Raw genomic sequence first — 288358 nt, 5'->3', positions numbered from 1 at the left:
ATCTGCAAAAAGAGTGTTTCTGTCAGGACAGAATTAATATAAAGCGTCATTACGAGAATGACACATAAAAGACAATTTAATTCATGTAATGGTAAACTGTGAAAGCCTGTTTGATCGATAAGCAAAAAATATCTTTCCAAAACAATCGTAATGAATTAGGGTTGTGTGCTACTTATGTATGAAATGGAAAAAGTAATTGCAAAAAAAAAGGAGGAAGATTCAGAAGCTGTGAAGTCAATGCGTATTAGATAAGGCTGAACAGGTGTCCAGATAAGTAAAACACAATTTCAAGATCAAAGCCTTTCTGCTCGAACTTGTGTGGATGAAACTTTATTTGAACAAATCAAAATCGCTTGAGTTAACCTTATCCACTAATAATGCACGAATATAATATCACAGACACTGAGTTCATTCATGGAGCTGTAGTACTTCTGCTGTTAATGAGAAATTAATTGGTTTATGAAGTCAGTCCAGAAAGCATTACCACTGGCGGAGACTTGCTTCTGAAAAGAAGAAAGAATCTGACTACAAAAAAAAAACGAAATTATTATTATTAAGAGAGACTTCTAGGGAGTCAGGGACTCATCGAGGGAGGCCGCATACTACACACACCAGCTATCATATTATACTTATTCTTGAATTCGTTTACACTGCCTGCACTCACAACATCCAAAGGCAATCCATTAATCCATTCCAATCACGCACCACTCTCTGAGAGAAAAATCTATCCCCCCCCCTTCTTGGCGGGCATTCATTCCCAGCTTCTAGGGTTGTACTCTAGTACATTCCCCACCCTCCATAAAATGAAATCCATCAACTGGGATCCTGTATGACCCTTTCAGAAGTTTGAAAGTCATATCACCTCTCTTTCTCTTCTTTGCTAGTGTCTACGTCTACAAATTCTCAATCTGTCTTCATAATCAGTATTCTGAAATCCTGATGTCATTTTTAGCATCGCGACGGAAACCAGGAGACCAGACCTGCGCACAATAATCCAAGTGAGGTCTGTGCAAGTACAGACTGTGAGAGAGACTGGTTCAAAAAACTGACATGATGGAGCTGATTCGAGAGGAAGTTTATCAAGTTAGATTTGAAACCGATTATTCACGGCATCATTCGTCAGGAGTACTACTCTGCAAATGTTTTTTCGTTTAAAGTCGAAATGGACATTGTTATTCGAAAATGACATGTATTTGCAGCAATGCTTTGGCCGATCATGAATTCAAACTTTTTTTTTCCTTAAAAGAAATCGAACCAAAAAAGTATGGTGGTGTTTACTATTATGCAATAGTAAAACAGTTGAGTTCAAGTGCAATATTCAATATGTGTGTGTGTGTATAATGTTTTATTTTTATTTTTTCATTAAGATCCGAAAAGAGATTTTCATGACTGAAAAGGGCAAAGCTGTGTTATAGTTAATGGATATAACTAGTAATGAAATTTCGGACATCTCTCTCTCTCTTGTGAACATATCTTCATCAGCTTTATATGAAACCTCACAAAAACATAAATAAAATTAAATTAATTGTTGGACTTCCCCCCCCCCATCCCCCGATTCTAAAACCATGAAATGAAATTGTAACTGTGGCCTAAACATAGGAACGAACAAAACTTGAATTACTTTCTCATTTGAAAAAAAAAAAAAAAAAAAGCGGATTTTTTTTAAAAATCTCATCAGTTAACTGGCTGTCACTAAAAATTAAGCTTGCTTTAAATATTTCTTTAACGTTTATCGATTTTCACAAATAGTCAGATGAAATTCTATAACTCTTTTTGCTGTTATTATACTATATATATATATATATATATATATGATACTTTCACCTCTGGAACCTTATCCCGGTATATCACACACACACACACACACACACACACACACACACACACACACACACACACACACACACACACACACACACACACACACACACACACACACACACAGTCAATTAGTGAAAAACGTCCTACCTACCTCAGAAATTCAAGTAGAATCCAATTTTTCTTAATAATTTTGATATATAATATATTTTTTTGCACTACAGTTATATCTGATAGAGATAAAATGAAATTGTAAAATTGTTAATTATTTCCGATTTTTAGATTAAAAATAAATAATTAATAAATATGTATACTTGTGCATTAAAATGATAAATGTCCCTGTTATCTCCATTTTTACTTCCTAACATCTAATAGTCGTTCGGCCTCCGTTATGGACACAGATGCCAATTATCTCACCAAGTAAAAAAAAAAAAAAAAAAAAAACCTTCCTCTTATCGCTAAATTGCAAACTATTACTTCTGCAACAGAGAGCTAGTAATTTCTCAATAGTTGCTGTTTGCTGGCTTAATTTTGAAACATACGTTTGTTTTTATCACATTTGTATTCACTAATGCTACCTTGAAAACAAACCGGTAGAAAAAAAGCGAAAATCTGATCCTTGGAAATAAAGAATAAAGATCGTAAGTTCCTAGTGCAACGATTAACATGATAAAAGGTATTAAAATTTTCCTTCATTTCCAGTGGCTTTTAACGCAGCTATATTTTGAAATATGCTTTGTGTTATCCAAAGACGAACTGACAGTAAGAGACAACTGACTTAATATTTCAATAATGCGGCGAAAGAAAATCACAGAATTATCTTCTGCAAAAATAAATGCATTTGTTTGTCAGTTCTTGTGTTGCAGAAAAGATAGTTCAGAGACAACTTCAGAAAAATTGTAGGTCCGTTAAGTACGGTGTCACTTCATAAGAAAAGGAAACAAAATGGCTTGTCCTAAGAGATTTTCTTGAAGGACTTTATAAAGATGTTTCGAGATCGGTGTTTGCTTTTTCCTTTTTTTTAAAGAATCGCAATGAAAAAGAGACGTAAGATGTGAACTATTTTCCTCACGTAGTTGTTGAATTGTTTGCATAAGTCTAAAAATAAACGACGAATGAAGAAATAAATGAAGAATTTATAAAGGTTTTTAATAGATTCGATTTCAGAAATGAACCTCCTAAATTTTCGAGGAAAATAAATATGCGGATGAAATGTTTCCTTCAGATTATTCTTGTGGAAGGCTCATTCAAGTCGATCACCTTCAGTAATTTTAAGCTTTCATTTACGTTTATAAGTCTTGTATATTAATATTTTTCCAGTTTTATTTTATTTTTCTACAAAAGATCAATAATTTTTACTTCTTTTTTCCCATTTTGTCACGATATGAGAAAACTTATAAAAAATAATATAAAATTCGAGAAAATGTTTATTTATTTATTTATTATTATTTTTTCTCATGTTGTTGATGCTAGTCTTGAAATTAGTTCCAATGATATCGATCACCATGGATTGGTTACGAAATTTTGGTACTACGGAACAGCAGTTTATGTTGCACCATGACAACTGCTGTCTACTAAACCTGAGAAGCCAAAATTCAACTTGGCTATTCTCTCAAAGGCAAGCAGTGATTTTCCCCTGCGTGCACCCATGCACCACCCTGCATCACTGCTCTCTCTCTCTCTCTCTCTCTCTCTCTCTGGTATGTTACAGTTCAGCCGCACAACTTCCCTTCCTCTTTCTGCAGTTCGAAATTCTCCGAACAAAATAACATTATCCGATGGTTGGTTATGTTGTGTGTATAAGGGAGCCATTAATCGCCTATGCTCTTTACTCAGTGAAAGCCTTCGTTCAACATCGTTTCGATCTCTGAACCAAATAAAAAAAAATCGTGTTAAAGCCAAAGAGGTCTCATAAAGAGACTTCGATGAACTTGAAGAAACAAGTTTTCAACCTGACTTGATTTAGATGAGTCAAGCGAGGTCCTTGATAAATGGGTAGTCTACGAATGATAACAATACTCGAATGTTACCTCAGGGATTGTTACGTCCACATTAGTTTCGATCAAAAGTTTCCGGAGAACAACTCGTTCATCGAGTATTTACTTAACTCGTTCAGAGCAAGTAATCTAGTCATGTGAAAAGGACAAATATTTAAACCAAACAGTGCACGAAAGGAAAGGAAATCAGAGTTGAGAAGGCTTAAACTTCTCTTTCGAAACTTAAATCTTAATGTCATAAATAAAGGATTTTTATTTACTTTCTTTGTTTGCATTTGCTTCGAAATTTCTTTACAAATATTGTTTCTTGCTGAATATTCATCAAGAGATAGAAAATGTTATCTCATACCTACTACAACTGAGCATATGTACCAGCAAATAAATAAACAAATAAAATAAAAGTAAAATAAAATAATCATAAATAAACAAAAATAATCATAAATAAACAAAAAAAAACTCAATAAAGTACAACAATCCGTTTTTAATTCTCCTTCCCCTTTAAAAATAATCACATTGCTTTTCATAAGATAAATGCTTGGTATATACAAGCTGTGATCAAGAAGCTTCCCGATCAACCGCCAAATGACGCTGTGCAGCTTTTGCCGCCCCTCTCAATGCACACCAAAAATACTAGGAAAAATCAAAACGACGTATATAGGGAAATAAATTAAAACATTGTGTTTATTTTTGAAGTAAAATTTTAATTTCAACATTCTAAAATGTTATTTTTCTTGCTTTTCTGTTAGCAAAATCGTCGATGACATTGGTGAAGTCTATTTCATAGTAATTTAGGTAATTCTTAATCAGCTTTATTTAGAAAAACTCCTCTCACAACTAGCAACACTTACAGCAGTTGTGAGGAAAATTCGCAGTAGTATTACAATATTTGGAACTGAGTTCTCGAGAATCATCATCATCATTAAATTCCTGCATTGTACCTTCAAGGGGTGTATAGGGCCGCTCGGGGTGACCGTCCCCTCCGCATCCCCCAAGCTACGTCACTGACGGTGTGATGCACTTTTATTCGCTGATGTAATTAGTATACAGCTCCTTAGTCATGTAAATGTCGATTAGATTCTACTGAATTATTCACTGTCTATTTTAAAGTTGAAGCTTATGTAATATCTTGTGGACTGTTACTTTATAAAGGTTTTTAACAGATTCGATTTCAGAAATGAACCTCCTAAATTTTCGAGGAAAATAATTATGCGGATGAAATGTTTCCTTCAGATTTCCCTTGAGCTATCCACTTCAAGCAGTGACAGACTTCAAAGAACAGCAGAGAGTATTAAGTTCTCCTTCAAGCTGGAATAACTATTGTAGAAATCTTCGCCATGTTAAAAGTTGCTTTGGGAAGCAAAACTAAAATGGTCTGATGCTTATTGGGTTTTCATATTCTAAGGTGAAGTTCAGTTTACTGATAATGCTAATTTTTATTTTTTAATTATTTTTTATTGATATTCATAAAAACTGTGCATTACGAATTCGATCTCAAAGAATAAACTCTGACCAAACATTTCTGTTAATGTGTTCTGGAGCTGCCGGAAGATATGGACGCAAACCACTACTCGAAGTGACTCATTGTAGAGTAATTTGTCCAACATGACAACACTCCCTCTTGCGTACGGCAGGGCAGGAATTTTTATTAAAAAATCATAATTGGTACCTTGCAGCTCCCTTACTCCATATATTTGATGTCTTAGGACTGTTTTATTTTTTCAAACTGAAAATAACATGAACAGAAAGAAGATACGATAGGATCACGATTTTAAAAAAAGCCTACACTTGTTATGCTTAAAACACAGAACTTCTGTAAATATTTAACTCAATAGCGTAAACGCCGAGTTTCCTGTATGAAATCATGTGGGAACTACTTCACAGGATACAGCATAGAAAAGCACATAGATACTGTTGTCTTAGATGAGAAAAATATAGTTTGGAAATGTTTTGCTCCCATCAGAATCCAGGCTTCTATTATTACTGTGTGTGTGTGTGTGTTATAGTCCAACCTCAATACCATTTTTAAGCGCATCCAATAATATTCTTTTCAATTTAAGGACTTCGCATAATTTATACCCAATGTTCGTAAAATCTTAAATACGACATAGCCTTGCCACTAAACGTCGAAAACAAGTTCGGCAGCATTTTTTATTTATTTATTTTTATTTAATTTTATTTAATTTTATTTATTTTATTTTTATTTTATTTATTATTTTTGTTCATTTATTTATTTATTTATTGATTTAACTTTCATCTAAGAAATATGGGACTAAAATTATCCTTCAAAACAACTGCTATAAATATTAGAAATTAATATGTCCTCTCCTTAATATTTTAATTCTCTCTCTCTCTCTCTCTCTCTCTCTCAGATCTCATACGAGCCGTCATTGTTTCTTCGTTGTCTCAAACTAGTTTAAACGTATGAAATAATATGTTTGTCGTGTGACTTTGTCTCATAAGAGTTTAGACTTGATAAAACTGACCAAATTTTATACATCAATTGATTTAATTGATGCAATGGTTGGGATAGGTCTATACAGTATACTTGACCTGTTCAAAAGTCAAGGATATGAAAACGTTATGGTGTATCAGAAAAGACAGAGCTTTAATGTTTTTTAAATCTAAATCCAAAAAATCTAAAAATATAAATTTAAATTTAAATAATATATTTAATATCTTTACTTACTAAGTTTATTATTATTACTGCAATAATGTGTGCGAAAAGGCCTCAGAAAGGACTTCTGTTAAATCATGTCTATTTTTGAAGTTAACAAAACAGTTTTTAAAGGAAGAGAAAACATTTGTGATCACACGTCATTTAACAGTATTAAACTGCAACTTTATATTGAAAAAACGATGAGCATTAACTGTTAAATTGCATTGAACACACACACACACACACACACACACACACACACACACACACACACACACACACACACACACACACACACACACACACACACACACACACACACACACACACACAAAGAGGGAGAGAGAGAAAGAACGTACTTTTAAAAGCAAACGTTTTTCTTTTTCAGAAACAGGCAGATATTTTTATTATCTGAAATATCATGGAGATACAACTAATCTAGAGATGTGCTAACAGTCTGCCATTATGAACAATGAAGTAAGCGCATGGCATTTGTCTTAAAGTTGAGACATTAGGAACGGTACACGCTCTGGTGAGCGAGAACTACCTTTAAACAGTCTATCGATATTTCCTCTGAGTAGCATGGTAACTAAGAACGACGCATGTCATTTCACAGGATTTTTATATGAGACTCACACTGAAGAAAGGTTGTAAACCTATGGTACATTAGTACCGAGGGTAAGCGAAGTGATTTTTTTTTTGTAATTTTGTGTTTTTTGCATGTTTTATACATTTTTTACATAATCCGAAAACCCTACTCTAGAGACCAAAATGGGACTTTTCAAGCCACTCCAGGCCTCCAATAAGGGGGATGCCGGGCTCGCATTATGTGATGAAATTCGTTTCCTGCCTAAAGAAAATTACAAACATTCGACTGACCAACTATCGAGATGCCAAGAACGTAATTCAATAAACACGTAAACAAGAATCAATAATTACTTATTAGTTGTCTGCCACTATTCTAAAGTTGTTATCAAATGATTATTGGGCCATTAACAGAAAGTGGTGGGCAACATATAGCTTCTTCGAGCGAAACAAACCATTCCCATCTTTCAGCGGCATGGACTGTTTTCACAAACGAGTTCTGGCAAATATTGCTGCCAAAAAAAATATATCTCTTCCTTAGTTGAAAGATATATGGAAATGCCATATGCCTTTCAGCCAGGAAATGCCAGTTAGACTTCTAGGTGGTAGATGACTCTCGTCGTCCTAAAAAGCACTCCCATTTTGCTTATTGGAGTCCTAAAGGTTGCTGTTGCCATGTTCAAGCTCCAGAAGCTCCTGTGGTTCCTGTCCACACTTTGAACTGGCTCAGATATTCCTCATTATAGGTACAGAAGCTAAACTGTTACACAGAGAGATCATTAGATAATTCACGAAATCGAACTTAATGGTCACGCATCAAAGGACTTTCCAACCAGCTAGAGAATAATCCCGACTCTTCTGAGCATGACTTGGCAAGGTAAGTTAAACTTATTCTGCCAAATCGTGCTCAGAGGAGTCCAATATAATGGTCGAGACGGTCCGAATTAAGCTATTATGAAGTGAGGAGGATACTCCGTCTTCCACGCTTCATGCCACTTTACACGTCATGACCAGACGACTAAGTGCTCTCTGTGAGGGAGTTGTTCGCGAGTGTCTCAATACTTTCATACCGTATCTACCCATACTCTTTAATTATTTGTTTGTTTTTTTCATCTGTATTCATAAAAAAAAAGAAAAATTAGAATAGTGCTCTGGAAACAAACTTCCCAGAAACCAATAACAAAAATATATATATTAAAAAAAAAACTATCACAAAAATACTCCATATCCACTTCAGCCACATTCATTGTTTTAACACAAACATGAAACGTACACACCACTTACAGATATTTAAACTCGACCTGTTATTTCTAAGAGAGCCTCAATGGATGCTATAACAATTACTCTCCATCTAAACTGTCTGCACTTTTTGCTGCGTGATTCCTTACGTCAACTGGACGTAATTTTGGCCATTGTGAGATCTAAGAACTCCATACCAGAGAATGCCTAACTTAAAACCCTCTGGTTTGATCTTCACTAACTTAATTTTCCTTACCCTATTCTGCTCCATTTATATGCTGTTTATTTCTTTTCTAAATCTAATAACCGCTCTGATCTGTTCAAATGATTTCTACATTTCAGTTTCTCTATAAATTAAGGTTCTTCTTTGTGGATATCGATGTTAGGATGTAAAACTAGATTTCCTTTTCCGGTTCATTCTACTGATCAAGCTGAAAGAAATACTTAGGTTACTTGATTACTCCTCTCTCATATTTTTACTGTAATCACCTTCTCATAGACGCTGCTTCTGCGTTATGCCTATACCTTTTTTAATAAGTATCAAGGGCGCGGTTCTGCTGAACTAGCTTCCATCATGCTTTCTTCAAACTTATACAAACATGAGCAACTGGCGGTTAGTATTCATTTGAATTCCAGCTTCACAACTACCGAATCACCTTTCATTCTATCGTTCTATTTACCTTTGTTCTCTAGAACAGTCGTCTTCAAATTGTATTTCCCAAGGGCTATAAAATTTCCAACTATTCAGTAAACAATTAATAGGTCCTTTAATTATATATATATAATTTTAGTAACTGTTGAACAAATTTTTTGTTTTTTGGAGCAAACTATCCGAAATTAGTGATAGCGATATTTTCAGGAAAAATATATGCTGGGACCAGTGGTTGGTAACATAGATGAGATAAACTAAAGCAATGTAGCAATATAATTATTTTGTTAATTTCGTGTCCAGCCAGATTTTTTTTTTTTAAGACTAAAAAATTCCGAGTTGTTTCTTCGGTGGGATATCCTGCAATCGGCTTAACAACTATAAAAACTATAAAGGTAGTTCAAGTCCTAGTTGGGATGCGAACTCAGAATAATAAAAATAATTTAGTTTAATTCTGCAGGTGTCAAATAATAAAAAATAAAAATAGAGTACGCGAGAGAGTACTCTATTCCACTCCGCTATACAGATCTCACCGTCTCCCCTACTACTTAATTCTCCCACTGCACCTAACTAGCATCGACGTTATCTACCGCCCATCACTACCACCAACAGTACTTTTTGTCTGTAAATTGCGTGTGTTCTCATGGTCGATTTGCCTGTATGCGGGATAAAAAAACTGAGCTTCGGGGAGAGGAAACCCTGCTACTTCTGTATGAGATCGGCTAACTCATCTTCAATTGAAAAAGTCCATATAAAGATTCCTCTCGTCACGAAGAGAATCAAAATTAGGTCTTTTCCAGTCTAAGGGCGAATGTTCCGTTGTTCTAATTACCCTACGGAGGCGCTCTCCTAGCGACTGTGCTTCTATGATTCTATCGCCACAATTATACAGTATTTTTTGCATTGTATATTTTGGAAATAAATATTAAAATATGTTGCCCTGGTTTTTAACAACTGTATATTATTCCATTAAAAAGTGTGCTGGAAATTATATCATAAATTATAACGTTCGCGAACTAGTGATTTACACCACTGACTGAAGCCCACTGGAATTAAAAATAAAATATCATATAATAAAGCTATTTTCTCACAAGGAAAATCTTTCGTTAATAGGACTCGGGGCATGATTTCGCACGGCAATGGAAGTCATTAGATCATGTAATACTTCAGACCTCAGGTATTCCAATGATCGCCAGCAAGCAATGTGGGAAAGCTGATTGCAAGAATAACGTTTGCACAATCGACTTTGTGCAGTTTATATTATTATTAACAGTGCTTTTAGTACATCTCTGTATGCAACTTTTTTTTTTTTTATGTTTTGCATTTGTGCCAGTTTTCTCCAACTGTGATGAGACTACCACACATCTGGGTAGTGTTAGTAGTATTTTGTCAGTTAGTATTAATGACAATAAATCTATCATGCTTATAAACTTATGCATTCTCAAGATATGAATAAAATGTCTGACAAGAAATTCCGTTCATATTAGCAGAGCAATTTGGCATTTTTTAGGGCAATATACGATTATCACATAATTACCCCCCGACACACACACACCAAAAAAAAAAAAAGTACCGCTATTGCAGAATACATCGTATGATTCTTTCTTGGGTACCAGCCAGCCGAAAGTGACCACCAAATGAACTCGATGCATCTTAATGAATTGAAGTAAAGATTCGCAAGTGGTCAAACTCCATAGCCACATATTGTGATCAATAAACTGAATAATGGCTGAACGAATAAGAACATTTTAAACGTTTATCTAGTGAACCAGTATTTATATTCATATACGTTTCACATACATTTCATTTTATTAGCTTTTTTCCCCTATAAATTGTTGCCTCTTTTTGCAATATAGTGGCTCTTCCCTCTAACCGAGGTATCACTTTCTATTGTATTTATTTAGGATTATTTTCTTTGTTTTTCTCTGTAGGTGTGTCCACTAAGCACTCACGAAGAAGAGAAAAAAAATCTTGCTATATTTGGTCCAGTTTGATTGGTTGTGACATTTAAAGCTAAGATGCGAGTTTAGTTTTTTTCTTTTGTGTGTGTGTGGGGGGGGGGGGCTGGGAGGTAACATCTGTAATGCCACAGAGTGTCATATATTAGGAAGGAAGAACTATCTATCTGCGATCGTATTAAAATCATATGACAAATCAACAGTCTGGTTTATATCGCATTCGGATTTTTAGGATTTTTTAAAGAACTTTAAATCATCAAAACTATTATTAAAAATTAAAATATGATTTTAGATATTATTTTTATACTCAGAAAAATTCAATTTTTTTTTTTTAAAAAACTTACTTTATACTTTTCGTGATATTGCATAATATTACAGGAATGTGACATTATTCCATGTTCCAGTTCGTATCTTTGGGAGTTCATTTAGTGAATTTAAAATGCTACTCGATGAAGAATATGCAAATTAAAAAGAAGTATAATACGCAGGACAAACTACAACTGATTCTAAATTCATACTTGCATCATCATGCTGTTTCTAACGCGGTTGTTTAAAATATCGTAAATCATTAATACCTAGTTGTGCATTTTTCTGTTCTGATTTGGTAACGATTGCATATATAACTACACTATTGAATATAATTCTTAAAAGTTAAAAACATTGCTACAATAATATTCAGTAACTTACCGTTGAAACTGTTCTAAATAATTATTTTTCAGTAAGATATCTAATCAATAAATTGTCACTGATGATATTTAATGTAGTTATATAAATACCAACGCCAATACAAAAATAATTTCCAAGAGCAGCAGACGATGACTGTTATCCAATCACAGCTATTTGAGACATTGAGTGGCGTATTATCTTAGAAACTGAATATGCGTTTGCGCCCTCTTCAATTTTTGAATTAATGTAAAATATAATTTCTACCATATAAAATTGTGGAACATTCATAGGAAGATTTTAAATCTATAAATCAAAAATTTTAAACGAACAGTCAGATTTTATTTCATTCTGTTCATCAGGTTTTTTTAAATTTAATCCTATTATTATTATTATTATTATTATTATTTATGAGTGTATAATGAATATCTGGTTAACTGAATGTTATTTTATTTTTAGAACATTTTTATGTATGTGCAGGTCAAAATGGACAATCGATTCGAAAACACAATTCTGTTTCCAATGCGGCTGTTTAAAATACCGTAAATGATTAACAATTTGTTTGCATTTTTCTTTTCTTATTTGGTAAACGATGACATACAGTATAACTACACTACTTAATATATTTCTCAACGTTAAAACATGTTATAATAATAATTAGTAACTCACCGTTGAAATCTTTGTAAATAATTATTTTTTAGTAAGAGATTTAGTAAATAAATCGCCACTGATATTACGTTTAACGTAGTTACATAAATACCAACGTCAATTAAAAAAAAAAAAAAAATTCCAAGAGCAGCAGACGATGAATCCAGTCACAGCTATATGGGACCTTTTAATGAGAGGTGTATTACCATAGAAACCGAGTGTGCATTTGCGCCCTCTGCAATTTTGCATCATTGTAGCATGTAATTTCTACCATACAAAAACTGTGGAACATTCATAGAATGTTTTAAATTTGTAAATCAGATAGTTTTAAATGGAAAATCAGGTTTTATTCCATATTTCATATTTTCTGGTATAATTGGATTTTATTTCATCTTTAGAACATATTATATATATATATTATTTTGCCTCTTCAGAAGAGTCTTTGACTCCAGCAGCTATTTGTAATAATAATAATAATAATAATAACATGATTTTTTTTTATTAATTTGAAGAATTAGACATTTAAAAAATATTGTGGAAACTTAAATCGCGATTTAAGTTTATACAACAGCGGCTATATTGATAATTTGCTGTTTAGAACACTTCCAGGTTTTTAAGCGACAAATTCAAAATCCTTTAATACCCAGTGTGTGTGTGTGTGTGTGTGCTTGTGTGAGATAAGGAGAGAAAAGAGTGCAAATACATTATTCTCACTTGTGAAGAGAGAGAGAGAGAGAGAGAGAGAAATAAATACAGACGGAAGAATAGTTTGATACTGTTTCCTTGTCTTTTTACTTTTACCAATAGCTTTCCTATCATATGGAATGGTATTCAGTTGTGTTTGTTTTGCTGTTGCTAGGATGATAGTGCTTTTGAATCTAATGTCGTTGGCTACACCTTGTGGTAGTGGGTAGAGACTTTTTTCAACTAGGAAAGCTACTGGGGACTTAAGGAAGAACAAAGAAATAATAATTATGAAAGCAGACAAGGGGAATGCCACCGTTATCCTTAACTCAAAAGACTACATTAAGAAGTTAAACGACTTACTATCTGACAGTTTCACGTACAAAATCCTCACCAGAGATCCTACAATGAAGAACCACAATGAGACAAACTTCCTGATCCGTAACATGAATACTTGGCCTGAAGAACTAAAACGAAAACTTAAATCCTCACGTCCCATCACTCCTAGACTGTACGGGGCGCCTAAAGTGCATAAAGAAGAAGTGCCACTTCGTCTGATTGCGGATGGCAGGTCCTCCCCAACGTACCTATTGGCTAAGCACCTAGTAAATTTACTTAAAGGAAAAGTTAGACAAACAGAGTCCTACTTAAAAAATTCTCAACACTTTGTGGACAAACTAAAAAACATAAAAATTACACAAACAGACATAATGGCCAGCCTAGATGTAGTGTCCTTGTTCACGAATGTACCAGTAGAAGAAGTAATGAACATTATCAAAGATCTCTTTCCTGCAGATATCACAAAGATGTTCGAGCATTGCCTACAATCAAATTTTTTCAAAGTTAACAACAAGATATACAAACAATTAGAAGGCCTAGCCATGGGCAGCCCTCTGTCGCCACCATGTGCAGTCCTTTTCATGGAGAAATTTGAAGATGAAATATTCACCAGCATTACTGCTAAACCTTCTATATGGTGGAGATATGTGGATGATATCTTCATCATATGGAAAGACAACTTAGAAAGCCTACATATGTTTGTTAACAGAATCAATGCACTCCACAATAAAATAAAATTTACTCTAGAAGTAGAAAATAACGAACAGCTACACTTCTTGGACTTACTACAGACGGAAGAAATTATATGGTCATGAGGAGGAGGAAGAAGTGAGCTTCATAAGATGACATACTTTTAGCAGAAGAAGATATAACGGCATTATAGGAAGCATGTATTGACAAAAATTCGATCAGCAGCATTTTTTTCTCAGTTAACGGCTGACATCCTTACTTGATATCTCACTAAATTTAGCGGGTATGAAAAATATGGCGTTGGATGAGAGAGTGAGGGAAAGTAAAACTAGAACAACATCATCCAAACCAAAGCATTTTCTTCGAAAAATTTAGAATTTCCAGAGTAGAATTTTTTTCCTGAAAATTTCAACTTTCTTTGTTTGCTTGCTTGACTAAAAAACTGACTGTGACATTATGCTTTCGTGTTTCCATGACAACAGTAAACAAGCCACCCATGGCTTAGTAACAAGATACTCGCTACTATTTCCAAATGTTTTGAGTTTGTCTTGATTACTATTGTTATTATTACCTGACACCTCCAAGGAGTCTTAGCACTCGTCACGAAAGGGCGCCCTACACATAACCCACCGTCTACACTATTTAATCTTCCATTCTATACCCTACACCGTCTACAGTAATTCTGTCTGCTATTTGCGTGTGTTCTCTAGACGGTTTTCCTGTATGCTGGATGAAAAAATGACTTTCCGGAAGAAGAAGAAGAAGATGAAGAAGAAATTCTGTTATCCCCGTATGAGATCAGCTAACTCAGCTTCAGTCGAAAAAGCCAGTATAAAGATTTCTCTCGTTATGACAAGACTCGAACTCAGGTAATTTCCAGTCAACACACGCATCTCCAGGTGATCTTCCGACTATGCTACGAAACTATTTTACCTCAGTTATGCAAATTGCACCTTCCTCTCATGGGAGCGTTAGATGATCAAGAGACTTAAAGTTTGAAAACATATAGTACTTCTGGGAAGTTCTAATTGTTTTGAATTTATAATTTTAGCGTTCGACTAAATTTTACAGAAAATGTTCCTTTATAAATTGGCACTCGTGACGTGGGAATGTTACCTTAGAATGCCCAATTTTATGCTTGCTAAGTTTATCAACATAAGAACTAATTTTTATGAGATAAATGCGAGGGTCATTTTTGTATTCTTCCATAAAGATCATTTTACTGATGTCCATACAGGTTCTTATCTCCTTCCCATTCTTTGCATTTCAGATTCCGCTACACGCACATACTTGTAAATATAAACCTGTTTACACCATATTGCTACACTTTCAGTTAATTATTCTTTTCGTTTCTTTTTCTTTAAAGAAAGCTAAAAAGAATAATTAACTGAGAGTGTTTTTTGTCAACTTTGTTTCATTAAAACGCCTTAAAATGATGTCTAATCCAAAATACTTGTAAATTACAAGCTACAGAAAAATTACGATTTTTTATTATAATAATTATACTTTTCTCGAAAGATAAAGTTCACACGTTTCTCATCTTAGATACTGAAGAATACAACAACAAAATGCTACAATTTGTGCCAAAAGATACTTATTCATTCTTGAGAGAGATCCAACTCATAATCATCATCATCATCATACGTATCAACGATTTAGGCCTAGTATGGCCTGTTCCGGCCTTAGAAGTCATCGTTGAATCATTTAAGAGGACGTCCTGGTTTTCTTTTTCCTAATGGCTTGTACTTTAAGGCTTGTTTTGGTAATCTTTCTGTTTTCATTCTTTGAACGTGTTCCATCCATTTATGTTTATATTTTTTAATTTTTTCTATTACTGGTTCTTGGTTTAATTCTTTCATAATATCTTCGTTTCTTTTGTGATCAAATAGGGTATACTTTGCAGTTTTTCTCATAAACTTCATTTCTGCTGTTGTTAGTCTTTGTTTGTCTTTTTGTTTTATTGTCCAGATTTCGCTTCCATACATTAAGACCGGTAGGGCTAATGTATTGTATACTTTTAGCCTGGTTTGTTTTTGAACTAGGTTTGGTTTAAATATAGAGTTAATTACACCTGTTATTTTTAAATCTTTTGCAATTTTTACATTTATATCTTTTTCATTTTCATATGTGATCATACATCCTATGTAGTTAAATGAATTCACCTGTTCTAAGATCTTGTTACCTAATACTATTTTAGTTCTTGCTGGATCTTGTCCTTTAAAGGCCATAGTTTTTGATTTTTCCGTTGATATTATCATACCATAATCTTTGGATATCTCATTTAGATTTAAAATAGCTTTCTGTAAGTTATCTTCAGAATTTGTAATTATTATTTGGTCGTCTGCAAAGAGGAGAGTGTTTAAGTTAACTGTAGGTGAAAGTTTAATTCCTTGATGTAAATTTTTACTCCATTTTATTATTATTTCATTTAAGTAGATATTAAAAAGAGTTGCTGAGAGGGGATATCCCTGTCGGACCCCTTGGTTTATCTCTCTTGTATATGATAGCTCGTGATTTAATCTTATTTGTATTTTATTATTTTCATATATACTTGTGACAGCTTTTAGGATATTATTTGGTATTTGTCTTTCTTTTAATATGTTAAATAATATGTTTCTTTTAACTTTGTCAAATGCTTTTTCAAAGTCAATAAATGCAATATGTGTTTCTAAATTATATTCTCTTCTTTTCTCTATTATTAATTTTAGGCAGAAGGCTGGGTCTATACATGATCGTCCTTTTCTAAATCCATTTTGTACCTCTAGAATAAAGTTTTCCGAATATTTCATTAGTTTGTTATTTAAGATTCTGCTGTATATTTTGTAACATGAATTTAGTATACTGATACCTCTATAGTTTTTAGGGTCATCTCTATTACCTTTCTTAAAGATAGGAATCACAATTGCTTTTTTCCATTCTATTGGGGGGATACCAGTTGAGTAAATTTTATTTAAAAATAATAAGAGTCTTCCTTTGAATCTTGTTCCTGCGTATTTATATAGTTCTGAACCTAGCTTATCTTCTCCAGGTGATTTTCCGTTTCTTGTTTCTTTCAGGCTGATTTCTAATTCTTCTTCAGTTATTTCCTTTTCATTTTCGTTAATTGTTTGCCAGTTGTCTTTTTTAAAATATTTGTCTGTCCACAGTTCTGTGTAGTAATTTAGAAATTCTTCTAATTTCAATTCGGTGTTTAATTTTATGTTTTCTTTGGTATCTGCATTTAGGTGTTTCAAAATCTTATATACATTGGGTCTTATTTTATATAAATCATGTTCTAAATTAGAAACAAATTTATTCCATGATTCTCTATGTCTTTTTCTGACTTCTCGTTTAGCTATGGCTCTTATTCTTTTATATTCTATTTCATCTTCTAATCTTTTACTGCTTAACCATTTGTGATAGGCTTCTTTTTTCTTTTTGATTATTTCTTTGATTGTATCATCCCAGATCTTCAGTTTTTTTCTTTTATTGAATTTTTTGGTCTTTCCTAAGCTTTCATTTGCTGCTGCATTTAGTATCGTTTTTATATTAAGCCATTCTATTTCTATTTCTTCATTTTGTTTTATTTTATCTAGATACTGGTTAATTCTTTGTTCATATAGCCATTGTACATTTGTGTCATTCAATAGTCTAGTTTTATAAACAAATGTTTCAATTTTTTTTTCTGTTCTTGTTACTTGTAGCCATTTAGGTGGTAATCTTAATTTTATTTTAACAAGGAAGTGTCACTGCTTATTTCATATCTTCCGTGAACTCTAACATCTAGTGAAAATTTTGATGTATTTTCATTTAATATGAAGTAATCTAATATTGATTTTCATCCTTTTGCTTGCTCTTTATGTTTATAGAAGGATTTCATTATTTTTAGGTTATTATAAACTACAAAGTCAATCAATTTTTTACCATTTCTGTTTAGAGTGTGTTCTCCATGTATTCCTATATTATTATTAATTTTCGTGTTTCCAATTCTTGCATTTAAGTCTCCTGCTAAAATTATGTAATCATTTTTATTTATTTTATTATATATGTTTTGTAGCTGATTATAAAAATCAATATTATCCTGTTCTCTTCCTTCTTCTGGGGCATATAAACCAATTATTGTTAAATAGCCTCTATCTATTTTTATTCTAGCTTCTATTATTCTTTCATTCCATAATTTATAATGTTTTAACTGTTTTGAAAGGGAGTTATGAATCCAAATCATGACTCCTGCTTGTGCTCTTTGGTCTCTGTCGACTCCACTGTATATCACATTAAAATTTTCAGTTCTCATAGTTCCTATTAATTTCTTTTTTGTTTCAGTGATTACTGCTATTTTAAAATTTCTTTCATTTAATAACTGGTCTAATTCTATTTCTTTATATGCTATTCCTCTTACATTCCAGTTTGCTATGTGTATTATATTTTGTCGTTTCCATTTTCGTTTTCCCTTTTCCATTCCAGGGTCGTTTCCCATAGATTCAATCCGATTATCTTTTTCTGTCAGCTTACAAGTATGGTTATGTTCTCCATGTCAGGGGACTAGCCTGACGATGGAATAGTTCAGTGGTAGGGCTGCTACCTTAAGGCTTCTGAACTCGCCTTCTTCCGAATTTAAACCCATAGGAGGAATAGGGTATATTGAAGGGGAAAGGGTAGATTATAGAAGAAATATAGTAAGGTTTATAGAGAGGACATAGTTGTAAGGCCAGAAATGAAAAGACCCCATGGCCTTCGAGTACTGTAATAGCACAAGGGTCATAAAGTAAGAAGAGTTGGCTGATAAGGAAAGATTAAAGTAAGTGGGTCTTCCTCAAAGTAGAAGGAGGAGAGGATCCAACTCATAATCTTACTAAGAATCTCTTGAGAACCACTACAGAATTTTCTAGAAATTTATGATTGTCTCTTCGTTCACTTCATCCCTCGATTATATGGCTTACCTCATTAAGTGATTCTCCCAAATACAAGCCTAAAAAGCATTTTGCCAAAAATTTGAAAGGTTTAACAGGCGCGAACCTTCTTCCTCAAGAATTCTGAACACTTTCTTTCGATTGATAAGGACATGCATCTTGAAAAAGATGAAATTATGACCATTTCGATGTTATTTCCCTCTTTACTAATGTTTTACTTCTTTTAAAGGCTAACTTATCTACAAAACGTTATGTCATTCCTGACTCAATGCATAAATTCTGGTTACTTCCATTTAAAAAAAAATAAATACTTTTTACAAAAAGAACTTTGGCGTGGCCATGGCTAACCTGTTATCTCATATATTGGCAAATTTATATTTAAAAGCCTTTGAGGGCAAAGCAATCAGTTCCTTCTCATTAAAGCCAAGATTATGGAAAAGGTATATTGATAATGTTTTCTTTATTTGGAGCTATGGACCAGATTCTTTAAAGAAATCCTTAAACCATCTCAATACTCAACACTCAAGAATACAAATTTACCTCGGAATTGGAAGTTAACAGTTCTCTCCCGTTCCCGGATGTGAAACTCTGTGTCGGAAAAACTGAAGATCTCTATTTATAGAAAACTCACACATATCGACAGATACTTACATACGCAATATCATCATTATACGTCCAAAATCTTAGCATCATTTATACTTTGGGTAAACGTGTTCGCTCTCTCTTCGGTGAAGAAGAAGAGATCACCAAAGAACTACAGTTTCTTCTTATAACAAAAATCTTTAGAAAAACGACCTAAACAGACCATTAGTAAGCCTCTATTCAATCCACCTGCTCACCGTACTGAAGATAGTAATGATTTAAAAGAATTTATGTATCTTCCATATATCAAATCAAAGTTTCACCAAAGTTAGCTAAAAGTCTCAAAAAATTTTAAATCTGCACTTCTTTTACTCCTCCTTCCAAACCCCGTTCCTTACTCAGTATACCTAAACCTAAATTTCAGTCTAAAGCATCCAGAAGTTTGCTGTAACTGCAATGTACCCTATTTTGGTCAAACAAAGAAATCCATTGAGCTGCGCATGAAGGAGCATGTGAGAAAGACATTACGTATGACAGAACTAGAGCCAGAGCCCTATCTAATCACGTTCTTAATTGTGATAACCCTGATGATAGAGATTCTGTCACTCATCCAATGATTTGGAACAAATCAGGAAACATTTTTAGATGCTATGAGGAGCTGAAGATGTGAAATCAACAGAAAGTGTCCTCAAATTGCCCTTGAAGGCACCCAGAAAGCTTTCATATGTGAACATTCCGTTCGCAACTTAATTTATAGCTGTTGTTTCCACTTGTATGTATACTGTATTTTGTATTTCTCTTTTGAAGTTATGCACCCGATAAAGTATTCGAAACTAGTTGTGCCTCATATAAAAAAATACTTTTATTGGCTTTTCTCGTTTTTTTTTTTTTTTTTTTGTCATATAGCCGAGTAAATCCATTGCATCAAAGGTGGGTGTATGTGCGCGCGTGAGTAAACCTACTAATGCTGTTCGAAACTGTCGGAAATACCTGCTTTTGAAGACATTTGTCTTGATAGGACATATATCAAGACAAATGCATTTTTAAGGAAAGCTTTTAACCACTGCATTCACCCTATATTGACATATGGCTGCGAAACATGGACATCAAATTAAAAGAAACTCAAAAACTAAGAACAAACACCATTTTGGATGGACAAATGTATGTTAAGACTGGATCACAAAGGAATACTTGAATAAAAAATCAAACCAAAGTTTCTGACGTTATAGAAAGAGTAAAACATCAGAAATGACAATGAGGTTGACATATTTCTCAAAGACAACAAAGATGGAAAATAGAAGTACTGAATCGACATCAATGGGAAGAAAAATTATCACAACACTGATCAAAATCACTATGGACTAATCAAATCATCAGATCTGCAGGAGTAATATGAGAAAGAAAAGCCTTTGACGGACTTGAGTGATATTGGAAAGGCCTTCATCCAGCAGTGAATCAACGATGACTGATGGTGACATATAATGCAGGGCTAGCTTTAGTGATGAAGACAAAGAATCACATATACCTATTAGTAAGACTAATAGACGGACAAAGGTATAGCCACTGGAACACCTAATATTCTTAGACGCTTGACTTAAATATTTTAAATCATTCTAAAGAAGTTTATGATCCTTTTGATTCTCTCACGAATCCCCCAGAGGCATGAATCCCACAGTTTGATAACCTTTGGACTAAATTATAGAACTAAATTAATTATTTGTAGTGTAATATACATTAAAGTTTTGACAAGCAAACAGACAAGAAAACAATCACAAAACATAGTTGAAAGATTCGAACCATGAATAGTAAAATTCTGTTCATTGTTACGTAAAATAGTCTCCTAGCAACGACGCACGTATTTTTCATAGACTTCAATAGTGGTACTTAACAAGGCGGAGCCAATGAATTAATAGCCGGGGATAAATTATGAGAAACGATCCCTCTACGACCTTTGGTCCCTTATTACTGCATCGCTTCCGAATAGGGCTCCGTTTTCTCAATGTACCGCAATGATCAGAGGTTATCGAAAATCCCATTTCTTTCTTTCGCTTCATCAGTATGACTGATGTGGAGTGAAACAGTCCTTTCGGAAAGCGTCGGAGAAGAGATGACTATCTTAGCAATGAAAAAAAAAAAAAATGTTAGAAAAGGGGGGAGGTTAAGATAAAAAAAAAAGTCCTCTTGATGCCATCTGAAGGCACAGGGCCCTCTACGGAGTCGCAGCAGGGTTTTACGCCTCGCTAACCTCACGACAGACATGGACAAGTTTGCCATCGATGAAGCGAATGCTTTACTTGCCCGCGGGGGGTTAACTACGGAACCGCGGCACGTGCTCAAATAGGAGCGAAACGGTCAGGGAGCGAGAGGTAACAGAGGTGGCGTGGGATGTACACAGTTCGTTTAATTCGGAAGGGCAATGAAGATGGCGCCACAGTGGTCTGTAATGGGAGTAACAGGGGGTGGGGGAGAGTATATGAAAGACTCTCTTGAGACCAACATGCTTTGAGAAGATCCGCAGATCAGCATTAGCGATAGAGTGGGGCTGAAGGCAGTGGTGATGAGAGAGGGAAGAGGCGCTAAGGGGACAGACCCACACACACACATAGAGTCCCTTAACTGAGATTTATACAAGTACGTTTAAGATGGTTTGCTATTACAGACGCTATAATCTGCAGTGCACGTAAATGTAGTGGGATGTGTAGGGGAAATTACCCCTCCTCCCTCCATCCTCACGGAACTCATAATGTTTTCCCAATACGATTAACTTCTTGGTTATGCGAACGTTCTTACAGAGGTTCATAAATCACCCTCGGCGAGGCATGTCTGGAGTCAATACTCTTCTAGTGTGATGTAATATAATTGTTGGGATCGTGATCTACGGATCGACTTAAAGATAAGAGAGATTCGCAGTCCTCCCCACCGAACAAAGGCATGCGATTTTTCGGACAAATACAGAATTAAAGAGCAATAAAAAGAAATTTTAGCCATATCTTTACATGATCTGTGGATATGTTATTGAAATTACAGAAGAATATTTGAACTATACGAGAACCTCTTTAAGATGCTTTTTTTTTTTTTTTTTTGACAAGAAGTGAACAATTCTATCATCTTAAAGGGAGAAACACATAAAAATATTAAGTTTGTAAATATCTAAAGACCATCTATGAAAATTATATAAACCAGAATGCGTAATAGTTACAGCTAACAGACTTATTATTATTATTATTATTGAGAGTTTTCATTCTGGAAAAAATACGTAAGTTTTTCATTAAAATGCTTCTGGTTCGAAATTAAGTTTGAAGACCAATCTTTTTGTTAATCTATCTTCATATCTCATTCAAGTGCCATCTCCTATCTAGAAGATTGACTACGGGCGTAACGACATGTGGTGAGGACCCCTATCTCTTCCACACATTGTCGTAAGTATGCACGACTGTAATCCGTGTGGGTTCACGAGACCGGTTTGCCTGTTCTGGGGAACGAAAAACCCGAGTTTCCGGGTGAAAAAACCCTCTACCTCCGTATAAGATCGGCTAACTCTCCTTTCGTCGAAAGAGACCAAATAAAGGTTCCTCACGTCACGGACGCGAATCGAACCCAGGTCTTTCCGACCAAAGGGCTTCGTCTATACGACTGAGATACGGAGGCTCTGTATCTTCATCTATCCATGAAAAATTAAAAACAAATATGGTTTATTAATGTTTAAGATGCTTTGACTTGTCTTTCAAGAACATCACATACTTTTCTTCTTCGATATTTAAATTCAAGCATTAAGAAAAAAAAAAACTGAACTTAAAATCTACAAAAGTAGAATCATTTTAAAAAAATAAGATCACACTGTGACAAAGAAAAAAAAAAAATAGGAAGCAAATCCTGAATTTCAAGTAACACCCGGAAAAGTCATAAATTCAGAACAAACCTCATGTGTGATAGTAAAACTTGTAATAACAATGGGGTTAAGCATCGGTAAAGGTAGTCAGGTCAGGAGGATGATGTGGATATTGGAATGTTTGTTAATAAGAAGTGCGTGTTTATGTGAAAAGGGGAAAACAGACATTGTCGGAGTACGTGGAAGGAAGATAACGAAATATTCAGTAAATAAAATACGTATCACAATAATTATTTATAAAACGTATACAAAATAATGCTGACAATGAAAATGATCCTGTAGGTGGCGCTACTACATAACGTTTGGAAAACAGCTACTAAGCTAACAATAACACGCAAATTATATAATGTAGTTATATAATTATAATTATGATTGTATAATTATATAAATCGGTATATATATAATGTAGACTATGGTTTACGTTGTGACCAGAATTTTCTGATAGTATCCAAAGAAAAAAAAAATCCGTAAATCCTTTGAATACCTAGCGACAAACAGCTACAATAAACTCCCAAATGAAAATCAAATCAATAACCTCAGAATATGCTTTCAGATTGAGAGACTACCTCATGGGACTAAATAATGTTGACATTTATTTTAAACGAATATTATAAGCGATCACTATAATTGACATATTATGATTCTAATATATTAACAAGTATATACCATGTTCTGTGAGCCCTCATAGATACAGTCACTGGATTTTGCAATAACTGTATTCAGCTAATTTAATTTTCTAGTAACCAGTATGGCTACGGCCCTTGGTTACACACACACACACACACACACACACACACACACACACACACACACACACACACACACACACACACACACACACACACACACACACACACACACACACACACACACACACACACACACACACACACACACACACACACACACACACACACACACACACACAAATTGTAAAAACCTGTATATATATAATAAAAATATTATTTATCTATAAAAAATAATAAACAAAATAAATGTAAAAATCAACAGAAAATATGATTGTAATACTTGAATTGTATATTTATAAATATTCTGTATATTTACTGAGAATAATAAACTTTGTCGTTATCAAAAAAAAAATATATTTCTTTTCTTTACTATGAGTACTGAAAACTATAAATCGTGACTCTTATCGTAACTCCTTCTGCCTTGGCTTCATATATTTTACTCGAAATTAAGGAAACAGGCTAATTTTTAAGTTTCTTTAGAAAATAAAGTGGTTGAAAATCTCCATCCAGTATTTTTTTTTTCCTGCTGCAATTTATTGCGACATCAGCTTCATAAACCACACTCTGTTGCTCTTTATCACGCTTGGCTGACGAGGAATGTCAACCTTGCCCCTAATTTCATTATCCCACACCACATCATCACTGTGATCAGAACTAGCAGACCGTGTAGCGTCTGTCACCAAAGGTCAGTCACGGACGGTGATTCTCATTTGCCAACACGAAATCCTGGGAGTGTGATCTACCGACGATGCAATGGAGAGAGAGAGAGATGGCGTGCGCTGCTGTTAAAACTCTCGGCGTTACCTAATCAAAATACACTGAGTGGGAAAAAGATTAAGAAAAATAACGAAAGATTTAATTGTTAAATATGAAGAGATTAGGAACAGAACAAGTGTACAAACGGGATTAGAAGTGGGACAAAAACCAAAAAGAGGATTGGAAACAACAAAGACTAGAAAGAAAAGTAGAAACATCATGTAAGGCTATAAACAGGACTAGAAACTGGAGAAAGCAAGAAATAGGATTAGAAACTTGACAAGAATAGGAAAAGAATTACGAACATCTAAGGCTAGAAAAGGATTAGAAACGAGACAAGAATAGAAAGATTATCAGAAGTAAGAGAAGACAGAAAGAGGATTAGAAGCAGGAAAAGGTAGAAATAGGATTAGAAGTAATACAACACTAGAAAGAGGATTGGAAGCAGGATAAAACCGGAAAAAAGGTTAGAATAGGCACAAAATTAGAAGCAGGATGAGAATTATGTGCAAAAAACTACTTTTAGGTGCGTTTCATAAAATGTTTTAAAGCCTATTAGATTCTTTTTGATTATTATGCAAATTATTGATAGAAATTTAATATTTAGAACCCTTAAAAATCTTATTTTCAAATTACTTCAGTACTTATTATTTATTGTTTCTATAGTGTTAACCGTTTATATTGCTGCATTCAGTATGATAGTGGCACGATTTCTTGTGTACACACCTTTCTTGATGACCACCTGGATTAAAGATGTTTTAGCACGTATTTTACTTATCGTAAAGGTAGTGTTAACTACATCGGATGACCACCTGTTCAACGTGACTACAATGAGCTTTAACAGCCCGTTACATCATCCACGTGACGGGTACCAAAACAGAAGAGAATTAAGATTTGCTACGGCTACCAAATCATTATTATTTGACCCTTTTCAATTATCTGCAATTAGGTAAAAATATTTAAACTTTTTTTTTCGTATTTAAATATTCACCTACTTAAATTTAAAATTAACACAATTTACTCTTTATTAAATCTAGAAAGATAAAAATACCCCAAAATGTTAGTACTTTTTTCCAACTTCTTGCCGTTAGCTTTTCAGGAACCATTGAGGTTCTTTAGTTGTGGACTTCACAACGGCGACCATCTTGAGGATAAGGTGGGTGGCCCTATGCCTCTCGGTGTGTTCATGGGGAAGGTTTGCCTGTTCTGGGGAACGAAAAACCCCTTGCCTCCGTACGAAACCAGATAAAGGGTCCTCTCACGTCTTGGACAAGAATTGAACCCAGGTCTTCACAGCCAAAGGGCTTCGTCTATACCGACTGAGCTACGGAGGCTCTATTATTTACCAACGTAGTTCTCTTTATTTTATGTTATTTTATGTTTTATATTTTTTTATTAGTCCACAAATTCGTAATGTAGTGTGAGAATGGCATTATCGGTTGTTTTTCTAGTCCAGCATGCATTGTTTCTTTTTAAATATAAAGAAAATAAATCAGTTAATGCCTTTTGTTCCCTTATAGGGAGTAGGCAAGGCCTTTATACCCTATCCAGCTTTTGGAGACTGAGTGGGAAATTCACTCTCCACCAGTAGCCAATCAGAGATAGCTGGCCCATATCTATCACTAATTATATGCGGCCACTGACGAAGAGACTGGCAAGCAAGTGCTGCTATCTCTTGATACCTAACCCTAACAGGATATTTTACTGTCTGAAAATACTGTGGGTACTACGGTCGATTTTCTTGAGTTCACCGGACGAAAAACTCGAGTTTCCGGGAAGTAAAAACCCACTTGTCCACGCCAGAGATCGACTAACTCGGGAACCGGTCGAAGAAAGGTGTAGAAAAAGTTCCTCCAGTCGGCGACTAGACTTGTACTCGAAGTTAGACTTAAGTTCAAGTCTAACTTCGAGCGACCAAGCGCCACTTCCACTGAGCTACACAGGCCGTCGCGTCTTTTTAATTACTTTAAACATGCTTTTGTTTTTCAAATAACCAGAATATTAATAATCATTCGAGAAGTCTGTACTATAAAATTGATGATAGAATTTCTAATTTGAATTTCTAATGGAACAGGCTTAATGAGAGGAAGCATTGTCGTGATGTAACAGAATACCTTTTAAAAGAATATCTTCGTTTATTACAAATTGGAGGCGGTTTCGAACCTTTCCACTACATCTTTTGTTTATGTATTTTTCACCATTCTGTGTTTATGTTATTCTGAAAATCCTGGACGTTTTGAGGTTCTGATGAAAGAAATTTCATGATAATACTATCCGCCACTTCAATATGATTTCTCAGGTTCCTCTGAGACTTAGAGGATTCCGAACGAAATCTTTTCAACCAGTGAGACGTGATTGTCTTACTCAATTCACTACAGACGAGAGAGAGGAGTGTTCTTAAAATTATTTTTATTCGCGGTTGGCTGTTGCCTTCGTAGCGTTGTTGACTACAGAGGCAGAGCCGTTTAACTCATTTAACTAAAATTATTATTATTATTTATATGGGCACTCCATGGAGTCAAAAGACTCATCATGCGAGACCCCACTATCTATTAGCACAATACCTATCATACATCTCCTTAAACTTATTTACTGTTGGGGCGTTCACAACCACCTCTGGCAATCCATTCCACTCATTCACCACTGTCAAGTGGAACGAAGAAGTGCGCACCATTACTAACTATACCCCTTAGACAACTTCCACGTAACTCCTTGTTTTCCCCTTACTCCCATGTAATGAACAATTTCTTTTGTGTCAATATAAGTTTCTATCATATCCCCTCTTCTCTGCCTGTGAACTAAACTCTACATAAACCCACAACCTTCAACCTATTCTCATAGGGAATATTCCACAGACCTGTCACCAACTTGGTCACTCACCTCTGAATCTTTCTGACCAACTCCCGATCCCCAAGAAACGCAGGTGACCAAAGCTGTACACAGTAGTCGAAATATGGCCAAATCATAGCCTTATAAAGAGGGATAATAATTTTTCTATCTTTACTTGTCAATGTATTCTTCAACATCCAAGTAATCCTCTGAGCTGTTTTGCCAACTCTTGCAATATGTCCTCTGAATTTTAAATCTTTGCTCACCATCATCCCTAGCCTCATCACTTTACTGTAAACTAGTACCATCAGTATGATACGAAGTATGTAATCTTTTCAAACCGAAGTGAATTATCCACACTGTGAATTTATTTAAATCATGCTGTAAGATATCTACGTCACCTTTATCACCTATTACTCTCCCCAGTTTTGCATCATCAGAGAAAAACTGAATATACCCCCTGAGATCTTCTGCTATATCATTAATGTACGAATTAAAGAGTAGTGGTTCTAGTACAGACCCCTGAGGCACTCCACTTGTTGCCCTCATTCGCCTTGATTCCACTCCACCGTACACCACGTTCTGATATCTGTCTATCATCCATTCCCTTATCCATGCCACCATCCTAAATCATATCCATTCCCATTTACTCCAACTTATGTTGTTTTCTTAGTTTTTTGTTATGTTATGTTGTTTTCTTAGTTTTTTGTTATGTTATGTTGTTTTCTTAGTTTTTTGTTATGTTATGTTGTTTTAATAGTTTTCAATATTCTGTTAAATTCCTTTGCAAAATCCAGCAGTATCATCGTGTAGCCATTTCCTTTATCTTAAAATAATTTAAACTAAAATGAGTAATTCAAGTGCTACGAATGCGAACCAGAAGACAGAAAAACTCATTTTTCTCAATATCAGCCTTATTAAATAGAGAAATTATAGTAAATGAGAAATAATTAAATCACCTACGATTTACTCGGAGGACATCGTCCTTTTAGGAAACCCTACAGAACTTCAACAAATGATAAATGAATCGAATGCAGAAAGTAAAAAAAAAAAAAAAGAAGAAAGGAATGAATATAAACCAAGATAAAACAAAAATTAATGTATAATAAATACATCGCCAAAAATCCCGTACAAATGGAATCCCAGGAAACTGATATAGTAATCTTCTATTATTACCAATGACAAAAGATCACAGTAGAGGGAGACTATGAAGAAGAAGAAATCATACATAGAATACGACTTCTTTGGATAACTTTTGGATGTTTCCTTTGAGTGCTTCCGTGAACCACTCAAAGGAAACATTCGAATATGCCTTAAGAGAAATATATTGGACAGTTGTGTACTTGAGGTCATGGCGTATGGAAGGGGAAACGTGGACTTTGACTAAAAATTGAACCGACAAGTTAAGGATTACCCAGAGGAAAATGGAAGGATCATTACTCGGTATTACCGTTATAGATAGAAAGCGAAATACTTGGATCAGAGCTCAAGACTAAGGTGAGAGACATAACAGCAATTAAAAGATCCAAATGGGAAGGTGATATTACACGTTGATTTACAACGTTACAAGTTGATATCTGAATGGTATCTCGGAGATAGTAAAAGAACTACAGGAAGAGGACGGTGGGCGAATGAGATAAGGAAATGGCTTCAACTCAGTGGCATAGAAAAGTTCAAGATAAAACTGAAACGGAGGATTTTGGGGAAGGTCTTTATCCGCCATTGAACAGAAAATGGCTGAAGAATAACATTAAGTCAGACTTACTGTGTAAATTTGGAAATTTAAAATATGAATTTGATTCTTCTCTTCCTTGTTCTGGGAACTAAACCCAGGATGTTTCATTACTATGCCCAACTATTCTCAAAAACCGTCTAATATTCTCGCTAAAAATGACTCGATTAAATAAAATAAATTAAGTGAAATAATATGGACACAATGTTGTCAATATTACACAGTTTTGATTAAATCCCACCGGAGAGATTTCGAAAGATATCTACGTCCTTTTAGGAAAACCAGTTCATGTTAGTGAACTCACAGTCAGTTTCTTAAGAACTATTTCACAGAAGATGAAGTTCAGGAATCCACAAGTCGAATTCCGGATTCCAGAATAATAATGGATATTTATTATCCCGCCTTTGAATACGTTTTTCCTTAATCGTGTAAAATCACTTCTGGTAACAAGCCTTAAGTCGTTCCTACAATTCTCAGTCAGCCGTGTTTGAATGGAATGTAAATAGTCAGAACGATAAATACTTCATTTCAGCCTCATTGAGCACAGTATATATAAATGCAATTAAAATCATGTTTATTTTGCAAATAATATTTAAGTCTTCAGCAAATATTTATTATAAGATCATTTTTGTAACGTTATAATTTTATAAATTAATTCTGTAATTAAATTGGAAATAGACTTTAGTTGTTTTTTTTTATTTATAAAGAAGCGGATTGCATGTGAATTTCCACCTTTAGCCTTTAATAAAAAAAAACAAGTCTTGCAAGTCAGCGCGCATGCGTTAAAAATTCACCTCTAAAACGAAATCAGCATGCTTTTATATATATATATATATATATATATATAAAAAAAAAGATTAAAAAAAAATAGGAACTGAGGGAACGTGCGTCAAAAGATGTCAATTGCACCTAATTAATTGATCATTTGTTGTAACAACAAACAGCGCATGCGCGTCTGAAGATACAGTCACTTGCCATAACCTCCACTTGTCACCTACTGTAGCTTAATTATACCTAGCAAAATGGCATTGTTATGAATCACATACACAAATTTCCTTTTTTTCTCTCCCAACCATTGTTTCCTGTTCGTTTGTCGGGACTTACATGAACAGTTTTCCCCCATATCCTCACCCACCCTCGCATTTTTTTAAACCAAAAATCTTTTCCTTACGTACCTAGAGAATAATTAGAGACACGTGACTTGAAGTTCCCACAGTTTCTTAGGATCTTCTATAAGAATCTTTACTAATATATCTCTAGCGCTGTTAGAAAAGCGAGTCGCTCCTAAGCATGCATGACCGACTGTACGATTTCCTGCCACTGTTTACATAGCATGACCAACATGTCATGGCTAGTTCAATAACCACACGAATCATGGGAAATTATACTTATTACCAACTGAAGAATTTCGAACAAAGTTCGGTCCAAAGAAGCTCAAAAATACCAAAAGAGGAAATTGCAACGAATTCCATTTCAAGCAATATTATATGTAACGAAATGAACACTTTGGTCTAAATTTAACTGGCGCATGCGCTGCTGATACTAACGGGAATTTTTTTTGTATCTTTCACCATTGAATTTTCCTTACATATATAACGAAATCAACACTTTGGTCTAAATGTTACTTGCGCATGCGCCATTGACACTAAGAAATTTCTTTAGTCTTAGTCATAATTTTCCTTGCACATGAAATCAACATTTTTGGTCTAAATGTAGACCGCGCATGCGCCTTTAACACTAAGGGATTTCTTTAGCTTTGCACAAGAAATCAACATTTTGGTCTAAAGGTAGCTGGCGCATGCGCTGTTGACACTAAAAGATTTCTTTAATCTTAGTCATAATTTTCCTTGCACACGAAATCAACATTTTGGTCTGAATGTAGCTGGCGCATGCGCCGTATACACTAAAGGATTTCTCTTACACACGAAATCAACATTTTGGTCTAAATCTAGCTTGCGCATGCGCCGTTGATACTAACGGCGATTCTTTATGTTTAGCCATTGCATTTTCTTTACAGAGTTGTAAGGATTCTTCTCTACTTATTTCTTCCAACGTGTCATTTGATCATGATACCTTATGTAGCCACACACGACAATAGGGGTTAAGGTGTGTAATTATCTACCCGCTAACCCTGTCGGAAGGTCCTAATGGTGGGTTTACAACATGCCAAACGTATCTACAAAGACGGAACAAAGCATACTAGCGAATCGTTTGATGTCGTGAGGTTCGCACGTCACGAGGAGAAAAAAAAAATTTTATTTTTTATTTTTTTTTGCCAGTTGTCGATGTCTGAATTCGTTAAATGTTGAATTGGTTTAATCCTATATAATAAAGACAGCCGTTTTTTTTTTTAATTTATTCAACAGAAAAAAATCACATTTAAAACGAAATCGACATGTGTTTGTCAAGAATAAAAACAAACAAACAAACAAACAAAAAAAAAATAAAAAGGTCAAGACGCATGCGTGAAAAATCGATCAGTTTACAAAGTTGAAGTAATCATTCACCTTTTTTGATGTACTTCGTCGTTTTGCATCGAATTTCATTTAACAGGTCTCTTAATCTCTAATCTTTTGAGACATTTTTGGGAGGGTTAGGAGTAATGAGGGTCTCAAGCGATATGCAACACATTAACATGCTTCGAAAAAATACCCGAACAGATCCATACTGGCCGGTATTTAGCTTATTCGATATTTTCATTCCTCCACGTAGTTAATCAGTACATTGGGTACTTTTGTGTGTAAACTCACGGACATGTTAATGTTATCGACAAGACTTTGCCATTGAAGTATTCAGGCAAGTTAGATGCAATCAGACTTCATATACCAATGTCATCGAGTGACACGATTTTGACTTAAAAATTAAAAGTCCATGTTTTGTTATTTTAATAACAATTTTTAGTCATAAAAATTGTAAAACTTAAATTCTGGAAATAGAAATAATATACTGTATACGAATATATGATGAAGTAATATACATAAAAAGACAGTTGGGCTCGTCCGGGATTTGAACCCGGGACCTCTCGCACCCAAAGCGAGAATCATACCCCTAGACCAACGAGCCACGTTGCACATCTTCTTAAATTGTTTATAGGCAAATAATTGCCTGTAACGTTTTCAAGGGTTTAAAAAGTCTTCTGCCCATCTCCTCCTCCTGGGTCTTCCTCTTGATCGGTGTCCCTTTGGTTTATATTTCCAGGCCATCTGTCCTCGTTCATTCCTTCTATGTGTTCTTTCCAGTTCGTTCTATAGTTTGTGATGTCTTCTGTTATGTTAATTATGGATAATTGGTTTCTTATTTCTTCATTTCTTGTTTATTCTTTTATATCCTGCGAGTGGTCTTAGCAACTTCATTTCTGCAGCTTCCACTTGTCTTTTATCTCGTTCTCCCCAAGTCCATGTTTCACTGCCATATTTCAGAATTGGTTTGGCTATTATTTTATTTAGTTTTATTTGGGTTGTTCTAGACATCTGTTTAGTGAATCGTCTGTTCAAAGTTTCAATAACTGTTAAGAAATTTTGCCTATTATATATGCAATGTCGATTTCTCCATTGGGGCTTGTGTGATTTCCTAGATATTTAAATTTGTTCATTTCTTCTATTACTTTGTTAATGAAGAGTATTGGTGACAATCCGCTTCCTTGAACGAGACCTCTATTGGTTTTAATTTTTTCGGTTGTTTCATTATTAATTTTAATTTTAACATAGCTTTCTTCCATTATATTTTCTATTGCTTTTGTGGTTTGAGGCGGAGCTTTCAGTTCATACAGTATATTGATTAATTTTTTCCTGTTGATTTGATCATATGCTTTCTCATAATCTAGGAAGGCCATATATGTTGGCAGGTTAAATTCTATTCTTTTTTCTATAATTTGTTTGAGTGTAAATGTACCGAAATCAAGACTAATAATACCAGTAGTTTATTATTATTATTAGACTTAACGCGTTCTGGTCAAAAACATTTAGGACAAAATTTTGAAGGGAATTAAAGTACACTATATTCAAGTTATTCTGATTTCTTTTCTTGTACCATCCTTCTATTGCGTAATGCCTCCATAGTGGTATCTTTGGAATTACCTCTAGATACTGCTTCGTATTAAGTTGTGTATTCCAAACATCTTAAAATCTCTTAAGATGTTTTATAGGCTTAGGAAACAAGAAGATACGGGGTGGGGGCAAGCAGGACTTATGGGAAAGCTGTTGTGTTTGGATAAGAAACCTTGGATGTTTAATTTCATTATCTTTGCACAGAACCTGATGCGCGCGCGAACACATAATACGACAAAGAAATACATATTTGCATTTTAGACGAATCTGCTCCTAACTAGTAGTGCTGCAAACATTTTCCGGTAGGTGGCTTTAGATATTGTCTAATATTCTATGCGCTTCAGTACTATTAATAGTTTCCCTGCCAAACAAACGGCGATTTATTTTGAATCATGTTTCGTATTTAGATAAACTTTGTTAAATTTATTGAAACTGAATTCTCTCTCAACCTTACAATTTCGTATTTATTTGACTTACAATTCTAAAAGTGAAATTATATTTCTTTAAGTACAACGTGTTGCTTTCCTGTAAGTGATACCATCTGGTGGTAGTACGAAGAAACAAATCATACAAGAGCTCTGTTCACTTAGTAAAGCTTTTACTTACTATGTTACTGTTTCGTTATGTTTTTTTTTCCCCCTTTAAACACTCGTATTCATCACCATAGAAATATCAAAATACTTCGAATAGGTTATTATTATTATTATTATTTATTTATTGTTACACTTCCGATGAATATACCTTTACATTTATAAAGAAGCCCACCCTACTTATATAAAAGAAGCGAACGATATATATTTTGGGATGTAAAATAAGGAACCAAAAATAAAAGTTGGCCTTTTACGTAGTGTTTGAATGTTTTTACATACAGTAGCGAACAAATTAATCCCAACACTTGCTATTTAAAGAAAAATTTTAATTTTGCAAGAAAATAAGTGCAAAAATTAAACTCCAACTTCACCTAATAATTGAAATATGCCCCTCTGTTCCTATTAAGGTTATTAATTCGCTTAGGTATGTACTCTATCAACGTACAACACGTTTTTCTTATTTCTGCATCCTGAAACCACACTTTTATAATGGATTGTATTATCCTTTGTATCATAATTTAATTTTCCAAGTCTCTTTTCACTATGGCCCACATATATTTTATTGGGTTAATGTCAGGAGAGTTACCTGCCCACTGATGCAGTTGGATGTTATGATTTTTGAGGAATTCTTTCACTTTTGACGAATTTTTTTTTTTTTTTTTTGAAGTGTGCCATGAAACGAGATCCTGTTGGCGAATGAGTTCTTTGTCTTTCTGGATCTCGGAGAGCACTCTTTTCTCCAATATTTTTATGTATTGGTCACTTTTCAACATTACTCACCAGGCACAAGTGATCCTAAAACATGTTCTGTAGCTTCTCAGCTACATAACATCTTTCTAGTTGGGTGTTTAGGAGCTAGTTGAAGATGGGAGGGAGAAGTCTTCTCAGTCGCTGATTTAAGAACATAGGATACTCGTCTCCTCGGACAAAGAAATGGCTCTCATCTGAGAACATAACCTTCTTTCATTTCTCAACGGCTCAATCTTTGTACACTTTTGCCCGCTGGAACCTGTTTTTCTTAGATTTCGTCAACAGTTGTTTCTTTTTTGGTCTGTGGACAGTCCTCTCTTCTTCCAGCAATCTTTGATGGACTATCATGTCAGAAACATTAATCCCACTAGCTGCAAAATCTCTATTTCAATCTACAGCAGACAATCTTGGATTCATTTGGCTTTTCTTAACTAGTAACCGATCTTGAGTAAGTGTAGTTTTCCTTTTTCGCCCACGTTTTCCTTTTCAGTCAAGACAAAAGGTACCTGTGTCCCTAAACCTCTTTAAAATCGCATTAACAGTATCCAATTCAACACCACACTTATTGGCAATTTGTCTTTGAGTCATGAATGTGTGCTGAGAAAGAGTACATATTTTTGAATGCTTTCTTGGAGTTGTATCCATTTTATAGCTACACAAAAAGAATAAAAAACTACCAATGTCAACTTGTTTACACGATTAACACGCACAACAACTATTATTGGTTGAATAATCTTTACAGAGATACAAAGGAACTATTAATATTAATTTAGCGCAAGAAAAATACTACGAATGGGCTCCTCTGGGATTTGAACCCCCAGGACCTCTCGCACCCTAAGCGAGAATCATCTTAGATCAACGATCCACCTTCAAGTCTTGTTTAATTATTATAACAGTCGGATATTTTCAAGTCGATTAACTCATCTGCTCAACAGAATAGCCTTGATTTTCAACTTCTTTCAACCGGAATGGTTTTCTCTGTCACATAATTTACTCGATTATTCCTATACCATAGTTTCGCAAATTAATTATGTACCATGGCTGGTTTATCAGTACTTAAGTTTCATGGGTTAACAGAAAAAAATAGTTTCATATACTGTATATTAAATTTAAATTTCCTCATAGGAATGATAGAGAAAAAAAAATAAAGAGGATATTAAAAGAAGCTTACAGACGATGAATGATTTGAAATGATTGAATTTTGACGAATTTAAACTGTGCAGTATGTCCAGGGTATAGTTGCGATAACTTAATTTTATACTCAGAACATTTGGCCTTCGAGTGAAAAGACCTGTGTCTAAATTTCTTCTCAGACTCGAGGAACCTTTATAAGGACTTTAATAATAATAATAATAATAATAATAATAATAATAATAATAATAATAATAATAATAATAATAATAATAATAATAATAATAATAAAGGTAAGTTTTATCGGCTTCATAAGGATTAACAGACAAATTAGTAACACATATTTTGGGTTCTGATTAAAGCTAATGAAAGTCAACATATGTGTCAACAATTTCGTTTGTTTTTTTAATAATTCAAGTTTATAGAATTTTTAGTTAAATAGGATAAAAAAAAGGGCTCGTCCGGGATTTGAACCCGGGACCTCTCGCACCCAAAGCGAGAATCATACCCCTAGACCAACGAGCCACATTATTACAACTCATTGGCTATTTACAAGAATCAATTCCATCTACTGACGTCCAATTTCTTGTTTGAATATCATCGATGTGCCTTTATATTCGATAAATATTCAAAGCAAACAGCCTATTCGATTAGTAGGCTGATAAAAAAAAAGCCTAAAAAGACGTCTGTCATCTCAACCAAATTTGGAAGCTAGCTTCTTAGATTAAGAAATATTTATTATTTATTGAGGATGCTGAAAAGGGGGGGGGGTTGTTCCTTTGCAACAACCTTTACAGATCGCATTCATGGGGATATTTAGAACTACTTCTATGTAAGGTAGGATATTCCAGTAACTATGCATGTGGGAATGGATTGTCCAAATGGTGACTATAATGGGAAAAAAAAAAAAAAAAAAAAAAACGTAAGGTTTGTTTTTAATTTAATTATTTTCCTAATTAAATGTTTTTAATTAGGAAAATAATAATCGTCATAGTAATAGATAGATAGAGATAATAACATGGACATCTGAAACATTATATGCCAGATGTCACTGTAGTTAAACCACAACAAGTTAAGGGGTTAATTGCCGTCCGATACCAGGAGATAATGGAGTAGAAAGCAAAAGTGATCAAGTTTAGAGATATGAAGATTGAAATTCAACGAATTTCGAACAAATGGGCAACAATAATTCCAACTGTTATAGTACCGTCAGCGGTTAGTAGGCTCCACAAAACATAATACACGATTTTTTCCCGAATAGTTTGGTTTGTGATTCAATCATTTTTATTTTTTACTTTTTTTTTTTTTGATATCAACTCTACATACGAGGGGTCACAAAAGCTATAACACAACTTACCGGGAATGGGAAAGCGATTATAAAAGAAAAAAAAACGCATTTGTTAATGTTTCTGTTGAACTGTAGTCATTGGGATAAACGATGAGGGGGAAACTGGTCCAAAGACAAGAGATAAACGGGATAAAAGATGAAAAAATACTTATAGTAAAGCAGACTATCTTCTATAGGAGTTGCGCAGGCGTATAGAGTTTTGAACGAAAACATGACATAAATGATTTACAGTGCTGTTATCATATTAAAGTGTATAATCCACACGCAAAAATCTCGGTAATACAGATGCAATCACATCACGAAATATTGACGTTATACTAACCTAACTATCATTAACTAACCTAACTATCATTAATTATCACAGAAATGAAACTTAAAGCTTTTGACTTATATCTATAGCACATCAATATCGCAGTGGGATAAGAATCGGATAATGTGGGAACCTGGATCCACAGGAAAAAAAAAAAAAGAAAAAAGATTAGTGGCTACAAAGGATGTGACGTCACTTCCATGTAATATACAAATTAAGGAAATATACAAGAAGAGTGAAATTTAGCCATCAAGAAGAGATAAAGGATATTAGGATTATGATTATAAACTATTCATTCTAATGATATTATTGTACACTTTTGCAGATTCATTTGAATACTATAGTCATTTGTATATCAATTCCCATATTGCGTATGGGGATGGATTGGATTTCCGCTTACAGAAACTAGGAATTTTTCATCCTTGGGAAGAGATAAATCATCCCAAGAATACCCTAAAGGGAAAGTGACTATAACTGCTTAGAGCAAAGTAGAATCATTTAGATCTAAATCAAATAATCATATGTAAAACTTCGAAGAATGCATTGTACAACCAAAGATAAGCTGATTGGTACTAACACGCTTATGACGTCACAATGAAAGAACTCAATTCATCCGAAAAAAAAAAAATGAATGTCAATATCACGTGATATATAAATTGGTAAGGATAAAAGCGTATGTCAACTGCTAACAATGAAATATAAAAATATATTTGTATTACCGGTCTAATACGAAGATATATAAGGTATTTATTTATTTATTTATTACCTTATCATAGCATTAACTAGATTTATATGAAGTCAAATTAACAGATCGGGAATTAAATATTTTCGGAAATTGAAATTTTTTTTTTACTAAACCTATATTAGTATCGTAGTTGGACTAAGGATTGTATAATCAAGGAATAAGAGACCAAACATTGTAATTTTTCAGGACTCAGGTCTCCAAATAAGACTGATGGCGGTCTTATCGGCCATCCAAAATGTATTGACATCGTTCATAATAAATAGAAAACCTAATAGTAAAAATAACAATCATTTTTATATTTGTAAACGAATATAAATTCTGGGCTTCAAATTCTGAGTCCTCAGGAAATCTATGCGAAAAGAGAATTCTGTATGTCGCCTTCATTAAGAGCATCCTCCAATAATCCTCTGGGAGGCTATCGAAAGGGGGGGGAGGCATACTTGTATCACATCATTAAACCAATTTCTCCCCGAGCTATACCTTCCGGTCAAATAACCTGCAGTTCGTCGAAGGCGACACCGTCACGTTCGAGCAAGTGGCGTATCCATAACTCGATGGCCAAGAGGCTGAATCATCTGCTGGATATCTCCTGCCCAATCTTACGAGGTTCAAACTGGGGGGGGGGGGGGGTTAAGACAAAAATGTTACCAAACGACGCTTTATTTTCTCGTGAACACCTCGCCCCGAACTTTACTGAACCACCGGGTCAAACTCCCCATCTCCGTACTTCCGCTTGCTATCCTGAACTCCAAAAAAAAAAAAAAAAAGGAAGGGTCAAAGGTCAAGGACTGTATTTCTTCATGGCGAGCATCTCATCCGACATCTCATTACTAAAATGCGTCAAGAATGTTGTGGTTGTTGGATGTAACTTCGTTGCATAAGCTTAAAGATAGCAGTGAGAGGCAACAACGGTGCAAATGACTTTACACCGGAGGGTCTGCTACGGATACTCTTGTTGCATCTTACTCGTATCTCGCCTCGTAGCTCTCTCTCTCTCTCTCTCCCATAATGGGTTCCTTTGTCTGGTGATAATATCCTTTTCAGATTATCTGAACCTCGCTACATTTCCATTTAGATCTACTTTTTTTTTTTTTTTTTAGATGATCTTCACTTATTTCATATTTTCAATTAAATTCTACCACCAAGGTAGACTCTTCTACTGGTCAATTTTCTATCAGAATTACCCTTAATTCTTCTTTTCTTTATCTAAATTTAAATCTCTGGCTGTTAATCATACAACGCTGTAGACTACTTACTATGGCTACTAGCAGCCTGGTCCACTTAATAGAATATATATATATATATATTTTTTTTTTTATTCAAGTCTAAACATGTCAGATCATGTTTTAGTTTGTACCACTCTGTTACTTATTTTACAAACATCAGAAGATGACAAAATGGGTTGGGAACGTGTTTAAACTAGCAAAAATGTCTACGAACTTTTATATGCTTCAAATGGCGTGTACAGGATCGAAAAAAAGAGATAAGAATAGATGCAGAAAGCTTTGTAAGAAAGTTGGACCTCTAGAAGTAAGATTTGTTATTTTATTTCCATGCTCATTTCCCCCTCCCACACACCGTTTATCCTACCCATATAAGATAGCAACGGCGTTCGGGGCTCAGTCAGTATAGGGAAGCCATTTGGTTGAAAAGATCTGGGTTCGATTTCTGTGTAACAGGTGAACAACCTTTATCAGGACTTTTCTTCTGATGGTGTGTTAGCCGGTTTCATATAAGATGTAGAAGATTCCCCCACCCCCTCTTGGAAACTAAGGTTTTTCGTCAAAACAGACAAACCGGTCTGTGAACACACTTATCCCAAAGAACATAAAATCAACCAGGCCGTTATATTTGCCATCAGAGTAGTTTTAATGTAATAAAAAAATAAAAAATAATTAAAATAATTAAAAGCTGCCCAAATTATGATTTAAGAGAATGAAATAGATTTTTAATACTCAATACTTGTTGCATTACAAAACGCAACAAAGACATCAACTTGAAAAAAAAATTAATTATCATTTTTTTTTTTTTAGTGATACTTTTCCAGTCAGACTTAAATTGGGAATATCTCTGATATCAACTGTGTCACCAAAAGAACAAAATTATCACAAAGAAATGGATGGATGTCGTTGTTTCGAAATTACGGCCAAGTTAATTAAGATTAAATGATGCTAGGGTGTCATGTCCGTAAATTTTTTATTTATTTTTGAACCACAATCTGGAAACCCTGCTCTACAGCCGAAACACGAAACTTTTTCAAGCCGCTATGAACCTTCAATAAGCGAACGGTGGCTTCACAGCGGGTGGTGAAAATCATCGACGGGCTAAAATTGCGTGTGGTCTTCCGACTGGATTGCCTGTTTTTAGGGAAGGACAACCTGAGTTTCCTAAAAGAAAACACTGTGTCACTTTCATACGAGTTCTTATAAAGATTCTTAGCCCGTCGATGATTTTCACCACCCGCTGTGAAGCCACCGTTCGCTTATTGAAGGTTCATAGCGGCTTGAAAAAGTTTCGTGTTTCGGCTGTTTCATGATGTTGATACAGAATAACAGTTTTGCCTATTGGTATACCTCCGAGTAGATTAAAATAGAAAGGAAACCTCTAAAGTTTATCCTTCTACTCTTATAGATAATGAATCATACATTTATTTCTAATATTAAGTTATAATTTTCTAGTATACTCACTAGAAAATAATCACACTTACGATTGTGGGCATTTTTTAACTCATTTGTTTTAATAGACTTCAACAAATCTTAAGGTGCGCGGAAAACTTGGAAACTCTGACTTTATCGTCCGGTGATGTCTTTTTAATTCTTAATATTGTTTGAACTTGGAGAAGAAAATTTCACATATTTCTCTAACAGTTTTTGGTTTAGTATTTTATCCTATACTCGAATTGGCGAAGTATTGGCGAAGCATTGTCAAACGGTAGAGGTTTCATTCGAAGGTGGAGGAAGGAAGTGAAGATTTTTAAAAAAACATGCGTTCAAATATCCAATGTAAGTTATAAATTTTCGAAACAAATCATACTCTGAATACATGAAAAAAAAAAATTTACTAAAGGGCAAAAACATTGTTTCATGGAAGCGATTTCATTGACACTGTGGACCTAATCCACTTGAGTATCCACATAATAATTTATGTCTTAGCATTAAGGACTGCGACATGATATTCTGTATTTTGACCTCGGAAGTGACTTAATAAAACCCTAAAGCTGAATTAAGCTTAAAACATGCCACAGAACTTGCCGATGTTTTTTTTTATTAATTATTTTTTAAGTCACAGAAAATGTATAGCGTATTCAGTGCTATAGGTGGTAATAGAGCCAGAAAATCCGTTTTTTTTTTCCTAATAATTTTTATAGAAGTTAAATGATTTTTTTTTTTTTTTTTTGTATCTGACACATTTTAAGAAGTCCTTAAGGGCAAAACAAATAAAACTTACGGAAAACACGTTAACTTTAGGTCATCCGAATTGAAGATGAGCTGGGTTAAGTGACGATGGTAGATTAAAAAAAAAAAAAAAAAAGCACAGGCACACAGAGAATGGAAGAACCATCACGAACGAATTAGACAACAAACTCTATTCGCTGATCTATTGATAACCTAACCTGACATCATCAAATGATAACTAAACTGGTTGCTACGATGCGGAGATCATGACATTGGAAAAAGAAAAACAAAAAAAAGTCGGGAAGTCAGTTACACAGAAGACTTGAATGGAGAAAAAAAAAAAAAAGCTCTGAGTACTTATAATACAGCCTTATCCTTATAAATACTTAGTACTTATAGTACTCGTTTTAAAAGGTACTTATAGTACTTTTGGAAGCAAGTACTTGATATTCAAGTACTCGATTAAGTACATAAAGTACTCAATACTTTAAAAAAGTATTCGAAGTACCGAAAGTATTTAAAGTACTTACTAGTGTTTCCCTTGCTTGTTAGCATTTGAAGGATGTATACTTATATTGCACTTTTAAATGAATCATTCCTGTTCTTTGATTTGAATTAATATTAGACTACATATTAAGTAAAATAATAATTAAAAGACATTTAAAATTACAAATATATTTACTAAAATAAAGATCCAAAAGGCTTCAATTAGGCGATGCAAAAATTACATCATAATATATATATATATATATATAATTTAAGTAGTTTAAGTACTTGATGCCTGATCCTTTTAGTACTTTACATAATTATAGTACTTCCACTTTATTGCAGCAATAGACGTAGTGCTACAAGTATTCGAAGGCCGATACTTCAAATACTTCATTTAATTAATAGTACTTCTCTTTTTAAAGGTACGTTTTTCTAATTTTCGAAATTGATTAGTATACTTAATAGCTAAAGTACATTTTTAAGAGTACTTTGACCAGCTGTGATGTGCAAACTTTAGTTCACAGAATGACTCGTTTTGAACATTAGATGAGCAGGACATTACTCGTCTGTGAAGATGACTGGGGGGGGGGGATCAGTATGAACGTTTTAATGTAAAATTTATAGAATTCACTTATTCTTTGTCTACTGATATCCGCCATCACATTTTTACTGAAGTGAAAATACTGCAACTTACGTGAGCACACATCCATGACTTCAAGAAATCCATGCTGGCAATCTATGGGATCTGCTGATGTGTTGTTATGCATTACAATAGAGGTAATAAGAGACAGTATAGAGTTGGTAGGAAGATGGGAGGGGGAGGGGGGGATTGAGGAAGCAAAGGATTAGAAGAATTAGCTTCACATGAAGAATTGCAATGCCATAAGTTACGCTAGACATCTTTCAAGGTCAAAACATCTAACGAGTCCCATCATTGATGGGATGGCCTAACCCTTTCTGTCCGAAATAAGGGAGAGTCGGAGGCGGTCGTAAAAGAGCACGGGTTTGCGGACAGTGGGGGGGGGGATAAACTAAGACAAACTCTTACCTGATGTTCCTCCTACGACCCTGGAAACGTTCAGTCTGGACAATGATCTGGTCCAGTGTGGGTGGCTTCCCACATCTTGTCTTCGAAGACACGTATGGGAAGGTAGACGAGGCAACGAGGTCCCGCAGGTCACCCTGGAAGCTCGGACGTTAAAAGCGCTAGTAGCGGACGATGTGGTCAGCACAGAGACGCTACTGGAGCGTCCGGATATTTTTCTGGACTTCAACTTTTTGATGGCCCGTAGGTTGTCCTTAATTTTCCGTAATTCCCGCTGATACTGGGCCAGCAGGTCTTCTTCGCTTTCGTCCGACGGTTGACCCGCGTCTTCGGGAGACGACGGGTGGTTCTCATCTTCCTCGTACAGCTGATCGGGCAAAAGTGCCACCTTAGGCATGGCTCGAGCATCGTAGTCAACACCGAAGCGAACACTTCACCTGCCGCATCGCCGTCATACCATTGGTGACCAACGCGAATGCCACCCGCTTGCCAAAAGCATGTGGTTTGCACGCTGCGCGATCTTACCTTCGCTGCGGGAAAACTAGTGACGTGGGCAGTCAGCACCCCGAGTGAAAGACAAGCTAAGTTCCTATGTAAACAGCAGCACGTGTAATCTGGATAAGTAAGCGCATGCGCCGATGTTTTTTTTTTTTATATTTTTTTTCCCTGGTTTATTTCGCAGTTGGCACGCTCGCTCGAAACCAACGCATTACAAACAATTAAAGCTAACAATGAAAACTACAAAATCAGGTCACTGCAGACGAAGCATTTTCTCAATTGTTGAATGAAAGCTTAACGGTAAATTACTACACAATCAGTTCATTGCGTAACCATGGAGACAGATCTACTGCGCAACTCTCTCAGGCAATTACACTAATTGCATGACCTAACAATAGTGTTGGAGGAGCCTAAGAGACTACAATGGCTATTGTGCGGTTCCATGTTATACGACAATTGCTACATGTATTCTACAAGATGGATGTTCAATTACTGTTAACCCGTTTTTGCTTAGTAGGTCTGAAAAAAAAGAAATAATAACAAGCATGTACACTATAGTGGCAAAAGTTAGAGGCCATTTGTGAACTCGAAGATTTTTATTAATCACTTTTTCTATCTACGAAGATAAATTTTGTACCCAGTTAATTCGTATTAATACATAAATTACTGTCTGTATCCACACAATTTACATTATTTGGTTTCAAGGATTGTCTTAAAAAAAAAAAAGTTTTTTTTTTTTTTTAAATAGAAATATTAGAAAATTTCAGGGATAAACCCACGTTGGTATCTGTAAATATTCTTTCTGTATTTCTAAAACTGAAGTTTATATTGAAGTGCAGATGACAGGATTCAACAGTGCATGAACATTACAAATTTCTTTCTCTAAACAACATGAGGGATTCATATTGTCTTTTTTTAATCATGTTTTTTTTAAACAATAAAATTTTTTTTTCTTGATTTGAGATGGGCGTGGCATAATGTTTTCAAAATGCAATGATATGTTACTTAGTCAAGAATGAACTAGACGAGGCCATTAGTAGTAAGGTAGTAAATCGAATTCAAATTATGATATATATATATATATATATATATATATATATATATATATATATATATATATATATATATATATATATATATATACTAGGGGCTCCGCCCCCACTGGCGCCTACGGCTCCCAATCCCCCGAGTTCCGGGCTGGTAAGCAGGTATGCTGGTAAGACCAAAAACGTGACATAAAAACGTTTCAAATTTCGGCTTATCTTTTTATATATATATATATATAGAGTAGATATATATGATCATTAGTTACATTGACTCGGTGATTAGATATGTTCATCTTTTTTTTGACTGACTGAAAGCGAAAAAATAGATAACAAGTTAATGGAGCACACAACATATTTCGTCAAAACGACTTCTTCAGGTGTAGTAACACTTAAAGCAAATAAAAAAAAAAAAATCACAAAAACACTGTGCCATTATAATAACAGACTTGTAAACTGAAGACAACAATAGAACTACAGAACCAACTATAACGACAATTCAAATTTAAATTCAGTTTACAAGCCTGTTATTGTAATGGCACTTTATGGTTTTTTTTTTTTTTTTTTTAAATAAAAAAAACAAATAAATGAAAATGAAAAGCAAATAAATAAAAATAAATGAAAACCAAACAAAACAAAACAAATAAAATAAAATAAACGAAAAGAAACAAAAATAAAAACAACAACAACAAATGAAATTAAACAAAAATTAAAAAATTAAAAATAAAATAAATAAATAAAATGAAAAAAATCAATTCCTCAGAACTTAAACTTACGAAATATTAATTATTTAATAGAATAGATCTTCTATTCTATTAAATAAATAGAATAGGAGATCTATTAAACGCACTACGAGCGCTGAATCTCTATTATTGTACGAAAAAAAAAAAATTCTCCGTTGACCATGTTGCAGTGGAATAATCAAAAAGGCGATTAGAAGATTGATTCATACAATCTTCTAATCGCCAATTCTTAATAATAATAATAATAATAATAATAATAATAATAATAATAATAATAATAATAATAATCAAAAAACTAATTTAGATGAAGTGTCCAAGTTTTCTCTAATACAGGCTGTATTAAGGGGAGCTATATCTAGGGGGAAATGAACTGGGGGAACTTATATTAATAGGCTTAAAGGACTACTACCCCCATTTAGATATATATTTGCAAAAATGTCACAAATATAAAATATTTTAGGGGTTGACACCCTTTTAATGATTTTTAATATCATTTTGCAGTGTGAGCGTTGCAAAAAAAAATCTGTAGGACACCCCTAAACATTTCAGAATCTACATACCCGCGCACTAATAATAATTCTGAATGCATACGTCAGTGAAAACCTTTATTAGTTGAGTATGCCTCAATGCTTTAGTTCTTTATAATAAAGAGAATTTTTTTTTTTTTCTTTGGAGGGGGTGGATCCTACTCACAGTGAAAGATAAATCTTGCACTGTTATTAGATAACATATTTCATAATACAGAAAACTGTGCTGCAAATCTAAAGTATTGTATCGCATTCCGAAGGAGAAAAAAGTGCCCAATTTTCTCTCTTCTGAGAGGAATCCTTTTGGTCTAAGGATATGCACACTTCGATTACCTTAAAAAAAAAAAAAAAAAAAAAAAACGAGAACTAGACAACTGGTTTTGGGACAATAACGCCAACATAATAAATTCATTTATTACCATTTTGCATATTCTAAAGCACGTAAAATAGTTCCTCATAACCAGTTCGTTAGAGGTCAGAATTTTGTAAACATTAATCGTTGTAATGCCCGACATGCGCCAGAGCACTAAAATTCTATCAAAACTTAGAATATTTCAACGTGATTTTTTAAGTGCATTTGCATAAATGCAAGTACCGGGATGTTAAATAACCTAGCAACGAAATATTTGTTTTTTGTTTGGAGTGTTTTGTCCAGTATTTTTCATACCATTTATAGGCCCTTTTTTAATCTTACATCAAAAATCGCCAGCTATTTTTTAAAACAATGGGCAGCACTATTATCCAATCGTGACTTACCCCTATCCCCCCCCTCCCTATCAACATTCCTCGTGTTTTGGTGATCCAGACATTCCTAAGTTCACCCCCTCCCTGGGTGATTATATATCATTACCCGCAGCCTCTTATCAACAACCATGTCTGCCATGTAGAGCAACAAATGGGAAAAACCATTAAAGGAAATTTACAAGAATTATTAAAGCGCGTGCCAAAACTACGCGTGATGTTCCGTTAGCTCTTGCAGACGACAGGTTCTTGTGCCAAACGCCATGAAATCCAACTACACACGTGGAATCATGGGATAGTTGTTGAGACTATAAACAAGTAGACGTGATAGATAGAAATTTTTATGAAAATTACGATGGGGTGGACTTTTCCTCGTTCCTTACTACACCCCATAACAGAAAAAAAAAAAAAAACTTAAAATCACCAACAGAGTTTATTTATTTCCTTTTTTTTTTTTTTTTTGTAGGGAAAAAAACTTTCGATAAAGAAGCCAAACGAACTTTATCCAGATCGTCTGCTTTTTCTCAAATTAATATTTCATTCCCAAATATTTTGAGTTAAGAAAAAAAAAAAAAACATTTCCACAATAGATGGCGCCACATGGATGACACGAATGGTATGCGCTGTTTTAACGGACTGTTACGAACGCGTTATGTATGTAGAAAAACATCACAAAGCTGACAGGGAAAAAAAAAAAAAAAAAAAAAAATCAGAGAAAGCGGAAGAACTAGGAAGATAGAAAGTTAACAACTGTAACTTTGGGGAGGGGGATAAGGAGGGAAGCAGTACCGGACCTTCTTTGAAAACATGGACTGACACCTTACTGCCCTATAGTCATTAACCCCTTAGAAATTGCGTATATAATAAACTAAAAATAAGAAAATAGACTTCTGTAAGTAGTTTTCACCTTAGCGACAGCACCTTTTCAATCAGAAACATACTCAGGTATGTTCTTATTCCAGTGGTGGGGTCAAAAAAAAAATGCCTTTCTTTGAAGCGTGAGTTTGAGTCTCCAAGGCTTATCCTTAACCTGCCATTACTGTTTAGCCTCTCGTCATCGGAGGTAACCGGTTCCGTTCTCGATGCAAGCATTCACCCCCCCCCCCGCCCCACTTTTACATAAGGAGTAGAAGATGATGTAGCAAACAGACTAACAATCATCGTATCACACACATACAAAAGAATCAGTAGAAACATTGACCAAAAGGCTTCATTTATAGCCAAAGAGATATCATTAGCCATCACCAACTCCGAGGGTCAAAGTCCGACAGTTCAGTTTTTTTTTTTCTTTATTTTTCTGGATGGTCGTTTCCAGCATCTCTTCAGCCTTTGTACCTTGCTTTGATTTTATTTTTTATTTTTATTATTTTTTTTTTTTTGTGTACTTTGAAAATTGTTCAAGGCATTTCTGAAGTTGCATTCCTCATTTTTATTTTATTTACTTTTTTTTTTTTTTTTTTTTTTTATAAAGGGAGAAATGACCGTGGCCCTTTTCTGTTGTTCGATACAAAGGTTATGTCCAAAGTCATTAGGTTCGTCTATGCTAGGAATTTCCAAACTTGCACGTAGTTTTTCGTACCACTCACCTTGAATCAAGGTCAAATGACCAACATCTTTTCAATAAATCTTACGAACATGCGGATCTTATTGAAATTACTGGAGAGGTCCAAGAGCTTGGATTGAAAATCTTGTTCGAGCACTTCTCAATAGAGTTATATGTCCAGAGGGTACTTTTTGCAGTAATTTGTTTTTAATGTGATAAATATTATGAATATTAGAAAGAGAAAAAAAATAGGTAATATTTTACTTGCAAATTATAAACATACCAAGTTTTCAAGATCGTGATTACTTCATCATCATTGACGATTTTGAGTACTTCATCATCATCAATGCTTCCTTTAAAAGTGCGTGGCCACACACACACACACACACACACACACACACACACACACACACACACACACACACACACACACACACACACACACACACTAACTTAAATGTTCCAGGCGACCATTTGCTTTTCACACGAAGCTATGTACAGATGACAATGTATGTACATATGCCGCGCAGCTGTAAAAAAAATTAGGAGCGTTGATCATCAGTCAAGATTTTGAGCACTTTCATCATCATCCTTTTGTAGGATGGTGATGAAAGTGCTCTTTTCTTTTGTAGGAAGACAAAACTTGAATTTTTTGAGAGGAAACTAGCAACTCATCCCTTAATAAGATGAACTCCTATTAAGGATTTTTTTTTTCTTACACGGGACTGGAATCCAGGTCTTATCAATCAAAGGACATCATCGAAGGCTTTCTTTAAAGACTCCTAATAACGAATGAAAATATTCATAAATAAAACAGAATAAATTTGCTAAGGCCTTCAGTTCCTTAAAGGGAGTAGGCATTTAACTCTAACTTTTGAAGACAAGTGGATAGCTAACATCCACCCTTAGCCAATCACAGAACAGCTAGCCCAAGAAAGTGAATATAATTGTCACCTAGGAGGAGAGTACTGCAGACCACTCCTGCCATCTCGTGGTCCCTAAGCCTAATATCATATGTTACTGTCAAAATATTCATAATTAACAGTAAATCATAACAAATATTTGCCCTTTGAGGGGTTTCCGTTTTACATTCATGGTCCCATTCAGTCAATGGTAAAAAGACGATTTATAGTTAACTGAATCCTCTCTAGAGATTGAAGAAACCCTTCATATTGTTCTAGAGGAATGACTATTTGAAGGTACATAAAAAAGAATAAACTAGTAAAATCCCTTTCCATGATGTAGAAGAGAGTTACCAGATTTTTAACCCATAACATAGAAAATCTCTGATTCCCTAAAGGGAGTAGAAAAAATCCTCTAACCCTAACTATTTGAAGATCATTTGGCAGCTGGTCATCAGTAATCATTGATAACGAGCTCAGTTATCAGTGAATTAAAGCATTCAGGGGAAAGATTGCGGCAGGTACGTGTAGCTGCAATCTCGTGACCGTTAACGATAACATCTGTATCGTGTTTGAAATAGTGTGTTCTATGGCAGTCATTCAAGAAAAATAAAATGCAGCTGCTGATTTTGACAGAAGCCAAATGGTATACTGAATATAAAGATTTGTTGGGAAACAAATAAGATACAGTAGTAATAACTAATATTGTGATTGACAGTTTAGAGTGTAATTTTTTTCCAAGGAAGGACTAGTTCAAGACATCCCATGTGTATCTCAACAAACCTCGATTTACGATAACGAAGTAACACGCGATATCGACGTCACGTGCGGCTACTATAAATGGGCACACCTATCCTATGTATGTAATCGATAAACGTTCGCCAGTAATGGAAAAACGTGGCGACGTAAGCCAATTTGATCGCGGGCAGATAGTTGGGGGCCCAGAGGGCAGGTACCAGTATTTCGGAAACAGCCGCACGTGTTGATTGCTCCCGTACTAGCGTACCAGGACTGGATTGACCATGAACAGACATCCAGCAGAAGGACTCACATTGGTCAGTTATGTGTGGTTGATCCTAGAGGTGAGCGTCGTGTGTCACGACTAGTATCTCAGCAACGACGTGCATCGGTGACACAGCCTACCCACCAGTACAAGAGCGAAGCAGTTCGACCCATTTCCACATGCTCCTTAACCTTGCTTCGCCTGGAGTTCGACAGCAGCTGGAGACCAACAAGACGGCCAGGCATCGCAAACAACGCCTTGCATGGGCCAAGGATCATCGGCAATGGACCGTCGATAGATGGAAGAAAGTCGTCCGGAGTGATGAGTCTCATTTCCTGCTTCACTATGCTGATGGTCGGGTTCACATTTGGCGTAAACAGCATGAAGCTTTATCCCCAGATTGCACAGTTCGGGTTCGACATGCCTGTGGCGATGGTGTATGGTCTGGGAGCTTTTTTCTGACATACCCTGGGTCCGTTGGTTACCATTCCACAAATTCTGAATGATGAACGCCACAAGAACCTGTTTGATGACCATCCATATCTGCAGGAGGTCTACCTCGACCACAGTGCCATCTTTCAAAAGGATAACGCAATCTGTCATCGGAATCGTACAACTACTGAGTGGTTGGAGGAACATCATAACGAATTCGCTACATTGCTTTGACCACCAAACTTCCCTGACTGTAATACCATTGAACATGTGTGGGAGATACTAGAATGGGGGGAGGGGGGGTGAGAACTGCTGATCCTCCTCCTCCACGGAATGAGCGTGTACTGACAGAGTTGCTGTAGCGGACATAAGTCGAGTTACGCATGAAGTCAACCATCAGTTCAAGAAATGGACATCCAGAGTGTGCTACACGATGTGTATAAAATGTGGAGATATCTTATCTGGCAGAAAAAATGATATTAGGATGTCCTTTAGAATATGATTATTCAGTAGGGAAACTAGAAACCCCCAAGTTCGATATTTAAACTGTTGCTTTATCTGATTTCTTCAGCAGGATTTCTGCATTATCTAACCCTTAGCCCATCCACAGTATACTAATGCAGTATAAGTTTACAACTTATCCTGGGAATGATTCACATAAAAAAAAAATCAGTATGAGACAGTTAATTATTTTAGTTTAAAAGTTCCTGTAAATGTTTCGCTAGTACTCTTGCAATCAAAGCTATTGCTACCAACATTTGATGTTTCTTACTGGAAGCAGCGTTGTCTTTCTTGTACCTCATAGAGTTTTTGGTTGCGAAGTCTCTACTAGAAGAAATGGTAAGGCTTCAGATACCCTTTCCATACAGAATTAACAAGACAATCATATTCATACCCATGGCGAATTCGAACCCACCACTTGTTGGTTGGAGAGTGGGTACTCTTATCCACTCAGAAGACCTCAGATATATTGATATCTGCTAACAGCATATCCTTCAAGTTCTGATTTGTATATACTGCAGGTTATCTCAAATTCACATATCCAAAATCAATGACCCTTAAGTATCAGGTAACGTCAATGAGATAATCATCCTCAAGAAGACTTGAGAATAAATTTTGCTTGTTCTCTCCTTGATGTGATATTGTTTGGCACCCCCCTGCTTTCTGACATGTAGAATTGTATAATTTTGCACGATCATGTTGTTAATGCAGCAACACACTTTGCTATAGTGCAGGAATAATGTGCCTTATTGATGCGACGTGGTGTGATATGCAAACTCAACATAAACAGAAAAGTTTCGATAAAGGCCTATCATAAAATACTGTCTGAAACTGTCCAGTCTAAGCACCACAGAAAAAACTCGGTATTGCAAGGCATGGCTGTGTATTAAAAGCAGTTTTCTGAATCTTCGATTTTATCTAATGTACCTTAAATATATCATTCACTCAGTTATGGAATTATTAATATCTGTTGGAATAATTTTGTTTAACTGTCAAAATTTATTCCACCAAATTTGAATATAATCATAAACTTCTGAACTTAATCAAAATTCCATTCAGTTAGAAGTTATAGTAATATATAATTGACACATTTTGAGCTTTGGTGCAAATGCAAATGGCATTGATTGAAACAAAATCAAAATGCCTGACAAATTTTGCTTGACCAGCTAGACTCTCTGAATAATTTGAATATTGACAGATGGGCAAAGTGAATCACTCATCCACCCGATCCCATCTTCTTTTCATGCACTAGGCCGAATGGCCTGTCACAGCTAGGTAACTTGGCATCTTAGAAACCTCACAACTTCTTATGATAGGGCAGTTAATCCTATCTGTGTTGTCTAAAACCGCGCGTGTTCATCTGGCTGGTTTGCCTGTGTTGCAAGGTTAAAAATCCGACTTTTGAGGGAGGAGGAATCCCTTATGCCTCCGTATGGGGACAGACTAACTTGCCTTTACTTGATAAGCTCTAATAAAGGTTCTTTCTGTCGTAGACGGGATTCGAACCAAAGTCTTTTAAACTACAGGACATTATCGATACAGACAGTTACGAAGACTTTCAAAACGTATCAAGTCTTTAAATGTTTTTATGGGAGCATCTAAAAACACATAGGTCTGAGTAGCTCAGTGGAAGTAACGCTTGCATCATCTGCACTAGACCTCCCGAGATAGACTTAAGTAGTTCAAGTCTAGTCGCTGACTGGAAAAGCCTATTTCCGACTGGTTCTCGAGTTAGTCTATTTCTAGAAAGGGCAAGCAGATTTATTCTCCCGGAAACTCATGAAAATCGACCGTAGAATCAACATTAGTTCAGACAGTAACATATCCTGTTAGGTACCAAGAGATGGCAGCACTTGCTTGCATGTCTCTTCATTGGTTGCCACTTATAATTAGTGATAGTCAAGGGCCCTCTCTCTCGCTCTGATTGGCTACCAGTGGAGATTGAACTGCCCACTCAGTGTCCAAAAACCAGATAGGGTTAATAGGCCTTGCCTGCTCCCTATAAGGGAATAAAAAGCATTATTACCTAAACGGGCTTGTTTATGGGTTTTTTTTTTTTTTTGGCATACTAATTACTCGATGCCTAAGCCGTCAGTTTCTGCGTATCATCTATGTAAAAGAATTCATCTTTACTCAGAAAGAATGTGAGTTCTAGATGAGGAAAAAAAAACTGCTGCCGTTAGTATGTATATAACTATGTAGCCTGTTTGGAAAGGTAAATTGAATTACAGACTGGATCTGAACTCGCATCTCCTGCCTAGGCGTGTAGCAAATGTTGAAAATATTCAAAGAATTATGCGTCTATTTCCTCTTTAGTAACAAATTCGTATTTCGGTCTGCTTTAGTCTGAATCATTGGTTTCTCCCTTCCACTACTCATGTTCTTTCTGTAGATTAGTATAGTCGGTCACTTGATTAGAATATCTTGGCTGAGTCTAAATGAGGCGTGAAGGTCGACGATTAATTTGAAAGTAATCGTCGACCTTCACGCCACCTCACTGAAGCCATTAAAAAAAAAAAAAAAAAAAAAAAAAAAAAAAAAAAAAAAAAACAGACCCCCCCCCCCAGACATTTCAGTATTTTATTATCCAAAAGATAAAATTGAATAGTTCACATATCTAAAGTTCTCAGATGGTTTTTGAGTAGAGCCAGTATACACCGAGATCAAAAAACATAAAAGTCACGAGACTGCATTTTATGGCTACATTCAAAAATTCAATTTTCATTGGCAGATATTTCAGAAATTTTTTCAATGTAACGAAGAATATTTTGGCTGCCAAATTTGGTACCTGCATGCTGAATTATAATTTTCAACGTTGCAATACATTCAACTTTCCAGTTAGCAATTATACTAGAAGTAATTTATATAAATAATACTAGCTCCTTATGAAGATATGTGCTATAACAAATATTTTTAACTTCTTAATATTAAAAACCACGCTATCGGCTAAGACGTCAAGTTTATCATGGATGCGAAATGCATATTAAAATTGTAATAGCATTGATATTACATTGAAATATATGATGGATACGAAGCGTATGAGGATGCGTATTTGATCCATAATGGTCGGTAAGGTGGTTAAAATATTTTATTCAACATGATTTCTAACGAACTGCAAAGTGACATGTAGGGACACAAGACATCATCAAGGCACTCAATGGAAAACAGCAGAACTTCTAATTCCCTTACTACTAAATTCTCCAACTACTTACGAGCCCACTACCACCACCAACAGCGTTTTGGTCTCTAAATTGCGTGTGTTCTCATGACCGATGAAACACCAGTTTCCGGGAGAAAAAAAATCTCCACTTACTACCTTCGTACGAGCTAACTCATCTTCAATTGAAAACGACCATATAAAGATTCCTCATCATGACGAGAACCGAACTTTTCAATTCAAGGGTGCAATGTTTCCACTGTTCTTCCAATTGCACTACAGAGCCGCTTGCCACTGCCTATCAACCCTTAAGTAGAACAGCCGCACAAACTACTATCGTCATCGTATGTTACGTTTTCCTGCAGGCTTACACATTTTACCGCGTAAACTTCTGTAACCGATAATCTCGCAGAATAGGTTGGTTGCTTCTTATTCCCGGTAGTATCCCATGTCTGTCGAAGCGTGTGTTCACGGGGCCGGTTTGCCTGCTTTGCGGGAGGAAAAAACTCTGCTGTCCACGCCCAAGACCGGCTAACTTGCCTATGGCTAAAGAAGATCCTCAAGCTCCCCACGTCATCCAACCTAGGACACTCGTTCCCCAGGCATATGGTTGCGAAGCGCACAGCCACAAACTACTATAGAAAAGAGAAAGTAGATGGAGTGAGCAGTCAGTTAACCAAATGGTCTTCTTGGCAATAGCAAGAATTTTTAGAGCAGTCTGTGGTGCACCACTTCGAATGATGGATAGAGGAAAAAAACCATCCACGTCGTGGTGTGGATGTGTTCAAGACATGACTTCTGAGCTGGCTGACACCTCTAGAAGAGAAACCTCATTCCTCTCACTTTTTATTTTTAGATTTGGGTGTTAGGAAGAGGATAAGGTGAAAGAACATTATCCTGAAGCATTTGTCATTGTTGGAGAAATCTGAAAAGAGGAATTTCAACATAACATGCAGTGAATGACTAGAAAATTGGGCTACCCAATTACAAGAGATTGTTTTGGAATTACAGCTGAAGCAACTAAGACTATGAGGCTAGCATATTACGCTAGCCCAGTGGCGTAGCTAAGGAGGGGGGGGGGGTCCGCACTGTTCACGCGAGACTATTTTATTTTTCTACGATTATTCTATTTGTTAACTTGGCAATTTTATTACTTAATTAGTTTTCAACAACTAAAATAAACATAAACATAGTGTTTTATAAACATAGTGTTTTAATTTCTTTCCCTACGTCGTTTTGACTTTTTCTTGATCTACTAAGTAGGCCTCTATATCAGGTTCAACTAATTCAACGCTTTGGAAATGTTCAGTTACTACAGAAGTTACTTTAACTTCTGCATGACTTGGGAGATGGGCGATGCGGGGTAAAAGATCTCATATGGATTGAGAATGGCAGAATCCATACTGGTAAACCTATGAGTGGTGAAGACTGACTGTTAATGACGTCTTCCCTTATTTTGGAGAGAACTAATATGAAGATAATGGGCTGATAATTCGATGGAAGACTTTAATTTCACTTTTTCTGAAATAGGCTACAGTATGCATATATAAGCACACATATTTCTATGTATGCTAAAGGAGCACTGCTCTTTAATTTGTACATTAATGATAACAGGAGAAGCCTTTCTTTTTTGGGGGGGAGGGAGATGATGCAAAACTGGGGAGGGCAATAGTTGATAAAAATGATGTAGATATCTCGCAGGATGATTTAAATAACTTGGTGCCATGGCAAAGGATAATTGCTGTCAATTTAATGATAAAATGTAAGGTTTGGGATGAAAACATTACTTCGTATCATAGTGATAGTATACTAGTTTACCAGAGATTGATGAATCTAGGGGTGATGGTAGAGATTTGAAATTCAGATGACACATTGCAAGAGTTGGCAATATAGCTCAGAGGAATACTTGGATGCTGAAAGACACACTGAGAAGTAAAAAGGGAGGTTATGATTCAGCCATGTTGACTACCATATCCACTATGGCATAGAACCTTATAAAGTTACTAAAGGAATTCTATAAAGACACAAAATTTTTCAATAGATGGGGAGTAGGAGGAAAACAAGGGGCCAGTCACATCTGGAAGTTGTCTAAGAGTGTAGTTAGTAAGGGTGTACAGACTAGGATCTTTTCTTGGAGTGGTGAATGAGTGGAATGAATTGTGAGAGGTGAACGCCCAATGGTGAATAAGTTGAAGGAGATATGATAGGTGTTGTGCTAATGGATAGTATGGGTCTCCTGTGGCGAGTCTTTTGACTCCATGGTGTACTCATAAATAGTAATAGAACTACTGATAGTTCCTTAAAATGATGCATTATTCGTGACAAAACAGTTTGCTTTAGACACTCTGTTCATTCGTCTTTAGAATTAATAGTACTGACCTAAGCAGATAATGTCCTATCCTATCCTATCCTAATTTACGCTCACGCGTAGACCTACACATTTTACCGTGTAGGCAGTCAGAACCTAAATCCCACAGAATAGGTTGGTTACTCCTTATTCTTGGAGGTGTCCTATGTCTGCAGTTGTGTGTTCAAGGGGCCAGTTTGTCCATTCTAGGGGACGAAAAAACAGAGTTTCTGGGTGAAAACTTCCCCTATCTCGTTATGAGGCTGGCTAACTCACCTTACGTCAAAAGAGACTAGATAAAGGTTCCTCACATCACTGACGAGAATCGAACACAGGTCTTTCCGACCAAAGGGCTTCACCTATACTGACTGAGCTATAGAGCAGTTAATGTCAGAACACTGGTACAACAAAGAGGAAATACATTTAGCTACTATTTAACTAAAGAACTCCACACTTTTCAAATCTATATTAGAAAAATTAGCATAAAAATGTATTAACAAACTAGTCAGCTTTGAACACATTTGCTAGCATGCTGCTAAAAGAAATCTTAAAACTAATCAATAAAAGTTTAAAGATTTTATTTAGTTTTTAAATAAAAGGTATCATGGATGGTACTCCACTGGTCGAATATCTCCACCTTATGGTATTTTGTTATACGAATTGATAAAGAATGATCATTAGGTGCACTACACTTTACTTAACGAGCTTTACTTGAGAATGTTCTGAGAACTCTCGGAACATTCTCAGTGCACTGGGACAATTTTCCACATGGATCCAAACAAATCATATCCTGCAGCTGCCTTTTCCCATACATTTTCTACAATGTATAGGAAAAGTGGAGAAGATTTTGTAAGAGCTGACTGAATGGCATTTTCCCACACCACAAGTGCTTAGTGCGAAATGTATGCACAGTTGTTTGTTTTCAGCTGAGAGGAACAGAGCTAAGTAAGATTATGTACTGTTGTACTGCATCTGTGACATGGTCTGATTTGATTCTGATATGCTTCTTCACAGACCACTGCTGAACCGTACTGTTATCTAAATGAAACTGTGGATTGTATCGTATTACACCACATAATTCTTGTAACTTTGTTTGCTTTTTACAACCAATTCTCTCTGGTCCTAGGACTGCTATTTGGACACTTTGTGGTTGCTGAACTATTTTTTTTTTACTCTGGACCAGGGACAGGAACTGTCAGCTCTGAATTCTTTAACCATTATGCTAGATAAAGAAAAGTATAATGCAAATCTTTCAATACAGAATTTCCTACTATCAACAAAGAGATGTTTCATGTGAAACACAAACCAAGACCATTAAATCTTTGACTATATACAAGCTGCAAGAGCAAGGCAAGATTATATTGTCTTTGTTATTTAGTGTCCTAAAACCCCCAAGTTCTTAATTTCTTTAAATAATTTTTTTTTCCAGTGTACTTTTATATGTATAGTGCCAGTTTAGTTGGCCGAGTGGTTAGCGTATTCGTTTTTCAGCCAAAAGGCTGCAGGTTAGAATCCTGCCGTGGGCATGAATGTTTGTGATTGCCTGTGAAAATACTAGTGGTGGGCAGTAGATGGAATTGGTGTAGTTGCAGTTCTATGGCCACTTTCACACCATATGTGCAGTTCTGGCAGTGGGCATACAGCATGTTGTAATCTCATATTAGTGCTTCACGGTATAAACAAATACTAAGAGATGAAAAATAAATTAATTCACTTAATGTACTAATATTTCACTGGTTTTCTACCCAACACCAGAGCATAAATTATAGCTGTGATAATATTAATGAATTACTAACACCACCTAAGCCTTTCAAATACGTATGTAGCAATCTCATTGCTACTCACACTATGTGTTAGCACTTTTGAATGGCACATATTTTTTTGAGTCGTACATATTACAAGTTTTAGGGAAGGGGCCAATCAATTTTCATAATTTTTTATTTTATTTTTTTAAATTACCAGTAGGTACCTATCATGTCACAACAAGAAGAGATAAGTTAAATAAGTGGAGTGTGGATTATTTTCTTATCGTATTATGCAATGACACTATAGTACAATACACAATCTTTTGTATTTTTGTTAATGAAAATGTTGCGTAAATTTTGTTTTTTATGTTGTATATGGGTGCATGATATTCTCGATTTTACCTCTCTTGGTCTGCAAAGCCTAAAATCTTTTCTATCTGGCCCTTCTAAGGAAGTTTGCCAAACCTTGCTTTAGTTGGTCTCTGGACAAACTGTTTCTAAACAAAGAAACAATGACATGCATTTATAAAGGAGAGTTTTGGAAACAAGATACAAATCAGGAAATGATAGTTAGGTAAAAAAAAAAATTAATTACCAGTTCCTATCAACCATTTACATAAAATCATCTTCCAGTATATTCAATTCTAACTGCTGACTTACGACTTAACTATGGGCTTTATACTAATCTCTATAACATCTGACAAACAATAACTGTAGTGCTTTGATCAACTTCTCTTGGCACCTATCAGCTTACTAAAACCTGCCTTATAAGGTCTTTATATTTCCAAAGATTTCTCAACTATGTTTTAAAACAAACTGGTTTTGATAGCACCTTTCAGGTCCGAGCTTATCTTGTCCAGACCAAGCTAGATTTTTTAAGCGTATTTAGTTAAATTTATTTCTACTCCTATTGTATGGAATTTATCATTCTGAATTATGCAGTCTCTGTAAATTTTAATACCTCCATATTTGGGCATTTTTAGTTGAACAGCATCTGCTGCAGCTGTCTTTCTATATTTCGGCAAGCTTTTTTTTTTTGCCTCTGATATTGAAATATACGACAACATTCTTCCTGAATAATTTTTAATGCTGTTTTGTTTTTAAATAAATTTTTTTCAAAAAAATTTTTTTATTTTGATTTTTATGCCACCTTTTGTGGTACCCTTTCTATTATTTCTAATCTTTTCCAACTACCTGCAGAACATTTTTCCATATATGTATATATATTTTTCTTTATATTTTCCAATGGCACATGCCGACTTATTTGCTGAGAGCTTTCAATACCATTCCTTCTATTTCCAGGACTGCTTGATCTTCTTGTCTTGAGTTCACCTCAAAGTTATGATTTTTCTATCATGCAGTCAATTTTATCTGATGCTTTTGAAGGAATAGTTCTGGATAGATGATTAAAAAAAACATGAGAGCATGTTTAGGGAAAAGTGAAATAGTGTAAAATCAACAATTAAATCTTCGATTCTCAGTTTGAAAACATTGCTATGAACAGTAACAATCGATATGACTTCCTATTTTTTGTGTGTGATCTCTCTTCATGTGAGTTTATGAACATTTTTATGTTGGAAAATGATGTTGGTGATGAGCCCATGTCACCTTTCATTCATTGAGATCACTGCTTACATCAATCTAATCGAAATTGCCTACAATTCAAAGAAGTTTACTTCATGTTTAATTTTTAATACCACAGCTAGTCTTTCCTTTCCATGAGCAGTACTGTTTGAATAAATCATTTCATTATTTATTCAAATAATGAGATGATTTCATATACAAGCAGAAATATTTGCCTTGGTGACACCAATTATATCAAAATGATATTTATGTAATTTTTCCAAAAAGCCTTACATCTTGTGTTTGGCATCCAGATACTTATTAACAATAGGGTAAACTACTGAAATGTGATGATTTAATATTTGGTTAGAAGTTTTTTTGGTACTCCACATTCCCTACAGGATATGTGATTGATAGGAATTGCATCATCATTGATACAAAATGTTTTTGATACACAATGAACATTGTCATATATAGTACCTGAGGCAAATAAGGCCCACGTTATTTAAAATTTGAATAAGTTAGACAATTGTTTAGATTAATTGAAACAACAGTGTTCATATTAAAGTTTGTATTATCACTAATTAAAAAAAACGCAAATAAGAACAATTCCTGCAGTAATTTATATTTTAACTGTCTTTAAAAAACACCTTGAGTGGGTGTTTTTTAAAATGAATAAAAAGGGCCTTATTAAACCATAGTAGTTTAATAAATCCCTTGAACAAAATTAAATATTTAAAAAAGAATACAACAATTATTTTTAATTATTATTAATTTTAATCATAATTATTAGCTTAAGAACAGTCATAAGGGCATACAAATAGGCCACATTCTTCTTTGGTGAGACCAACACACTCTTCATGGTAACATTTAAGACACCGTGTGCACTGCATCATATCAGCAACCTTTTCTTCTCTGCATCCATGGCAATTCCACCCCTCTTTTGATGCTCTTTGTTCCTTTTTTTTTTGGTTCTTCCTGTTTTTTTAGTGGCAGCTTTCTCTTTCTTACTATCCTTTTCTTTGAAAAGATCTTTGGTCACTCTCTGGCACTTATAATTTAAAAGCTTTTCTTCGCAGTGTTGCATTTACAAATGCATAATTTGGCGTTGGCATTAACTCCTGAAATGATGAATTTCAGGAGTTAATGCCAACTCCTGAAATTCATGAAATGAAACTCCTAAAAACAAAGAACTTCAAAGAGTTCTTTGTTTTTAGATTTGCCAATGGAATCTCATCATCGGAGTTATCTGAATCACAAGATGGAGGATTAGGACATGTTCTTACAGCTCAAGCAGGATTCAAAAAATTGAACTTTACGTTTAGAAATTGTTGGGATTCTCTTTAAAAATAACTTTAACCAATCTTTTCCTGAGAGGCCACTTTCTTTATTGAAGTTATTCCTAATTTCATTTTGTTCGCAAAATATAAAGTTTGCCTGCGTATAGATTTTGAAGTTAAAGGGATGGCAATTGAAGCAAACTTTAGTATTCTTTCTACCAAGTTCTTCTCTTGTTTTTTTTTGTTAGCACAGTATTTCTTCCTAATCTTTTCGTCATCTTCTCTGTCTTTGAATGATTCCTCAATGTTCTTCTGGGTAATCCATAGCGTTCTGATGCTGCACATTGTGATAGTTGTCCTCTTTGCACAGCTTTCATAACTGCTTCTAGTCTTTCATCAGTCCAAAGACCCCTTTTCTTCTTAACTTCTGACATTTTCAGAGGCCTTTAGCAATAAAATAAGTAACTATTATCAGCAATCACCAAAAAAATAAAACCATAAATTATAGCAGTTTAATAAGGCCCACCAACAAATTTACTGGGCCTTATTAACTGCCGCGAACTAGTTTAGATAACATCTATTTTCACGTAAAACATGAATTCAAATCAATTAAAACATTTTTTATCATAAAACTGAATGTTGAAAGAACAATTTAAATATAAAAACAATGTGAAAAGAACAATATTTTTAATTAAAACTTATGAATTATTACGGTGTAATATTATTAAACGGGAAGACACAACCACCTCCCACAAAGGTCTAACTCAAACTGGCACAATACAGTCGCTAGATAATATGCTGCCACTGATTTGCCATTGTACTGTGTCCTCTGTGTGTGTGTAAGAAACCAAACTGGTGCAACTTACCGTAAATGATTTTTTTAAAAAGGGCCTTATTTACTCAGGTACCTTAGTAATTAATATTTTAATGGCTAATATAGCCTGCTTTTGTTTAGGAGTGCCCCTTTTTTTGCAATGTCATTGGCTCTTTACTCGAATCTTAGGGCATTACTGAAATGTTATAAAACTCATTTTTTGGGTAAAGAGCCAATGACATTACAAAAAAAAAGTGGGGGGGGGGGGGGGCACTCCTAAATAGCCATTAAAATAATTTATTTTAGAGGAGTAGCATGGGAATTTTCCCTGAATTAATACCTATATAGCAATTATTTTCATTAATTTTCTAACCAATTTTGAAATTTCTTTCAGTATTCTTAATTGCATTAATCAAAAAACTTATATAAATCGGTTTTTCAAATTCACACCCCAAACTGAAAGACTTTTTTTTTCAATTTATTTTTATGCACCACTCAATCATGAAAAGGTTGCTGGACTAAGATTATTTTTAATTAATTTTTATTTATTTTATACATAATTTTAATAATTATTTACCTAATTTTTATTTTTTTTATGTGGCTTCTCACTTATGAAAGGTTTTTGTAAACCTATAGTACCTTCAATACCATGGGTAGGCTAAGGATTTTTTTCCTTTTATTATTTTTATTTATTGTTTACACCGTCACAAAATCCTACTCTAGAAAACAAACACAAAGCTTTTTTAAGCCATTTCAAGGCTTCCAATAAGTGGGGGTGAGTATAGACAACCACAAACATCTATGCTCACAGTGAGATCTGAAATTATAGCCTGTTGGGCAGAGAGCAGAAGACAAAGTAAAACAAATTTTTTTTTTTTTTTTTCATGTAGCTAGAAATGGTTAATTATCATTGATTTAGATACTTTGCAAACATTTCAAGCTGGACAGCAGTTTCTGTTATACTATGATACATGTGGCAGAGACTGTCATACTGAGCTCAAAGTCACGTCCCATTGTTCTACTGAATTGCACGTACGTAATAGATGCTTATCTGCCTTACACAGCCTGGAATGAATTACATATCCTGCACATTGTCTGAAAGAGTTTCATGAATTTCATGTGTGGTCTCAACAATCTTTGTTTTTCCTGAAATCAACTTTTTGTTCAAACTAGTCTTCAACATTATTTTTCAGATTATATATATAAAAAACTTTTCATAAATCTTGTCTGGAATAGTCTGTAAGGAAACACTTTTTTCTGAAAGCATGTCTGTTCCCCTTATTAATCTCTCTCTTCCTCCTCCCCCTTTTCTATCCAATCATATTTTCTTATAAATTCTTATATTTCAAGAATAAGAATTCTTAATATATAAGAATTCATACCTCAGGAGCAAATTATTTTATTATTTTTTTTTGGAAAAGCCAGAGGAAGAGAGGAGAAGAAATAGAACACTTTCCATCATCTTCCTGTTGTCTTTTTTGTATGATTCATTTCCATATTTCTTCTAGTACAATGCATTCAAGAGATTTTTATTTTCAAGTACAAATACCTTACTTGGGTCATCATCTCTTAAAGGTAATAATTTGATTAGCAGACTATACTTTTTCTATAATTAAGATTAACTTCTGGTAAAAGATAAATTGTGTGGTACTATTTAGATGTTTTTTCAATAAAAGGCATCTATATAAAGCAAAAAAAGGACTCCCTGTTTTGATGTTTCTGAATGCTGCACATATCACTGGTTAACAATGTTTTCATTTTTCTGTTTAACACGTTCGCTGCCAACTACGAGTATACTCGTAGTTGGTAAACCAGCTACACAAGCCAGCTACGAGTATACTCGTATGACGCTTACCGCTGGCAACGAGATTACCGTACTGACCTTGAAGAAGTGAAATTGCTCGGCGTACGGGAACAGACTATGCCGAAGTAGCATGGCAGCGAATGTGTTAATTTCATTAGGTTTTGCTAGATATTACTAGCCTGAATAGTACATTCAAATAAATTCTTGTTTTCATTCATGTTTAACTCTAGTGTAAGCAAACAATAAAAGCTTGTGCATTAGTCATTTCATTCATACTTTTTTTTTTTTTTTTTTTTTTTGTAAAGGGCAGATGACTTTCCTTCAAATTCCACTATAAGAGTAAAACATATTTGCTAAAAAGCATATTTTACTTTACATTATAGTAAGAATCATTTTAACCTTGACTAATGAGGAGGCTTTGGTCAAAGTCAAAATATGTCAAGGAAATGATATCACTAACACTAATTTACAGCTGAACAAGTGCTATGGTAACAACTTGGGGAAGCAATTTAATTTACTCCCATTAAGAAATTTGAAAATTTTATTAAAAAATCATAAAACTCAAACCATTTTTAATCATGGCAAAGTCATTTATCTAATTAATAATTTACTCACAGTTGGTTTTAAGATGTATAACATTTTTTAAAAATTGTTTCATTTCCCTCAATAAATTATTTAATTTCATTACTTTCTTTTGTATTTTAATTAGTTTTTTAAATCTAGAATGAAAACTTTTCTGAAGAACAGTAATATTTATTAAAAAAATGGCAAGAGCCCTCTGAAATTTCTAACAATAAACAAACAAAGGAGAAAAATAAATTCTGTTCAAAAACTAGAAGCAGTTGTAGAATTTTCATAAAAACACTTTTTTGTTGATTTCTCTATGAGATAATTCTTGATCCTTCTTGAAGTACAAGGAACGGCGGACATTTTTGGACGGCTTTCTGAAAGTGGCTAAAAAAAAGAAAAAAATGAGAAAAATTTATGCTAAACAAGTCTAAATACAATTATATTAATGAGGGTTTAATAATTAAAATCATCATCATTTACTACTAATATTATTATTTGAGACCTCCAGCAGTCAAGGACTCATGGAGAGAGGCCATACATCACCCAGTACAGCCATCATACCTTTTCTTACACTCATTCGCACTAGATGCATTCACCACTTCAATAGGCAAACTGTTCCACTCACTCAAGGTTCTGTAAGAGGAAAATCTAGCTCTTATCCCTTTCTTAATTGTGCACAAGCTTAACTTCAATGAATGTCCCCATGTTCTCTCCCCACCTTCCATATAATGAAAAATTTCATCGGCCATCCTATAGCACCCATTCACAAGTTTATAAAACTCTGTCATATCACCACTCTTTCTTCTGTTTACCAGTATCTGTAGTCCACACACACTATCAACCTGTCCTCATAATCTACATTCCATAATCCCAATATAATCTTTATAACTCTTCTTTTCATCTCTGAACCCAGGTGACTAAATCTGTGCAAAGTAGTCCAGGTGTGATCATATCAAGGCCTTGTAAAGAGGCAAAATGACTTTCTTATCCTTACATGTTAACTTCATTTCAACATTGCAATTATTCTCTGGGTTGTATTTGCAATTTCTGCAATGTGGCCTCTGAATTTCAAATTTTTATCCATCTCATATCCTTAAGGTTGTATAGGAAATTATGATAGTACTATACAATTAAATGAACATCATAACCAACTTCCTATGACAATTTTTTTTTTTAAATTCCAACTAAGAATTAAAAAATTAAATATTAGTTGGAAAACCATGGACTAATAGTTAAATAATTCAGAAATCCTGCTTTAGAGACCAAACATGGAACTTTCTGCAAGCCACTCCAGATTGCCAATAAGAAGCTCAGTCTCATCCTGAGCAATGAAATTCATCTTCCACATGAAGATATGCTCATGGTGGGTTTTGAACCTACTAGTTTGAGAACAGGTGCACTATCTGCTTGGCTAACCAAGCTGGCCACTGATGTCATCTGTTTTTCTTTTTCCTATTTATTCTCAGATCTTTTCTGTCTCTAGTTTCTAGTCTATGATAAATAATTTTATTTCTAACGCAATCTCAGAACCTTAAGTAAAAATCATTCTAATAAGTTATGGAGAAAACTACCATGTTATAACAACAACTTCAATTTAATACAAACTAAAACAATCATCCGATGTTTCAACTCTGATATTAAGGTTATCATTTGGAGTATTACATGTATATACAAAGAGACAAGCTATGTTGAAATACACATAGCATGCTAAAATTACATTAATATGGTCAACCATTAACACTACATGGCTGACCTCTGGTGAAAAAAACTCTACACATCAGAGCTACAGTTCTGTTATCTATTTTGTTAAAAATTATTAAACGATAAATTAACAAAAGTTAGGCCAGATATTACTCACAGATAAAGTAGAACAAAAACAGTATTGACGGTGGCCAATATAGGAAATAAGAGCTGAAATTATTGCTTAGAATCCTGAAGTGAGGGGTCTGCTGGAAAACTTGAAAAGAAGTTTATTTGAGCTGAAAGTGTTCATCCATATTCTTGGGATTTTTAGGCTATCATTAGTGTTTAAATTAGGATGATTGATCAAAATTTCACAGGCTTCTTTAATCAGGAAATCATGATTAACAAGGGCAGCAAGTCTTCTGATTTTGAAGCTGCAGATGATTTTCAAGAACTTGTTCTAGATAAGTTACAGTATCAGTTGAAGAGGTTACCTCCCACTTTTTTATGCAAGTCTTTACTAACTGTCAGGTGTATTATGCATTATTAAAATTACCAAATAGAGAAATTTCTCTATAATTTTCACAGTTTAACTCTGCTTGTTACAGAATTCTCTTCATTCAGAATTTAACCTTCTAAATTATGCAATGTAATCAATTTAAAATTTTTATTAAAATATAAATTTTAATTTAAAATAAATTAAAAAATGTACTAATAATAATATTTAAGCATTTCTGGTTGAATATTATTTATTTATCTTCTTTCTTATTTTCATTGCAATGTGTGAGATGACTGTTGTTATTAGTGAAGGCCTAAAGCAGCATGAAACAGTTTCATGTTTGGTTCTCAACAGATTATGCAGATCTGGATTATTTAATTGTTATCCTTATTCCACTCATTGTACTCATGTGTAATAAGTTTACAACCATTTGTGGGTGTGATTAGCACCGAAAAAAAAACACTGCAGACATCCAGAATATCCTTTATTTCTGTTCTTATGTTAATATTATCTCGAATTCCTTTTATGGTGTTTCCTCAATTTTAAAGCTTTTTTTCAATATTCATCAGAATATTTTGCAAACTTCTTGATACATCTTTTCTTTATTCTTCTTAAAGGTCTTTCTATAAACTGAACTTCTGATTAGTCATCTTAAACTTTTTCTGTATTCTCTAAGGACACATGATGACTTACTTGGCAAAAACTTTTGATATGGTTTCTGAGAACTGTCTATAACTTCTTGAACTGATCATGAAATTCTAATTTTTCTTTCATTGCAGTATACTTCATCACACTTTCCTGACTGAATCATTCAAATTTCCCTAAGTTTTTGCTACAAGATCCCCCAAGTGTTTCTTTTTTCTTTTTTGCACTTTTTCATTTTTCCAAAATATTTGTATATTGAGTCTAAAATCAACATCTGAAAGTGTACAGGTTTTTCTTTTCAATATGATATTGATTTTTGTCCTCAAAATTAAATGGTGATCACTTCTCATTTCAAAGTACCGTTACACCCTTGTATTATTATACCCTCCATCAAGTCGACAGACTCATCGTGAGAGGTTCATTCAACTGACAACATATTTATCATATAGAATCTTAAAAGTCCTTAACACTCCTTGCATTAACAACACATTCTGGTAATGCATTCCATTCACTGACAATTCTCCATGTAAAAAATCAACTTCTCACAGCCTTCTTCACCACACTTTTACATAACTTTCAGGAATGACCTCTGGTTCTTCCCCTCTCACCTTCTAATCTTTTTATAATCCTCTCTGGATTAATCTGATAAAATCTTATCAGATTAATATTGCCTTAGTCATTCTTCTCTGGACCCTCACCAATGTTTCAACATCACATTGAAAACTAGGTAACCAGATCTGAGCACAATAGTCTAAATGTGGTCTGACCAGCGCCTTATACAGTGGCACAACCACTTCCTTATCCTTGCATGTTAGAATACTTCTTATCATACAGCACTATGATGTGCAACCTTTGCAACCCTAGCAATATGCCCTCTAAACTTCAGTCTGTCAACCATCACTCCTAAATCTCTAATCTCATCCACTTCCTGCATTACAGCACCATTGATATACTACACAACCTTATATTTCTGCACTCCAAAATGCAACACCTTGCACTTATTGATATTAAAACTACAACCTATTCTTTTGTCCAAGTAAAAAGTCTATTCAAATTTTCCTTAAGGGAATTAACATCAGCAGTGCTACTTATAATTCTTCCCAACTTTGCATCATCAGCAAATAACTGAAGATCCCCAGTCAGTCCACATGATATATTGTTTACAAACAAATTAAACAGCAAGGGACCCAGGAACAGAACTCTGGGGCACGCCACTGGTCACCCTTCTTTTTTGAGACACTGCTCCATCATACACAACCTGCTGGTATCGTTCAGAGAGTCAATCTCAAGATCCATCTAACCAATATACTGTTTATTTCCATCCTCTGCAGCTTGCACCAACTTATCATGTGGTAATCTATCAAACGCTTTTGCAAAGTCTAAGAATATCACTATATATATAATTCTCCCTTATCTAACACACTTGTCACTTTATCATAAAATGAAAGTAAATTACTGAAACAGGACGAGTGTGTTAGATAAGGGAGAATCATATATAGTGATATTCTTAGACTTTGAGATAGTTTCTTCATCAAATTTTCCAAGAATGTTTCTGTAGGATTATGATTAATTTCAATTTTACCTTTTAAGTCCTTAAAGAAGAACTTGTTTTTCCTTTATGTTAGTTGCCTTCTCTAATAAATCACAAAATCATTCTATTACTGGCAACTTCGGTGGTGGTACAGCCACAATAACTCACATTTTCCAATTTTCCATTTAAAATATGCTTATATCACTCTACTTAAAATTATCTGCAATGCTTAGTTTTTACTACAGCTGCTCTCATTTTGTAATCACTGCCTAAATAAATTATTTCCAAGTATCTCACCTGGTAATACAATTATGCCAACACAGTATTTCAGTAATTCTCAAAGCTCCCACAACCTTTTCTGCCAATTGTGATGAGTGAGAGACTGTCCAAGCAGCTGACTGGTCAGTAATGAAATCATTTAGGGCTTTGATTAACCAAGAAATACCCCAAAAAGCATGATGTTTCATTATTTGTAATGTCATCCTGTATGCATGGTTTAAGCTGATACAGAATACAGTTAGCTATCTCAAGCTGCAAGCCCATTCTTGTTCAGTCCATATCCAGGTTGGTGCTGAACTGAAAAGTGACAATTGGACAGTTGGTCATAAAACCTACTCTGCATTCCTTACTGGTTTCTGTGGAGATCTATTACCCAGCTTTGACCCTTAAGCAATGAGTAACCAAAAATCAAGACAAATTTGAGAAAAAAATTAAAAATAAAATAAAATTATAGATAGTGTTATACTTGAAGGATGAGTCAGAACTCTAATATGGGATGAATCTTCATAAACCTTTTCTAAATTGTGTGCAGATATTAATTTATAACTTTTTTTTTTTAAATAGTTAATCCAAAACTGGTTTGCTCAAGCAATATAGTTTATATTTTTAAAGTAAACAATCATTGAATTGTCCTATCCTACTCATCCATTCTATGAGAGGTTGAGCTAATTAGTGCAGCCAGGTCGTCACCCCTTGTTGGATCCCCTAAGGGCAGTATTTCTGACTGTAGTTCGTCTGTGTGTTCACAGGGCTGGTTTCCCTGTTCTGGGGATACAAAAAACCCCTACGATATGAGATGGCTATTTCACCTTTAGTCGAAAGAGACCAGATAAAGATTTCTCCGATCAAAGGGCTTTGTCTATACTAACTGAGCTACAGAGGCTCTCATTGAATTGAATTGTAGACTATTTAAAAACTAAAAACAACCTGAAGAATAATTATATGTTGTGTATTTGAGGCAGGTCAGATGGGAGAAACGATTATAAACTGAGATATGGAATCCCCCCCCCCCCCCCCCAAGAGTAAAAACCTAAGTCATAATACAGCACTCACTTGTACCAATGTACAACAGTGAAGGTTTTAGTGTGAGCTATTCATATTATCTATAAGCTGCTGCAAAGCAGATTTTAATTGTTTAGAATTATTGTATGCCCACACTTCATAGAACCGAGCTTGGCAATGTGCTAAGAATAGTCAATTCATGCTGAAGGGGAGAAAGAAATAAAGGATGTACGAATTGGTCACCAACACTCGAAATGACATGCTTTATATGAAAATTTTCCTACTCTTGTACAAGCAAAATAGTTACCACTTTAAGAACTAGAATTTTCATAAAAGAAAAGCTAATTTTCTGACGTATAATAATAAACACTCATCCCACGAAATGCATTGATTACCCTAATATCGGAATGGATTCTCCTTCTACATGCGCAGAAGTGTCAAAGGGTCTCGCATCAGTGGGCGTACAGTTAAAGTCATATAGGCAATACACACACACACACACACACACACACACACACACACACACACACACACACACACACACACACACACACACAGGTATACTCGGTTAATGTTACCTGTGATAAAGAAGTTCACAATTTCAAACCTCATTTTATGTAAAAATATTAAAATTGTAAGGTCAACGCCCGGCAATCATCCAATTGGCGAATGACGGTGACTCACCATAATGAACGTGAAAAATTTTCACCAAATTTGATGTTCAATGTTGATGAAAGCAGTTTTGTTCTGGAAATGGCTACCATCAAAAAGCTTCATTTCTACTGAAGAAAAATCAGCAGCTGGGTTCAAAGCAGCCAAAGACCATTTAATGTTACTCTTTGGATCAAATGCCTCTGGCGATTTTAAATTAAAATTGTTATCAGTTTACCATTCAGAAAATCTGAGGGCATTAAAAGGTAACATAAAAACAAATTTACCTGTAATATGGAAAACTAATAGAAAAGTGTGGCTTACCAAGGAGTTATTTATTGATTGGTTTGTTAACTATTTTTGTCCAGAAGTGAAACGGTATTGCCAAAGAAATAATTCTGAAGAAAAAGCTCTTTTGTTGTTGGACAACACTCCGGGACATCCTACTGATCTTAATATGTTAGACACATGCATTCCTGTCAAAGTTGTCTTTCTTCCAGCAAACACAACTCCCTGATCTATTACTCCCTGATCCATCGGTTGAATCAGGGAGTAATAGCAACATTTAAAGCTTATTATCATCTGCATGGTACATTAAACAATTTAATTGAACTAGAAGATAAAGAGCAAATGTTAATTAAAACTTTTTGGAAAAACTACACCATTAAAGATGCAATTGAAAACATTAATAGCTCTTGGAAAGAAGTCACTCAGAAATGCTTAAATGGAGTTTGGTGCAAATTATGGCCAGGAGTTGTACTAGAAGAAGAAAAAAAAAACATTCAAGAGATTAGAAATGAAGTTATCCACATAGCTCAATCAATAGGGTTTCGAAAATATCGATGAAGAGGATGTAAGAAATTTATTAAATGCAGATGATGATGATTTTTCAGTGGAAGATTCAGAAAAATTTGTTAGCAATGAAGCCAAAGAAAATGAAGATGAAATTAAAGAAGTTCCTACCAAAAAAGTGTTAGCAACCAAAGATTTAAAAAGATGTTTGAATGACATTGAAAACGTTTTAAATTTTTTCAGTGAAAATGATCCTGATTTAGGAAGACGTGTTATTGTTAAGCGATCAGTGTTAAATGCAATAAATCCGTATAGGCAATTGTTAAACGAAAGAAAAAAAAGCATAAACAATCAACTTTAGATTCATACTTTAAAATGTCACGATTTTATCTTTGTTTGATATGTAATATTGACTTTTTATTTAATGAAGCTTTTCTTTTTTCAAAAAAAAAGTCTTTCATTTTCTTTATATATGAACGCATCCCTATTATGGCCATAGTATTTTTACCTCTGAGAATGAAGTTTCGCTTAAAGTAATTTTGTGGAATGCATCCTCTTCGTTAATCGGGGTATATATATATATATATTTTTTTTTTAATATCTGATCCACACGTGAAAAGTCACTAGTACTATAGCACTAGACATATTCAATATTCATTATTATTGAATATGTCTGTTTATTGTATATTTACTGGCTAGCCTATCGGTTATCTATAACTATCATTCATTTATTACTTAAATTAAGTAACCAAATTTCAATATCATATAAAACTGACAAATATTTGGGAACAGAAAAAAAACTGCATTGCAAGAAAAACGGATAATGAAATGCCAAAGGGGATTACAATCTTCAAATTGTTTCTTTGCAGAGCATGAAAAGTAATCAGTGTCACTACAATCAAGCAAAGAACATGAAAATTATTTCTCGTAAGGCAAGGTGAAATTATAGTTGACCAGTCCTATTTACCTCCTTTCTGTTCTACTTCTCCTGAAATAGTAATTAATTGACTTTTATTAATTTCATTTTAAATTCTGGATTACAATAATGTAGACTTTATACGTACATTTTGGATGGAAATCTGTTATCTGCATTGATGTGAACTGCCATGGATTCCGAACTGCACCATGGCTGGAAGGTGGAGCAGTGTGAGGCCTATTTGCTATAGATACACGGCTAACAAGGAAAAATAGAAATGCTAATGAGGAACAGCATATATACTTTTTTAAATAACTTATATATGTTAATGCAATAATTAATGTGTTATACACACACACCTGAGGTCTGTTCAAAAAGTTCCTAAAATATAGACAAAAGCTTATCAGTTATAGAAGCACCCCCTCCCCCCCTTCAAATATTCTCCTCCAGCCTTAATACAGTATTCCTGGCATTTTTTCCACTTTTGGAAAAAATGCCAGGAATACTGAAAACATCTCTGAAAATGTTCAAAAGGAATGACCGAGTTGCTCTGCTACATTCCATTTAATTTCATTTATGTCTTGAAGCCTTCATCCTATAAGTAAAGATTTTAGCTTAGGGAATAAAAAGAAGTCACACTCTTACACTGGGAACCAAATATGTGAATAGGGTGGGTGAGGTATGAATGTGATGTTCTTTTGGGCCAGAACCTAAAACAATGAAAGAACTGAAGTGTCGACATAAACTTTGCAACAATCCACATTTCCAAGTCTTTTGTTGGAATTTGGTGGCAGGATCCAAATGAGATTTCTGTTTCACATTTCTAGCTCTCAAACAGTAATTTGATGATTGTTGATGACCTTTTCACAAACATGAATCACCAAATCATGGGTACAGGATGTCGATGGTTGTTCGGAGCAAGGATCATCTTTAAACCTTTTGAATCACTCAAATGTCTTTGACTGGCTTGAGGCACTATTCCCAAAAGCTGTTATAAACATCTGAGACAATAGCTGCTGATATTTGGATGCTAAAAAAAAAAAAAAGATTGTGTTCGTTCATCAAAGCACTACAGGTGACGCTACGACTTAGGGCATGTTACATGTCTATATACATACGAGGCATGTTCAAAAAAAGACAGAATTTTTTAAATAGCATGCCAACCGGCACAGAGAGTATGCTGCAGATACTGAGAGCACCTAGCGGTAGGTTTGACAACAAACTGCCATTTGCCCCATTCTGTTATGAGCATTAGTCATTGAGTTACATTCACTAAAGTGAGCACATGCACAAGCTGTTTGTCGAATTAGTGACAAAGTGAGAATGAAAGAGCTTGAAGACAACATGTGTGTGTGAAATTTTTCTGCTTTGAAATTTTTTGGTCTCCTCGACCAAAAAAAGCACAGATGAGTCGGTCAAAATTCAAGGTGATGTTGGTTGTGTTTTTTGATTGGAAAGGCATTGTCCATTATAATTTGTACCATGTGGTCAGAAAGTCACAATGTCCCAGCTCACACATCGCTTCTCATCCACAGTTATATGGCAAAACATCAGACATCAGTTGTGCCCCATCCATCCTATTCTCTGGACTTAGTCCCAGCAGACTTTTTCTTGTATCCCAAACTTAAAACTACTTTGAAAGGATGTCGTTTCCAAACCATACAGGAGATTCAGGAAAATGCAATAAGAGAACTGTGTGTCATCACAGAAAGTGCATCCAGGAAGTATTCAAACAATGGAAGAAATGGGAACAGTGTATCACAAGTAGAGAGGACTACTTTGAAAGGGACAGTGCTTAAAATGTTGTAAAATGAGCAATGAAGTTTTTATAGCAAAAGTTCAGTCTTTTGAACATGCTTTGTATCTGCTTACAAAACAATATGCTACTGTGCCCAGTTTCTTTATAATAATAATTGTCCAGGAACTCTTTAAACAGCCCTTGTACGAGGGTGCGCTGAAAAGTTGTGATAATCACCATGAAGGAACTGAGGTAGAATCACATAATTTACACATTATTCTACATATTCCCCACAAAGTGTAACAAGTGTATATAACAAATTTGTAACAAGTGTATATTTTATATACACTTGTTACAACATTGCTGCATCATTTGCAATCTTCTGAGAAAAAAAAAGTCTTTCCCTGGTTGCAGAAATCAGTCCTCAGCTGTAGATATGATTTCATCTGTGGTGGATTTTGTTCCTTTAAAGCGTTTCTTTAAATTTGGGAATAGGAAATATTCAGATAGAACCAGATCTGGCAAACAGGATGGGTGATGCAGACATTGAAAGCCCAAGTTGTGTATTGTCTGTTGGGTTTCATGAGCAGTACGAGTAGGTGCATTGTCCTACAAAAAGCAACAGGCCTCTACTCGGTTTCCCATTGCATTTTCCCTTCAGTACCTCCTTCAATTCCTTCAGAACTGTTGAATAAACTGTTGCTGTAACAGTTTCACTTTTTTGAGATACTTGGTAAGGATTACACCACCCATATCCCAAAAAACAATGGTAAGAACCTTTCCTGCTAACTTTTGGGTTCAGAACTTCTTTGGACGTGAGGAACCTTTGTGTCTCCATTCCACTGACTGTTGTTTGGTCTCTGGGTCATAGTGATGGAGCCATGTTTCCTCAACAATCACAATATGAGCCAAAAAATTTTCACCTGATTTCTCAAAATGATCCAAAATCTCTTGTGATGACAGCACATTCTCTCTTTTGGTTGGCATTGAAACATTTGGGGGATAATAATCCCAACTCGCTTCCTCGATATCCCTAGAGTCTTTGCAATGTTTTTGGCTGCTATTCGTTTATCATCAAGGATCATGGCATGCACTGCAGTGATGTTTTCGGTGTGATTGCTGGGGAAGGTCTTCCTAACCTGGGGGGAACCATTGTCTCAGGATGCCCAGTTTTAAACTTGGCCACCCATCTGGCAACTGTTGGATATGCTGGGGCACAGTCCTCTAAAGTCTCACATAAAGTTTGATGAATCTCAGTTGCAGATGTTTCTTGCAGCATGAAAAACTTGATGATGGACTGCACCTCTGTGTCTTCAAATTTCTTCAAAGCCTCTGACATGTCCTAAAAGAAAAAGAACAAATTATTACAATTTGATGAAACATGGGGGTTAAAGGGTTTTAAGATATGTTGTTTCATGTGGTCATATCAGTTACATTAATATATTTGTTCTAGGTGTTTATCAGAACTTTTCAGCTCCCTTGCGTGTGTTGTGTGTGTGTGTGTGTATATATATATATATATATATATAATTTATATGCAAGGATGGGATGAAAAACTACACAGAGTACAAGTACATACTTTTTTTTTGTATAGTGCTTCTAGAGTAGTAGACTAATGAATAAAGAAAATCTGAAATATGATCAAAACATATTTCAGATCAACTATTTTTAGTTTTTTCTCTTTCAGATATTTGGGTTAAGGTATATGTAAAAAAAATCTTAAGACGAAGGGTATAATTTTGAAAGATACTGAAAAAAAGGACAACTAAGAAATTATACATGTTGAAATGTTATTATTAATTACATGGGCAATGCATGGAGTCCATAGAACTCATTGAGAGAGAGAAGTCTGCACCATTTTCATACAATGCCTATCAAGCTTCTTCTTAAAATTATTCAGTGACAAAGAACACCACTAGATCACCTCTGGCACAGTGACAAAGACTACATGATCACCACTGCACATGCCATGGAAAAGTTTGGAGTGCCTGTGCTGTTGCATTCGACATTCCTCATTCCTATTGGGGGTTTGGAGAGGAATGGCAATTCCCTCCACACACCCAACACACTGGATCTTTTTTTTTTAACCAGTTCTCCTTCCAGTTACACCGTTGAGATAACTGCTCCTCTTGGTAATTCAGATCACAATCTCATTTATATTTCATTTATTGTGGAACATCCTCCTCTCAGCCATTCACAACTTTATGTAGTTTGGCATTACAACAATGGTATATGAAAAGATCTCCACAACTTTTATTCCTCCTTTCCCTAGTCAGGCTACTTTTTCTGTTCTCCAGATCCCAAATACTTGACGTGATCTTGTTACAGAAATTAATCATGTTGGAATAGAGATTTTCATTTCTCACTCTGTTAAAAATTCCTGCCCTATATCCAAGCCATGGTGTTCCAAAAGGTGTGCCTGGTCCAAGGAGGAAAAAACTGCCTATCAGAAGTGACTTGAAACAAAACCCCCAGCTTCATTCACTGCTCACCCTACAAAACTCACCACCTGCGCAAATGGGCATTGTACCGCTGATCTCTCACATTCTATTCTTAGTTTTTAAGGAATATCATTAATCTGTTTGTACATTTTTTTTCTTTTCTTGCTATGTAATCTCATACATAGTAAATCTGAATAATTCAAAGATATCAGGGAGGAAATTAGGCTTTATTAAATCAAGTGTCTATTAGTGGTACATTGGTAAATAAAGATAACTATCAAAATGACATCAAAACTAACCTCCTTAAAAATTCAGACATAATGGTTAGTTTCGATGTTGTCTTTATTTACTAATGTACCACTAATACATGCTTGATTTAATAAAGTCTACACCCCCCCCCCCCCCCAATATCTTTGAATTAGTAAAATTTACTATGCATGCAGGTTACTTTACATGGCAAGGAAAAATCTAAAAACAGACTAATGGTACTGCCATGGAACCCCTCTCCCTCCCCTTATCTAACTTTTACATGGAACACTTCGAAAACAAAATACTTACTATGGCTACATACAAGCATTTAGTGGGGTTATGCTATGCTAGAAAGCCAGCACACACAGGATGATATTTCAATAAACAATCACATCATTATCCAAGACCAACAGTATGATATTTTAAAAACATCTACACACACAGTTAGGGCTATTTGTTCTAATAATGCAGCTCTTCTCACTGAACTTAAATACCTTTGCCATACTTTACTGGCCAATGGCTGCAGCTTCTACAAAATAGATAAAATACTACATGGTCCTCTTACTTTCCCCTCCTCCAACATACAAGAACAAAATAGCGCTATTCTTATTCCCTATGTTTGAGATACATCAGAAAAGACAGCCAAAGTACTACAAATAAAATATAACCTTTGCACCACATGTTAAATTAGCAAACTTTGATCTGTTCTCCTAAGGATAAACTCCATCCCTTAGCATATCTCAGAGTGTATGAAGTTCCATGTGACTGTAACTTGGCCTACTATGGACACATGAGAAGATCTGTTAACATCCACCTTGAAGAACATAAAAAATACATTCGCCACCATTATTATGACAAGTCTGGAGTGGCAGATCATGCTTTAAACACCCCTTCACACAGGATTAGACAGAAGAAAACCAATGTGCTATAAGTCATTACAGGTAAGAAAGCTTATTTTTAGAGTCAGCCATAGCTACGAAGCATTCTGTTCTCCTAACCTGAACAAGTATGGTTGCATTAATTTGTCAAAAATTTAGGCGATGAATCATCAAATCAACTCCTACATAGCTGCAATAGTTATTTTTTATAACATTAGAGGGTGCCAAATTAGGACTTTAGATCTTTTGTACATTACAACTTGAATTGTTCCACTTACTCACTGTTGATCTGAAGATACAGGTTTGAAATCCAGTGAAATATAAGCCAGTTAATAAACATCTTTTTTTTTATAATTTAGTTTGTTTGGTGTTGTAATACCATTAAAAAAACTATGAATAATATTCACCATGTAAGCTTTTCTGTTAGAGTGTTCTTTATGGTTGAGATATAATTTCCTCAGTTTTTGCTGCGCTTCAAACTCTATGCTCCTAGACATAGCCTCAGTTGCTTAGTGGGTTAGAACACCCTAGTCCATTCTGCAATTTCATGTGGTATGCATCATATTAATAGTTTAAACCAGAGACAACCATGATGGTACAACACAATGAAAGGTCATGTGGCTTAAACCAGGCCCTGCTATTTTAGTTAAAGAATCATTGCAAAAGCAGTGAAAAGTCAGCTAATGTAACAAATTAAACATCAGCAGAACTGAAGTTATCAACATAAGAAGGATCAACAGGAAAAGAAACTGGCAGAAAAACTACAGAAGTACCACAGAGATGAAGAATACTAAAAATAGGTGAGTGTTGTGTCAGAAATAACTGGCCCACTATCCGTCAGCCATTTGTTTCAGACCCAACATGAGAAAATAGTGACTTAAGATAAAGACATGCTTATACTCTCAAAAGCAGGGGTAAAGAAGTCATAAATAAATTGTAATCAAAAGGTATATCAACTTAATTAATAATATTGTTGTAAAGTAGTCCAAATACTGTTTTAGAATCATGCCCAATATAGGGAAAATTATGTTAACCAATCAATGGAAGGTCAGATCACTACGTGATAGTCCACAGTGACACAGCAGAAAACCCGCATAGTCATCCGGTAACCCCTGCCGTAATAGTTTTGTCAAGAGAGGCGCCGAGAAAAGGATATGACCTCATCGGTACCTAACGAATCAGAGATAGCTAAATGAGTGACGAAGACAGAGAGAGAGAGAGAGAGAGGGCGCTCCTGGATGAGATATAAGGAGTGGCACGCACTTTAAATGCCCTCTTGTTCCTGCATTTTTTTCCATGTGTTCCTGTTCAAAGGCCGTAAGGGCTGAGGAAGCTTGTCCCTGGTATCCAGCAACTTTCCACGTTGCTGTGGGACCCAATGTGTACAAGACGTTCGACTGAACATCGGGAGACCAGCAGTAAGAGCCATTGGTGAATCTGCCACCAGTGTAAGGATAGCAAAAGGGAACCCTTCGAAAAGAAAGGAAAGAGATAGACAGCGGAGTGACAAGGGAATCTTGCCACGTCCGATGAAAACTCGGAACTGAAGCCAAGGAACCACTTCACTAAGGAAAATAGCCGGTAAGGTGCATATCTTTTACCTTATGTATATCAAGTATTATAGAACCTGAGGAAACGTAAAGAAGGAGAACTTTAAGCATAGCCCTGCTCGACCCAACTAGGTGATCTGTTTTGGACTAATCGTTTGTGATAGGAACTTCCTGTTGTAGCTTAAGCTTCTGTGTACAAGAGACACTATAGTAGGACAATTATGAGATGATTTATTATAGGTGATAAATGTGTCAAGGCACTGTTCTTTGTATTAAGCCTATAGCTTGTATAGACTCTACAGCAAAGAGTTTTTACCTGAGATAGTAATTGATAAAATTGAGTGAACATATCAAGTGTAGCTAGCTAACGTTGTATCACCAAAATTTGCATAACCACTGGAGTATCACTTAATCTTAATGCAAAGTACAGAAATAAGATTGATTAACTGATGCTCCTGGAATACAATCATATGCGCCTGTATATTATGAAGTATGTGAGAGTGATTTTAACGCTTAGAATAATTGAGTGAGTTTATTGCAGTAGCATGAGTATTTGTGCATGAACTTGTTTTTCTATATTGTTATTACATGATTTCTGTTGTTTGAGACTGAATTACCACTTAGAAAAGTTCGGACTTGTGTAAGTGGGGGGAACATTTTATTTTATGCAAGATAGAAAGGGGAGCCACGACTAAACACCACGTGATCCCTATGCTCAATAAAATTGCTGAAATGGTTAGTAGAGTAAACCTAAGTATCAGGAACTAGTTACTGGCTGGCGCAGTTGATCTAAAAATAATTTGTCAGAAACTGATTTCTGGTACACGTAACATTAAGATCATAAAAATAATAGTCCCAGACGTAACATGCGATTCAGCTAAATAATAAATGTAGGGATTATATTAAGGCAACAGTGATAGCATTCAATACTTAACACAAAGATAAACTTCTGGATCAGTAAACAATTTCAAGTAGTTATGTGGAAAAATTTCAAAATGAGGAATTGGACAATGAAACTTATCTGTGCCTATAGTTACAAAGAAAGTTCTACCAAAGCAGAAGTCATCATCATCATCAAATTCCTGATATGTACCCTCAAGGGGGTGCACAGGATATGATAGTACTGTATGAAAAACTTACACCATTACTAACTTCCTATCTACAATTTTCCTCCATATTAATCTGTTACCTGTTAAGACTTCAACATTATCAGATCTTATATTTCTATCTTCTAAAGCACTTTTTACTATCAATCCACCTATATTTTGGTCTTTCTCTGGGTCTTTTTCCTGCCAGCCTGGCAAAGAACTTGTTTTTCTAATTTTTCCTCTCCCATTCTGTTTAAGAAAGCAGAAGTGGAGGAATTTTTTTGTAAAATAAGGTAGCTGACAAAGAAAACAGAAAAGCTCCATACTGAAGATACAAACAGCAGGGCAGAAAATTAATCCTAGGCATACAGAAATGTTTTTGGAAAATTTGAAGAAAGAGAAAAGCTAATAATAATGGTAGGTATCTGCTGGATTTCTTTTCATAACATGTCATCACTTATACTAGGTTTTAACATAAGGATGTGCACAAATTCACGTGGAGAGACGACATAAGAAGTCTCAATGATTGTTACTGTCGATAGCAATATTTTCATACTAGTTCAGGAGAGATGAATTGAAACATCAAGTAATGAAAATTTAGTTATGTGCAGGATGAAAAATACATATCTACTGAAAAAAGAAAAGATGTAAGAAAATTTTAAAAAATAATCAAAAGATAGTTGACTAGAGGAATTTTTTTGGCCAATTCCCAAGTCAGTTGAACTCTCGCACAAGAAAGTAGACCCCCCCCCCTAAGGAAAGTCAGGTTTTTAATCTCATACTTAAAAAAAAATATTATGCAAATTTGTGTCCAGGCAAATTTTTTGCAAAATATATGATAAGCAGATATACGAAAGCAGGACATACAGAAATATTAATAATGACAGATTATAAAAAGAATGCAGAAACTACAGTCATGATGTGAAGAATGAGAATAAGTAGAGACAAGGAACTGATAATCTCTCTCTCCTCTTTCTCCATAATATCTTAGTTGCTTATGATTGTATCTGGCTATGTAGGCAAATTAAAGTTTTACTTGTAAGACCAAATTTTCCTCTTTCTCCATAATATCTTAGTTGCTTATGATTGTATCTGGCTATGTAGGCAAATTAAAGTTTTACTTGTAAGACCAAATTTTCTCTTTTAAGGTTTTTCTTGTAAGCTAAATTTTTCCCTTAGTTTGCTCACATAACTGGATACAGCTATGTGAATAAACTAAGGTATGAATTTAGTTCTCAAATCAGGGTTCTCAAACTCAAATTGGCACTATTGGGCATGAATTGGACTGTAGTTTTTCAAATCTCATTCAGAATTTTTTTTGTTTGTTTGTTTGTCAGAAAGAATCCCTGAAAGACATACTATAATAAATTAATGCATTTAGCAAATAAACTGAAGCCTCGCGAAATCTACTGGATGGCTATGAATTAGAGACCATTGTTTTAGGCGATTTTGGAGATAACAAAGGCAAATGAAACTATAAGAATATGAAATACTTTTTCAAATAAGTGGCTATACCAGTTAGATTCACAGGCATGAAAATGGGAGATCTGATTGAAGCACATAAGAAAAACGAGCCTGTTGCATAGAATATTTTTGCTAAGAGAGGTCATTCACAAAGTTTGTGCAGAAATAAACAATACCAAAGGTGGATAATAAATAGTTTGATGACTTCATGGAGGAGGTGGTTGCAAAAAAACATTAAAAAAAAACAAAACATTTAGGCATGGATGCATACATAATAATACTTTTACAAATGTACAAATTAAATTTAAGTTATTGTCTCTTACTATGGGTTATTGACTAGAAATGTTTTATTCTTGTTAATTCTGTGGGCTGATCCTTTCACACTAGATCTAGATGGTGATCTTTTAACTTTTCCAATATCAGATGCAGATGAAGAGATACTAATATTAGTTAAGCATCAATAAAGTTTAACAATAAAAGAATACACAAATTTATTTTAAAAATATCACAAATTTATTTTAAAAATATCACAAATTAATTTAAATAAAACAATGTAGAAAAGCACCTACAATACATAAACTATAAATACTATTCAGTTCTACAGTCAGAATCCTAGTAAGGTAGAACTCTTCAAAGCAAGAATTTTTTTTTTTTTTGTTAATGTATTCTGATTTTCACACAAACTCCAAAAAAATTCTGAAACCTAGATTTAATTATTTCACTTGTAGTTTGATTCTTAAGAGTCAGAATATTGTTTTCCATATCAGAACATGTTGTCCAACATGTTCTTACATAGAAATATGTCCACAGCAGTGTTACTGCTTGAGTTATTTGAGTATATTACTAACTGGATATAAGATTAGTTCACTGTTATACAGTATGCTGGGGTATTGTTTTATGATTATGAGCTAATGGAATAGTTAATTTGAATTTGGAAAAAACTACTCTGAAAATTATATTTTTTTTTTTGAAAAAGCTGTGTATTAAAACTGAGATATACATCAATGAAAGATATTTTGCCCTAGGTACAATATATATATATATACTGTACCTTCAGTACAGTATATGTATATAAAGAGTAAAATTAGTTTTACCTTAATTTTTTGCATTATTTACATAAACTAAGCATGTAATGATTTAATTGATATTTTTTTTTCTTAAATTTAAAGACTACTTTCAGAAATAAACATTTTTATAAAAATGCACATTTTTTATGTGTGCTTCTCTTTAAGGCAGAAAAAGCCAAAAATATTTTCTGTTGACTTTTGAAGTTCCTCTTCAAGAAGTTTAACAGGAATAACAAGTACAATGAAAGTCAGTTATAACAAGAGTTATCAAATCACTCTAATGCTTACTCATAATTCTTAGTGAATCTGAAAAATGGCCTTATCTATTCTTGAGTAACTAGAATTTTTTATAAAATTAAAGAAATCACGAATTTAATATTTTCAAAAAACACTATCTTCTCCCATATGATGTTGAGTCTTTAACGAAAATATTAATGACATGTCACACTGATTGCATTAGCATATTGCATACTAGCTCTTCAACAAGCTGTGGTTTGATGACATGGATGGTAGTGAAAGTTCTTAGGTGCCATTTTACACAAATTATGGACTCTACAACTATGTCATAAATAATTATTTTAATTTCCCGATGTTTCCTTAGGTGACATGATTTTTGCTGCCCAGCATAAAACTAATCTGCTTAGCCTACCTACTGGTATCAACGCTTTTTCCTGGGTGGGATTCATAATACTGTCTAAACAGATAAGCACAGAGAGGACCAACTTCTGTGTTTATACAAATCATCTTTTTACTATGACTTTGGACTAGAGAACAAAATAAGAAAAAACTAATTTTGGATTTAATTTAAATTTCTTTTTTTAATTGTAAGCACTAAGGTTGCCTGATTCTCATTTACTAGGCAGACAATTTTATATCTCAATGATAACTAATATTTTTTTTATGAGATACGATAAGGAAAATTCAACTTTTAAAAGGAATACAAGCAAACCCCAAATTAAGAACATAATGCATTCTAGGAAATATCCTTGCAAGCTGAAAGTTCATAACGTAAAAAATGTGAATTTATTTATTTTTTTCATAAGATATATTGTTAAATTTGTTAAAGTGTTTTTGAAATAAATTATCTTAATATAAAAACAGTAAAAATTAATAATTCAAAAAATAATTTTTTCCCTTTTTTACTTCTTTATACATTCGTTTGTAGCGGACTAACTCTATTAATACCTTCGCAGTGTAAAAAAAACATTTCTAAATGATTAAAGTGTGGTCCATTTCTTCAATGATTATATTTTGTTTTTAGAAATAACTATGGACTGTACAGAGCTTGAAATGCAAGTATAATCACACAATTTTTTTTTCTATGTCTATTAAAATTGCTGCAACTTTGTTTTCTATATTTCGAGGGTATTAAAAAAAAAAACCCAGTAAAGTATAAACACACAACATTAAAGTGTGGAATGTATCTTCAAATGAAGAATATTAAATATATACATTGGCACAGAAAGGGGAAATTATTGGACCGAACATTTTTCATTGCACATTGTAAAATTTCCCTGAACCTCATGCATCATAAAATGTTCATACATGGCGTTCTGTTAAATGAATTGGGGTCATAATTTTTAATCTGTACAATGTTCATAAATACGAACTGTTCATATAATGAAAGTTGGTAAGTAGAGGTTCACTTGTATTTCATTAATTAGCATAAGTTATACATAATTTTATTTTAATAAGAGCAAGCCGATCAAATTGCTGGCCACATTTGATAAAATGTGTCAGCAAACTTAGACAAAGATATGGGATAAGTTTGCTGACATTTAATTCTGTTAAATTAAGTTTTTTAAAAAAATTAAAACATGAAAATTTTTTGTTTACATAATCCATGAACCCTGCTCGAGAGACCAATATTGAAATTATAGCAGTCACTTCAGGCTTTCAATAAGTGAGACAGCAGTCTTACACATCATTATCAAATTCCTGACATGTACCCTCAAGGGGGTGTACAGGATATTATGATAGTACTACATGAAAAACTTGCATCATTACTATATTACATGAAAAACTTATATTATTACTAACTTCTTATCTACAATTTTTCTCCAAACCAATCTGTTACCTATCAAGACTCCAACATTATCAGATCTTATATTTCTGTCTTCTAAGGCACTTTTTACTGCACCAATCCACTGTTACGTCATGGTTTTTCTTTAAATCTATGTTACTATTATCCCCTCTTGTGCCAACTAAGAATGAGATCTCCAGTCTATTTCTCTGAGGCCGTCTCCTTTTCGAACTCTGACAAATTTGTTTGTTCCAGTTGTGCCAGTCAGAATCTTAGGACAGAAAAATTCTTGCTCAGAGAAACTTTCCCAGAGTTTTAACAGCTACCTAAATTCGCTAAATATATATATAGCATCTGTAGAGATCTCAGTTTGCAGTCATGGCCCTATCCTTTCTAATTTATTCTTTACCTTTATGCATAGGTTCAAACTTTTATGAGTGGTAAATTAGTCTCATGCTCAAGCAAAACTCAGGCTTATATAGAAAAGTATGTTTATTAAAGATCTAATGAGTTTAAACATATCAAAAGCTTATCACAATACTTATACTAAATGAACTGACAATCATAAATGAACACTCTAGTTAATGAACATAACTCATATCCTCTGGTCAATTAAAACACACTCAGCATGGGAAAATACAAATTTACAATTTTAACTTCAAATGCTAACACAGACCCCATTAGTTGCAATGCATAAAGTAATTCAAAAAGTTCTCTAAGCAATTGTCCATTTTTCTTCCAACTAGGAATTGATTCACCCTTTTCCTCTAATGCTAATTGTTAATAAAATAAGAAAATTCTGTACATTACCACCGCCGCATGAGGTTACCATGTCCCCTTTATCCATCCTTTACTGTTAGATACTATACTGCTTCAGTGGGTTGCGTCCATGTGAAGGTCACTTTGCTCATCACATACAACCATTTTCTGCACTCTGCTGAGCAACACTTGTCTCGATGGTCACTACTGTCTTACTGCCCATCTCCCTGGAGGAACCTCCCATTGTCTCATTCCGGTAGCACTTCTACCGATGGCCTGAGTTGGTGGACGGCGTCATCTCGCCAGTCAGCAACGGGGAGAAAATTGCTGTCCGATGCCGTATAATTCTCTTCCGCTGGTCAGCATCGTGGAGTCCAAATGAAAACAGGAACAGAAAAAACGGGGCTTGAAACCCACATTTATTATCCCATGTTGCACCCTCTTTTCATTGCAGAAGTTTTCTCACGGCGTCTTCATATTGGTCCTTAAGTTGTTTAGTCACCACTCTTCTCCTCAAGAGCGCTCTTTTTGGGGAACTTCGCTTTCCACGAATGGCTTTGCTTCGGGCGCTACACTTATCATGGGTAACTCACACGCAACCTTTGGACTTTTGTTTGCATTGATAAAATACTTTGTACATTTTTCACAGAGTATTTTTTCTTAGTAGCGTTTTCAAACAACAATATTTCTAGTTAGACAGACAAATTCCTCCTCTATTGTACTTCATTTTAAGGTAATTCAATCATGTTCTCTTTTAACAATTTGTTTCTTTACTAACAGTACAAGTATTTCTTTGTTATTATTGTATTCTTGTTAAATCTTGAATGAATGATCCTTTTGATGAAAAGGTCCTTATTCAAGGATCTTGGTCTTCCTGGAAGAGAACACTTGTTTTGCTAATCTTTCCTCTCCCATTCTGTTTAAGTGACCATACCATCCAGGAATTTGTTACCTTTACTAACACATTCCTGGATGCTAACAATGTCAAGTTCTTTCCTAATATCTCATTTTTAATAAGATATTACCATTGATGCCATCTGTTCACACTTATCTTTCTCAGGACTCTCATATCTGCGGTCTCTAGTCATGTTTTTTTTTCTAACTCAGCTCTCAGATCCATAAGTTAAAATTAGTTTGAACACTGTTTTGTATACAGCTAATTTAGTGTTTTGACTAATTTCTCTCTTATTCAATATAAATTTATTCAGTTGATTTCCTACCATACAGCTTTGTGATTTTGTTGTCTATTTCCATATTTAATTTACCATCTTCACTAAAAATCATGCCTAAGTAGCTGAAATGTTTTATTTGTTCTATCGGTTCTCCATTCAAAATACAATTGATATTTTCAATGCTTCTGCCTATTTTCAGTCTCTGTCTTGTTTTTGCTGATCTTCATACCAAATCTATTACAACAGTTATTCAATTTAGTCAGGGAAAATCTTGCAGAGACTTGTACTGGATTTATTTAAAAGTATAACATAATCTGCATAAAATAAAGATCTGAGATTAACATTTCCAATTTTGATATCAGGTTTAATACCACTTTCCTTCACAATGTGATCCATATAGATAATGAAAAACAGAGGGGATAATGTACATCCTTGTCTGTTACCAGATTTAACATTAAATTATCTTCCTGTATTTCCTTCAATTCTAACTGCAGTCTTATACAGGCGTGATGAAATTCGTTTCCAGTCTAAGATATTTACAAACATCCATTGCCCATAACAGGATTTAATCAGGACTGCTGTCTTGACAAGCAGGTATGCTACCAACTGGAACCAGTCCTAAATTCACTTATTGCTGTAAAAAAATGTATGTTCATATGTATGTATGTATTATATTATTAACAAGGATCTTCAGGCCACATACTACACACACCAGCTATCATACTTGTTCTTGAATTCATTCACACTGCTTGCACACACAATATCCAATGGCAATTTATTCCAATCATGCACCACCCTATGAGAGAAAAATCTAGCCCACATCCCTTCTTAGCAGCATTCATTCTCAGCTTCCAAGGATGCCCTCTTGTCCTTTCCTCCACCCCCATAAATTGAAAAATACCAATTGAAATCCTGTATGACCCTTTCAGAAGTTTGTTAAATCTCTTTATTAGATATGTGAAGAGCCAAAGGCTTCACATATCTAATAAAGATATCTAATAAACATATGTAATAAAGATAAAGATATTGTTAAATCTCAATCATATCACCCCTCTTCTCCTGTTTGCCAGTGTCTGCAGTCTACAAATTTTCAATCTGTCTTCATAATCAGTATTCCATAATCCTGATATCATTTTTGATACTCTTCTTTACACTCTGTCCAATATATTAGAATCACAATGGAAACCAGAAGACCAGACCTGGGCACAATAATCCAAGTGAGGTCTTATGAAGGTCCTGTAAAGAGGCAAAATTACATCCTTATCTTTACATGTGAACGTTCGTTTCAGCATTACAATTATCTTTGGAGTTGTATTTGCAATCTTTGCTACTTGGTCCCTGAACTTCAACTTACAATCTACGACCACTCCAAGATCCCTAGCCTCGTGAGTTTCTTCTAGCATAATCTCACCAATATAATATGACACTGGATATTTAATAATGCCAAAATGAATGACTTTACATTTACTGACATTTATTTTCCCATGCCCACAATTCCAGCCTATTCTAATCATTCTGCAAGTACTGCATATCAGCAGCATTCCAGATTACCCTACCTATCTACCCTACTGACATACAGCTATTTGCATCATCAGCAAATTGCTGTATGTCGCTTGTTAAATCCTTCCCAATATCATTAATGTACAGATTGAATAACAGTGGACCAAGCACTGATCTTTGTGGTATACCACTGGTTAGATTAAATTTTGCAGACTCACATCCCCCATATACCACTTTTCGATATCTGTTAGTCAGCCATCCTCTTATCCACATTAATATTCTATAACCCAAACCTATATTCTTCAATTTATGCAACAGTCTACAATGCTGTATTCTGTCAAAAGCCTTAGCAAAATCCAAAAGTATCATGGTGTATCCATTCCCCTTGTCTAGTACAATGGTAACATTGTTATAGAATGCGAGCAAGTTGAAAAAACATGACCTTCGCTTAGTATACACATGTTGCTCATTGCAAAGTGGAGATTCATTGTCATCCCATTTCTGAATGCGAGCTCTAACCAATTTTTCCAAAATCTTCACCACCACCCCTGAGATACTAATTGGTCGATAGTTGGATACGTCGGTCTTTGCACCATCCTTGTGCAATGGAATTACCATACATTCTTTCCATTCCTGTGGAATCTTCCCTGTTCTGAGATTCACATTAAACAGCCTGGTTAAAGGAATAGCCAGTTCGGCTGAACACTCTTTTAGCACTCGTGCTGATATCCCATCAGTCCCTATTGCTGAATTCTTATTCAGTTTGTGCAACAGCTCTAATACCTCGTCCTCATACACCTGAGTTTCTTCATCAAGTGAAGAGGTAGCAGTGAGCACAATATCGCATACACCAGGTCGATGGCTTTTAACAAAATGGGCACTCATTAGTTGAACAAGCTCTTCTACATCTGTAACCCTCATGCCATCTGCATTTAGAAGAGTTATTCTTTCATATTCATTCTTTCATTTATTTACAGTATATAGATAGAATTTTTGTGGGTTGTCATTAGCACACAGAGCCAGTTTCTTTTCATATTCAGACTTTGCTTTCTACACAACAGTTGTGACTATTCTAGCCTGCTGCTTATAATTTCATAACGGACTTCATCCTCATGCACACGGTATTCCTTCCACGTCATCTTTTTCTTACAAATCTCTTGCTAAGATTACACATTTGACTTCTACCCTATTTGTTCTTTGAATTCTCAGGACATATTCCAATATAGTATCATTTAAATATTGTTTAAATGCTTCCCATGCACTGTTGATATTCTTCTCATCCAGTAACTGATCCCATTCCACTGAACTTAGTATACTCCTCAGTTGGTCACAATTTCCTGCTTTGTAGTTCAGCATGTAACCTTTTCTGAATGGAACATTCATAAACTTAGTCACTTTCCAAGTGAGTACTGCATGATCACTGTCACCAACCAGAGGAAGAATAGTTACTTCTTTAAATGAAACGCCCTCTGACACTATGATCAAATTTAACACTCTTTGACCTTGTAGAGTTCCTTCTGTCACATACTGCTTGAGGAAGTTGTCCCACAACAGTTCAATAAATGCATTTTCATTCTTCTCATGAGATTCTACTGCTACCCAATAAATATTTGGATAATTAAAGTCTCCCATTATGATTACTCTTTTCTCGTTCATGTTTTCGATTTGGTGATGCATTTCTTCATCACTAGCAACTGATCCACCAGGTCTGTAGCAATACTCCACTATGTAATTGATCTTTTTAGATTCCACCTCACACCAGATGGTAGGAGTCAAACAGATGAGCTCCCAATATGTGACTATATGCCTTAGTATCATTCTGTTATTAATTACTGATAGCATTCTAGTGTTGAATAATCTGGCAGGATGTAAAAAAAAAAAAAAGAAAAAAAGTTCACTTCAAAAATAGAATAGATAAAGTGATATAAATATATATTTCAACTTTAGTATTATTAACTGTTTAAACCTCAAGATCCAAGTATGCTACATCAAATTTTTGTTAAAAACAATAACAAACATGTTTTCTAAATTAATCACTAATCTCACAAACAGTGGTATTTATGTACAAAACAAATTTCAGAGAAAGCATAGAAAGACAAAGCTGGACAAAACAATAGCCAATCAAAATCTTTAAAATCACATGTAGCCTACTTTCAACAATGAAACCATGCTATGGTTAATAAAGTGAAGTCTATAGTCATATTAATAGTTACATAATTAAATAAAAAGTGAGGTCTAATAAATACATCTTTAATTACTTGATGTACAAAAAGTAGTCTTCAATCAAAAGTCCTTTGAAAGTAATAACATATATCTTAAAGTCAAGACAAAATAGAGATGACTAGCAAGCAAAACAAACAAGAACCTAAGACTGTCAGAACTTTTCAGCAAGTTGCTATAATGTTTTTATGCAGAAGTTGGAGGTAGGTTATTAATTAAAGTAGGACAAGATAGCATGAGACACATACTACCATTTGCAGTCTTGCTTCTGCACAAAAAAAATGTAAAATCACCTAAGGATAAAATGGTAAATCAGATTGTCTAATCGTGAACAAAATTAAATCGTAGATTTTATGTTGTTAACAATTTCCTATATCTGGATAAAAATCTATATCAGTTTAAGATTGATGTTTGGAACAAAGCAACTTAGGGATTAGGTTGCTTTAGGACCAAAGCAACTAAGGATGTGAGGATAAAGTGTCATGTCTGTTAATTGCACGTGTTCTTCTGGACAGTTTGCCTATTTTGCAGGATGAAAACCCCGTCACCTCTGTATGAGAACCAGTCAATTCCCCCTCACTTGAAACCCTTTATAAAAGGTTCTTCACATCCTGCACAGGACAGAAAAACTAAACAAATCTAAACAAAACTGAATAGAGCATGTAAACCAAATTGCCAATACCTGATATCCTAAAAAATTAATAAAATAAAAACCAAGGGTTTTTCATAATGCTAAATATGGATATAGATCTTATGATTTGTTTTGGTTTCATTTTTAATCTAATAGCTTCATTTGAGGTCTACTTGCCTTCTCTTCCCCATTGTTTTTTTATTTCATTATTTTTTTTAGGATATCAAGTATTGGCCATTTGGTTTACATGTTCTATTCAATTTTATTTAGAATTGTTTAGTTTTTCTATTTTTAGTTCTATTAAAAGATAATTTTTTTTTATAATAATGAAATAATGTCTAACAATGTGTATTTTGCAGTTTCTTTTTGTGAAAAGAATGGTATTTTGTAGCTCATTTCATGAATCTTATTTCATGTGTTTTAATTCTTTGTTTATTGCCCAAATTTCACTGCCATACGATAATGTATGTACTGTATTTTTAACGTTCTTTATGTAAAAGATTAAGAGAGTTTATTTATCAGGTCTATAACCTGTAAAAATGTTGAAGTTTTTAATTTAATGACTTTTTCTCCTTTAAGATATTTCACATCCAAAATAACTAAAAGTAATTATCTGTCCTATTATTTTATTATTAATAACTATTTTACTTCTGACTAAAGTAACACATTGCTCTTTGTAAATTGTCTTCCTTCTCAGGTTCAGTTTAGGGGTGGAAATTTGTGATAGTCTTGTACAAAGACATGCAAGTGAAAGAAATAAGGTCATAAGGCCTAAAGAGAACCTAAAAAAGTTTATATCACACTTTCTTATGTTAACTAAATAATGCTATAGTGCATAGGTTCCCAAACTTTTTCGGGGCACCGCCCACTTTGCAAGACAAATTTTGTAACGCCCCCCCCCCCCCCTATTATACACACATATATACATGCTCTATTTTCTCATTGACATAGAAAATTGACATCTATTACTATCTGACATGGTAAATTTTCAAATTATTAAATAATTGAAATAGAAAATTGATAAAAAAATTGATCGTGTAAGACTGGGCATAAGATGAATTAAAATGCAATATTTAAATTTTAAACGATTATCTAATGGCAAAATCACGAAAATAATTAATTTTGAAATATATATTATTAATTTCTTCTATAAAGAGCCACCGACCTCTAGACGGCCCCCCAAATGCTTCTGATCCCACTATAGCACCCCCCCCCCCCCCCCTAGAAGGCTTCAGTGCCCACTGGGGGATGGTACTGCCCATTTTGGGAACCTATGCTATGGTGTTACTAAATGGTGGCAACACAAAATTTACTTTAGATTCAAGATTAAGTTTAAAAAAAAAAAAACTGATTTCACAAAAATAATAATAATACATTAATGCTTTTTGTTCCCTTATAGGGAGTAGGCAAGGCCTTTTAATCCTATCTAGCTTTTGGAGACTGAGTGGGCAGTTCAATCTCCACTAGTAGCCAATCAGAGATAGCTGGTACATGACCATCATTAATTATCAGCCACCGATGAAGAGAATGGCAAACAAGTGCTGCCATCTCTTGGAACCTAACCCTAACAGGATGTGTTACTGCCTGAAATAATGCAGGTTCTATGGTTGATTTTCTTGAGTTTATGGGACAAAAAACCTGAGTTTCTGGGAGAAAAAAAATCTGCTTGTCCATGCCAGAGATTGACTAACTCGGGAACCAGTCAAAGAAAGGCTACAAAAAGTTCCTCCAGTCAGTGACTAGACTTGAACTATAAGTCTATCTTCGAGTGGCCTAGTGCAGAGGATGCAAGCGGCACTTCCACTGAACTACACAGGCCTTACAAAAATAATAATGAACAATAATAGTAATGCGAGTCTTGTGGTATTGCAGAAAGTATTTCTGCCTACTGATGACAACAAATAAGAAGGCCATGGCCCACATAGGGCTGTCGAGCCAATGATGATGATGATGATGATAACAAATATAATGCGTGTCAAGACAAAATAACAAGAAATGAAGTGCTGCAGCACTTCATTTCTATAGAAGTGCGACAACAATATACTCAGAACTGACTGAGAGAATTCAACGATGCAGGAAGATAACTTTTTTAAGCATTTATGTAGCTTGGCTGACAACCTTCCATTTGATCTCAGGATGCTCTAATTTTGAAGTTTATATGAACTGAATAGACAGGAGAAAAGGGAAAATATTCTGACAGTCATCAGAAGAAGACAGATGAAATGGTTCGGACATGTGGAGAGGGCTAATGGCATTCCAAAGCAAGCACTAGAAGGAATCGTTCTGGGATCAAGGGACAGTGGCTGACCTCAATTAAAATGGACTGCAACATCAAAAAATGGCCAAATTCCTCCCTTTCTCAACTGACATCAAAAACAAGAGACCGAGATGATTGGAGGAGGCTAACAAAGAATATCACCTACGAGCCATGAGTGACCCAACGGTCCATTTAGGACTATGGGAGAGAAAGAAAGAAAAGAAGATATGAACTGAATGAAAACTAACATGGTGGCCTATGATACGAGTTAGTAGAAGTTGGTCCACTGCAGAGTTCTCCATTTTTTGATCACAAAAGTACAATTATTTATTCAGTAGTGTACATAATTAAAATAATTTTTATTATATTAAAATAATTAAGATAATTTATTCTCTCATCTTTATATCCCACTGTGCTTTATATCTCTCATCTTTATATCCCACATCAATGACATGCAATATGAGAAAAATGGGAGAGGAATCTGTATCATGTTTGAAGCAGAGCTTGAGAATTTTAATAAATGGTGCTCACTTTGGCACTGAGAGCATTGTCTGCTCACTAGGATTTGAAACCTTTCGTGTGCTAAGAGCATTTTCTCGGGGATACTGTAAAAATACTTTCAAAAACTTATGCCTATGCATATTCAATTATATCCTGTAGCTGGCGTGACTGTACTACTACAAATCCCTGTCACAAACAGCTCATGATCATAATACTAGTTCCCATGTAATCTCTGCCTTGTGACATGGCACATTATTGTCTGGAAGTAACAATTACAAGATGGATAAACTGTGAGTAATGAAAGGCACCAGATATAATGCTTAAGTAGACTCTACTGCTCAGCATTGCTCTGTCGAACCTAATGTATCAAGAAAACATTGTCCACCTCATAACACCACCAGCCTACAGTGCGTCTGCCTTGCACAATGGATCCATGAATTCATGCTGTTTTCCATCCTGACTACTGGAGGAAAACAAGTGGAATTAGGATTCATAAACCCATTTACCACTCTTCAAGCATCCAATGTCAGTGTTTCCACACTCACTATACCAATAGCTGATTGTTTTTAGTTCAAAGGAGTTGAGCTCATCTACTGCATCCCACATCTTGTGAAATGATCGAATTTTGTGAAAGCACTGTCCCAATATACTGTTCTGCAGATGATTGTTGTGTCGCTACCATTTAACGTTTGACCAACTGTCAATGCCTGCTATTAGACTGCAAGATTCGTAGACTGTTTTTTAATTCTCACATCAATAAGCTATCTCTCCCTACAGAAATGTAGTTAGCCAAATGCTTTCTGGCCAACAACATTCCTGGTACACTCTAAACAGTGTAGTAAGTGAACATCTGAGAAGGATATTTGTAGTGCCACATCTAGTGATGTCTTCTATATCACACTCAAAGTTACTTTTTTTTTTTTTTTTTGAAATTTTTAAATTCTGCCCATGAAAGGTAGTAAATCTATGACACTTTAGTAGTATAAGTGTACACCATGGGTTAAATAATCCAGAAACCAAGTTTTACATCAAGAAACATAATGCCAAGCAATGATTCACCTATCACCTAAAATATTGCTCCAGTAGAATGTTCAATTGCACATGTGCACACACACACACACACAGGTATATATAAACAATTCTTTGGTATCTGTCTACATAATTTATGCAGTTTGGAATGGATTGTGTTGTTGGCAGAACTTGAATGGCAGCTTGAATAGCCATTTTTCAGGAAGGTATTGCTGATAACTTTTAATTCATCTTTAAGTGCTTGTTCACCGGAGCAAATCTTCAAAGCCCTGTTTTTCAGTTGTTAATGACACCTAATTTTTGTGTTGGGTGGTGGTAGGAGTTTATGTGTATATATTTTGTCTTAAGATACACAAGACAAAATATTTACATAATAAAAAAGTTATTTACTGTGGTATATGTGTTATTCTATAGTTATGGATCCCCACAGGTTTCACTATATAAAAAAAAATAATATATTTATATTTAGAACATTGTAAACTTGGAAAATATTTTCAAAAATTGTGCATGTTTGTATATGCATATAAAAAGCACACATGGAATTAAAGTCAAGAAGGATACTGGATTCTTTTTCTTTCTAAAGCTTTTATTGTAGCGCTGGAAAGTCTTGGTTTTGAAGGCTCAGTTTTTTTAACAGAAGCTATCTAGATAAAATAACATTAAAATAATTAAAATAACTGATATTAAAAACACAGATACAAAAGAGTTCTATATAAGCCAAATTATAAATGAAAAAAATTTATGAGATATGACTATTCATAAATTGACCAAACATCTAGTAAAATAAATCTGCTTGTTTATTTCGGCAATCTATTGTAATGTTTTAATATGTTTAATGAAAAACCAGCTACTCAGTAAAAATTAATCTATTGAGAGAGAAAGAGAGAGAGAGGAGAATAATAATGTTAAAGTTTTAATATAAATTATCATCACCTAAAGTTTACCTTATGTGGCTGCTTTGGTTTAACTTTGCTGACTATTCTTGACTGTGCAATTATAAACATCCGCTCCCTGGTGCTGATTTTAAAGAAAATATCATGAAGTTCATAGCAAGCTGCTGTTAACTGTAAAAGACAAATATGAAATGAAGTTTAATTTATTAGTGGGATGTGCTCATTACTTTCTGATTAAATGTTAAACAATAACAAACAAATACACACACATACATACCTGGGATATTAATCTTTGGTGCAAATCTGCATCTTGTTCTGTAACAAAACCTCTTTTGATAGGTGTTTCTTCATGAAATCGAACAGCACATTCAAGAGTGTCCTTTAAAAAAAAAACAATAATGAAGGTGAAAATTTCCACTCTTATTTGGCATTCAGCATTATAAATAGTTTAAGGCAACTACCATTGTGTTTGAATGAGTTTAATTAATTTCTTCCGAGCTGGTCTATTATTTCTCAAGTATTTGATTTGGTCATCTTTTATTTTCTCAAGTGCTCTAGCAGTATCAACTGACTTGTATCTCAGTCTTCCTCTGAGTATTTTTTGTGCCATTTTTGTTTCAAATATTTGAAGCAACAATGCCACACAAACTGCTGCTTACACATTCTTGAATATTAATAATGCCATATATCTTCATTTTTTTAAATCAAATTTATTCCTCTAATTTAACTCAAAACTCTCATGTTTGTATCTCCAATCAAATATTTGATTTCTAACATAACACTAATCCATATATTAAAATTGGTTTAAAGTTTAAAAGTTCAAGACAATGTATGTTTTGTATACTGTTACTTTTTTTTTATTCATTCCTCTCTTATTCCATTTAAATTTATAATTACACGAACTAATCATATCAACTGACTTCTCACCACCATATTAGATGCATTTTATCAATTTCTATATATCCATTTGCCATTTTGACTAAAAACTAGGCCCAAATAGCTGTGATCTGCTCTATACATTCACAACAACTTATTGTAGTGAATGAAGTCCACTATTTAAGTTTTATCTTAGTTTTAAAATTTTCCTTTTTATTGATGATTTTCATACCAAATTTGTCAGAAATTATTTTATTAAGGTCTTAAAAGTTGCTTTGCAGATTTCATTTAAGAGCAGGATAACACCATTCACACAAATGAAAGATATGCTTAATATATTCTATATGAATCTCAGTTTAATATAATTTTCCTTAATAACTCTATAAAATTATAAATGATAGTGGAAAGTGTGCATTCCATGCCTTACACCTGATTTTTTGTTCAGTTCCATTTAAAACATACAGATCTAGTGCATTAAATGGCTTTTTCTCAAAGCAATTTGTGCAACAGAGCTAAAATAGAGATCTGTATTATATTTTCATGATTTCTTAATTAATTATGAAGTAAAAATTCTGGTCTTGGCATATTTAACCTAAAACCAGAGTGTATGAGAAAAAAGTACCAAAGTGCTATAAAATCTGCACACACTTTTAAACTACAGATCAAATCAGCAATACTGGGCATACAACCTAGCCTATTATGGACAGACAAGAACAGTTAACATAAAGAACATATAAAATACATGCACTGCCATCATTATGAAGTCAGGCCTAGTATACACCATGAAATGAATTTCCCCTCCAGAAAGGATTAAAAAGAAGAAAACAATGGTACACAGAAACTGTTACAAATCTGAAAGATTTTTGAAATCAGCATCAAGAAATAAAGCACACTTCTTAATCTCAACAAAAATTGGCTACATTAATTTATAATATTTCGGAGATTATTAAGGTCAACCTTCAGGCCAATGGGTATTATTTATATAATTGGCCTTGAAGAACACATGCTAAGACTAGTTCTCCCTTTTCCATTCCAATTTTGAACTACTTCAACTAGTTACTTTTGGTATGCTGGTTGTATTCCAGTTATTAGATCAATAAATTATATAATTTATTTTGTTCTTATTATTGTGTGACACCTCCAAGGAGTCCAATGAAAGGACTTGTGGAAGGACACTCTACACCATGCAACTTGATTTTCCATATGCACACTATATCACCATTCACTGGCCACTAATGGTATTTCTGTCTATTAACTGTGCATGCGTGTTCCTGGCTAATTTGCATATAGAATAAAAAAATTCCATTTTCTGGGAGGAAAAAATCATACCATGTCTGTATGAGATCAACTAACTCAGCTTCAAAAATGAAAATGCCCATATAAAGATTCCTCTTATCAAAATGAACGTCGAACTCAGGACTTTTCCAATTGAAAAGCACAATATTCATTCATCCAATAGTGCTATGGAGGTGCTACATAGTGTTATAAATGTGAAATGTTTTAAGTTAATACCAATGAATAAGTTTATGTTGTGATTTTTATTTCAGTGCCTTTTCTTAAGAATGCCAAGCAGAGAAACTCCTTTATAATTCTCTACCAATTTTTCTTTCAATGATGTTCCTTAGCCTTTTTCAAGAATGCCAAGCAGAAAAATTTCTTTATAATTCTCATGTTTACTTTTATTTCCCTTTTTATAAATTTATAAACACCACTTCAACATCAGAAGAATTCAACATAGGCTTTATCAACAGTAAGATGCATCAAGAAAAAGTAGAATGGACGAAGCATGAGAGAGGTATTAACATCATTGGTATTACTGAAACAAAAAAGACAAAAAAAAAAAAAAGGCGAGATTCTTCTAAAAAACAACTGAAAGGTGCTATAATCATCGAGAGAAAGGAGTAGCTGTAATATTCAACACTAAATATGGGGATAATCTTCTTGAATGGTAGGCAATTTAAAGTAGAGTGATGGGCAAACATCAAATTATGAGGAAATGGACAATGTTCGACAAAAAGCTGGTCTTTGTTGGAGATCTAAAAAACAGAGCAAAAGATGAATATCATAGAAATGTTTTGGGAAATTTTGGAGAAAAGAGAAAGGATAATAATAATAGTAAATACCTCTTGGATTTCGGTTCAGAATATGGACTAGTCATTACCAATATAATTTCTCAACCTAAGGATATTCACAGGGAGAGAAGATATAAGACAACTCTCACTGACTATGTTATTGATATCGTTATCGATATTGATAACGATATCCCCCACAGGAGGCGTTCAGAACAGAGAGCATTCAGAGGATTTTAAATAGGAATTGTTCACCACTTAGTTCTGAGCAGAATAAAATAAAGTTCATACTGAAAAGAAAAAAAATATGCACAAAAGTTTTAAAAAGAATCCAAGATGAACAATGAACTGTCCTTCAAGAAAAAAATGCAAGAGTTTGAAAACAAGGATCAATGGAAACTACAGAGACTAAATAGTAGCAACTCTGAGGAAATACTGGCTGACTGAGCTAGAAAACTGGTTGATTGGTTGGTTTGTGATTTATTGGTGCAAGGACAGCAAAGGTCATAACATGTCATTACAAGGTTACAGAAGCACACAAGGCAGTAAAAAATAAAGTTACATAAATAATACACGTGTAAATATACAAGAAAGCATTTAAAAAAAATCAGGAAATACTTGCATTTATTAGAAAATTTGTTTGCAAACATTAATTCTTTATAAAAAGTTAAAAAATTTCATGCAGTTTGTCCAAGTCTAATGAGATCTACCTTGAGTGTATTAAGGCTCAGCCAGATTAGCAAAAAACTGCATTCTTCTTCTTAAATAGAGTGCTGGAACTCTACCTGAACATGACGCATGGTAAGATAAGTGTTACATTCACATAGGATCATTATTCTTCAACAGATAAGAATGTATAAAATGACTATGGCTTACATGAAGCCTAGCAAGTACAACTTCCTCTAATCTGCTTCTATGAAGACTAGGCTGTCAATACTTAATCGAATGCAATTTATTTGTTGGTGCTTCCTGACAGAATGATTGCCAATAATTATAGATTTGCTTTTATAAACTGTTGTCTGTATAGGAGGCTGACAAAAGCACATGGAGAAAGTATGACCAGCAGCTGCATTTGCAGTCTCATTTTCCTTGAATCCAATGTGGCCGAGTATCCAGCACGCATGTGCACACACACACACACAATCGAACCTCATTTGGTACATAAACTCTGCCATAGGTGGAGCTTATGCTTATCCCTATGCCAGTCCTAAGCCTGGGTAAAAGAGGAAAGCTGAGCGATGGGCTAATCATCCATTCTCATAAAAAATCCCTGGTTACAGAAACCATGAGTGAAGCAAGAAATCTCTTGGGACAGAGTGCTAAGACCCATAGCCCCCCCCCCCAACAGATGACTATTTAGGACTTTAGAGAGAAGCCATCAACCATGATGCAGGTGGGGCCAAGCCTTATGGAACCTCACTTGCAGATGAGGTCAATCACTCACCCTAAAAGTAAACTTAAAATCAGAACATGGAATGTTCGCACAATGTATCAAACTGGAAAAACTATGCAGATAGTCAACGAAATGAGTAAATATGGTATTGATATCTTAGGAATTGCTGAAACAAGATGGACAGGCTTTGGTGAGATAAGAATAACCAATAAATACTGCACATTGTAATCTGGAGATGATGAAAGACATATGAAAGGAGTTGCAGTGATTGTAAATGAGAAAGCAAGGAAAAGTCTGATGGAATGGAACCCAGTAAATAATCGAATAATTAAAGCTATATTTTTCTCCAGGTTCATGAAGACCATTGTACAAGTATATGCACCCACAAATGATGAAATGGAGATAGACCAATTCTATGATCAACTTGAAAAAGTGATTGATGCCTTGTCGTATCCCCACGTGCCCTTGAGGGGAAAGAGGTCTGACATATATCAGTTTACAGGGCGAAGTTAACCCTGTGAGAATGGCCAGTCCTCAGCAGAGTGCCAACAGCATCTAATGATTGATCCCCTTCCAACTACTAACTGCATTCAGACTCTGCCAATTGACCAGCCTTTGCTGGCAAAAAGTGATTGATAAAGTTCATAAACATGACTTATTAATTTTGATGAGAGACATGAACGCTAAAGTAGGAAAAAGAGAGGAAGATGAATGTGCTATAGGAAATGAAGCGAATGGTGAACAAAATGAAAATGGAGAACTTTTTACGTCCTTCTATGAATTAAATAACCTCATCATAGGAGGTAGTATCTTCAAACAAGGAAATTCGCAAAATAACATGGATCTCCCCTGATGGAAAAACAAAAAAACAGATGGATCACATTGCAGTATGTAATACTTTCAAGAGAACATTACAAGATGCAAGGGTCAAAAGAGGAGCTGATGTAGTTTCAGATCAATTTCTGCTATCTGCAGTAGTTAAATTAAAGCTATTAAGAAATTTAAAACTAAGAAAGCATAATAGAATTAAATATAACATTGATAAACTGAAAGAAAAAGAAAACAAAAGACAAATTTACCAATGAACTGAAGAATGGATTCTCAGTTTTTAGAAGAATCAAATAAAAATTATGAGAAAAATAAGATTGAAGCCAACTGCGAAAAACGTAAAGTCTTCAACAAAACTGCAGAAGATATTTTAGGATGGCCAGTCACACAAAGAATGGATTCAGGAAATACATTAAAACTAACTGAAGAAAGGAAGAAGATAAAAGAGAAAATAAATAACTCCAAGTCAGAAAGATTATGTGGAGAATATCAGAAACAATGCCAAGAAGTACATAAGATGGCGAAGCACTCCTCCAGAAATGACAACAGAAACTACTATCAGCTGTTAGCTGAAGAAAGACAGCAAAGTTAGTGGAAACTTTGCTGTCTTGCTAAACAAATAGGCTTATACATCAATGAGAAGAAAACCTAAACATTCAAAATCAACAGTAAAAAGAATGACCCAATCCTTATAAATGGAAATCAAGTAGAAGCGACAAACACTTTTAATTACCTCGGAGCAACTGTCAACATGGAAGGTGGTACCAACGAGGATATTGCAATAAGAATAAAAAATCTGGCTATGCATTTAAAACTTTACAAAAAATTCGGAAATCATCCAATATAAAAATAAACTTAAAGGTATAAATTTTTAATTCAACCGTTAAATCTATACTACTTTATGGAAGTGAATCATGGAAACTAACCAAACAACAAGAAAATAAAACTGATACCTTCCAAATAAAATCTCTTCACAGAATTCTTAAAATTTACTGGCCAAATAAAATCTCAAATATTGAAATATATAACAAAACAAAAACCAAACACATTACAATAGAGTTAAAGAAATGCAGATGGACATTCTCATATTGAGAATGCTAACATCAGAACAAAGAAGAACAGCATTGACATCGGTGCCTGTTACCAGCTTCAATTCAATTTCTTCAATTACCGACAAATGGTAATTGAAGAACGAAACAGACTAGGATGGTCGAGCTGGGGGATAGCAAGAAAAGCAGCACTGAACCAAAGAGGATGGCATGCTAAACTTGTGGCCTCATTCACCTCACAGGTGTAAAGAGCAATAAGCAAGCAAGCAATTTGGTACATAATTATAGAATATCATACTGGATGTGGATAGTACACAAGAGAGAGATGACCTGTAAAGATTGCAATGAATCTGAATGAATTGCAATGACAGGAGCAACAGTAGTAAGGAAAAGCAACAGTACAACCAACAGAGGTCTCAGATCTCAAACCCTCAATATAGGCAAGTAAGAAATTAGTGTGTTCTGCTCTGTATGCATTAAACATCTGATTGATAGAATATGCGACTCCTCTGCTTACATAGTGAGAGGCTATATGATAAAGTGCAAACCTGTTGTGAAGAGAATACTATCATATTCAGTACAAGATGTTTCCAGTATTCACACCAATAGATTGTATAATCATATTCATATGTACACGAAATGAACAAATGGTAATCTGATGTGTAATATTAAACTTCCCAATGGGGGAAAAAAAAAATACTAGTCTATGTAAGATGTTTACGAAAAGACTATTTTTAGCATACAATTAAGACATGACTTGCAAAATGTGCCAGTAGATATTCTTATACATTGATGATGATAGGATCCTGCCATCACAGGATACTCTCCCTTTGGGATCCATAATCAAGCTTTGAGCAAACAGGTGCATGATAAAGGTGATGCAAGGAAAATGTCCTTATTCTCATGTCGTAGAGGAGAGAGAGTGCAAAGATATTCAAATGCTCTCTTGCACTTTTTTCTTAACTGATGAATGTAAGTTTTCTGTCAAAAAGAAGTCGTAAGAACTTGGCTTCTGTTGCGATTGCTACTGAGTTCTATATCTATATTTCATCTCATACATCTTCTGCACTGGTTCTGATACATGATGATGTAAACTCGATCCATGACTGCTTTTGTCACTGATATCTAACATAACATGCTTTGGCCTGAGCATGTTTAAAAAGTTATGTGAATTGGTGTAGTAGGTTATATCCAAAACCAGTATCCATCTTTTCCTCTGTTAACACATGATTTGATATGTCCAAGTCAATTCTTGTGTTTAATTTACATTTGGTGTATACAGAAGTATCCATGTTGTTGATGCATGAATGCTGATCGGCCTGTAACACTAAAGGAAAGGAACAAGATCTATTATCATGTTCTTTACTATCACAACAGCAGAGCCATAACAGGCAGTTTGGACATGCCCACATTTATACTCAAAGCGTCTTAGAGGATTAGGGATGTAGATCTTAACAGGAGAGTAAATATTTTCTGCTTTTGCTGATGATGGGGGGTTTGGACATGTCAAGGATGATATTTCAGGACAGAACCATGTGATCATCCCTACATATCAGGATGCACTTCTTGTCACTCCTTATTCATTAAGCCCTGAACCTATTTCCTCATCTGGAACATCAAGGAGATCCAATTCTGATATCACACTTCTAGAATGGTTGGGCATTTTATTATCAGGTATTTTGCCCAATGATATTTCAACAAGAATATCACCATAACATAGTTTTTAATTGTTTTGAGAGAAAGTGCCAATACTAAATCCTTTCCAATGATATTTTCTTTACTGCATTGTAACTAATGCATGGATGACGATAAACAAATGGTACATGTGAGTCGGATGTCTTTCATTTCTTATTTCTTTTATCAAATGATGTATCTACAGTACTGGTATTTGGTTGGGGCCTTGTGAGGACCTCTGGAAAGTTTAAAGATAAATGATTTATGCTCAAAGGAATTTTTTTGGCTTGGCCCCAGAGATCCCCATCCACCAAGGAGTCAGACACTTTAGACACCCACAAAATCTGGCAAGCAATCAGAAGTATAATGCCAGGGTTACCACAGATGCAATACCAGCACTGTGGCAAGCTTTAGGTCCAATACGCAGACTGGGGAGGGAGGGGAGGAACTTACAGCAATACCACTGGATAGTGGTGTTGCAGTAAGCAACTGATCCTGGCCTGGCTAGGCCATCCCGAACTTCCAATCTTGCTGAAGCAAGTAATGCAAGACTACTAGATACTCCCTTCCCAGGTGTCCACAGGTTGTACTGCATCGCAAAAACAGCAGCAGAGCAGATTACAGTGATGGTGATCTGGAAGACAGATGAGTAAAAAAGATTCAGGAAAAGTATAGCAAGCAATACAAGAAGTGAATGGAGAACCTATAGAACAAGTAAAACATTTCAGCTACTTAGGCACAATTTTTAGTGAAGATAGCAAATTAAATATGGATATAGTCAACAGAATCAACAAAGCTTGTATGGTAGGAAGTCAACTGAATAAATTTATATGGAATAAGAGAGAAATTAGTCAAAACACTAAATTAGCTGCATACAAGACAGTGTTCAAACCAATTTTAACTTATGGATCTGAGAGGTGGGTTAAAAATAAAACACTTGACCAAAGACTAGAGACTGCAGATATGAGAGTCTTGAGAAAGATTAGGGTGAACAGATGGCATCAATGGCAATATTATATTAAAAATGAGGATATTAAGAAAAAAACTTGACATTGTTAGCATCCAGGAATGTGTCAGTAGAGCTAATTTCAGGTGGTATGGTCACTTAAACAGAATGGGAGAGGAAAGATTAGCAAAATAAGTGTTCTCTGCCAGGTTGGAAGGAAAAAGACTCGGAGGAAAATCAAGATATAGGTGGATCGATAAAAAGTGCCTTAGAAGATAGAAATTTAAGATCACATATAAGATCTGATAATGTTGGAGTCTTGACAGGTAACAGATTGATTTGGAGGAATCCAAATCAATCTGTTACCTGTCAAGACTTATGGATCTGAGATTGTTGATAAGAAGTTAGTAATGATGTAAGCTCTTCAATGTAGTACTATCATATCCTGCAAACCCCTTGAGGATACATATCAGGAATTTAATGATGATGATCTAGGGAGGCATGTGGTGTAGTTGTCTGCAAGGATAGAAAAATCGGAACTTAATCCTGAACTTAGAAAGTTAAAGAGGCTACCATGGAAAAGAAAGGATATGAAAGTTGTAAATTATCAGGTGGTCAGAGAGAATACAGAGAAAATATAAGAAAGCAAAGCAATATGTAAAAGCAGTTAGATAAATGTAATGGGAATATTCTGGTAAGAATACAGAAGATAAATATTGAAAAAGTAGCAAAATGTTCTGGAGGCTATTGAAAAAGCTTAGAATTGTTTAAAAAGTACTGTAAGAAAGAATCAGAGATAATAAAGGTGATGTAAAAACTGAAGATAATGATGCTTTAGATATTTGGAGTAATTACTTTGAAAGATTACTGAATAAAACAAGAAGTTACAGAATAATAGTAAAAAAAAAGTTAAGAGGAATGCAATGAGGTTTACATGTCAATACAAGGTAAAAAAAAAAATCCATCAAAAACCTGAAATATGAAAAGGCAGTTGGAGTAGGTGATATTGACCAGAAATGCTCAAATATAGAAGTTTTATTTAACAACAGTGGTAGCACTACTTAATTCAGAGGGCCTAGTCAGAAAGTAATTCCAGATAATTGGAGTAGAGCTCTCACAGTACCAAGCAATAGAAAAGGAAATAAAACAGAATGTGAGAATTACAAAGAAATTTCTCTACTAAGTGTTCCTGGTAAGATTTATGCAAGCATCCTTGTTCCTGGTAAGATTTATGCAAGCATCCTTGAAAAGAAGCTAAGAAAAATTGTATAAGAGAAACCTGGAAAAGAACAAGCGAGATTCAGGCCATATTGGGTTGCCAGGACTAGATTTTTACTTTAAGGCAATTAACTGAGATATCATAGGATGTGACAAGGCATGGGATATGAAGAGGCTTGTGACAAGTGGTAAGAGAGACCATATTCAAAATGCTTCAATTATATGGTAAATGGGACATAAATCAAGCAATACAGTCTATATGAATTGTAATTTAGCAGTTAGAATTGAAGGAGATATAAGATGGTTTCATGTAAAATCAAGTGTGAGACAAGGATACACAGTTGGAGTGTTGCAAGGATTCCTTAACTAACTTGAATAATTGCTCTAACAAAACTGGCATTAAAATTAACAATAAAAAATGGTAGCAATGAAAAGAGGTAGGAACACTGAAAATATATGCTCACCTTGAATGGAGAACCTATAGAACAAGATAAAACATTTCAACAACTCGGGCACAATTTTTAGTGAAGATTATCATTATTGCACAGGCACCTCAATGGAGTCCTAAGACTCATAGTGGGAGGCTCAAACTATCAACACAATATATCTATCATACATCTCCTTGAAACCATTACAAAGCACTCAACTGATTCAGGCAACCTAGTCCATTCATTCACCACTTTCCAAGTGAAAAATCTAGTCTTCACACCCTTGCTAACCACATTCTTAACCAACTCCCAGGGATGACCTCTTGTTCTGCTCCCCCCCTCCCGTGATAAATGTTTTTTTTATCATCCCCCCCCTTGCCTTTTTGCCTATCAACCAACTTTTGCAATCCACAAACCCTCAATCTATCCTCATAGGGAGCATTCTAAAGACCACTCACCTCTAGATCCTCTCTACCACTTCCTCATCCCCCCCCCCCCAAGAAACCCAGGGTGCTCAGATCTGGTCACAGTAATACAGATGTGGTCATATCAAGGCTTTGTAATGATAATTCCCTTATCTCTATTTGTTAGTGTGTTCTTCAATAACCAAGTAATTCTGTGAGCTACCCTGTCTACTTTAGCAATTTATCCTCTAAATTTCAGGTCTCTACCACTAACCCCAAATCCATGGCTTCAACAATTTCCTAGAGTACAGTTCCTTAAATGTGATACACAACTTGTAATCTTTGTATCCCAAAATGCATAACTTTCCACTTTTCCACATTAAATCGACATCCATTATTTACTAAAATAAAGAGCCAAAAGGCTTCAGTTCGGCTATGCAAATTTATATAAATCAAGGTGATATTAAATCCAGCATTATTTCAAAGCCGAAAGTAGAAACTATGAAAGTTTCATAAAAAAAAGTTGACCAGAGAGCTTACGGAAATACACTCACTGGTATTCACGAGTTGCCCTAGCATTTTGCCCATATGTCTGCCTATTTGTATGATCCTGCTAGCTCTCTACATTACCTTGATTAACTATTACTCTACCCAACTTTGCATCATCAGCAAACAGCTAAATATCTCGCTTCAAATTATTTCCTATATCATTTATGTACAAATTAAACAGCAGTGGTCCAAGCACACCACTAGTCACCTGCCTTCTCCTGGATGCTACTCCTCCATATACTACTTTTTGGTATCTGTTCATCAGCCATCCTTTTAATATCACCAGTTTCCTATCCATCCCCATTTGTTGCAGTTTACATAAGAGTTCCATGAAGTATCCTGTCAAAAGCCTTTGCAAAATCTAGCAGTATGATTGTGTAACCATTCTCTTTAGCTTAGCTGTCATGATTATAAAAAGTTAAAGTACTAAGGTATGACCAACCCTTCACAAAGCCATGCTGCCCTCAGAGTATCATATTCTTATCCTCCCATTCCTGAATTTTCTTTTTTGACCAACTTTTGCAGCACTTTTTACCACCACCACTCCTGAGATACTAATTGGTCTATAATGTGCAACCACAGACTTAGATCATCCTTTATGCAAAGGAATTATTTTGCCCTCTTTCCACTCTCTTGGGACTTTGCCATAGCTGAGACTCAAACATCCTAGTCAAGGGCATCACCAGTTACTCTGCACATTCTCATACAATGTGAGCTGCTATCCCATTCAATCACACAGCTGTATTTGCATTCAGATTCTGTAATGTACTAATACCTCAAATTCTTCAACCTTTGTTCTAACATCAGTCCCTGTCATCTCTGCCATAACAATATCTTCACTTGGATGATATACTCTTGCAAAATGATTACTCATTTTGCAAGAGTATATCGGTAGCTCAACCATTTCTTCTGCCTCAATTACCTCTCTACCATTTGCATTCATTAAAGTTATCCATCCATAGTCATCCTGCCTACTTGCCACATAACAAAAAAATTTTTGGGATTTTCTTTTGCATGTTCGACTAATTTCTTCTCATAATCTGATTTTGCCTTCCTTACCATGCTGGTCACCTTTCTCCTTATATATCCTCCAGATATCCCTTGACTTTCCCCATGCATTGTGAACATCATTCCCTTGCAGATGTTTATAGCCGTTTACATGTATCATAATCACCTGCCTTGTAGTTTCACATATAACCCTTCTTAACTGGAATTTCCATATGTTTTGCTACTTCTTCAGTCAAGACCAATTTTTCTCAATTGGAGGCAATATAGCCACTTTAGTTATTCTCGTAGAAAGGCTTATATGCTGGTTATACATAATTATTAATTGACTTAAGGAATTCATAATGTACAATAGAATATAAATTAAATTAAACTTTAATATATATTTCCAATATTTCGGCAATGTCACGTTGCCATTTTCAAAGGAACTTACAATAAAGACGTGCACGCAAGCACTACATACAGTAAATGAGGACGAAGCAGGAAGCTATCATTTCTTCTAAAAGTCCTGATGAGGGGGCACCATCAGGACTTTTAGGAGAAACGATAGTTTCCTGCTTCGTCCTCATTTACTGTATGTAGTGCTTGCGTGCACGTCTTTATTGTAAGTTCCTTTGAAAATGGCAATGTGACATTGCCGAAATATTGGAAATATACATTCAAGTTTAATTTATATTCTATTGTACGTTGTGAATTCCTTAAGTAAATTAATAATTAGCCACTTTAGTTATGGACAGGTCTTCTGATCGTATAACAAGATCCAACGCGCTTATGTCCCGAGTCCCCCTCCATCACATTCTACTTCAAGTAATTATTTGTCACTAAGTGTATAAATTCTATTTCCTTCCTGTCATGTGATCTTTTCTCCTTCCAATCAATGTCTCCAAAGATGAAGTTCTCCATACTTGACTTGCACTCTGTACTAATCTGCTGATGAATGTCTTCCACATCATCCCTGGCATCCCCTAGCCTATAGAAGCAACAAATTTTATATTTTGTCCTATTGGCCTCGATCTCACACAAGACTCACTCAAAAGAACTGCCATCTGCAATAATGACTCCTATTCTTCAATTCATCTACTGCCATCAGCAGCACCCCTCCCCTATTCTGTCTACTCTATCCTCACTGAAAATACTCAGTCCATCACATTCTATCCCTATAATGACATCATTTGCAATTAGGCAAGTCTTGCTAATGCATATAATGTTTGACAAGGTTGCACTAAAGATGACAAATTAAATATGGAAATAAACAACAGAATTTTCAAAGCTGGTATTGTAGGATGTCAACTGAAAAAATTTATGGAATAAGAAATTAGTCAAAACATTAAAATAGAAGTGTATACACGACAGTTTTAATTTATGGATCTGAGAGTTGGGTTAGAAATAAAGCATTCGAGATCACAGATATGATAATTTCGAGAAAAATTAGATGAACAGATGGCACCAGTCACAAAATAATAGTAAAAATAGATATATCAGGAATGAATAAACTTGAGATTGTTATCATTCAAAAATGTATGAGAGGAGCTAATCTGAGATGGTATGGTCACTTAAACAGAATGAAAGAATAAAGGTCAGCAAAATAGGTGTTTGATCCCAGGATGACAGGAAAAAAAGACTCAGAGAAACCTAAGATCTACGTGGAGTGATGCAGTTAGAAGTGCCTCAGAAGATCAAAATATAGGATCTGACAATATTAGAGTTCTGAGTGATAAGAGACCGTTTTGAAAGAAAACTACTGATAGGTAGCAAACTTTTCATATTGTACTATCTTACGGTATCCTGTACACCCCTTGAGGATACAAATCAGGAAATTGACGATGATGATGGTGAAAATAAATTGATACTTCACTAAAATCAAAGTGAAAATCATCTGATCAAGTCATCTGCATTATCCAGTACAACTAATGAACAGCTTTTATATCTTTATATTTAAGCATTTCATATACAATATCACCTACTCAAGCTGCTTTACACAACTCAGGTTTCTGATGGTCAGCTTTTTTTAATACCTCCAGTGGTAAAATATATATACGACTACACTTCTCATGGATATTTTCTATCATAATGAAACCAAATTATGGATATACAATTGATTTCCAATATACCAAACTCAAAGAGGCTACTCTATGGTCTCTTTGAGTTTGGTTTTTTCCTATGGTTTTTAACAATAACAGACCAAATCCATGTCTGGCATAATTGCATTGAGAGATTATCAAACAAGATAAATAGTGACAGGACAGAGGTACAAATTATACAATAGAATGCAATCTGCAGTACAGATCATTAACTGAAGAAGAAAATGTTACAAAAAATACCTGAAATGTGGAAAGGATGCTGGAGTAGATAATATTTGACCAAAAATGCTCAAGCAGAGAGATGTAAAAGTTCTACAGTGTCTACACAACATAATTACACAAAATTACACATTATAATTCCAATGACTACTGCAGTAGAGATCTAATAGTATTCAACTACAGAAAGAGAAATAAAACAATGTGAGAACTACAGAGGAATTTCCCCAGAGAGTATTCTAGGTAAGATTTATGCAAGCATACTTGAGAAGATGCTGAAAAAAATTGTGGAAGAGAAACTTAGGAAGAACAAGCTGAGTTCAGACAAAATAATGTCAGGATCAGATTTTTCACATGAAGACAAATATCGCCTACTCTTACTATAGCAAGCGCTGTATAAGAAACAACTCACTCAGTATAGCAGAATTACTGAAAAGACTATATGACTACATACAAGTGTGGTCTGAAAAGTTCTCGGCCTAACAATGAAAATATGGATTTATAATTTCAAAATTATAAATCCGTATTAAAATAGTCTTAAGGGAGATTATATTTTTCAATATAATCTCCCTTAAGACTAATACATTTATTCCAGTGTCATTATCCCATCCCTGTAGTGGTTCTTGGTAAGATCGGCAAAATACCCCTCTGCTGCAATCACCTCTTGAGTTGAAGAAAAACGCTGACCAGCAAGGAAGAGTTTTAGTTTTGGGAAGAGATAGAAGTCAGAGGGACCCAAATCTGGGGAATAGGATGGATGTTCCAACAATTCATAGTGCAGATCCCTTAATTTTCCCATTTCCAAAACTAAATGAAAGATAATTTTTTTTTCCGGAAAACCGTGTCTTTTCTCGTAAATTTTTTTGTCTAGTCTTGTTAAAAGATTGGAATAATATTCCCCGGTTATTGTTTAACCCTTTTCAAGCTAATTAATAAACAAAATGCAGCATCCCAAAACACCGCTGATGGAACAGACTTTGTCTTCTTTGGTATTGAACAACTGGCTTCTGTGCACTGTTCTGACTGCTGTTTGGATTCTGGTTTGTAATGGTGAATCCAAGTCTCATCCATAGTAATAAATCGATGCACAAATCAGTTTAATTCTTGTTAAAATGCTCCGAGCACTGTTCAGAGATTTTCATGTGAATGAGTTTTTGATAAATTATAGGAATGTTATAAACCAAGGAGGATCTATATTTAAGTTTTGTATATCTGGAAAGAGCATACGACCAGGTACAAGAGAAAAGCTGTTGAATGCTAGTTATATAGTGTAAATGGGATATTATAAATAGGCTATATTTAAGTTGTAAATCAAACAGAATTGAAGTAGAAGAAAATGGATTGATGTAAAATCAGGTGTAAGGATACTATCTCTACTGTTATTCATTCTACACGGATTTGCATCATGAAAGAAACTGGCATTTAAATTGACATAAAATTGAATATTCAAATCAGTTCTACTTTCTTTATACTGATGATGCTATATTACTAAATAAATTCACTACAAGTCTTCAGTCTCTAACTAAAGTGAATAATTACTGTAACAAATTTGGCATGAAAATTAGCAAATATAAAAAGACAAAAATTGTGAAAATAGGCAAGAACATGGAAGAAAAAAGCAAACTTCTACAGAACAAATTTTGGCTATTTAGGCACAATTTTTTTATGAAGATGGCAAATTAAATAAAAATATAGAGAAAATAAACAAAACTGATATGACTGGGGGTCAGTTGAATAAATTTATATGGAATAAGAAAACAGCCAAAACACTAAACTAGCAGCATACAAGACAGTGTTCCAAACAATTTTGACTTATAGAGCTGAGAGCTGGGTTAGAAATAAAACAGTTGATCAAAGACCAGAGAATACTAAAAATGAGAATATTAATGCCCTGAACTAATTTCAGGTGGTATGCTCACTTAAACAGAATGGGAGAAAAAAAGTTAGCACAATTAGTGTTTCATGAAAGGTAAAAGATCCAGAAGAAGAAGACCAAGATCTAGGTGGATTGAAGTTAGAAGTAAGAAAGCCATTAAGTGGATATTACATCCTTGGTCTCTAGTTTAAATAACAGCTTGTCTAATTGGCTATCAAATATGAATTTTTATGCAGTTCATAACAGTTGCATAGGTGACATGAAACACATTTTCTTCTAACAGTGTGTTACACAGAAACACATTGTCAGAAGAAAAGTTTCTGCTCGGAAGAAACTTTTCTTCTGACAAAAAATTCATACTTGCTTACGATGTTGTATAATAAAACAGTTATAAACTTCTAATACTGTTTGGATGTACTAAATAGTGAGCTAGAAGTTAGCATACTTATGTGTGGTTGATTTATACCCAGTGCAATATGATTTGAGAGCATTAAATTTTAAAACATGTCTGTTACTTTAATTCATTTCAAAAATATTAGCAGGCATTTAATTTCCATTCTATTTTGAAAACACATTTACTTATATGTATAAATTTATGAATACCTTGATTGTTTGGATGATTCCTTGAACTCTTTCTGTTTTCAGTAAGCGTCTTGTAAGATAACCTTTTACCACAGCACTCAATCTGTCAAATTTGGGCTTCATATAGGGACTCAATGCCTTTGAAAGATAAAAAAAAAAATAATTAAAACAGATTAGAGATGCTTAATGTGAGGGTGTTCCTTTTTGAAAAATGTGATTAATATTGGTTTATACAGTTTCCTTATGCTTGATATGCGATAAGTTTTAATGTATACACTGACAAACACCAGAATATAGCAAGGGCAACCGCAATCCAAAAAAATTGCCAGTTTGATAGATTTTGGAAGAATTTAATTATTGAATAGATTTTTCTAATAATGAATAACAAAATACCAAACCAAAACGATTCACTATATAAAAATTATTCAGACAGTTTATCACTTCCACATACACAAAATTTATAGCACAAACAGCATTATGTGGCAAGTGGTATGCAGGAGAAGGAACCTGTTGATGAGTTTCTTAAAGAGCTGGAGACTAATAAAAAAAACAGTGTGAGAAAAACAGTGCCAAAGAGTAGAAGTAGACGGAATGAAAGAGAAGGATGACAAATTGGCCTGGTAACTCTCAAGCCTATAACATGGAAGATGGCTAGCAGCTGCTCATGTTTTCACAGACATAGAAGAAAGGGAAGAAATTATGGTAATTGGAGTGACTGTTATAATGTGATAATAGAAGACTGGGAGGGAATGAGGGGAGGGAGAGAAGGTCATTTGCTAACTGGATTGTCTCTTCTGGCTAGCATGAAGCATTTTGGGGAGGTTTTTGATAAAACGCCCCGAAAGTGAGAACAGTGTTCTAAGGTTGAATGGATTATATAATGATAGTTGCACAAGTATTTCTTTCTTGAACAGAAAGTACTTGTTACAAGTACTTTCTTTAAAAAAAAATTATTTTTTAAAGCAGAAAGTACTTGTAACAAGTACTTTCTGCTTTAAAAAATTATTATTTTTTTTTTTGAAGCTTGAGATAATGGAGATAGATGTTACATCTCTGTTAATGAAGTAGTTAATTGCATTTAAATTTCTATAATGCTCAACAGAAAAAAAAATATAAATTTTTGGATTATAGGTAAGCAGGATAAATACAATTTCCAGCTTATGTTGCAAGAGGCTATTGGCATAATCAAATGCAAACTAAACGTAATGCATTACTTGAAGATATAAAATGAAGAATGATTCTGATTTAAAAAAAAATAATTGATTATGAACTATCTTTTTATAAACTTTTTATTTTAATATTAAGTGACTCAAATCTAATAAATGATTCTTACTGCTTAGTATGAGGCTACTATTCTGTTTACTATACTTGAAATGGCTTCTCAACTAAACTTGATTTTGATCAAGTTTAGTTGAAGAGTTCTCATATTATGTAGCCTATCCTGAACAGAGTTCTACAGTAAGCATGTGTTGCAACTGTAATAAAGCTTTTATGGCAATTCCTTATGGAAGGAATTGTAACAACTGTCTCATACACACACAGACAAAAAAAAAACATCAGTCCTATCATCAGAGGTTGAAAAATGTGGTGCTGGGTCATCAGTCAGGAAAATATCTCACTCATCAGATGTTAACCTGGGTTTACTCTAACCATGGTTGTGAATTATATCATAGTCTTGTGTTCATTTCTGAATCTGGTTATTAATAAGTTTTTGTTAATATTATGGCATTTCAACCATGTATAACCACTAATGTTTTTGTCCTGCAATCAGGCAAACCGGCCAGTAGAACACACACGATTTTATAGACAAAATAATACTCATAGGTAAAGGTACTAACCACCTTATCCTCGAATTATATTTACAAAATCTAAGGATACTCGGAAGGTCGTGGACACTTACGTGCCTGTCAGAGCCACTGATGATAATGATGATCATGATAACTACCAATGTTGAATCAAATATGTTATCTACTTATGTATTAGTGTGTTTATCAGTCTGAAGGGGAAAAAAAGTATGCATTTTATAAGTGATATAAAGTTATTTATTATTATTATTTTTATTAATAATACCAGAAAATGGTATTATTAATAAAATAAAATTAATAAAATAAGTGTTCACTTCTAATGTCTTGAATTGCTTTTGCAGAAAAAAGAAAAGAAAACAATGTCATCTGTAAGCAAACAATGAAAACATTCAGTATCATTAAAACTCGATAAAATAAAACTCTTAGGTTGACACATAATTACATAAGTGCATTTTTGGATTCTGATTGGCTCTGAAACATTATCCAATGGATAGGACAAGCAACGTCATGTGACAAAGTGGAGACTCGGAAAACAATCGAAAAATATTTAGACTAGAATCAACATAAAGAAATATTTTGGGAAAATAAATACAGTAATACCCCGACTTACGTGAATCCGGAGTCATGCGGTTTCTTATATGTACGTATTCCATCCCGCCTCACGCCTCACCACTAGTCGTATCTTTCCGGCGCTGGCCGCATTCGCCAGTGTCGCACATGCTGTGAACAAGCACTGACGTGTTTCGAACGGTCTCCATTCACACACGATTTTTATAGTCTACAAACCTTGCGATAGTTTAATGTTATGTTCTTGATAAAAATTTTATCACATAAAAAATAATAATGTCGTCCAAAAGAAGCAAGTCTGATTCTTCTACAGCTAGCAAGAAAAGAAAAACATTGATTTTGGAAACAAAACTCAACATTATTAAGGATTTTGAAGGCGGAATGAAAATTTGTGAGCTAGTAAAGAAGTTCGATCTACAGGAATCCACAGTAAGAACAATAATAAAAGATAAAGAAAGAATTCTCGCTGTGAAAAATGCCCAATCATTGAATTCAAGCATAATTCATAAACATCATGGGATTATTGGTGAGATGGAAACGATGCTTAAATTATGATGTGATAATCAAATTCACATAACAAGGAGCTTACAATCGACGAGCTCATGGAGATGCGTGAGCAAAGCGCTACTTAAGAGACCGAAACCTCAGATCCAGTTCTACTAGAAAAGCACATGACAATTACAAAATTAACAGAAGGTCTCAGCTTAATTAAGAAAGGTTTACAGATTTTGGAGGACATAGATTCTAACGAGAAATGAATTGTAGCCACAAGGCACGGAATAAAAAAAAAAAATGCCGTCAGATGAATCTATTAGATTTTATGAAACCATCGACATCGAAATAACTTTTTTTATGTATGAAAAACTACAATTATGATTATATTTCTTAAAAAATATAGATGTTTTTGTAAGCCTTTGATTCCAATTAACTAATATTTTGTATGTTTGTATATATAAATTACATGCAAAATTATACCCCGAGTTACGCGAATTTGACTTGCACGCTTTTTGTTGGTCCCAACTACTGCGTAACTTCGGGGTTTTACTGTACTTCTTTCTCAACTTTCCAAGCATTAATATCACCATTAATGGTTCATATTCTACATATTTTATCACTGGATAAGAAATAAGCTAATTACTACTGTCTGCTATGTATGTTTTTTAGGTTGCATGTGAGATAACTCGCAGTACAACTGGGTGAACTTAGAAGATATAAAATGATGAATGTGTACATCATTACAACAAAATCAGTGATAACTGACAAAGCAGATATTTTTAATGATCAGCATTACCCAACAGATGCCATAAGTAAGGTAAGCATACAACAACAAAAATTGACATAGAACAGCATCAGAAATATGCCACAGAAACCGATAATGAAACCCAAACACCTCTTCTGATTTTTTTTTTTACATACTCTTACTAACTCTTACTCATTACATAAGAGCTGACAAGCACATTTTTTCAAGCCCTGCCTATCACATTAACTCTACTATGAAGCCAGTTCAATTGTTGTTAGATCACAACTTCTCAGAAATTATTTATTAAATACAAGCAGTGAAGAAAGTAATAGATTTTTCAACTGATTTTCAACAATAGACGACCTACAACGTAACAGCTATTAAAGTCAACTCTCTCACTATAGATTATCTGACATGGAACAAAAGAATACAGTTTACTATAGTAAATGTTCTTTAGAATATCACTGAGTTATAGGACTTTAGTCAGCACTTTCATTACTTGGTTATAGCGGGGAGTAACTTATGATGAGAGGCTTCATTATTTTCTACAGTAACATGTGAAAGATAATGATTTTCTTAGAGGTGCGTTAATAGTAAGAATTTAGACAATCACAACATGAACAACAAGGTGTATTGTGGCATCACACAGGTACATGTAATTGGATCTATATAATAACACTAGTCTTGCAAAATGGTTCACACTTAAAATTGAATACAAAACGAATTTAAAAAAATTACAATTCAGAGAAATTAACTTTTCTTTCAAAAAACGAAAAGCATTATACTGATTTCAGTAGCATGCAATCAGATGAATCTGCTTACCCATTAACTAATGACCGATAATTAACAGAGTAATTCACAAGACATTTTACACATCAGTAAGAATTTCATATTCTGAAATTATTCAATTTGAAAATTAATTTTAGCAATACTGAGGCTAGAAATCTATCTGCCACAGACTTTCACCAACTGCTCAAAAATTCAGTGTGGATATGATCTTCATTCCAGACATAGATGTGAAATGCTCCATTGTTATCTGAAGCTTTATTTGCAATTTTTTACTGTATTCTTTTTGTAGCCACTGTCGAAACAACTGCCACCTCCATATATCAATAGCTTCTTGACTCATCTTCGCTATGCTTTATTGTTGTTTGGAGAACATTTCCTTTGTGTGAGAACCATTCTAAGAAGACTAAACAAACACACGTAACCACAGTAATAAGTTTTAATAAGTAAATATTTCATCTTAAGTATTATAGAACATCGTCAGTACAGTTAGGGCACATGATTACAATGAAATCCCAATATGCATGCAGTAGTGTGCATGCATATTGGGATTATAGAATTAAATTAAAATATATCTGGAGAAAAAAAATAGATTACATCAAAATAAGATAACATATATAAAAATTATTTTACACAATTTTGTATGACAATTTCCCATACTTTTGGAATAGCAAGAACATCATTACGGTTCAGATTTGGTCTGTGAAGTAGGGCTTCAGCACTTTCTTTATATAAACGTTCATGTTTATATAAAGATCTATGTAGAAGTTTGGTCTTTTTTCAATGGATCCTATTGGTTAGGTTTTCAACTCTGTGTTGTGTGAGGCCAGATTTCTGCGGGTTGATAAGACAGATATGGTCTTGATGTTCTGAAATGCGTTTATCAAAGTTACTCAAAGTCTTCCATATAAAAGTTAGCTATTGGAGGGAAAAGTGGTGAGCCCATGGCTGTACCCTCTTGTACATGGCTGTAACAACACAAACGCACCCCAATTCATCATTGAAATAGGAAAAAAAAACGATTCTCTTCCATTCCTAGACACACTCATCTTCTCCCTCAGGCTGTCTCTACTTCTCAGTCTACCGCAAACCCACACACACACACATACACACAGGCCAGTACATACACAAAACTTTTTATCACCACCCAACACAAAAACTAGGGGTCATAAGCACCCTTAAACACAGAGCTTAAACTATCTGTTCAAATGAACAGGCTCCAGGAATACGAAATCATCAACCATACCTTTATAAAAAATGGATATAGTAAAAAAACCATCCACAAGATCCTCCACAGAGATACTATTAAAAACAAAAAGGATTTCAAGAATACTATTGCCATACCATATGTTAGAGGCATTTCAGAAAAAATAGAACACTACACAAATACAACATCAAAACCACCTTTAAACCCCCGACAAAATTAAGACACCTAATCAGTTCTTCCAAGGATCCTCTGCCACACCTAGCCCACCCAGGGGTTTACAAAATAAAATGCACATGTAACATACCATACATAGGGAAAACAGGGCAAACCATCCCAATCAGGAAGGATGAACACAAATGACATATTGAATATCCCCATTTTGGAAAAACCGGCCTTTCTGACCACGCACTCCAAACATAACACAGAATTGATTGGAAAGGTACCAAGTCCCTACACCGCACCAAAATCTGGTTGGAGAGGAAATTCAAAGAGGCATGTGAAATGCTCAAACATAGTCCAAATCTGAATAAAAATGATGGTCTAACCATTCCAAGAATGTAGAGGACCCATCTGCAACCTTCATAGCAACCACAAAGAAAAATCTCAATACAAGAAGACTTGGTGAAGTTTTTTTTTTTTTCCTTCTTTTTTTTGGAACATTCAATAGCAACCTGAACTGTACAAATCTAGAAGAAAATCTTAGTATAACAATATGAACTGTACAATTCCAGAAGAATCTTATTACATGAGGACTTTAGCAGAGTTCATTGTAGTTTTAATTTTTATATATATATAATTTTTTAAAATTTAATTTTATTATTATTTTTTTATTTTATCACTAGAAGAAGGGCTAAGAAAAAGATTAGTTAACAATGTAGATTTAATTTACCTTTATAGAGTGCAACAGCATGTAGCCTAGTTCCTATACACATGTATCCTTCTGATGATAACCTCGATACAGGGGTCGAAACGTAAAGTGTTATTTTATTAATAATTAGTAAAATAATCATTTCAACGTGTGTGTTTTGTGTCCCTAAATTCTTAAATATGAATGCTGATCACCGTGTAACCTTAAAAGAAACAGTCATCATAATCCATGGAGATTTCACCCACAGTACAGCCTCTACGGTAAGCTAAAGATACATAGTTCCATGTTAATTAAGCGACTATCCTTTTTGAAACGATGTAGAGACAGCAACTTAATACCCAACTGCATTAAACTAAAGAAGAAGTTTACATCAGCTAAAGAGCACCATATCTATGCCCAGCTAGAAAAAGCAGTGTTATGGGAACAGATCCACAAGGCACGAAAAAAATTCGCATCTACGCAAACCAAAGTGTTACAACTAAAATGTGAGCTATCCAGTTATGTTAATCCAGAAATTTGGGATATTTTGGACAGGATCACAGACGACTCGGCCAAGCACCTATTATTCAAAATCAAGGAAAAATTAATAATGAAGTTTCAGGCATTAAAACAACAGAAAAGAACAAGACAATTATGATGCCATAACGAAAGGAGCAGCCAATTGCAAACCAACAACACAAAAAACAGCCAATCACCCACAACTAAAATGTGAGCTATCCAGTTATGTTAATCCAGAAATTTGGGATATTTTGGACAGGATCACAGACAACTCGGCCAAGCACCTATTACTCAAAAACAAGGAAAAATTAATATCGAAGTTTCAGGCATTAAAACAACAGAAAAGCACAAGATAATTACGATGCCATAACGAAAGGGGCAGCCAATCGCAAACCAACAACACAAAGAGCAGCCAATCACCCACAAATGAAGTTAGGAGCAACCAAACACCATCGGACCATGGCCTGGTTATCAACCAATCAAACTACAATCTCACCCAAGATGAACTCTCACTACTGGAGAAAGGATTAAACTACACCACTGCACCGAGGTCAGTAAACAAACTTGATAAAATTTATCATATCGAGAGAGGGTTAAGATCCCTCCCAGCCAATTTAGCTGACAAAATATGGATGGAAACTGCTTGTATACTAAATTCAAACAACAAAGTAAGTAGCAACCTAAACAAAGTAGAAAAACTGGCCCTCAAATCCCTAAAAATAACCAGGACATTATTATCACAAAAGCAGATGAAGGGAATGCCACTGTTGTTTTAGATCGAACAACCTACATAGAAAAATGAACCATTTGGTATCGGACCACAATGCCTACCAAATGGTAAATTACAACTCCATGCAATGCAATAAAAAGAAAACAACTGAATTAATTAAATCTGTTAACATGTGGCCGGAAGAAACAATTAAAAAATTAATACCTCAGCATACCCCATTGAAATAGAAAAAAACAACTCTCTTCCATTCCTAGACACATGTCTTTCCTCAGGCTGTCTCTCCTTCTCAGTCTTCTGCAAACCTACACACACAAAACTTCTTATTACCACCCACCACTCAACACAAAAACTAGGGGTCATAAGCATTCTTAAACACAGAGCTCAAACTATCTGTTCAAATGAACAGGCTCTTAACCAGGAATACGAGATCATCAACCATACCTTCATAAAAAATGGATACAGAAAAAAAAAAAAAACATCCACAAGATCCTCCATAGAGATACCACTAAAAACAAAAAAGATTTCAAGAATGCTATTGCCATACCATATGTTAGAGGCATTTCCGAAAAAATAGAACACTACACAAATACAACATCAAAACCACCTTTAAACTCCCGACAAAATTGAGACACCTACTCAGTTTTTCCAAGGATCCTCTGCCACACCTAGCCCACCCAGGGGTTTACAAATTAAAATGCACATGTAACATGCCATACATAGGGGAAACAGGGCAAACCATCCCAATCAGGAAGGATGAACACAAATGACATATTAAATATCCCCATTTTGGAAAAACCGGCCTTTCTGACCATGCACTCCAAACATAACACAGAATTGATTGGAAAGGTACCAAGTCCCTACACCGCACCAAAACCTGGTTTGAGAGGAAATTCAAAGAGGCATGTGAAATGCTCAAACATAATCCAAATCTGAATAAAAATGACGGTCTAACCATTTCAAGAATGTGGAGGACCCATTTGCAACCTTTATAGCAACCACAAAGAAAAATCTCAATACAAGAAGACTTGGCGAAGTGTTTTTTTTTCTTTTTTCGGAACATTCAATAGCAACCTGAACTGTACAATTCCAGAAGAATCTTAGTACGTGAGGACTTTAGCAGAGTTTATTGTAGTTTTAATTATATATATATATATTTTATTATTATTATTATTATTTTTTTTTTATTTTATCACTAGAAGAAGGGCTAAGAAAAAGATTAGTTAACAATGTAGATTTAATTTACCTTTATAGAGTGCAACAGCATGTAGCTTGGTTCCTATACACATATATCCTTCTGATGATGACCTCGATACAGGGGTCGAAATGTAAAGTGTTATTTTATTAATAATTAGTAAAATAATCATTTCAACATGTGTGTTTTGTGTCCCTAAATTCTTAAATATGAGTTTTTTCATAATAGAATTATTATATAGTAACACTGTTCTCTGTCACAACCAATAGTCCACTTGAAAACAAAACTGAGGTGCCTTAACAAGATCTCAACAAAGTTTATTCAATACTATTCAGCTAGACCAGAACAGTTACTATGACTGAATCATTTTGTCAAATTTTACAGTAAAAATTATCTGATTGTTACCAAAACTGATCTTTGTGGATACATGTTCACATGCATCATAAATATTTAACAAATTTTACTTAACTTCATTAAGCTATATTAGTTACTGATTTGTATATGCAAATACCCATCAAAATGAAAGTTGAGATGGTTCAACAAAAAGTTAGTAAGAATTTCAATCAGCAATTTTCAATAAAATTCATCCAACCAGCATACAAGAATAACTAGCATTGAGATGGATGAATAAAATAAACTTGTTTAAATTATCTATCAAAAACATTTTCCAAATGTTTACACATTTTGAAAAATAGAACTAATAAATTACTTTTATCAAGAGATTATTAGTTTTTTTATATTAACAAAACTTCATGCAATCTATAATTCATAAAATTAATGCTATCTAGACATATAAGAAATTTCAAGATAACTGAATAAGATAATGGAATAAATAATTATCTCAAATGGTACCTCAGGAGGAACTGGAATGTTTTTTCCATTTATCTGTATTACTGATTGCCCTTTAGTTGAACAACTGTTATAGCTTACACAAGGGTCTGAATGAAAATCATAAATTGATTCCAAATGTGGATTGCTTCTTCCTGGGATGGAAGAGTCTTGCATATCAACAAACACAGCAGAATGATCTGTTCCAGGAGACCTCAGAGGCAAATTAGCTTCTTTTTGTTCAAAGCAACACTGAGCTATTTAAAAATAAATAAATAAAAAAAAATATATATATATATATATATATGACAGAATGATCATTGACTCGGTTAACATACATAGTTTTATGAAAAAAATTGAATGACTAAATGACTAATGACAACACACACACACACACATATATATATGTGTGTGTGTTGGTCTAAATCATAATTACAATATATTTAAAAAACCAAATAAAACTCACATTAAACATAACAAATATGCATTAGTCATTATTTTACACTTATCATCATAGCAATATCCTAATTCATTCTAATACACTGAATTTGTACTGAATGAAAGTTTTTTTTTTTTTATTTATATAAAATGATAGCTGTCAATCAATCAGTTATTATATAATACTCAAGTATTCATTTCCCCCCCCCCCACATTTTAGTAAATAATTCTGATAAGTAAACAAAGAAGAAATTTTGATTGTATTTCTGAGACTGTCTGGAAAAGAAATCATACAGAAACTTCTTAGTAAGCATGTGTCCTTATAAAATACAGAGAAAAATATGAGAATGTTATGTGTAAAAGTAGTTACACAAAATTTAGAAGAAACAAGAAAAGAAATACCATGATGCATCATAGGATACTATGGCAATTGATATGAAGTCATCAGCCTCTATATACAAGTAGTTCAGTCATGAAGTTACTTCATGCGTAAACTTTGTTTGCTTACACTTGGATAAAGGATGAAACCAAGAATATAATTTCTTGGCATCTTAATTTATAGTATAACCAAGTGAAAAACGCATTCGACATCATCTCTAATCCAGAGTATTTTAGTAATAAGGTTCATCACCTTTTGAGTACGTGTATATGGAAATACAACTTCTGCATTACTTCAACCTTCGTATCACTTCTGGGTTTGGCTCACACTGATGAGACCTCAATAAAGATCAAAACCAGTCTGGGTAGTGGCACTTTCCATAATGCACAGCAATATACATGTTCATAAACATATGTGCATTGCATCATGGGATACTAAGGCAATTTATGTGAAGTCATTAATCTCTATATACAAGTAGCCCAGTCATGAAGTTACCACATTAAAACTTTGTTTGCTTACACCTGGATAAAAATGAAACCAAGAATATAATTTCTTGGCTTCTTTAATTTATAGTATAACCAAGTGAAAAAAAAAAAAAAATTGCAAATTCCTCCTTTCTCACTAATCACCTGCCCATACAAGACACTATTAGGTCACAAAGATGTCATGTGTGAGTTTGATATATGATGACAAAAACTGAATAAGATGAATATAAGATGGCAAAAACTGAAGATAAAGATATTCTGGATGTCGAAAGTACTTAATTTGAAAAATTATTAAATGAAATAAGTACGTAACAATGGTGGAAATATCTATATGGAATGCAATCATGAGTACATTTTGATACTGGAGATAGAAGTTGTCAGAAAAATAATATGGTAACACAACTGGAGTATATATATATATATTTTTTTTTTATGTTAAGCTCAATACACGAAAGGTTAGTTAATCAATCTACAGTACATTAGCACTGTGTATGGGTACTGTGTATTTGAACAAAAATGTCCAAATATGGAGATATAAATGTTTTACAGTGGCTATGTTAAATAATTCAGAAGACTCAGTTATTGATGACTGGAGCAGAGCATACACTGTACTAATTTATAAAAAAAAAAAAGAAAACAAAATTGAATGTCAGAATTAGAGAGGAATTTTCCTAATAGTTGTTCCAGGTAAGATTTATGCAAGAATACTTGAGAAGTGAATAAGAAATATTATGGAAGAGAAATATGGAGAAACATCAAACTAGATTCATGCCAAATAGAAGTTGTCAAAAATGCGCTTTTAAGAAAAACTTGAGAAATGACAAGAATATATTCAAGGATCCATAAATTTTGCACATCATTTATATGGTGTAATTGAGATATTATTCCAAGCAATATACACATATAAAGCATATATACTTAGGTTGAGTCAGAAATTAGAATTTCAGTGCATGCTATCTCCACACTTGTTTGTTATTTAAACGGGTTGTGTTATGAAGGATAGTGGCATTAAAACTTGATGTCAAAATTAAAGATATTAAACTTGGTTCTTTATGTAAATTGGGCTATACTCCTAAATACATCCAGAATAAATCTTCAAAACTGAACTGAATATCGGTTGTAATATATCTAATATGTAAATAAGCAAATAAAAAGACAATTTTAGAAAAATTCAGTAATTTTTCTAAACTTTTACTCAAACAATGCTTGCATAAATCTTTTCTGGAGTATTCAGAAAGCACATTATATTGCAATTCAAATGTTTTATTTTTTTTTTTTTTATAAATTAGTACAATGAAAGTTCTCCAATTCAGGGTTCAATCTTTAAGCCTTTGAATTTTTTTAGTAAAACAAATGTATAATTTTTATACCATCATGTTTCAGCATTTCAGGTCAACTATCACTTAGTTGCATTTCACATTATAGGTTTCTGAGAGTTTTTTTATACTGAAGTATTGAAACAGACTCATGACTGACTGCATTCTTCCAAAATACAAAGTAATAACTCTACATTCAGAATATCCCTTTATTCGGTTTTTATATCATTTTTTAAAATCTGATTTGTTTTTGTGGTACTCTTTTCCTTTTATTTCTGATCTTTCTTGGCAACCTCCAAAACATTTTTCCACATTTATATTTACCATACAGACCAAAATTTTTCTAATAATGACTTCTGTTTAACTGTCATGATTTGCATCAGGTACATATCACACTTAAGGCCTTGAAAAAGTGCTCTATTCAAGAGAGATCAAAAGTGTTTGGTCTCCAGAGAAGGGTTTCTTCAGTATGTGCTCTTGTAGAACACAGAGGATATGCTGATGCACCAGCCAAGAACTTTCTATATTTTATACAAATCCCACCCATGAAAGTGTATAAACCTAAAGTACATTAATATTAGCACTGCAAGGGGTGGGCGGGCTAAGGTTTTTATTTTTATCTATTTATTTTATTTATTTATTTTTAATGTGAAAACACTTACCAAACACTTTTGGCCTCTCAAGTAGAGTACTTTTTCAAGTCACTACTGGCCTTAAGTGGAATATGTACCTGATACAAATCATAATGTATATACAATTTCAGTTAATGCAGAATACAGTTTAATTGGCTAAATTCTAAAATGGCAGCTCAACCTTGTTCGTTCACCCTCCAAGTGAATACCTAATAATGAAGTACACTATGGAAAGGTGAGGATTGGGCACTGAGTGAGAAACCTGACTCTTAGATTTTGTTAAAAACTATGTGGAGATATCATCCCAGTCATGCAGATTTGATCTTTGGGCATCATATTTAGTTTTATAAAAGATACTCTGAGACAAATTAACTGGGTATCTTATAAAATTGCAGCACTGACTCTGAATTTTTTTTAATTTATATTTTGTTTAGCCTTAAGTTTCATTAATATTAAAAATTAAAAGCCATTTAATGGTAGAGACAGTTAATAGAGAATGGAAATTTGTTGATGATACTGCATACAATGTACATTAAATTCTCACAAATTAAACCAACAATAAACTTCTTTTTTTTTGTGAGCATATGTTCAGAAATGCATATAAAAGTAAATGCACTTTTACTTTGATAACGAACAGATCTATGCACATACTTTTCCACACACTTCTAAATTTTGATATCAAGCAAATGTTAGTAGTGTAGCACATAGTGAACAGATAACAGCATACTCGTCATTATCTATTTAATGATAAAAAATTTATCATTAAATAGAAAATTTAATTTAACTAATATTTAATTTAAAATTTCATTCATAATTAAATAGAATATTTTTTTTTCATCATCATCATCATCATCATCAAATTCCTGCCATGTACCCTCAAGGGGTGTACAGGATATGACAGTACTACATGAAAAAATTACATCATTACTAACTTCCTATCTACAATTTTCCTCCAAATCAGTCTGTTACTTGTCAAGACTCCAACATTATCAGATCTTATATTTCTATCGTCTAAGGCACTTTGTACCGTATCAATCCACCTATATCTTGGTCTTCCTATGGGTCGTTTTCCTGCCAACCTGGCAGAGAACACTTGTTTTGCTAATCTTTCCTCTCCCATTCTATTTAAGTGACCATACCATCTGAGATTAGCTCTGCTAACGCATTCCTGGATGCTGACAATGTCAAGTTCTTTCCTAATATCCTCATTTTTAATATGATATTGCCATTGATGCCATCTGTTCATGCCTCTAATCTTTCTCAGGACTCTCATATCTGCAGTCTCTAGTCTTTGGTCAAGTGTTTTACTTCTGACCCAGCTCTCAGATCCATAAGTTAAAATTGGTTTGAACACAGTCTTGTATACAGCTAATTTTAGTGTTCCGACTAATTTCTTTCTTATTCCATATGAATTTATTCAATTGACTTCCCACCATACCAGCTTTGCTGATTCTGTTGTCTATTTCTATATTTAGCTTACCATCTTCAGTAAAAATTTTGCCTAAGTAGCTGAAATGTTTTACTTGTTCCACAGGTTCTCCATTCACAACACAGTTGACATTTTCAATGATTCTGCCTATTTTCATTGTCTTTGTCTTTTTATTACTGACCTTCATACCATATCTATTACAACAGCTATTCAATTTAGTCAGAGAATCTTGCAGACTTGTAGCGGATTTATTTAGAAGTATAACATCATCCGCATAAAGCAAAGAGCTGACATTAACATCTCCAATTTTGATATCAGGTTTAATACCACATTCCTTCATAATGTGATCCATATAGATAATGAATAACAAAGGGGATAATGTACATCCTTGTCTCACACCAGATTTAACATTAAACCATCTTCCTGTACTTCCTTCAATTCTAACTGCTGACTCACAACTCAAATAAAGACTAAGTATTGCTTGATATAATGCCCCATTGACACCATATAACTGCAGCGTATTGAATAGCTTCTCTCTTGGCACCTTGTCATATGCCTTTTCCAAATCGACAAAACTTAAATACAGATCTTTGTTATATTCCCATGCTTTCTCGACTATTTGTCGTAAAGTGAAGATCTGATCCTGACAGCCTCTATTTGGCCTGAATCCAGCTTGTTCTTCACCAAGCTTTTCTTCCACAATTCTTCTCAACCGTTTCTCAAGTATACTTGCATAGATCTTGCCAGGAACACTCAGTAGGGAAATACCTCTGTAATTCTCACATTCAGTTTTATTTCCCTTTTTATATATGGGTACTATGAGAGCTCTACTCCAATCATCGGGAATTCGTCCCTCTGTCCAGGCTTTCTGAACTATGCAGTGCAGCCACTGTAAGACTTTCATACCACCATACTTCAGCATTTCTGATCGAATATCATCTACTCCTGCTGCCTTTCCACATTTCAAGCCTTTGATGGCTTTTTCTACTTCAAGTATGGATATGTATTCCTGACTGCATGCCTGGTCAGTGTTTTTTTATCACTGTGCTGTCATCACTGCTTGTTTCATTTAGCAGTTTTTCAAAGCAATTACTCCATACTTCAAGGATATCTTTTTCTACTGTTGTCATGTCACCTTTATCATCTCTAACTCCTTTTACAGCACTCTTTCCTCCATTCCTAAGCTTCTTCAACAACCTCCAGAATATTTTGCCACCTTCTTGATATTTATTTTCTATATTCTTGCCAAAGTCCTCCCATGACTTTTGTTTAGCTAGTTTTACACACTGTTTAGCTTTCTTACATTTGTCTCTGTATTCTGTAAGAGTAAAAGCTGACTTATTTGCCAGGAACTTTTGATTTGCTTTCTTCTTTCCCTTCACTGCCTCTTTAACTTCCTGTGTCCACCAGGGAGTTCTGATTTTTTTATCCTTGCACACAACCTCACCACATGCCTCTCTGGCAGAATCAATCAATGTTTCCTTCAGAGTTTGCCCCTGAATCTCCCAGGTTTGATTCCTGTTCTCAAACTCTTTCATTTTCTTTTCAATAATATTTCTGTATTTTAGTCTACAGTTCACATCTGAGAGCTGCTCAACTTTTATTCGCTTTAAAACTTTCTTACATGTTATTCTTTTCAATATGAAATTCAATTTTATCCTGCTCGAGACTAAATAGTGATCACTTCCAATTTCAAATCCTCTGTACACTCTGGTGTCCTGCACCAGGGAGAAAACATCACTATCAACAATAACATAGTCAATGAGACTTTTCTTATTCCTAGCCTCTTCTCTCCATGTGAATTTGTGCACATTTTTATGTTGGAACATGGTGTTAGTAATAACCAGTCCAAGTCCTGAGCAGAAATCCAACAGATATTTGCCATTATTATTAGCATTGCTCTTTTCTCCAAATTTTCCCAAAATATTTTTGTATGTCTCACAATCATTTCCTACTCTACTATTTAGATCCCCAACAAGGACCAACTTTTCTTTTTTCATTGTGTCAGTTGCTTTTTCTAAAGCCTCAAAAAATTCCTCCACTTCTACCTTAGTAGAACCTTCTGTGGGACCATAGGCACAAATAAGTCTCACTGTCCAGTTCCCCATTCTCATATTTGCCCACATTACTCTACTTGAGACTGACTGCCATTCAAGAAGATTAGCCTCGTATTTTGTGTTGAATACTATGGCTACTCCTTCTTTTCCTTGATTGTCATTGCCTGAATATAACATTTTGTATTTATTGCTCAGAAAGATCTCACCAGTTTTGGTCTTTTTTGTTTCAGTCACCCCTATTATGTCGATCTGGTACTTATCTAATTCCTCAGCTAGCTCCATTTCTTTGCCATTCAGGCTTCTTACGTTGATAGTACCGATCTTTAACTCTGGTGATGTTGAGTTGGGGTTTGTTTTCAGATTTGTTCCAGTAGCTGACTTTTCGCTGTTCGCCCTGGTTCCCTGGCGAAAACAACGGGGGCCTTGTTTAACCGGGCGACACCCCAGCCGGCATGAAATTTTGTCATGTTGTACCATCATTTTTTATTTTGGTTTAACCAATAAGAATACAATTTGGTCGGCTAAATCCCAAATTGCCAGCCCATCCTCGTTCGTTCAGTATCAAAGTAGATACCCAACAGGGTGCACCACGAGAAGGTGAGGATTGGACATTAGGTCAGAAGCCCTGGTCGGTTCTCCGCATTCCTTTAAAGGCTATGTGGAGGTCTCCTCTCAGTTATATAGCTTTGACCCTTAAGCACCCCACTGACATATTTTTTTTTTTAAATAAAATATGTCAGTGGGGTGCTTAAAAAAAAAAAAAAAAAAAACTGATGCCACAATAAAGCTGGAAGCAAGGACACCCTTTGGTCAGAACGATACAGGTTCTCATTCTGTCTAGAATGTAAGTAATAAGGCCTTTTCAACTGATGATTAGTTATGTCATCTCATACAGAGTCAGGCAGGGTATATTTACTCTTAGAAAATGACCCCCCCCCCGGCATAATGACAACAAAAAACATAAGCTATGAGAAACACTAGCTGAATACAAGGAGAGGTTAACTATGCCATTATTACTGAAAATTTTTATGAGAACAGTTATTTTGCCATAACAGATCATCAGGCCTAATGCAGGATGGGAACTAACATTTAGTTTGTGATTACATTTTATGAATAAATGTTAAGTAATTAATTAGTAATTAGATTTTATTCTTTCTATAAGCATATAGCAAGTGCATGCTATTACTTTCAAAACATTGCCTGCATTTTTCTGTACTTTCAAGTAGTTGATTGGTCAAATTTCTATTGAATCGAGAAATTACTATAATATGATTTATGTTTTCAACTGCGAGATCACCATCTATATTTGTTTATGTCAATTCCATTAACAAAATGTTGGTAACCTATGGCAAACTCTTGGGAAGAGGTACTGTGAGCAGTCTTGCTTTAGAGACCAAAACATTTTTTCCAAGCTACTTGAGGACTTCAAATAAACAGTAGTGATGTCACATTAGGTGAGAACATCCAGTGTCCTTGCAATGTTTAAACTAACATTTTTGAATCATCTTTTTCTATAAAACATTTATTAAATTAAAAATCAGATATGACATTATATTGAAGATAAAGGGAAGTGGCATGAGAACGCTTACATTAAAACATGATCAGATGTATCAAAAATAACTGGAAGTGACATGAAATATTTCTTGTGGATTACACACACACTCCTCAAGTGTGTACAGGATACTATGACAGTACTACATGATTGTTTATGTTATTACTAATCTCCTGTCAACAATTTTCCTCCAAATGAGTATCACATTTTGACCTTCTAAGGCACTTCTCACTGCATCAATTCACCTGATTCTCATTTTCTGAAAAATATCAAGCAATGCTGGTAAGGCATTGGCAATGCCATCCCCCAAATGCGAGTAGTATTCCATGTTTGGGATTTATATAGTTCTTGTAGTTGTATAGGTGAAAAAGTAATGCCATGAGAAGAAAAGTATGGCAAGTTTTTGGGTTGGTTGTAGACATTATGGATGAGATGTATTTGTGCCAGAGAAGGCTGATGAGAAATCTGATAATTTTATTATCAAACTGCTATTGAAGATAAGGGACATGAGAACATTCAGACATCAAAACATGATCAGATGTATCAAAAATATCTGGAAGTGACATGAAATCCTTCTTGTGGAAAATTATACAGGATTACGTACCATATAATTCTTGTATTCTGAACAGCTTTTCTCTTGGCACTTCGTCTTATGCTTTTTTCCACATCTACAAACCTTCGAGGGCTTAAGGGTCAAAGCTGTATAACTGGGAGGAGACCTTGATGTAGCCTTTTAAGAAAAATGCAGAGAACTGACCAGGGCTTCTGACCTAAATTCCAATCCTCACCTTGCTGTGCAGCCTGTTAGGTATCCACCTGGATAATGAATGAACAGGGATGAACTGGCCATTTGAGATTTACTGACCAAACTGTATTCTAATTGGCTTAAAACACAATGTAAAACGATGGTATAACATCAGAAAATTCCATGCCATCTGGGACACATCGGTCAGTTAAACAAGGTCCCTGTTGTTTTCAACAGGGAACCAGGGTGAACAGTGCAAAATCAGTTACTGGAACAAATCCCAAAATGCATCCCAACACAACATCAGCAGAGTTCAAGATTGGTGCTATTGTAAGAAACATCAATGCAAAAGATATGGAACTAGCAGAAGAAATTAGATAAGTACCAGTTCAACATAATAGGCCTAACCGAAACAAAGTAGACAAGAACAGGTGAGATCTTATTAAGTAACAAATACAAAATGTTATATTCAGGTAATAACAATCAGAGAAAAGAAGGAGTAGTTATAGAATTCAACACTAAACATGAGGATAATCTTCAATGTCAAGCAATATCAAGCCGAGTGAAGTGGGACGATATCAGAATGGGGAACTGGACAAAGACTTATTTGCACCTATGGTCCCACAGAAGGTTCTACTAAGGAAGAAATGGAGGAATGTTTTGAGGCAATTAGAGAAAGCAACTGAACACAATGAAAAAGGAAAAGTTGGTCCTTGACGGAGATCTAATCAGCAGAGTAAGAAATGATTATCAGACATATAGAAATGTTTTGGGAAAATTTAGAAAAAAGAGCAAAGCTAAAAATAATGGTAAATGCCTGCTGGATTTCTGTTTAGGAGATGGACTAGTTATTGCAGACACCATAATCCAAATAATGTGCACAAATTCACATGTAGAGAAGAGATGTAGAAAAGGAATAAGAAAAAGACTCACTGACTCCGTTATAGTTGATAGTGATCAACTATTACGGGCACTAGTTCAGGACACAAGAGTATACAGAGGATTTGAAATAGGAAGTGATCACTATTTAGTTTTGAGCAGGATAAAAGTGAATTTCATATTGAAAAGAAGTGTGTAAGAAAGTTTTAATACAAAAAAAAGGTTGAGCAGCTTTCAGAGGTAGACTGTAGATTCACACACAAACAACTTTCAAGAAAAAATGAAAGAGTCTGAAAACAAGAACCTAACCTTGGCAATTCAGTGGCAAACCCTGAAGAAAACATTAGTTGATTCAGCTAGAGGAGCATGTGGTAAGGTTGTCTGTAAGGATAATAAATCAGAATTCCATGGTGGACTGAGGAAGTTAAACAGGCAGTCAAGGAAAAGAAGAAAGCATATCAAAAGTTCCTGGCAACTAGTTCAACTTGTGCTCTTAGAGAATACAGAGGAAAAGGTAAGAAAGTGAATCACTGGGTAAAACTAGCTAAGCAAAAGTCATGAAGACTTTGGTAAGAACAGAAAATAAATATCAGGAAGGTGGCAAAATATTCTGAAGGCTACTGAAAAAGGCTTAGAAAAGAAGGAAAGATATTGTAAAAGGAATTAGAAATGATAAACGTGACATGAAAACTGAAGATAAAGACTCCTAAACAAAAAACAGGCTATAATAGCCGAATCTATAATAATGAAGATAAAGATATTCTAGATGTCTGGAGCAATTACTTTGAAAGATTGCTAAATGAAACGAGCAATATCAACACGATGGTAGAAAACATGCAACAGGAATGCAGTCAGGAATACATATCCATATTTGAAGTAGAAAAAGCCATCACCTGAAATGTGGAAAGGTAGCTGGAGTAGACTTTTTAACTAGAAATGTTCAAATGTGCAGGTATAGGAGTTGCACTGTGAAATCCAGAGGGCTGGTCAGAAGGTCAAATTCCAGATGATTGGAGCAGAGATCTCATAGTACCCATCTATAAAAAGGGAAATAAAACTGAATGTGAGAATTACAGAGGTATTCCCCTACTGAGTGCTTGCTGGTAAGATTTATGCAAGTATACTTGAGAAACTGGAAAAATTGTGGAATGGAAGCTAGATGAAGAACAAGCTGGATTCAGGTCAACTGGGATTTTCATTTTCATTAATTTTAATTTTTCATTTTTGTTGTTAGGATTTTCAATTTTAAGACAAATAATTGAGAAATCTTGGGAATATAACAAGGATTTATATTCAAGTCTCATAATCTGGAAAAGGCATATGACAAGGTGCCAAGAGGAAAGCACTTCAAAATGCTCACACCTCCAGGGAGTCTTAAGACTCATCGAGGGAGGGCAGCTACTCTTCATCTCACTACTCCACCAATCTTGATCATCTAACACCAACACCATCTACCGCCGACTACCACCACCAGTACTTTCACAGACAATCACAAACATCCATGCCCATGGTGGGATTCAAGCCCGCAGCCTTTTGGCTGGAGGGCAGATACACTAACCACTCAGCCAACCAGGCCGGGCATGTCAAGCAATACATAATCTCTATTTAAGTTGTAAGTCTGCAGTTAGAATTAAGGGAGATACAGGAAGGTAGTATAATATTAAATCAGGTGAGTGACAGGGGTGTATATTATCTCAACTGTTATTTATCTATATGGATCACATTATGAAGGAAAGTAGTATTAAATCTGATATCAAAATTGGAGATGTTAATCTCAGTTCTTTACTTTATGCAGCAGATTATGATTATAATTATGAATAAATCCAGTATGAGTATACAAGATTCCCTAAATAAATTGAATAACTGTTGTAATAAATTAGGTATATAAATCAGCAATAAAAAAAACAAAGACGACAAAATTGGGAAACATTGAAAAAAATCAATTATATCCTGAATGGTGAACATATAGAACAAGTAAAAAATTTCAACTATTTAGGGACAATATTTACTGAAGATGGCAAATTAAATTTGGAAACAGAGAGCAAAATTAGCAAAGCTGGTATAGTAAGAAGTCAAATGAATAAATTTATATGGAATGAGAAAGAAATTAGTCAAAACTAAACTAGCTATTTACAAGGCAGTTTTGTAACCAATTTTACCTTATAGATCGGAGAGCTGGGTTAGAAATAAAGCACTTGATCAAAGACTGGAGACAACAGATATGAGAGTTCTGAGAAAGATTAGTGAAAAGATGGCATTGATGGCAAAATTGTATTAAAATGAGGATATTAAGAAAGAACTGGCCATTGCTAGCATTCTGCTAATTCTGTGTTAGCAGAGGTAATCTCAGATGGTATGCTCACTTAAACAGAATGGGAGAGGAAAGATTAGCAAAACAAGTGTTCTTTGCCAGGTTGTCAGGAAAAAAAATTCCAGAGGAAGACCAAATTCTAGGTAGATTGATACAGTAAAATTGCCTTAGAAGACAGAAATATAAGATCCGATAATGTTGGAGTCTTGACAAATAACAGATTAATTTAGAGGAAAATTGTTGGTCAGAAGTTAGTAATGGTGTAACTTTTTCATGTTGTACTATCATAATATCCTGACCCCCCCCCCCACAAGAGTACATATCAGGAATCTGATGATGATGATGGCAAACCCTCAGCACAGATCCATGTTATATTCTCACAATTCTGAAATTATTTGTTGTAAAGTGAAAATCTCATTTTGATAATCTCTATTTGGCCTGCTCCCAGATTGTCCTTTTTTTTTTAGCATGCTTACATAAATCCTACCTAGAATACATAGTAAAAAAAATTCCTTTGTAAATTCTCAACATTCATTTTTATTTGACTTTTTACAGAAGAAAACTATGAGAGTTCTGTTCCAATCATTTGGAATTCAACTTCTCACTCTTTGAATCATGCAGTGTAGCTATTGTAAAACTATATTTGAGCATTTCTGATTTATCATCTGCTCCAGCTACCTTTCCACATTTCAGGTGCTTTGGGTAGCTTTTTTTATACCTCAAACAGTGATATGTATTCTAAATTGCATTCCTTGAATATATTGTCAAGGCTGACTACTTTTAGGCCAACTGCAACAAACCTGCCTTCTGCTCAAATGGCAGTTGAGCCTTCTAGTCCCTTGCAAATGCCATAAGACAACTTCTGCCATCCTAATTTCTGCTCTCACATCCAGGCAGTATCACTATAACATCACCCAAAGACAAGGCTGATCTCTTGGGCTGCACTCTGCATGCCTCCTCCAGCCTTTTGACAGAAAAGATATCTTGGAGAGCAACAAGGCTTCTGATTTTCATACTATCCTTCCAATCATGCTTAAAACTTGTGCTCTGAACTAACATCCATTCTGCATCATCTTCACAATCTCATATTCATCTGGCATCTAAACTTCAGCATAGAAATCAGCCTATATCCAAATATAGTCCCATTACACTGACTTCAGTTCTATCAAAAGTAATGGAGAAAGTCATTAACAATCAACTCCATCATCTAGCAGCCAACTAGTTAATCAGTGATCCCCCACATGGATTCCACCAGTCTCCATCTACATCAGATCTCCATGGCAACATCACCCATTTATGGACCCAAACAAATTTGAGCAAGGTTTGGTAAGATCAATCTTTTCCATTCCACAAACCTTGCAATGCCCACTTATCCAAAACTAGAAGATCTTCCATGAATCAATCCCCTAAACAATATCACAATATTTCAGTAGTGTGAGGACAACCTTGTCAACTTCAATACCAACAAAATACAATCTTGCCCAGATCTCTATGCAAGATTGCATATCTTCTTGGATTGACTTACACCTCTAAGCATACACATATCACATCCACAGACTACCTCTGCATTCAAAAAACTAAGTGCGCTTGGAAAAGCCAAAGATATCAGTTCTTTAGATTTTTCTAACACAGTAAAAATCACACGTACACACTAACTTAAAACATTGTTCTCACATTTGGGGTGTTGTACCAAAAACCTCTTTAAAAAAAAAATGCTTAATGATGTTTGTGATTGTCTGTAAAAAAACTAGTGGTGGTGGCGGGTATTAGATAGCATTGGTGTAGATAATAATGTTGGAGATAGAGTTGTAGAGTAGGTGCCCTCCCTCAATAAGTCTTTGGACTCCTTGGAGGTGTCATGTAATAATAATATCTAGAAGTGGATGATTCAGTCAACTAGTGATCTGTATCTGGCCATTATCTCATAAATGTACTGGTTCTGCTCTCTCTCTTTACAGATATTTTTTATGGGCACTGTTCTGATGAACAGGATGACACCATTTTTTCACTTTCTCAACACAAACACACAAGCAGCTGCTGGTCAAAATTCATTCACTGTCTAGCTCCAAATATACCAAACCAACTTCTGTCCTCTTTCACATTTTCAACCTCTGTACTCTGGAACAGTCTTCCCTATAGTTTTTCCCTTAGGACTACATCCTTCAGTAGTTCAAGAGACATTATTTCAACTGGTTTTTTTTTTCACTACTTTCCCACACAATACAGTGATGTGCTATAAGTCTAGCAACCTCTTTTGTGTGAGATTAATATTACTAAAAAAAAAAGTGCAATAAACACAGGAAAATATACTTTAGAATTACCCTGGATCAGGCAAGCCATAGACACCACACCTAATAAACATCAGAAAAAGGTAGATGAATGGATTCATCAAGATCCTCATGCATGTGTTGAAGAGCTTTCTTTAAGGTTGTTATATATGGTGTTCACACAATGAGTTTTTCATCTCTGCATTTTATTTTTTTTAAGGAAGTTACAATGTAGACTAATAAATTTAAATTTAAACAATAAATTTAATTAATATTTCCAATATTTTTAACATAGTCAAATTGACATCATCAGGGAACACAGTACAATATGATGTATACAAAAGCACTACTCTGAGTAATAAGGCTGAACCATGGCAACCAAATGCAAGCCTAAAATCCTAAATAGTGTCCCCTAGTTGGCTAAAATGGGTGTCCTTGGCTGAAGCATGGAGGATGAGAGCTCCCCAAATTTGGGCAGTTTAAGACTGAGACAGATTCAAGGAACAGTTTCTCATATTTATATTTGCTGCAGCGGAGTGGTCTTCTTCCAGCACATCCTGTGGCAGATATCCAAAGCATGGTCTCCTGAGTAGCTCAGGTGGTGGAAACAGATAATCCTATCTTCAGTGAGTCTGCTGTTAGTTGTCCTGCATGTTTGGCCATAGTAGGATAGTTTACAACTGCAAGGAGATGTCACAGTCCCTAGACCTGCAGGTCTAGAGACTGTGTCTGGTCTTTGATTAAGCAGATAAAGGATGCCAAATTTTTGTATAATCTTTAATTAGTTGTAAGGTTGCATTGTTTTAAGATTCTAGCTAATTTTTCAGATGCATCCCGGATATATAGAATGGTGATAGCTTTAGGATCTGTTTTGTGAGTGGGAGGGTGTGGTTTTGAAAGTTTAACATTTTTTTTTTGGGGGGGGATATAGTCGGGACTGTATCACTGGATAAGGTTTTGTATATGTGGTTAAGTTGGAGCTAATTAAATAGTGACTGTATCTACTAGTATGTTTTTTTTTTTTTTTTTTGTAAACAGAGAATGCCAGGGATCCATCAGGCTGGCATGTAATCAAAATGTCTAGGAAAGGGAGATTGTTATTTTTCTTTTTTCTAAGGCAAGTCAGATCCTGGTATGTTGGTTGTTTAGATGTGTTAGGCTACGCTTTGTTGATGATGTGCTCTCCATTTGGCCACATGTCCTGGATGCTTTCAATATTATTTTTAACACATGTTAAGCAACCAACATCCCAGGATCCAGTTTACTTTAAAAAAGAAAAATAACAACAGTTTCGTCTTCCTGCTCACTTTGATTAACATGCCAGCCTGATGAATGAATCTCTGGCATTCTCCATTTATGGAAAACTTGCACACACTGGTATATATATTCACCAACAGTCAACTCCCCCCCCCCCCAAACACACACTGGCATGGGATTATTCAAATATTATATAACAGAGCAAAATTAATTAGTTCTGATAAATGTGTCCTCTCCACTGAACCTGACCACATTTGCAAAAACTTCTTAGCCAATGGTTAGAATCCCCACCATATCAAAAAAATATTGAAACTCCAAAACCACACCAAAGCTATCATCGTTCCTTATATCTGGGGTAAATCCGAAAAACTAGATAAAATCTTAAAAAAATGCCTTACAATATCTTACAGACTATGCAAAAATTGGCACCACTTATCTGCTCCACCAAAGATCAGTCACAGTCCCTAGATCTCCCAGGTGTGTACCAGGTCCCCTTACAGTTGTAAACTATCCTACTGTGGCCTAACATGCAGGACAATTAACATCAAAATTGCCAATATAGGACTATATTTGTTCCACTATAAGAAATACTTAGGACGTTAACTATTACTTTGGTCGTTGTTGAAAGTTTTTCCACTTGGTCATACTATAAATTAAATATACCAAGATATTATATACTTAGTTTAATCCTTTATCCAAATATAAGCAAACAAAGTTTGCGCCTGAAGTATTTTCAGGACTGGGGCAACTCGGGGTAAAGGTGATATGACTTCACATCACTTGCCTTAGCATCCCGTAATGCAAAGCACATCTCCTTGTGGACATGTATAATGCTATGCATTATGGGAAGGGTCACCACCCAGATCGGTTTCGACCTTTATTGAGATCTCATCAGTGGGAGCCAGACCCAGAGGTGATACCAAGGTTGAAGTAATGCATGTCATATTTTTATATACGAGCTGCCAAAGGTGTCACACCTTATTATAATACTCTGGTTAGAGATAGGTAGTTGTTGAAAGTTTTTCCACTTGGTTATACTATAAATTAAAGATACCAACAAATTATACTAAGGCAAGTGATGTGAAGTCATACCACCTTTACCACCAGTTGCCCCAGTTCTGAAAATACTTCAGGTGCAAACTTTGTTTGCTTACACTTGGATAAAGGATTAAACCAAGTATATAATTTCTTGGTATCTTTAATTTATAGTATAACCAAGTGGAAAAACTTTCAACAAGTACCTATCTCTAATCCAGAGTATTATGATAATGTGTGACACCTTTTGGCAACGAATATTAAATATATGTTTTATTTTATATACGAATATAAAAATATGACTTCTACATTACTTCAACCTTGGTATCACCTCTGGGTCTGGCTCCCACTGATGAGACCTCAAAGGTTGAAACCAGTCAGGGTAGTAACCCTTCCCATAATGCATAGCATCATACATGTCTGTAAGGACATGTGCTTTGCATTATGGGATACCAAGGCAAGTGATGTGAAGTCATACCACCTTTATTATGAGTTGCCCCAGTGCTGAAAATACTTCAGGTGCAAACTTTGTTTGCTTACACTTGGATAAAAGATTAAACCAAGTATATAATTTCTTGGTATCTTTAATTTATTTTTCATTACTTTGGTCATATCACAAGATACAACAGAAGAAGACCCTTCTATTCCACTGTGGCAAATATAAATACAGGGGGACTATTCCTTGACTCTGCCTTAGCCTTAAGAAACTGCCCACTCAACAAATTTGGTTGAATGAAAATGCCCCAAATTTGGGAAACTCTCATTCTCTGTTCTTCAGGATTAACATCAAAGGACACTCATTTTAGACCACTCAGTTTACAGCCTGCATGCACAGCACATATTCTCTGATGATAGCAATTTGAGTTTGTTGAAATACTAAAAATAAACTAGTTCCTATAAATTATGGAACAAAGAGAAAAATGGCAATAGCCTAGGAAGGGGGCATATGAAAGTCAGGTAAGTTATGTAAAAAGTGATGCTAAGTCTGGTACAAATGAGTGCCGCTGTCAGTATATATGCAAATGAGCTATATCAAAGTGAGCATTTTGGAATGGTTTTCCATTTTGTATCTGGGGTTAAAACAAGACACTGAATTCAGGTGATGAACCACTGTAAGACTAAAGGCCAGCCAGAGTCAGATGGAAGTAGCCAGATGGTAGCATGTGAGTCGTTCTATAGTTCACAGTCTGTCAACTACAGAATGATTCACATGCAGCTATCCGGCTGCAACAAGAACTCTAACAGTTATAAACAGCATCATGGAAATACAGTGAAGGCATCCAGCATCTTTAGAGCATATCTGCTTGTCACCGTATACAAAAACATGCAGGAACCAAATTACAATGGACCAAAGACTGAAGGTCCTGATTTGGAAGCCTCAATGTTGTATAAATAGAACTTTTTTTTTTTTGAACCTTAGAAGTTAGAATCAAAACTATTAGTAACTATCAGGACAGTCATAGCATTATTTTAACAGATTTTTCATATCCAGATGAGACTATCAACAAGTACTGAGACTGTTTTTTATGCAAATTCCAGTCATAAAGTGAAATCTTACTGTACATTTAAAAAGTATAGGTGGGGTAAGGATTAGATAATTTGGAAACTCTGCTCTATAAACTAAACTTTTATTTATTTTTTATAAACCACTCAACTTTGCACATCCAATAAACAGGATGGTGGTCTACACTGGATGATGAAATTCATCTACTACCTAAAGACATTCATGAACTCCCATGCCTAATATGGGATTTGAACTCACTGTAGCCTATTGGCTAGAGAGTAGAGATGTTATCTACTCAGCAAACTATGTCAGTTGGACAACTTTCCAGATCTGATCTATAACATACAGCCTCAGCTGTTAGTGAATTTTATTTATTTGCCTAAAGAATAAAGTCATGGTCATAAATTTAACACTGATCAGGAATCGCATGCATTTTTACAAAATACATTCTAATGGGTTCAGCATATCCATAATCAGGACAGATACACAGGAGATTGAGTGAAGGTACAAGTATCCTATAATATTTGTAGATAAAAATTTAATTTACTTATCTTAAATATTACTGGTTTTATTCACAAAAAGCAATTACTTTCTACTTTTGTTATGCATATCACCTTTGATATTTATTATTTTGTAAATCACACCTGTACTAGAATATTCTACCATTACACACATCTACACTATAAATGTAGAATCTCCTTTGATCAAGAATAGTGGCTTCTTATTAGGAACCACTTATATTATTATATAGTATTTTAATATATACAATATAGTACATCTCTTAGAAGATGTAAAATGAATACTTGTTTCCTTTCAGTATGTACTTTTGTATAATTTATGACAGTACTCATAACTGCACAACATTATCTTTACCATTAGAAGTCATAGGAGATGAAGGAATACAACCTAACTGCTGCCGCAACTGCTCATCTTGATGAAGAAATTCATCTTGTAGCTGTTGCCACTGACGACGTTGTTCTTCTAATAAGGCATTCATTTGCTGTTGGTGAAGAATCTGCATTTGATGAGTAACAGTATCAAAAATATGATTCTTTCCTTTTACAGTTCCATCTTCTGCCATGAGTAGAGGAGAGCAGCTATATAGAAATTTTCAAACTTTTAAACAAGTAAACTTTCAGAGAATTATTAAATTGAACTACATTATTGAAACTGAAGAACCTATCTCTTAAGCATATAAATTAAGTATTATGGGGAAAGAAAATTCTATTGAGGAAAATGAAATTTCATTAATAAAATGTGAAGAATATTTCATAAACCTATAATTCAGCACAAAGCTTTCCCAAAATATTATCATGCATGAAATACATGTATCCCATGATAAGAAGTTATAAATTTTAATTACTTTTTTTATGTTTAAAAAAATACATATACAGGCACACAAAAAAAAAATCTGTCAATGTCAACAGGTAAGACCTATTTGTTTATGTATGGCAGAAGATTTAATATGCTTGCTTTACTATTCTGCTTTTCTTTTTTTGATTTTTTTTTTTTGACACTCCCACCAAAGAAACCTAGAGCATATTAATACTATATATATGGGCTAAGTCGCTTGTCCATACATCAGTGCTGTGCATGGACAAGTGGTTAAGAAGGAAGGAAATTTTTGATGTTTTTCCTGAACAGCTGGAGGGTTTGCCTTTGGAGAAAAGTGAGAAAAACTGTTCTGAAAGACAGAGGTAGGTGGAATGAAGGAGAATAAGAAGTTGGTTCAATAGAGTGAAATGGAGGAAAAAAGCTGAAAATATAATGAAATGGAAAAAACTGGGAGAGACCTTTATCCAGCGATGAACTGACCTAGGTGGAAGAAGAGGAGGAATGCAGAGAAACGACAGAAGCTAATTCAGCAGAACAATGCCCAAGAAAAGGTACAAGGCAGAAAGTGCCTTTATAAGAAGGTGACTGAAGTGAGTCCATGAAGGAGTTGCAATCAGTCAAATGGACTATTCTCTTCTGGAGAGTAAGAAGATTTAGAGAGATTATTCCTTCATCACCTCAGATGTGAGAGTCTCCATTCTAAGATTGAACAGATTTAGGATTTGTATAGGGTTGGTAGCTATAAATGCAAGGAGCAATTTCTTGAATGGAAAAGAAAAGTTTTTTGAAGGCTGGAGAAGCTATGGATATGATGCAATTTGTGTTAGGAGAAGGCTAGAAGTAGTCAACCTAAGAAGAGAAAGATGATCTTGCTTGTAGTTCTGGGTATTATCAAAGGCAAAAGAGAATGAAGTGAGATCTTTCTTATGAGAAAGAAGATGGGGGTTATTTGTTGGTAGCACTCGAGCTGATGTTATTCTCATTCTCAATGGAGAATGGCAAATAATTGATAGCTTACTCTAAAGACAAAGCACATTTCAAACCAGAAGATGAAAATCATTCACCACCTAACAACATTCATAAACACCTTCATATCTCTCTCACAGAAACACATTTATTTTTTTAAATCTAGTTTCTTAGTTCATTCTAATAATGGCCTCTTCATCAATTTCAACAGAATGGATAAAAATCCTAATTTTTTTTAAAACGGTACCTTTGGATGCCTGGTCAGAAACATCAGCTTCATACTACCATTTTTTATCATCATCATCATGCATATCAAGGATTTAGGCCTAGCATGGCCTGTTCCGGCCTTCGAAGTCATCGTTTAAGAGGACGTCCTGGTTTACTTTTTCCTAACGGCTTGTACTTTAAGGCTTGTTTTGGTAATCTTTCTGTTTTCATTCTTTGAACGTGTTCCATCCATTTATGTTTATATTTTTTAATTTTTTCTATTACTGGTTCTTGGTTTAATTCTTTCATAATATCTTCGTTTCTTTTGTGATCAAATAGGGTATACTTTGCAGTTTTTCTCATAAACTTCATTTCTGCTGTTGTTAATCTTTGTTTGTCTTTTTATTTTATTGTCCAGATTTCGCTTCCATACATTAAGACTGGTAGGGCTCATGTATTGTATACTTTTAGCCTGGTTTGTTTTTGAACTAGGTTTGGTTTAAATATAGAGTTAATTACACCTGTTATTTTTTAATATTTTGCAATTTTTACGTTTATATCTTTTTCATTTTCATATGTGATCATACATCCTAGGTAGTTAAATGAATTCACCTGTTCTAAGATCTTGTTATCTATTACTATTTTAGTTCTTGCTGGATCATGTCCTTTAAAGGCCGTAATTTCTGATTTTTCCGTTGATATTATCATACCATAATCTTTGGATATCTCATTTAGATCTAAAATAGCTTTCTGTAGTTTATCTTCAGAATTTGTAATTATTAATTGGTCGTCAGCAAAGAGGAGAGTGTTTAAGTTTACTATAGGAGAAAGTTCAATTCCTTGATGTAAATTTTTATTCCATTTTATTATTATTTCATTTAAGTAGATATTAAAAAGAGTTGCTGAGAGGGGACATCCCTGTCGGACCCCTTGGTTTATCTCTCTCGTATATAATAGCTCGTGATTTAATCTTATTTGTATTTGGTTATTTTCACATATACTTGTGATAGCTTTTTGTCAAATGTTTTTTCAAAGTCAATAAATGCACTATGTGTTTCTAAATTGTCTTCTCTTCTTTTCTCAATTATTAATTTTAGGCAAAAGGCCGGGTCTATACATGATCATCCTTTTCTAAATCCATTCTGTACTTCAAAAATAAAGTTTTTGGAATATTTCATTAGTTTGCTATTTAAGATTCTACTATATATTTTGTAACAGGAATTTAGTATACTGATACCTCTATAGTTTTTAGGGTCATCTCTATTACCTTTCTTAAAGATAGGAATTACAATTGCTTTTTTCCATTCTATTGGGGGGATACTAGTTGAGTAAATTTTATTTAAAAATAATAAGAGTCTTTCTTTGAATCTAGTTCCTGCGTATTTATATAGTTCTGAACCTAGTTTATCTTCTCCAGGTGATTTTCCGTTTCTTGTTTCTTTCAGGCAGTTCAATACCATTTTTTATAATATATAAAAATATAAACAAACATTATGAAATTATTTTTCATTTTTTTTTTGCTATTTCAAAAACAGATGAGGGCATATGATCTTGTACTGAATGTTTAAAACAAATAAGTTCATTATATAATAATTAATAAATTAGAAAGAAAATACATATATTACCTTAAGTTAGAACTCATTGCGGCATTTCCACATTTAACTAAACATCCATTTTCTAAACCACCAATATCATTACAGTTCACATTATTTACAGACTCAAGCTGTTGTATTTGAGAAAAGTAATTTTCTTTTGTTAAAACACTATCTGGGCTTTTAAGTATGGAACATTTAGTCAAAGTAGGAGTATGAACTGGAGGTGGCGTTGCTTCTGACAGTTCTTGAAGGTATCTTCGCAACTGTTTCTGTTTTTCTTCCAAGATTGCAATCTGTTTATCTGCATATGTCAAAACTGAAGGATTTTCAGTAAGGTCATCTGGTGGCAAATACTCAAGCTTTTTGCTATTTTCATCAGAGTCAGGTACCTGAGAAGAAACAGTGTGAATACTACTTTCCACTTCTATTACACTTTGGTTTGACTGTATAAGATTTGTAGGTAGAGATACTTTAGAAAATAACTGTGAATCATTATTAACCAATGAAATAAAGTTTCCATCATCAATGTTAACCGGATTTGTGTGAGGAAAGATTTTTTCACTAACTGGACTATTATCACAGCTACAACCTGAGTGAATTTTAATCAGAGCTGGGGATGGCTGATCTAAAGTGTATGATGATCGCCGGATGTGACCTCGAATATGAGATTTATTTTTTTCTTTACATAGCACTGATGAATTATTTTCATTTTTTGAAAAGCTTTCACCAATACTGTTGGGTCGTTTTTGTGCTAGTAGATTATGAAAAATTTGTTCAATACCATCAGTTTGTGATGATATGGATTCAGTCCTGATTTCAGTACAGTCATCTGAGAGTGAACTTTGTGTGTCAGAAGCCACTACTGTTCGTGTACTTGTTACACTGGAAACTCTAGATGCAAAATCATTCATGTTCTGTTCTGATGCTTTTTGAGAGTTACTAAGTGTCTCAGGTGAACTGTTTAGGTATTTTTCTAAATCAGTACTTTGTGCAACACTTGTAGGAATACTTTCTGTGTCTGTATCTTGTGTATCAATATTTTCAACATTGACTTTCAATACAACAGTGGCTGATGAAGTACAGTCATCTTCTAAATCAGACATTTTATCATCAGAAGATGAAACTGAAGAGGTATCTTTAATTATAGGATTAATTTTACTACATCTATTTATTTCAGGCACTTTCTGTAAATCATTTATTACAACTGGATTGACCAGAATAATGTCATATTTTAGATTATCTGCTTCTAAGGATGTATCACAGTTATTGAAATGCATAATATCATTTAAGGAAAAACTTCTGTGAAGAAAAACAGATGCTTTTTTCAGAGTTTCGTCAGATGAGTGTGACCGTCTTCTTTCTGGTAACTGGCATGTAGAAACAGTTTCTGCACTCTTTTCAAGAGTTATATCACTTTTAAGTCTATTTCTATTGAGTTCTTTAAGAACTACTTTGCCAGACTCTTTCATTATGGGAGACTGGTCTCTTTCACCTACTTCCATAAACTTGTCCTCATATACTTGTTCCTTGAGAGACAAAGTTTCATTTTCATGTTTTTCTTCACTTCCTTGATTCTCATGGGACAAGAAGTCATCATCTTTTTCAGATTTTTCTTCACATGGGGTCAGAACTTTTGAAGTTAGAGGCAATATACGATCTACAGTCTTCTAAAAGAAAGAAAATATAAATAAGTCTGAAAAATATAATGTATATTATCAAATATCATTACTAACTAATTTTAAAAACATATATTTATTGAAAAGATCTATATTTGAAATGAAAAATATATAACAAAAAGCAATAATCACATTTTACAGCCATGTGGGTCGAAAAGAATAGTCCATAATTGAAAGTTTTATTAAAATTAATAATAATAAAAAAAAAAACTTGATATGAAACTATCCTAGCATAAATTATACACAAGGCTGAACAAAATGAGCATGGTATGAAGATAACCATTTTGGATATATCAGCGTCACCTTAATCATTTTAATGAAAATGTGAAAGTGACACTTTGTTCCACAAGTTACATACCTTTCTGCCCAGTATTTTGACACCTTTGAATTTCTGCATGTGGTTGAAATTAAGTTACCACAATCATTAATTAATAGGCATAGAACTAGAACAAGGATACTCTATTTTATGTATAACAAGGATACTCTATTTTATGTATAGTGGTTAGTTGAGTATATTATTTTGCACACAAGTTGGCGAGTACTGGCAATGAAGTATATACTTTAGACACTTATTCACTTTTGATGATTTTGAAAAGTTAAAAATACTTATTCCCAGGGGCGAATGCTGGTCTTGAAATTCACGCTTGCTCTTGTTATCATTTAGGGAGTGAGAGGTGTGATTGAAGTCAGATTAACGGAATAATGAATTATTGACCATTTAAAACTATATACACTCGGGTCACTTCTTATGCGTATCTTTTTTATGCTGTTTTGAAGTTATGAAACCGCATAACTTCAAAACTTATATACCGTTGTACATAAGGAACAGCGTGTTGAAGTACATTTTGGAGTAAGGTGAGTAACGTGTAAGCAGTGAGTGTCTGTGAAGTTTAATCTTGCGTGTGAGTAAGTGTTTGTCTTTTCATTATCGAAAGCCTAAATTTTGAACTAATTTTTATTTTAAAGATTTAATTTGGCTCAAAGGAGAAAAAAAAAGCACCAAAGAAAAGCAATTTCTTTGGAAATGAAAATTGCAATTTTAGATTGCTTTGTGAAAGGAGAGAGAGAGAGATCTACGGCGATTGGTAAACATTTTAATTTAGGCGAATCTACTATAACAGCAATCAAAAAGAATGAAGTCGCAATAATCTCATTTCTGGCACAAAACTAAGTGCCAGAAATGTCATCGTACTCAAGAGATGCTTTATTAGAAAAAATGGAATGAGCACTTGTAATTTGGATTGAAGAATTAACTCAAAGAAGAATCCTATAAGTGATTTATTTAATTAAACAAAAAGCTCTTCGGTTTTATGAAGAGATGAAGCAATTGGAGCCGTCTATTTCCGCTTGCCAGGCTGATAAAGAATTTTTGGCTAGCAAAGGACAGTTAACCGGGTTTTTAAAAAGGAATGCACTTCATAGTGTGAAGATTACAGGTGAGGTTGCAGCAGCCAAAACTTTTCAAGAGAAGTTAGTTAAAATTATTGAAGATGGTGGATACTGTCCTGATCAAGTGTTTAACGCTGATGAAACAAGATTATTTTGGAGGAAAATGCCTAGTCGAACTTACATCGCAAAGTCTGAGAAAAAAGTAAGTGGATTTAAAGCAAGCAAACATCGAGTAACGTTGTTACATTGTAGCAATGCATCAGGGGATCAAATGTTGAATCCCCTCCTAGTAAATCGATCTCTAAGACCACATGCTCTTAAAGGCAAAGATCTAAAACAGCTACCGGTACACTGGATGGCTAATACAAAGGCCTGGGTAATAACTGCTGTATTTACTGAATGGTTCAATAATTGCTTTGTACCAGAAGTGGAAACGTATGAAGCAAAATGCTCTCGATTTTAAAGTTTTATTAATTGTTGACAATGCACCAAGTCATCTGCATTTAAAACATCCAAATGTGCAGGTAGTGTTTTTTCCACCCAATACAAGCATTATTCAGCCATTAGATCAAGGCATAATTGCTACTTTTAAAAAATATTACGTTAAGCACACTTTCGATTTATATTGGATAAACTAGAAAATGAATCATTAACAGTAACTGACATTTGGAAATAATTTTCTATTTTGGACTGTAAATCATGTTGCATCTGCTATCGCTGAAATAAGACCACAAACTTTACATGTCTGCTGGAAAGCAGCTTGACCTGGATTCGTTGCAAACATCTACATTATCAGCTGAAATCATTACTTCAGCACAAGAAATTGGTGGAGAAGGCTTTGATACATTTAGCCAGAATGATGTAGACGAATTACTTGTGGATAATGCCTTAAGTAATAATGATAATATTATTGGATATCGATTAACTTTAGATCCAGAAAACGATGGTGAAGTGGAAGAGAAACCTGTTCCCCTCAATGAAAATATAATTCGAGGTCTTGAACTGTGCAATAAATTGGAAAATCATTTTCTTGTTAAGGACACAAATTCTGAACGAGCCTTTAAATTCCAACATTAGCTGAAGAACTATATGTCTGGATATCACAAGCTGTATAAAAAATTAGTAAAATCATCATCGCAAGTTTAATCACTGATTACATTGTCAGAAGAAAAAAAATCAGCACAGAACTAGGGTGAAGCTAATTCTGTTTGTGAAGAACCATTGCCTTTATCACACAGATCTGATGTGCTGACTATCTCTTCTGGTGGTGAAAGTGATTTCGCACCAGTTCGCAAACGTTGCAGAATATTGTCTAATAGCAACGATAATTCTGATGACAAGATGTAAAAAAAAATTGTTACTTTTCAATAAATTTTCAAAATTCAGGAAAATTCTTATTTTCCTAAATTTTTATAAACTTTTTATGCGATTTTAGGTTTATTTTAATTCATTGCTTCGGTTTTAGAAAAGTATGGAACGTATCCCATATTTTTCAACATTAAGTTAGGTCTTTTTTGTGCGATTTTTTATATGCAGTTTTCTGTGGAACGTATCTACCGCATAAAAAGAAACCAGACTGTATTTAGAAATGTATGTACATTTAATCATACAAATACAACATTTATTTTACAAATGATATTCTATCTTTTACAAATTTAGCTACTTGAATACAAATTCTACCCTATGGTTCTTCTTTATGAACTGGTCAATAACATCTTTATAAAAAGTTGGTTGTAACTTAATTTTCCCAAGCAACACGCACTTGTAAAGGTGGGCTGAAGCTCACTGGTTAGAGCTACATTCACTGCGTATGGCCTGTGTTTACGCAACAGAGTGAGACGACGTGAAATGGCTATGCGTGCGCATGAAATCACAGTGCTGCTGCGAGGATCTGGATGCTTCTACAACCGAGCAAGCCAAGGTAGCTTTGACTAGACGAGCAAGCATCGGCATCGATACATGACGCAAAGCTCAATTATTGCCACGCAAGCTTAAGGTGTCTTCTGTCTATTAAATATATATTAAATCAGAGCATAATAAAAAAAATAATAGTTTACAAATAATACAATAATAAAAAAGAAATCCACTGACAACTTTCTCTTGGAAGTTTTTTCCCCCTATAATCATAATATTTTGTATGCTTCACTTCCTCAAGAGTATATATTCCAAAGTATTATGACAATGTTTATTCATATTATTTAATCTTAGGTCTAATCCTAATTCAGATTAGGATTGTAAGTAACCACTGAATTTGCCGATTTTCACTTAAACCGTGTTATCTTCCAGGTCTACCTACTCGCTGATGAGACCTCAAAAAAGGTTGAAACTGGTCTGGGTAGTGACCTCTCCTCATAATGTAATTACAGCATTACATCCCCTAGAGGCTGTGTTTTTACATTATGAGAAAATATCAAGGATAGTGAGGGAGCTTGCTCCACCTTTGATATGAGCTGCCTTGGTGTTGTACTACCAAGTGGTTACTTACACTTGGATCTGCCGATAGTTTTTCGGTATGAAACTCGTAGATCTTAGTCCTAGTTCTTAGAGTTTCGCTTACTGGCATATAAAATCAAAGGATTTGTATTCCCTTCATTATTATTAAGGTTGCCAGAAAAATAGCCTTTTGGCTTTTATTCTAAGACTTGATTGGTTGTTGTGAGAAATTATGTTAATTTTAGCCAGCGTGTGCCTTATCGTGAGTTACTGGAAAGTATGCAAGAAGCCAGTTCAGCATCAACAAAACCAGTTAGAACCAGATTTTGGCGGGAAAGGAGAGTAGGATGTCATGAGTAGTACACAAAGAAGAAGAAGAAAAAAATAACCTGGGGCTGAATGGAGTAGGAAGGACTGGGAACTGCTCTGTATTTTGACCTATCTTTCTTCGAGCTCTTATTCTTTTATAAATTCCTATTGCCTCGCAGAAGGATAGTGTTGGACGAAAGGATAATAAGAATGAGCAAGAAATATTGAAAGTCAGGCAATTACGAGCAAGAAGATATTCTCCCGAGTTAACTAATCAGTTACTGAAACCCAGGATTCTATAATATTTGGGTTCTCAAAGTGAAAGTATTCAAGAACCAAGGAGAGTTTCCAGGATTCTCGATAATGAGGAAGCTATACTGTCTATACCGGTAAGGATATCTTTTCTATGCCCCTTGTGACGTAGCGAAGCTTGTTTTTGGAGAACATGATATAGTTCATATTGCTGAAATTAACAGTTAAAGATTGAATGTGTGATACAGTGAAACATTTCCTCGTAAACATAATATATGAAGTATCTCTGAATTAATAGTTCAAGACTGAATGTGTAATATAAAGAAGCCTGTTATGAGAGAACGCAATGTAAATTTGAAGCCGAATTTTCTGAGAACTATTGCGTTAGATTGATAAACTTAAAAGTTGTTTAATGAATGTCTGATGAGTTGAGCTTTGTGATTGTTCTGAATAGTTAAACTGAATCAATATTTGAAGTACATTGAACGACGATAGCTTTGTTCAAAGTGAAATTGTATTTGGAATCTTGAATAATAAGAAGAGTAGAAATTATATGCATAAATTCTAATCGTAAATGATAAACTCAGCTGAGTGAATTACTAATGTCTTAAAGAGAACTTATTCATTCTTAGATTTTATTATCCCTACTAGAAATTATTGTTTTAATGTAAATTTATGTGTTAAAGCATTAAATAATTTTTTTGAGTTGAATCTTGTGTTTGCCTGATTTCTTTCATTGCACTGCTCATTAAAATAGTTTGAATTTTAGCGGGAACCCTGAATATATAATAAGGAGAATTTCAGCATGAATTAAGTTGATAACAATATTGTGCTAGCTGATGGTTGATTTCACAACGTTGCTTATACAAATTAGAACACAGACTGGCCCAGTTAAAAATAAATTTTCTCTGTGTTCGAATGTGGAGTCAGTCAACAGCTAGAATATACATCGGATTAGTGCGTAGGATCCCACAATATTCTCTGTTTCATCCTTTATCCAAGCGGAAGCAAACAAAATTTGAAGTAACTTCAAAATTGGGCTACTTGTATATAGAGGTTAATGACTTCACATTGCATCCTGTAATGCACTGCATTATGGGATACTAAGGCAACTGATGTGAAGTCATTAGCCTCTATATACAAGTAGCCCAGTTTTGAAGTTCACACATTTATGAATGCTAACAATGTCAACTTTTTTTCTAACATATCTTTTTTTTTGTTACCATGATTTGCCATTGTTGGCATATATTTGCTCTCCTAAATTTCTTAACTAACTGTCCTAATTTTATCAATTATTTTATTTCCAACCAAAATTTCAATTCAAGTTTAGCTAGTTGGGGATGCTTAAGGGTCAAAGCTATATGACTGAGAGGAGACCTCCACATAGCCTTAAAGAAATACACAGAACCGACCAGAGCTTCTGACCTAATGTCCAATTCTCAACTTCTCGTAGTGCACCCTGTTGGGTATCTACCTGGATACTGAACGAAAGAGGATGGGATTTAGCTGACCAAATTGTATTCTTATTGGCTTAAACCAAATATAGAATGATGGTACAACATGACAAAATTTCATGCCGGCTGGGGCATTGTCCAGGTTGTTTTCGTCGCCAAGGCCACTGTTGTTTTTGCTAGGGAACCAGGGAGAACAGCAAAAAGTCAGCTACTGGAACAAATCTGAAAACAAACACACCAACTCAACATCACCAGAGTTAAAGATCGGTACTATCAACATAAAAAGCCTGAATGGCAAAGAAATGGAGCTAACTGAGGAATTAGATAAGTACCAGATCTACATAATAGGGGTGACTGAAACAAAAAAGACAAAAACTGGTGAGAGCTTTCTGAGCAATAAATACAAAATGTTATATTCAGGCAATAACAATCAAGGAAAAGAAGGAGTAACCATAGTATTCAACACTAAATACGAGTCGAATTTTCTTGAATGACAGGCAGTTTCAAGTAGAGTGATGTGGGTAAATATGAGAATGGGGAACTGGACAATGAGACTTATTTGTGCCTGTAGTCCCACAGAAGGTTCTATTAAGGTAGAAGTGGAGAAATTTTTTGATGCTTTAGAGAAAGCAACTGACACAATGAAAATGAAAAAGGAAAAGTTGGTCCTTGTTGGGGATCTAAATAGCAGAGTAGGAAATGATTGTCAGACATACAAAAATATTTTGGAAAAATTTGGAGAAAAGAGCAATGCTAATAATAATGGCAAATATCTGTTGGATTTATGCTCAGGACATGGACTGTTTATTACTAACACCATGTTCCAACATAAAAATGTGCACAAATTCACATGGAGAGAAGAGGCTAGGAATAAGAAAAGTCTCATTGACGATGTTATTGTCGATAGTGATGTTTTCTCCCTGGTGCAGGACACCAGAGTGTACAGAGGATTTGAAATTGAAAGTGATCACCATTTAATCTTGGGCAGAATAAAATTGAATTTCCTATTGAAAAGAATAACATGTTTAAAGCAAATAAAAGTTGAGCAACTCTAAGATGTGAACTGTAGACTAAAATACACAAAGATTATCGAAGAAAAAATGAAAGAGTTTGAGAACAGCAACCACACACTGGAAATTCAGTGGCAAGCGTTGAAGAAAACACCGATTGATTCAGCCAGAGAGGTACGTGGTGAAGTTGTCTGCAAGGATAGAAAAATCAGAACTCTATGGTGGACACAGGAAGTTAAAGAGACAGTGAAGGAAAAGAATAAAGCATACCAAAAGTTCCTGGCAAATAAGACAGCTTGTGCTCTTAGAGAATACAGAGACAAATGTAAGAAAGCTAAACACTATGTAAAACTAACTAAACAAAAGTCATGGGAAGACTTTAGTAAGAATATAGAAAATAAATATTAAGAAGGTAGCAAGATATTCTGGAGGTTGTTGAAGAAGCTCAGAAATGGAGGAAAGTGCTGTAAAAAGAATTAGAGATAATAAAGGTGACATGAAAACTAGAGAAAAAGATATCCTTGATGTATGGAGTAATTACTTCAAAAAACTGCTAAATGAAACAATCAGTGACAGCGCTGACCAGGCATGCAATCAGGAATACATATCCATACTTGAAGTGGAAAAAAGCCACCAAAAGCTTGAAATGTAGAAACTCAGCTGGAGTAGATGATATTTGACCAGAAATGCTCAAGTATGTAGGTATAAGTCTTATAGTGGCTACACTGTATAGTTCAAAAGGCCTGGACAGAGGGACGAATTCCAGATGATTGGAATAGAGGCTCTCATAGAACTCATATAAAAAAGGGAAATAAAACTGAATGTGAGAATTACAGAGTTATTTCTCTACTGAGTGTTCCTGGCAAGATTTATGCAAGTATACTTGAGAAGAATTGTGGAAGAAAAGCTTGGTGAAGAACAAGCTGGATTCAGGCCAAATAGAGGCTGTCAGGATCAGATCTTCACTTTACAACAAACAGTTGAGAAAGCATGGGAATATAACAAAGATCTATATTTAAATTTTGTCGATCTGGAAAAGGCATACGACAAGGTGCCAAGAGAGAAGCTATTAAATACGCTATAGTTATATGGTGTCAATGGGACATTATATCAAGCAATACTTAGTCTTTATTTGAATTGTAAATCAGCAGTTAGAATTGAAGGAAGTACAGGAAGATGGTTTAATGTTAAATCTGGTGTCAGACAAAGTTGTACATTATCCCCACCATTATTCATTATCTATATGGATCACATTATAAAGGAAAGTGGTATTAAACATATTAAAATTGGAGATTTTAATGTCAGCTCTTTGCTTTATTTGGATGATGATATACTTCTAAATAATTCTGCTACAAGTCTGCAAGATTCCCTGACTAAATTGAATAACTGTTGTAATAGATATGGTATGAAGGTCCAGCAATAAAAAGACAAAGGCAATGAAAATAGGCAGAATCGCTGAAAATGTCAACTGCGTTGTGAACGGAGACAAGTTGTGGAACAAGTAAAACATTTCAGCTACTTAGGCACGATTTTTAGTAAGGATGGTAAATTAAATATGAAAATTGACAACAGAATCAACAAAGCTGGTTTGGTAGGAAGTCAATTGAATAAATTCATATGGAATAAGAGAGAAATTAGTCGGAACACTAAATTACCTGTATACAAGACAGTGTTCAAACCAGTTTTAATTTATGGATCTGAGAGCTGGGTCAGAAGTAAATCACTTGACCAAAGACTAGAGACTGCAGATATGAGAGTCCTGAGAAAGATTAGAGGCATGAACAGATGGCATCAATGGCAATATCATATTAAAAACGAGGATATTAGGAAAGAACTTGACATTGTCAGCATCCAGGAATACGTTAGCAGAGCTAATCTGAGGTGTAATGGTCACTTAAACAGAATGGGCAAGGAAAGATTAGCAAAACAAGTGTTCTCTGCCAGGTTAGAAGGAAAACGACCCAGAGGAAGACCAAGACATAGGTGGATTGATACTGTACAAAGTGCCTTAGACGATAGAAATACAAGATCTGATAATGTTGGAGTCTTGACAAGTAACAGGCTGATTTGGAGGAAAATTGTAGATAGGAAGTTAGTAATGATGTAAATTTTTCATGTAGTACTATAATATCCTGTACACTCCTTGAGGGTACATGGCAGGAATTTGATGATGATGTTTAGCTAGTTTAGTTAGTTAAATTGCTACTAACTTTGCTTATCTAATTCCATGTCTAATTTGGCATCTTCACTAAAACTTGTGCCTAAATATAACAAGAGTTTGAGATGTAAGCAGAATTACATTATATTACTAAACAATATCAACAATTTTTGGTTATGTCTCATGACCATTTCAATGTAGATTCATGGTTCAGAGAAAAAAGGATAATTAAGAAACAAACAAAAAAGGCATCTTATTAATTATGAGATGTTACAAGTACAAGGATAGCTTGATCTGTAATGGTATTAGAATATAAACAAGAAATATTAATGGCTTATTTTTTTGTTGGTTGGTCCTGTAACATTTTGATCTTTAATGGACCCAGCTTCTGGAAGATGCAGTGTGATTTGCATGCCTAATTTGTCAGAATCACTGAAATGAATGTAATTTGTAGCTCTTTTAAGAGCACATAGCCAATCTATCAATTTGCTCTGAATATGAGAGACTACATGAGCAGAGAACCAACCCAATATACTTTGGGTGAGAGAGAGAAATGCTCCAATTTGTGGACAGGATGAAAGGAGACCTGGCAGTTTACAGCAAAAAGAAGCATGGAGAGCTTTTCTGATAAACTCTTGACATATAAGAAGTAGAAACTCTATAATGTCCCTGTTGAGGAGAGAATGAGAACTAAATAGATGTTTATCATTATCAAATTCCTGATATGTCTCCTCAAGTGGTGTACAGGATACTACAATAGTACTATATGAAAAGTTACATTACCAACTTCCTATCAATAATTTTCCTCCAAATTAGTTTTCAATCTGTTTGGATTCTAATTGACCCAGAGGTCTTCCACTGGGTCTTTTACCTGCCATTAAACACCTGTTATTCTAATCTTTCTGCTTTCATTATGTTTAAGTGACCATACCATAAATTGGACGATAGGCGAACGAGGGGTGATATGATTGAGACATTCAAATTACTGAAGGGTTTTTATAAGATTGATCCAGAAGATATTTTTGAAAATATGACTGGTGGTGGGAGGACTAGGGGCCATGCATGGAAGCTGGGCAAGAGCGTGGTTGACAAGGGTGTTAGAGCTAGGTTTTTTACTTGGAGAGTGGTGAATGAGTGGAATAAGCTTCCAGAGTCTGTTGTGGGTGCTACGACCGTGAATGAGTTCAAGGCAAGATATGATAGATACTGTGTGAATGTTGAATAGTTGTTCCAGACATGATGTTAGGGCCTCCCTCGATGAGTCTGTCGACTCCTTGGAGTTTCCCGGAACAATAATAATAATAATAATAAAATACTACCTGAAATTAGCTCTACTCACACATTCCTGAATGTTAACAATGAAGTTCCTTCCTAACATATTTATTTTTAATGATTCTGCCATCGATAGTCTGTTCTTCTTCAACCCATTTGTTCCTTAGGATGGGTAGAGTCCCCTGATTAGGGATCATGATGAATTAATGCAGCTGGCACATCACTCTCCTGCTGCGACCATAAGTATTGGGCTAGTTTGCTTGCTCTGTGGGATAAAAAAAAAAACAAGTTTCTGGGAGAAAAAATTCTCTAACTCTGTATGAGATCAGCTAATTCACCATTTGATTAAAAAGCCCTTTTCATATCAGAGATGGATTCGAATCCGGGTCTTTCCAGCCAAAGGGCTCATCTATGAACTGAGCTACGGAGACCATCTGTTCACTGTCCTAACTTTTCTCAACTCTCATGTTTGCTGTTTCTAGTCTTTGATTAACTGTTTTCTTTCTAACTCAGCTGTCATATCTATAGATTAAAAGTGGTTTGAACACTGGTCTACATGTATACAATTAGTCTAGAGTTTTTGCTAATTTTTCTCTTATTCCATAAAAATTTATTCAGTTGATTTCTCAACATACCAGCTTTGCTTATTCTGTTGTTCATTTCCATATTGAATTTGCCATCTTCACTCAAAATTCTGCTTAAATAACTGAAATATTTTACTTAATTCTATAGGTTTCTTATTCAGGATGCACCTCATATTTTCAATGTTCTTCCTGTCTATTTTTGTAGTCTGTCATTTTATTGCTGATTCTCATGCCAAAAGCGTTATAGCAACAAACTCAACATGAAAGGTTGAGCAATTTTTAAGGAATCCTGAAGACCTGTAGTGCTGGATTTATTTAAGAGTTATTAAAACTCTTAAATTTATTTATACTTATTTATTTATTAATAAAACTGCATTAAGTAAAATATCATGTCCAATGAAAACAGAAAGATTACCAAAACAAGCCTTAAAGTACAAGCCATTAGGAAAAAGAAAACCAAGACGTCCTCTTAAACGATGACTTCTAAGGCTGGAACAGGCCATGCTAGGCCTAAATCCTTGATACGCATGATGATGATGATGATCATGTTCAATGCCACTTTCCTTCATAATGTGATTCATACAGATTAATAATAGAGGAGATAATGGGTGTACATCGAACCATATTTCTATACTCCTTCAATTCTAATTGCTGATTTGCAACTTGGATACAGACTTTTTTTTAATGTCCCCCCCCCCAATCAGCAAAAGGTTATAAGCCTATATCATTAGTATTTTTATTTCTTTTTTTACATAGCCTGGAAATCCTGATCTAAAGACCAAACATGAAACTTTTTCAAGTCATTTCAGGCTTCCAATAAGATGGGAAGTGATCTAATATTGAGCAGTGAAACTCACCTAATCACCTAAAGACGATCACAAATATCCGTGAATTTGAACCTGCAGCCTGTTGGTTGGAAAGTGGACACATTAAACATTCAGCCAACCAGGACGGCAAAATATACTACTTGATATAATCTGTTTATATTTGATATTTTAAGGATACTTGTGACATAAAGATTGTATAATATAAGCACGTACACACAAGAAAGATATTTAATTAGCCAAACATTTCGGTCTGAAAATTGCAGACCATCTTCAGTGGCAATACAAGAACAGTTTTAAAATACAAGGTGGAATACTAACAACAATTATTGTTAGTATTCCACCTTGCATTTTAAAACGTATTTTAAAAACGTACACACAAGAAAGATGTTTAATTAGCCAAATATTTCGGTCTGAAAATTGCAGACCATCTTCAGTGGCAATACAAGAACAGTTTTAAAATACAAGGTGGAATACTAACAACAATTTTGCTTCTTCAAGTGAAAATACAAGATGGAATACAAACAACAATTATTGTTAGTATTCCACCTTGTATTTTAAAACTGTTCTTGTATTGCCACTGAAGATGGTCTGCAATTTTCAGACTGAAATGGCTAATTAAATATCTTTCTTGTGTGTACGTGCTAATATTATACAATCTGTTTATATATTTTGAACAGCTTTTTCTTGGCAGCTTGTAATTCATTTTTCTAAATCTAGAAAACTTAAATACAGATCTGTGTTATTTTACCAAGATTTCTTAACTATTTTCTTCAAGTGAAAATCTGATCCTGACAACCAATATTTGACCTATACTTAGTTTGATTCTCTTTCACAATTTTTCTTAGCCTCTTCTCAGTTATGCAAGCATACAGAGAAATTTCTGTAAAAAGTAATACTCACTAGAGAAATTCCTGTAATTCTCATACTTCATTTTATTTTTCATGGTTATTTATGTTCAATGGCTATATGAACAAAGAATTAACCAATATCTAGATAAAATAAAACAAAATGAAGAAAGAGAAACAGAATGGCTTAATATAAAAATGATACTAAATGCAGCAGCAAATGAAAGCTTAGGAAAGACCAAAAAATTCAATAAAAGAAAAAAAAAAAACTGAAGATCTGGGATGATACAATCAGAGAAATAATCAAAAAGAAAAAAGAAGCCTATCACAAATGGTTAAGCAGTAAAAGATTAGAAGATGAAATAGAATATAAAAGAATAAGAGCCATAGCTAAAAGAGAAGTCAGAAAAAGACAGAGAATTATGGAATAAATTTGTTTCTAATTTAGAACATGATTTATATAAAATAAGACCCAATGTATATAAGATTTTGAAACACTTAAATGCAGATACCAAAGAAAATATAAAATTAAACACTGAATTGAAATTAGAAGAATTTCTAAATTACTACACAGAACTGTGGACAGACAAATATTTTAAAAAAGACAACTGCAAACAATTAACGAAAATGAAAAGGAAATAACTGAAGAAGAATTAGAAATCAGCCTGAAAGAAACAAGAAACGGAAAATCACCTGGAGAAGATAACTTAGGTTCAGAACTATATAAATACGCAGGAACAAGATTCAAAGAAAGACTTATTTTTAAATAAAATTTACTCAACTGGTATCCCCCCCAATAGAATGGAAAAAAAGCAATTGTGATTCCTATCTTTAAGAAAGGTAATAGAGTTGACCCTAAAAACTATAGAGGTATCAGTATACTAAATTCCTGTTACAAAATATATAGCAGAATCTTAAATAACAAACTAATGAAATATTCCGAAAACTTTATTCTAGAAGTACAGAATGGATTTAGAAAAGGACGATCATGTATAGACCCAGCCTTCTGCCTAAAATTAATAATAGAGAAAAGAAGAGAATATAATTTAGAAACACATATTGCATTTATTGACTTTGAAAAAGCATTTGACAAAGTTAAAAGAAACATTATTTAACATATTAAAAGAAAGACAAATACCAAATAATATCCTAAAAGCTATCACAAGTATATATGAAAATAATCAAATACAAATAAGATTAAATCACGAGCTATCATATATGAGAGAGATAAACCAAGGGGTCTGACAGGGATGTCCCCTCTCAGCAACTCTTTTTAATATCTACTTAAATGAAATAATAATAAAATAGAATAAAAATTTACATCAAGGAATTAAACTTTCTCCTACAGTTAACTTAAACACTCTCCTCTTTTCAGACCACCAAATAATAATTACAAATTCTGAAGATAACTTACAGAAAGCTATTTTAGATCTAAATGAGATATCCAAAGATTATGGTATGATAATATCAACGGAAAAATTAGAAACTATGGCCTTTAAAGGACAAGATCCAGCAAGAACTAAAATAGTAATAGATAACAAGATCTTAGAACAGGTGAATTTATTTAACTACTTAGGATGTATGATCACATATGAAAATGAAAAAGATATAAATGTAAAAATTGCAAAATATTTAAAAATAACAGGTGTAATTAACTTTATATTTAAACCAAACCTAGTTCAAAAACAAACCAGGCTAAAAGTATACAATACATGAGCCCTACCAGTCTTAATGTATGGAAGCGAAATCTGGACAATAAAATAAAAAGACAAACAAAGATTAACAACAGCAGAAATGAAGTTTATGAGAAAAACTGCAAAGTATACCCTATTTGATCACAAAAGAAACGAAGATATTATGAAAGAATTAAACCAAGAACCAGTAATAGAAAAAATTAAAAAATATAAACATAAATGGATGGAACACGTTCAAAGAATGAAAACAGAAAGATTACCAAAACAAGCCTTAAAGTACAAGCCGTTAGGAAAAAGAAAACCAGGATGTCCTCTTAAACGATTCAATGATGACTTCGAAGGCCGATACAGGCCATGCTAGGCCTAAATCCTTGATACGCATGATGATGATTCATTATCTCTGAAATGAAATCTGAGTTGTAACCATTAGAGAGGAAAGTGGATTTAACATGCAGAAGTTCTTGTTGCAAAGGAAAGTCAGCATAACTATATCTTCTGATGTTGGTTATCTCTCTCTCTCTCTCTCTGTAGACTGAAATTGCAGATTATCATTAGCCTGTCATAAAATAAGAAACATCTAGGAAACGAAAGACTATTGTTGGCTTCTACTACTAGACTGAAATTGATTCTTGAATGAGAAAATTAATTCTTTGAAGAAAAACATCTAAGTCAAATTTGAAATGATAAGTAAGCATTCCAAATTGCAAAAATGTCATCCATGTATCATATCAGAACTGTATGGAAGGACAGTGAGATGTTCATGATGTGCTGCTTAAAATGCAGTTTCTTGAATTTCTTTGTAAAGTTTATGAAAAATAACTGACTGGTGTTAATAGTAAAATAAAGTAATTACACAATACCAGGAGGAAAATCTTTCTGTAATAATTTTAATTTATCTGTTAGCTGAATGGTAGTATCAAAAGAGAAACTAATTAAATGGTCAGTAAGTAATAAAACAAATACTAGAGATTTTGTTTCTGAATCTTTGGATTATTATTGTTTTTAATGTAAAGAGGAGAATTACTAGTAAAAGTTTAAAATTTAGGCTAGTTTGTATAGGACTTGCCTACAGAATCCAGTAACAGTCAAAGTGGCACATTTTCTTTATGTATCTTGGGAAGTCCATACAGGCCAAAAGCACTAAGATAGTGAATACAGATCTTTGTTATTGTTTCTTCATCTTTTATTCTGGTGTTGCTTAGGGATAAAAGCTAGACAACTGGAAGAAGATTTTTGAATAACCTTTTAAGGAATATGGAGAAATGGAACTTCAAGACCTCATATACAATCCTCACCGTCTCATGGTGCAACCCATTAATAGGTATCTACCTTGATACTAAACAAATGAGAATTGGCTAGTAAATTTGTTAAGCAAGTTCCCCCTGTTTTCATGAGAACCAGGGTAAACAGAGAAAAGTCAGCTGCTGGAAGAAACACCAACTCAATGCCAGCAGAATTCAAACAATGTCATCAATGGAAAACGAATCCAACTTTGATAATTTTAAAAATTATCTAAGTTGGGCAGCTTTCAAAAGTGAACTGTAGACTCAAATTCAGGCAGAAGAATTGGAGAAGTACCAGGTGTTACTGAAACAAAGAAGACAAAAACAGGTGAGATTATTTTAAATAACTACAAGATATTATAGGAAATAATGATCAGGAAAAGGAAGGAGTAGCTATCATGTTCAAAACTAAATACAAGGATAATCTTCTTGAATGGAAGGAAATTTCAAGTAGAGTGATGTGGAAAAATATCACAATGGGGATATGAGATATATTTCATCACTAAAAAACACACATACTAACCACAGTGATAAGTTTTAATACATAAATATTTCATCCCAAGTATCTTGGGACATCCTCAGTACAGTAATTCCAACAATACTAAGAATAACATACAGTTAGGGTGCATGATTACAATGGAATCTCAATATGCGTGCAGTAATGTGTTATAGAATTAAAATAACAACAACAAAAAAAAAACATATATCATACAAAATTGTGTAAAATAATCTCTTTATATATGTTATTTATTTTTTTTTGTTCAGTTATATTTTAATTTACTTCTATAACATGTTACTGCACACATGTTAAGATTCCATTGTAATCATGCACCCTAACTGTATGTTATTCCTAGTATTGTTTGAATTACTACTGAGGATGAAATATTTACGTATTAAAACTTATCACTGTGGTTAGTACGTGTGTTTTTTAGTGATGAATTCACCACAGATTTCATCGTATAAAAATGAGACATATTTGTGCCTATAGTCTCATAGAAAGATCTACTAAGGAAAGAGTGGAGGAATTTTTCAAGGAATTAACGAAGAAAACTGAATACAAAGAAAAACAAATTGGTCCTTGTTAAAAATCTAAACAATAGAGTAGGAAATGATTACCAGACATGCAAAAATGTTTTAGAAAAAAATTTAAGAAAAGAGCAAAGTTAATAATAATGGTAAGTGCTTGCTGGTTTTTTTGTTCAGGATACGAACTAATCATTAATAACACCACGTTCCAACAAAAAGATGTGCACAAATTCACATGGAGAGAAGACACACGAAATAATAAAGTCTTATTGATTATGTTATTGTTGATGGCGATTTCTTCATGCTATTCAGGTAACCAGTATATTGAGGTGAAATTGGAAATGATTGCTATTTAGTTCTGAGCAGGATAAAATCGAATATCATACTGAAAAGAAAACTTTGTAAGATAATTTTAAAAATTATCAAAGTTGGGCAGCTTTTAAAAGTGAACTGTAGACTCAAATATGCAAACATTATTCAAGAAAAACTGAAAGAGTTTGAAAACAAAGAGCAAACCATGAAGATTGAGTGGCAGACCCTGAAGAAAACAATGACACATTTAGCCTGAGAGACAACATGTTGCAAGGTTACCTCCAAGGAGAGGTGAATTAAAACTCTATGGTGGAATCAGGAAGATAAAGGGGCAGCAAGGAAAAGAAGAAAATACATTGAAAGTTTCTGACCAGTAAGTCGGCATGTGCTCTCAGAGAATGCAAAATGTAAGAAATTGAAGCACCGTGTCAACTATGTAGCTAAACAAAATTCATTTAATGATTTTAGCAATACCATAAAAGATAAATATCAGGAAGATGGCAAAATGTTCTGAAGGCTATTGAGAAAGCTTACAAATGGAAGAAAGAGTACTGTAAAAGGAATCAGATGACAAAAGTAATATGAAAATTGAAGACCAAGATATTCAAGATGCTTGGAGTAATTATTATTAGGCCTCCAGGGAGTCAAGGACTCATTGAGGAAGGCCATACAAAACCCACACTGGTTGTCATACTTTCTCTTAAACTCATTCACACTAGATGCACTCACTAGCTCAACAGGTAAACTATTCTACTCACTCATGGTTTTACGAGAGAAAAATCTAACTCTCACCTCTTTCTTAACCACACACAAACTTCCATGGATGTCCTCTTCCCACCTTCCATATAATGAAAAAAAGTTATCAACTGATATTCTATAACATCCTATCAAACGTTTATAGACTTTATCATATTGGTCCTCTTTCTTCTGTCTACCAGTATCCGAAGCCCACATACTCTCAATCTATTCTCATAATCTACATTCCATTATGCCAATATCATCCTTGCAATTCTTTGTAGCCTTTCCACAGATTTTTATTCCTTTGGAACCTGAACTGTACATAGTAGTTTAGGTGCAGTCATATCAAGGCCTTGTAAAGTGGCAAAATGACTCCATATCTTCACTTGTTAATGTTCTGTTGCAATTATTCTCTGGATCATATTTGTAATTTTTGCTGTGACCCCTTGAACTTCAAATTCTTGTCCACCATAACTCTAAGATCTCCAGCCTCGTCAGTTACTCCAAGCATAACCCCACCAATATAACATGTCACTGGATATCTCATCGTACCAAAATGCATAACTTTACTCACTAACATTAAATTGACAGCTATGATAATTTACCTATACTTCCAGCCTATTCAGACCATCTTGCAACTACTGTATATCAGTAGCATTTCTAATTGCCCTGCCTATCTTTGCATCATCAGCAAACAAAGATCTCCTGTCAGACCCTTTCCAATATCATTGATACATAGATTAAACAACAATGGTCCAAGTACAGATCCTTGGGACACACCACTGGTTATCTTAAATCTGGCAGGTTCATCCTCCCCCATATACCATTTTCTGATACCTATCCATGTTAAGAGTTTGCATTTCAATCTCATATTCTCCAGTTTATACTATCAAATGCCTTAGCAAAGTCCAACAGTATCACAGTGTATCCATTTCCTTCATCCAACTCAGCCATAACATTATTGTAAAATATGAGCAAATTGCTCAGGCATGACCTATGCTGTTAATTGCAAATTATAGCTTATTTGTCCACCCACTTACAATTACTTTAAAAGACTGCTAAATGAAGCAAGAAGTGATAGAACAGGTGGTAGAAAATATTTCAGAGGAATGCAATCAAGAGTAGTACATATTAATACATGAGGTAAGTACAAAAAAACAATGAAAAACTTGAAACGTGGCTGGAGTAGGTGATATTCAACCAGAAATACTAATAAATGGGGGCATTAAAGTTTTACAGTGGCTATGCTGAATAATTCAGACAGCCCGGTCAGATGTGGTAAAATTTCAGGTGACTGGAATACATTACATAGCACCTATCTGTACAAAGTGAAATATAACTGAATGCAAGAATTACAGAGGAATTTATTTTGTTGCCGTAACTGAGTATTCCCTTGTAAGAAAGATAGAAGAATTGCAGAAGGGAAACTGGAGAAGAACAAGTTGGGTTCAGGTCAAATAGAGGTTGTCAGGATCAGACTGTCACTTTAAGACAAATAGTTGAAAAATCACAGAAATAAAACAAAGTTGATTTAGATTTTGTAGATTACGAAAGGGCTTATGACAAGGTGCCAAGAGAAAAGCTGTTCAAAATGCTATAATTATAAGGTGTAAATGGGATATATCAAGTAACACAATCTATATTTGAGTTATAAGTCAGCAATTAGAAATGAGAGAAATAAAGGAAGATGGTCTAATGTAAAATCGGCATGAGATAAGGATGAATGTTATCACCCTATCTCCACTGCTAATCATCATCTATGTGGATCACATTATGAAGGAAAAGTGTCATTAAATGGTCTGATATCAAAATTGGTGATATCTTAATACTTGTGCAAAATGTTATACTCCTAAATAAATCAGTCTTCCATTTCGGTAAATTATGAAGATTACAACCATGTTAGAAATAATTACTTTAATTTCCCAATGTTTCGACCTTCATATTAAGGTCATCATTTAGAATATACACACACACACACACACACACACACACACACACACACACACACATATATATATATATATATATATATAATGATGTACCAACAACATGGAAGAAAGCTACCCTAATTCTGATACATAAAAAAGGTGAGTAGAGGACTTGACGAACTACCGACCTATCAGTGGTCTAGATGTTGAAAGTTTATTTTTCACTTGGTCAGACTATAATAAATTTAGTTTAATCCTTTATCCAAGTGTGTGCAAACAAAGTTTGCACCTGAAATTATCTTCAGGACTGGGGTAAAGTGGTACAACACCAGGCAACTCCTTGCAAAGGTGGAGCAAGCTACCAACACTCCTATCTCAGTATCTCCCATAATGCAAAACACATCTCCTTGCAGATATGTATAATGTTATGCATTAAGGGAAGGGCCACTACCCAGACTAGTTTTGACCTTTATTGAGGTCTCTTCAGTGGGAGCCAGGCCCAAGTGGAGATACCAAATGGTGTGCCACCTTTTTATTAAATTACTCTAGATTTAGAGAAAGATGTTGAAAGTTTATTTTTCACTTGGTCAGACTATAATAAATTTAGTTTAATCCTTTATCCAAGTGTGTGCAAACAAAGTTTGCACCTGAAAGTATCTTCAGGACTGAGGTAAAGTGGTACAAAAGTGGTGTTGTACCACTTTACCCCAGTCCTGAAGATACTTTCAGGCGCAAACTTTGTTTGCACACACTTGGATAAAGGATTAAACTAAATTTATTATTATCAGTGGTCTACAAAGTGTTTACAAAAGCCTTAGCTAATAGACTTTGTGCGATTCTGGACCTAGCACAACCAAAAGAACAGGCAGGCTTTCGAAGGGGCTTTAGTACAATGGACCATATTCAAGTTGTACAGCAGATTATTGAACGGTGTAATGAATATCAATTACCACTATGTCTTGGTTTTATTGGCTATGAGAAAGCCTTTGATTCACTTAATACTTGTGCAATACTTAAAGCATTACAAAACCAACAAGTGAAGGAGCCCTACATCAGAACCATCAAATCAGCATACACCAATGCCACAGCAGCAATTCATTTCAACGGAAACATCTCTACTGTGAGAATACAGAAAGGTATAAGACAAGGTGATACAATACCTCCAAAATTATTCACAGCATGTCTAGAAGAAATATTCAAACTTCTTGATTGGGAAGGGAAAGGTCTGAAGATAAATAGCAGATATTTAAGCCATTTATGCTTTGCAGATGACATAGTTATCTTTACTTCAACTGCAATTGAATTACAGACTCGTATCCATGAGCTCCAAATTGTTAGCAGAACAGCAGGCCTAAAGATAAACCTAAAGAAGACCCAAGTTATGTTCAATAGTTATGTCCAACCAGAAATAATAAAAATCAATAATGAGGAAATTAAGCAAGTAGATCATTATATACTTAGGACAACAAATATCAATGGAATAAAATATCATGGATGAAATTAAAAGGCATGCGATGCTTAAGTGGAAAGCATTTGGAAAATTACATTCAATATTCAAAAACCAACTACCATTATGCCTAAAGAGAAAGGCTTTTAACAGTGTATTCTTCCACTGACATATGGCTGTGAAAGATGAAGACTGAATGCAAAGGAAATTCAAAAATTAAGAACAACACAATTTAGTATGAAAAGAAGTATGCGATCACAAAAGGAATACATGGATAAGAAATCAAACCAAACTCTGTGACATCATAGGAAGAGGGAAACATCTGAAGTGGCAATGGGCTGGGCATATTGCCCGAAGACAAGATCAGCGATGGACAAAAGAAGTATTGGACTGGATTCCACGAGAGGAAAAAGAACCACGATGCCGACCAAAATCACAGTGGATTGATGATATCATCAGATTTGCAGGAGTGACATGGAAAAGGAGAGCCATGGACAGAGAGTATTGGAGTAATCTTGGAAAGGCCTTCATCCAGCAGTGGATCGATAATGGCTGATGATGATATACAAAGATAAGCTATATTACACTTCAAAGGAAAGGATAAATAAATCGATGCAACATAAAAAAATAAATAAATGATAAGCAAGAACCTCATTACAAATTTAGATCTAGACATAAGCATCAAAAGAGCAGTTAAGTCTTGTTAGATATAAGAGAAATATTTATGAAATAATTTTTTGAAAGATGAAAATGATGTAAAAATAATCATAATTTGCAATTATGAATCTTTTTCTAATTGCTGTTGTACATTAGAACTTTTATTAGCTTCAGTTTCATAGCCACTTATGACTCACTTGTCATATGCCTAATTAGAAAGTGATAATTATGTTTAAAAATAAAAATGTGTGTTTTAGGTTAAACATACTTACTAGATAGCTGAGAATTAAAATAATTTCATTAGTCATTTATTCTAATTCACAAGTTTTTAAATGTACAATAATATCTGTTGTTCACCATAAAGACATTCTCCTTCTGCTAACAACAACGTGGCAGCCATTACAAACTGTTTGCTTGTTGTTTAGTTAAGGAGACTAATAGGAGATTGACAGCTGACAGAGAAAGAGAGAGAGAGAATGAATAAAAGAAAAACAAGAGGGAGAAAGTTTGAGAGCAAAGACCAGAGATTTTTGTTCTGGGAAAATTGCAAAACCTGAAGGTAGGAATGTAATAATGGATGATCCCGAAAAAAGAATTTAAAAAATTTTTTTTAAATTTTCAAAAATGAATATATTTTGACTGACAAACTGATATTGTAAACAAATAAATAGTAATATTAAAAAGATGTTTTATTACAATTCAAAGAAATGCTGAAATAGGATGGTTTTTTTGTGTTCTCAAGGATTCCAGTGATATTAATGAATTACAAGGCGTGTTCAAAATAAGACCGAACTTTTGATAAGACTATTGTTTATTTTACATTTCAAGCACTGTCCCCCTTCAAAGTAGTCTGCTCTACTGGCGATACACCGTTCTCAACATTTCTTCCATTATTGGAATGCTTCCTGGAACACACTTTCTGTGATGGTGCACAGTTCTCTTATCACATTTTCCTGAATCTCCTGTATGGTTTGGAAACGACATCCTTTCAAAGTGGTTTTAAGTTTGGAAAACAGGAAAAAGTCTGCTGAGGCTAAGTCCAGAGAATAGGTTGGATGGGCACAATGGATCTCTGATGTTTTGCAATAACTCTGATTGTCAGTCAACAAATGCGATACGAATTTTTTTTGCACTTACGCAATGCATCTGAAGTTTTTCAGTCAAAATTTGATGGCAAGATCCTATGCTGATGCCCACGAATCACAGCCCAAACTCTCTAGACATGGTCGTTGTCTATTGATGTGGAAAGTTGTACAGGCCTGGGATCTTCACTGCCTGACATTCTGCCCTTTTTAAAATGCTTAAACAACTCACAGTACTGCGTTGGAGTCATACAGTCCTCCTCGTATGCATGGTTAAGCAATTGAAATGTCTCTGTAAAATTTTTACCAAGTCTGCAGCAAAATTTCGCATATACGTTGTTCTTCAAGCTCTTTCACTGACATTAATCCGATGAACAACTTGTGCATGTACTCACTTCAGTGGACTTTATGTCATTATGACATTATGTAACTCATAATGCTCATAGCAGAATGAGGCAAATGGCAGTTTGTTGTCAAAATCTACCACTAGGTGCACTCAGTAGCTGCAGTGTGTTCTTTGCCAGTTTGCACACTATTTAAAAAGTTCGGTCTTTTTTTGAAATAAGTGATGGAATTAGACATATTCAAAACTGTAAAGTAGCATTAACGGAAAAAAGAGTTGTACTTTCTTGATACATTTTGTTTATCAAGTATTAAAAGAAGCTGTTGATTGCACTTCTTATAATAAAACTTCCTGAGATGAGACAATATTTATACTCAGTGAGGATGAATGGAATATATCTAAATAAGGAAATATACAGTTCCAAGGAAGTTAAGGAGAAAAAGAGAAGTTTTACATTTTGAGAAAAGGCCTGATAAAGAACTCAATCTAATAAACATGTAGTTTTTTCTCAAAGAATTGGTTGTCAGATGAAATAAAAATGCTCAATCTGGTAGACTGATATTTACATATGAAAGAAACTAATGATGGAATGAGTCAGTGAGCCAATAATTTTATATTTTAAAGATAAAAGAGATCTCAGAAGCATAGTTTTATTTAGAAAGGCTTGGATACAATTAGTTTTATAGCTATTAGCTTAATTTATAATTACCTTTGGTATGGTTGTTTGGTTTCATTAAATATATATATTTTTTTATCTGGCCTTGTGTCAATCATTTCCTGGATTCCAAAAACAATTGTTTAAAAGTCACTGAGCCAATCAGATATGAACTTTCATGACACTTAGAATGAACACAGATTATCCTATCACAATGCATGTGATAGGATAACATTAAGTGTGGAAAAACAATAACTAATATTATGAGTATCCAGCAATATATATTGGTGATCAACATATGTTGATTGATCATCAGTTTCTTACAGGAGAGGAAAAACCTATTTACCATTCTCTACAAAATTCTATAATATAATTATAGTATAACAATAATAACAACATCATAAGATATAACACTATCTCAAATCCAGAAAATAGTTAGGGACATCTCACATTTTATGATGATATATAGTCAATTCCTAGGCCTTTGTATAAGACCCAAGTACGATTCATTTGCCAGTCAAAGATATGATTCTGTTTCATGCTTATTGTTACTCTTGACTATGAACTCTGTCAATTGAATATAAAAGTAATAATATATAAACCTATAATATAAAAAATTGTACATATAACCTACCTCAATACTGTCAACTACAGCTTGCATCTTATTGACTAAACGAATTTTTTCAAATTTGCGTTTCAAAAGTCTTGTTTCAGCTATTACTGCTTTCCTTTGATATTCTTCCACTTCTTTCTTCGATTCAGCTGACTGAAAATTTAAAGTGTCTCTTCAGCACAAAGCAAACAATTGTATATACTATCCATACCAATTAACTGATGCATGTTGAAATAAGTTGCACAGAGCATTATATTATTATTATCCCCCATGGAGTCAGCAGACTCATCGTGGGAGGTTAATTCAACTGACAACAAATTTATCATATAGAATCTTAAAATCCTTAATACTCCTTGAATTAACAACACATTCTGGTAATGTGTTTCATTCACTGACAATTCTCCATGTAAAAAATCTGCTCCTCACACACCTCCTCACCACACTTTTACATAACTTCCAGGGTTATGTAACCTCTGGTTCTTCCTGTCTCACCTTCTACTCTTTTTATAATCCCTTCTGGATTAATCTGATAAAATCCTCCTTTCCTCCTATCCACCCAACTCTGTAATCCATATTTCTTCAACCCCTCTCTCTCTCTCTCCATAGCCAGCATTCCAAAGTCCTGACATTATCTTAGTCACTTGCCTCTGGACCTTCTCCAGTATTTCCACATCACATTGAAAACCAGGTGACCAGATCTGAGCACAATAGTCCAAATGTGGTCTGACCAGTGCCTTATACAGTGGCACAATCACTTCCTTATCCCTACATGTTAGAGTACTTCTTATCATAGGATCACTACAGTGTGCACTCTTTGCAACACTAGCAATATGTCCTCTGAACTTCAGTCTACTGTCAACCATCACTCCCAAATCTCCAATCTCATCCACTTCCTGTATTACAGCACCATTGATATACTACAGAACCTTATATTTCTGCACTCCAAAATGTAACATCTTGCACTTGTTGATATTAAAACTACAACCTCCACCCTTTGTTAAAGTCAAAAATCTATTCAAATCTTCCTGAAGGGAATTAACATCAGCAGTGCTGCTTATAATTCTCCCCAACTTTGTATCATCATCAACTGAAGATCCTCAGTGAATTCACATGATATATCGTTTACAAAAAAGTTAAACAGCAGGTGCCCAATAACAGAATCCTAGGGCATGCCACTGGTTACCATCCTTTTTTTAGCCACTGCTCCATCATAACACAACCTACTGGTGTCATTCAGAGAGCCAATCTCTGATCCATCTGACCAATATACTATTTATTTCCATCCTCTGCAGCTTGTACACCATGTGGTAATCTAACAAATGCTTTTGCAAAGACCAGGAATATCACTGTATATAATTCTCCCTTATCTAACACACTTGTCACCTTATGAAATGCAAGTAAATTACTAAAACAGGACCTACCCTTTACAAATTCATGCTGACCATCATAAAGAATGCTATGTCCATCAACCCAATCCTGTAATCTATTCATTACTAATCTCTCCAACACCTTGACCACAACCGCAGTTATACAGGCTGGCCTATAGTTGGAAACTTCTGTCTTAGAACAATGCTTGTAAAGGGGTAATATTTTGCATTCTTTCCACTCCTTAGGAACCCTACCCACTGCAAGACTTTCATTAAATAACCAGGTCAGGGGCATAGCCAACTGTGGTGCACATTCCTTAAGAATACATAGTGATATGTCGTCCATTCCCACAGACTTATTCACATCTAACCCAACCAACATCTGATACACACCTGTTTCTTCCACTTCCAATTCTCCTAATATTTGCCTCTCTTCTATATATTCCACCGCATCATTTACATCAGTATGATATACACTGATAAAGTGCTTGTTCCACTTTATCCTTTGCAGCTGTTAGTCTGCTGCTATGACCATCCACCAATGTTAATCTGCTATAATTATTCTTCCTCTTACTCAGAGAAGTATAAATTGCACATACTTGAACAGCATGTAGGCCCTTCTTTGGTCCCATTCTCACACCTTTCATAATTCTAAGCATGCTCTCAACCAGTTTTTGATAATATGGTTCAAGTATTTTGGACCATTCTTCCTTCAAATGACTACAAGTTCTTACATTGTTGTTGAAAGCACTGGTCTGGTCTACACTCAGCATTATAGTTCGTTCCAAAAACATTCTATTGGACTGTTCTGCAATAAGTTCTGTGGAATTAATATGTAAAAATATACATTTTAGAATGAGAGCAAGCAACTGTGAATATACAGATTCTTCCATCATATTTTCATGACTGATTGTTGAACGGAAGCATTGCCAATATATCTCTATCAGCAAAAAACTGAGATGAATTGGTTGAGCTAACTGAACACTTAATTAAATCTATACAAACTATGCAATAACAATTCAGAAAAATATTAGTCGTTACTAAGACAAATGTTCTACTTCTGTTTTCCACATCAACACTGATATAAGATCACACTTTCTCCAAATATATTGTGGATATTAGCTCTCCTCTTGGCAAATGTGACCATAGCCTCATCTGTTTTCTTTTCTACAGCCAAACTTTCATCCAGCCAATCTCAGCCTTGTATCCCCTGCTCCTACAACCATATCTAATGGGATGGCATCAGTGATTTTTGAGTCTCTTTTCCATGGCATGATTAGTTTTTTCCATCTCTCAATCCAAATGCCTGCTCCAACCAAATAACTGAAATAGTCCTTGCTGGAATGAGGTTTTCATCCTTCATTCCATACAAAATTCCAACTAAGCCTTGGTTCTTTAATAAGCATGCCAAAATAGTCCAAGCAGGAGATATCAAATGGCTCAGTTCAAAAACTCTAGATTCTCATTCAGCCTGCACAATTACTTTCATTACTCCACAGTACAGCTTATAACACTTAAAAAAAAATAAAATAATAAAATAAAAATAATAACACTTGAATGAACTAAATGGAGAAAAAAAACCAAAAAAAAACCTGCCTTTGCTCAAATGGCAGTGAAGTCTTCTGGTATCCTGCTAATGGTATTGAATCAACTTCTGTCCTTCCATGATTCCACTTCTTTCACATTCAGATGGTATCATCTGGATATGAGAACTTGGTTCAGTCAAGAACTCCAGTTCTTGTACAAGCAAAAAAAGTCATCTTCTATTATAGCCTTCTGTGCTGGGAAGATCTTAGAAAACTCCTTGAATAATCTAGAACCTAATAAGTCTTCTGGTACTGATGGCATTTTGCCAGTTATGCTAAAAACTTCTGTTCCACATCATATAGTTCCTATATAATGTCATATATCAATATCTTGATTATGATGATATGATAATCCTTTGCTAGCTCCCCTTCTTTTCTATTAATCTTTCAGTTTTATATAGTTTTTGTCAGGGAACATTCATTTATTCCCTGACAAAAACAGTGGGACATTATATTATTATTACACAGGTATCTAAAGACTCATTGTGGCAGACCTGCAGTAACCATTATACATGCAATATCTATTATACCTTTCCTTAAAATAATTCACTGTTAAGGCACTCGCAACAAATGCTGGCAATCTATTCCACTCACTCACCACCAAGCAAAAAATCTAGTTTTCCCATCCTTACTAACCCACTCTTACACAGCTTCCAGGGATGACATCTAGTTCTCTCTCTTCATCATGTACTGAAAAATTCCCTTGGTGTCAATCTTATAGAACCTCAAGTTATTAAAGAGGTTCAGTTTTTATCATATCCCCTCTTTTCTATCAACTAAACTTTGCAATCCACATACCTTCAACCTATCCTCACAGGAAGCATTCCACAGACCTGTCAATAACCAGCTTCATCACTCGCTGCTGAAACTTTTCCACCATCTCCTAATCCTCAAGAAACCCACGTGACCAAATCTGCACATGGTGGTCAAGATGTGGCCGAATTTTCTAAGTTTCGAATTAATCTTATAAAGATGGACCATAACCTCCTTATATCTTTAGTAGTTAGTGTGTTTTTTCAACATCCAAGTAATCCTCTGAGCTATCAATTTATTGCAATTCAGTATTATCAATGTGATACACAATATGTATCACATAACCTTTTCAACCCAAAGTGCATAAACCTTACATTTTTCAACATTAAATTGACAATCATTACCCTTTGTCCATATTGCCAATTTATTTAAATCATTCTGCAGGATATCTACATCACCTTTATCAACTATTGCCCTCTCCAGTTTTGCATCATCAGCAAACTGAATATCTCTCCCTCAAATCATTTCCTATATCATTAATATAGAAATTAAAGAGTAGTGGTCCTAGTACAGAACATTGAGGCACTCCACTAGTCGCCCTCATTCTGTTGAGGTTGTTCAGCAGTATCACAGTGTAGCCATTTCCATTATCTATTTTGCTGTCACTATTATAAAACATTAGTAAATTACTAAGCCATGCTGCCCACCATAAAGTATTGTTTTCCTAACCACCTACTGCTGGGCTTTACCTTTAAGCAACTTTTCCAAACTTTAACCACCACTTCTGAGATATTAATTGATCTGTAATTTGTTACTTATGTTTTAGAGCCACCTTTATATAATGTAACTATCTTACCCTCCTTCCACTCCCATGGAACCTTGCCAGAGCTGAGACTTAGATTGAACAATTTCATCAAATGCACTGGCAGTTCACTTGCACATTCACGTAACACACACAAGACAGGACAACATACCATCCATATAACAGGGCAATGAAACAACCAGCATGGTAATCTGACATGATGTACCATTTTAATGTATGCAGTTTAAACCAATAATACAACATACTATTTGGTTGGGTAAGTCATAAATTTCCTGCACATCCTTATTCATTTAGCATCCAAAATGGACACTTAGTAACAGGAGAGATCAAGAAAATGTGAAGATTGAACAGTGGGTCAAAAGCCACTTAGTTCTCCACATTTTTTCCTTATTTCCTATCTGGATGTCTTCTCCCAGTTATCTACTCTTAATAGATAGTTACTTAAATGACTCTTTTCTAACCATTTACTTATTTCCGAAAGTCAGAATCACACATTTGTTGTTTTCAGATCCAAGAGTTCATGATGATAATCCATTATTATGTTTAGAAAAATAGCAAAAAATCCAACAGAACCACAGATTTTGAAAACAGAAAAAAAAAATGAATGTTAATACAGACTGTTCATCTGCCAGATAAGAGTCCAACTTGTTTGATGGCTGATGCTATAACAGAACTGTAATGAGATTCTGTACTTACGGATTAACAAGGCAAAATACTCAGTTTAAATAACTAGTTAACTGACACGTTAGTAGCAGCAGTTTGAATTACATAAATAAAATATAAAAACAATAAATAATTTAACTGTATAGAAGATCCAAATAATGGAAATATGACAGTAATAATTACCTGATACTTACCAACAAAGGTGGCAAAATTGGCCTTCCACACATTGTAATGCAAGATTTATAAGCTGAAAGTGGTATTATATTTGGTAATGATATAGCCATATCACCAATGTTACCTGCAGAGATCACAAAAAATAAATAAATAAATAAAAAAGATTTGAATATCATGCCTTAATGCACATTCATTTGCCAACAACTCCACCTCCCCACAAATACACTTGACATTTTTAATATAAACCATTTCAGTAAAAGTAAGAATACTGTAGATTATTCAGTGCACAGAATAAAATGATACATTTCATATAGATGGGGTAGGGGCTGAAAAGTTCTGATAAACACCTAGAACAAAAATGACTGGTTTGTGCAACAAAGGAAATACTTTTTTTTTTCTCAGAGGACTGCAAATTATGCAGCACCATTGTAACAAGTGTATAGCAGTTTGTGAGGAATATGTAGAATAATGTATAAGTTATATGGTTCTACCTCAATTCCTTCATGGTGATTATCATAACATTTCAATACATCCTCGTATAACAGGTGTCTACTTAATATGATACTGCTTACTATGTTTTCCAAGGTACAGGATTTTTTTCCCCTTTCCAGTTGAAATTGAATGCAATTTCATACCACCTATTAGTGACAAGTATGCACTTAGAGGAGTAAAGCAGTGACCCCCACAAGATGCCATTCCGTAAAATAAATATTAAGAAAAAATGTGCATTCAATGTATTTTTTTCACACCCACCAAATTTTGGGCCACCTTTTATGCATTTATGTATTAAAGATTTTTTTTTTTTTTTTTGTTTCCAATTAGACAGAAAGAACAAACATTCAGATTTTAATCTGCTCTCATGCAATATATCAGATACAGTACAATATACAGTACCAAAGGTAGGGAGGAAAAGAGGTGCTATGAAACATCCTAGAGTCATGTGCAAGACAGTCACACTCAAGAGGTTATACTCCTAGAATACAAACAAATACACATCATGGTCACCTGTGAAAGAAGTTATAGTTAGTAAGGACTTGCAAAGCATGAAGAATAATCCATAAACCTGATTGAGTTAAGAGAATAAATTTTACTGCTTCTTGAAAAAAAAACTGCTAAGACGACTTGCATACAGATGTGAAAAAAAGATGTGTTGGAACAAATGTTTTGCAGAAAGAGAATAAAACATTCTACGGTCACTTGTCACAAGAAACTCAGTAAAGAGATTACACTAAGTACAAATGGAAGTGCATATTTTGGGTCTTTGTTTTTGGTCAGACAGAAAAAGTCTGAACAAATAAGATTTTATCTTCTACAATCTTGAGTGATGTTGGAGCACCTTAAAGTTCTGTTCTTTTAACCACTCTCTTCCTTGTGCATATATTAACAATGTTGTCTGACCACAAATCCGATTCTTACTTTTATTAAAAAAGTACTCTGCAGTTGCCTTTCTCATTTCAAAAACCTTGTGATATATAAAGTGACTCCTCTCAAGAATTCTGCTGTGCTTTTCTGCAGAAACAGGAACTACAGCTGCTAATGCTACTCCACAAAGTTTGCAAACAATCAACAGCAGCCAGTCACTGTTAATTTTCAGTACAGCTTGAAGTCACTGATTACTCTTTTTATCTGTTCTGTGAAATGGGCTTCCTGTGTCAATTCTATTAACTATAATCTGCAGTCATTTAAAAGCATCAATAAAAATACATCCTTGTTATTACTTCAGTGAGAACTCAGTAATAACTTGCTAAGAACCAATTTCTGATCATTAGCCTCTGATTTTTTATTAGTAATTAATAAAATAATATCTGTTCAACACGTGTTTTTGTGTCCCTAAATTTACAAATATGAGTGCTGGTCACCGTGTAACCTTAAAAGAAAGCCTCCGAGATTAGACCTTGTAATAAGTACTTGAGGTTATTGCAGTTTTTGAATTTTAATGTGAATCCCACACAAGAAATGTTGTGAAGCTATTGTATATTTAGTATCATGGGCAGGATAAGGGTAAGGTAATGCAGTCCTGCTCTAGATCAAACATGATACTTTTCCAAGTCACAGAAGGTCACATCAGGTGATAGTGGGATCCACCATTTTTTTCAGGTGGAGAATGGAGATTTATAATTTTATTATTTGTTCTTATAATTCATAAGAACAAATAATACTAATTTTTATTATTGCAAATATTGTGACCAGAAACTGACTATCATCAGCATAATCACAAGGTGAAGCTAAAACAAAGATTGTTAATCCAATTTACAGAGCTGAGCTATGTGCAAGAATAACACTTCGTGAGTGGTTACAAAATAAAATAAGATTACAATTAAAGCCAAAATAAAAATTAAGAAACTTCAGGTAATTAATTGAATGATGTAGCAGTATATTAAAAAAAGAAAGGGAAGGAATGTACACTATTCCTTGCAATTTATGAGGATGAGATTCTCTCAGTTCTTGGCAATTGAAAGGCAGTCATTCTGATTTAAGTTTGGAAAGTGTAGAAGTGTTTCAGCACGCTCTTTAAATAACTGCTCAAACCAAAACCTGCAGCAATATAAAAGGCGAGTATCAGACCAGAAGATATAGTGGTCGGTGTCCACTCCATGCTGGGCAAGACCAGATTTTTCAGGTTTATTGTTGCAAATATAAGATTGGTGTTCTCATAGTCATTTTTTGGTAGAATACCTTGCTTGTCCAAAGTACGAGCAGAGGCGCTCACAAATGATCTTAAACACCAGAGAGTGAGGGAGCTGTTTCTACATGGTAACTAAGAGATTTTTTTATAGGAATGTTGAAGATTTTTTTGATGCAAATGTAGGAACTAATTTGTATCTTTTCAAGATCTTAGCAATCATCTCAGAGATGCCTGCAATGGATGAGACAGGTTCAGAGTTCTTGGGGATAGGCTTGTGTCTCCAGGATATGTTTAAACTTGTGATTATGCTGATGCACTGATGGCCAGTTAGTTCCTGGTCAAAAGATTTACAATAATAAATTTTATTATGCCACAAGTGCCATAAAAAACTTGAGAAGTGGAAATGATACCTACTTAGCCAACTAGGCAAGCAAATAAAAGAGATACAGTGTCCATTAGCAATATACTTTTCATAACTTATGTTATGATTTCTTCATGCCATATCTTAATGTTGATTAATTTTAACAGTATAGATGAGACCACAGACTGATAAGAAAATAACCATTTATTAACTTATTGCTGATATTTCGCATGTATTCTACGCAGAATCTACAGAGCACAAAAACAGTTTGTTACAGTATGCAAAATTTTTGTGCTCTTGAAGATGTTAGATAGAATACCAGCAAAAAGTTAATCTAACAGATAAGCTTAGGTGTTGACGGTTTTCATGACTTATTTTTCACGGTATTAACAACACCACACAATTTTATCAAAGACATGCATTTTTGAAAATTATGGAGACAACTACCGTGTTTGAATAAAACTTTAGTTTAATATAACTAAAATCTATTTTCGACCTTTATGTCAAGGTCATCTTCTGGAGCGTACAAATATACACAGGAAACAAGCTATACTACAATCAAACTGGTTCGCTAAAGACACTGACCAACTGCTATCACAATTGTTGGCTTGACCTCTGGTGAAAAAAAAAATAAATAAATAAAAAATAAAAAATAATAATAATAAAAATAAAAAATAAAATAAATAAAATAAAATAAAAAATAAAATAAGATTAAAAAATTATACATCAACGCTAGAGTCCTATTATTAGTGTTGTCTAATATATATATATATATATATATATATTAACATAATTCCATTAACATCATTCCAGCCAGTTGGTATGGAATGGTTTCTAATACTAGTTACGGATTGGCTCGAGTCCTGACTTATACTGGATCTTTCATATTAGTAGGCTGAATGTGTGCCATCCAGATCCTTGGAATTTTCATGCCATCTTTGTTATTGATATTTGGGTGGTTTATCAGGATTCCTTAAATTTCCTTTCGTACCATGTTTTTGTGCGGTGTAAGGAGCAGGTGCTTTTCCAGTAGATTTGATGTAAGGTGTTGAGTGCGTGGTCTGAGAGGCCTGCGTCACCATAATGGTTATATTTAATGTGTCTAATGTGTTCTTTCTTGCGTAAAGGGATTGTCCGTTCTGTTTCACCAATGTACGGTAAGTTACAGGTGCATCGGATGCAATAGACTCCAGGATGTGCTAATGGGAGGAGAGGATCCTTAGAGGAGCTGAATATGGTTTTAAGTTTAGTGGGTGGTTTAAGGTGGCATTGAGGTTATAATGTTGTAGGATTCTGTTGATTTTTTTCTGATAACCCTTTAATGTATGGGATGGCTATGGTTTTACTGTAATCTAGATTCGTTTTTGTTGTAGTTTTATAGAGTATTTTATTAACAGTATTTTTGTTATAGCCATTATTAATGAATGTGTCACTAATGATTTTTAGTTCTTGTTTCAGGACTTGCTGGTTAGAGCAAATAGTTGTGGCTCTGTTTTTAAGGATGTTAATGACTCCATATTTTTGTGATGGGTGGTGGTATGAATTCGCATGTATGTATTGGCCAGTGTGTGTCGGTTTTTGGTAGACCGTGAAGGATAGACTGCCTGAAGGAAGACGTGTAACTAGTGTGTCTAGGAACGGGAGCGAATTTTGGTTTTCGATTTCGATGGTAAATTGTATGCTTTTGTGTTGTTTGTTCAGGTGGCTGAGGAATGTGTTTAGTGTTTGTCGCCCGTGCGGCCAGATCGCGAACATGTCGTCAACGTATCTGAGCCAGACTGTCGGTCGTAGCGTGGCAGAATCAAGAGTCCTTTGCTCAAAGGTTTCCATGTAGAAGTTAGCGATTGGGGGGGATAGTGGTGAGCACATGGTTGTACCTTCTTTTTGTAGGTAGAATTTGTTTTGCCACACGAAGTAACCGGACTTAAGTACGTGGGCAAAGAGGGCCGTAATGTCGGGCGGAAATTTGTTCTGTAGTAGGAGAATTGTGTCATTGATGGGGACATTAGTGAAAAAGGGCAGAAACATCAAAACTGACTAATAAGTCGTCTTTTTTCGAGTGTTCTTGTGTTTCGAGTGTTACGTTTTTGATTTTGTTTATAAAGTGTTGTGTATTTTTTATGTAGGAGGGGGAATGACCTACCAACTCCTTGAGTGTTGCTGCTAATTTTTTGGCTAGGTGGTAAGTGGGACTATCTATTCCTTCCACGATTGGTCGAAGGGGCACATTTTGTTTGTTTATTTTCAGAACCCCATATAATCTGGGGGGGCGAGCGTAGTGGGGTTTGAGTTTTTTAACCGTGTCTGGTGGCCAAGAAGTGACGGACTTGAGTAATTTTTCTGTTTAATCCTTTATCCTTTTTGTTGGGTTATAATTTACCATTTTATGTGTTGTTATCGGCTACTAGTTGGTTCATTTGAAGTATGTATGTTGACCTGTCAAGGACAACAGTGGCACTGCCTTTATCCGCTTTTGTTATTATGTTTTGTTTGGCTTTTAATGATTTAATTGCTGTTAATTCTGTTTTAGTCAGGTTGTTCTGTATGGTTTTCTTAGTATTTAGGACATTACTGGTTTCTAGCCGTATTTTATCTGCTATATTGTTCGGTAGGGAGCTGATGCCTCTTTCAATGTGGTAGATAAAATCCAATTTGTTTACCTTTTTTGGTGCTATTGCATAGTTCAGTCCTTTATTCAGAAGCATAAGTTCGCCGTTGTTCAGGGTATGGCTTGATAGGTTAATCACATGGTTCTTGCTTGTCGGTGGTTGGTCGCTCCTTGTCTCCCTTGTTTGTTGTTCACTGTGGTTGTTGTTTATCGGGGAGGAAGTCCTCTGATTGGATGGATTCCTGTGATTGGCCGCCATATTTTGCCGTTGTTTCAAACTGTGGAATTTTTTCTTGAGTTTTTCTTTATTCTTTCCAGGGTATGTTTGGCTAAATTGTCAGTAATTCTTTCAAGTGTTTGTAGAATGTCTGGATTAACATATTTCGATAGTTCTGATTGTAATTTAGAAACCAGATTTTGTGTTGTAGCTAAGTTTTGGCGGGCTGTTTGAATCTGTTCTCTAAGCATTGCTTTTTCTGTGCGGTCATAGATACGGAATGCCTTAGCGGACGTAAATTTCTTTTTTAGCCTGATGCAGATCGGAATAAGGTTATTGTCTCTGCATCTTTTTAAAAAGGCCAGCCGATTGATCAAGAGAGAAATACGAATCTTTAGCTTACCATACCGATTGCAGCGCTTGTGGGTAACATTTCCATGGATGACCTGAATCCTTTCTTTTAGGCTTACACGGTGATCTGAATGCATTTTTGAAAATTATGGAGACGACTACCGTGTTTGAATAAAACTTTAGTTTAATATAACTAAAATCTATATTCGACGTTTAGACCTTTACGTCAAGGTCATCTTCTGGAGCATACAAATATACATAGGAAACAAGCTATACTACAATCAAATTTGCTAAAGACACTGACCAACCGCCACCACAATTGTTGGCCTGACCTCTGGTGAGGGAAAAAAAAATTAATAAAAAAAAATAAAAAATAAAAAATAAATAAAATAAAAAATTATACATCAACTCTAGAGTCCTATTATTAGTGTTGTCTAATATATATATATATATATATATATATTAACATAATTCCATTAACATCATTCCGCCAAGCTACGACCGACAGTCTGGCTCAGATACGTTGACGACGTGTTCGCGATCTGGCCGCACGGGCGACAAACACTAAACACATTCCTCAGCCACCTGAACAAACAACATGAACGCATACAATTTACCATTGAAATCGAAAACCAAAATTCGCTCCCGTTCCTAGACACACTAGTTACACGTCTTCCTTCAGGCAGTCTATCCTTCACGGTCTACCGAAAACCGACACACACTGGCCAATACATACATGCGAATTCATACTACCACCCATCACAAAAATATAGTCATTAACACCCTTAAAAACAGAGCCACAACTATTTGCTCTAACCAGCAAGCCCTGAAGCAAGAACTAAAAATTATTAGTGACACATTCATAAATAATGGCTATAACAAAAATACTGTTAATAAAATACTCTATAAAACTACAACAAAAACGAATCTAGATTATAGTAAAACCATAGCCATCCCATACATTAAAGGGTTATCAGAAAAAATCAACAGAATCCTACAACATTATAACCTCAATGCCACCTTTAAACCACTCACTAAACTTAAAACCATATTCAGCTCCTCTAAGGATCCTCTAAATCCATTAAATATAACCATTATGATGAAGCAGGCCTCTCAGACCACGCACTCAACACCTTACACCAAATCAACTGGAAAAGCACCTGCTCCTTACACTGCACAAAAACCTGGTATGAAAGGAAATTTAAGGAATCCTGCAAAATCCTGATAAACCACCCAAATATCAATAACAAAGATGGCATGAAAATTCCAAGGATCTGAATTGCACACATTCAGCCTACTAATATGAAAGATCCAGCATAAGTCAGGACTCTAGCCAATCTGTAACTAGTATTAGAAACCATTTCATACCAACTGGCTGGAATGATGTTAACAGAATTATGTTAATATATATATTAGACAACACTAATAATAGGACTCTAGCGTTGATGTATAATTTTTATAATTTTTTAATCTTATTTTATTTTTTATTTTTATTATTATTTATTTTATTAGTATAGTATAGCTTGTTTCCTGTGTATATTTGTACGCTCCAGAAGATGGCCTTGACATAAAGGTCGAAACGTCGAATATAGATTTTAGTTATATTAAACTAAAGTTTTATTCAAACACGGTAGCTGTCTCCATAATTTTCAAAAATGCATTCAGATCACCGTGTAAGCCTAAAAGAAAAGATTTATCAAAGACATGTTTTATTAATGCTAATATTTTGCTGATTTCAGAGCACAACACACTTGTACACGCGACAGTGAGTTAGTGAAACACAATATAATCTCCCTTCTATCATCAAATGTATTCCAAGCATTTACATATTCCAAACCTCTCTTTCTAACATTCTCATTATCATCTCATTCAATAATGCTGCGATTCTCCTCCAGTCTGCACTATCATACTGAAGCCACACACTCACCATCTTTCCTCTCTCATATTTCTACAGCACAATCCTTAATATCAATCTTAAATCTCTTGTTTCATGATTCACACTACCTCTCAGGTCATTTGTACCACCATCACTACCTCTCAGGTCATTTGTACCACCATCACTATCATCTCTTCTACATTTTCACCTAAGCTTCACTGCCATTGCAAACCCTCTAATGTTCCTCTAGCAATATACTCTGCACATCCTGAATCATCAAATCTTCATGCATGATAATCATTCTTCTCGCTTAAGAATGCAAATGAGAGAAGAATGATTATCATGTATGGAGATTTTCCCATACAAAATGGTTTGCTTGAAAAAAAAAAAAAAAAATCCCAAGATGGTTGAACAGATTTTTAGCAAATCTACATATACCAAATATGAATAAAATAAGTATATCCAGAGCATGGAAATAACAATGCTGAGAGAGAGATGAACAAAACAAATCTAACAGGTATAATGCATTTCACAAAACAAAATGGGAACTTTTCCCCAGCAGCATCTATGTTAAGGTGCTAAACCACCATCTTCTCAGGCAAGTGATGGAATAAAAAAAAATCAGGTACATGGGGCGGAAAAAATTTTAAAAATTGTATTGTCTAATGATCAAGGCTTGATAAGCAACAGTACAATAGAAATTGCATAATTTTCACATAAATTCTAAATACAATAAAATAAAATAAAAATACTTGTATTGGACACGCTCATCTCTGGGAATTTCAGGAAGCTTCAGGTATATTTCAAGACTAGGATTCATCACAACTCCACATGTTCTTCTATCCATAGATGTTTAATGCTAAATGCCAATAACAACAAAGTGCATAAGAAATTCAGTGCAGCAACTCCAAGATAAAACTTTATCAATGCATTCTATTTATACATAAAGTTTTTTTTTTTATATATAAATCATGAAAAGTTTCATTTTTTTATAAATCCTGAAATGATTAGATTATATTCTCTCCAAATGCAACTATTAATGTCCTTATCTTCAGTAAAAATATAACAAATGATTAAGAAAATTAAATTAAGTTACAATAATTTTCACTGGCATAATTTTAATGACAATACTATAACGATAATTGATTAAATATATAATTTTATCCTACTTTTCAAAAATAGCAATACTTTAAATGAAATGATTACCCAATTACTAATTTTTATTATTATTATTATTATTATTATTTGACACCTCCAGGAAGTCCAAAGACTCATCGAGGGAGAGTGTGCCAACAGCATCGAATGACTTGTCCCCTTCCAACTACTAACCGCGCTCAAACTTACTTAACTGAGCCATTAGTAGCAGAGGCTCTACCAATCGACCAACCTTTTATAAATTAAAGATACTAAGAAATTATATACTTGGTTTAATCCTTTATCCAAGTGTAAGCAAACTAATCTGTAATTTCTCTAATCCAGAGTATTTTAATAATAAGGTGTGACACCTTTTGGTTACTCATATATGAAAATATGACCTGCATTAATTCAACTTAGTATCAACCTCTGGGTCTGGCTCCCACTGATGAGACCTCAATAAAGGTTGAAACCAGTCTGGGTAGTGACCCTTCCCATAATGCATAGCATTATACATGTCTGCAAGGAGATCTGCTTTGCATTATGGGATACTAAGGCAAGTGATGTGAAGTCTTAGCTTCTTTATATGAGTTGTCCCGGTCCTGAAAATAGTTCAGGTGCAAACTTTGTTTGCTTGCACTTGGATAAAGGATTAAAACAAGTATATACTTTCTTGGTATCTTTAATTTACAGTATAACCAAGTGGAAAAACTTCCAACAATTACTAATTTTAATTTTGCTGTTTTCAGCTGATATCAAACTAACAAAACAATAAAATTCCAGTTAGGTGATCTCTGATGATGGAAAAATTAAGCTGTTCTTCTTTTTAGTCCTTGCCATTATCCCATTTCACTTGGCATTGGCTCCTAGTTCAAAATCACCAGGATATTCTGTCCTTGGTTGTCGATGTCTACAAATGGGCAGCAGTAAGACAGGACAAAAATTTCATTAATGAGCAACCAATAAAAATTAAGTTCCATCATTAAAAATTAGATATTACTGTATCATACTCCAAAAGTCCATCACAGCAGATTCGTGCTAAACCTCAGGATGCCAATTACATAATACCTTATTCACGGTCCTTGCTCTCATGCACCAAGCCACACTTTGGTGTGAGAGCAGTCGTTACAATCACCCCAACTCTCAGTGCAAAAAACAACTTCTACACATGCACTTATCATACTTTTATAGAGCTTTCAGAAATAGCCTCTCGTTCATACTTCTTGCACATTTGAAAAATCTCTCACTCTGATTTATCTTGGAAGTAAACTTACAAGATAAAAGAAAATCATAATTTTTTTTTATCTTTTCAGCATGTCTCTATCCTGCATACTGAGCACATCCATAGGTAAGTCAGTATCAACAATGCCTTTTGACTGGAAAGACTTAGGTTTGAATCCTGTCTAGAATTCAAAGAACTTTTATGAGGATTTTTCACATGAAAGCAAGTTAACTGATTTCATATGGTGGCAGGGTTTCTCCTCCCAGAAACTTGGGCTTTTCATCCTGCAAAAAAAAACAGAATTTACAGACAATTTACAGACATGACATACTGGCCTCTGCCTTAGTTGCTTTGGCCATAAATCCCAAACAACCAACTAACCTTACATGTCTATTTGTTAACAGATATCTGGTAATCTACTCTAAATAATGTTTAAGTCATATGCCTCAATCCTAGAAGAACAGACAATTGAAAAACAGAATATACACTGGCCATATATCCTTAGCTTTTTGGCCATAATCTCATATCTGGGATTATGCCCCCCTTCCCCCCCAAAAAAAAACCTCGCATTCCACAGCGCTAAAATTACCATTATCACCTACCCTTTCTAAGATTTCCATTTCATCCCAAAAACACATAACTACACCTCTGCACAGTAGTCTAGATAAAAGATCTGATCAAAACCAACTGGCTTTAGCAAACAAACATCTTTCTACTTGTTTATCTCATCTTCACCATAAGCAATAGCCTGTGTTGTCTTCACTACCTTTGCAATTTGCCTTCAGAACTCTTCAATACCTAATCCAATCCCCTTTTGCTGATTATTATTACTATTACATGACACTTCAGGAGTCCAAAGACTTATCGAGAGAGAGGGCACCTACTCTACAACTCTCTGTCTCCACTAACCGCAACCACCATCATTATCTACCAACCATCACCACCACTAGATTTTCACCAACAATCACAAACATCCATGCCCACGACGGGATTCAAACCTGCAGCTTGGCTGGAGAGCGGATACGCTAACCGCTCGGCCAATCATGCAGGTGATGATGAAATTAGGTAGAGTAATAGTTGATTGATCAAGGTGATGTGGAAAGCTTGCTGGATGATTTAAATAGGCTGTCAGTATGGGTAAAAGAGAATTTGTGTCGGTTCAATGTGGAGAAATGTCAAGTTATGCATTTTGGGATAAAAAAGAGTATGTATGACGGCACTGTACTCCACAAAATAGAGGAAGCTAGAGATTTAGTGGTTGTGGTAGACAGAAAGTTAAAGTTTAGAAGACATACTGCTAAGGTTGCCCATAAGATTACTTGACTAGTGAAGAACACATTATCAAGTAGAGATAAGGAAGTTGTTATTCCTCTTTATAAGGCCTTGATATTGTCCACATCTGGATTACTGTGCTCAAGTCTTTTTTCCACAGACCACTGTTTGTGGAAAATTCCCTATGAAGACAGATTGAGGGTGTGGATTGCAGAAGTTGGTTGATAGGAGAAAAGCAGGGGATATGATAAGTTGCTTCAAGGGTTTTATAGAATTGATGCAGGGGAAATGTTTCAGCACTTGGTTGGAGAGGCCAGACAAGGGGATCATCCCTGGAAGTTAAATAAAGGTGTAGTTAGTAGGGATACGAGGACTAGATTTTTTGCTTAGAGAGTTGTGAATGAGTGGAATGGGTTGCCAGAGTCAGTTGTGAGTGCTTTGTTGATGAGTCCAAGAAGAGGTAAGATAGTGTGGATAGTTTGGGTCTCCCACGATGAGTCTTCAGACTCCATGGAGGCACCTGTACAATAATAATTTACACGCTGTCCTACTCATATGACATCTGTCCAACAGCATGGAAGCAAGCTTTTACCCAGCCTGTTAAAAAGGAGATAAATTAGCCATCAAATTATCGCCCCATTGCCCTCGTCTCAATGCTCTCAAAAGTGATAGAGAATGTTATCAACAACTAGCTTCTTCACTACCTGAAGACCCACTAGTTAATTAGTTATTACCAATATGAGTTCTGCCATCTTTGTTCTATGCCAGATCTCATGGCCAACCTTATCCCACACCTTTGGACACAGACCACAGAAAGATGTTGAGAATCACATGTGGCCACTCTTGATATTTCCAAGCCATATGATCAAACATGGTACTGCAGTCTTCTTTGTTCCAAGCCACTATCTTATGATCTTCCTCCTACCCTTTATGAGTGGATTGCCAGCTCTCTCTCTCTCTTTGATCATTTACTGCATGTCATGGTGGATAGCATGCTATGAATGAATTCTCATCTGATTTCCACCAGCACTAGAGTATCCAAAGGCTCTGTGTCACCTACACTCTTTTTCCTACACATCAATGATGTTCTTTAACCAACACGTGCCAGGAGTAGTTGGTGTAGCGTAGTTGGAGAATTAAATAGTGGAGATGGTGGGTTGTGTATAATTGGAGGATTAGTATTCAGAGAGTGAGATGTGTGTGTGTAGTGGTGTAGAGTAGAGTGCTCTCCACAATGAGTCCTTGGACTCCTTACAGGTGTTATGTAATAGTAATAATAATGTCCAATCCTATTCATAGCTTTGCTGATGATAGTATATTCCAACCCTCTTTGCCATTTGCAAAACCTTTGTAGTACTCAAATGACTCGAGTTTCAAGATCTATGGCCAATGCCTTAAACACTAATCCCAAGCACTCTCGAATGGGTTGACAATTCTAATGCTACCAAAATAGAATCCCGATTTATTTCCAAAACCATTTTTTTTGGGGGTGACTTTCACATCTCACCTATCTTGGCATAAACACACCATGTCCTATTCAGTCTCCAAAAAGTGTTGTATTCTTTTTTTCATTCTAACAATTACTTCTCTCCTACCCAACTCTAAACACTTTATAAATCCCAAAGCTGTCCAATCTTAGAACATCGCTCTTGAACCTTGGATAACCTCCCTCAGACACAAGATTGTATCCAGAAAGAGCTACTCACTTAATAGGTGTTCTTTCACTGATTCCCTCCAACTGCTTTCCCATAGATGCTCTGTTTTTGCATTATGTCTTTTCTACAGGTATTTCCATGGATGATACTTTACTCAACTGGACACCACCATTTCTTAAACTTCTCTTATAATCATAGGATGCTGCTGGTCAGCATCCATATACTGTTCATTTCCAGACTCACCAAAAACTATTTTCTCATCCTTTTCCTCTATTCCATATATTTCTGTCCTTTGGAACAATTTTCCTATTGTTTTTCAACAAAATATACAACTTCCAACTCTTCAAGAAACACATTAACAGATTCCTTTCTTATCTCTGATCACTTGCCCACGTGCACGCACACACACACAGCACTGTTGTCTCTTCAGACCTCTCGTGAACAACAGTCCCTAAACATGCTTAAATAATCAGCAGAGAAGAGCAAATTGGTTGATTAATGACCCATCTCTCATCAATTCGCTATCATGAAAATGTTCAGTTTTGGGTGCTTGCATTTACTCAGTTATGCTTCATTAGAAATGTTATTGGTAATTCCCTCATTCTTCTTTAAATCTTTTAAAATGCTTCAGCATTTATTCACCACTCCTTAACTGCAAACTCACAAAACAAATTTTTCTCTTTTTGAAGCAGTCCCCCTCATCCCACCTCTTTTCTAAACAGTATAACCTGCAGGTCTCTAAATCCAATGTTAACAGGTTTCAACTTTCTCATGCTATCAGCATGCACTTACATGAAAGTGCTGCTTCCCTCCCAATTCAATTCAGTCAAACCAGATACAATGATTAAAAATGAAGATCATTCATCTTGAATCCCATCTCTTCACCATTTCTTTCTTAATTAGAAGATAAGCTGTGCACTTGTACACACACACATCAGAATCAGAGGATGTTAGTCTAAATTAGGCAAAAACATGGCAAGCTGCAAATTACAAATTTCTGATCAGATCTGATCCTTCTCCAGATCAAGAGGTACATATCAAACATGGCACTTCCACATTACAAGACTAACATTACATTACTCTATTCACTGAACAGTGAGGAGGGGGGGAATACATTCTGACAGGGAAGCACTGTCTTCTAGTTCTGTGTGGAATCACTGAACAGTGATTCCACACAGAACTAGAAAACAGTGCTTCTAGTTCTGAGAGCTTCTGTACACACACATATCAGAATCAGAGGATGTTAGTCTGACTGACTTCATGACTTTTATGGAGTCAGTAAATAATACAATGGACATTCAAAAGTGATGTTTGTGCATGAACAATACTTGGAATGTGAGCAACCTTGAAATGTGTCTAACCTCATTTGGTATATGGAGTACATGGTTTAGCATGAAGATAAGAGAGGGGGATGCTGTTAATGTTACTAAGGTGCAAAGTTTTGTACTCTGGAGTGCAAAAGTGTAAAGATACATGGCATGTATCTTTACAGATACATGGCATGTAAAACTGTGGTCCAGGAGGTGGATAATGTTTGGGGATGGCAGACATATGTGGAGTTTAAAGTATATGTTACAAGTATTAATTATAATGAAGAGCCAAAGGCTTCAATTCAAGAGTTGCAAGCATATACAGTGCATTATTACTATGATAAGAGGATGCTGAGAAGTAGAAATTAGATATGCTGAGATTTGGTCACTTGTGAACCTGAAACTCTAAAAAGAGTCCAAAGATGAACAAATGCAATGGGATGTTGATTATGGGAAGTGGTTGAGAAAATGTAAATTGCAGTTTAGTAGAGAGAGAGAGAGACAAAACAAATAAAAAAAAAATGATATGAGAGAGACTTAAGTTGGTGAAACGATTTTATTGGATTAATATGAAAGTGATTATATGCAGAGAGAGAGAGCAGTAGATCATCTTGGAAGTAGGATAAGAGTGGTGGTGGACAAAAGAGCGAGAAGTACATTTTTCACATAGTGTGGGATGATTGAAATGTGTTGCAACTCATCTCAGAAGACCTACACTAACTTCACGTAATAGTTATTATATTTTCCCTTAAACTTTCAAAGACAAGGCACTCACAAGCACCTCTGGCAATCCATTTTAATCATTCACCACTTGCCAAACAAAAAAACTAGTCCACCTGACCTAGTTAATTATGATATTGTACAACTTCCATGGATGGCCCTTTGTCATCATCATCAAATTCCTGACATGTACAGGATATGACAGGGGTGTACAGGATATGATAGTACTACATGAAAAATTTATATCATTACCAACTTCCTATCTACAATTTTCCTCCAAATCAATCTGTTACCTGGTGCTTTGTCTTATGTAATAATTCATATGTAATAAAAAAATTCCTTCTACATCTACCTATACAATACCTATATATAGTTATCTACCTAGATAACTTTTTTTTTTTTTTTATCATTATCCTTTCTATCACACACACCTCTTTTTCACCTATGGTAAATTCTGCAACCAACAAAGTTTCAATCTATATCTATCCTTATGGGAGGCATTCCACAGATCTCACTATCTTGTTAACCCCCCCCCCCATCTTTTTTATTCCTTCCTCACACCCATTTGAACTACTACACATGCAACTAAATATAAATATAGTAGTCCACAAAGTGGTTGTATTAAAGGTTTATAAAGGAGGAATCACTTTGCCCCTTTTTTCTGTAATATGCCCTCTGAACTTCAAATTTCTGATCTTATCAATTTCATTCAGGACAATTCTATCAATGTAATACTCAGTGTATAACCTTTTCAACCCAAAGTGCATAGCCTTTCACTTTACCACACTGAACTGGCAACCATCCTTTGTCCATAATCAGTCCATTCAAATCACTTTGCAAGATTATTTGAAAAAATCATTTCCAATATTATTAAAGTACAAATTAAAAATCAGTAGCTGAAGTACACCCTCTTTGAGCACACCATTATTCACCTGCCTTCATCATGGTTCTGCTTCAACATACTGATGTCTGCCTATCAGCTATCCCTGATGAAATTATCTAGATGATTTCATGCAGGGAAGAATTATTGGAAAACTCCAAAAAGGTAGCAGAATTACTGATATGACCAGAGTCTGGAATCTCACATAGTGCTTATAGTACTGTATCGAGGCTCTGGGCAGCATTTCAAGCCAATGGAATGTATTCCAGATATTTGAGATTGCCCTCACTCTACCACAGAGCATGGAGACAGATTTTTGGTTATAACAGGAAAATATAATCGACATACAGTAGGTAAATTTGTAAGTCAGCTCCATTCAAGAGAACAGGTATGTGGATATCTCGACAAACTATGGCAAGACATCTGCAACAAGTAGGCCTATATGCCCCAAAGGGACAGTAGTTTGCATCCCTTTATCCACAGCTTATCGTAGAGGACATTTTCAATGGTTTTGTATCTATAAACTGAACAAGATGCCAATGAGCTAAAGTACTCTTTACAGATGGGAGTAATTTTAGTCATTCCTCTGATTCTAGTCGACACTTGATCTGGCTTGAAAGTGGTACTGCTTATCATCGCAAGAATGTTCTCGAAAGAGATAGATATGGTAGTACTGGGGTCATGGTGTGGGGAGGCATCATGCTTAATGGATGCACCAAGCTACAAGTGCTGGAAAAAGGGACTATGACTGGTGAATGATATTGCAACAGTCCTTCACCATCATGTTTGATTGCTTCATGGTGCTGTATGTGAAGAATTCATTTTTATGGATGATAATGCCACACAACATTGTACACAAGCAGTGTAGATACTTCTGGAGACTGAGGATATTAATCGAATTGAGTGGCCAGCATGCTCCCCAAATCTCAACCACACAGAACACGTTTGGGATGCAACAGGGAGTTGCATTGCTGCTCAAAATTCCCCTCCAGAAAGCAAACAAGGTCTTATCCTTGTTCTGAAGGAGGAGCCGGCCAGTTTGCCTCAACAATTCCCGAATTACTTGGTGTGTTAGCATGGTACAACGCTGTGAGAGCTGCATCGCAGTTCGGGGTGGACATATTCTATACTGAAATGTCTCTCCACATAGTTTTTTGTAAGCACTGTACATTAATTCCTTAACTAATCCTCAGAAAATTTGTAACTTTTGCCAAAAATGTATCAATTTGATTTGGATGAAATTTATAACACCTTTTTTATATAATATAATTTATTAATATGCGGCAATAAATTTATATCCATATTTGGCTGTAGTCATGAAAATTTTTCATATACAGGTAAAAAAGTAGCTCATCCTTAGCTTTTGGACACTAGTGTATGAGATTTCCATGCAACATCCTGCCATGTGTCTTTGAAAAATCCAGCAATATCTTAATGTAGCTATTTTACTAAGGCACAACCTGCTTCCACAATGTCCTACTATTCCCCCTCTTCCTCCCCCACCACATACACCCAAATGAATATCATATCACTATCCGGCATTCCTGAATTCTAGCTAAGCAACTTTTTTGAGATACTGAACAGTCTAAAAATTTTCACTTCTCTCTTGAAGACTTCTGTATATGACAGAATTATCTTGTTCTTTTTTCACTTTTTTGGGACACTACCAGTGCTGAGACTAAAACAGCCTGGTCAGGGCATTGACAATTCTCTTGCACTTTCTCATACCACATATTTGATAGCATCAGGAACAATGTCTTCACCTAAACGATACACACTGTATTCCTGATGCTATCAAATATGTGGTATAAGAAAATGCAAGAGAATTGGCAATGCCCTGACCAGGCTGTTTGAGTCTCAGCACTGGTAGTGTCCCAAAGAAGTGAAAAAAGTAAGGCTAAACAAAATTAGATTTCGAGGAAATTAGCCAAATTCAAAGGAAACTCCAAAGATTTCTTTTGTTATGTGGTAAGTAATTATAGAATGACATTGGAAAGATAAATTTAATAAATGCAGATGGAAGTAGGTAACAGAAGCAGCTAAAATTAGTGAATCACAGTAATTCACTATTTCATCACTATTTTTTTAAACGCCTGCATAATGATGCTACACACATCTATTTTACTCCCACCTGATTTATTCTCCTAACCCTGGATATGCAGTCTGATACTGTTTCCTCAAAACATTCCTTGGACAATTTTCCAGCTCTGCAGTTTCTTACACCATGGCACTACTCTGAGTTGCTTCCTAGGTTTGTTATAATCACTGGCATTATGGCTCCAAATATACATCTCTTCTTAACTGAAAATTCTACATACTTATCCACCCCAGCTCAAGACTGCATGATCATTCTCCTGAGTAGAAGTGAAGCAGTTACCTTGGTTATAGAATGATTGTTGGATCCAGCACTCTCAAACCTCATGATGTTTCATTACATGCTGTTTAAAGTAACTACCTCTCAGCAGTCATGCAGATCAAACATAAGTCACTTCAGACCTCCAATAAACCAAGCAGTGTTATTTCACCAGTTCAGCTACCATCTTTGGCATTTCCTCCAACTAGAAAAGATATGCTTTTTTGATAGCAATGCTTGCCAGAGCTTCATTTGTGTATAAACAGGTCACTGCAGGAAAATGAGATTAGCCTGGTTGGGAGAAGCTATATATATATATATATATATTGTACAAAGGCTGCACATTAGTGGCCCATGATTAAACTGAACATTCATTTTTAAACTAAAAGTGTTACTTTATTAACTTAACGAATGTTACTTTTTTATTTAATATAAAATATATAATATAATCAACAGTAATGCTCACAATAAAATTTAAATATCATACACTATCATGTTCAGGTGTGTCATTAAGCATCAAATGGTAGAGTTCCAGAAACAAGTATATAATTATTATTTGACACCTCCAGGGAGTCCAAAGACTTATCGAGGGAGGGCACCTACTCTACAACTCGTCGTCTCCACCACTCAACCTCATCTACACCAATGCTATCTACTGTCCACTACCACCAGTATTTTCACAGACAATCACAAACATCCATGTCCATGGCAGAATTCGAACCCACAGCCTTTTGGCTGTAGAGCGGATATGTTAACCACTTGGCCAACCAGGCCGGCTAAAAAACTCAGTGTATAACAAGGTTCCACCGAATTTCAATATCTTTTTCAATAAATCAGTTCTTTAAACTGGCAATTAAATGCTATCTGGTGTAAATCCTTTACTCATCTCTAACAAATCCTGCAAAGTCATCGTTGCTGTGTCAGATTCATTACTGTTGCCATCATGATACACGTTATCTTCAGCTGTAAGGGGCATCTAATCTGCATTACTAATCTGTGTGAGCTCATAGCTGGATTTCTTTCTTAAATGGATGATAAAATGATGAAACTCCAGGAGTTTTTTCTTGTGGTCATCTGAAAAATGCTGCATAATATCATTTGTTAGTGAACTGAGAGACCATGTCACTTCATAAAATTACTGTCCATAAGGTTTTGAATTCTTTTATTCCCACAACAGATTTTGCAAGTTGCACAATTTCCAGTCTTATTTGCTCTATCAACTTGTCTTCCAGAGTAGAAAAACTTGGGGCAGACAAAGGCAACATCTGCAACCCCTCTTTCTGTGTCTGCCACAACCGAATGTTAGTCATTAATGCTGCCAAAATGTCAACTTTTTTTGATGTAGTAAAGCATTGTTATTATTTTAATTTTAAATAAAACAATGCAAAGTATTGTTCAATGATAAAATAACTTTATATCAACCACTACAAATGATTTATAACTGAGGATACTCGAATGTAGTATTCAAAAGCCAGATGATACAGTCACAGGGCTATGTGATTTCATATTTAATGATTAGTGTAATTACACACAAGTAACATACCTATTTTCAAGTATATACATTGCGACCATGGCTCATACACATAAAAGGAAGAACATGGTCTTGCAATCTTCACAGACAAACATTAACAGTAAAATGGGCTGTACTGAAGAGCTCAGTGACTTTTCAACTGGCACTATCATAGGATGCCACTTTTGTAATAACTCACTTTGGAATGTTACTGATATACACTTCCTCTTTACATGGTCAGTTACACCAGACTGACCATTGTATACATACCCTCACCCACAGCAAGTAGATTTTGCCAGCTAGTGAGTAGCTGCAGATTGAACAAAATCGATTTTTGTTTTAATTTAATACACATGTGAAGACATCACATCGAATAGTGACAATGATACAGAGGACCCTGACATGCAGAAGTAAAGAGGTGATATGGATTATTGTGCAGATTTGGTCACCAGGTTTTCATGGTGACGAGGATATATTAAAAAGGGTCTAGAGAAGATTCACAAAGGTGGTAAATGGTCTTTGGAATGTGGAGTATGAAGACAGACTGAGAGAATGTAAGTTTCAAAGTCTTGTGAATAGGAGGAAGAGGGAGATATGACTGAGCCATACAAACTAGTCAGGGGCTGTTATCAGGTTGACATGGAAAAGATTTTTCATAAAATGGGAGGGGGGATGGTAGAACAAGATGACACCACTGGAAACTGTATAAGGAGGGCATGAGCAGAGGGGTGAGGAGCAGGTTCTTTGGATGGAGAGTGGTTGGTGAGTGAAATGCATTACCTGAGTATGACATGAATGTAGACACATTGACTCAGTTTAAGGCATGGTTGGATGAGCATTATATGCAATAGCGTGTACATCCCACAATGAATCTCTGACTTCATGGTGGTCAGATAATAATCATACTAATAATAAAAAATAACTTTCTAAATAAAAATCTTTTTTTTTAACTTTAAGAAAACACAGAAATATGCATAACATAAAGGGCAATTCTAGTAACAAAAATTAATATAACAAATTATATTTTCTAAAAAATCAATGTTCTTTTTCTTATTATTTCTTGACTTCTCCTTCTTGGAATGGTTCTACACAAAGAAAATATCCTTGAAATAATGATACAGTACCACTGATCACTTTGACTTTAATTGACTTATCAGGATATATCAGTTAAAAAAAAAAATGGTAGGTTCTTGACAAGTAAGGTTTTTTGTGTGTGTCGAGTAGGATTTTTGCATAATTTGTCAAGCACATATATATATATATTATTATTTTTTTTACCCATGAAAGGTTATCAGTAAATCTATAATACATTTGTACCATTGTTGGATAAAAAGTTTTCAAATTTTTTTTTTTATTAATTATATAAAGATATTTTTGCCTAGTCCAGAAACCAAGCTCTAGAGACCAAATGAATGAATTTTTTTTTTTTCAAGCCACTTCAGGCCTCCAATAAGTGAAGCAGTAGTCTCTCACACCAAGCAATGAAATTCATCTCCCACCTAAAGATAATCACAAACAACCATGGCTGTAGTGGGATTCGAACCCGCAGCCTGTTGATTGGCGAGCAGGTACATATTTCAACATGCAACAGAAACATGCTAATTAATGAACTTGTCTCTTGCAAAATCATATTTAATTTTTTGGTTTAGCATATCCTTAATCCTTTTCTGACACAAACACACATTCATAGTCTTCTCAGCTTCAAAGAAAGCATGATGTTTCTACACAAAGAAAATATCCTCGAAATAATGATAGAGTACCACTGACCACTTTGACTTTAATCGACTTATCAGGATATATCAGTTATAAAAAAAAATAAAAATAAAATAAATAATAATAAAAAAAACTGGTAGGTTCTTGACAAGTAAGGTTTTCTTTGCATTCTTTCTTTGAAAGAATGCAAAGAAAACATTGGGACTGGATGGTATTTCACAACGAGTTTTGAGAGAATGTGCTAAGGAATTGACAGCTCCTTTGACCTGGCTTTTCAATGAAAGTCTGGCTATGGGAAAGGTGTCCAGGGAATGGAAGGAAGGTAAGATAGTACCATTGCATAAGGGCAGTAGCAAGCTGGAAGTGTCTAATTATAGGCCAGTTTGTGTGTCATCAGTAGTTGTTAAGATCTTGGAGAAATTAATTAGGGACCGTATACAACATTGGGCAGATGAGGGTAATGTTATCTGTGAGAGTCAACATGGATTTGTGAGGGGGCACTCTTGTTTTAGTAATATGCTAGCCTTTTATAATAAAGTTACAAGAGCAGCAGATCAGGGAAAGGCATATACTACCATTTTCTTGGATTTAGAGAAGGCATTTGACAGGGTGCCACATGATAAGCTGATTATTATATTTACGGCTATTTTGCCTGCTTCTCGATAAGCTGATATTTAAGTTGCAGCACATGGGTTTGGATGTCAGGATGGTCAACTGGATACAGGATTGGCTGTCCGATAGGTATCAGAGAGTTGTGTATAGTGGGGAAGTTTCAAGGAGGCAGAGGGTTACAAGTGGGATCCCACAGGGCTCAGTACTGGGACCTATATTGTTTAACCTTTATATCAATGACATTGTCAGTGGATTACAGGGGGGATGTTCAGTTGTTTGTGGATGATGTGAAGCTGGGAAGGGTTATTAGTAATAGTGCAGATGTTGTAGTCCTGCAAGAGGATTTGAATAAGCTAGACAGATGGGCAAATGAATGGGGTATCGGTTTAATGCAGCAAAATGTAGTCTTGAGGTTTGAACAGCAGGAAGGAGTAATGACAAGGAGCCATCCCTGGAAGTTACAAAAGGAAACTGTGAGCAAGAAGGTGAGGAGTGGTTTCTTTGCATGGAGGGTGGTTGAACAGTGGAATGCATTGCCTGATAGAGTGGTGAGAGCAAGAACGGTCAATGAGTTTAAGGAATGGTATGATAGACTGTGTTTCCTAGGAGGGACCTCCCACAATGAGTCTTGATAGACGTATTTCCTCCCGCGATGAGTATGGTTGTTGTTTAGGACTCCTTGGAGGCCTAAATAATAATAATAATATTCTTTTTCACCCAAGACTACTTCTCACCTGTATCCTACAAATTTTAAAATCTTAGAATACTGTTTCACATTGATTATAAGGCTTAATGGAATAAAAGCAACACAAATAAATAATTAAACATTTTAATCAATTCTATATTTTATTATTATTATTACTAGACACTTCCAGGGAGTCCAAAGACTCATCGAGGGAGAGCACCTGCTCTACAGCTCTGTCTCCACCAACTGACTGCAACTACACCAACGCCATCTACTGCCAACCACCACCACCACTGGTTTTACTACAGACAATCACAAACATCCATGCCCAGCAGGACTCGAACCTGCAGCCTTTTGGCTGGAGAGCAGATACGCAAACCATTCGGCCAGCCAGGCCAGCATTTTGTGACAGGCCGGCACTGAGTCAAGACATTGTCAGGGAAACGATATTAAAATTGTAAAAACACACACAAAAATGCAAAAAACAATAAGTGGAAAAAATTAGACAAAGCCCCTAAAGTCCTATGAGTGGTGCCCTCTATGGTTGCTGTTGGCTAGCCTTAGCTGTTGGGTAGGAGGGTTAAAGTTTCCCAAATCGTGGGAAGTTTAATACAACCATATTTAAGATTAGGTTGGTTTTTTAAGTCTGCTGCTGATTATATAAAAAAGTCTTTCAAATTTGTATTTGATGTGGTGAAGCATAGTGATTTTCTTCCATTTGATTCTGTGCAAGGTATTCAATGCATAGGAAGTGAGGACTTGGGAGAAACAATTAATTTGTTAATCTTTTGGCATTATAACCACTGGACAAGAAGGTCTGATAAATAAATAAAGTATTTAGAAAAGGCAGACTATTATTATTTTTGTTTTCTATAGTGAAGTGGATTTTGCAGGTGCTGTCTATTGAAATGGAGGAGGAAGGAGTCCAATATGTCTCAGCCATGTGGCCAAATAGAGAACACATCACTGTACCTTAGCCAGATAGAAAATTCGAGAATAGCAGTATCAAGAGCATGTTTTTCAAAATGCTCCATATAACAATGGCTAGAGGGGGAGAGCCCATGGCTTTGCTCTCAATCTGCTTATAAATGGTATCCTTCCAGGTGAAGGAGCCAGAATGAATAATAAAATTTAAAAGATCAATAATATCAGGAGGGGAAAACATTATTTAGTACTTTAAAGTGTCAGAAAGAAGGATATTGGTAAAAAGAGAGGTGACATTCAAAGCTTACCATGCAATCGATTTGAAGCGAGTGGAAATTTTTAATGTAAGATGAAGAATGACCTGTAAGTGGGATTAAAGATTTAACTCACTGTTTGGCTAACTTAACTCTACTTAAAGGTCATTCTTCATAAATTAAAAATTAAAAATTCAAAGCTTACACCATACAAAGCTGACCACCTCTCTTTTTACCAATATCCCTCTTCCTGACACTTTAAAAGTACTAAAAAATGCTTCTAGAATCAGTAGCATCAAGTATGGGATGGAAAGGGTTGTTGGATTCATGAATATTTGGTAATCTGTATATCAGCGGGGGAGACAAATAGCTTGAGTTTTTTTAACTCTTTCAGGAGAAGTGATATTTTTAAGAAGCCTTTTAAATATGATCCCACCAATTCTTTTGAGAATTGGTGGGATCATAGTCCAGTGGTTTATAAGGAATGCAGTCTCCAAGAAACACATTTTTTCTTATCAACTTGTCTACCCTTTCATTAGCATTGTTATTGATTTGTATTATATTAAGAAGGGATGGGAATCCTTCCTGTTACTTTACCTTCATATGAGACCAGTTAATTCATTTTGAGCTGAAAATCTTCCTCATATCCTAGATGGGATTTGAGCCAAGTCTTTCCAATCAAAGGGTATTACGGTTCATTCACATTTGCACAACTGAAGCATCTGAAGTTTTTCATATCATAGGATACTTTCAGTATGGAAAATGTTATGTACATTACCAAACCAAAAGTTATTAAACATATACAGTGGCTTTTGTATAAACTATATGCAGTGGCACACTCAGGATTTAATCTTGGGGTGGTGGTGGTGGGGGGAGTTGAGTAGATGATTTACGAATACACACTACGCATTGCATACGACCTATGACTGAGCATCTGCAGTGATCGCTAATACATGATAAGTAGTATAGAAATAGAAGATACAACATAGATAAAAAAATGAATTTTAATTAGGAAATGATTTTTGGAAAATTTTCTAGTGTTTATTTCCTTTTTCTTTTTTTTTTTGGGGGGGGTGTCAGGTCCCCTTGTCCCCCCCCTCCCTGGGTGCACCACTGACTATATGTACAACATCCTACCAAATGTCATGGGATATTGCCTCTGAATGTAGGAAAATAAATATGGCTACATATTTTTATGGCCTCTAAAAGAGATCAGAAGTTCACTGAGAACTCATTTCAGTCATATACTGAACAATAAGTGAGACAGAGAGAGAAACAGTGCCTCAACATTTGGGACATGTATCCTATTATGCAGAAATCAAGCCCACAGACAACACTGAGCAGGCATAAAATATTGATTGAGAGGAGTTAACTTTCTGATAAGACTGGTTGCTTGGTCTCATTATCAGATCCTAGAGAATTTCTGTGTTTGGAAATTCAAATATCCACCAGCAACCTTGTGCTTCCATGAAAAAAAGAAAGCTTCAGTCTACAATTTTTCATTGGCAGCAAACACAATTTCAATTGGCATGGTTCAGGGTGTGCAATTTTCAGTCTCCAGGGTTCAGATTTTGGTAGATGATAGATGAGGATGCTATGCTCTTCCAGTTGCATATGGAGAATACTTGGAAAATGATGTGCCTACATGTGTTATCTAAATGATATAGTTTAGAGGTGGCAATGCAGTGTTGTAGGATTACTTCTTGCAATCTGGATTAGTTCCATTGGTCATAACACATGGAATCATAATTGCTAGTTTCTATGCTGATGTTTTGAACAATCGTGCATGTGCACCATTATTGCAAATTTATAATAACCAAAACTTTGCAACACGATAATGCTCCACTTCCCAAAACAATGACTGCAAACATGGTTTGAAGAGAATAATATTGAAATAACACAGTGACAAGGACAAAGCTCCAACCCGAACTAGACATCTGTAGGATGAACTGAAACAAAGAAGTAGGAAATGGCTAAAATAAATAGTTTTATGGCTAAAATAAACTATTTACTAAAGTAAATGGTTTTATGCTCCATTCTTCCTGTAAAGCATTATTAAATTCCAAAGGAATTTAATAACGCTTTACAGGAAGAATGGAGCATAAAACCATTTACCAGAAAGTCTTCCACAAGGATGACTTAAAAAGAAAAAAGATTCTCAATTCATTTTTCGGAAACAGAGGATGATATGGATATGATATATTTATGTCAGGGTAAGTCAGTATAAGAGAGTTCTGATCTTGTCTGGAGAGCTAGATATTATTAAAGGTGAGGTGAAATCTTCTTTATGAAAAAAAAAAAATAATAAATAAAGATAAGAATTTGTGTTCTGGTAGCAGTGAAGCTGGCAGATTTCCCTCACTCCACTGGAAAACGACACTAGTCATGGAAAATCTTGCAGCTTGGATCATTTCATTATTATAAAGTGTCAAATTAAGAAAAAAAATGGCAAGTACTGTCATCAGCAAAACCATGGATAGGATTTGAAATGAATAAGAGATCATGAATATATGTGTGGATAAAAGTACTGAAATCTGTAGTACTTTAGCACTGATGGAGAAATTTGAAGACAATCACAAGAAACTGGTGACTCAACTGCAAAAGGTGGAAGGCAGAGCAGCATAAGATGGTGGCTTGGTAAGTTGGCCTCCACATTAAGATGCTGGTATAGTGATCACATGTTTAGCAAAAATAATTAGCATTAAAAAATGATAAAACAACTAGTTTCATAAGTTATTGGGCTTACCAGGAGAAAAAGTTTTATATAAATCGATTAAAAATCTGGAAATGATTAAAAATTACAAACTTCAACTGCCTAATATATATAACAGAGCGAAAGCAGTTGAATTAAACAATATGCACATCACGGAACAAGTGCTAGTTAATGCTGTCATGTTTTGTGGCATAACATGTGACACATGGATGGTCCACAAATGTCAGATTTTTTATAAATGGGCACCCTACATGGTGTAGTAGCAAGCCTTATAGTGGTATGCAGCATTTCTTAACACCTTCCTTAAATTTTCTTATATAACAGTTATGATCATTGTATGACATATGCCATAATGTTTGGTGGCCTATGTTGGTTGTATGAAATCCTAACCCTGATTTATGTTTTCTTTTCTTCATCATCATCATCAAATTCCTGCCACGTACTCTCAAGGGGCGTACAGGATATGACAGTGCTACATGAAAAAATTACATCATCACTAACTTCCTATCTACAATTTTCCTCCAAATCAGTCTGTTACTTGTCAAGACTCCAACATTATCAGATCTTATATTTCTATCGTCTAAGGCACTTTGTACCGTATCAATCCACCTATATCTTGGTCTTCCTCTGGGTCGTTTTCCTGCCAACCTGGCAGAGAACACTTGTTTTGCTAATCTTTCCTTGCCCATTCTGTTTAAGTGACCATTACACCTCAGATTAGCTCTGCTAACGTATTCCTGGATGCTGACAATGTCAAGTTCTTTCCTAATATCCTCGTTTTTAATATGATATTGCCATTGATGCCATCTGTTCATGCCTCTAATCTTTCTCAGGACTCTCATATCTGCAGTCTCTAGTCTTTGGTCAAGCATTTTACTTCTGACCCAGCTCTCAGATCCATAAGTTAAAACTGGTTTGAATACTGTCTTGTATACAGCTAATTTAGTGTTCCGACTAATTTCTCTCTTATTCCATATGAATTTATTCAATTAAATTCCCACCATACCAGCTTTGCTGATTCTGTTGTCTATTTCTATATTTAATTTACCATCTTCAGTAAAAATTGTGCCTAAGTAGCTGAAATGTTTTACTTGTTCCACAGGTTGTCCATTCACAACACAGTCGACATTTTCAATGATTCTGCCTATTTTCATTATCTTTGTCTTTTTATTGCTGACCTTCATACCATATCTATTACAACAGCAATTGAATTTAGTCAGAGAATCTTGCAGACTTGTAGCAGATTTATTTAGAAGTATAACATCATCCGCATAAAGCAAAGAGCTGACATTAACATCTGCAATTTTGATATCAGGTTTAATACCACTTTCCTTCATAATGTGATCCATATAGATAATGAATAACAGAGGGGATAATGTACATCCTTGTCTCACACTGGATTTAACATTAAACCATCTTCCTGTACTTCCTTCAATTCTAACTGCTGACTTACAACTCAAATAAAGACTAAGTATTGCTTGATATAATGCCCCATTGACACTATATAACTGCAGCGTATTGAATAGCTTCTCTCTTGGCACCTTGTCATATGCCTTTTCCAAATCGACAAAACTTAAATACAGATCTTTGTTATATTCCCATGCTTTCTCGACTATTTGTTGTAAAGTGAAGATCTGATCCTGACAGCCTCTATTTGGCCTGAATCCAGCTTGTTCTTCACCAAGCTTTTCTTCCACAATTCTTCTCAACCGTTTCTCAAGTATACTTGCATAAATCTTGCCAGGAACACTCAGTAGGGAAATACCTCTGTAATTCTCACATTTAGTTTTATTTCCCTTTTTATATATGGGTACTATGAGAGCTCTACTCCAATCATCGGGAATTCGTCCCTCTGTCCAGGCTTTCTGAACTATGCAGTGCAGCCACTGTAAGACTTTTATACCACCATACTTCAGCATTTCTGATCGAATATCATCTACTCCTGCTGCCTTTCCACATTTCAAGCCTTTGATGGCTTTTTCTACTTCAAGTATGGATATGTATTCCTGACTGCATGCCTGGTCAGTGTTTTTTTATCACTGTGCTGTCATCACTGCTTGTTTCATTTAGCAGTTTTTCAAAGTAATTACTCCATACTTCAAGGATATCTTTTTCTACTGTTGTCATGTCACCTTTATCATCTCTAACTCCTTTTACAGCACTCTTTCCTCCATTCCTAAGCTTCTTCAACAACCTCCAGAATATTTTGCCACCTTCTTGATATTTATTTTCTATATTCTTGCCAAAGTCCTCCCATGACTTTTGTTTAGCTAGTTTTACACACTGTTTAGCTTTCTTACATTTGTCTCTGTATTCTGTAAGAGTAAAAGCTGACTTATTTGCCAGGAACTTTTGATTTGCTTTCTTCTTTCCCTTCACTGCCTCTTTAACTTCCTGTGTCCACCAGGGAGTTCTGATTTTTTTATCCTTGCACACAACCTCACCACATGCCTCTCTGGCAGAATCAATCAATGTTTTCTTCAGTTTGCCACTGAATCTCCAAGGTTTGATTCCTGTTCTCAAACTCTCTCATTTTCTTTTCAATAATCTTTCTGTATTTTAGACAATAGTTCACATCTGAGAGCTGCTCAACTTTTATTCGCTTTAAAACCTTCTTACATGGCATTCTTTTCAATATGAAATTCAATTTTGTCCTGCTCAAGACTAAATAGTGCCACTTCCAATTTCAAATCCTCTGTACACTCTGGTGTCCTGCACCAGGGAGAAAACATCGCTATCAACAATAACATAGTCAATGAGACTTTTCTTATTCCTAGCCTCTTCTCTCCATGTGAATTTGTGCACATTTTTATGTTGGAACATGATGTTAGTAATAACCAGTCCATGTCCTGAGCAGAAATCCAACAGATATTTGCCATTATTATTAGCTTTGCTCTTTTCTCCAAATTTTCCCAAAATATTTTTGTATGTCTCACAATCATTTTCTACTCTGCTATTTAGATCCCCAACAAGGACCAACTTTTCCTTTTTCATTGTGTCAGTTGCTTTTTCTAAAGCGTCAAAAAATTCCTCCACTTCTACCTTAGTAGAACCTTTTGTGGGACTATAGGCACAAATAAGTCTCATTGTCCAGTTCCCCATTCTCATATTTGCCCACATTACTCTAATTGAGACTGACTGCCATTCAAGAAGATTAGCCTCGTATTTTGTGTTGAATACTTTTTTCTTTTTAACATTAAGTTAAATGTTCCAACATACCAATCTCCGTAGGACATCTTGTCTGGACTGCATAACAAATGCCATAAGAGCAGTAAATTTTATGGACTTCCAGATTTTTTCACTATTCTTGTGGCATTTGCTGAGTAAACGAGACAGACATTCCAAGGAGGTACATATGTTGGAACATGTAAAAGATGTTGAAATATGAAGAGCAGCTACTCAGTTTTCTTCAAACTTTTCATAGCTTGTGTACAGTTGAGTCCAAAGATGGGTACAGATGTGATGGAGCAATCTATAATGGTGATCAATAATTATTAAGCAGGCCTTGCAGATACTGAGGAAGTTGGTTGTTGATGACTTTCTCCATTATTTTTGAGAAGATTCAGGTAAGGGCAAAAGTGGGGGGGGGAGGATATAAGCTTTTTTTTCCCATTGCTTTCTTGCAGTCAGATGAGTATGACAGCTTATGTAGACCAAATGAATGGATATTAATTCTAGAGTGAAAATTTTGAGCAAAATTAGGAAATGAATACAATCTGTACCAGGAGGTTCTCCTGTTTCTTTCCTGTAAAAGATCAGCAGAACTACAGTAAGCTGTTTCTAGTATAGGAAGTGCCTTATCCATTCTGCACTAGAGAGAGAGGCACAAGCATACAGAAGGAAATTGTACCCAATAACCTCAGCAAGGGACCAGAAGACTTGAATGCTGTTTAAGTTGGAAGTTAATTTTTTTGCATTTTGTAAAGTCAGATTTGTATTTGATTAGTTTTTTTTTTAAATAAAAATGTTGAACTGCAATATGTAGGATGACACAGCTAAATTTTTGATTTGAGCCACTTCAGATATGCCAAATTTTTATCTTAAACAGCTTTGGAATGCTTGCTGGAGAGCCAAGACTTAGATTATTATGAGTTTTGGATGGAATGAGCAATGAAACCCCCACCCACTCACCTTTCAGTAAGGATGGCTTTCCATAATACGATTGCTGTTTCCACTCCATTAATGCAAAAGAAATAGAATAGAGAAATCGCACATGTCATTTTGTTTGGCATCAATGAAGTACTTAAGACTCGAAACTGCTAGGTGAAAGAAATCTCACACACACACACACACACACAAAAGGAAACACATATGAGGTTATGGTTTGAAAATAACCAAAAAAAGTATAGCTGACAATATATTTGGAAAAAGGGGTGGTTAAAAACTGATCTAGAGCATTGAGAAGATGACAAATGATTATCTAGTAGCTATATCCAGCCTGATTGTGGAAGTGGTTAGTATATCTGCTCTCTAGTCAAGAGGCTGAAGATTCAAATCCCACTATGGGCACAGATGTTTGTGATTGTCCTACTAACTGTGTGTGGAAAGGAAATTCTGCAACTCTAACACTTCTTTCTTGTATAATGAGACCTGTGGAATATCCATAACTATACAATCTCACATGAACCAAAATAAAATTTCAAATTTAATATGCAGATATTTTGTCTTAGGTATTGTAAGACATCATCAACTTGTCTCCCTATAAATTATAAGTTATTATATCAATTATAAGCAAGAAACAGGACTGTTTCTTGCTTATAATTTTGACATATTTTTGTTTGTGGGCAATTTGGAATCATCGCTGAAGCAATGAAGGCTATAAGGTGCTTTTTTTAATTAACATCTCATTTTATGGATGCCATTCTGAGGTTGCATTTGAGTGCTAGTCATGACAGTTCAACTGGTTATTAAAAAAACTAACACAAATGCTGGAAATTTAGCAACGTCACATAAGTGTGGTGGGTGGTATTTGGTGTTTTGTGTTGATAGTAACAATATCATCAATGTGTGTAGTTGGAGAATTAAGTAGAGGAGACGGTGAGTTGTGTGGAGTTAAGAGTGCACTTCCAAGATGAGTCCTTGGTGTCATATAATAATAATATCTCTTTAAATTTGATTTGTGGACCTAAGCTTGCAACATTTTTTTTTATAAAGTCTTTCCATTAAGGAAAGACTTTAATTTTTTTTTATTCCAAGTCTGGCAGAGATAACATGCTATGCTGTACACAGATAGGACTTTATGGATGGAGGAGAAGAGAAAGCAGAAGGCATTTAACTACATATTTTTATGCAATCCTAAAGTTCTTCCATACATGCAAACAAACCATCCTTTGCTTTGGGCATAAATGAAGATCGGATAAAGAAGCCTTGTAATAAAGTGACAACATGGGTGGAGAAACTGATAATTATAATGGGAGGAATGGTGAGAATACATGTGTAAGAATGATAATGTTATGAAACTGTGTTAATGACAGGAATGAGCATTATCATGGGAATGATTACGAGGAGATAATGAATTCAACTTTATGTTCCTCTGGTTCAGACCCATCAAATGTGTGTGAAGATGTCTGTATAAGTAAGGAACTAGATAAGGACAGAGATCTACAAGTTGTCCAACTGTGTCACGCAGACTACAGACAAGAGTATGCAAAAAAAAAAAAACATGCAGGTAGCTTATTATGTCTGTATACAAATGCGAGGGGTATCAGAAACAAAAGGGATTGAGTTGGTTACCTTGAGCAATATGCTGGGACCTCCTCAGATTGTAGGCATTAGTGAGACCTGGCTATCAGAATGAGATATACTAATTCATATTGAGCGTAAAGGGTACAGTATTTTTAGGAACGATAGAGAAGAGAGAGCATGCTGCTAATGATATTAGATAACTTGAATCTAGTTAGAGTTGAGACTATGACTGTAATAGTAGTAACTGTTTTCATATGGCAGCGAGTTTGAAGCCATCTGGTGTGAGATGGAATCTAAAAAGATCAAATATACAGTCGTTATAGACCTGGTGGATCAGTTGCTAGTGATGAACAAATGCATTACCAAACAAAGATTATGGCTGTAAAAACAGTAATCATAATGGAGACTTTAATTATCCAAACATTGATTGAGTAGCAGTAAAATCTACTAAGAAGAATGAAATTGAATTTATTGAGTTATGCAAAAAGAACTTTCTCAAGCAGCATGGGACATATGGAACTAAGGGTCTAAGAGTTAGATTTGATTATAGTGTCAAAGGCATTTCAGTTAAAGATGTTAACTATTCTGCCTCCAGTTGGTGACAGTGATCATGCAGTACCCACTTGGGAAGGGGCTAAGTTTATATATTTTCCATTCAGAAAGACATACTGAACTATAAAGCAGGAAATTATGACCAACTGAAGAATATATTGAGTTCAGCAGAATGGTGTCGGTTGCTGGATGGGAAGAACATTGACAGTGCAAGAGATTCATAGAAAAGAATTATGTGGAAGGAATACCGTGTGCAGCATAAGGATGATGTCCATTATGAAAATTATAAGCAGCAGGCCATAAATCAACTGTTGTATGGAAAGCTAAGTCTGAAAAGAAGTTGGCTCTGCAAGTTAATAACCCTCAAAGAATTCTATTGATGTGCTGCAAGTAAAAGAAAGAATGAATATAAAAGAATAACTCTACTGAATGCAGATGGTGCAAGGGTGACAAATGCAGAAAAGGTTGTTCAACTAATGAGTACCCAATTTACTAAAAGAACCTGGTGTATGCAACATTGAGTTCACTGCTACCTCATCACTGAATGAAGAAACTTGGGTGTATAAAGAGGAGGTATTAGAGCTGTTATACAAACTGAATAAGAATTCAGCAATAGGGCTAGATGGGATATCAGAAAGGTGGTAAAAGAATGTTCAGCTGAATTGACAATTCCTTTAAACCAGGCTATATAATTTGAGTCTCAGAACAGGGAAGATTCTGCAGGAGTAGAAAGATGTATGGTAATTCCATTGCACAAGGGTGGTGTAAAGACTGATATATCCAAATATAGACCAATCATCATCTCAGGAACAGTGCTCAATATTTTGGAAGAGTTGGTTAGGGCTCACATTCTGAAATGGGTTCAGAGAGAATCTCTACTTTGCAATGAACAGCATGGGTTTACTAAGGGAAGGTCATGTTTTAGCAACTTGTTCACATTCTATAATAATGTTATCATTGAGCTAGACAAGGGGAATGGATACACCATGATACGTTTGGATTTTGCTAAGCTTTTGACAGAATACAGCATGCATAAATTGGAGAATATGGGTATGGATTATAAAATATTAGCATGGATAAGAGAATGGCTGAATGATATATCAAAAATTGGTATATCGGGGATATGAGTATGCAAGATTTAAGGTAACTAGTGGTGTGTACCACAAGGATCAGTTCTTGGTCCATTGTTATTCAATCTGTACATTAATGACATTGGGAAAGCCTCACTTGGACTGTTACATGCAAGTCTGGTTTTCTGCTTTCTGTGGTGATTTTGATAAAGTGGAGAGAGTGCAAAGGAGAGTATCAAAAATGACAAGCAGCATGAATTCAACACACAGGTATGATAACTGATGCATGAGGTATGTGGCCTCCCTCCATGAGTCCTTGACTCCCTGGAGGTCTCTCTCTTAATAATAATAAGTACTCAGGAACTGCTCTGTTATTTGATAGGTGACATACAGCTATTTGCTGATGATGCAAAAATAGGCAGGGTAATTAGGAATGCAGCTGATATGCAGTACTTGCAGAATGATTTGAATAAGCTGGAATTGTGGGCACTGGAAAATAGATGTCAGTTTAATGTCAGTAAATGTAAGATCATGCACTTTGGTGACCAGATATCCAATGACATATATTGGTGGGATTATGCTAGAAGAAACTGATCTGGCTAGGGATCTTGGAGTTTTAGTAGACAAGAAGTTGAAGTTCAGGGTCATATAGCAAAAATTGTAAATACAACTCAGAATAACTGCAAAAGAATTTTTTCTCTTTACAAGGCCTTCATAAGACCTCACTGGGACTATTACATGCAGGTCTGGTCTTCTGCTTTCTGTAGTGATTCTGATAAAGTGGAGAGAGTGCAAAGAAGAGTATCAAAAATGATATATTGATGTATGATATGATATATTTATTAGCCGCAGACACTAGCAAACAGGAGAAGGATGGGTGATATGTTCAATACTTACAAACTTCTGAAAGGGTTATACAGAATTTCAGTAAATGGAATTTTTCATTTTATGGGAGGTGTGGAAAGAACACAAGGACATTCTTGGAAGCTTGGAATGAATGCTATCAAGAAGGGGTGGGGAGGGTAAGTAGGGCTAGATTTTTTTTCATAGAGTGGAATGGATTGCCACTGGACATTGTATGTGCAAGCAGCATGAATTCAAGAACAGGCACTGCTCTGTTTATCTTATGGCAACTTTTTTGTTTCTGCTCTTTTTATGTGTGTATCTACCCGTATACATTCATGGCAATATTATTTTAGCTGTACAGAAAGATATGTTAATAATCCTGCCAAAAAAAGTTATCCCTATCCTACACCCGACACAAACTGCTGCTAAATGGACAATTTCACGATGACAATATTTGAAAACGAATCTTTCGATCAACGAGTATCCATATTAGTGAAGCTGTTAACAAGCTACACGTTGAAAATACCATATTCTTAATTATATGCATCCGACTTACCGGGATATGCAACCTACTCTATAACAGTACGTGACTGCTTTTCCCCCAAAGTTTATGCATGTTGATTTATAAAGCTATCCTAAAGAAAAGCAAAAGGATTTTGTCAAATCCTTTGTGAGGTACGGTTATCCAAGAGAACTTCATAAGACACTTATAAATAATTTAATAAAAATTCTTAGTTACTACCAAATGAATAACCATATGATTAAAATAAATTTAACAGAAAAAGAGCCTAACAACACAATTTTACATGCACTGCTATAATTACTTCAACTGATACTCAAAACAAAACAACAGTTATGCCATCTGGTGATAAACACAGAGTGTGCTAGTGAAACTAGTCGACGTTCTTGTACATATGTATATTAAACCGATGGTCTTATAATCAGAATAAGTTTTTGTGTTTATTTCAGTATATAAAGACCAAATATAAATAGTCTAAATAAACAAAAAAATATAAAATAAAAAGTGTTATTTTTATAAAGGATAATTTTATTAGAAAGAATATTAGAAGTGCGATTAAAATTAAATAAAGAAAATGTAAAAGTTGTTGGCATGTATGCTCCTGAAGAAGGAAAAGAAGAAGAAAATGATTACTTTTACAAAGAGTTACAAGGAATATATGAAAAATTAAATAAAACAGACCATTTACTGAAATAGAGAGCCAAAAGGCTTCACTTCGGAGATGCAAAATTATTCAAATTAAGTGGATATTGAATCCAACATTATTTCAAAGCCGAATAGAGAAACTACAAGAGTTTCAGGGAAACTGCAAGAGCTTCATGCCGAATATAGATATAGATAGAAACTACAAAATTTCGGCGGATCCAAGCGAACCTTTCATGACAGGGGAAACTCGTAGTAAAGGTGGGTTAAGTTCTGATCACTATCCTTAGTATTTTCCCACAATGCAAAACACATCTCCTAGGAGATGTATGATGTTATACATTATGGGGGGTCACCACCCAGACCGGTTTCGACCTTTGTGGAGGTCTCATGTCATGAAAGGTTTGCTTACGCTTGGATCAGCCGAAACTTTTATAGTTTCTATCTATATCTATATTCGGTATGAAACTCTTGTAGTTTCTCTCTTCGGCTTTGAAATAATGTTGAATTCAGTAACCACTTAATTTGAACAGACCATATAATTATAGCGGGAGAGCAAAGGTTGGTCGATTGGTAGAGCCTCTGCTACTAATGGCTCGCAAAAAGTTAAGCATGGTTGAGCGCGGTTAGTAGTTGGAAGGGGTTCAATCGTTCGATGCTGTTGTCACACTCTCCCTCGATGAGTCTTTAGACTCCCTGGAGGTGTCACATAATAATGAATAATCTTCTTCTTCTACTTCTTCCTAACATGGAATATAGGCCATGTGGCCTGTTCTGGTCTCATGCCATCTCTTTCTTGGTCTTCCGATTCTTCTTTTCCCACTTATTTTGTATCTGTATAATATTTTTGGTAGTCTGCTTGGTCTTCCGATTCTTCTTTTCCCACTTATTTTGTATCTGTATAATATTTTTGGTAGTCTGCCGTTGTCCATTCGATTTAAATGTTCTAGTCATTTTTGTTTATAGTGTCGTATGTAGTAATTAATTGGTTTTATTTTTAGGGATTGTAAGATTTCTTCATTTGTTTTGTGGTCCCACTTGGTATATCCAGCTGTTTTTCTGAGGAACTTCATTTCTGCTGTTTGAATTCGTTTTTCATCTTTCCTTTTCATGGTCCATGTTTCGCTTCCGTATAGTAGAGTTGGTTTTGACAAGACATTATATAGTCTGATTCTAGTGTGTTTTTGTAACAGGAATGGCTTAAATATATTATTTATTATGCCATTTACTTTGACAAATTTGATATTTTAGTGTCTATGTCTTTTTCTTCTTCGTATGATAGATCACATCCCAAGTATCTGAAAGTGTTTACTTGTTCTAGTATTTTATTATCTATCACTATTTTACTTCATATTGGGTTTTCTCCTTTGAATGCCATTATTTTTGTTTTTTCTTTGGATATTGTCATATTATATTGCTTTGAGATATCATTTAATGATTTTAATGATCTTTGTAAGTCATCTTCTGATGTAGCTAATACTATTTGATCATCTGCAAATAGTAGTGTATCTATCTTCATTTGCGGGGTCATTTGTATACCAAATGGGTTATGCTGTTTCCAGATTGTTAATATTTCATTTATATATATATTGAAAAGCAGAGGTGAGAGGGTACATCCTTGTCGTACTCCTCTTGAAATATCTTTCCATTCTGAGGTGTGGTCTAATTTAACTGCTATTTTATTTCCTGTATATATTTCTTGAATAGATTGTAAAAGTTGGTTTGGTATGTTTAAATTGGTTAATATTTTAAACAATTTTTGTCAAACGCTTTTTCATAATCAATAAACGCCACATGTTTCTTTTTGAAATTCTCTTCTCCTTTCTATTAATAATTTTAAAGTAAAAATTGGATCTATGCAGGATCGGCCTTTTCGGAAGCCATTTTGTTCTTCTAGTAATTTGTTTTCTACAATGCTGCTTAGTTTCTCTTTTAATATTCCTGCATATATTTTATATCCTGTATTCAGCAGGCTAATTCCCCTATAATTATTGCAATTGTCTTTATTTCCTTTTTTATAGATTGGGATGACCAGTGCTTTTTTCCAAGAGTTAGGGGTTTTTCGGGACATCCAAACCATATTAAAAAATTTCAAAAGTCATTCATTAAATTTTTCACCTGCATTTTTGTATAGTTCTATATTTATATTGTCTTCTCCTGGCGTTTTCCTATTTTTCATCTTCTTTATTATATTTTTCAGCTCTAACATTGTGATATTTTCTATTAGGTCATTCTTTGTCTTATAAAATTTTAATTCATTGTTCTCATCTGTCCAGAGATTTTGGAAATAGGTCACCCATTTTTCTAAATCTGTTGTTTGTATTTTTATCTTTTCTTTTATTTCTTTATTCATGTATTTTATTACTTTATAGGTTTTGGGTTGTGGCTTAAATAAATCCTTTTCTAGTTCTGTTACGAAATTGTTCCATCTTTCTCTATGTTTTTTCCTTACTTCTCGTTTTGCAATTGCACTATTTCTTTTAAACTCTATTTCTGCTTCTATTGTTTTGGAATTTAGCCATTTCTGGTAACTGTCCTTTTTGGTTTTTATTATATTTTCTATTTCTTTGTTCCAGTCTCGTAGTTCTCTTTTTCTAATCCATTTGTGCTTTATTCCTGTTGCTGCTTTTGTGAGAATTTGTTTCAAATTTTTCCATTCGTCTTCTATGTCACTTGATTCATGTGTGGTTTCTGTTTTTAAGTTTGTGCATTTTTGATATTGTAGTCTAACTTGAGGATCCTGTAATGAAGAAATTTTGTAGCTTGGCTGGTAAGAATTTTCAATTCTATGTGTTTTTAGCCACTTTGGTTTAAAACGAATTTTTGCTGATACCATATAATGATCAGAGTTTAATTCAAAGCCTCGATATGCTCTTACGTACTAAAATTAACTCCGCTAATTTAAAATTTGTGATAGCGTAGTCAATTACTGATTTGTATCCTCTGGCTGACCAAGTATATTTATGTATTTCCTTGTGTTTAAACATTGAATTCATTATTCTCATATTATTATAAATGACAAAATCGCGCAATCTGCGACCATTTTGATTACATGTATCTTCGCCAAATTTACCTATGTTTGTTTTGTATTTTTTGTTTCCTATTCTGGCATTTAAATCTCCTGCTAGCAGTAAATAGTCAGTTTTGTTTGTTTTATCTATGGCATTCTCTAATTCTTTATAAAAAAATATATTACTGTCTTCTTCTTTTCCCTCTTCTTATTATTGTTATGTGGCCTCTTAATGTCTTGAGTCTAATTTCTATTAGTCTTTCATTCAAATAGTTGTAATATACAATATTGTTCTTTAGGGATTTATGTACCATAATCATTATACCTGCTTTTGCTCTTTCTTCTTTTTTTACCCCACTGTAGATTTGTATATAGTTGTTTGTTTCTTTTGTACCTTTTTGTTTTTTATTTGTTTCTGTTACTATACATATCTTTATGTTAGCTTGGTTTAGTTGTTTATCAAGTTCTTCTTTGTGTGCAATGCTTCTCACATTCCATGTTGCAATCTTCATTATGTGTTCCTTTTTCCAATATAATATAATATAATATAATATAATATAATATAATATAATATAATATAATATAATATAATATAATATAATATAATATAATATAATATAATATAATATAATATAATATAATATAATATAATATAATAATGAATAATAATAATAATGAATAATCTTAATGCCAGAATAGGAATGAAAAAATTAACCATAATATGCAAAAATTTGGAGAACCACAGTAAACAAAAATGGAAAGCGACTCATCGATTCGACATTGATATATATCTATATTGTATAAATATATAATAATTTAAAAATAATGAATACATTTTACAAACATAAAAATATACATAAATTTACGTGGTGTGCAAGAGGACAAAAATCAATAATAGACTACTTTATAGCAAATTAAAAAGCAGCAAACCTCTTCCTAGATGTTAATGTTAGTAGAGGGGCCCAGAAATTGACACAGATCACTATTTAGTACAGGCAAAACTAAGATTTCCACCAAACTGGCTACAAAAAATACAAAAAAAATTAATAATAAACAAGCTAGAGAAATAAAATCGAATTACAAAGTAAGACTACTAAATGATTCAAGTATAAGAAATTTATACCAAAAGAGGATTAATAACTACTTAGAAAAAATACAAGAAAATGAAGACATTGAGAAAGAATGGAATAATATAAAAGAAATTATCACATCAGCAGCATATGAAAGTCTAGGAACACGCAAAAAATTCATAAAAATAAAAATATACATATATGGGGCAATAAAATAAAAACAATAATTGAAAATAAAAAGTAGCAAAAACAAAAAGATGAAATTGAATATAAAAAAAAAAAAAGACGAGCAATAGCCAAAAGAGAAACCAGAAAGAGACACAGAGAAAGCTGGGAAAAATTTGTATCATATTTAGAAAATGACATATACAAAATAAGACCCAGTGCGTACAAAATACTAAAACACATGAATGCAGATATAAAAGAAACTGCAAATATAAATTGTGAAATAGATGTAACGAATTCTTGGATTACTTTACAGATGTTTGGACGGATAATACGGGCATCAAAAATAATGACACCAGAAACTTACAAAATACCTTAAATGATATGATAACAATGAAAGAATTAAAGGACAACCTAAATAAAATGAAAAATGGCAAATCAGCAAGAGAAGATGGGATAAACTCTGAACTGTATAAATTTGGTGGAAAAGAATTTCATCAAAGATTACTAAAATTTTTAAATAAAATTACGAATGGACAAATACCAATAGAATGGAATCCAAGTATAGTAATACTTATATTTAAAAAAGGGGATAAAACAAAACCTGCTAACTGCAGAGGTATTAGTTTATTGAATACATGCTACAAAATATATAGCAGAATACTTAATGAAAAACTAAAAATATACAGTGAAAAAATATTATTAGAATGTCAAAATGGATTTAGAAAAGGACGCTCTACAATGGATGCAGCTTTCTGTTTAAAACTACTTATAGAAAAAAGAAGAGAATTTAAATTGGAAACTCATCTTTTGTTTATAGATTACGAAAAAGCATTTGACAAAGTAAAAAGATATATACTGTTTGATATATTACAAAGAATAAATATACGTAATATTTTACTACATGCAATATTGAATATATATATAAAGATAACGAAATAAAAATAAAAATAAATGAAAAGTTTTCTGAAAAACAATCTGTAAACCAAGGAGTAAGACAGGGATGCCCTCTGACTCTAACACATTTCAGTATTTACATTAATGAAATATTAATACAGTGGAACAGCTCAAACAATCAAGGTATAGAAATTTCCTGGAATAACTAACTAAATACGCTATTATTTCCAGATGATTAGGTAATAATATCAGATAAGGAAGACAATCTACAAAGAGCAATATATAATTTAAACATTATAGTAGAACTGTTTGGAATGAAAATTTCAATAGATAAAACTAAAATAATGGCATTTTGTGGACAAACTCTACTTAGAAGAAAAATGGTTATTAATAACAACAGAAATACTTTCAGTTATCTTGAATGTGAAATATCATATGAAGGAGAAAAAGACATCAAATTAAATACTTCAAAATTTTTACAGATTTTATCAGTAGGCCTGATAAATAGAACACTCAACCCAAATATAGTACGAAAAGAAACACGTTTGAAAACATACAATACTTTAGCAGTGCCCACATTATTATATGGCAGTAAAATTTGGGCAATAAACAAACAAGATAAACAAAGAATAAAAACAAGTGAAATGGGAAGAACTGCAAAATGCACATTATTAGATCAAAAAAAGAACCAAAAAAAATCAGCTAAAGCCTTTTTATTCCCATATATATAGGGAGTAGGCGAGGCCGTTTTTAGCCCTATCTAAAAAGGAACCAAGACATTTAAAAAGAACTAAAAACAAAATCAATACAAGGAAAACTAAACAATTATGAATAAAAATGGATTGAACATGCAAACCGAATGGCCAACACCCGACATCCTAAACAAATACTAAAATATAAGCAATTGGAAAGAGAAGGCAGGGTAGATCTCAAAAAAGGATAGTAGATGGATAACGAGACTGGAACAGACCAATATCGTCAATACTCATAATTAGTGTTATGAGTATTCCCGTATATATAGGGAGTAGGCGAGGCCGTTTTTAGCCCTATCTAAAAAGGAACCAAGACATTTAAAAAGAACTAAAAACAAAACTAGTGTTACTCATAATTAGTGTTATGAGTATTGACCATATTGGAGAATACTCATAAAAAAGGAAAGGGGATCATCTGGGATGATCCCCTTTCCTTTTTTAAAGGGTAAACAGTTGGATTTGAAGAAGGTTCTAAGATAATGATGATAATTTTAACACTTTATTATGTCGCAAATATAATACATATATAATGTGCAATTTAAGAAATAGCATTAAATTTTATTTCATGTGATTCAAGAACAGATTCATATTGATATCATTATAATTTACATGTCGGCGATGCGCCGGCATGTAAATTAGGAGGCGATGCGTTGCCTCCTAATTTACATTAGGAGGATGTAAATTAGCAGGCGATGCGTCATATTAGGGCGCTAAAGTGAGTAGCAAAAGTAAAATAAAAACATATTTTGATATTAACGTTTATTAAACGTGGATATGCACAGGTGTTGAAGACAGACAGTAATATGGAAAGGCTCAGGGTGGGACGTGGGAACACAGAGTGAGAAAGGTTGATTCTCCAAGAGGTTGTGAATGTATGTGTAGAAAAAAGGAAAGGGGGATCATCTGGGATAGAAGGTTCTAAGATGAATAAGGAAAAAAAAGAAATGGCTCTAGTTAAGCATGGAGAAGTCACATCAAATAAGTAGTGTCAGTGGAAGTAGCTAAAGATCCAGGAATGAGCTGTTGTATTTTATAAATGCCAGAAGTGAAAGAAACAAGGCAAATGAAATTGTTGCATTAATTGAGTCTGTTCACCCCAAAATTGTTGGAATAAGTGAGACATGGTTGGATGAGGACGACATCCTGACAGGAATAGAGATGGAAGGGATGATGTGTTTCTTGAGGACAGAAAGGATGAAAACGGAGAGAGGGAGTGCTATTGATGATAGTGAAAGAATTAAGTCCATACAAAGTAGAGATGCAAGAGGGAAATAATGCCAGTGGATTTTAGGCAGTATGGTGTGAGATAGAGCTGAATAGAATGAAACACTTAGTCGGTTGTTGCTATAGACCTGGTGGTGTGAAGGGTGATGAAAGAGAAAGACAATGGCAATTTTTAAAAATGTTAGATTTAATTTCAAAATTTGATATTGTTACTGCAAATCATTTAGCCAAAACCAAATAAAACAAGGCGCTCATTATTTAGGTAAAAATATTCAAAACGGAAGATATATTGGAAATAATAAATGAACAGTTCATAAAGGTCTTTCATTCTTGTGAATGAAAGACGTTTGTGAACTGCTGATTTATTATCTCCAATTTCAAGTCAGATTGTTCGATCCATTGTTGAGATGATAACTAATGCCAGATTTTTTCTGTAATACTAAACTGCATCCCTGAACATACTCGTAAGTCATACTAAACAAACAAACAAAAAAAAATCAGCTAATACCTTTTTATTCCCGTGTAGGGAGTAGACGAGGCCGTTTTAGCCCTATCTAACTTTTGGAGACTGAATGGGCAGTTCAATCTATACTGATAGTCAATCAGAGATAGCTGGCCTAAATTATTATATCACTAAACTAATCGGAACGCATTGAAGAAGGTGGCTAGTAAGTGCCGTCATCTGGTGGTCCCTAACATTAGTATTTTAATGTCTGAAATAGTGTAGGTTCTACGGTCTATTTTCTTGAGTTTCCGGGAGAAAAAACCCTTTTGCCCGTTCCAGAGATCGACTAACTCTGGAACCTTTCGAAAAAATGCTTAGTAAAAGTTCCTCTATTCAGTGACTAGACTTAAACTCCGGTTTAGCGCTGAGGAGTGAAATACCACATCCACTAAACTACACGGGCTCCTGTCATACTGAACAAATGATAATTATTGTCAGGTTTGTCCATAAAAATGAAAGAAATATAATTACTCTGGAAGAACATTTTTTTGGATTTTTAGAAGTTTTGGATTCAACAGGAAAATGTTTATCCATGTACCTCATAGATTAATCAGAATATTTACATTTAGAAATAAAAATTTCAGGGGACGAGGATACGATAACGGGAAGAACATGCGAGGAAAACAAAGCGGCGTTCCAAGACATTGAATAGTAACCCTCGAGCACTCTTTCTCCCGTGCGTAGCACACGCGTTAAATTTGGTGATCGCTGATGTTGCTAAAGTTAATTAATACTACTGAAACAGTGATATTTTTTACCACTACAAGAAATTTATAATTTCTTTAGTGCTTTGGCTAAACGATGGGAGTGTACTGAAAAAGTACTCCAAAATTGCACTTAAAACTTCATCAGATACTAGATGGGAAGCAAGGATTGACGTTCTTCATTCGCTTAGATATAATATTGGAGAAGTTTTAGATTCTATTGTGGAAATTTATGATCACATTCAAATTAACAATACAAAATATGAAGCAAACGCATTGGCTTTGAAAATTAACGATTATGGATTTTTGGGTTCACTTATAATCAGGTATGAAATTTTTGCAGTATCAATATAATGAGTAAAATGCTTCAGAATCTACACACAAATTTAAGTGAATTGAATCTACAGGGTGTCCCAAAATTCACGCAAGATTTAAATTTAGCGCCATTTGTGCGATAAAGTGTTGCCAACGAGAAAAAAAAGACCGCGTGACAGCTGACAGTTCAGGGTTATTAAAAATGGAGCGCTACACGAAAGAACAATGCATTTTCATTGTTGAGCAATATTTTAAAAATAATGAAGGTTTGGCAGCTTCAGTTCCCAATTTTCGTACAAAATATGGTTCGAATAGTGATTTAACTTTATCAACTGTGAAAAGATTAATTTAAAAATTCAAGGAAACTGGATCAATTAGTGATCTTATACACTCTGGCTGTCCTTCAACAAGTCGTTCAACAGAAAACATCGAAGCTGTTCGTTAGAGTGTTGCTGAGAGTCCAGGAACATCGATTCGGCATCGTGGTGTTGAATTGGGCATTTCGAGAAGCTCTCTACAGCGTATTCTGACGAAAGATTTGCATCTTTATGCTTACAAAGTTCAATTGACTCAAGAACTGAAGCCTACTGACCACACACAGCGAAGAGAGTTCGTTGAATGGATTATGGAACAACAACGAGTGGATGCTTATTTTTCGAACAAAATCATCTTCAGTGATGAGGCTCATTTTCATCTTGATGGCTTCGTTAATCGACAAAAATCGCATTTGGGGTTTAGAAAATCCACGAATAATTGTTGAGAAACAAATGCATCCACAACGTGTCACTGTTTGGTGCGGATTTTGGGCTGGAGGTGTCATCGGTCCATTCTTCTTCGAAAATGCAGCTGGTAAGGCAATAACAGTTAATGGTGCTCGCTATCGCGACATGATAATCCAGTTTTTTGTGCCTAAATTGCAAGATATGGATGCGGACGATATGTGGTTTTAACAAGACGGTGCCACATGCCATACAGCCCGAGAAACAATTCAATTACTGCATGAGTCATTTCCTGGTCGTGTCATTTCCCGTTTTGGTGATCAGAATTGGCCACCCAGATCATGTGACTTAACGCCGTTGGACTTTTTTGTTTGAGGTTTGTTAAAGTCTAAGGTTTATGCCAACAAGCCCACGACCACCCACGCCTCAAGGGGGAAATTGAGCGCTGTATCAAAAATTCAGCCACATTTATGCAAAACGGTCATGGAAAATTTCGACAAAAGAGTGCGTATGTGCCAGCAAAGCCGTGGAGGCCATTTACCCGATATGCTATTCCATGCATAATCCTATACTGTATACCTTATGAATCAATACGAAATTACAATTTTTAATTAAAAACCTATGTTTTCTTTCAAAATTACTTCTTGCGTGAATTTTGGGACACCCTGTATGAACGCGTTAAATAATGTAATCGACTTTACTACAGAGTTTAGATCGGATGAAAGATTTAATGTTATACTTGAATCGGTAAAAGAATTAGTATTAGATTTAGAAATTTTTCCTGAGTTCAAAAGCAGTATATTATGCAGATATAAGAAAAGATTGTTCTGCTATCAATGTTCGAACGAAGCGTCAGTTGATCCACAATATAACTTAGAGTTAGATTTAAAAAAAAAAATCAGCTAAAGCCTATTTGTTCCCGTTTAGCCGTTTACCCTATCTAACGTTTGGAGACTGAGTGGGCAGTTCAATCTCCACTGGTAGCCAATCAGAGAGATAGCTGGCACAAGGCTATACACAGGCTCTAGTTAGATTTTATTATCATTATTTTTTTTTCAGTTGTGGACACTATTATTAATTCTTTGGCTGAAAGGTTTTGCCTCTTGACATGTCACTCTAATATATTTCAGTTGTTATCCAGTTTCAACGAAATTTCTAATATGGTGTGTGGACAGTTTAAAAAAAACATTGTGAAGATTTACGAATTGCCCTGACTGATGGTGAAGAAAAGGATATTTGTGCCGCCGAATTATATAACGAAATACAAATTCTAAAGGACATCATACAGGATAGTGACAGCTTAGACTAGGCTGACCATACGTACCGTTTTGAACGGGATGGTATGTGTTTTTCATATTTCCCGGCCGTCCCGTCGTTTTCTTAAAAATGTCAATTTTGTCTCATTTTTAATAAAAACTATAAATATACTTTTATTGGTCAATCCTAAATTATTATTCATAACCTATAATAGTAAATCGATATCAGTAATTTATATAACCGTGGAGTCGCATTGTTCGATACTAAATATCGACATCTGCAGTGAAAATATTCAGAGAAAAAAAAATTGCATGTTGGCAACACTTGCAGGTTTCAGACGAGGCGTCTGTTGTGCTGTGGCGTTAGTTTTGGTTTTGCCTGTATGCTTACCGGTGGCTTTGTTATTCAATGGCGGTGATTTATATTTCACATTTTTTAAAGTTTTAAGTCTATCCTTGCAATGTCAAAGAGGCGAAACGGCAGTTTTAATGACGATTTCCAGAAAGAATTCCATTATTCATGGAGGCCGAAATGACATCAACCAACATCTACGTAACCAGAAACACAAGGATGCTGAAAAGACCTGGTTTCAGTTAAAAACATCGGCTCGCTTATGGTGAGACTCATGGTGATACGGAAAACGATAAAATTACAGCTCATGAAGCTCTTGTTGCTTATCATGCTGTGCTTCACGGACAAAGTTTTTGCACAAATGACTGCTTGTCGACACTGATAAATAAAATTTATGAACCAAACTTTTCTTTAGCACTTACCAAATCAAAGAAAATAATTATCAACGTTTTATCACCATACATATTGGGCGAAGTAATAGAGGATTTAAATAAAACAAAAAAGCATTACAATCAGTTTAGATTCATCAAAAAAAAAAAAGAAGACATCAAACTTTTTCTAATCGTTATGCGACACTTTTTGCCAAAATGTGGTGTTCAAGAAAATAACACATTTTATTTACATGCCTGGTGAAACAACCGATCAATAGTGTGCTATGTTGAAGGAAGTAAATGACAAATTTGCCTTACAAAACAGAATTGTTGCCTTATGTGCAGATAACACGAACACTAATTTTGATGGTTTGCAAAAGACTTGGCAAAAATATGTGTGGCAAAAACTTGAAACTGAACTAAAAAGGCAGATTATCGGTATTGGTTTTGGGGCACACATTATACACAATTGTCTCCAGTGTGCTGACCAATTGATATTTAATGCTTTGCAGCTAAAGTATACAAATAGTGCAATATATAAACAGTCAGAGTTGAAGAACTTAAAAACTTTTGTGACTTTTCAAATTACGTTAAATTGTTTGAGCATGGATATAGAAGATTTTTGTCCTTAGGTCCGTCAATTGACAGAATTTTAAGCATGTTTGATGGGCTTCGTTCTTATTTTCTTTCTCAAGGAAATAAACATATTGCGAAACAATATGCTGCGAAAGTTGTCTGAAGATCCCTGTTTGTAATTGTGGTTGTCATTTGCAAGAGATCAAGTGTCTACGTTCCAAACATACAGCTACAGAAGTAGCCATGAACATTGAAATTCTGGTGAACAATATAGAGTCCAGAAAAAGTGAAGCGTTTGTAACTGATTGTAATGCTTTTTTGTTTTATTTAAATCCTCTATTACTTCGCCCAATGAAAATATTAGTAGATTCAGGAGATATTAATGAGGCTACGTTTTTTTGAGGTATATGAGAATTTCTATGAAACCAGCTTAGAATATGTTAACTAGTGGAATTGTAGTTTAGGAAACAATGAGAAGCTGAAGTGGGTGCTTAAGAAAGACATCTCAATGGAAAGAAATACATGGACTCAAATGCAGAATCCTGAACATGGAACTCATCACATACACAGAAACAGAAAAAACTCGTGTATTCGATCAGTGGATCTGTGAGGCAGTTGGATACATGGAATAAAGAATCGAATAAGGCAAGAAAAAAGAATAAAGATTATCGTCTTACTTTTTCATGAATACTACATAACCTCGTACCGTTTTTGCCATCCCAATGTCCCGTTTTTGTCCCAAGGAAATATGGTGAGCCTAGCTTAGACCTATTAAAAATATTGCAATATACTCGTATACGCATTGGCAATTTCTTCGAATATTTTTGAGACTTCCAGTTTCAGTAGCAAGTGAGGAACGATAATTTTCAAGACTGAAACTAATAAAAACATATCTAAGATCGAGTATTTCACAGGAAAGACTTGTTGGACTGTCTATGATCGTAATAAAAGGTGATATCTGCTTGAAACTTGAAACAAGTGATTTTTTGTATGAATTTGCTTCCATAAAATCAAGAAAATTAAGCTTATAAATCATTTAATTTTTTCATACATTTCATCATCGTCATCATCAAATTCCTGAAATTTACCCTCAAGGGGTGTACAGGATATGACAGTAATACATGAAAAATTTACATCATTACTACCTTCCCACCTACAATTTTCTGCCAAATCAATCTGTTACCTGTCAAAGCTACAACATTGTCAGATCTTATATTTATATATCTGTCTTCTAAGGCACTTTTTACCATATCAATCCACCTATATCTTGGTCTTCCTCTAGGTCTGTTTCCTGCCAACCTAGCAGAGAACACTTGTTTGGCTAATCTTTCCTCGCCCATTCTTAAGTGACCATACCACCTGAGATTAGCTCTGCTAACGCATTCCTGGATGCTGACAATGTCAAGTTCTTTTTTATCATCCTCGTTTTTAATATGATATTGCCACTGCTGCCATCTCTTCACACTCCTAATCAGAACTCTCATATGTGCGGTCTCTAGTCTTTGGTCAAGTGTTTTATTTATAACCCAGCTCTCAGATCGATAAGTTAAAATTGGTTTGAATACTGTCTTGTATACAGCTAATTTAGTGTTTTGACTAATTTCTCTCTTATTCCATATGAATTTATTCAACTGACTTCCTACCATACCAACTTTGTTGATTCTGTTGTCTATTTCCATATTTAATTTACCATCTTCACTAAAAATCGTGCCTAAGTAGCTGAAATGTTTTACTTGTTTTATAGTTTCTCCATTCACAATGCAGCTGATATTTTCAATGCATCTGTCTATTTTCATTATCTGTCTTGTTATTGCTGACCTTCATACCATATCTATCAGAACAGTTATTCAATTTGGTCAGTGAATCTTGCAGACTTGTAGCGGATTTATTTAGAAATATAACATCATCCACATAAAGAGTTGACGTTAACATCTCCAATTTTGATATCAGGTTTAATACCACTTTCCTTCATAATGTAATCCATATAGATAATGAATAACAGAGGTGATAATGTACATTCTTGTCTGACATCAGATTTATCATTAAACCATCTTCCTGCACTTCCTTCAATTCTAACTGCTGACTTACAACTCAAATAAAGACTAAGTATTGCTTGATATAATGCCCCATTGACACCATATAACTGTAGCGTATTGAATAGCTTCTCTCTTGGCACCTTGTCATATGCCTTTTCCAAATCGACAAAACTTAAATTCAGATCTTTGTTATATTCCCATGCTTTCTCAACTGTTGGTTGTAAAGTTAAGATCTGATCCTTACAGCCTCTATTTGACCTGAATCCAGCTTGTTCTTCAGCAAGCTTTTTTTTCACAATTCTTCTCAACCGTTTCTCAAGTATACTTGTATAAACCTTACCAGGAACATTCAGTAGAAAAATACCTCTGTAATTCTCCCAATCAGTTCTATTTCCCTTTTTATATAAGGGTACTATGAGAACTCTACTCCAATCATATGGAATTCGGAGTGCTTAAGGGTCAAAGCTGTATAACTGAGAGGAGGCCTCTACATAGCCTTTAAAGGAATGTGGAGAACCGACTAGGGCTTCTGATCTAATGTCCAATCCCTACCATCTCGTGGTAAGGGTTCTTATTGGCTTAAACCACAATATTAAATGATGGTACAATATACATTTCCTTTCCCATTTAAAATTAAATGATTCTGGTCATTGTTCAATTTTTCTAGTTTGTACATCTCTAGTTGTAATAGCTCGTAGCCAGTAATCGGCAACTTATGTATTGTAATTCTACTCATTGCGCATTTTAGAACGTTTTGCGATTTTTTGTTGTGTTATTAATATATATATATTTCTAAAAGTACACAATTCTATATAAAAATATGTGTGCGTTGATTTTTTACCTTTAAATTTTAACTACATTAAAAAAATGTAAGAGGCGCTCGATTAAAAATTATATCTGGGCGCCAGGATGCCTAGTGCTGGCACTGGTGGCTAGCATGTCCGTTCTCCAGCTAAGAGGTTGCGAGTTGGAATCCTGTGATGGGTATGAATGTTTGTGATTGTCATACGAACTCTGTGTGCAAAGGGAATCTGCAACCCTATCACTTATTCTAGCAGATAATTTCATTCCCAGAACCTGGTGAGGTATGGGAGTGACCATACGGCCTTTAGTGACCTCGAATTTGAAAAATCTCAAATTTAATAAAATAATTTGCATAATGTGCAACTGGTGATTTGCATAATCGTGACGAGGGGAATCCTTATATGGATTTTTTCAATTGAATGTGAGTTAGCCAATCTCACATGGGGGGGGGAGGTGGCAAGGTTTTTTTTATCCCGGAAAATCTGGTTTTTCATCCTGTGTACAGATAAATCGGCCTTCAGAACACACGTAATTGACAGACAAAAAAAAAAAGACAAAAATACATCCTACTGTTTGTAAGGATGGCTGGTGGATGGTGTTGATGGTAGTTGTGTCATAGTAGGAGAATTAAGTAGTAGTGGAGAGGGGTGAGATGTATTTAACAAAGTAGCATGCCCTCCCATGATGATTTCTTGCACTCCTTGGAGGTGTAACATAATAATTTAGTATTATAGTTCACAGTTACACAAGGAAATATGATTGATTGTTATTGTTTACATTTTTTTCTCAAAGTGTGGTTATACACGTCCAATATATACAATTAACACATATTTTCTGTTCAAATATTTTTACAAAATTTATTATTCATATCTGGTATTTACATTATATAAATATGTATATATCTGCTTACGACAACAACACACTAAAAATAATAATAACAATAATAATAATTTTCAAAAAGCAAGGCGTGTGTAGTTCAATGGAAGTTGAACTTGCGTCCTCTGTGCTTGGTCGCTCGAAGTTAGACTTAGGTTCAAGTCTCCGACTGGAGGAACTTTTTCTAAACATACCTTCCACTGGTTCCCGAGTTCTCTGGCACGGCAAACGGGTTTTTTCTCCCGGATATTCGTGTTTTTCGTCCCGTAAACTAAAGAAAACAGTAAAACATCATGTTAGGGTTAGGAACCAAGAGATGGCAGCACTTGTTGCCTGTCTCTTCATCAGTGTCCGCCTATAATTAGTGATAGACATGGGCCAGCTATCTCTGATTGGCTACCGGTGGAGATTGAACTGCCCATTCAGTCTTCAAAATGTAGATAGGGTATAAATACTTCACCCTATAAAGGAATAAAGCTGTTAGCTGATTTATATCATAATAATAATAAAATAATAATAATAATTATTATTATTATTACATTACTATTATTATTACATTACTATTATTATTATTATTATTATTATTATTAAAAAATTTTGATTCCAGATCCACAACCATCACACAGGCAAAAACAACACACGTTATCTCGGACTTCACTTCGATGCTGATCAAAGTTGGAATAGCCATACAAACTACCTACACAACAAACTCAGGATAATAGAAAGCAAACTATATCGATTAAAAGACATTACTTCGACACATATAAAAATATTAATCTGTAAAGCATTATGCAAAAACATTTTAAGATAAGCAATTACATTGTATGCATTCTGCACAGACTGTGCAGACTTACAAACTTAACAGATTACAATCGTTGTAAAATAAAATGGTAAAAGCGTTATTCTGGAAATAAAGAGAACAGCCCACAATTATACAGGCAGCAAGGACAGAACAAAAAATATTTAAGGTGAAACACTTATGCCACTACACAGTCATGCTAAAACATTACTTCAGTGCAACCAAGTAGTAACTAGAACTCAATATGTCAGATAATAAGACTGCGGTCAATAAACTACACAACAGATAAGTATAATAATCGCTACCGAAAAGCCACTCGAAAAAACTTCTATATACCTGGCATGATAAGCCAACTGCCACTCGACGACAGAAACCTAGGAAGAGAGAGATAGGTGAAACAGGCGTTATATAAATATTATAGCGAGACTGAAAATTAGAGGGAAATAACCTGGCTCTTCATTCATTCTTCTTCTTCTATTCTTTATTAGTGCATATAACATTTTTTTGTTCCCATTAATATCTTCTTCCAACTTATTTGTAAATCCAGCCGAGCTTTTAATCTTCTCTTCAGTGATTTCTTTTGCATGGCTCTTTCTCTAATTATAAAGAAGTCTATCAACATTTGATGTAGTCTTTATAAACCCGAGAAAAGTTTTATTTTCTTTTAATTTGGCATATTCTTTAACTCTTCCATTCCAACCGCGTTTCTCAGTTCCTTTCCTCTTTCAACTTGTTTTTCCACATACAGCTCTTCAGTCTTTCCACCATTACATATCAATAAATTTCATATTCCTCATCTGCATTAGTTAATTCATGGACTTATACCTAATCTGAGACTCAAATTCTTGTTTTACTTCAGACTGTTTAAACGTCCATAGTTTGATCTTTCTATCTTTTTCTTTTTTTTTCTTGCTAACATTTATCTTCCACTTATAAAGTGGCTATAACAAGCTTATGATCTCCATCTAAAGCAACTGAAGGCAAAACTTTGATGTCCACGAAATTGCTCCATTCTTTATCAAGGATGAAATAATCTATTATTGATTTTTCCTTACTGTCCCAGCTATATCGTGTACTTTTGTGGTTTTGTCTTTTATGAAACCAGCTCTTTCTAATTTTAAGATAATTTCTGATGTGCAAAAATCGAATAATACTTGTCCTTCATCATTTCTTTGACTAAATGTAAATAGGCCGAAAATATTTTTATATTCCTGTTCTTTCTACGGGAGTGGCTAATCTGAGGTAACTGATGCGGGGCCATACCATACTTCATGTAATAACATCTGTTATATTATCTGTAGACTGGTCGCTACTCTTATTTCTTTTCTTCTCGCTCCTTCTCTCCAAAACCATTAGAGTATTTCGTGGGTTGGGGTGAATCTTTCCTATTTTTTAAATTTTTTTTTCATCACTGGTAATGGGAATATGCTCTCTCTCCTAGTTGTGTCCCTTACCTGGTAGGCTGAAGCTGCGACAGGCCCAGCAGGCCAAAAGTTGAAGCTAAAAAGAACAAAGGAATCAAAGCAGAACGGATTTAAATGGTAAATGATGTGAACTGAAAAGGAAATTGAATATAGGAACATTTAACATACTCATACACGTAGTAAAGAGGAGGAGTTAGTGGCTGTTATGATGGAGAGGAAAATGAGATGTTTTTGCGTTCAGCGAAAAGAAAACAATAGAGGAAGAATTTAAGAGGAGACTTTCTTTTGCTTTGGAAAGGAACAAGTGAGCAGTCAAAAAACGCTGTCGGTTTTATCATTAGTAAAGAAGCAAATGGCAGCCTCATAGGGAGTGATGGAATTAGTGATAGAATAATGAAGCTTTTATTTGAATGTAATGGATAAAGTATCACACTTATGCCCCACAACAAGGTTTAAATATTGAGGAAAAGACATTATTTGAAGGACAGTTGAAGGACGTTGTACAACTGTGAAAGGACATGAAAAGGGTATTACTAAAAATTATTTATTGATATTTTCACTTAATAGTGACACATTGTTTTTGGAATAACAACAGTAAATTACGCATGTAAAGCAGTTCATTGTAGAATTATATAAAAAATAAATGTATACGATAACTTAATAAATATTACATACACAAATATCTTAACAACGGAGATAGTGAAAAATGCAAAAAAATAGCTCATTTGCATACTAGGAAAAGTACCAACATGCTCATACTGCACCTTACTAAATAAGTACAGAATCACTCGTATGCTATCCTTCTCATCCGTGTAGGACGGGTTGAATCTCCTCTAATGAAGGGTTGCTGGCGTATTAATGCATCTGGTTCGTTACCGCTCTGCTGCATCCCCTAAGGGCGATAATCATGACTGTAATCCGTGTTTACTATGGCGGTTTGCCTTCTTGCGGAAAGGAACCCTCTCCCCCATAAACTGGGGAAAAAAACCTGCTGTACACGTCCAAGATCGGCTAACTTGGCTATGTCTGACGAACATCTTTAAGCTCCTCACGTCGTCGACGGGAATCGAACCTAGGACACTCTTTACCCAAGCATACGGTTGCGAGGCGCAAAGTCACTAGGCTAACCGCGCGGATAATCACTCGTGTACCACAGTGAAAGTTAAATTTATTATGCAGATATTGCGTCTTACGTATAAAATTAAAATATAAGACATTACAAGTTTATTTAATACAGTTGAGGATGATAATTTTTTCACACTTTAGGAATGGTAAGACATAGCAGTACGACTGAGGTTAGGTCGATGATGTAGGATTTCAAACACTGCTTTTGTACAGCAGCCGTAGAGCAATTGGAAGAATAGCGGAATATTGCACCCTTCAATTGGAAAAGTACTGGGTTTGATTCACGTCGTGACGAGAATCGAACTAAGGTTTTTTCGAAGCCCATATAAGGATTTCCATCGTGACGAGGAGAATCCTTATATGGCTTTTCAGTTGAAGGTGAGTTAGCCGATCTCAAACGGTAGTAGCAGGGTTTTTTCTTCAGAAAACTCGGGTTTTTCATCCCGCGCACAGACAAATCGGCCTTCAGAACACACGCAATTTACAGACAAAAATACTGTTGTTGGTAATGATGGGCGATAGTTTGCGTTGATGGTAGTAGTGTCGTAGTTGGAGAATTAAGTAGTAGTGAAGAGGATGAAGTCTATTTAGTGAAGTAGAGTAGCGCAACTACTCCGTAGTTCAAGTACTACAATGAGCCCTTGGACTCCCTGGAGGTTTCACGCAACAACAATAATAATAATAAACGTTCATTAATAAACGATTTATGTAGTAGATTGTGTAGCTATGGCGCTTGACCGCACGAAGGAAGACTTGCTTTCGATTCTAGTCGTCGACTAGAGGAAATTTTTCTAAGCCTTTTTTTCGACCGGTTCCCGAGTTAGTCGATCTCTGGCACGGGCAAGCGGATTTTTCCTTCTGGAAACTCGGGTTTTTCGTCCCGTAAACTCTAGAAAATTGACCGTAGAACCCATATTATTTTAGACATTAAATATATTGTGTTAGGGTTAGGGACCACGAGATGACGGCACTTGTTGAGCCGTCTCTCTTCACTGCGTGCCATTTAATTAGTGATAGTCTTGGGCCAGCTATCTCTGATTGGCTCTCTCTGATTTAATACCGCTGAGGATGATAATTTTTCCACCCTTTGGGAATGGTAAGACTAGCTCTTACCATTCCACACTTTGGGAATGGTAAGACATAGCATTACGACTGAGGTTAGGTCGATGATGTAGGATTTCAAACACTGTTTTTGTACAGCAGCCATAAAGATTGAACTCTCACACTCATCTCCAAAAGTTGGATAGGGCTAAACGGCCTCGCCTACCCCCTATATGGGAAATAAAAGGCGTTAGCTGATTTTTTTTCTATGTAGTAGCTTGGTGTTTTCCCATTGGCTAGTATTTTCAATCCCATGTTTTGCCAGGCCAGATTTGTGAGATTTCATGAGCTGGATGTGATTTTGATCTTCAGAGATAAGACAAGTTGCACGAATATGGTATGTGTATATGCCAAATGACAGCACTGCTGAGTTTGACTTTTGGGGAAGGCAGTAGGTTGAATGCCTTTAATGTATAGTATGGAAGCCTGTGAGCTTCTATTTGTCTGAATTACTGTATTGGAGTCGTTAATTATATTTTGAGTTATTATTGGATTATAACCATTTAGTAAGATGGTTTTTCTGATAGTTTCGAGTTCTTCTTTAAGAGATTATTTAGAAGAAGAAATCTTGTGAAATCTTGAGAAGAACAGAAAACTCATGATGTGTGTCTAACCTTCTCCATCCCTCACTGGCCACTCAGCTTCATCAATTCTTCAATAAAAATATATTGATTTTTTATATATTAAAGGAATCTCTAAAGGGGGTGGTAGCAAAAGTTATGGAAAAAAAATATAAACTCATCGCTACATATAAATCCATCAACCAAATTCATAACCAGCTACCTTCTCCAAAAGACAAAGTCTCACCACTGATGTTACCTAGATATACAAAGTAGCGTGTTCGTGCAACTTATTTTACTATAACAAATATGATGATCTGTAAATAAGCCTGTCTCTGAAAATCAGGACCACATCTACTTATTAAATCTCACGAATATGGCCTGACTCAACAAAGGTATTGAAAAGACTAGCAACATGATCCAATTGGAACACACCAAGCTGCTACATAGCTCCATATAAAAACATGAACATTTTTACAAAGAAATTGCTAAAGCTCTACTTCTCAAAACGTTTCTAATAGTTTAACTATATGTATCTGATCAATTGTGGATTTGCGTCCCTGAAACCTCCTTATTAGACACCGATTATATCTCCTGCATGAATGAGTTTAATCTGATTTTGAAAATAGAGGTAAATATTTTGTATGCTATACATAACATAGAGAGCATGTGTAGCTCAGTGGATGTGGCGTTTGCACACCACGGTGCTTGGCCGTACGAGGGAAGACTTGGTTTCGAGTCTAGTCGGCGACTAGAGGAAATTTTTCTAAGCCTTTTTCGACCGGTTCCCGAGTTAGTCGATCTCTGGCACGGGCAAGCAGGTTTTTCCTCCCGGAAACTCGGGTTTTTCGTCCCGTAAACTCAAGAAAATTGACAGTAGAACCCACATTATTTCAGACATTAAATATATTGTGTTAGGGTTAGGGACCACGAGATGGCGGCACATTTGAGCCGTCTCTCTTCACTGTGTACCGCTTAATTAGCCTTGGGCCATCTATCTCTGATTGGTACCAGTGGAGATTGAACTGCCCACTCAGTCTCCAAAAGTTAGATATTTTGAAAATAGAGCTAAATAGCCTCGCCTACTCCCCGTATACGGGAATAAAAAGGCGTTAGCTGATTTTTTTTTTTTTTACATAACATAGATAGAAATATCACTATTATTTCCACAAAGTGTTTTATCATGCTTCTTATGTGTCTGAAAGACCAGGATCTTTCTCCATGCTGTTGTCATTTTCTTTTTCTTTCATACGAATAAAATCAATTCACAGAGTTTTTCACCTAGTTTCTTTCCTCCTGCTTTCAGTAACTCTGTTGGGATTTTGTCTATTCCTGGGATTTGTTGTTCCTGGCTGAATGTATTATATTGTTAACCTCTTCCCTTTATAACAGATCTACAGAATCATCTATTTCAATAGCATTTGATGTATAATTTTGAGTTACAGGGCTAACATTTTTATTCTGCAATTCATGGAAATATTCGCTTCATCTGTTTTTTTTTTACTTCTTCTTTGTTTCTTAACACGTTTCCTTGTCGATCCCTGCATATACCTATACCTATCCTTCCCCTGCTTACATCCGCTATTAATTTGCTTAATTGTATTATAAGCTTATCGAAGGTTGCCCTATGTCTTCATTTCTTTTTCTATTATGCATATCATTTCATTAAGAGCTGGTCTTTTCTTCCTTCGACAGATTTCGTTTGTTTCTTGCGTATTTTCTTTTTTTAAATCCTAGTTGGTGTTGCTTAATTCTTTATATGCTTTATTTTTGCTTGAGCGCATTCTCCATCAAATCAATCTCTTTTATTTTGGTTATTTTCGTATCCCAGAATTTTTTCTGCAGTTTCCAGAATTCATTACTCTTAATGAACAGCAAGTTTCTTTCTACATACTGCTCCTATTTTTCTTTAATTCTATACAGGATGTTGCTTTTAACTTCAATTTCTTCTTGTTTCTTTAATGCCTTTCTTGTTTATTGTTGCTCTCCATTATCATCCTATTTTTCTTTAATTCTGTACAGGATGTTGCTTTTAACTTCAATTTCTTTTTGTTTCTTTATTGCATTTTCTTGTTAATTGTTGCTCTCCATTATCATTAGAATGTGTATGTAGACTGTGTTTCTCAATTGTTCTTTGATAAATATCTTGCTGTCCAAATTTAGTATTGAAATCCTCAATAATCAGTTTTATGCCATTAGATAGGACTGAATCATACAACTTTTCCATTTTGCAGAAGAAATACTGTTTTTCCATATCATCTTTTTCTTTTGTTCGCGCATGATTGTTTGTAATCTCTAAATTAAAAAAGTTCCCATTCTTATTGCACATAATATTGCTTTCACAGGTCTAAAATCTAAAATATTATCTCTAACTACCTTACCGGCCATTATGGATCAAATACGCATCTTCATACGCTTCGTATCCATCATATATTTCAATGTAATATCAATGGTATTACAATTTTAAAATGCACTTTACATCCATGGAAACCTGGACGCATTGATACGTCGTTGCCGGTTTAATGTCTATATCTATTATAAATGCTATTCAAAATTCATATTTCCTTGATTCTTTCCATCTTGAGAAGTTGGTATAGTTCCCAAAATTTTGGATTTAAGTTCCCATTCGTCTTGTATCCTCTACTCCATCGATAGGTTTATGATATAAGTGCCTTAAGCGCTCAAGTCTAATATATTAGTCTTGTATTCCATGTTCCAAAATCGTAATGCAAAGGTGTTTCTTGAGGCTGTTTTTTAATAAGTAGTAGTTTTCTGGGGACGGGATGTCATCCATTGCCCAACCTTCGATCATGGCCAGATTTCTATATTTAACTTCCCCCCAGAAATAGGTAGACCAGACACTTCGTCTGGACTACCTATTAGTCCCAGGGCACTTGGTCTATATGTCCAAAGGCTCTTTATTCATTATATTTGGAACAGAAAACAAGTTCCCTGTGAGGACTTCTCTCCAACTGCAATCCGGAGGAATGTACCTGGGTGAGTAAAGCCACCCTGTATTACTATGGAACCTATGTAGTGGCATGTGCCGTCCACTGTGATAGACCACCTGACGAAAGATCGTCGTAAGTTCAATTCTACTCGCCAAATTTAGGAGCTTTTACTAAGACTTTTTTTTTATCTGTTCCCTAGTTAGTCGATTTCTATTACGGGCAAGCAAATTTTTTTCTTCGGGAAACTCTGTTTTTTTCTCAAATAAATTCAAGAAAATCAACGGTCGAATCCACAACTGTTTACTGTATGGATTGTACGAGTAAATTCAATAGTGTTAGGATTAGGAACGACGAGATGGCGGTGCTTGTTAGCCGCCTCTCTTTACAGGTTGCCAGTTATTATTATTGTTATTATTATTATTACTGGCGACTCCAAGGAGTCCTTAGACTCATCAAGAGAGGCAGTAAGCATCATGTCCATCACAACTATTCCACATTCACATTGTATCTATCATACTTTGCCTTGAACTCATTCACTGTCATACCATCCACAACAGACTCTGGTAGCTTATTCCACTGATTCACCACTCTAAAAGTAAAAAACCTAGATCTAACACCCTTACTAACCAGACTCTTGCCCAGCTTCCATAGATGTCCCCTAGTCCTCCCACCACCAGTCCTGTTCTCAAAAATACCACCTGAATTAAGCCTATAGAAACCCTTCAGCAATTTGAATGTCTCAATCATATCTCCCCTTTTCTGCCTATCAACCAATTTTTGCAACCCACAAATCTTCAACCTGTTCTCATGAGGTTCAGTCCATAGACCTGCTATCACCTTGATCACTCGCCTCTGGATCCTCTCAACCTCCTCCCCATCAAGAAGAAACCTAGGTGACCAAATCTGTGCACAGTAGTCGAGATGGGGTCTTATCAAGGCTCGATACAGAGGAACAATAACTTGCTTGTCTCTGCTTATAATTCCCCATGGGCCAGCAATTCTGATTGGCGACTGGCGTTAATTGCTTTATCCCCTCAGACACCAAACGTTATAGGCTAGAATGGCCTCGCCTACATCCTATAGGGGAATAAAAGGTGTTATCTGTTTTTTTTTTTTTGGATTACTATCTAATATATCGTATAAAATGGAATAGTGGAAGAAAACCTTAAAATTTGATCATGTTGTCTAGAATGAAAGAACTTTTAAATCTTTCTTCCACTGATTACACACAATCAAAAGCTTACATAGCATTGAAAAGCACTTAAAATGGCCCATGAATTTCATGATCGTTACGGCTTCTTTGATGGGAAGAACAGAAGAAAGACTCATAAGTTTCTTTCTTTCAGCAACTTGAGAAATCTTTTCTATTTTTTTTTTCTTTAGTTCCTTTCCAAGATCTTTGGCAAGGCAAGTACGGTTGCTACTTATAATTAGTGATAGTCATAGGTCAGCGCTCTACGATTGGCTAACGGTGGAGATTGAACTGCCCAATTAGTCTCGAAAAACTAGATAGGGTTAAAAGGCCTCGCCTACTTTCTATAAGAGAATAAATGGCGTTAGCTGATTATTAGTATTACAAATAAGATAATTAATATATTTTATATTTATATAATAATATAAAATCAGCTATCTGATAACATATTTATTTGCCTAAGGGATCAGGGGAGGCCTTTTGAGTCCTATGTAAATTTTCAGGACTGACAGGTAAATTCAAACCTTAGCAAAATCAGAAAGAGCTAGCCCAAGTGATCAAGGTCAATGGTATCTAGTGAAGGGAATACAGGAGAAAACTGCTGCTACCTTGTAGTCCCCGACTTTAATGCAATATATTATTGTATGAAATAGTGCGGGTTCTACTGTTATTTTCCAGAGTCGAGTTCCAGAAGTGGTAGAAGGACATAAATAGTTCCTCCAGTCAGTGACTAGGATCAAATTTAGAATGTTTTTCGTTCAGGTGGTCTAGCGCTATGGATGTAAAACCCATTTCCACAGGGAAACTTGCAGGCCTTTTATCTAATATATGATATGACACACAATGATATAATATAAGTTGAAAATTTCTTCACTTAGCTATACTATAAATTAAAGATGCCAAGAGATTATATTCTTGATTTAGTCCTTTATCCAAGTGTGAGCAATGTTTGAGCATAAAGAGACACTACCCAGACTAGTTTCAACCTTTATTGAGGTCTGATCTGTGGAGAACATATACTCTTGTTTATGGTTACATATAATTTCTGCAATACTTGAACTCTAGTGGGTCGACTCCCACTGACGAGATCTCAATAAAGGTCGAAACTAGTTTGGGTAGTGACCCTTCCAATGCATTGTATTATGGGATACTAAGGTATTGACATGGTCATTAGCCATTATACAAGTAGACCAGTCGTGAAGATACTTCATGTGCAAACATTGTTTACTTAATCTTGGATAAAGGATTAAACCAAGAATATAATCTCTTGGATCTTTAATTTAATATAATATAATATAAGGTACTGTAACAACAATTCTGATACCATAATGCCAGACTGAAAGAAGAACTTGGGACTCTTTCTAAGCAATTTTTTTTCTCTTCAGCAAGTTCCAAAGTTAGCCAATCTCTGGGATTAGCCAAGTAGTTATTTTTTTAACCTCATGGCTTTAAACCACCAATTTAGATAGCTCCATAGCTGAACATACCTGCAAATTTCATACATTATTCATAATGGAGAACAATCTTTTTTATTTATCTTTATTCCATGCACGAGAGGTTATAAACTTAATAGAAAGCTAGTCCTGTATCCTAGAAACTAGACATGGAACTTTCTTCCACTTTAGACCAATAAGAGGGTTTATGGTCTCACTCCCGTTGCGAAATTGATCTTTCATTTTCCATCTAAAGAAATTCACAAATATTCTTGCACCAGTGGAATGTGAACTTAGGATCTATTGGTTGAAGAGTAAGAAAGTTATCTGATTGACCAACCAGGCCTTGAAAAATAATATTATAAAATTATTATTATTATTATTATTATATAATACATGATAATAAATAAATAACATAAGAAATAATATAAAATTTTATTGTAAAAAATAAGAATGCCTTAATTTCATGATTTTTTTTTTTGGAGATTAAGGGAGTAGTTCAATTTCCACTGGCATCCAATCAGAGTATTCACCCCATCGATGAACAGAGGTGCTTGACAAGCGCTTCCTAATCCAAACACTATGTTTACTGTCTGAAAATAGTTATAATAATATAAAAATATTTTTATGAATTTATTTTCTAATACTGATTTCGCTCCAGTTTCTCTCTCTCTGCAACTTCTGATATTACATGACTGTATGATTAAAAAAATATATATTTACATGACCATTTAATATTGGAAAGCATAGTAACGTTGTTTATCAAGCATATAATATAGCACAAAAACATCACTACAGATTTTTTTATGCAAGTAAATCGATGATTATTTCAACTAGCCCTTTCTTATGGGGTTTTAAACATCCCGCAGCATCCGAAACATGTTTTGGCGGGACAAAAAAGCACAACGGCCTTGATTTCTTAAAAGGCTTGTCTGTTCAAATCATTTTCTCCACCCCCTCACATAATCTTAGTTATAGTTAAAATATAATAATAATAATATAATTATAAATATATTTTTATGTTTTTAAGTAATATTTATTCAATAAATATTGAAAAAAGTATGGTTTTTTGTTTTTGTTTAAAAAAATTAACGACAAATCAAATATTTAGGGAGTACGCTGTGTTATTGTAAGACTGACGCTCGGAATGAAAGACATTATGGAGTTGTGCATTGTAATATTTTGTCAAAGTTTTATAAGGGTGTATATGGCGTTATATGCAATATTGTGCAAAAAGTGAAAAGGGTATATGGATACCATCTGTTTTGCTTATGGGAAATGCGTTGCCAGTATGTGAAAATCAGAATTTTAGATTAGTTGCTAGACGCACAATGCTGGTTCCTGCAGGTCAGTGTGTCAGTAAATAAACGCAACGTGCAGCACTAATTGAAAAAAAAATGCGAATTTTTAATAATGGATAATCTGATAATGACCATGGAAATAAGGAAAGTAAGTACTTTGCTATTATAAGTTATAGGAATCTTTTATTTAATTTTATAAAATCATGTGTCTTACATCTAAAGTGACTTCTGAGATAGGTGATGGCGGGGAAGTCTGTGACTCGGAGCGATTTAGACAAAAAATTATTTATATATTACTAGGGGTGGGTGGGTGATAAGACAGTTAATAAAAAAATGTGTCATAAGTGCATGAATGATCTCGACATGAATTGTAACTTCAACATCTTGTGATATATGATGTTTGATGGTTCGTATCCAGTGGCCAAAGAGGGTGGAACGAAGTTGGATGCTCTGAGGATAAGACATCTCGCTATTTCTGAACGATAAATACTGATGAAGCGTATTTGTGACAAATTTAAGATCATCCGTGAAGAAATGGTATATCACCTGGCTGTGCCTGTCACATGTCTGAAAATTGCAAGCAGTCGTTTACAATCTAGGTCATCGTACGGACTGTTCATGATTAGGACTAGTCTGTAATTTGCCGTACAATCGTCGGAATCACTTCACTATCACTATACTCGGGGATCACACCTGACTCAATCCTTACCTTACCTCCTCATCTACGCTCTCACTGAATACTAGTTTGTTTGTGTGTAAGTTTATATTGCAGATTGTAGCCAATTCGATGCAGCTTTAGGATGGTTTCTTGTTTTATAGTCGCGATTAGTAACTAACGTGGAGCTTAGGAAATTTACAAACTATGTACTGTACTCTGTTGACCAAAAAAAAAAAATAAAATAAATAAATAAAAAGGGTGAAAGGGAGCTGTAATTAATATTTTGTTTATTTATTTGTGAATTTCATGAAGAGTTGTTTTGGAATTACAGCCGAAGTAACTAAGACTATGGGGGTCAGTTCATTATGTCAGTTAATTGTGTGTTCGATGAAAAATCCCAGCTGGCGGGAGAAATGAGAGTTTTAAACTTATAGTAAAGTAGCCTTGTTGGTGAGGTAAGGGTTGGATAGTTGATCATATTCTGGATTTTAAAATCAAAATAATTCGATAGAGTGCATCTTGAACAGCAAAATGTCAACATTTTCATAAGTAAATGAGAAATTGAAATGTAACCATTTGTTTCAAAATTAAAATATAGTTGGTGTTGTTAATGGGTATTTCATATCACTGATTAAAATAAAAAACAACTGGATTCCCCTGATTTTTCCATTCTACAGGAATATACTAGAAATTATTATTATTTTTTTGTAAAAATGCAACTTGGAATGGCCAAATCATCTGACAGTTACTGGACTACTAGTTTTAGATATTTGATCATGAAAGTTGCAGCATTAAATCCCAAGAAGAGAAAACACTATCAAACGCTGGTCACTCTTGCATCACAGGATATGTTTCTGGTTTGTTTGGCCTCACATTAGAGAATGGATTAGAGAGAAGAATCTTTGATGTTTGCTTTTGCCAGTAACAAATGGATGATGAATTTTATAAGTACAGTTTTGTTAGGTATAAGAAGATAATTCTGATTATTTTGAAAAGATGTTATTAAAACTGAAAATAGATATTAACGTTAATTAAAAAGCAGTTTCTAGATGAAACCTTCTTTGTGTTTTTCTTGAAGCAATGAAATGTGTTTGAATGGTGGGAGAGTGACCTGGATGTAGTGGACATATTTCTTTTTTTGGGGAATATTCAAATGGATCTTTTTTCAGTTGGTATCCAGAACTTTGCTTCCAGACAGAATTTGATTTCATTGTTGAGAAATTGGAATGGTCCACAATTTTTTCATATACTTTATTTCTTTACTCCCTATATAGGAATAAAAAGGCGTTAGCTGATTTTTTTTTTAATAAAAATGAACCGAAAATGACCTCCCCCCCCCCCAAAGACAAGTCTGTTGATTCCATGGAGGTTACTAAAATAATAATAATAATAACAATATATAGAACTTCATAAGATAGGGATTTGGGGATAATGGATTTGAATATCAGATAATGTTATAAAAGTGGTTAAAACATTTCAAAGGAATGTGGATTTTGAAGAGCACATTGACATCTGTGGATATAAGAAGGTCATTATCACTCTGTGTAAGGTTTGATATATCCACAGTTAGAGCACTGTGCATAGATTTCATTGACTGGATTTCTTGAAAATGTGGAAGCATTGGAGATGGTCCAGATGAGGTACCAAAATGTCAACTGTTATGCAGAATGTGTTGTCTCTTATTAGGATAAACGAAGGTTTCTGGGTTATAAAATTTAGTTGATAAGCAGCAAAGAGAGGATATGATAGAAACATATCAGTTACTAATGAAGTTTTATAGCGTAGATGCTGAAAAGTTTTCCAGTATGACAGAATATGGGAGAAAAAGGGGGAGGTCATTCCAGAAGTGCTAAGGATGTGTGGTTAACAAGGACATAAGTACTAGATTATTTGCATTAGGTTGCCAGAGCACACATGGCAGCTATTCTGGATTGTCATGAGTGCAAGTGACTAGTGAAAGATTTGCCTGACTGGTGAGCTAGCACAAAATTTTTCAAGCCTTGACAATAATATTTCATATTGCTTCCATCAATGTTTCATAATAATCTTATAATGACAATCACATTATTAATACTAATAGTAAAGATAGATGTGAAGAGATCATGAGGCCATACAATCACATTGACTTTGAAGCTGGTTAAGTTTTATGAAGAGAGTGGGATTAACTGTTCATATTTGGTTTCTTTATGGATATTGGTTATTGTGGTTTTTATTTTTTATGCAGTGTTGATGTTGTCTTCTGTATTAATTGCATTGATACAGCTTCCACAGATCGTGTTTTAGTGATATGTAACAGGTGAAGTGTTTTATATTGTGAAATATAGGATTGATTTAAATGTGTTTAATTATTTATGTGCTGTATTTATTCCAGTAAACCTTATGAGTTCAAACCAGCACGTAAGTCTAAATAGTTGATTGTTTTATATTAAGCAATAGGTTGTTGAGCATTGTTGGTTATAAGAATACTCTCACAGCTGCACTATAAGTTATAGTGCTTGGTTGTATAGCGATTTGTGGTCAGTTGTATTATGCTATGCATCTTTCTATTGTTATGATAAGCATTTTTGAAAGAAATCCTGTAGTTCAAGAAGTTTAAGAGGTGGGTAACCAAGATGGTTTTGGGCCTGTGGAAGAATGTTTTCTACGCAAGAATAGATTGAGGATTTTGAGTTACAAAAATTGACAGATAGAAGGAAGAGAGGCAACATGATAGAAATATTCAAGCTGCTAAAAGGGTTTTGTAGAATGGAGATAGGAAAAAATTTTTCAATATGTAGTAGGTGGTGATTGATAGATGAGAGAAAACCACCAGTTGAGTAAAGTTTCAGTTATCAAGTCTATGAGGTCTAGATTTTTTTTTTTTTGCTATGAGGATGCTGAATGAGTGGAATGGGTTGTCAGCTCTTTGTCAGTAAATTAGTTTAAGGAGAGGTAGGTATTGTTAAAAATGGTTAGTTTCTTCTTCCCATAGGGAATTTTGGGTGCATTGTGGGAGGTATATTGTAAACAATGTTTATGGGTCTCCTGTGATGAGTTTTTGGACTCCATGAAAATACCTGTTAACAGAAATAATAATAAGTTTCCCAGAAGCTCAGTTCTAGCTTTTCTGTTGTCACTTGGAAATTGGGTTATCAGATGGCCATAGAGATCAGATAATTATTTACACTTGCTGTATTTTGTGTACTCTAAACACCATTTATAGATAAACTCATTACAGGATGAGAATTGGTTAGCTTATCAAAATGTTAAGCAACAATACAATAGGTGGAAACTTTGCTACACCAATATTTGGCAGCTATTCTTATCGTAAAGTTGAGTTTGCCATGCATTTAAAACCATCGGTTAAAAACTAGAAAACTGTGCATATTCCTATACCACACTAATAATTGAAACTGGTAGTGTTCGTGTTTGAATATTCTCTTTTATTTAATGAAGGTTAGGGAGGATTCTCATTAATAGAGCCTCCATAGCTCAGGCACTATAGATGAAGCCCTTTGGTCAGAAAGACCTGGGTTCGATTCTCGTCTATGACATGAGGAACCTTTATCTGGTCTCTTTCAGCTAAAGGTGAGTTAGCTGGTCTCATACAGAGGTAGAGGATTTTTTTATGGAAACTCTGGTTTTTCTTTCCTCAGAACAGAAACTTACCCTGTGAACACGTAGATCTACAGCCACGAATACTTATGACAATATGTGGAAGAGATAGATCCTTACCACATGTTGTTAACCATGAGTCACATCATGGTAGGAGATGGCACATGAATGGGGGAATGAGATGGTTTTCAGATATGAAAAATGATTGGCCTCTACTCCATTCTGTTCCAAACTTCCATTGACTATGTATTCTATGATTGAAAGAAATCCTGTAGCTGTTTAAGAAGTTACCAAGAATTAATTGCAGCTGTATTTACACTTTCTAAACTTATATACCTTAACCAGTTCCTGTTGTCATATATGGTGAGATTTTTTGCAAGAAAAAAAACCCATTCAACATCTGTTTCAGGACTGATATTGTTCATACATTATCCAGTTCTATATCAGGTTTAGCAAAAGATGCAGCATAAGTGCAACATATCAATTTTTATTTATTTTTTTAATGAGAATCTCAGAGTTTTTAAATGAATTACCTTTATAAGTGTTTGGAATTTCAGTTGAAGCATCTAAGACTCTAAGGCCAGTGTATTATGTCTTTTAATTGCACATTTTTTTTGGTTAGTTTACCATAATGCAGGAGGAAAAAAACAGATTAAAAACCAAAGGACATCTTGATATAGACTGAACCACACAGGAGGCTCATCTTCACAAGTGCACAGCATAAAGATACATAATTCTTTTTCCTTTTTCAGATTTTCAATTTCATTGTTGGGAACATATTAGTTTGGAATTTATCTATGTAATTTCTCCTTGATTCTGGATTCTGTGGTGATGAAGAAGTTGTGGAGAGGATCCAGAGGTGAGTGACAAAGATTGTGGCAGGCCTGTGGAATGTTCCCTATGAGAATAGATTGACAGTCTGTAGGATTCAAAAATTAGCTGATAGACGAAAAAAAGGAGACATGATAGAAGTATGTAAGTTATTAAAGGAGTTTTATGGGATTGCCACTGAACTTTTTTTCAGTACATGACAAGAGGGGAGAGAACGAAGGATCACTAGCAGAAGTTGTATATAAGTGTGGTTAGCAAGTGTAAGGACTAGGTTTTTTCTTGGAGGAATGGTGAACAGATTTGCCAGAGATGGTTGTGGGTCCTTCATGAGTTTAAGGAGAATTGTGTGTATGATGGCTACTGTGTGAATAAATGGATCTCCCACGATGAGTCTTCTGACTCCATGGAGATACTTACATAATAACAATAATTATAAATATATTCCCCCCCCCCCCAAGATCTGCCTCCATGGACAGCACTGCTTTTCTGTATTTATGCATAGTTATAGAATATATAAACTGTAACAAGTTATAGAATATGTAAACTGTAAGCTTTCTCCATCTGCTGCAGATCATGCTTTGGTGATCTTTGAAAAGTCTTGTTTCTGGATTCAGCACAAATCTTAGGAAGAAGCTAGGCTTTTCCTCAGGTTTGTTGTTAACCCCAACTACAATATCTTTTTAGTCTTATGGGATGATCTGGGAGATAATTGTACTGAGACCAAATTGCTTGACTTCTAATTCCTTCTGTTACAAAGAAATTAGTATTGCTTTTCAGCTAATGATATGCTTAGAAACTGCTCACGTCACACAGCTTATCATTGATTTTACTAGTTGGTTCAAGAAAAATATTCACATATTTCTATCAACTTTTACATGCCCCACATCAATATCTTTTATAATATACTGTGAACAAAACAGATTATGCTTGATCAGAAAATAAGCATATGACCCTTCTTGGTCCTTCGCCCTGTAATGTGACCTTATGATTAGAATATATACTTTCCTTTCGGTTCACAAATTTGTCTGTAAGGCGGTTTGCTTAATTATATTAATGTTAATTTCTTTTACATGTGTGCATTCAAGTAAGTTATTTAGGTTGATAATGAAATTGGCATTTCTTAATTTCAAGAATTTTTAATCAGCTACATTTCATTCCTGAGTAATACATCATTGTTATAGAGGACTGTAACAGCAAGTTGGTGTGAGTGAAGTGGTGTTGGGGCTTAGTGAAGTTTTACAAACTTATTTCATTAAGTAGCATCTAATTTTCTGCTAAAGGGATGTTGAAGAAATAATTTATTTGAACCCTAATTATGGCAGTGTTTCTATGTTAATGCTCTCACTTTCCAATTTGTTTTCTGTTCTGACTGAACTGTTTGTTGTGGCTGAAAGTTTTTATCACATGGTTAGACTATAAATTAAACATGGCACGAAATTATATTTTTTGGTTTAAACTTTATCCAAGTGTAAGCAGATATCTTTACTTATAGGTCCCGTTTATGGGATCAGTATTGGCTGGCCTGGTTGGCTGAGTGGATAGCATATTCGCTCTCCAGCCAAAAGGCTGAGGGTTTGAATCCTGCCATGGGCATGGATGTCTGTGATTGTCTGTGGAAATACCAGTGGTGGTTGGCAGTAGATGGCATTGATTTAGTTGTAGTCAATTGGTGATTGAATGGTGGAGACGGAGTTGTAATGCAGGTATCCTCCCTTGATGAGTCCCTGGTGGTGTCAATTAATAATAATAACAATAATAATAATATACAATAAGAGCCTTTTGTGATCGGTCTCGACTCCCACGAACTTGCCAAACTGTACTTTACACTTCTTGGCTGTTTCTGCACTAAGTAGAAAGGACTAAGTAGAAAGTTTTTTTACCTTGGGTATATATTATGTTAAAGATACCAAGCAATTTTATAAGATAGGTATTTTAATCCTTTTTCCCAAGTAAGCAAACAGACAAGTAAGTCAATTTTGCGGCTGCACGTAGTGCAACTCGAGTTAAAGGTGGAGCAAGCTCTGATCACTTTCGTTAGACTTTTCCCCTAATGTAAAGCACATTTCCTTGCAGAAATGTATGATGCTATACATTAAGGTAATGGTCACTACCCATACCGGTTTTGACCTTTATTGAGGTCTCGTCAGTGGGAGCCAGACCTAAAAAATTTACATTAGGGGAAAATTCTAAGGAAAGTGATCAGAGCTTGCTCCACCTTTACGACAAGTTGCCTAGTGTTGCACTATGTGCAACCACAAACTTGACTTACTTGTCTGTTTGCTTACTTGGAAAAAAGGATTAAAATACCTATCTTATAAAATTGCTTGGTATCTTTAACATAATATATACCCAAGGTAAAAAAACTTTCTACTTAGTCTTTTCTGTTTTCCTTTAGGAATCTATGTCAAAGTCACTCTAGGAATCTCTGCTGCCAATTCTTAGTATGGGTTCAATCCACCTCTGCATTTTTTTGTACGGTCAACTTTAAGTCATTGTTTGTTAAACATTAGGACAAAAATATTTTTAAATATTTTAAATATTTAAAATATTTAAATATATATTTTTAATTTTAAATACATAATTTTTAAATATCTGTAAAATATTAAAAATTTTTTAAATATTTTACAGATATTTTGTTTGAAAATTATTTAATTTTGTTTCCTGTTTTTTGGTCAGCTTCCATGTCTCTGATCCATATAAAAACATGGCCTTAGCATTGCTTTTAAAGATCTTTATTTTGGTTTTATTATGGTATTTTGAAGATTTCCATATATTATTTAATTTTCTGAAATCAGTATTAGCTTTTGCCAATCTTTGCATTATATCCCTGTCAGTTCCACCTTCAGTATCTACATTTGCTCCCAAGAATATGTAAAATTCTTAACTTCTACAGCATGCTGGCTGATTTTGATTTCTTTGTAGCATTTGCTATATAGTTTAAGCATTTTTGTTTTAGCCATATTTATTTTAAGACCAACCAATTCAGATGTTTTATACAAGGCTTCTGATTTTGTTTGTATATCATTGCAATTTGATGATATCAAAATTATGTTGAGCATAATCTAAATCTTCTAACTGTGATATAGGATTCTACTTCTCTCTTACACCTGTAACTTTTTTCATAATTCAACCAATGACTATATTAAACAATAACCCAGATATTACACAGTCCTGCCTTACACCAGATCTTATCTCAAACCCATTCAGATATTGTTTGCTATGCAATAACGCAATTTTTACTTCCCTTATATGTTTCTTTGATTATTCTCACATATTTATTTGGAATTCCATAACTTTTAATAATTAACCATAATGTTTTTTCTGTCAACACTGTTAGGTTTCTTTGATTATTCTCACATATTTGTTTGGAATTCCATAGCTTTTAATAATTAACCATAATGTTTTTCTGTTAACACTGTTAGAATCCATTCAGCCCATGAGATGGAGGGGAAACAAACAGAGGAAAAAATAGTAGTAAATAGTTTATCATTCACTTTGATTAGAGAATGTAAATGCTATTGAACTTGAATAATTGTCATTGACTACAACTCCAAAATACACTCAAAAAACTCTTTACTTCCTTCCTGTTTTTCATTCTCCTCATTTTTGTCACAGAACTGAGGTGTAGTATTTTGAAAATATGAGCATGGATTGAATGATTATGTAAATGTACAACAGTTGAAGTTGTATGTTGTGTGAGTTCAAAGCAGACCTTCTTATAAATAAGAAAAATAGCACTAAAAGAAATTAACTTACTTAGTCCTCTTCACTTCATTAGGAGCATAGGGCCTCAAAAGAAATTAAAATATTCGAAATTAATATGATTTTTAGCTAAAACTTTCAAAGTGAATATGTATTGCAACCATAAAACTTGGTATTCTAATTTTTTTTCTCTTTTATTTTCTTTTTCAGATTAAGCTCCAGGCATTTTTTATTTGTGCTGCATTAATATAGAGCTGAATGTTATCGACAACATTTTTCCCTGAACTTTTGGATCCAGATGGAAATGGCTCCTTTACCCAGTTGTTCCAGAAAGAAAAAGCAGAGAAACCGAGGTAGCTTTTCTTGGAAGAAATTTCCAAATATTAATGGATGCAAACCTTCATCACTGTGTAAAATTCGTGACAGACGACTTGACAGAAGTTGTGAAGTCCTCAGCACAAGTGATTATAGCTCCTGCTCCAGTTGCTCAGATTCAAGCTATGGGCGTATAAGTTTGAGCTCTGTGTGTAGTGACTGTGGCTATTTGACCGACATAGAGACAGATTCTAATGCGTCTTGGGAAGTTATTGAAGGAGAAGAAATAAAGAGAGATACACGTCGAACAAGACTACTGAAGCATAAAAATGTTACTGTGATTATTCCTGAAAACAACCTTTCTGGTTATACACGTGATGAATTTTATCTTGAGTTTATTTCTGATCCATCTTTTATTCCTTCGGATAATTGCAGACAAACGCATGTCAGTGAAATAGTATCAGTGGAACCTCATGGAGCCAGATTTTTTGAAGACTGTCCAGCACTTATTTATTTGCCAGTTAAGGAAAAGATTGGTCCTCATGGCAGAATTATGTGTCTCTGTAGTAATACCTCTAGGGAAATTACCCCCCAATGGGAGAGGATACCACAAGAAAATTTTGCATTTAAAGGCGGGTGTGTTATTATTAAAGCCTATCATTTTAGTCTCTTCACTGTTGTTGTAGAACGACCATTCCCTGAAGCTTGCCAAAAAATAAATGCTCTTGGAGGGATTTTGCAGGTTGATACTGTACCTGGAGTTGAAGTTGATTTTCCAAAAGGTGCCTTAGTGGAGGATGTAATGGCTTTTGTTCGTGTGTTGTTTGATTGTGAGCCAAATGGTGGATCCTATGTCCGAGATGCAACCAGGCAGGCCCTGGCATCACCTATAATTATGGTTGGTCCTCATGGATGCCACTTTAATCCTGGTTCCGATCCAGTTACTGTAAGTTTACCAATTCCTCACTATGAAGAAATCATTTGCTATTTTAATAGACAGGCTCACTTAACTGTATGGCAGAGTGCTACTACAGAAGGTGAACCATTGGTATGGGAACGTTTAGATGTTATTCCAATCATTGAATGTGATCACTCAGGTCTTTACACCATCTGTTTTCCTGTGAGTCATTTCAGTTTTTTCAAAGTTCTTTGGGATGTTTTAGTATCATCCTTATATGAGGCAAAACTTGGTGTAGCTTATTTCTATCCATATATCTCATTTTCTATGATGTGTCAGGCCTGGATGGAAGAAAACAAAGATACCCAGAGATTTGGTTTAGAGGTAATTCTTTATAGGAGTGATAAGAAACTACCTGAAGCAACTAATTATAGATATAAAGTCGGAAGCAGTCTGAAACCTAAACTAGTAAAACCAGGTAAGATTAATTTGGTTTTTTATTTGTAAATAAGAATTCCATATTTTTAAAACTGAATTCCTTTTAATCATGAATGACTCGTGTCTAGGAAGCAAAGAATATTTATCAGAGTCTTTTAACTGAAGAGCATTTTTCTTCTAAAAAAAATGTTTTTTATCTCCTGGAAAAACAAGCTGACCAGTGAACACATGTTTAATTGCTATGTCATTACAGATTCAAAAAAAGTGAAAGAAAGGGAAAGCCTTCCTTCACCATTACCCCCCCCCCCCCCCCCCAACCGGCCATAACATCTATAGACATAGAGATAAATCTGGATACGAAGCTCTAAAACCCAATTGAATAACATGGATAAGAAGTGCAATTTGGTGTCACTATTTCATCCACATTGGCCAGTAGGGAGGTTAAGTCTAATTGCTTGCAGTGTTGCTGTTTCCCAAACTGTCCCAATATCTTCTCCTCGCTCTTTATCTGCTTCTCTTTTCTTTTGATATCTGTTATCCCACAATCTGTCCATATGATTTTTGCATTATTTTCATTTTTCTATCCAATAATTGGCTGTATTTTACAGTTTACTCAGACTTGTGAGATACTAATGTAAAATATTATTATGCCTTCAATTTTTCTTAATGTTTTCATCTCAGTAGTTTCATTCGTTTAATTTTTTTTTTAGTTTCTGCTTGTGTTGCTTTCTGCATATATTAGTAATAGTGTGATAAATCCTTTGTAGATACTTATTTTTGTTTCTTTATTTATTCTTCTAGATAATCTAACTTTTCGTTGCTTGTTCTGGTACTTCATTTTGTGTGATGCCATAGTTATTTTAGTTCTATTCCTAAATATTTTATCTTTCTAACTTGTTTGAATGTGAATTTAAATTAGTTTTTTTTAATTAAATTAAATTTAGTTTTGTTTAATTTAATTCAGTTCTGTTTTTTTCTGTTATCTTCATACCTGTTCCCCCCCCCCTAATGTATTATTGAACGTATTTAGTATTCTAATCTTTTTCTGCAAACCATCTATATGTTTTGCTGGGTAAGATTACATCATCGGCATATCCAGTTATTCTTAATTTCTCATTTTTAATTCGTATTCTGCACTTCTCCATTTTGTTTACTTTTTTTAAATTATTTATTCATCTATCATAAAGTTATATAAGGTGAGAATTATTCAGTCACCTTTCCTAATTCCTTTGGTTTTATTTAATTTCTTCAGTCTCTCCTTGTTCTCTTTATTTATTATAGAACTGTGATTGATGTATATATTATTAAGAGAGACCTCCAGGGAGTCAGGAACTCAGGGAAGGAGGCCATACTATTCGCACCAGCTGTCATACCTGTTCTTGAATTCATTCATGCTACTTGTACACACAACATCCAAAGGCAATTCATTCCAGTCATGCACTACTCTATGAGAGAAAAATCTAGCTCTCACCCCCCCATTCTTAGTGGAATTCATTCTCAGCTTCCAAGGATGCCCTCTTGTTCTTTTCCTCACCCTCCATAAAATGAAAAATTCCATCAACTGAAATCCTGTATGACCCTTTCAGAAGTTTATACGTCTCAATTATATCAACTCCCTCTTTCTCCTGTTTGCTAGTGTCTGCAGCCTATAAATTCTCAATCTGTCTTCATTATCAGTATTCCACAATCCCAATATCATTTGCACTCTCATTCTTAATTAGTTCTGAAATTTGTTTTGGTATTCTTATTTTTAATATGGTTATTATGTCTTTTACCTGTATTCTGTCAAATGCTTCAGTTAAATGAGTAAAACACATGTTAAGAGGTTTATTGTATTCTGATGATTTCTCTATTATTTGCTTTAATTGTTGATCTGATTTTTATTCTCTTAAACCCTGTTGTTCATCAGATAATTCAATCAAATTATTTATCATATTTCCAGTTATTTTTATGCGTAATTTTAATGTTGTGAAATGCAAATTTATTCCTGTGTATCTTGGATTTGTCCTGTGTCTTTTTTGGGGGATAGGTATTGTTAGGCTCAATTTCTACTCATTTTGTACTTTTTCTTTCTTTAAGCGTGTATGCCACTTAATTCTTTTGCTATTTATAGTGTGATTTTCTTTCTTGACTACTTGTATAAGAAACTACAACACATTTTAGGAATGTTAGTCAAGTGAGTTTAATTTATCATCCTACTAGTTTCACCGATTTTTGCTATCGGCATCTTCAGGGATACAATTGGTAAGTGATATGAAGGTAACAGACTAGGTTTTAACTGACAGTTCTAATTCATACAAAATTAGTACTGTGTGAGACAATGCGTGTGTCTCGGGAACATGATTTATTTGTTATGAGACATAATGTAATTGGCGTGAAAGTTCATTTCTTTTATGTTTAGTGATCTAATTAAAGTTTTCCAAATTTCCGGTAGGATTAGACCTTGATTCTTATTTAGGTTTCCTGTTGAACGGGCGACTATAGCAGCCTCCTTGAAGGTTCTGGAATGGTAGTTCTCTTCTACATAGGGTATATGACTCTTATCCCACTCAATAAGATGGTTGGTAGAGGCAAAGTGGGAAGAAAGGCCTCAAATATCTTGTCTGTTGTTTCTAACATAGCCTATGTGCTCCTTCTGTCTTGTTTCGAAGCTTCTAGAGGTCTGACCAACGTAACTAACACCACAGGAACAAGGTATATTATATACTCCAGAGTACTTGTAGAATGGATGAGGGTCTTTCGGTGATCTTAAAAATTTCCGAATAGTATTGAATGACTTGAATGCTACTCTAATATTGTGTAGTTTTAGAAGGATAGGCAATTTTTTTGGAAATGTTGCTGACAAATGGAATAGTTATAGTACTGATGTATTGGGTGTCATCACATTGTCTTTGTGGTATATCTGAAAAGAGAATCTTGTTGCAGAGTCTTTTAGGATAACCATTTAAGGATAGCTCTTTGGATATTGTAGTTAATTCTTTTTGTAAGTCATCTTGGTCTGTGGTGTACTGTATAGCTCTTTTCTTAAGCATATGGATAATGCTAAGTTTCTGGGATATATGATGTGACGAGTTGAAATGGAGATAACATCCAGTATTCGTAAGTTTTCTATACACAGACAGGTTAATACTGTTATTGGTTTGTTTCTTTATTAGGATGTCTAGTAATGGAAGTTTTTCATCTTTTTCAATTTCTAATGTGAATTGATGGTATGGTGGAAACTATTGATTTGGTTGAGATAATCCATTAGTTCTTCTTTCTTATGATTCCAAATGACAAAGATGTCATCTACATATCTGTACCAAGTTTTCTGTTTTGGGGTAATTTGAGATAAGATTTTTTCCTCTAGGTTTTCCATGAATAAGTCAGCACAAGAAGGAGAGAAGGGGACTACCCATGGCTAATCCGGTAAGTTGTTTGTAGACTGCTTTTTGCCAAACGAAATAGTTCGAAGTTAAACAATGATTGACCAACATAGTGATGTTTCTTGGGAACAAGTTGTCTAAGATGTTGATGACTTCCACAACTGGACCGAGTTGTGAATGTGTTGTTCTAAAATCTTGGCTAGATATTTAGACAGTTGGTAAGTTGGAGAATAGATTCTATCAACTATTGGACATAATGGTATCCCTTCTTTATGTATTTTAGGAACTGCATACAATCTTGGAGTCAACGTGTGCATGGATTTTAGCTTTCTTATTAAGTCTATAGACCAGTTAGTCATTCCACTTAATTGTTCATTGGTGTCGTTATGGTTTTTTTGCATAGGATCTGTACTGAGAATGTCCTGAACAGACGTGCCTGATAATAGATTTTTAATTTTCTCTTCACAATCTTTTGTATTTAAGATAACAGTATTATTGCCTTTGTCAGCTTTAAGTATGATGATGATGTCTCTATTATTCTTTAATTTGAGTAGTGTTCTTTCCATTTTTACAACAACATATTCATAACTCGGATACTTATATCAAAAACTCACAACATTTTATTGAAAAATTAAAAAACATCCCTATCTCTGAAATATACTAGCAAGCCTTGACGTCACATCTGTGTTTACAAACATTCCAGTTTGTGGAAGTCATCAACATCTTAGACAACTTGTTCCCAAGAAACATCACTACATTCTTCAATCATTGTTTAACTTCGAACTGTTTCATTTGGCAAAAAACAGTCTACAAACAACTTACTGGATTAGCCATGGATAGCCCTCCCCTCTCTGCTTCTTGTGCTGACTTATTCATGGAAAACCTAGAGGAAAAAATCTTATCTCAAATTAACCCAAAACAGAAAACTTGGTACAGATATGTAGATGACATCTTTATCATTTGGAATCATAAGAAAGAAGAACTAATGGATTATCTCAACCAAATCAGTAGTTTCCACCATACCATCAATTCACATTAGAAATTGAAAAAGATGAAAAACTTCCATTACTAGACATCCTAATAAAGAAACAAACCAATAACAGTATTAACCTGTCTGTGTATAGAAAACTTACGAATACTGGATGTTATCTCCATTTCAACTCGTCACATCATATATCCCAGAAACTTAGCATTATCCATATGCTTAAGAAAAGAGCTATACAGTACACCACAGACCAAGATGACTTACAAAAAGAATTAACTACAATATCCAAAGAGCTATCCTTAAATGGTTATCCTAAAAGACTCTGCAACAAGATTCTCTTTTCGGATATACCACAAAGACAATGTGATGACACCCAATACATCAGTACTATAACTATTCCATTTGTCAGCAACATTTCCAAAAAAATTGCCTATCCTTCTAAAACTACACAATATTAGAGTAGCATTCAAGTCGTTCAATACTATTCGGAAATTTTTAAGATCACCGAAAGATCCTCATCCATTCTGCAAGTACTCTGGAGTATATAATATACCTTGTTCCTGTGGTGTTAGTTACGTTGGTCAGACCTCTAGAAGCTTCGAAACGAGACAGAAGGAGCACATAGGCTATGTTAGAAACAACAGACAAGATATTTGAGGCCTTTCTTCCCACTTTGCCTCTACCAACCATCTTATTGAGTGGGATAAGAGTCATATACCCAATGTAGAAGAGAACTACCATTCCAGAACCTTCAAGGAGGCTGCTATGGTCGCCCGTTCAACAGGAAACTTAAATAAGAATCAAGGTCTAATCCTACCAGAAATTTGGAAAACTTTAATTAGATCACTAAACATAAAAGAAATGAACTTTCACGCCAATTACATTATGTCTCGTAACAAATAAATCATGTTCCCGAGACACACGCATTGTCTCACACAGTACTAATTTTGTATGAATTAGAACTGTCAGTTAAAACCTAGTCTGTTACCTTCATATCGCTTACCAATTGTATCCCTGAAGATGCCGATAGCAAAAATCGGTGAAACTAGTAGGATGATAAATTAAACTCACTTGACTAACATTGCTAAAATGTGTTGTAGTTTTTTTTGCTATTTATTTCCCTCCATATTTTAATAGTTCATGCATATATAGTTCTGTATCTTATTTATTTCAGATGATTTTCAATAATTTATTTTTTTCATTTTTCAGTGTCTTTTTCATGTTATTTCAAAAGTTATCTTATCCTCATCCTGAACTTCATTAGCTTTGGTTCTATTATCTTTATTAGTTTTTTATATAGATTATGAAACTCTTTTCATTATTCAGTCCAGTATTTGTTAGTTTTGTGCTTTCATTTAGTTCTTTCTTTTGAACTTGTATTATCTGTAGATTCCTCCTTGCATACTATAAAAATCATCTTTTCATCATTTGGTGTAGTTATTCCAATATTCTGGTTTAATTTTTCTTATTTCACCATTTACTCAATTTTATATAGTTCTATGTTTTTCGTATATTGATGTATTTAATTTATGGTTTAGATATCTGTGAAATGCATTTTTTTCTTTCATCTCTTCTTTATTCTGTGTCATTCATCTTTGATTAGCTTTGTTTATTATTATCATTATTATTTTCCTGACCTCCATGGAGTTACAAGACTCATCGTGGGAGGTCAACACTAGTCAGCACAAAGTCTATCATACCACTCCTTAAAATCATCCATAGTCTCACGTTCACCATCCTCTCAGGCAATGCATTCCATGCCCTTACCATTCTCCATGCAAAAAACTTCTTACTCTTTTACTCACCATCTTCTTTTGTAAATTCCAGAGGTGGCATATCTTGTCCTTGCTCCTTTTCCTTGTTCTACCACATGAAAAATCTCTTCACTATTAATACAATAACCCTTCAACAGTTTAAATGCACTGCTCTATGAGTAGTGCATTTAAGCACATCCCTTATTTGTCTTTATCACATCCCCTATTTGCCTTCTATCCACCAAACTCTGCACTCCGCATGCCCTCAATCTCTTCTCATAATCAATATTCTACAGTCCTGATATCATTTTTGTTATCCATCTCTGTACCCTCTTCAAGGTTACTTCATCCCCTTCCAATCTCAGTGACCAGATCTGAGTGCAGAAATTTAGAATGGTCTGATCAAAGTTTTATACAATGGGACCAGCACACTTTTATCTCTCGTGGTCAATGTTCTCCTCAACATTGACCACGAGAGACAATTTTGTGATCCATCTGCGGATCACAAAATTTTAAACCTTACATTTAGTTGCATTAAACTGACATCCCCCATTCATTTGTACACCTTTCCAACTTATTCAAATCCTCTTGAAATGCCAAAACATCAGCACTATTACTGATAATTCTGACTAATTTTCCTAAGCTTCACATCATCTGTAAACAACTGAACATCTCCCTGTTCTGTGATAATATCATTGACATAAAGATTGACCAGCAATGGTTCCAGGACCGAACCCTGTAAAACTCCATTTGTATCTCCATATACAACTCTCTGATATCTATCAGAGAGCTGCTCACCAATCCAATCAATTTCTCCAAAATCTTTATACAATACAAAATATGTGGTGAAATTCCATCTAGTCCCTCTGCCTTATTGACATTCATTCACTCTTCATTCACTTTTAACACTTCACCACTCATCCTTCTGGGAATAAAGCTTATAGTACCAGGATTGATCACTCTTTGTATTAATTTTTTTTTTAATGCTCCTTTTGTTGCCTTATGTATACAATATCTTTCCAAGCTGCCCATTTTACAAGTTAATTGTCCATAAATAATAAGCCATTAGGCCTTATATTTAAGGGAAGACATGATGAATAATGAACTCTGCATTAACTTCTTTTGTCTTACTCAAATGAACCAGTTTTGTAATTATTATTATTATTAAGAGAGACCTCCAGGGAGTCAGAGACACATACTACACACACCAGCTATCATACTTATTCTTGAATTCATTCACACTGCTTGCACTCACAACATCCAATGGCAATCCATTCCAATCACGCACCACCCTCTGAAAGAAAAATCTAGCTCTCACACCCTTCTTGGTGGCCTTCATTCTAATGTTTTGAAAAATATTGCTTTTATGTCTGTTATGTGTTCTTCAGAATTAATATGATGTAATTGATATGTGCATAAGTTAGATTTCAGAAAAAATACATGTATATCTCATTATACTGATTTATATTATCTTTATATATGTAGGTTGTATCATTGTGAGGCTTAAATCTGAATTGTTTGAAGGAGATCAAGATGCAGGAGAGGATGTCTCTCTTATAAAGACAGAACCAGATTTTCGAGGAAGGGAGTTTGAAAAGCAGTTTGCACTGAAGTACAATTTGTCTTCATTTTTTCATTTCAAATTTATGTTCACAAAAATTATTGAACCTAATTTTTTTTTAAATTTAATATTTTTAATATTTAGAAGTCTGTAAACTTCAGGATTGCAGAAAATGTTTTTTTGTCTTATACTTTCTATTTTATCTATCAAAAAGAAAAAAATAGTTGGCATTACCTACTTTTAGCATATTTCATTCAGTATGCAGCGTCAAATGTTTATCAGTATACTACAATTATATAGAAATTAATAGGTGTTTAGGAGATTATTATGCATATTTTGAAAGATAACATTTGCATCATTTTTGGTTTATATTCATTTCTTCTTGAGCACTGTTACACTTTTCACAGATCAGCAATCAAATTCCATTATATCTTCCTGCATATTTCATGGATTATCATATTAAAATTCATTTTTAACAGATCTTCAAGCTCACAAAAACTTATGTCATTACTTGAAGTTTTTTTTTTTTTTGAAGCCCTTTAATAATGCATGCATAGTAAGTGAAAAATATGAGCTGTTTGTTTTGCTATTTTAGAAGGTATGCAATCATTTTTATTTTTCAGAATGGTAAAGTGTGGTTCCAGTGGTAAAGTGATGAGCCACTGTTGTAAGTTGCCTTTTCAGTAAGAACATATCTTAAAAGCTTTTCCTGATTAGTAGATATAAAGGAAATTTCCACTGTTTAACTTCCCCACTAAAATGTCTCCAAGAAATCTTTTTACAGTTGTGGGAAGGCATTGTGTGGCTTCATAAGAGAAAGAAAAACTGTTTTTCAGAGATACCTATAAAGATGCATTTAATATGATAATACTTGAAATGTAACACATTGTAACTTTTGTGAAATGTAACATAGACACAGAACATAGAACATAATTATTGGTTTGTAAGTAACTCTGATTGAAGCATACAAGATTATTGTGTAAATATAACTTTTCAGAATATATTATGATATAAGTTTTACTTGGTGGATGCATTATAATCTGTAAATGCACATTGTATTTAACTTCAGTAGTGATAGCTGGCCATAAGAGAACTTTGTATACACTGTATATGATGTCCTTTATTTTATTATTCACATGATAAATCATATATCTAATTAATGACTTGTGGTCTCAAAGGATAACTGAGCAGAGATCTCTATATAACCTATAAAGAATGCAGAGAACTGAAAAGGGCTTCTGATTTAATGGCCAGTCCTCCCCTTTGTATAACATGGCCTGTTGTTAAGGATACTGGATACTGAATGACAGGTTGGGTCTGAGCTGACCATTCAGCTTCTGATTCTGTATTTACTGAAGCACTGACATATATGATCGTCAAGGTATCAAATGTTATGTTGGTCATTATGTTATTGTCTGATTGAACAGTGCCCTCTCTTGTCAGAGAAGTAGGATGAATAGTGAAAAGTCAGCTACTGGTAAAAACCTCAAACTTAACAGAATTAAAGATAAAAGGCATGATCAATAAGAAACATTATTGGAAAAGAGGTGGAGCTAGCAGAAGAATTGCAAAAATATCATGTTGACATCATTGTTGTTTCCAAGATGAAGCCAAAAAACAGGCATAATGTACTTCTAATCAACATCTATAAGATAGTATATACAGGCAATATTGAAAGCGTAAGGAAGGAGTAGCAGCAATCAACTTGGACACTGGATTTATGTTCAAAACATAGACTAATCATTACTGAAACCATCATTATAACAACATGCATAAATTCACATCGAGAGAACATATACAAAAAGTCTTAGTGGTTATTGTTCATAATAAAATCTTCAGTCTCTTTCAGATACAAGTGTATAGAGGAGATTTTAAATAATAAGTGTTTGCCATTTAGTTTTTAGCAAGATAACAATGGATATCACATTGTAAAGAAACACACAAAGAAATTTTTTTATCAAAGAATCAAAGTTGAACAGAGGTCAACTACTTCAAAGGCAACCTTTAGAATCACATATGCAAACATTATTAGAAAAATATAGTCAAAAAATTTCATTTTTTTGAAGACAGTAATTGATTTAGCTACAGAGAGGTGAAGTTGTTAGCAAAGATGGAAAAATCAGTACTTAATGTAGTTGTTTCAATTTATTGCTGAAGCTATAGAGGTGAGAGTTATGTCTCTTAATTGCATTTAATTGCATTCTTCTGATCAGTTGGTCTGCAAAACTGACCAGCTGATCAGAAGTATAAAAAAAAAAAAATCCTGGTTTTCAGAAACAAAAAAACCCCCTGTAACCTCTGTATAATACTGACTAACACTTCATGATGGCTTAAGTAGTTCAAGAGGCACTCTTGTAAAAGAAGAAATCATATCACAAGTTCCTTTGTCAGTAACGTCAGCCTGTATGCTGAGAGAATACAGAGCAGAGATATAAGAAGGCTAAACTGTGTGTCAAAGTTAAACAAATGTTATGGGAAAACTTTGGTAAAAATATAGAAGATAAATATGAAGGTGGGGAAAATGTTATGGAGGTTATTGAAATGGTTTAGAAATGGAGAAAAGAGTAATGTAAAGGAATAACTGATTATAAAGATAACAATAACACCGAAGATTTTATTTTAGAAGGGGTGCATTTATGCATTTACCAGATCGACATTTACGGGTCAAAGCTGCATAAAGAGGAGACCTCCACAAAGCCTTTAAAGGAATACGGAGAACAGACCAGGGCTTCTGACCTAACGTCCAATCTTCACCTTCTCGTGGTGCGCCCTGTTGGGTATCTACCAGGATACGGAACGACCGACGATGGGCTGGCACTTTGGGATTTAGCCGACCAAATTATATTCTTATTGGTTAAAAAAAAATAAAAATGATGGTACAACATGACAAAATTTCATGCCCGCTGGAGCGTCGCCAGTTAAACAAGTCCTCCCCTCTCGTTGTTTTCACCAGGGAACCAGGGCGAACAGCGAAAATTCAGCTACTGGAACAAATCTGAAAACACACCCTAACTCAACATCACCAGAGTTAAAGATCGGTACTATCAACATAAGAAGCCTAAATGGCAAAGAAATGCAGCTAGCTGAGGAATTAGATAAGTACCAGATCGACATAATATGGGTGACAGAAACAAAAAAGACAAAAACTGGTGAGATCTTTCTGAGCAATAAATACAAAATATTTTATTCAGGCAATGACAATCAAGGAAAAGGAGTAGCCATAGTTTTCAACACAAAATACGAGGCTAATCTTCTTGAATGGCAGGCAATCTCAAGTAGAATAATGGGGGCAAATATGAGAATGGGGAACTGGAAAATGAGATTTATTTGTGCCTATGGTCCCACAGAAGGTTCTACTAAGTAAGGTAGAAGTGGAGGAATTTTTTGAGGCTTTAGAAAAAGTAACTGACACAATGAAAAAGGAAACGTTGGTCCTTGTTGGGGATATAAATAGCAGAGTAGGAAGTGATTGTCAGACATACAAAAATATTTTGGGAAAATTTGGAGAAAAAAGCAAAGCTAATAATAATGGCAAATATCTGTTGGATTTCTGTTCAGGACATGGACTGGTTATTACTAACACCATGTTCCAACATAAACGTGAACAAATTCACATGGAGAGAAGAGGCAAGGAATAAGAAAAGTCTTATTGACTGTGTTATTGATAGTGATGTTTTCCCCCTGGTGCAGGACACCAGAGTGTACAGAGGATTTGAAATTGAAAGTGATCACTGTTTAGTCTTGAGCAGGATAAAATTGAATTTCATATTGAAAAGAATAACATGTAAGAAAGTTATGAAAGAAAATGTAAAAAAGTTGAGCAGCTCTCAGATGTGAACTGTAGGCTAACATACACAAAGATTATTTAAGGAAAAATGAAAGCATTTGAGAACAGGAACCAAACCTTGGAGAGTCAGTGGCAAGCCTTGAAGAAAACCCTGATTGATTCAGCTAGAGAGGCATGTGGTGAAGTTGTCTGCAAGGATAGAAAAATTAGAACTCCATGGTGGACACAGGAAGTTAAAGAGGCAGTGAAGGAAAAGAAGAAAGCATATCAAAAGTTCCTGGCAAATACGTCGACTTGTGCTCTTAGAGAATACAGAGACAAATGCAAGACTGCTAAACACTGTGTAAAACTAGCTAAACAAAAGTCATGGGAGGACTTTGGCAAGAATATAGAAAATAAATATCAAGAAGGTGGCAAAATATTCTAGAGGTCGTTGAAGAAGCTTAGGAATGGAGGAAAGAGTGCTGTAAAAGAAGTTAGAGATGATAAAGGTGACATGAAAACTGGAGAAAAAGATATTCTTGAAGTAGGGAATAATTACTTTGAAAAACTGCTAAATGAAAACAAGCAGTGATGACAGCACAGTGATAAAAAAAACACTGATGAGGCATACAGTCAGGAATACATATCCATACTGGAAGTAGAAAAAGCCATCAAAGGCTTGAAATGTCAAAAGGCAGCAGGAGTAGATGATGTTCAACTAGAAATGCTGAAGTATGGTTGTATAAAAGTCTTACAGTGGCTGCTCTGCATAGTTCAGTATGCCTGGACAGAAAGACGAATTCCTGATGATTGAAGTAGAGCTCTCATAGTACTCGTATATAAAAAGGGAAATAAAACTGAATGTGAGAATTTTCAGGAGTATTTCCCTACTGAGTGTGCCTGGTAAGATATATGCAAGTATACTTGAGAAATGGTTGAGAAGAATTGTGGAAGAAAAGCTTGGTGAAGAACAAGCTGGATTCAGGTCAAATAGAGGCTGCCAGGATCATATCTTCACTTTATGACAAATAGTAGAGAAATCATGGGAATATAACATAGATCTGTATTTAAGTTTTATCGATTTGGAAAAGGCATATGACAAGGTGCCAAGAGAGAAGCTATTCAATACGCTGCAGTTATATGGTGTCAATGGGGCATTATATCAAGCAATACTTAGTTTTTATTTGAGTTGTAAGTCAGCAGTTAGAATTGAAGGATGTACAGGAAGATGGTTTAATGTTAAATCTGGTGTGAGACAAGAATGTACATTATACCTTCTGTTATTCATTATCTATATGAATCACATTATGAAGGAAAGTGGTATTAAACATGATATCAAAATTGGAGATGTTAATATCAGCTCTTTGCTTTATGCAGACGATGTTATACTTCTAAATAAATCCGCTACAAGTCTGCAAGATTCACTGACCAAATTGAATAACTCTTGTAATAGATATGGTATGAAGGTCAGCATTAAAAAGACAATGAAAATAGGCAGAACCATTGAAAATGTCAACTGTGTTGTGAATGGAGAACCTGTGGAACAAGTAAAACATTTATGCTACTTAGGCACGATTTTTAGTGACGATGGTAAATTAAATATTGAAATAGACAACAGAATCAACAAAGCTGGTATGGGTCAGAAGTAAAACACTTGACCAAAGACTGCAGATATAAGAGTCCTGAGAAAGATTAGAGGTGTGAACAGATGACATCAATGGCAATATCATATTCAAAACAAGGATATTAGGAAAGAACTTGATATTGTCAGCATCCAGGAATGCATTAGCAGAGCTAATCTTAGGTGGTATGGTCACTTAAACAGAATGGACAATGAAAGATTAGCAAAACAAGTGTCCTCCAGGTTGGAAGGAAAACGACCCAGAGGAAGACCAAGATGTAGGTCGATTGATAGGGTACAAAGTGCCTTAGACGATAGAAATATAAGATCTGATAATGTTGGAGTCTTGACAAGTAACAGACTGATTTGGAGGAAAATTGTAGATAGGAAGTTAGTAATGATGTAAATTTTTCGTGTAGTACTATCATATCCTGTTCACCCCTTGAGGGTAAATGGCAGGAATTTGATGATGATGATGATAAAACCAAAGATAAATATATTCTAGATGTTATTACTATGTTTTACCAGCTACATAAGTTAATCGAAAGGGAGATGGTAAATCCCGTTTTATTTTAGGGAGATGGTAAAACATAGTAATATCAATTTGGTAATAACAGTATATGAGTACACCATTTTGGCAATTCGATAGTAGAGGTATGTAAGTTCGGTTTTCACTTAAAACCTTGGTATTCCAGTTCTACCTACTCACCGATGAGACCTCAAAAAAAGATTGAAACCGGTCTGGGTAGTGAACTCTTCTCATAATGTTAAACAGTATACATATAATAGGAGCTGTGTTTTACATTATGAGAGAATATTAAAGTTGGTGATGGAGCTTGCTCCACCTTTGCATGGAGTTGCCCTGGTGTTGTACTACCGAAGGGATTACTTACTCTTGGGCTCGCTGATAGTTTTTTCGGCATGAAACTCTAGGACTTCGATGGATTTCGATCCGAGTTTCGTACCCGGCTATAAAATAAAATGGGATTTACCATCTCCCTTTCAATATTCTAGATGTCTTGAATAATTTGATGGATTATTAAATGAGATAAACGGTGACTGAACAGTAATACAAAATTTTCAAGTGAAATGCATTCAGGAGTGGAACAGATTATATTCAACAAAAATGATCATAAATGGAAGTGAAAATCTTTTATTGGATGGGGTGGGAGGATTGCATAATCCTGAAGTTGAATTCAGGATGATTGGATAGGCCTCTCAATCATACTTATCTGTAAAGGAAATAAAATTGAATATCAGGATTATAGATGAATTTTCTTATTGAGTGTGTCAGGTAAGATTTTGCACATGTCCTTGAGAAGAGGCTAAAATACAATTTGGAAAGAAGCTGGATTCAGGCCCAGTATGGATTATTAAGATCAGATTTTTAAGATATTTTAATATAGATAACTGCAAATCTTATGAATATCACAGTAATCTGTATTTGTTTTGTAAATCGTGAAAGGATATGTGATAAGGTGCCAAGACTAATGCTATTTAAAATGCAGTTATTATGGTGTAAATTGGACCATTATCTCAAGCAATATATAGCTTATATAGTTTTAAGATGGAAATTAGAATAAAAGAATGTGCAGGAGGATAGTTTGATGTGAGATCAGGTGGAAGACAAGATGCATGCTGTTTCCATGATCATGACTTATTCATGATCATGGAAACAGCATGCATCTTGTTTCATGTTTGAATTGTGATTGAATGAAAGTGTCATTCAATCTGATATCAAAATCTGATCAATTCATATATGCTGGTTTCAATAAATTAAGGAACAAAGAGAAAAATGACAATAACTCAAACTGTAGGATGAATTTTAATGCAATTCATTAAAAAGCAGTATGATATGATATGAAATGTGAAAGAAATGCTCATAAAAATTGTAAATAAATAGTTTAATTCAGTAACAAATGGGTATATTAAAACAATAGTCAAACGCAAAATGTCAAAATGAGGTAGTCAAGGTGCCTCAATAAGGAATGTGGTTGATCCTTACAGAAATATGCTCACAATGATGTTTCATACTAGCTTCCCATTTTCACTCAAAGCTCTCCTAAGAACCTCAGGGGACTTAGGAAGAGAGTTTTGATCAGTGGAATTGGGAAGCTAGTTTGAATTGTGATCATATTAGTTCCCCCCCCCCCCCCCCCCCTCAAGGAAAGGCAGGTAATCTTACTGTTTGGACTGCAGAAAATCAAGCTTCAGAGAAAAATAGTCGGAGACAAGAATACTCGAGTTTGGGAAAGGATTTGTTGATTTCTCTCAAAATTCTTTTCAACCAAATCAACAAAGAAAGAATTCTAGGGTTGGCTTTCTCTGATATTTGATGTTAGATTTGATAGATGTGCTGATAGAACATTTGCAAATAAAAATTTCATTGTGTAGCTGGAATATTTGAGACAGATAGTATAATGTTGAACTTTTATTAGAAATAACAGGTTAGGTTTGGAGAACTAAGTGATTGTGTTTGTTATTAAAGAAAATCTTAGTCATACCCAAAGTGGACTGGAATTGCCTATAGTCTAGAGCAGTGTTTCCCAAACTTTTGGTACCCATGTACCCTTTTAAAATTTTAGTAAAAATTTTAAAATTTTTACTAAAAATTTCAGGTGAAGATAGTTTGGGAGAAGTTATATTTCATTCGAACACAAAAAATTATAATGGTATTTATTTTTTAACATTCACATTATAATAAATTACAAGCATAGGAAACAATTTTTTTTAAATTATTAAATACATTTTCAGTTGACTAATATATATATATGCACACACACAGTAAAAACAAAAATCTTGAAATTTAAATTTTCAGTAATAAAAAAAAGTTTAATTAGTGAATGCTATTGTTTCTGCTTGGAGTAAATTAGTTTAATGAAATCTGATTCTGTATTTATTATTTTTAGCCATAGATGGGGGCTCCTCATCAAGAAGAAAACTTGTGCCACAAACACAGTTAAACATTTATAGATGCATGAATGGGTGGTAAAACAGTCGCTGAGGACTGTTTCAATTTAAGATACAAATGTTTCCGAAATTTAGAAGAGTTGTGACCATGTAGTTTGAACTTTTGGAATTTAAACTTTTGATGCAAATAGTTTGAACCACATGCTGTCAACAAGACATGGCCCTAACAGGGCATGACATTTATATCATTCATTTATATCATGAATGACATGATATCATTCAGTGAATGATAAGATAAAACTTTTGTTTAAAACTTCCTCTCTCTCTCTCTCTCTATGTTCACTGGGCATCTACAGATGCTGTATGGTCACTCCGATGCTCGATGATGTTCCACACCAGGCCTCGCCATGTAGTTCTGTTGTTTGCTTTTCTGGCAGCCTCAACTCTCTGAAGGTCAGTCACTCCACATGCCATCCATCCATCTCATTGATGGTCTACCCCTGCCTCTTTTTCCAGGAACTTTACCTTCTATTACTGTTCTGAGAAGTCCTCCTTCCATCCTTTCTATGTGTCCAAAATATTTTAACTCTCTTCTGTCAATATCTTTAAGGAGCCTTAAAGTTCTCCTAATCTTTTCTAACACCCATTCATTTGTATGCCTTTCAGTATATGATATCCTCAACAGCCTTCTGTAACACCACATCTCAAAAGCAGATATCCGTTTCTTATCTGACTTCTTTAGGTTCCAAGTCTTGCATCCATAAGTCGCTGTTGGAAAAACAACTGCATCTAAAATCCTCAACTTTGTTCCCATGGAGATAGATCCATCCTTCCAGATTTTAGACAGGTCTCTGACTGTTGTTTTAGCCATTCCTAACTTTTTTCTGAACAGCAATTCTTCACATTAATAATGGATCCCAGGTACTCAAACTTGCTGACTTCCTCAATTCTTTCTCCATTAAGATACACTTGTTTCTCAAGAGCTTGTCTGTTTGTTTTTCCTATGAGAACCATGATCTTTGTCTTGCTAGAATTGAGTTGAAGTCCTCTGTTATTACTGATCTTGTTAACTTTGTCAAGAATTAGTCCTAGTTCTTCCATGTCATTACAAAGGAGTACTGTATCATCAGCGTACCTCAGATTACTGATCAATCTACCTCCTATCCTAATTCCTGTCCTGAGCTCATCCAATGCTTCGCGTATGATGTCCTCTGCATATATACTAAACAAGTGAGGAGAAAGTAAACATCCTTGTCTAACTCCTTTTCCAACTTGAAGCCAGTCAGTCAATCCAACACCTGTTCTTACTGTGGCTTCTTGCTCCTTATACAAGTTGGCTATCAACCTGATAGTGTGTTGAGGAAAACCCATTCTTTTCATTACTTCCCACAGTTTCACATGCTCAACACAGTCAAAAGCTTTAGAGTAGTCTAAGAAACACATTACCAGAGGGAGTCTGAATTCTTTATATTTTTCTATGATCTGCCTAAGGCAAAGGATCTGATCTCTGGTGCCCCTACCTTTCCTAAAACCTACTTGTTCCTTGGGCATCTCTTCCTCAACTTTGGCCTCAATCCTATTTAGCATGATCTTTCATAAAATTTTGCTTGCGTGAGATATCAAACTAATAGTTCTATAATTCTTGCATGCCTTGTTATCACCTTTCTTGTGTAGTGGTATGAAAACTGACTTCTTCCAGTCTCTAGGCCATGATCCTGTCTCCTTTTAATCAATCTATGAAACACTCTTATCCCTCCATCCCCTGTGGCCTTAATTCACTCTGCTGGGATTTCATCTGCACCTGGGGCCTTATTGCTGTTCAGCTGCTTAACTGCTCTTTCAACTTCATGCCTAAATGTAAGGTTCCAAATCAAAATTTTCTTGGTGAGAGGACTCCACATTTTCTTTATCCACTCTGCTGTACAGTTCCTCACAGTATTCTTTCCATCTGTTTTTGATTTCCAACTCTTCTGTTAGTAATGATCCATTCCTGTCTTTGATGACATTCAATTTAGGCTTAAACTTGTGCTTTAAGTCATGAACTAAATAAAACATCCTTTTATAATTATGCCTTCTCATCTGGAACTCTATTTCTTCACATTTATTAGTATAGAACTTTTCCTTGTCCTGCTTGATGGCTCTTCTGATTTCTCTATGTAATCTATTGTATTCTTCGGTCCCTCTTGGTTTTCTTATTGGGCTGAGATACGTCTTCGCTGTATCCTGTATTATCATCTTGACTCCTTCCCAAAGCATTTCTGATGAGATTTCCTCATTGGTCTCCAAAAAATCATCCAGCCGAGTTGATGTTTCTTCTGTGAATCCACTAGGAATTACTCTAACATCCAATCTAGTGGAATGCCTGACCTGGAAGTTTTCGGAGTCTTAGTCTTACTTTGGCTCTTACCAGCTGATGGTCTGTACCACAATCTGCTCCAGGACAAGTATGCACATCAGAGATGCTTGTCTTCCACTGCTGGAGAGCCAGGATGTAATCAATCTGGTGCCTTGACCTATCAATGTTAGATGTCCAAGTATAGGTCCGTCGTGGATGTTTCTGGAAGCAGGTATTGGTAATAACTAATCTGTTAGCACGGGCAAATTCCAACATTCTTTCACCATGGGTTACCTTCACCCAGACCAAACATGCCACACTCTTTCCCACTTTTGCATTTAAGTCTCCTAAGATGTACAGTATGTCTCTCCTTGGTAGGCAGTCCAAAACAGTTTGTAAGTTTTCATGGAATTCTTCATTCTCTTCTTCAGGCCTATCCATGTGGGGTGCATAAACTACCACAATTGATACATTGGTAGGCTGAGCTTTAAGTCTAATGGAGAGTATCCTATCATTAATGGGGTTGTAACCAAGAAGGCTTCTTGCCTGAGCTATCTTCAGTATCACAGCTACCCATGATGTTTTGAGTCACCACCTGAGTAAATAACTAGCTTACCATCCTGTCTTTTGAAGTGACCCTCTCCATTCCATCTGGTCGCTGTAATTCCCAAGATGTCAATTTTATACCTATCCATCTCTTTACAGACAATCTCAAGAGTACCCATCTGTAAACCCCAGACATTCCATGTGCCTATGTAAAATTCCTTTCTAAGATTAATCTTATACATTCTGTCTTGCTCATTCACAGTATCACTGACTTTTAATGGAGACTATAATATACTTCTCAAACAGGACCCTCTGCCTAAGCCCTGAACGCGGCTCTGATTATTCTGCGCGACAGCCGATGCAGCACGAGATGCATTATTAGGCACAATCATAGTAGCATTTTGGAGTGAAGTCACTGCAAGAAGAAAGTGGTAGGATTGCAGAGGCCCTTTCCACATAAGATGAAATAGCAAAATAGGAAAGATTCACCCCTAGCCCTCGAATACTCTAATAGCATTGGGGGGAAGGTAGCAAGAAGAAAAGAAAGAAGGAAAGAAAAAAAGGGGAGGGACCAGTCTACAGATAATATAACATATGTATATTACATGAAGTAAGGCATGGTCCAGCATCAGGTACCTCGGGTTTGCCATGCCCGTACTCACTAAAGTGAGCCCTTGAGGACTAAAACTTCCTTGAAGATTTTTTTTTTGTTATTAAAAAATTACCTATAGAATAGACCCACATTTATCTCTGACAATACAGTAACAAAAATATAAAAGTTAAAAAAAAGTAATCAGAATTAAAAAAAAAAACTGTTGATTACCCTTAGGGGCACATGTTCTCCACTTTAGGAAGCACTGGTCTAAAGAGAAAATATCAAAAGATAAAACTGCTTATGGAGCAGCATAAAAGTACTTGCCACACAACACAACTTCTAATTAAGTGACTAGTATAAACAGTTCAATACTCTAATTTAAAAGGGAAAAGTACAGTTTTTTTTAATTATAGTGTTGAATCTGCTAAGCAACTCTCCTCTTTCTTTGTAGTAAAATATTAGTAGATTATGCACACTCTCGATGCTAGATTGGAACAGATGCCATTGAAAAGTTTGGTGAACCATGACTGCTCTTGGTATCACTAAGACATCTGATCATATTTGTCACAAAGGCCTATTAAGTACCATCATATGGTCTGTCTTCTGACTTCTGCAGCTGGTTTGCCAAATATCTTTGATCACACGTTACATGTCATGATGAATAGATGGATCTTTATCCTGAAACATCTTATTTTGGCATCCTCTAATTTTGGATCAAAAAATGTTTACAGCTGTTATCTCCAAACAATTGTCTTAAAATAACTGGCTGGTGGGCTGCATTAATTTGGTAAATTAATGCGGTCATACTTTCGTATGTAATACACTGCAAGTAGATTTTCTTGGATAATAAATAACAAAGTTTTAACTCGTAGATATTTTTTTATTTATACTAGATGTATTTCCTCAACATGTTTCACTTCCTGTATGGCTGATAGCATCTTCAGGAGTTTGCTTAACATAAGTAAAAAACAGACCAAAAACTGTTTCCCAACAGTTATTATTTCTATAAATTGAAAAGACTGGAATGATTATATTTATTATTATTACACCCATCATAGAGTCAGCAAACCCCATCATGGGAGGTTAATTCAACTGACAACATATAGAATCTTAAAATCCTTAACACTCCTTGCATCAACAACATATTCTGGTAATGCGTTCCATTCACTGACAGGTCTCCATGTAAAAAAATCTGCACCTCACACACCTCCTCACAACACTTTTACATAACTACATAACTTCCAGGGCTATCTCAAATCCAGAAAATAGCACTTTTAGGGACATCTCGCATCTTATGATGATATATAGTCAATTCCTATGCCTTTGTATAAGACCCAAGTTGGATTCATTTGCCAGTCAAAGATACGATTCTGTTTCATGCTTCTTGTTATTCTTTGACTATGAACTCTGTTAATTGAATATAAAAGTAATAATATATAAACCTGTAATATAATAAACTTACACATAACTTAAAACCTACCTCAATTCTGTCAACTACAGCTTGCATCTTATTAGCTAAATGAATTTTTTCAAATTTGTCCTTCAAAATTCTTGTTTCAGCTATTACTGCTTTCCTTTGATATTCTTCCACTTCTTTCTTCGATTCAGCTGACTGAAAATTTAAATAGTGTCTCTTCAGCACAAAGCAAACAATTGTATATACTATCCATACCAATTAACTGATGCATGTTGAAATAAGTTGCACACAGCATTATATTATTACCCTCCATGGAGTCAGCAGACTCATTGTGAGAGGTTCATTCAACTGACATCAAATTTATCATAAAAGAATCTTAAAATCCGTAATACTCCTTGAATTAACAACACATTCTGGTAATGTGTTCCATTCACTGACAATTCTCCATGTAAAAAAATCTGCTCCTCACACACCTCACCACACTTTTACATAACTTCCAGGGTTATGTAACCTCTGGTTCTTCTCATCTCACCTTCTACTCTTTTTATAATCCCCTCTGGATTAATCTGATAAAATCTTCTCACTAACTTAAATGTCACTATCATATCACCTCTTTTCCTCCTATCTACCAAACTCTGTAATCCATATTTCTTCAACCTCTCTCCATAGCCAGCATTCCAAAGTCCTGACATTGTCTTAATCACTTGCCTCTGGACCCTCTCTAATGTTTCCACATCACATTGAAAGCCAGGTGACCAGATCTGAGCACAATAGTCCAAATGTGGTCTGACCAGTGCCTAATACAGTGGCACAATCACTTCCTTATCCCTACATATTAGAGTACTTCTTATCATAGCATCACTACAATGTGCAGCCTTTGCAACACCAGCAATATGCCCTCTGAACTTCGGTCTACTGTCAACTATCACTCCCAAATCTCTAATCTCATCCACTTCCTGCATTACAGCACCATTGATATACTACACAACCGTATATTTCTGCACTCCAAAATGCAACACCTTGCACTATTATTGATATTAAAACTGCAACCCCACTCCTTTGTCCAAGTAAAAAGTCTATTCACATCTTCCTGAAGGGACTTAACATCAGCAGTGCTACTTATAATTCTCCCCAACTTTGCATCATTGGCAAACAATTGAATATCCCCAGTCAGTCCACATGATATATCGTTTACAAACAAATTAAATAGCAGGGGCACAATAACAGAACCCTGGGGCACGCCACTGGTTATTATCCTTTTTTGAGACACTGCTCCATCATACACAACCTACTGGTATCATTCAGAGAGCCAATATCTGATCCATCTAACCAATATACTATTTATTTCCATCCTTTGCAGCTTGTACACTAACTTATCATGTGGTAATCTATCAAATGCTTTTGCAAAGACCAAGAATATCACTGTATATAATTCTCCCTTATCTAACACACTTGTCACCTTACAAAATGCAAGTAAATTTTTAAAACAGGGTCTACCCTTAACAAATCCATGCTGACCATCATAAAGAATGATATGTCCATCAACCCAATCCTATATTCTATTCCTTACCAATCTTTCCACTGATTTGACCACAACCACAATTATATAGACTGGTCTATAGTTGGAGACTTCTGTCTTAGAACCATGCTTGTGGAGTGGTACTATTTTCCCTCTCTCCACTCCTTAGGAACCCTACCCACTGCAAGACTTGCATTAAATAACCAGGTCAAGGCCATAGCCATCTGTAGTGCACATTCTTTAAGAATACGTGGTGATATGGCATCCATTCCCACAGCCTTATTAAAATCTAACCCAACCAACATCTGATATACCTCTGATTCTTTCAATTCCAATTCTCTTGATACTTGCCTCTCTTCTATATATTGCATAGCATCATTTACACATCTTGCTTGATTTCACTGTTCATCCATTTCACTCCTACTCTATTTACTCGCTTAACCTTTGATATGCAGTCATACATTGCTTTTGTCAGATACTGCCTTGTGAGTTTCCTGCATTGTCAATATTCTTTCTGCTCAGCTCATCTACCCAATGTACCGACGCTGACTGACTACAGAGCTTCCTATAACTTTATACTTCCACATGTATCCATTTTTGGCAGTAACCTTTTCTTGTTTCATCACTTCCAAACAAGTACCTTATGATCACTCTCAACAACCAGTGGCAGTACTTCATTAACAACTACATTTTGTGAAGTTATCACCAAATCCAAAACATTAAAGCCTTTAGTTGCTTCAATCACATACCGCTTATGATAATTATCTTTCAGAAATTCCACAAACACGCTTTCCTTGTTCTCATACACTATCTCCTCTTTCCATTTTATATTCCTGTAATTAAAATCTCCCATCAGGATCACTTTCTTTTTACATGCCCAACTAATTTACCTAAACATTTCACAGTATCCTCACAGTATTTGGTATTCTCTGCATTCCCTGACATATAACAGCATCCTATCAGATATACTAACCTGTTTATTTCAACTTGACACCACACGGATTCAAAATCTGTGCATGTACTCTCAACTTCCACACAATTCCTCTACAATCATTAACATCACCCCCCCCTCCTCTTTTCACACATCTATCCTTCCGGAAAATTATATTCTACTCCTATTATATTCTAATTCTATTCCCCAACATCGCATCTTTCTCAGACAACCAAGTTTCACTTATTCCAATTATCTTTGGACATACTACTCAATCAATGCAACAAACTCAGTTCTGTTTTGAATACTCCTTACATTTCTGTATAAACATAACAATCCCTGTGGTGTGTGTGAGGCCATTCTACGAGCACCAAAATTCTCTATTCTAGCTGCTATACCACACCTCTCTCTCTCTCTTTGGTCTGACCACTCCTGTTTCCCCTGATCCTGACTCTGATTTTCATTCCTACCTGTCTCATCCTCACCTTTATGCATTCTATCATCTCGTACTGCTGCAACCTAATTTAGTGCTGCAATGATAGTATAATCACAAGTATCATTGTGTTGTGCAGTCTCTACATTGTTATGTAGTAAACTTTGTATGTGATTGCTGGCATAGGAGAGATTTTTTTAATTAATTATTTCCAAATGTCATGAAGGATTATTCCTTTGTTTCTATTTAGTATGTTTTTTGAGCAAATGACCTTGTAAGACTCCTTGAACAATCTGTCGAAGTAATTCTCTTTTAAGAAGGGCATGGAGGATGCATGCCAATTTACCATGTAATGTTGTTTGAGGATATGTGCTGTGGGTCCGCATTTTTCTTCCCTTTTGTTTTCAGCATTATTTATATGATCTTTGTTATGGATTTCAAAACGTTTACCACTTTGATCTATGTACATCTTTTTTACAAGAACACGGAATCTTGTATACTCTGGGATGTTTATAAAATGGAACTTCTGTCTTTAGGAGAACGTAGGAAACTTCATAAGCTGTTAACTTGTTTGAAGACTGTTCTGATGATGACTGATTTTAATATTTGGGCTATTTTTCTTGATGCATCGCCAATGTATGATATAGATACTGTCTTTGTAATTATTTTCTGGTTTATCAGGATGGTTCATCAGAAAACACAAGTTTCTTTAGTATTTTTTTTGAGTAACCATTTTGGAGGAACTGATTAAATAGAATTTGAAGTTTTTTTTTTTTTTTAAGTTCATCATTTTTAAGTATATTTAAAGGCTTTATTTTTTAAGCTTTTGGTTATATCTAATTTTTGTTGAGGGTAATGGAACGAGCTTGCTTGTAGGGACCTGCCTGTGTAGGTTTCTTTCCTATAGACTTCTAATGATAATCTTCCAGCGATGTTTTTGTTGACATGGATGTCTAGGAATGGTAATTTTCCATTTTTTTCTACTTCTAACATGAATTTTGATTTTCACATGTTGATTATTCAGAAAATATACAAAATCTTCAAGGTCTTTGCGGGTATGCTTCCAAGTGATAAAGATGTCATCAACATATCTCCACCAGACGTTGTTTTAAGGTCTCCTGTGCTATAGCTACTTCCTCAAAATTTTCCATGTATAAGTTGGCAACCTGAGGTGAGCCCATTGCAAGACTATATATTTGGTAGTAAAATTTTCCTTTCCAAGTAAATAATAATGAAGATTTGAGACAATGATGGAAGAGATGTGTGATATCCAGAGGAAACAGGTTTTCAAGTATCATTATTGATTCTTCCACAGAGATATTGATAAATAATGAAACTACATCTGTACTAGTTAATATATCTGATGAGAAAATTTGAATGTTTGAAAGTATTTACAAAATGCATTGATTTTTTTCCAGTAGCAGTTTTTATGTCCAATATGAAGAGGTTAGATAAATCTTTAGAGAGAAGATATTATTATTACACGACACCTCCAGGGAGTCCAACGACTCATCGAGGGAGGGCACCTGCTCTACAGCTCTGTCTCCACCACTCATCTGCAACTACACCAACGTTATCTACCGTCGACCACTGCCACTAGTGTTTCCACAGACAATCACTAACATCCATGCCCATGGCGGGATTCGAACCCACAGCCTTTTGGCTGGAGTGCAGATACGCTAACCACTCGGCCAGCCAGGCTGGCATATATTAGAGAGCTTCTGCCATCAACTATTAGATGTAGGATAAGGTCCATCCAGTGAACTTTAGGCACACCATCTAATCTTGGAGTAATTGGGCATCTGGATTTCAGTTATTTTTTTAAGATCTTCTCTTAATTCCCAAGTACTGGAGATCATATCATTAGTTTTTATATGTGATGACCAAGTGGAATCATGGTCCAATTTTGAATATGTGAAAGAATTCTATAACATGGAGGCAATCTTAATGTCATAATCTGCATTATTTAAAATGACTGAATTCCTTTATCTGCTTTAAGTATAATGATTTTATCATTATTTTGTCAACTTCTTAGCATCTTCCTTTTTTTAAAACGGATTTTTTGATGGGTGACTGTTTAATAAAACTGTAGTGCTAAGTAATCTTGTGGATAATGCCTCTTCATGTGATAACAGAAATTTAGGAGCTTTTTCAACACTGGCTGTGATGTTCACTTTTGAATTGAGTCTTGGAGTAATGACATAATTAAAGTCTATGTTTAGATCGGAAGCTTCTATATCAGTAAGATTATAGGTTGAAAAATTTAATACAAATTTATTACAATTCAGAAAATTTCTGTTTTTGCGAACTCTCTTGTATAGATATTTTTTTTGTCTATATTTGCAATCTTTTTCTATTTTTCAGAACTTCAAATGCACACTATGTATGACATCCATATATTTGGGAATATTGAATTAGCTAGAGTACATTGTAGGTGGTATGGTTTTTTTTTTTTTTTGTATTTAAGCTTGCAAAAGCAAAACTTGTACTTCTGGAGACTGTATGTTTTCTTTGATTCTTAAAAATGCAGGGATTATAGAATTATCACTGCAGTTTTTCAAAAAGTCTGTTTGAAATCAATGGTTTTTTGCATTCTATTCTAAGGAAAAGAACCTGTTTCTGTGTCGCCCTGCCAAGGCAATACGTTTGTATGCAATTCACTATGAGTAGATTTGCTTGAATAATAATAACTAGGTTTTAACTCATAGATGTTTTTTATTTATACTAGATGTATTTCTTCAACATGTTTCACTTTCTATATGGCTCACAGCATCTTCTGGACATTGCTTAACATAAGTTAAAAAAACAAAAAACTAAGCGTTTCTTAACTGTTACTATTTCTATAACATTTAAGACCTCTCCTATGCCAGCAGTCTCTACACTTAACATTAGGCATGTTAAGTGTAGAGACTGCACTTAACATGCCTAATGATACTTGTGATTAAATTATCATTCTATTCTTTTCAATTTGTAGAAATAGTGGGTGTTGGGAAAACGTTTAGGTTTTTAGTTTAGTATAAATAACAAAATGTCGACATGTTAAAATCTGGTTATTTTTTATTTGCAGTCATATTTTTTGAAGTGTGGGGGAGAACCTGTGGGATGTTGGAGGTGTTCCAGTCCCATCATCAAATTCCTGCCATGTACCCTCAAGGGGTGTACAGGATATGATAGTACTACATGAAAAATTTACATAATTACTAACTTCCTATCTACAATTTTCTTCCAAATCAGTCTGTTACTTGTCAAGACTCCAACATTACCAGATGTTATATTTCTATCGTCTAAGGTACTTTGTACCATATCAATCCACCTATATCTTGGTCTTCCTCTGGGTCGTTTTCCTGCCAACTTGGCAGAGAACACTTGTTTTGCTAATCTTTCCTTGCCCATTCTGTTTAAGTGACCATACCACCTGAGATTAGCTCTGCTAACACATTCCTGGATGCTGACAATGTCAAGTTCTTTCCTAATATTCTTGTTTTTAATATGATATTGCCATCGATGCTATCTGTTCACGCCTCTAATCTTTTTCAGGACACTCATATCTGCGGTCTCTAGTCTTTGGTCAAGTGTTTTACTTCCGACCCAGCTCTCAGATCCACAAGTTAAAATTAGTTTGAACACTGTCTTGTATACAGCTAATTTAGTGTTCCAACTAATTTCTCTCTTATTCCATATGAATTTATTTCAATTGACTTCCTATCATACCAGCTTTGTTGATTCTGTTCTCTATTTCCATATTTAATTTACCATCTTCACTAAAAATCATGCCTAAGTAGCTGAAATTTTTACTTGTTCCACAAGTTCTCCATTCACAACACAGTTGACATTTTCAATGATTCTGCCTATTCTCATTGTCTTTGTCTTTTTATTGCTGACCTTCATACCATATCTATTCAATTATTGAATAACAACAGTTATTCCATTTAGTCAGAGAATCTTGCAGACTTGTAACAGATTTATTTAGAAGTATGACATCGTCTGCATAAAGCAAAGAGCTGACATTAACATCTCCAATTTTGATATCATGTTTAATACCACTTTCTTTCATAATGTGATCCATATAGATAATGAATAACAGAGAGGATAATGTACATCCTTGTCTCATACCAGATTTAACATTAAACCATCTTCCTGTACTTCCTTCAGTTCTAACTGCTGACTTACAACTCAAATAAAGACTCTGTATTGCTTGATATAATGCCATTGACACCAACTGTAGCGTATTGAATAGCTTCTCTCTTGGCACCTTGTCATATGCCTTTCCCAAATCGACAAAACTTAAATACAGATCTTTGTTATATTCCCATGATTTCTCCACTGTTTGTCATAAAGTGAAGATCTGATCCTGACAGCCTCTATTTGACCTGAATCCAGCTTGTTCTTCACCAAGCTTTTCTTCCAAAACTCTTCACAACCATTACACTTTTTTATAAAATCTTTATCAAGTAGCTTTATTTTTTATCCTCCTACATGTTTCGTCAATCTGTTTCTATTGGCATCCTCAGGGAATACAAATCAGTAAGCACAAAATGAAGGTTACAGACTAGGTTATAACCGATGGTTCTAAATCATACAAAAAATTGGTATTGTGCGTGACAATGTGCGTGTCTTGTTAACGTGATTTATTCGTGAAGACTCATGACATAATTGTTATGAAAGTTCATTTCTTTGATATTTAATGATCTGATAAAAGTTTTCCAAATTTCTGGTAAATTTGGACCTTGATTCTTGTTTAGGTTTTCAGTTTTACGGACAACTGTAGCTGCTTCTTTAAATGTTCTTGAATGGTAGTTATCTTCTATGTATGGCATAAGGCTCTTATCCCACTCAGTGTGATGGTTAGTAGAGGCAAAGTGTCATGAAAGGCCTGAAATGTCTTGTCTGTTATTTCTGACATATCCTATATGTTCTTTCTTTCTCGTTTTGAAGCTTCTAGATGTCTGACCTACGTAACTAATACCAATTTCAGGCCTTTCATGCCACTTTGCCTCTACTAACCATCACATTGAGTGGGATAAGAGCCTTATGCCATACATAGAAGATAACTACCATTCAAGAACATTTAAAGAAGCAGCTACAGTCGTCTGTAAAACTGAAAACCTAAACAAGAATCAAGGTCTAATTTTTACCAGAAATTTGGAAAACTTTTATCAGATCATTAAATATCAAAGAAATGAACTTTCATAACAATTACGTCATTAGTCATCACGAATAAATCACGTTAACAAGACACGCACATTGTCACGCACAATACCAATTTTTTGTATGATTTAGAATCATCGGTTATAACCTAGTCTGTAACCTTCATTTTGTGCTTACTGATTTGTATTCCCTGAGGATGCCAATAGAAACAGATTGGCGAAACATGTAGGAGGATAAAAAATAAAGCTACTTGATAAAGATTTTATAAAAAAGTGTAATAGTCTTATGAATAATTGTCAAGAAAAAATTCAACACACTCTTCTCAACCGTTTCTCAAGTATACTTGCATATATCTTACCAGAAACACTCAGTAGGGATATACCTCTGTAATTCTCACATTCAGTTTTATTTCCCTTTTTGTATATGGGTACTATGAGAGCTCTACTCCAATCATCGGGAATTCATCCCTCTGTCCAGGCTTTCTAAACTATGCAGTGCAGTCACTGTAAGACTTTTATACCACCATACTTGAGCATTTCTGGTCGAATATCATCTACTCCTGCTGCCTTTCCACATTTCAGCCTTTGATGGCTTTTTCTATTTCAAGTATGGATATGTATTCCCGACTGCATGCTTGGTCAGTGTTTTTTTTATCACTGTGCTGTGATCACTGCTTGTTTCAATTAACATATTTTCAAAGTAATTACTCCATACTTCAAGGATATCTTTTTCTGCCGTTTTCATTTCACCTTTATCATCTCTAACTCCTTTTACAGCACGCTTTCCTCCATTCCTAAGCATCTTCAACAACCTCCAGAATATTTTACCACCTTCTTGATATTTATTTTCTAGGTTCCTGCCAAAGTCCTCCCATCACTTTTGTTTAGCTAGTTTTACACAGTGTTTCGCTTTCTTACATTTGTCTCTGTATTCTCTAAGAGCACAAGCTGACTTATTTGTCAGGAACTTTTGATATGCTTTCTTCTTTTCCTTCACTGCCTCTTTAACTTCCTATGTCCACCATGGAGTTCTAATTTTTCTATCTTTGCAGACAACTTCATCACGTGCCTCTCTAGCTGAATCAATCATGGTTTTCTTCAATGCTTGTCACTGAATCTCCAAGGTTTGATTCCTGTTCTCAAACTCTTTCATTTTTTCTTCAATAATCTTTGTGTATTTTAGTCTACAGTTCACATCTGAGAGCTGCTCAACTTTTATCGCTTTAAAACCTTCTTACATGGCATTCTTTTCAATATGAAATTCAATTTTATCCTCTCAATACTAAATAGTGATCGCTTCCAATTTCAAATCCTCTGTACACTCTGATGTCCTGTACCAGGGAGAAAACACCACTATCAACAATAACATAGTCAATGAGACTTTTCTTATTCTTTGCCTCTTCTCTCCATGTGAATTTGTGCATATTTTTATGTTGGAACATGGTGTTAGTAATAACCAGTCCATGTCCTGAGCAGAAATCCAACAGGTATTTGCCATTATTATTAGCTTTGCTCTTTTCTTCAAATTTTCCCAAAACATTTTTGTATGTCTGACAATCACTTCCTACTCTTCTATTTAGATCCCCAACAAGGACCAACTTTTCCTTTTTCATAGTGTCAGTAGCTTTCTCTAGAGCCTCAAAAAATTCTCCACTTCTACCTTAGTAGAACCTTGTGTGGGACCATAGGCACAAATAAGTCTCATTGTCCAGTTCCCCATTCTGATATTTGTCCAAATCACTCTACTTGACACTGCCTGCCATCCAAGAAGGTGAGCCTTGTATTTTGTGTTGAATACTATGGCTACTCCTTCTTTTCCTTGATTGTCATCATTGCCTGAATATAACATTTTATATTTATTGCTCAGAAAGATCTCACCGAGCAAATGTTTTTTTTTTCCCCCCTCCAAGACAGTGTTAACAATCTTCATGTCTATAGGCACAGAAAGCTTATCTTTAAATGAATGAAGTTGTTAGTTTGTGTGGTTTGAATGTAGTGTGGAAGTTATGTTTAACCTTTAGACTATCTTTCCAAATGTACTCCAAATATAGGATATGTGTAGGTCTTTGAAAGGGAGAGAATATAATATTTGTTTTAAAGGGATTGTAACCATTGTCTAAAATATGTGGAAAAGGTGTCATTGGAATAGATAGCCAAGACTCTGTTAGTGTTTAGAGGATACTATATTGTGAGCTTGAATGGTTGTGTGATTGTTTGTGTAGGTGTTTTCTGGTGTGTGTGTGTGTGTGTGTTGAATTTCTATAAAGAGGAAGAAATAATGAACCATTTGAAGGATGTGACTAATGTATCGAAGAGCAGGCAGTTACTTGATTCTTTTTATCTTATGAAGTGTATTTTAGGATGTGGTTTAAATCTGTTAAAATGAATCTAACATCGATTGGACCATGGGAGACCAAACTGCAATCACATCATCTGTTTAGTGAAGCCATCTCTGAATGTAGTTGTCGAGTTTTTCATTCTATAAGTGTTCTATGTAGGAATTTGATGAAGGTGTGTGTGTGGGGGGGGAGGGAGAAACAACAGTTTATAGTAGAGGTGGTCAAGTTTCCTAGGCCCAAAGAGACACATTGAATATTTTTCAATATTTGTGAGCCACGAGATATTTTCAAAAAAACGTTATTACAACCTAACTTCTCTGTCACCTGATGAAAAAAAAAGACAGTTTTCTCACCCTTAACAGTGAAGGCAAAGCTTTCCTTCTATTGCTGTTTAATTACCATACCAGCCTTGACATGAACACACATCCATAATTACAGGGATGAATGTGTCCATTGGAGTCAATATAATCTTTATATATCATAGAAATAATATGGATATGAAGCATATATTTTTGATATATTTTATGCGTTTGGGTAGTTAAACACTATTTTCTTCATATTTCCATCTATCTATATATTTCTTATACTTTGTTCATTTAAAATAACCATCTGAGAGGTTATGTAACTTTCACTTTGTCAAAACACAGTGCCTGCAGGGTAAGTTATGTGAGTAGTGATTAGTGTTAATTACATTATCCTGTTGGTGCCTCTCACCCAGAACTATATCATTTAACTATCATGAATTTTGTTCTTTATGATAAATACAATAATAACCAAAATTTCAACAGCTGCAGTGAACAACCTCAAAGCCACATGTGGCTTGCAAGCTGATTTGGCCACCGTTGGCTTATAGTATTGACAGTCCTACTGACAAACTTGCTAAGAAATTAGCAAAACCACTTGCCTTTGTAACTCCACCTTCTGTATAAAAAAAGTCAGATGTTGTTAGTTTTGATATTACATCTCAGAGTGTTTAAAGTACATCTAACAGAGATCTTTCATTTGATAAGTTCTACTTTCTCATAGACATATTTCAATTTTTCATATTGTATATACGAGTTATTTTACATGAAAAGGAAAAATATAACAACTGAATGGACTAGAGTGAATAAACTCTTTCTCTCCCTTTTCACTAAAATATTAGTAGATAAAGAAATGCCTTATTAATTTATTCTTGTGGTATTGTGTCTAATACCATTTACCTCAAGATGAAAATGAACCTGTAGTTTTAATTCATATTCTTCTACCGTCTTTTTCTATTCCTATTCTTTTTATTTTATTATTATAAAATTTTATCATAGTTTTTAAACACATGCCATTTTGATGAAAAATCAGTTATATATGATTGCGTGTTTTCTGATGATCTGTTATGCTATATTTTTTATTTACTGAAGATTTAGGCAAGAAAAACCTCTTGTTGAACGAGGAGCTTTTGGCAAAGTAATTGTGGAGCGAAAACTAAGAGGGGGAGAGAATGAACCTTTGTTTGAATTTAATTTACATAAGGTATGTTGATAATTTTAATAATTCTTTTTTGCTGTTAAAAATTGATAATCTTGTTAATTATCAACTGGTTTTATTTATTATTATCAGCTGGATTTGATTGGTGTTAATGAAAATATTACTTTTTTTGATTACATTAATGATACAGCCAGTTCTTACTATTTCAGATACTATTGTTGAAAATTGATTCATTTGCTGTGAAAACTATTGAAAAGTCCTGGCCAAAGTTCTATAGCAGCAATGCTATTTTAGAGGAAATGCACTGTAACAAATTGTTTGTTTGGTATGGATACAGAAATTCTACTAAATGAACAGTAGTGATTTTATTGGATAAGCAGAAATATAGAGAAACTTAATTAAAATACAGTCATCTTTTCACTTATATATTGACCGTTTCTGGGAAACACCACATGGAAATCATTTAAAAAGATACTGAACCATAATGATATTAAGTTCCAGGTTAATAAAATACTGATATTTGGGAAGAAAAAAAATAAGCATATGTTCCTGTAAAAATCTCGCAAAATGTGTTTTACTTGTTATTTTTATTTTTTTACGTTATTTATATATATATATATATATATATATATATATGAAAGAATGATCATTAACTTGGTTAACATACATATTTTTATAAAGAATTGAATGACTAGAACCGAGATTTAAGTAAAAAGGTTTTAATATCAAAACACGATTAGTTTCGGCTTGTAACAGTGTTTTTTTCTTTTATAATGTCACCTGATGAAGGCTTGTAACAGCCTTCATCAGGTGACATTATAAAAGAAAAAAACACTAAAACACTGAAGCTTAAATAAACTATGACCATCATAGAGAGTCTCTATACATAATTGACACTAAATCATTGTGGTTGTATTTAAAGCTGTTCTTTCGTTAGTTGTATTGTTGGGAAAGTGCGTGCTAATAGCATCTCGTGAACATCAGTACATGATTACAGCTGAATGACAATCTGGGAGGTTGTAGCTGAAGTTATTATTTAGATGAACAGGATTGAAGCTGATTTCTCTAGATTCCACGATTTTTCTCTCTAGTTCATCATTGCAATGGAAGATGTTAGTAGATTTTTCCCAGCAGACTTTGCGACTTTGGTTTTCATCATTAGGATTAGCCGAGAAAAGGATATGACTTGATAATGCACTGGCTCGCTGTCTCTTGTAAGTAATGTCCCTCATGTGTTCTTCCATACGCAATTCGACAGATTTGTCTGTCTGCCCAAAATAAGGAATATCACAATCACACAATATTTTATATACACCTGGGTATTTGAGTTGATAATGACAAGGTTTTGGGCGGCTTATTAAGAAACGGATCTTTGGAAGTGGAGTGAACAAGGTTCTGATATTGTATTTTCTTAGAACTTTTGCTAATTTATGTGAAACTGTACTTATGTAAGGAATAGATATTTTGCCTTTGAATCTATTTGTTTCTTCTGAGTGATGTCTAGGAGGATTAAGAAGGAATTTTTCAATGATTCTCTTGGAATATCCATTAACTTCGAAAGAAGTTTTCAGATGGTTTATTTCTGTAAGAAGTTCATTTGGGTCATCCAGAAGAGAATGGGCTCTATGTCCCAAGGTGGAAATTATTCCAAGCTTATGAGGAGGGAAGTGATGGGACTGACTATGCAGATATCTGTTGGTGTGTGTGTAGGCTTTCTATATATCGATATTTTGAGTTTACCAGAAGAGCGAGTCAGTTTGACATCAAGAAAAGGCAAGGAATTATCCGTTTCAAGCTCGGCAGTAAACTTAATACTTTGATGTCGGCTATTTGAGATGTTCGAGGAAAACCATAAGGGAATCATGTCCATGGCTCCAAATAATGAAGACATCATCTACATAGTATTTCCAAACTTTAGGTGTTAAAATAAAGGAAGAGATAGCCTTGGTTTCAAAATCCTCTAAGTAAATATTTGCGAGTACAGGGGATAAAGGATTACCCATAGCCAGTCCATGATTTTGTTTGTATATATTATCTTGAAATTTGAAGTAACCGGACCTGATGCAATGTGTAAGCAAGGCTAACATTTTTTTGGATAACTTGTCCTTGAGTAATGTTAGGACTTCATTTCTAGGATTTAGGATTTCTGTTAACGCAAAACCACCTGCAGATAACATTACTTCAACAGAATGCAAAGTTATTAAAAGTTTAAAAAAATAACAGATTTATAATTATCCTTCCTGCTGATAAAGGCAATGCAACAGTCATCCTCAACTCTGAAGATTACCAGAATAAAATGCTTGAATTACTACATAATGATACCTACTCAATACTCGAGAGAGAGAGATCCAACTCGTGAACTTCAAAATCATACAAACAACTTATCAAAAACAACAACTGAATTATCCCGAAACATTTGCTTATCTCTACGCTCTCTCCATCCGTTAATTCCTCGCATATATGGTGTTCCTAAAATCCATAAAGAGAACACCCCATTACGCCCAATTGTAGAAGGTATCAATTCTCCGACATACAACCTTTCAAAATATCTTGCCAAATACCTAAAAGGTTTTTCAGACAAGTCACCATCCTTTATCGAGAACACTACAGAATTTGTTACATACATCAAGGATATTACAGTTAATGAAGATGACATCATGGCTAGCTTGGACATAACTTCTTTGTTCACTAATGTCCCAACAGATGAAGTCTTAACATTACTCAAGGACAAGTTATCCAAAAAAATGTTAGCCTTGCTTACACATTGCATCAGGTCCGGTTACTTCAAATTTCAAGATAATATATACAAACAAAATCATGGACTGGCTATGGGTAATCCTTTATCCCCTGTACTCGCAAATATTTACTTAGAGGATTTTGAAACCAAGGCTATCTCTTCCTTTATTTTAACACCTAAAGTTTGGAAACGCTATGTAGATGATGTCTTCATTATTTGGAGCCATGGACATGATTCTCTTATGGTTTTCCTCGACCATCTCAATAGCCGACATCAAAGTATTAAGTTTACTGCCACGCTTGAAACGGATAATTCCTTGTCTTTTCTTGATGTCAAACTGACTCGCTCTTCTGGTAAACTCAAAATATCGATATATAGAAAGCCCACACATACCAACAGATATCTGCATAGTCAGTCCCATCACTTCCCTCCTCATAAGCTTAGAATAATTTCCACCTTGGGACATAGAGCCCATTCTCTTCTGGATGACCCAAATGAACTTCTTACAGAAATAAACCATCTGAAAACTTCTTTCGAAGTTAATGGATATTCCAAGAGAATCATTGAAAAATTCCTTCTTAATCCTCCTAGACATCACTCAGAAGAAACAAATAGATTCAAAGGCAAAATATCTATTCCTTACATAAGTACAGTTTCACATAAATTAGCAAAAGTTCTAAGAAAATACAATATCAGAACCTTGTTCACTCCACTTCCAAAGATCCGTTTCTTAATAATCCGCCCAAAACCTTGTCATTATCAACTCAAATACCCAGGTGTATATAAAATATTGTGTGATTGTGATATTCCTTATTTTGGGCAGACAGACAAATCTGTCGAATTGCGTATGGAAGAACACATGAGGGACATTACTTACAAGAGACAGCGAGCCAGTGCATTATCAAGTCATATCCTTTTCTCGGCTAATCCTAATGATGAAAACCAAAGTCAGCTGGGAAAAATCTACTAACATCTTCCGTTGCAATGATGAACTAGAGAGAAAAATCGTGGAATCTAGAGAAATCAGCTTCAATCCTGTTCATCTAAATAATAACTTGAGCTACAACTTCCCAGATTGTTATTCAGCTGTAATCATGTACTATCATTCACGAGATGCTACTAGCACGCATTTTCCCAACAATACAACTAACGAAAGAACAGCTTTAAATACAACCACAATGATTTAGTGTCAATTATGTATAGAGACTCTCTGTGATGTTCATAGTTTATTTAAGCTTCAGTGTTTTAGTGTTTTTTCTTCTATAATGTCACCTGATGAAGGCTGTTACAAGCCGAAACTAGTCGTGTTTTTATATTTAAACCTTTTTACTTAAATCTCGGTTCTAGTCATTCAATTCTTATATATATATAGCAATTTGTAGTATTAACTCGGTACTGGGATATGTTCATATTTATATATACTGACTATAACCGAGACTAGAATAACAATTAAATTTATTCAAAACGCAATATGTTTCATCGGATTGTCCGACTTCTTCAGGCATGGGAACATAGAAAGCAAGTAAACACTATAAGAAACATCGTATCACTATAAAACGACTATTATAAAATCAGTTAGCTTTGAACTGTAGCTACAGTCCATGTTGAAGTGCTATTGTTAAGTAGCTGCGTGCGTCTGATTTCACGCGTGTGCCAATATTGGATAGCAGAGCTGAAAGAGTTCGGTAGATTATAGCTAAGTATTATTTATGTGATGAGGGTCCATAACAATTTCCTTAGACTCGACTATGCATTGCTCCACCTCGTCACAGCATATATGAAGGTTTGAGGTTGTTGTCCAGTTTATCTCATGTTGACGGCCTTCATCATTTGTGTTTACTGCAAACAGTACATGGCTTGACAGGGCACTTGCTCTAGTTGTTTTTTAGGCAATGTCTCTCTGATGTTCTTCTAGACATAGGAGGATGGATTTTTCAGTTGGCCATAGTATTGCTTCCCACAGTCACACGTGATTTTGTACACTCATGGGAATTGTAGATGGTTGTGAGCTTGTTTGTATTTGCTTAAAATCGATCTTAGTTCAGGAAGAGTAGAGAAACAGGTTTTTATGTTGAACTTTCTTAAAATTCTTCTTAGTTTCGTGGAGAGCGAGCTGATATATGGTAAGGAGATATAACC

General features: G+C 34.6%; 1 protein-coding gene and 2 non-coding genes across 4 annotated transcripts; all 3 read right to left on the bottom strand.

The window, feature by feature from the left end:
• Positions 1–32343: 32343 nt before the first annotated feature.
• Positions 32344–32415, bottom strand: TRNAP-UGG (transfer RNA proline (anticodon UGG)). The gene has a single exon. It is a non-coding gene; the product is annotated as a tRNA-Pro (tRNA).
• Positions 32416–36322: 3907 nt separating this feature from the next.
• TRNAP-UGG (transfer RNA proline (anticodon UGG)) lies at positions 36323–36394 on the bottom strand. The gene has a single exon. It is a non-coding gene; the product is annotated as a tRNA-Pro (tRNA).
• A 28050-nt stretch (positions 36395–64444) lies between these two features.
• Positions 64445–212492, bottom strand: Cp110 (Centriolar coiled coil protein 110kDa). 2 transcript variants are annotated; one of them, XM_090411265.1, is made up of 14 exons: positions 212235–212492; positions 185321–185427; positions 176550–176653; positions 171185–171316; positions 145207–146840; positions 141947–142170; positions 122812–123044; positions 113088–113204; positions 96150–96251; positions 95924–96043; positions 95541–95623; positions 82144–82260; positions 72561–72670; positions 64445–64798 (listed from the first exon to the last, which is right to left on the bottom strand). In XM_090411265.1, exons 2-14 carry the CDS (start codon positions 185337–185339, stop codon positions 64698–64700), a joined length of 3096 nt encoding a protein of 1031 aa, XP_090267391.1. In that variant the 5' UTR covers positions 185340–185427; positions 212235–212492; the 3' UTR covers positions 64445–64697. The 2 variants fall into 2 exon arrangements, with proteins under 2 accessions (XP_090267391.1, XP_090267390.1); XM_090411264.1 differs by having other exon boundaries at positions 64446–64798; positions 145207–146843.
• Positions 212493–288358: the final 75866 nt, after the last annotated feature.

This window comes from Typopeltis vanoorti, chromosome 21 (assembly GCF_054136105.1).
Source record: "Typopeltis vanoorti isolate ZY-2024b chromosome 21, IOZ_Tvanoo_1.0, whole genome shotgun sequence".
Lineage (NCBI taxonomy): Eukaryota > Metazoa > Arthropoda > Arachnida > Uropygi > Thelyphonidae > Typopeltis > Typopeltis vanoorti.
This window is presented reverse-complemented; position numbering and strand designations above follow the sequence as displayed.

Coding starts and splice junctions, on each gene's coding strand:
- Cp110 (XM_090411264.1), bottom strand. Junction 171,317..176,549: donor CAATTTTGCCACCTTTGTTG/GTAAGTATCAGG, acceptor TTAAATTTTCAG/TCAGCTGAATCGAAGAAAGA. Junction 142,171..145,206: donor GCAATGAGTTCTAACTTAAG/GTAATATATGTA, acceptor ATTTCTATATAG/CTGCTCTCCTCTACTCATGG.